The following is a 288,358-nucleotide window of genomic DNA, read 5'->3' on the forward strand; positions in this document are numbered from 1 at the left end:
AGCAGGCTGAGGCAGGAGAATTACTTGAACCCCGGGGGACGGAGGTTGCAGTGAGCCAAGATCGCACCATTGCACTCCAGCCTGGGCGACAAGAGTGAAATTCTGTCTCAAAAAAAAAAAAAAAAAAAAAAAAAAATGCACAATGAATTTCAATTCCACCTGGCAGAACAGAAAAAGAATGGATTTATTCCAAAATAGGAGTGAGAAAGTGTGATTCTCTCGTTCATACCCTTTTATGACACTCAGCTGATGAACTGATTTGCCCCATGCGTTCAGTTGTGATCTCAGGATCTCCTTTAGCCAAAACAATCAAACTTCCCTGTTGAGTATGGCCTGTGTCAGGGTGACCATCCTGGGCTCCTTCCGTTTTTTTTTTTTTTTTTTAAGACAGAGTCTCGCTCCGTCACCCAGGCTGGAGGGCAGTGGCGCAATCTCGGCTCTCTGTAACCTCTGCCTTCTGGGTTCAAGTGATTCTCCTGCCTCAGCCTCCCGAGTAGCTGGGATTACAGGTGTCTGCCACCGCACCTGGCTATTTTTTTAAAATTTTTAGTAGAGATGGGGTTTCACCCTGTTGACCAGGCTGGTCTCGAACTCCTGACCTCAGGTGATACACCTGCCTCCCAAAGTGCTGGGAATATGGGCGTCAACCACCGCACCCAGCCTCACCAGGTAAACTTGCAAGTTCAAAAGTGCAGCTTGGAATTCCAGCGGGAAGGAGGATGGGGATATGGGTACGTGTGAAAAAAGCAGCGGTGTGTCTATGATTCCACTCTCTGTGTCTACTTGGACACATTATTCGGCTCCCACTCAGAAGTGAGAACACGCTGCGTTTGACTTTCTGTGTCTCTGTGATTTCAATTAAAGTAACGGCCTCCAGAGTAACAAAACCGCACTTCTATGCCCTAAATCTATAATAATATATCAAGGTAAAAAAAAAAAAAAAAAAAAAAATGGGCCAGGCGCGGTGGCTCACGCCTGTAATCCCAGCACTTTGGGAGGCTGAGGGGCAGGGGTGAGCGGAGCTGCATCACCCAGGTGTCCTGTCTGGGACCTCCTCCCATGCCTCCCTCCTGGGCACCTGCCCCTCCTCAGTGGCCCATCCTCCTTCCCACCTGGTGGAGGACACGCACCCTCCTGGTGGAGGGACACGCACACCCTCCTGGTGGAGGACACACACCCTCCTGATGGAAGACACGCACACCCTCCTGGTGGAGGACACGCACCCTCCTGGTGGAGGGACACGCTCACCCTCTTGGTGGAGGGACACGCACCCTCCTGATGGAGGACACGCACACCCTCCTGCTGGCATCCCCAAGTCCCGTCCACCCACCCAGGAGCTGGGGCATCCCGTGTTTCCCGCCTTGCTCTCCAGCGCATCGTGACTCAGAGCGGGCGCTCGACCCCCTACCCTCCCCTCTGTACGCTGCCCCAGCAAACCTCCCGAGTTTGCACCCGGCCGCTGGATCAGCCTGCACAGGGGCTGCCGCCTCCGTCCCAGATGGCAGGGGCTTTTCCCTGCACCCCACCTAACTCAGCTCATGCCTCTGCTCCTGGTGAAAAACTTCTCCCATCACTCCGTCCTGTCCCCTCTCTGCAGCAAATGACTCTTGTCCAGGCTGCCGGAGACCACTGAGGCACTCAGTCCGGAGGCCCATCAGTGCCAGGGTCATTGGGAGGTAAAGGCAACAGCCTTTACCTCTCCAGGCCACCCCTGCCCCTACTCCAGCCAAGCCTCCAGGTCACCCCTGTCCCTACTCCAGGGGCTGAACGCAGTGCTTCAAGCTTGTAATCCCAGCACTTTGGGACTCCGAGTTGGGCAGATCATGAGGTCAGGAGATCGAGACCATCCTGGCTAACACGGTGAAACCCCGTCCCTACTAAAAATACAAAAATAAAATTATCCAGGCGTGGGGGCAGGTGCCTGTAATCCCAGCTACTCCGGAGGCTGAGGCAGGAGAACGGCGTGAACCCGGGAGGCGGAGCTTGCAGTGAGCCGAGATTGCGCCACTGCACTCCAGCATGGGTGACAGAGTGAGACTCTGTCTCAAAAAAAAAAAAAAAAAAAAAAAAAAAAAAAAAAAAAAAAAAAATCAACAGTATATTCCCCTGGGAGAACGGAGGGGGCGGCTGTTTACAGTTTCCCCAGGGCAGGACCTGCACACTGGACCGTCCGTGGCCAGTCACCCCACAGGCATCTCAGACTCTACACATCCCCACCAAACCCCAGCCCCGGGTCTTCTGCATTCTGGGGACATGGGGACAGCACGCTGGCCGGGAGGGTCCCAGGCTCTTCTCAATCTCTCTCGGGCTCCTCCTCTCCCGCTGCGGCTGCCCCTGCCCCGGTGAGCCTCCGAGGCCTGTAGGAAGCTTCAGGTGCCTGAGCCTCCAGGCCGCCCCTGTGCCCTACTCCAGCCAAAGCTCCAGACCACCCCGTCCCCTACTCCAGCCAAAGCTCCAGACCACCCCTGTCCCCTACTCCAGCCAAAGCTCCAGACCACCCCGTCCCCTACTCCAGCCAAGCCTCCAGGCCACCCCTGTCCCCTACTCCAGCCAAAGCTCCAGACCACCCCGTCCCCTACTCCAGCCAAGCCTCCAGGCCACCCCTGTCCCCTACTCCAGCCAAAGCTCCAGACCACCCCGTCCCCTACTCCAGCCAAGCCTCCAGGCCACCCCTGTCCCCTACTCCAGCCAAAGCTCCAGACCACCCCGTCCCCTACTCCAGCCAAAGCTCCAGACCACCCCGTCCCCTACTCCAGCCAAAGCTCCAGACCACCCCGTCCCCTACTCCAGCCAAGCCTCCAGGCCACCCCTGTCCCCTACTCCAGCCAAAGCTCCAGACCGCCCCTGTCCCCTACTCCAGCCAAACCTCCAGGCCACTCCTGCCTCCAGCCAAACCTCCAGGCCTCTCCTGACCCTACTCCAGCTAAGACTCCAGGCCACCCCTGACCCTACTCCAGCCAAGCCTTCAGGCCGTCCCACTCATCCAACTTATACAAAAGCTCCTGGGCTTTCTGGCCAACTCTGTGTCCCAAATATCCCATCCCCAAAATGGCAGCTTCTGACCGTGTCCAGACCACGTACGCCTCTTCTGAAACCTGTCTCAAGGTGGTGAGGGGTCCGTGCAATGTCCCTGAAGGCTTTTAAAGCCCTCCTGTCTCCTGTCCACCAGCCCCTTCCCCTCCCTCTGTCTTTCCAGATGCTCCGCCCAAGCGGGGTTCTTGTCCCTTCTTTGAACAGCCTGGACGCACTGCGGCTACCCCACGGCCTCCGCACCTGCTGCTCCCTCTGGCAGAGATGGTCTTTCTTGGGAGCATCCACCCGGTCCCTCCTGCCTCGGATTTCAAAGATTTCCACAACCACCTTCACCCCAGAATCCAGCTCTCCCTCCCCTCCCCTTCTGTCCACACCCCCAAATCACCTTCTAACATCTTCATCTTTTTTTTTTTTTTAAGACAGAGTCTCCCTCTGTCACCCAGGCTGGAGTGCAGCGATGCGATCTCGGCTCACTGCAACCTCCACCTCCCAGGTTCAAGCGATTCTCCTACCTCAGCCTCCGGAGTTGCTAGGATTACATGCACGCACTGCCACACCCAGCTAATTTTTTGTATTTGTAGAAGAGATAGGGTTTCACCATGTTGGCAGGCTGGTCTCAAACTGCTGACCTCAAATGATCTGTCTGCCTTAGCCTCCCAAAGTGCTGGGATGACACATGTGAGCCACTACACCTGGCCGAGATCTGATGGTTTTATAAATGGGAGGTCCCCTGCTGCACACACCCTCTGGCCTGCTGCCAGGGAAGACATGCCTTTGCTTCTCCTTGACTTTCCCGCCGTGACCGTGAGGCCTCCCCGAAAACGTGGAACTGTGAGTCCATTAAACTTTTTTTTCTTTATAAATTACCCAGTCTCAGGTATGTCTTTATCAGCAGCATGAAAACAGACTAATACAATATGCTTGTCAGCCATGTGTGTGTCTTTTTTTTGAGAAGTATCTGTTGGCTGCGTGCGGTGGCTCACGCCTGTAATCCCAGCACTTTGGGAGGCCGAGGCGGGCGAATCACGAGGTCAAGAGATCGAGACCATCCTGGCCAACATGGTGAAACCCCGTCTCTACTAAAAATACAAAAAATTAGCCGGGTGTGGTGGCGGGCGCCTGTAGTCCCAGCTACCGGGGAGGCTGAGGCCAGAGGATGGCGTGAACCCGGGAGGCAGAGCTTGCAGTGAACTGAGATCACGCCACTGCACTCCAGCCTGGTGACAGAGCGAGACTCCATCTCAAAAAAAAAAAAAAATTACCCAAAATTACCCCGTCTCAGGTATGTCTTTATCAGCAGCACGAAAATTGACTAATACAATATGTTTGTTGGCCACGTGTGTGTCTTCTTTGGAAAAGTGTCTGTTGGCTGGGCGCGGTGGTTCACGCCTGTTACCCCAGGACTTTGGGAGGCTGAGGCAGGCAGATCACCTGAGGTCAGGAGTTCGAGACCAGCCTGGCCAACATAGTGAAACCCTGTCTCTACTAAAAATACAAAAATCAGCCAGGTGTGGTGGCAGGTGCCTGTAATCCCAGCTACTCGAGAGGCTGAGGCAGGAGAATCGCTTGAACCTGGGAGGCGGAGGTTACAGTGAGCCGAGATCGCGCCACTGCACTCCAGCCTGGTGACAAAGCGAGACTGTCTCAAAAGGAAAAAAAAGAAAAAAGAAAAAGAAAAGTGTCCGTTCATGTCCTTTGCAAGGCTCCACTCTGTAGTAACCGTGTTCCTGCCCTTCTCAATTCCTAAGGTAATCGCCTTAACTCAGATCCCTGAGAAATCCCCACGGCAGGCAGACATTTGGCCTCCTGACAGTGGCTTTGGGGTTCCATTAAGCAAATGTGATTGGGGGTCAGTCCCTTCTGTCTCCTGCTAAGGTGTCCCCAAGGACCCTTCATTGCTCTGAACTTCAAAGGTTTCTCTCTTTTTTTCTTCCTTCCTTCCTTCCTCCCTCCCTTCCGTCTTCCTTTCTATATCTGTTTCTCTCTCTCTTTTCTTTCTTTCTTTCTTTCTTTCTTTCTTTCTTTCTTTCTTTCTTTCTTTCTTTATTTCTTCCTTCCTTTCTTTCTTTCTTTCTTCCTTCCTTCCTCCCTTCCTTCTTGCTGTCTTTCTTTCTGTATCTGTCTGTCTCTCTCTTTCTTTTCTTTCTTCCTTTCTTTCTTTCTTCCTTCCTTCCTTCCTCCCTCCCTTCCTTCTTGCTGTCTCTCTCTTTCTTTTCTTTCTTTCTTCCTTCTTTCTTCCTTTCTTTCTTTTCCTTCCTTCCTTCTTTCCTTCCTTCCTCCCTCTCTCCCTTCCTTCCTTCTGTCTTTCTTTCTGTATCTCTCTCTATCTTTCTTTTCTTTCTTTCTTCTTTCTTTCTCTTCCTTCCTTCCTTCTTCCCTCCCTCCCTCCCTACCTTCCTTCCTTCTTTCTGTCTTTCTTTCTGTGTCTATCTCTTTTCTTTCTTTCTTTCTTTCTTTATTTTCTCTTTTCTTTCTTTCTTTCTTTCTTTCTTTCTTTCTTTCTTTCTCTCCTCTCTCTCTCTCTGTTTCTCTCTTTCTTTCTTTTTGATACAGACCTCACTATTTGCCCAGGCTAGAGTTCAGTGGTGCCATCTCGGCTCACTGTAACCTCTCCCTCCCAAGTTCAAGCGATTCTCCTGCCTCAGCCTCCCAAGTAGCTGGGATTACAGGCATGTGCCACCACGCCCAGCTAATTTTTGTATTTTTAGTAGAGACGGGGTTTTGCCATCTTGACCAGGCTGATCTTGAACTCCTGACCTCAGCCCCCTAAAGTGCTTGGATTACAGACATAAGCCACCTCGCCCGGCTAATTTTTGTATTTTTAGTAGAGTCGGGGTTACACCATGTTAGCCAGGCTGGTCTTGAACTCCTGACCTCATGTGATCTGCCCCACATTGCTGGGATGACAGGCTGTGTTTATATTTTTCCCCTAGAAAACCACTCTGGAGGCTCAGAGTGGTGGCTTACGCCTGCCATCCCAGCACTTTGAGAGGCTGAGGCGGGCGGGTCAGCTGAGATCAGGAGTTCAACCCCAGCCTGACCAACATGGAGAAACCCCGTCTCTACTAAAAATACAAAATTAGCCAGGCGTGGTGGCAGGTGCCTGTAATCCCAGCTACTGGGAGGCTGAGACAGAGGAATCACTTGAACCTGGGAGGCAGAGGTTGCAGCGAGCTGAGATCGCACCACTGCACTCCAGCCTGGGCGACGAGGGAGAGACTGTCTCAAAAAAAAAAAAAAAAATCACTCTGGGTGTATTACATTCCACTTTCTATCCTGAACCTTTCCTTCACCCCCACACATGCCAAGCGTCCTCAGAAATGGGGCAGAGACCTGGCACGGTCACTTTTTTTTTTTTTTTTGAGACAGAGTCTCGCTCTGTCGCCCAGGCTGGAGTGCAGTGGTGCAATCTCAGCTCGCCGCAACCTCCACCTCCCAGGTTCACACCATTCTCCTGCCTCAGCCTCCCAAGTAGCTGTGATTACAGGCACCTGCCACCACGCCCGGCTAATTTTTTGTATTTTTAGTAGAGACGGGGTTTCACTGTGTTAGCCAGGATGGTCTCGATCTCCTGACCTCGTGATCCACCTGCCTCGGCCTCCCAAAGTGCTGGGATGACAGGCTGCCATGCCCAGCCCCAGCACGGTCACATTTTAATTATGTGCAAGCATTGAGATTGTCCAAATAAAGGTTGCAAGATATCTAGGCTGAAGTTGGAGGTTCTTTTGAAGTCAGGAGTTCAAGACCAGCCTGGGCAATATAGTGAGACTCCCCATCTCTACGAAGAATTAAAAAATTAGTCAGGCGCATTGCTTCATGCCTGTCATCCCAGCACTTTGGGAGGCTGAGGTGGGTGGATCAACTGAGGTCAGGAGTTGGAGACCAGCCTGGCCAACATGGTGAAACCCTGTCTCTACTACAAATACAAAAATTAGCCAGGTATGGTGGTGTGCACCTGTAATCCCAGCCACTCAGGAGGCTGAGGCAGGAGAATCGCTTGAACCCAGGAGGCAGAGGTTGCAGTGAGCTGAGATGGTGCCATGGCACTCCAGCCTGACGACAGAGCAAGACTCCATCTCAAAAAAAAAAAAGGGTCTCACTATGTTGCCCAGGCTGGCCTGTTGGCTCAGTCTGGCCTGCTGGTATCTTGATGTCGAACTTCCAGTCTCCAGAAGTGTGAGAGAACTGTTTTTTTGAGCCACCCAATTTGCGGAAATTTGCACGACCCCCGGAAATGAATACAGAACCTGTTCAATCCATAGGACGATTAATTAGTGCTAATGATGGGTGAGCATATTGGTTTGGGATCAGTTCTACAGCTGATGAGTCAAGCGCTCAGGGGAGGCCTGATGCAGAGTATTTTAGGGCGCAGAGGAGCGCCCAGAAAGCCAGGGAATTCCCACACGCTTTGTGATCCCCTAATAAGGTTAATGAAAATTTCTAGAGTGATCAGTCTTTGAGAACCGGGCAGGCAGCAGGGAGATTCAGGCAGCAGCTGTGAGCAGGTGGCTCATCCCCAGCTTGCTGGCAGGCTCCGTGCTCCTTGAAGCAAGCCCTCCAGAGGCTCTGGAAGCCACGGCTGGATTGGAGAGAAGATGGGATGCTCAGAGGACCACGCCTATCGCCTCCTTAATGACTACGCCAACGGCTTCATGGTGTCCCAGGTAGGATACGCTCTGTGGGACAAGGGGGAATAGATTTCCGTTCATCACACTCACGTTCCATTGTTGGGAGTGTCAATCGAGAAAAATGACGAGTGTCCCTCATATTAGCAGGTGTATTTCGCACCGTGAAAGATGTGCACCCACATCATAGCCTTAGGAGGTCCTGAAGCCATGTGTCCCGGGTGGTTGGGGGACAGCTTGGTTCGATACTTTTTACAGAGACATGAGACATCAATCAATATGTGTAAGTACATTGGGCCGGGCGCGGTGGCTCACGCCTGTGATCCCGGCACTTTGGGAGGCTGAAGCGGGCGGATCACCTGAGGTCGGGAGTTCGAGACCAGCCTGACCCACACAGAGAAACCCCATCTCTACTAAAAATACAAAATTAGCCAGGCGCGGTGGCAGGTGCCTGTCGTTCCAGCTACTCGGGAGGCTGAGGCAGGAGAATTGCTTGAACCCAGGAGGCGGAGCTTGCAGTGAGCCGAGATTGCGCCACTGCACTACAGCCTGGGCGACACAGCAAGACTCTGTCCCAATTAAAAAAAAAAAAAGCTTAAATGAAATACATAGGATTACAAACAAGACAATTTTTATTGAACTGCAAGTGTTGAAATTTTTAAAACATCTCATGATAGAGTTGTATATGTGGTTGTTTATTACCCCAGTAAAGAATTACACTGTGCCTTTATAATACAGGTGAGTTTTGAGGGTTCACCCATAGAGGAGCAATGCCTCATTCCTTTTTTTTATTTTTGTGAGTTGGAGTCTTGCTCTGTGACACAGACTGGATTGCAGAGGCACGATCTTGGATCACTGCAACATCCACCTCCAGGGTTCAGGCTATTCTCCTGCCTCAGCCTCCCAAGTATCTGGGATTACAGGCACCCACCACCATGCCCAGCTAATTTTTGTATTTTTAGTAGAGATGGGGTTTCACCATGTTGGCCAGGCTGGTCTCGAACTCCTGATGTCAAGTGATTCACCCGCCTAGGGCTCCCAACACCTCATTTCTTCTTCTCACGGAATAACATCGTGCTCAGTGAAGGAAGGCTGACCTGAAAGGCCCCATATGGTATGACTTCATTTATACGAAATGTTCAGAGCAGGCAAATCCTTCGAGGTGGAAAGTGGACTGGTGGTTTGCAGAGGCTAAGGAGGACTCTTGCTCTGTCACCCAGGCTGGAGTGCAGTGGCGCGATCTCGGCTCACTGCAAGCTCCGCCTCACAGGTTCACGCCATTCTCCTGCCTCAGCCTCCCGAGTAGCTGGGACTACAGGTGCCCACCACCACGCCTGGCTAATTTTTTGTATTTTTAGTAGAGATGAGGTTTCACCATGTTAGCCAGGATGGTCTCGATCTCCTGACCTCGTGATCCGCCCGCCTCGGCCTCCCAAAGTGCTGGGATGACAGGTGTGAGCCACTGTGCCTGGCCAAAAATATTTTAAAAATTAGCCAGGTGGGGTGGTGCACAGCTGTAGTCCCAGCTACGTGGGAGGCTGAGGCAGGAGAATTGCTTGAACCCGGGAGGCGGAGCTTGCAGTGAGTCGGGATCGCGCCACTGCACTCCAGCCTGGGGGACAGAGCGAGACTCCATCTCAAAAAAAAAAAAAAAACAAAACAAAAACAAAAACGAGAATGGTTAATGGTGAATTTTATGAATTTTACTTTAATGTAAACATAGAGATAAATCAGAGATTGATTGATTGATTGATTGATTTTTAAATTTTGAGACAGAGTCTTGCTCTGTCACCAGGCTGGAGTGCAGTGGTGTGATCTTGGCTCACTGCAGCCTCTGCCTCCTGGGTTCAAGTGACTCTCCTACCTCAGGCTCCCGGGTACTTGGGATTACAGGTGCCTGCCACCAAGCCTGGCTAATTATTTTATTTTATTTTTTAAATTTATTTATTTTTCTGATATGGAGTTTCACTCTTGTTGCCCAGGCTGGAGTGCAGTGGCACGATCTCGGCTCACTGCAACCTCCACCTCCCGGGTTCAAGCAGTTCTCCTGCCTCAGCCTCCCGAGTAGCTGGGATGACAGGCATCCACCACCAGGCCCGGCTAATCTTTTTGTATTTTTAGTAGAGATGGGGTTTCACCATGTTGGCCAGGCTGATCTCAAACTCCTGACCTCAGGTGATCCACCCGCCTCGGCCTCCTGAAGTTCTGGGATTACAGGCATGCGCCATCATGTCCGGCTAATTTTTCTATTTTTTAGTAGAGACAGGGTTTCACTATGTTGACCAGGCTGGTCTGGAACTCCTGATCTCAAGGGATCCACCCGCCTCGGCCTCCCAAAGTGCTGGGATGACAGGCATGAGCCACTGCACCCGGCCGAGATATAATTATTTTTTAACGCTCCCTCAGTGAATGAGAGTTCAGTGTGTTGGGTAAGGGTATAAAACAGTGCCAGGGTCTTGATGTGGTTGGTGACAGGCACTCTCTGCTATACGGCTGGCCCATTTCTGTTCTGTTTGCTGAGCCCAGCTGTTGAACTGATCTGCAGTTCTGAAAGATCTAAAGAGGCAATTGGAATGAAAGCATCCGTGGCTGACTTGATGGGCTGAGGGAGTGTGCTTCTTGCACGCAATCGCCGTTTATTTCCCAGGCCTTTTTGAGTAAAACTGCAGTTTTGACAACACAAAACTCCACTGTTTGGCAGCTGAACAAGCCCTAGGCTGAGAGACGCCTGCAGGTTAACATCTGTGACAACACCACCAAGATTACGGGTGCAGGTAGCGGCGATACAGGTGCTAAAACCGACTGAACTGGCCGGGCGCGGTGGCTCATGCCTGTCATCGCAGCACTTTGGGGGGCTGAGGCAGGCGGATCACTTGAGGTCGGGAGTTCAAGACCAGCCTGGCCAACATGGTGAAACCCCGTCTCTACTAGAAGCATAAAAATTAGCCGGGCATGGTGGTGGGCATCTGTCATCCCAGTTACTCGGGAGGCTGAGGCAGGAGAATCGCTTGAACCCAGAGGAGGTAGCGGTTGCAGTGAGCTGAGATTATGCCACTGCACTCCAGCCTGGGTGTCACAGTGAGACTCTGTCTCAAAACAAAAAACAAAAAGCACCAGCATTGTGAAAGGGGATCATGTGCTGACGGTATGTTGACACGTCTGCAACAGCTCTCATGTGACATGAAAATATCTGTGGTTTCTCTCTGTCAGCAAGCCACCGGTTTTTTTGTTGTTTTTTTTTTTTTTCCTTTTTTTTTTTTCAGACAGAATTTCCCTCTTGTTGCTCAGGCTGGAGTGCAGTGGCGCTATCTCGGTTCACTGCAACCTCTGCCTGCCAGGTTCAAGCAATTCTCCTGCCTCAGCCTCCCAAGTAGCTGGGACTACAGGCGCATTCCACCACGCCCAGATAATTTTGTGTTTTTAGTAGAGACGGGGTTTCTCCATGTTGGTCAGGCTGGTCTCGAACTCCCAACCTCAGGTGATCCACCTCAGCCTCCAAAGTGCTGGGATGACAGGCGTGAGCCACCAAGCCCGGCCCCCACAGGTTCTTGTATCATGGCTGTGGTTTGCAAGCACGCTCATGGTTGAAGGGAATACCACATTTTAGGAAGGGGTAGTGAAAATTAGAGTGAAGTCTCTTCTCCTTCCTAGTTTGTAGAGCCCCTGAATTTTATCCCTAGGCCCCCAAGAGTTAGAAATACCTATTCCCCAGCCACCAATACACAGAGCAGCCTCCGCCTACCGAGTTCAAGCGATTCTCCTGCCTCAGCCTCCTGAGTACCTGGGATTACAGGTGCCTGCCACCAAGCCCGGCTAATTTTTTTTTATTATTTTTATTTATTTTTCTCATATGAGGTTTCACTGTTGTTACCCAGGCTGGAGTGCGGTGGCACGATCTCAGCTCACTGCAACCTCCGCCTCCCAGGTTCAAGCGATTCTCCTGCCTTAGCCTCCCGAGTAGCTGGGATTTCAGGTGTGCACCACCACGCCCGGCTAAGTTGTTGTATTTTTGGTAGAGACGGGGTTTCATCATGTTGGTCAGGCTGGTCTCGAACTCCTGACCTCAGGTGATCCGCCTGCCTCGGCCTCCCAAAGTGCTGGGATTACAGGTGTGAGCCACCACGCCCGGCTAATTTTTTGTATTTTTGGTAGAGATGCGGTTTCATCATGTTGGCCAGGCTGGTCTTGAACTCCTGACCTCAGGCGATCCTCCTGCCTGGGCCTCCCAAAGTGCTGGGATTACAGGTATGCATCACCACATCTGGCTAATTTTTCTATTTTTTAGTAGAGGTGGGAATTCTGTTACTGTCCCAGACAAGAGTAACTTGCTACCTTTGCCTCGTTTGACCACAGGCCTCCCGCTGGGGCTACTGACTGCTCATTCAAAGCCTGTCGCTGGTTCACAGTGGTGTTCAGGGAGGTGGTTCTTAGAAGAACAGTCACTTTAGGGCACATGATACCATGTCATGGGTGTTGTCAGAAGTTGAACAGAACCAGAGTTAATGCAGAGTTAATACCACCTTAAGAGGATCAAATGTAGTACACCCTTAACAGAAACAATTAGCTAATGCAGCTTTCATAGACCAAGAGTGAATATCGTCTTAAGAAGACAACATTTAGTATACCCTTAGCCAGGCAGAGTGGCTCACGCCTGTAATCCCAGCACTTTGGGAGGCCGAGGCGGGCGGATCACAAGGTCAGGAGCTTGAGACCAGCCTGGCCAATATGGTGAAACCCCATCTCTACTAAAAATACAAAAATTAGCCGGGCGTGGTGGCAGCCGCCTGTAGTACCAGCTACTCGGGAAGCTGAGGCAGGAGAATGTCGTGAACCCGGGAGGCGGAGCTTGTAGTGAGCCGAGATCGCGCCACTGCACTCCAGCCTGGGGGACAGAGCAGGACCCTGTCTGCAAATAATAAAAAAAAAAAGTTGGGGGCTAGGGGAGGGATAGCATTAGGAGAAATACCTAATGTAGGTGATGGGTTGATGGGTGCAGCAAACCACCATGGCACATGTATAGCTATGTAACAAACCTGCACGTTCTGCACATGGACCCCAGAGCTTAAAGTATAATAGTAATAATAATAATAATAAACAAAAACTCTTTGGGAGCAAAAAAAAAAAAAAAAGATCAAACTCAGCGCACCCGTAACAGAAACAGTTAATGCACCTTTCATAGACCAAGAGTGAACTCAGCCATAAGAATCCAAGATTTAATATACCGTTAAAAGAATAATTGAGACAGTCCCAAAAGGAATGAATACAACTTTAATGAATGAAACAGAACACAACGCTAATTTTAAAAGGTTAATACGGCCGGGCGCGGTGGCTCATGCTTGTAATCCCAGCACTTTGGGAGGCCGAGGCGGGCGGATCACCAGGTCAGGAGATCAAGACCACGGTGAAACCCCGTCTCTACTAAAAATACAAAAAATTAGCCGGGCGTGGTGGCGGGCGCCTGTAGTCCCAGCTACTCGGAGAGGCTGAGGCAGGAGAATGGCGTGAACCCAGGAGGCGGAGCTTGCAGTGAGCCGAGACTGCGCCACTGCACTCCAGCCTGGGCGACAGAGCAGGACTCAGTCTCAAAAAAAAAACATAAAATAAAAAATAAAAGGTTAATACAACATTAAAGAACAAGAATTAATATAGCTTTTTTTTTTTCTTTTTTTTTGAGACCGAGTCTCACTCTGTTGTCCAGGCTGGAGTGCAGTGGCGTGATCTCGGCTCACTGCAACCTCTGCCTCCCAGGTTCAGGCGATTGTCCTGCATCAGCCTCCCAAACAGGTGGGATTACAGGTATGCACCACCACACCTGGCTACTTTTTGTATTTTTAGTAGAGACGGGGTTTCACTATGTTGGCCAGGCTGGTGTTGAACTCTTGACCTCAAGTGATCTGCCTGCCTCAAACTCCCAAATTGCTGGGATGACAGGCACGAGCCACTGCACCTGGCCTAATATAGCTTTAATAGAAAAGGAGGTAATACAAGCTTAGAATAATAAACTTTACGCAGACTTACTGAAACAAACAGTCCATGCAACCTTAACCAAACAGGATAACAGCTTAACAAAAAAGCTAATACCACCTGAATAGAATACATCTTAATACAACCTCTATAAGAACAAGAACTAATACACTTTGGGAGGCCGAGGTGGGAGGATCACGAGGTCAGGAGATCGAGACCATGGTGAAACCCCATCTCGACTAAAAATACAAACAATTAGCCATGTGTGGTGGCGGATGCCTGTAGTCCCAGCTACTAGGGAGGCTGAGGCATGAACCCGAGAGGGGAGCTGGCAGTGAGCCGAGAATGGTGTGAATCTGGGAGGTGGAGCTGGCAGCGAGCCGAGATCACGCCATTGCACTCCAGTCTGGGCGACAGAGCGAGACTCCGTCTCAAAAAAAAAAAAAAAAAAAGAACAAGAATGAATAAAACCTTAATAGAATAACCTAACATACGCTTAATAGAGGAATTAATAAATACAATAAAACGAGAGCTAATACAAACTTAATATCATTAACGGAATAACAACTATAAAAACTTAATGAAACAAGTTAACACAATCTTAAGAGAAGCAGTGTTAATACAACCTTCATAAGAAGAAGAATTAATACAACCTTAATAGACTAAAACTTAACATACCCTTAATAGAGCAATTAGTTAATATAAATAATACAAGAGCTAATACATCCTTAATACAATTAGCAGAATGACAACTATGGAAACTTCATACAATCTTATTAAAATTATTAATACAACTTTAATAGAATAAAACTTTCTACACCCTTAACGGAAAAAGTTAGTTAATACAAAGTTATTAGAACAAGAGCTGCTGGATGCAGTGGCTCACGGCTGTAATCTCAGCCTTGGGAGGCTGGGGTGGTGGATCACTAGAGGTCAGGAGTTCAAGACCAGCCTGGCCAACACGGATGCTGAGGTGGGTGGATCACTAGAGGCCAGGAGTTCAAGACCAGCCTGGCCAACATGGAGAAACCCCGTCTCTACTAAAAATACAAAAATTAGCTAGGCATGGTGGTGGGTACCTGTAAAACCAGCTACTCAGGAGGCTGAGACAGGAGAATCACTTGAATCCGGGAGGCGGAGGTTGCAGTGAGCCGAGATTGCACCACTGCACTCCAACCTGGGTGACAGACAGAGCAAAACTCTGTCTCAAAACAGAGCAAAACAAAACCAAAAAATAAAGACCAACAGCTAATACAACCTTAATAGAATTAACTGAATAACAGGTATAGAAACTTAACAAGTTAATACAATCTTAATAGAATCAGTATTAATACAACCTTCATAGAATAAAACTTTCTACACCCTTAACAGAAAAATTTAGTTAATACAAACTTATTAGACAAAGAGCTAATACAATCTTTTTTTTTTGAGACAGAGTCTCGCTGTCGCCCAGGCTGGAGTGCAGTGGCACGATCTCGGCTCACTGCAGGCTCCGTCCCCCGGGGTTCACGCCATTCTCCTGCCTCAGCCTCCCGAGTAGCTGGGACTGTAGGCGCCCGCCACCTCGCTCGGCTAATTTTTTGTATTTTTAGTAGAGACGGAGTTTCACTGTGTTAGCCAGGATGGTCTCGATCTCCTGACCTCGTGATCCGCCCGCCTCTGCCTCCCAAAGTGCTGGGATTACAGGCGTGAGCCACCGCGCCCGGCCACTAATACAATCTTAATAGAATTAACAGAATAACAACTACAGAAACTTAACAAGTTAATACAATCTTAATAGAAGCAATGTTCATACAACCTTAGTAGAACACAACTTTACACACTCTTAACAGAGCCATTAGTTAAGACAAACTTAATTGAACAAGAGCTAATGCAACGTTAACAAGACTTAGTATCACCTTAACAGAATCAATGTTAATAGAACTTTATCACAGATGTTTTTAATCAGGGACTCGTCCCAAGGGGAGACTCAGCAACATTTGGAGACAAATCTGGTTGTCACAACTGCTCACTGGGTGCTCCTAACATCTGCTGGGTGGGGCCCAGGGATGCTGGTCAACACGTCACAATGTGCAAGATACGGTGAAACCCCACCTCTACTAAAAATACAAAAAATTAGCCGGGCGTGGTTGGGGGGCGCCTGTAGTCCCAGCTACTCGGGAGGCTGAGGCAGGAGAATGGTGTGAACCCAGGAGGCGGAGCTTGCAGTGAGCCGAGATTGCACCACTACACTCCAGCCTGGGTGACAGAGCGAGACTCTGTCTCAAAAAAAAAAAAAAAAAAAAAGAATTCTCTGGCACCAAATGTCAGTAATGCCACACAGTTGAGAAACCCCACCTTATTAGAATAAGAATGAATAGAAGCATAATAGCAGAGTAAGAGTTAACACAACATCCACCACCCCTAAATGGTTAGGGCTTCCCAGCGGGAAAGGCAGCAGTAGCTTCTGTTGTTAAGATAGTGACAGGTGGCCAGGTGCGGTGGCTCACACCTGTAATCCCAGCACTTTGGGAGGCTGAGGTGGGAGGATCACGAGGTCAAGAGATCAAGACCATCCTGGCCAACACAGTGAAACCCCGTCTCTACTAAAAATACAAAAATTAGCTGGGTGTGGTGGTGGGCACCTGTAATCCCAGCTATTCAGGAGGCTGAGGCAGGAGAATGGCTTGAACCCAGGAGGCGGAGGTTGCTGTGAGCCGCGATCGTGCCACTGCACTCCAGCCTGGTGACAGAGTGAGACTCTGTCTCAAAAAATAATAATAATAAACAAATACAAAATATACAAAAACAAAAAATTAGCCCGGCATGGTGGCACGTGCCTGTAATCCCAGCTACTCGGGAGGCTGGGGCAGGAGAATCACTTAAACCCGGGAGGCGTAGGTTGCAGTGAGCCAAGCTTGCGCCACTGCACTCCAGCCTGGGTGACAGAGCGAGACTCTGTCTCAAAAAAAGGAACAAACAAAAAGATAGTGGTAGAGGTGAAATCTGTGTTTCCTTCCCCATGCTGTTGAAATAACGCTAACTGTGAGTTTCCTGGAAGACACTTGGTGTCAAGAAACCATCTTTCCCTGTGGTTTATGACTTCCTATCAGTAAGGTTGCTAGAGCCTTGGCACCCATCCAAAACTGTGTGTGCAAGAAAAGAAATGCATGGATGATTTATTCTTTTTTTTTTTTTGGAGACAGAATCTTGCTCTGCTGCCCTCGCTGGAGTGCAACGGCGCAATCTCAGCCCACTGCAACCTCCGCCTCCCGGGTTCAAGCGATTCTCCTGCCTCAGCCTCCCGAGTAGCTGGGATTACAGGCATGCACCACCACACCCGCCTAATTTTGTATTTTTAGTAGAGACAGGGTTTCTCCATGTTGGTCAGGCTGGTCACGAACTCCCAACCTCAGTTGCTCTGCCCTCCTTGGCCTCCCAATATGCTGGGATTACAGGCGTGAGCCACCGCGCCTGGCCTATTTATTTTTTTCGATCCGGAGTCTTGCTCTGTCGCCCAGGCTGGAGTGCTGTGGCGCGATCTCGGCTCACTGCAACCTCCACTTCCTGGGTTCAAGAGATTCTCCTGCCTCAGCCTCCCAAGTAGCTGGCATTATAGGGGCCTGCCACCACGCCTGTTTAATTTTTGTATTTTTAGTTCAGACAGGGTTTCACTATGTTGGCCAAGCTGGTCTTGAACTCGTGACCTCAGCTGATCCACCCATTCAGAGTGCTGGGATGACAGGTGTGAGCCACCATGGCCAGGCTGTTTACTGCTTTAGACAGGGAGATAAAAGAAAAAACCAACCAACCAACTGTGAGTCTCTAATGCCAACATGCCACTGTGTAGGGAATCCCTGACGGCTTTTTTTTAGATGGAGTCTCACTACTTTGCCCAGGCTGGTGTTTCGAACTCCTGGGCTCAAGCGATCCTCCCGCCTCAGCCTCCTGAGTAGCTGGGACTACAGGTGCACGCCTCCATACCTGGCTGTCTCCCAGCACCCTGTTAATAAAAAGCAATGATGTATCCTGTTTAGGAAGTCCAAACAGCTCGCATGTCCTTATATATCCGGTTTAGGAATTATGTATCTTGTTTAGGAATTATGTATCCTGTTTACGAAGTCAAAACAGCTCATCTGGAAATGTTTCAGATGCTGAAAAGTGGTCCCTGCTCCCCAATTTCTGCCCCCAAGGAATCTCTCTGAACAGTGACAAGTGCAGTAGAATTTTGCAGACTCAGAGTGTTTGTGCCCAATGGTGCATGTCTCTTGGTTGTTCAGCTGCCCTCTCTTTGGAGACTGTAGGTTTCTTTGCGAGGACTTTTCTTGCCTAGAACAATTTCTACTATGCGATGTGTCTGTCCCCAGCCCTGTCTTCACCCTCCCTGAGGGCCTCCAGTGTCCATGACATGGTGTCACCTCCAGGCAAGAGGTCAACCCCAAAGGACGGTCATTTATCAGCCCTCAAAGTAGCAGAAAGCATTACGTTCTGAGTGCACGGTGGAAGCATCGTGTTGTAAAAAGTGTTTATCATGGTAAAATATACACTACACTAGTTTACCATGTTAACCTTTTTCTTTTTTTTGAGAAGCAGTTTGCTCCATCACCCAGGCTGGAGTGCAGTGGTGTGATCTTGGCTCACTGCAGCCTACGCCTCTCGGGTTCAAGTGATTCTGCTGCCTCAGCCTCCTGAGTAGCTGGGACTACAGGCGCCCGCCACCACGCCAGGCTAATTTTGTATTTTTAGTAGAGACAGGGTTTCACCATGTCGGCCAGGCTGGTCTCGAACTCCCGACCTTGTGATCCACCCACCTTGGCCTCCTAAAGTGCTGGGATTACAGGTGTGAGCCACCGTGCCCGGCTTTTTTTGTTTTTGTTTGTTTGTTTGTTTGTTTTGAGATAGGGTCTTGTTCTGTTGCCCAGGCTGGAGTGCAGCAGCATGATCACGGCTCACTGCAGCCTCAATCTCTCAGGCCCAAAAGATCCTCACACTTCAGCCTCCCAAGTAGCTGGGACTACAGGCACCTGCCATCATGCCTAGCTAATTTTTTTAAAAATTATTTTTGTAGAGATGGAGTCTTGCTATGTTGCTCAGGCTGGTCTCAAACTCCTGGGGTCAAGTGATCCTCCCTCCTCAGCCTCCCAAAGTGCTGGGATGGAAACTCAGTCCGCATGAAATCTTCACTCCACATTCCCTTCCCCCAGCATCTGGCAACCACCGCTCTGTTTTCTGCCTTTATGAATTTTTCTATTCTGGATATTTCATAGAAACAGAATCATAAGGCCGGGCACGGTGGCTCAAGCCTGTCACCCCAGCACTTTGGGAGGCCGAACCAGGCAGATCATGAGGTCAAGAGATCGAGACCATCCTGGCCAACATGGTGAAACCCCGTCTCTCCTAAAAATACAAAAATTAGCTGGGCATGGTGGCGGGTGCCTGTCATCCCAGCTACTCGGGAGGCTGAGGCAGGAGAATGGCGTGAACCCGGGAGGCAGAGCTTGCAGTGAGCCGAGATCGCGCCACTGCCTTCCAGCCTGGGCGACAGAGTGAGACTCCATCTCAAAAAAAAAAAAAAAATTACAAAAATTAGCTGAGTGTGGTGGCAGGTGCCTGTCATCCCAGCTACTCGGGAGGCTAAGACAGGAGAATGGCGTGAACCTGGGAGGTGGAGGTTGCAGTGAGTCACAATCGTACCACTGCACTCCAGCCTGGCGACAGAGTGACTCCATCTCAAAAAAAAAAAAGAAAAAGAAATAGAATGATAAAATATATGTTCTTTTGTGTGTGACATCTTCCACTGAGCGTAATGCCCTCAACATTCTTCCCTGTTGTAGAATTTCCATGCTTCATTCCTTTTCATGGCTAAGTAATATTCCATTGTATGGATCGATCACATTTCATTTTACATTCATCTATTTGTTGGGATGTCATAGGGTCCTGCTCTGTTGCCCAGGCTGCAGGGCAGTGGGGACAGTCATAGGGTCCTGCTCTGTGGCCCAGGCTGCAGGGCAGTGGGGACAGTCATAGGGTCCTGCTCTGTGGCCCAGGCTGCAGGGCAGTGGGGACAGTCATAGGGTCCTGCTCTGTGGCCCAGGCTGCAGGGCAGTGGGGACAGTCATAGGGTCCTGCTCTGTGGCCCAGGCTGCAGGGCAGTGGGGACAGTCATAGGGTCCTGCTCTGTGGCCCAGGCTGCAGGGCAGTGGGGACAGTCATAGGATCCTGCTCTGTGGCCCAGGCTGCAGGGCAGTGGGGACAGTCATAGGGTCCTGCTCTGTGGCCCAGGCTGCAGGGCAGTGGGGACAGTCATAGGGTCCTGCTCTGTGGCCCAGGCTGCAGGGCAGTGGGGACAGTCATGACTCCCTGCGGCCTCCATACTGCCTGGCTCAAGCAATCCTCCTGCCTCAGCCTCGCGAGTAGCTGGAACTACAGGTGTGTGCCATCACGCCCAAGTCAGTTTGTAAATTTTTTTCGTTTTTTGAGACCGAATCTCACTCTGTTGCCCAGGCTGGAGTGCAGTGGTGCGATCTCAGCTCACTGCACCCTCCGCCTCATGAGTTCAAGTGATTCTCCTGCCTTAGCCTCCCAAGTAGCTGGGATTACAGGCGCCCGCCACCATGCCCAGCTAAGTTTTATATGTTTAGTAGAGACAGGGTTTTGCTATGTTGGCCAGGATGGTCTTGAACTCCTGACGTCTGGTGATCCGACTGCTTCAGCCTCCCGAAATGCTGGATTACAGACACGAGCCACTGCACCTGGCCAAAAACTTTTTTGTAGAGATGGGGTCTCGCCATGTTGCCCACGCTGGTCTTGAACTCCTGGGCTCAAGCCATCCTCCCACCTCTGCCTTCTAAGATGCTGGGATGTCAGCATGTGCCACCACACCTGGCCCCATTGATTTATTGTTGGACATCTGGGTTCCTTCCATGTTTTCATTACCGTGAATAATCTGGCTCTGAACATGGGTGTACAAGCATTTCTTCCAGACTCAGGGATTCTGGGTGTAGTCCCAGGAGAGGAATTCCTGGACCACAGGGTGGTTCTCTGTTTGAACTTTTGAGGGACTAACGTCCTGTTTTCTTTTGCTTCTTTTTGTTTTTTTATGAGACGGAGTCTCTGTCTGTCACCCAGGCTGGAGTGCAGTGGCGCGATCTCGGCTCACTGCAAGCTCCGCCTCCTGGGATCACACCATTCTCCTGCCTCAGCCTCCCTAGTAGCTGGGACTACAGGCGCCCGCCACCACGCCCGGCTAACTTTTTGTATTTTCAGTAGAGACAGGGTTTCACCATGTTGGCCAGGATGGTCTCGATCTCCTGACCTCGTGATCTGCCCACCTCGGCCTCCCAAAGTGTTGGGATTACAGCCGTGAGCCACGGCATCCAGCTCTTTTTTTTTTTTTTTTTTTTTAACCATCGTGCCCAGCCCCGCCCTGTTTTCCACAGCGGTGCAACCTCATTTAAAAATGCCTCCCAGCTGGGCGCATAAACTCATGCCTATAATCGCAGTGCTTTGGGAGGCCAAGGTGGGTGGACCACCTGAGGTCAGGAGTTTGAGACCAGCCTGGCCAACATGGTGAAACCCCATCTGTACTAAAAATACAAAAATTAGCTGGCTGTGGTGGCTGATGCCTGTAATCCCATCCATTCAGGAGGCTGAGGCAGGAGAATCGCTTAAACCTGGGAAGCGGAGGTTGCAGTGAGCCGAGATCACACCACTGCACTCCAGCCTGGGTGACAGAGTGAGACTCTGTCTCAAAAAGAGAGACAGAGGACCGGGAGTGGTGGCTCACGCCTGCAATCCCAGCACTCTGGGAGGCCGAGGAGGGTGGGTCACTTGAGGTCAGGAGTTCCAGACCAGCCTGGCCAGCATGGTGAAACCCCATCTTTACTAAAAATACAAAAATTAGCCAGGCATGGTGGAACAGGCCTGTAATCCCAGCTACTCGGGAGACTGAGGCAGGAGAATGGCGTGAATCCGGGAGGCAGAGGTTGCAGTGAGCCGAGATCGTGCCACTGCACTCCAACCTTGGCGACAGAGACTTCATCTCAAAGAAAGAAAAAAAAATTAATTAATTAATAAAAATAAATAAATAAGCCTGTTTTCCATAGTGATGCAACCTCATTTCACCCTGTCTGAAAAAAAAATAATAAATGAATAAAAATATAAATACAACAATGCTTTTCTCCCCAGTCTGCCATGGTGTGTTTCTAAGACTGTGATTTCCAGGAGGCTGAGCGCTGACCTTTTATTTCCGTTCCTGCTCCAAGGTTCTCTTCACCGCCTGCGAGCTGGGTGTGTTTGACCTTCTGGCCAAGGCTGCAGGGCCCCTGGACGTGGTGGCAGTGGCTGCAGGTGTGGGGGCCAGTTCCCATGGGACAGACCTCCTGTTGGACATCTGTGTGTCCCTGAAGCTGCTGAAAGTGGAGACGAGAGGAGGAAAAGGTGAGGACGTGGGCATTCTGAAGGAGGCGTTTTACGTGGGCACCCTCTGCAGCCCACGTGTTCTGTAAAAAGCGAGGCCGTCTCCATCCCGGCTAACACGGTGAAACCCCGTCTCTACTAAAAAAATACAAAAAATTAGCCGGGCGTGGTGGCGGGCACCTGTGGTCCCAGCTACTCAGGAGGCTGAGACAGGAGAATGGCGTGAACCCGGGAGGCAGAGCTTGCAGTGAGCCGAGATGGTGCCACTGCACTCCAGCCTGGGCGACAGAGCGAGACTCTGTCTGTATTTGCAGGTTTGGGCGTCGTGTGGTTACTGCAGCAGCTACCGACCTCTGCCCTGCGGATGTCAAAGCTACCAGAGTGTGAGACCCAGGCTGGGGCATTCCTTGAGTCCAGGAGTTCGAGACCAGCCTGGGCCACGTATTTTTGACAGAGACAGGATTTCGTCATGTTGGCCAGGCTGGTCTTGAACTCCTGACCTCAGGGGATCCACCCGCCTCGGCCTCCCAAAGTGCTGAGATTACAGGCGTGAGCCACCATGCCCAGCCTCAATAAGTTATTTTAGACATTCTGTGGAATGTAACGTACGTTTCCTCTCGTGGCTCATCTGCATTTGTACTTGCTCTTCCCAAACTCCCGATGGGGATTTGTACAAACCGAACCGGACGGGGGTGCCAGCCGCCCCGGGTCACCTTTGTGCCTTCCATAGAAGGCCCCAGCTGTACGGGTGTTGGTGCTTCCAGGTAGGAGGAAGACCCTATCTCTAAAAAACAGATGGCGTTGGCATCATGTTGAAATCACGATGCTGCCGAGGTGGGGAGCGTCCACCGGCAGGAACTCGGAATCTCACTGCTTTTTCCCTGTTTTTTTTTGTGTGTGTTTCAGCTTTCTATCAAAACACGGAGCTGTCCAGTGCCTACCTGACCACGGTCAGCCCGACGTCACAGTGCAGCATGCTGAAGTACATGGGCAGGACCAGCTACCGGTGCTGGGGCCACCTGGCAGATGCTGTGAGGTGGGGGCTGCACCCAGGTGGTGACCAAGTCTCAGGACTCCCCCCGGGGGCTAGTGAAGGGGGCACTGGAGGAGGCGAAAAGGAAGGTTTCTTTTTCTTTTTTTTGAGACAGAGTCTCACTCTGTCACCCAGGCTGGAGGGCAGTGGCACCATCTCAGCTCATTGCAAGCTCTGCCTCCCGGGTTCACGCCATTCTCCTGTCTCAGCCTCCCAAGTAGCTGGGACTACAGGTGCCCGCCACCACGCCCGGCTAATTTTTTGTATTTTTAGTAGAGACGGGGTTTCACCGTGTTAGCCAGGATGGTCTCGATCTCCTGACCTCGTGATCTGCCCCCCTACATGGTGGCAGGCACCTGTAGTCCCAGCTACTCAGGAGGCTAAGGCAGGGGAACTGCTTGAACTCAGAAGGCAGAGGTTGCAATGAGCTGAGACTGTGCCACTGCACTCCAGCCTGGGCAACAGAGCAAAAACTGTGTCTCAGAAAGAAAGAGAGAGAGAGAGACGGGAGGAGGGAGGGAGGAAGGAAGGAAGGAAGGGAGGAAGGGAGGAAGGGAAGGAGGGAGGGAAAGGGAGAGAGGGAGGAGGGAGGGAGGGAGGGAGGGAAAGAAGGGAAATAATGGAAAGAAAGAGAAAGACAGAGAAGGAAGGAAGGAAAGAGTGAAAGAGAGAAGACCTGGACTCAATAGAAAGGAGTGTCTGGGTGGCCGGGCGCGGTAGCCCACACCTGTAATCCCAGCACTTTGGGAGGCTGAGGTGGGTGGATCACGGGGTCAGGAGATCGAGACCATCCTGGCTAACACGGTGAAACCCCGCATCTACTAAAAATACAAAAAATTAGCCGGGCGTGGTGGCGGGCACCTGTGGTCCCAGCTACTCAGGAGGCTGAGACAGGAGAATGGCGTGAACCCGGGAGGCAGAGCTTGCAGTGAGCCGAGATCGTGCCACTGCACTCCAGCCTGGGCGACAGAATGGGACTCCGTCTCAAAAAAAAAAAAAAAATAGAAAGGAGTGTCTGGGTTAAGAGAGGGGGTTGTGCAGACCAAGGTTCTTATTATGTAGGTGAAATCTTCAGGTAGCAGGCTTCAGAAAGAATAGACTGTTACTGTTTCTTATCTGACTTGGTTCTCTCCTGGATCCAAAAAAAGGAAGGAAAAGGAAGGCGATTCTCTCCAGAATGTGCATTTTCTCCACAACAGATAGCTTTAGAGGAGTATTTCAAGATACGGCAAAGAGAACATGTTTGGGACTGAAATATTTTTATTTCTTTTTTTTTTTTGAGACAGACTTTTGCTTTGTTGCCCAGGCTGGAGTGCAGTGGTACCATCTCGAATCACTGCAACCTCCGCCTCCCAGGTTTAAGCGATTCTCATGCCTTAACCTCCTGAGTAGCTAGGCGTATAGGCACCCACCACACCTGGCTGATTGTGTTTTAGTAGAGATGGGGTTTCACCCTGTTTTTGACGCTGGTCTCCAACTCCCCAGCTCAGGCTGTCTGCCCCCGTCTTGGCCTCCCAAACTGTTAAGATTACAGGTGTGAGCCACCACGCCCAGCCTTTTATTTTCTTCTTTATCTGTGATGTGTTGTTATGCCAGAGTCAGGTTGGAAAGTGAGCCATGTTATATAAAGTTAAATAAAACCCGTCTCACGAGACTTTACAGTTTATAGAGTATGACTCCCCAGGCCCCTTAGATAAGAATTTGGGCAAGGAAGAAAAAGGTCAGGTGTAACCATTAAGTCCTCAGGTTTAAACAATTAAGCAACAGCTGGCCAGGCACGGTGGCTCACGCCTGTAATCCCAGCACTTTGGGAGGCCGAGGCAGGTGGATCACCTGAGGTCAGGAGTTTGAGACCAGCCTGACCAACATGGTGAAACCCCATCTCTACTAAAAAATACAAAAATTAGCCAGGCGTGGTGGCAGGTGCCTGTAATCCAAGCTACTCGGGAGGCTGAGGCAGGAGAATTGCTTGAACCCAGGAGGTGGAGATTGCAGTGAGCCGATATCGTGCCATTGCACTCCAGCCTGGGCGAGAGAGTGAGACTCTGTCTCATAAAATAAAATAAAATAGTTAAACAACAGCCTTCCCTCTCTTTTCTTAGAGAAGGAAAGAACCAGTACCTGGAGACATTTGGTGTTCCCGCTGAAGAGCTTTTTACGGCAATCTACAGGTAACATCCATCACTTTGAAACCAACAACTCAGATAAGATTCTGTTTATTTTTCAAGGACTTAGGACTTACTGAAATGGCACAACCCAGGAGAAATTTGCCATTTAATTTAAAATAACATCTCCCACCCCCACGACTACCCCAGATTTGGCTCGTCTGATGTTCAAATTGATCAGATTCCTGAGGAGGTGCAACTTGACGCTTCCTTCCAAAGGACTACCCACAAACTCACTGTTTATGTAGAAACTGGAGGCACGGGAGGGGCGCGGTGGCTCACACCTGTCATCCCAGCACTCTGGGAGGCCGAGGTGGGTGGATCACCTGAGGTCAGGACTTCGAGACCAGCCTGGCCAACAGGGTGAAACCCTGTCTCTACTAAAAATACAAAAATTAGCCGGGCGTGGTGGCGGACACCTGTAATCCCAGCTACTCGGGAGGCTGAGGCAGGAGAACTGCTTGAACCCGGGAGGCGGAGGTTGCAGTGAGCCGAGATCGCGCCAATGCACTCCAGCCTGGGCAACAAGAGTGAAACTCCGTCTCAAAAAAAAAGAAAGAAAGAAAGAAAAGAAAATAGAGGCCCAGTTTTTGATTTGGTCAGAGGTGAAGGTGAGGCCGGGTGAGACCTCAGCTCTTCACTTTGATCTGCGGACGTGGACACAGCTTTGGCCTTCGCCTGAAGCTCTTACCTAGAATTCCCAGATGGAGGTGAATTGATGGGTCTGTCCAGTGTTCCAGCTGGCTGAGGCATGGAGTAGGGAAGGGTATGAAGGACAAGGAGATGCCTCAGTGGTTTGCCCGCCCCCCCAGCCTCCCCTCTCCTCCCCTCCTCTCCCTTCCCCTCACCTCTCCTCTCCTTCCGTCCTGTTCCACCTCTATTCCTCTTCCATCCTCCTCTCTTTCTCTCCTTTTCCTTCTCTTCTCTCCTCTCTTTTCCTCTCCACCTTCCCCCTCCTCTCTCCCATCTTCCCTCTCTTGTCTCCTCTCTCTTCTTCCCTCTCTCCTTTCCTCTCCTCTCCTTTTCCCTCCCATCCCCTTTCTCCTCTTTTCTTCTTCCTTTCTTCTCTCTTTGCTCCTTTCTTTCTCTTCCCGTCTCTCCTCTCTTTTCATTTCCACCTCTCCCTTCCCCTCCCTTCACCTGCCTCTCTCCTCCTCTCCCATCTTCTCCTTTTTCTCGTCTTCTGTGTTTCCATGCCCCGTAGTTTTCTCTCTTTCTTTCTCCCTTTTTTCTCTCTTTCTTTCTTTCTTTTTTTTCTTTCTTTTCTGTCTTTCTTTCTTTCTTCTTCCTTCCTTCATTCCTTCCTCTTTCTTTCTGCCTTCCTTCTTTCCTTCCTCTCTTTCTTTTTATCTTTCTTGCTTGCTGTCTCTTTTTTTCCTACCTTCCATCCTTTCTTCCTTCCTCCCTCCCTCTCTCCTTCCTTCCTTCCTTCCTTACCTGCCACCCTCTCTCCTTCCCTCCCTCCCTTCCTTCCGTCCCTCTGTCCCTTGGTCCTTCCTTCTGTCCCTCCGACGCACCCTCTCTCCTTTCCTCCCTCCATCACCCATCCCTTCCTTCCTTCCTTTCTTCCTTCCTTCCTTATTTCTTTCTTCCTTCCTTCCTTCTTTGCTTCCTTCCCTCACACCCTCCTTCCTTTCTTTCTTTCTTTCTTTTCTCTTCCTTCCTTCTTTCTTTCTTTTTCTTTCTTCCTTCCTTCCTTCCCTCACACCCTCCCTCCTTTCTTTCTTTCTTTCTTTCTTTCTTTCTTTCTTTCTTCCTTTCTTCTTCCTTCCTTCCTTTCTTTATATATATATATATATATATACATGTGTATGTATATGTGAATATGTGTATCTGTTTAGTGGGCACAAGTACCCGTCTTTTCCACGCTTACATGTTGCAGCATGGAGCCTGGGCTTTTAGTGTGCCCATCACCTGAATAGTGACCCTGGTACCTAAGAGGCAACTTTTCAGCCCTCGCTACTCTGAGGCAAACCCCTACAGCAGGCTCTGCGGAGGGGATAGGAGGAGAGAGGGAGTCGTGGGGGGGAGGAGGAGGAACTGCTTCCAACACCAGAGCCCTGTCCGCCTCCGTCTCCACCTACCCTTCTTGGCTCCATCTCACCTGCCTCCCTTCCTAGTTTCTGCCTTTTCTCTAGCCTCTTCCCCGGCCACCTGAATTCCCACCTTCTGGGGCCCCTGCCCCAGGACATGTGGACCCCCCACCCCCATTCCTGGATTTGTCCTCTGGAGCTGAGCTCTGTGGGTGGGGGGACATATTATTGACTTTCCTCTTAGAAAACATCTAAACTCCTCTTCGGGTAGAAATCCCTTCCCATCGAGAAGGGAAATCCCTTCCCATCCAAAGAACAATCATCCGTTCTGACTCAACTCCAGGTTTCCCGGAGCTGGGCACACTTTGGTGGCTGACCCACGGTTCCCCCAACCCGAATTACTTCTGTTCCATTTCACAAATGCAACGCTCGCAGGTGCACCTGTGGGGTACAACTCTGTTCTCAACAGGGGGTTATGTACGCCCTTGCTCTGGACACTTGCCCAGATCCTCACCATCTTGACAAGTGTGGTTTTGCACGCCAGGTCCGAGGGCGAGCGGCTACAGTTCATGCAAGCTCTGCAGGAGGTCTGGAGCGTCAACGGGAGAAGCGTGCTGACCGCCTTTGACCTGTCAGTGTTCCCGCTAATGTGTGACCTCGGTGGTAAGTACCCCTCACCCCTAATACCTCGGAGGTGTGGCTCCTGTTCTGTGTGGGGAATGCGTTATAAATGCCTTTTACTTTCTCAATTCTGATGCTTGGTAAGTACCCCCTGCCCCCAAAACCTCAGAGCTGTGTCTCCTGTTCTCTATGGAGAGTGTGTTAGCAATGTCTTTTTTTTGAGATGGAGTCTTGCTCTGTCGCCCAGGCTGGAGTGCAGTGGCACGATCTCAGCTCACTGCAACCACCACCTCCTGGGTTCAAGCAATTCTGCTGCCTCAGCCTCCTGAGTAGCCTACAGGTGCAAGCCACACCCGGCTAATTTTTTGTATTTTTAGTAGAGACGGGGTTTCACCATCTTGGCCAGGCTGGTCTCGATCTCTTGACCTTGTGATCCGCCCACCTCGGCCTCCCAAAGTTCTGGGTTGACAGGCATGACCCACCATGACCAGCCCAGCAATATCTTTTATTTTCTGCATTCTGATGCTTGGTAAGTAGCCCCCACCCCCAAAACCTCGGAGCTGCATCTCCTATTCTGTGTGGGGAATGTGTTATTTGTGTCTTTTATTTTCTGCATTCTGATGCTTTGACATGTGCAGCCTTGCTGGTCTTAGAGGAATCACTCCACCCAGCACTGGGCACTTCCTAGAGTCAGCAAACATCTCCTCTGCAAGCACACGTTTCTTTTTCTTTTTTCTTTTTTTATTTAAGATGGAATCTTGCTCCATTGCCCAGGCTGGAGTGCAGTGGTATGATCTCGGCTCACTGCAACCTCCGCCTCCCGGTTTCAAGCAATTCTCCTGCCTCAGCCTCCCGAGTGGCTGGGATTACAGGTGCCTGCCACCACGCCCGGCTAATTTTTTTTTGATACAGAGTCTCACTCTGTCACCCAGGCTAGAGTGCAGTGGCGCGATCTCGGCTCACTGCAACCTCTGCCTCCCGGGTTCAAGCGATTCTCCTGCCTCAGCCTCCCGAGTAGGTGGGATTACAGGTGCCCACCACTATGTGAGGCTAATTTTTGTATTTTTTAATAGAGACGAGGTTTTGCCGTGTTGACCAGGCTGGTCTTGATCTCTTGACCTCATGATCCACCGGCCTTGGCCTCCCAAAGTGCCGGGATTACAGGCGTGAGCCACCACGCCTAGCTCATTTTAAAACTTTTTTGTAGAGACTGAGTGTCTCTATGTTGCCCTGGCTGGTCTCAGACTCCTGGGCTCGTGCAGACCACCTGCCTCGGCCTCCTGGAGTGATGAGATTACAGGCGTGAGCCACCACACCTGGCCCTGAGCTTGCTTTTCAAATACAAACCCGCCAACCCTGGGCTCGCCCCTGAAGCACCTGCTCTACCCGATAGGGCTGTCACACTCCAGACTGTGATCCACCCACCCTATCTGCCTCCTGTGACTCAGTGAATCACTTAGCACAGCTCCTGGCTGGTAGAAGGCCCTCTGCAGAGTGAGGAGGGTCTCCAAGTTTATTAGTTTTAGTCACTGTGAGTAGGGATAGAGAGAGTTCAGGATCCCCCCTGCCTGGGGGGCAGCTTGGTAAGAAAATAATGAACAAGTAGACCGGGTGTGGTGGCTCACACCTGTCATCCCAGCACTTTGGGAGGCCTAGGCGGGTGCATCTCCTGAGGTCAGGAGTTCGAGATCAGCCTGGTCAATATGGTGAAACCCCATCTCTACTAAAAATACAAAAAAAGGCCGGGCGCGGTGGCTCACGCCTGTCATCCCAGCACTTTGGGAGGCCGAGGCGGGTGGATCCCAAGGTCAGGATTTGAGACCAGCCTGACCAACATGGTGAAAACCCGTCTCTACTAAAAATACAAAAACTTAGCCAGGCACGGTGGCAGGTGCCTGTCATCCCAGGTACTCAGGAGGCTGAGGCGGGAGAATCGCTTGTACCCGGGAAGCGGAGGTTGCAGTGAGCGGAGATCACACCACTGCCCTACAGCCTGGGTGACAGAGCGAGAGTCTGTCTCAAAATAAATAAATAAATAAAAAGACTGACTTTCTACGGAAATAATGGACAAGGAGCACAGGGCTGGAGGTCTCTGTGGCCCACGATGGATTTTGCGCGCACGACTTACGGGGGCTTCTGAATGGAGCTTGTTACTGTGTCCTTCTCTTAGCTGTTGGCCACCTTTGGCTGGACAGGTGCGCTGGCTTCAAGAGCACACAGTTCCGTGGCCGTGTGGAAGCTGGGAGCTTGGGTCAGCCCAGCCAGGAAGACCACCTGAACTAAGGGGCCTGTAGACAATCGTGTCACCGTGAAGATCAGACATGGTGGATAAAAAAGGATGAGTTTGGCTGGGTGCGGTGTCTCATGCCTGTCATCTCAGCACTTTGGGAGGCCGAGGGGGGCAGATCACGAGGTCAGGAAATCAAGACCATGCTGGCTAACACGGAGAAACCCCGTCTCTACTAAAAATACAAAAAAAAAAAATTAGCCGGGCGTGGTGGCGGGCGCCTGTAGTCCCAGCTACTCGGGAGGCTGAGGCAGGAGAATGGCGTGAACCCGGGAGGCGGAGCTTGCAGTGAGCCGAGATCGTGCCACTGCACTCCAGCCTGGGCGACAGAGCAAGACTCCCTCTCAAAAAAAAAAAAAAAAAAAAAAAAAAAGGATGCGTTCATGTCCTTTGCAGGGACATGGATGAAGCTGGAATCCATCATTCTCAGCAAACTATCACAAGGACAGAAAACCAAACACTGCATGTTCTCACTCATAGGTGGGAATTGAACAATGAGAGCACATGGACACGGGGAGGGGAACATCACACACTGGGGCCTGTCGGGGGCTGGGGCACTTGGGGAGGGAGAGCATTAGGAGAAATACCTAATGTACGTGACGGGTTGATGGGTGCAGCAAACCACCATGGCACATGAATACTTATGTAACAAACCTGCCTGTTCTGCACATGGACCCCAGAACTTAAAGTATAATAAAAAGAAAAAAAAGACCAGACATGGCAGAAGGACCCAAGTTCCTGGGTTGGACCCTTCATGAGTCCATGTTCTGTGGGGGGTGAGCGACGTCTCCCAGGTTCATCTCTGAGGGTCAAACACGCTGTGTCCCCTTCCAGGTGGCTCTGGAGCTCTGGCTAAGGAATGCGTGTCTCTGTACCCTAGATGTAAGGTCACCATTTTTGACATCCCAGAAGTGGTGCAGACGGCAAAGCAGCACTTCTCATTCCAGGACGAAGAACAGATTGACTTCCAGGAAGGTGTGTTTGTGTCTGTCGGGAAGCAGAGATGTGTCTCACGGCTTCTCCAGGGGGACTGGATGCTTCTGGGAAATGATGAGGGTGTGATGTGGTTTCCTTCTTGCTCCTGACAACGCCCTCAAGTCAACACTGTCTGTTATTCATGATGGATGGAAAGCTGGGTGTAGGTATAGTTTTCTTACAATTATTATTATTATTATTTATACAGAGTCTCGCTCTGTCACCCAGGCTGGAGTGCAGTGGCACGATCTCGGCTCACCGCAACCTCTACCTCCTGGGTTCAAGCGATTCTCCTGCCTCAGCCTCCCGAGTAGCTGAGATTACAGGCGCCCACCACCACGCCCGGCTAATTTTTGTATTTTTAGTAGAGACGGGGTTTCACCATGTTGGCCAGGCTGGTCTCGAACTCCCGACCTCAGGTGATCCACCCACCTCGGCCTCCTGAAGTGCTGGGATTACAGGCTGGAGTGCAATGGTGCAATCTCAGCTCACCGCAACCTCCCCGTCCTGGGTTCAAGCGATTTTCCTGCCTCAGCCTCCCAAGTAGCTGGAATTACAGGCACCCACCACCACGCCCGGCTAGTTTTGTATTTTTAGTAGAGACAGGGTTTCGCCATGTTGGCCAGGCTGGTCTTGAACTCCCAACCTCAGGTGATCTGCCTGCCTCGGCCTCCCAAAGTGCTGGGATTGCAGGCATGAGCCACTGTGCCCGACCAGATAAGTGCTTCAGTGGTGAATTCTGAGAATTGTTACACCTGTCGGCCGAGCAGTGTGCACTGTATTCAATGTGGAGTCTTTTCAAAAACTTATTTTATTTTATTTATTTATTTTTGAGGCAGAGTTTGCATCGGTCACCCAGGCTGGAGTATAGTGGCACAATCTTGGCTCACTGCACCCTCCACCTTCCCAGTTCAAGCAATTCTTCTGCCTCAGCCTCCTGAGTAGCTGGGATTATGGTGGCTGCTACCACACCTGACTAATTTTTGTGTTTTTTAGTAGAGACGGGATTTTATCATGTTGGGCAGGCTGGTCTCGAACTCCTGACCTAGGAAGATCTGCCTGCCTCAGCCTCCCAAAGTGCCAGGATTACAGGCGTGAGCCACTGTGCCTGGCCTTTCTTTCTCTTTCTCTTTTTCTTTTTCTTTTTCTTTCTTTTTTTTGGGGGGGGGAGTCTTTTATCTCTTACCCACCTCCCACATTTCATTCACCCTGAGTCCCCAAAATTCATTGTATCATTCGTATGTCTTTGCATCTTCATATCTCAGCTCCCACTTATAAGTGAGAATATCCAATATATGGTTTTTCATTCCTGAGTTACTTCACTGAAAACAGAGGCCTCCAACTCCATCCGAGTTGCTGCAAAGGTCATTATTTCGTTCCATTTTATGGCTGAGTTGTATTCCACGGAGAAAACACCAAATATAAGTAGCTTGCTCATGGGAGGCTGAGATGAGACCTGAAGGATGAGAAGAACCTGGTTTGTGTGAAAGAAACAGCCTTGTTGGCCGGGCGCGGTGGCTCACGCCTGTAATCCCAGCACTTTGGGAGGCCGAGGTGGGCAGATCACAAGGTCAAGAGATCGAGACCATCCTGGCCAACACGGTGAAACCCCGTCTCTACTAACAATACAAAAATTAGCTGGGTATGGTGGCGTGTGCCTGTAGTCCCAGCTACTTGAGGCTGAGGTAGGAGAATCGCTTGAACCGGGAGGCGGAGGTTGCAGTGAGCTGAGATCCCACCACTGCACTCCAGCCTGGCAACAGAGTGACACGCCATCTTAAAAAAAAAAATAGAAAAGAAAGAGCCTTGTTTTAGGAACAGTCAGCACATGCCGAGGTCCTGAGTTGGAGAAGGCTTTAAGATCTCCTATTACAGCGTCTATTGTCCTGTTTTCATGCTACTTTCTAAGAGTGTTATGAGTTAAGGTCCAGGCCTGGTGCGGTGGCTCACGCCTGTAATCCCAGCACTTTGGGAGCCTGAGGCAGGCAGATCACGAGGTCAGGAGATCGACACCATCCTGGCTAACACGGTGTAACCCCGTCTCCACTAAAAATAAAAAGAAAAATTAGCCAGGCGTGGTGGTGGGTGCCTGTAATCCCAGCTACTCAGGAGGCTGAGGCAGGAGAATGGCGTGAACCCGGGAGGTGGAGCTTGCAGTGAGCCGAGATGGCACCACTGCACTCCTGCCTGGGTGACAAGAGTGACACTCTGTCTCAAAAATAGAAAGAAAAAAAAAAAGAGTTTGTAGCAGGGCTTGTTGGTTGGATAGGACCTGAGAGAAATTGCTTTTTTGTTCATGGTTTTGCAACCTGAACAACTGTCAGGTTACCTTATGGTTTTATGGGAAACATCCAGACTTGGAATCTGGAAGCCTGTATGTGACTTCCGTTTACCATGAGACTCCAGGCAAACTGCCTAACTTCTGTGACACACAGTCATATCATTTCTTTTTTCTTTCTTTTTTTTTCTTTCTTTTTTCTTTTGAGACTGAGTTTCACTCTTGTTGCCCAGGCTGGAGTGCAATGGCGGGATCTTGGCTCACCGCAACCTCCACCTCCCAGGTTCAAGAGATTCTCCTGCCTCAGCCTCCCGAGTAGCTGGGATTACAGGCATGTGCCACCACATCCAGCTAATTTTTTTTTTTTTTGAGACGGAGTCTAGCTCTGTTGCCCAGGCTGGAGAGCAGTGGCGCAATCTCGGCTCACTTCAAGCTCTGCCTGCTGGGTTCACGACATTCTCCTGCCTCAGCCTCCCGAGTAGCTGGGACTACAGGTGCCTGCCACCACGCCTGGGTAATTTTTTGTATTTTTAGTAGAGGTGGGGTTTCACTATGTTTGCCAGGATGGTCTCGATCTCCTGACCACGTGATCTGCCCACCTCAGCCTCCCAAAGTGCTGGGATTACAAGTGTGAGCCATCGCGCCCGGCCTTTTTTTGTATTTTTAGTAGAGATGGGGTTTCACCATGTTGGCCAGGCTGGTCTTGAACCCTTGACCTCAGGTGATCCGCCCACCTCAGCCTCCCAAAGTGCTGGGATTACAGGCGTGAGCAGCCACCGTGCCTGGCCTGAGTTAACTCTTTTCTTTTTCTTTTTCTTTTTCTTTTTTTTTTTTTTTTTTTTTTTGAGACAGAGTCTCGCTCTGTCGCCAAGGCTGGAGTGCAGTGGCGGGATCTCGGCTCACTGCAACCTCCACCTCCCGGGTTCATGCCATTCTCCTGCCTCAGCCTCCAGAGAAGCTGGGACTACAGGTGCCCGCCACCATGCCTGGCTAATTTTTTTTGTATTTTTAGTAGAGACGGGGTTTCACTGTGTTAGCCAGCATGGTCTCAATCTCCTGACCTCGTGATCTGCTTGCCTCAGGCTCCCAAAGTGCTGGGATTGCAGGTGTGAGCCACTGAGCCTGGCCTTTTTTTTTTTTTTTTTGAGATGGAGTCTCACTCTGTTGCCCAGGCTGGAGTGCAGTGGTGTGATCTTGGCTCATTGCAACCTCCGCCTCCTGGGTTCAAGCCATTCTCTGGCTCAGCCTCCTGAGTAGCTGAGATTACAGGCGTCCACCACCATGCCCGGACAATTTTTGTGTTTTTAGTAGGGATGGGGTTTCACCATCTTGGCCAGGCTGGTCTTGAACTCCTGACGTCGTGATCCACCCACCTTGGCCTCCCAAAGTGCTGGGATTACAGGAATGAGCCACCGCGCCTGGCCTGAGTTAACTCTTTACTGCACAGAGCTTACCAAGATCCCTCCCAAGATTGGCACCTTATAATTTTGAGGGAAAACTATGACGAGACTTGAGTGTTTGACATCGCACACACATAAAGGGTCAGTCTTGCGTATTTACCTTAAATCTGGAGAACAGGTCTTGACTGTAGGTTCAGTTCAACTCATCAGTTAGGAGCTGCTGACTGAATTCCCAGGGACTCCTGGAATCCACAGCTTTGGGTGATATCAGCAGCTGTGCTTTCGCAGGGGACATCAGGGAAAGAAAGAAGAAAGAAAGAAAGAAAAGAAGAAAGAAAGAAAGAAAGAAAGAAAGAAAGAAAGAAAGAAAGAAAGAAAGAAAGAAAGAAAGAAAGAAAGAAAGAAAGAAAGGAAAAGAAAGAAAGAAAGAAAGAAAGAAAGAAAGAAAGAAAGAGAAAGAAAAGAAGAAAGAAAGAAAGAAAGAAAGAAAGAAAGAAAGAAAAGAAGAAGAGAAGAAGAAAAGAAGAAGAAGAAGAAGAAGAAGGAAGAAAAGAAAGAAGAAAAGAAAGAAAGAAAGAAAGAAAGAAAGAAAGAAAGAAAAGAAGAGAAGAAGAAAAGAAGAAGAAGAAGAAGGAAGAAAAGAAAGAAGAAAAAGAAAGAAAGAAAGAAAAAGAAAGAAAGAAAGAAAGAAATAAAGAGAAAGAAAGAAAGAAAGAAAGAAGAAAATGGGCTGGGCACTGTGGCTCACACCTGTAATCCCAGCACTTTGGGAGTCCAAGGCAGGTGGATCACCTGAGGTTGGGAGTTCGAGACCAGCCTCAATAACACGGAGAAATCCTGTCTGTACTAAAAATACAAAAATTAGTCAGGTGTGGTGGCGGGCGCCTGTAAGCCCAGCTACTCAGGAGGCTGAGGCAGGAGAATCACTTGAACCCGGGAGGCAGAGGTTGCGGTGAGCCGAGATCATGCCATTGCACTCCAGCCTGGGCAACAAGAGCAAAACTCCATCTCAAAAAAAAAAAAAAAAAAAAGAAAGAAATCATATTATGTTTTTTTTTTTAAAAGGAGAAGGAGAGAAAGAGGCCACACTTATCATTCAGTATCTTCTTATCTTTCTCCTGAGCCTTTTCGTTTTTCAAGGTTAGGTCTGCAGGTCACTAGCCTGGAAGACCTGGGAAAGGCATGACCCATCCACGTGACCTTTTGTGCCTGGAATAGGTTTAGTCAAATGGGATTGGATTGCAGGCTGACCTCATGGTGCCTGCTCTGTGTTCCAGGGGATTTCTTTAAAGACCCCCTTCCGGAAGCAGATCTGTACATCCTGGCCAGGATCCTTCATGACTGGGCAGATGGAAAGTGCTCACACCTGCTGGAAAGCATCTACCACACTTGCAAGCCAGGTAAGCTGTGGGGTTTGCATTTCAGCGTGTGCTTGTGACTCGGGGCAGAATTGCAGGAGTCACATTTAGAGGGCAGGCACCGAAATCATCCCACGGGTGAGTGTAGACATCCTGCCAAATGGCTTTCCTTCTAGATAACGACCTACAATAAATAGGGTCCTAATTTCTATTGATAAAACGACATAAAGATGGAAAAAGTGAAAGGTCCTCTGAAACTTCAGTGGCCTCATTTTGATGAAATTCTTTCAGAATTAGGCTAGTATTTGTGTGTGTGATGAGGACAGTGCCCCACTCACTTCTGAGGTCCACCCATCCTGATGGTCCATGAGGATGTGAGCACAGCCTCTGTGTGTGTGTTGGGGACAGTGTCCCAGTTCTCCTGTGAGGTCCACCCATCCTGATGCTTCATGAGGACTTGGGCACAACCTGTGTGTATGTGTTGGGGACAGTGTCCCAATTCTCCTGTGAGGTCCACCCATCCTGATGGTTCATGAGGACATGGGCACAACCTCTGTGTGTGTGTGATGGGGACAGTGTCCCAGTGTCCTATGAGGTCCACCCATCCTGATGGTCCATGAGGACATGGACACAGCCTCTGTGTGTGTGTGATGGGGACAGTGTCCCAGTGTCCTGTGAGGTCCACCCATCCTGATGGTTCATGAGGACGTGGGCACAGCCTCTGTGTGTGTGTGAAGGGGACAGTGTCCCAGTTCTCCTGTGAGGTCCACCCATCCTGGTGGTTCATGAGGACATGGACACAGCCTCTGTGTGTGAGATGGGGACCGCGTCCTAGCCCTCTTGTGAGGTCCACCCATCCTGATGGTTCATGAGGACATGGGCACAGCCTCTGTGTGTGTGTGAAGGGGACAGTGTCCCAGTTCTCCTGTGAGGTCCACCCATCCTGATGGTTCATGAAGACATGGGCACAGCCTCTGTGTGTGAGATGGGGACAGTGTCCCAGTGTCCTGTGAGGTCCACCCATCCTGGTGGTCCATGAGGACGTGGACACAGCCTCTCTGTGTGTGATGGGACAGTGTCCCAGTTCTCCTGTGAGGTCCATCCATCCTGATGGTTCGTGAGGACATGGGCACAGTCTCTGTGTGTGTGTGTGAAGGGGGCAGTGTCCCAGTTCTCCTGTGAGGTCCATCCATCCTGATGGTTCGTGAGGACATGGGCACAGCCTCTGTGTGTGTGATGGGGACAGTGCCCCAGTTCTCCTGTGAGGCCCACCCATCCTGGTGGTTCATGAGGACATGGGCACAGCCTCTGTGTGTGAGATGGGGACCGTGTCCTAGCTCTCCTGTGAGGTCCACCCATCCTGATGGTCCATGAGGACGTGGACACAGCCTCTCTGTGTGTGATGGGGACAGTGTCCCAGTATCCTGTGAGGTCCACCCATCCTGATGGTCCATGAGGACGTGGACACAGCCTCTCTGTGTGTGATGGGGACAGTGTCCCAGTTCTCCTGTGAGGTCCATCCATCCTGATGGTCCATGAAGACATGGGCACAGCCTCTGTGTGTGTGTGATGGGGACAGTGTCCCAGTTCTCCTGTGAGGTCCATCCATCCTGATGGTTCGTGAGGACATGGGCACAGCCTCTGTGTGTGTGTGAAGGGGACAGTGTCCCAGTTCTCCTGTGAGGTCCATCCATTCTGATGGTTCATGAGGACATGGGCACAGCCTCTGAGTGTGTGATGGGGACAGTGCCCCGACTGTCCTCTGAGGTCTGGCTATCCTTATGGTTCACTGGGACTTTGGCACAGCCTGTCTGTGTGTTTGTGTGTGATGTGGACTGTGCCCCTCCCTTTCTAGGTGGTGGCATTCTGGTCATTGAAAGCCTCCTGGATGAAGACAGGCGGGGTCCTCTGCTCACGCAGCTCTACTCTCTGAACATGCTTGTGCAGACAGAAGGCCAGGAGCGGACCCCCACCCACTACCACACGCTCCTCTCTTCTGCTGGCTTCAGAGACTTCCAGTTTAAGAAAACAGGAGCCATTTATGATGCCATTTTAGCCAGGAAATAACTTTTTCTTGTGATCTGGAACTACTGTCAAAGCACACAAGACATAATAATAAAGAGATGTATCTCCAGTGGCTTCTTGTTCTTGGTATTCACACGATAAGTGACTGGAGGCTTCTATGGACAGGGTTGGACTGCCTCTACTTTGTGCCCTGCTGCAAATAGGACCTTTTCCTGGTTATTCAATGATGCACAGGCAACTAATTATAGGGGAACCCCTATTTAATAAGGAATGAAGATTTTATCTTCTTATTTATTTTTCAGAGATGGGGTCTTGCTCTGTTGCCCAGGCTGGAGTGCAGTGGTACAGTGATAGCTCACTGCAGCCTCCAACTCCTGGGCTCAAGCGATTCTCCTGCCTCAGCCTCCCTAATAGCTGGGACTACAGGCTCAGCTAATCAACTTTTTTTTTTTTTAGAGACAGGATCTTGCTATGCTGCCCAGGCTGTTCTCAAACTCCTGGCCTCAAGTGATTCTCCCGCCTCAGCCTCCCAAAATGCTGGAATTACAGGCATGAGTCACTGCACCTGGCCTATTTGATCTTTCTAATTCTTGCCCCATCAATGTCCTGTCAAATTTTCTTCACCCCAAGTAACAGAACTTTATTTATTACCATAATTATCTGATCTAATGGAGTTCCGAAGCCCCTATCAGCTTTTATTTTTTATTTTTATTTTATTATTATTATTTGTGAGATGGAGTCTCACTCTGTCACCCAGGCTGGAGTGCAGTGGCGCGATCTCGGCTCACTGCAAGCTCCACCTCCCGGGTTCACGCCATTCTCCTGCCTCAGCCTCCCGAGTAGCTGGGACTACAGGTGCCTGCCACCATGCCCAGCTAATTTTTTTCTGTTTTTAGTAGAGACAGGGTTTCACCATGGTCCCAATCTCCTGACCTCATGATCTGCCCACCTTGGCCTCCCAAAGTGCTGGGATTACAGGCGTGAGCCACCATGCCCGGCCCCAAGCCCCTATCAGCTTTAAAGAAAACTTCAGTTTTTAAAACTAACATCCTGACTTTCCTGCATGGTGAGCGCTGAGACATTCCTCCCTGATGGCTGCTCCATGGAGGAGGGGGTAGGGTCTGACTTGGGAACTGCCTCCCCTTCTGGGCAGAGAGGAGGACCAGAGCAGGCAGGGTCTTCCATCCCTACTGAAGGGGTTGGAGGTGGGAGATGGTCTCTGTCCAGGCTGACCCTTTTGATGCTAGAGCCTGGCTGGTTTTCCAAGTCCCTCTCCATGTGGTAGACATGGCTATGGCAGGCATTGTTCATTGCCGTCCTGTCTTCCTTTGTATTCAGAGATCCTCTTAGAGACAGCCATGGAGTCTCCATTAGTATTTCTGGAGTGGACATCCCTTGTGCTTGGCTGGGAGCCACCTCATCAGCACCACTGTCCTGCCTCTCCATTCACCATGAGAACCTCAGGGGCTCCTCTTCCAAGTTCAAGAGCCAGGTGGTTCTAGAAGGCACCCATTATACCATCACTCCCCATTGGACCCTCTTTGCCCCAGGGTCAAGTAGGCACAGGGAGTTTTCTTCCTAACCAGAAACTTAGCAGAGAAAGACAGCTCCTCTTGTCTTCTTGCAGACTCCCCTCAATCTTTATGAGTGGTTTTCTGGGATTCCTTTCTCTTGGCTTGGAAGTGACCCCAGCTTCTCTTTCCCGAGGCAGAGCATTCAGACAGATGTTAATTCCTTCCCACCCACCCAAAGCTCGTTGTTACTTATGCCGCTGGGCTGGGGTTCCTGGGAGTGGGAAGGTGTATTTATTTGGGATTTTTTTCCTTTTGTCCTTAAATCCCAAGTCCTGGTGAGTTAATTGAGGACATAATGTACCAAAATCCATTTTTTCCTCCTATTTCTTCCTCTCCTTCCTTCCTCTCCTTCCTTCCTTCCTTCCTTCCTTCCTTCCTTCCTTCCTTCCTTCCTTCCTTCCCTCTTTCTCTCTCTCTCTTTCTTTCTTTTTTTCTTTTTTTTGTTTTTTTGAGACGGAGTCTCACTGTCTCCCAGGCTGGAGTGCAGTGGTGCAATCTCAGCTCACTGCAAGCTCTGCCTCCCAGGTTCACTCCATTCTCCTGCCTCAGTCTCCTGAGTAGTTGGGACTACAGGCACCTGCCACCATGCCCGGCTAATTTTTTGCATTTTTAGTAGAGACGGGGTTTCATCATGTTAGCCAGGATGGTCTCGATCTCCTGACCTTGTGATCCGCCCGCCTCGGCCTCCCAAAGTGCTGGGATTACAGGTGTGAGCCATGCCCAGATTCACTCACTCACTCTTCCTTCCTTCCTTCCTTCCTTCTCTTTCCTTCTCTTTCTCTTTCTTTCTTTCTTTCTTTCTTTCTTTCTTTCTTTCTTTCTTCTTTCCTTCCTTTCTTCCTTTCTTTTTCCTTTCTTTCTTCCTTTCTTTCTTTCTTCCTTCCTTTCTTCCTTTTTCCTTTCTTTCTTTCTCTCTCTCTTTCTTTCTTTCTTTTTCTTTCTTTCATTGTTTCTCTTTCCCCCTTTACCTCTTTCTTCTTTTTCTTCCTTTCTTCCCTTCCTTTTCTTTTCTTTTCTTTCTTTCTTTCTTTCTTTCTTTCTTTCTTTCTTTCTTTCTTTCTTTCCTTCTTTCTTTCTCTCTTCCTCCCTCCCTTCCTTCCTTCCTTTCCCCTTTCTGATTTTCTATCTATCTAATGCTCTAAGTCATAAAAAGAAGAAAAAACATGAGCATTTGCCACTGCTTTTTCTTCTTGCAGACAGTTTCATTGGGTGGTTGTATTTGGTTGGGTAGTGACCTGTAGCTATTAGTGACCTGTAGCTGCTGTAACAAGTTATCACAAATGTGGTAGCTGAAAACAACACAAATTAACTGTCTTACAGTTACGAAGAACAGAAGGCTGAAGTCAGTTTCTCCAGGCTAACGTGAAAGTGTTGGCAGGGCTGGTTTATTCTAGAGGCTTTGGAGGTGGATGCATTTTCTTGCCTTGCCAGCTTCCGGAAGCTGCCTGCTTTCCTTGGTTCATGGCCCCTTCCTCCACCTGCAAAACCCACACCTACATCACCCTGGGTTCTGCTTCCATTGTGACTTCTTCTATAACTTTGATCCTCTTGCCTCCCTCTCATAAGGAGCCTTCTGATGGCAGACAGCCAACCCAGAGAATCCAGGACAGCCCCCCCTCTTAGGATCACTAATTAAACCACAGTTGCAAAGTGTGTTTTTCCAGGTGAGGTCACATATTCACAGGTTCTAGAGATTGGGATGTGGGACAGCTTTGGGGGATATTATTCATCTACCATATGGGGAGTGGGATGTATAAATCTTTGGGGCTATTATTCTGTCTATTACATAGGGATTTGGGTGTTGATAACATTTTTAGGGTCATTATTCTGTCCACCACTTGGGGATTAGGATGTGGACATCTGGCCGGGCGTAGTGGCTCATGCCTGTAATCCCAGCACTTTGGGAGGCTGAGGTGGGCGGATCACGAGGTCAGGGGATCGAGACCATCCTGGCTAACATGGTGAACCCCATCTCTACTAAAAATACAAAAAATTGGCCGGGCATGGTGGTGGGCACCTGTAGTCCCAGCTACTAGGGAGGCTGAGGCAGGAGAATGGCGTGAACCCGGGAGGCACAGGTTGCAGTGAGCTGAGATAGCGCCACTGCACTTCAGCCTCAGTGACAGAGCGAGAGTCCGTCTCAAAATAAACAAACAAATAAATAAATACGTAAATACATAAATACATAAAAGCGTGTGTATATGTTCATATATACAGACGGTTTCCAGCATACAATGGTTGGATTTACAACTTTTCAGCGTTACGATCAGTGTATCAAGATACTAAATGCATTTTTAAGTTAGGGTATGCGGACCCACGATGCACTTGTGGGGAGGTGACCCCACTGTAAGTCAAGGGGCATCCCTCTGTGTGTATATAGATTCTCCACCCCCTAAAAAAAGTTAAGCACTGTGACCAGCCCTACACAGGCTCAGGCTCACGCATGCTGCCCGCCTGGCCCTGAATGCTCTTTGCAAACATACGTTACATCTGGACAGCCCAGTTCTTCAGGGACGCCCTCCTGTTGCCATGGCAACATGTGGACCATTCCGGAATAGCGTGAACTGGTGCCTGCCAGCAGGTGGCAGCATGGAGCAGACGATGGAACCGGGCTCCGTTAGCTCCGTTAGCTCCAAGACTGCACCTGTCAGAGGCAGTCAGGGCTGGGGTGACCATGAATGGGGAAAAAGCAACCCCCCACCCCAACTTTATTGTTTTGCCACTTTTTTTTTTTTTGAGATGGAGTCTCGCACTGTCGCCTGTGCTGGAGTGCAAAGGCATGATCTCGGCTCACTGCAACCTCCACCTCCTGGGTTCAAGCGATTCTCCTGCCTCGGCCTCCCGAGTAGCTGGGGTTATAGGCACCACCACCACGCCCTGCTAATTTTTTTGTATTTTTAGTAGAGACTGGGTTTCACCATGTTGGCCAGGCTGGTCTCGAACTCCTGACCTCGTGACCCGCCCTCCTCGGCCTCCCAAAGTGTTGGGATTACAGGCGTGAGCCACCGTGCCCAGTCTGCTTTGCTATTTTAAATATTAGGTTTCACTAAAAGCAATCCCACATCCAAAAGGATTTTTTCATTATTTTCCCCCATCAAGAGCAGATACACGAAAACATCAGAGGCTGGCCTGGCACAGTGGCTCATGCCTGTAATCCCCAGCACTTTGGGAGGCCGAAGGGGGTGTATCAGTTGAGGTCAGGAGTTTGAGACCACCCTGGCCAACATGGTGAAACCCTATCTCTACTAAAAAGCACAAAATTAGCTGGGCGTGGTGGTGGGAGCCTGTAATTCCAGCTACTCGGGAGACTGAGGCAGGAGAATCGCTTGAACCCGGGAGGTGGAGGTTGCAGTGAGCCGAGATCGCGCCACTGCCCTGCAGCCTGGGCAACAAGGGCAAAACCCCGTCTCAAAAAAAAAAAAAAAAAAAAAAAAATCAGAGACTTACATTTCCTCTTGTTGAAAAATGAGGGGAGGGATATTTTGCCACTTTCCGCCCCGCCCTCCTCCCCAGCAAACTGGTAGCTGCAAGTTCTTTGTCTGCCTTTTTCAAATGTGTGCAAATCTTTTAAAGAAAGCCGCACCACATCTCAAGAATGTTGCCTGCAGTGTCTGGGAGGAATCTCTTTGAAATGTGATCCCCAAGGGGGAGGGAAAAAAGCCTCACCCCCCGGGGTCCACAGAGGTGAAGAGCTTAATTTAAGCTGTCACCTGACTGCAAATTGCAAAGCCTATACCTCCAGTCATAATGAGTCCTTGTTTAGTTTCAGAAAGTGAAACAAAGGGCTGTCTCCACTTTGCTGCGTAAAAGGATGAGATTTCGTTCTTTCTTTTCCTTTTTTTTTTTTTTTTTTTGAGACAGAGTTCCACTCTTGTTGTCCAGGCTGGAGTGCAATGGCGCGATCTCGGCTCACCGCAACCTCCGCCTCCCGGGTTCAAGCGATTCTCCTGCCTCAGCCTCCCAAGTAGCTGGGATTACAGGCATGCACCACCATGCCTGGCTAATTTTTTGTATTTTTGGTAGAGACAAGATTTCTCCATGTGGGTCAGGCTGGTCTCGAACTCCCAGCCTCAGGTGATCCGCCTGCCTCGGCCTCCCAAACTGCTGGGATGACAGGCATGAGCCACCGCACCCGGCCCATAAAAGGGTAAGATTTCTTTCTGTGTTTCTGATCCCTTTCACGGATGGTCTGGGATGTACCTCACATTTGAATTTAATGCTTGTTCCGTAGAAAAATGGTTTTCTTTTTCTTCTACCCTTGAGGAGAGGGGTTAAGGAAGGAGTTCCTGGATTGGGAGGGAGGAGATATTTTTGCTTTTTTTTTTTTTTTTTTTGAGACAGAGTCCCTGTGACTCAGTCTGGAGTGCCCTGGACGATCTCGGCTCACTGCAACCTCTGCCTCCAGGGTTCAAGCGATTCTCCTGCCTTAGCCTCTAGAGTAGCTGGAATTACACGTGTGCACCATCATCCCTGGCTAATTTTTGTATTTTTTTTTTTTTTTTTGAGACGGAGTTTCGCTCTTGTTGCCCAGGCTGGAGTGCAATGGTGTGATCTCAGCTCACTGCAACCTCCACCTTCCAGTTTCAAGCGATTCTCCTGCCTCAGCCTGCCGAAGAGCTGGGATTACAGGCGTACACCACCATACCCGGCTAATTTTTGTATTTTTAGTAGAGACGGGGTTTCACCATGTTGCCCAGGCTGATTTCCAACTCCTGACCTCGTGATCTGCCCGCTTCAGTCTGCCAAAATGCTGGGACTACAGGCATGTGCCAGCACACCCGGCTAATTTTGTATTTTTAGTAGAGACGGGGTTTCGTCATGTTGCCCAGGCTGGTCTCGAACTCCTGACCTCGTGATCCGCCTGCCTCGGCCTCCCAAAGTGCTGGAACTACAGGCACGTGCCAGCACACCCAGCTAATTTTATATTTTTAGTAGAGACGGGGTTTCGTCATGTTGCCCAGGCTGGTCTCGAACTCCTGACTTCATGATCCACCCGCCTCGGCCTCCCAAAGTGCTGGGACTACAGGCCTGTGCCACCACACTCGGCCAGTTTTTGTATTGTTAATAGAGACAGGGTTTCGTCATGTTGCCCAGGCTGGTCTTGAACTCCTGACCTCGTGATCCGCCTGCCTCAGCCTCCCAAAGTGCTGCGATGACAGGTGTGAGCCACCACGCCCGGTCACCATGAACTCCAACGTCAGGAATTACCGAGGCGCTCTTTCTGCATTTTTTTCTAGTACAGATCCTGGTAAGCCACATCCACGAGAGATTTCTCTGGAAGAACTTTGCCTTGAATGGAAGCAATTGTCCTGATGGCCACTAGGGGGAGCAAGCATCCTTTTCTCTCTTCGAATTGTAACTCGAGAAGGATCCCAGGCAGGTGTCCATAATTGAGGAAGTTGACTTTGCCAGGGTTGAGGACGCCATGACATAACCTCAGGAGGTCTTGATGACATGGGCCCAAGGTGATTGGGGTGCAGCTTGCTTTTATACGTTTTAGGAAGACTTGAAGCATCAATCAATACATGTAAGATGTATGCTGGTTGTATCTGGAAGCACAGGATGACTCAAAGTGGGGGTACACTTAAACATATTCTGGGCCGGGCGCGGTGGCTCACATTTGTCATCCGAGCACTTTGGGAGGCTGAGGTGGGTGGGTCACCTGAGGTCAGGAGTTCGAGACCATCCTGGCCAACGTGGTGAAACCCTGTCTCTACTAAAAATACAAAATCAGGCCGGGGGCAGTGGCTCACGCCTGTCATCCCAGTAGTTTGGGAGGCCGAGGCGGTCAGATCACGAGGTCAGGAGATCGAGACCATCCTGGCTAACACGGTGAAACCCCATCTCTACTAAAAATACAAAAAAAATTAGCCGGATGTGGTGGCAGGCGCCTGTAATCCCAGCTACTCAGGAGGCTGAGGCAGGAGAATGGCGTGAACCCAGAAGGTGGAGTTTGCAGTGAGCTGAGATTGTGCCACTGCACTCCAGCCTGGGAGACAGAGAGAGACTCTATCCAAAAACAAATTAGCTGTGTGTGGTGGTGCGAACCTGTAATCTCAGCTACTTGGGAGGCTGAGGCAGGAGAATCACTTGTACACTTGAGGCCAGGAGTTTGAGATCAGCTTGGCCAACATGGTGAAACCCGGTTTCTACTAAAAATACAAAAAATCAGCACAGCGTGGTGGCACACGCTTGTAATCTCAGCTGCTAGGGAGGCTGAGGCATGAGAATTGCTTGAACCTGGGAAGTGGAGGTTGCAGTGAACTGAGATCACCTCACTGCACTCCAGTCTGGACGACAGATGGAGACTCTGTCTCAAAACAAACAAACAAACAAACAAAAACATACTTATTGGCAATTGGTTGAAAGAGTTATCCGTAGTAAGGAATGTCTGGCATGTGATGGTGTTGTGGAGAATGAGGTTTTATCAGGCAGATGAAGCCTCCCAGGTAGCAGGCTTCTGAGAAGAGACTGCAAATGTTTTTTTTTTTTTTTTTTTGAGACGGAGTCTTGCTCTGTCGCCCAGGCTGGAGTGCAGTGGCACGATCTTGGCTCACTGCAAGCTCCGCCTCCCGGGTTCACGCCATTCTCCTGCCTCAGCCTCTCCGAGTAGCTGGGACTACAGGCGCCCGCCACCACGCCCGGCTAATTTTTTTTTTTTGTATTTTTAGTAGAGACGGGGTTTCACCGTGGTCTCGATCTCCTGACCTCGTGATCCACCCGCCTCGGCCTCCCAAAGTGCTGGGATTACAAGCGTGAGCCACCGCGCCCGGCCCGCAAATGTTTTTTTCTTTTTTTTTTTTTGATGGAGTTTCACTCTTGTCATCCAGGCTGGAGTGCAGTGGCGCAATCTTGGTTCATTGCAACCTCCGCCTCCCGGGTTCGAGTGATTCTCCTATCTCAGCCTCCCGAGTAGCTGGGATTGCAGGCAGGCACCACCACGACCAGCTAATTTTTGTATTTTTAGTAGAGACGGGGTTTCACCATGTTGGCCAGGATGGTCTCAATCTCTTGACCTCATGATCCGCCCGCCTCGGCCTCCCAAACTGCTGGGATGACAGGCGTGAGCCACCGCGCCCGGCCAGAGACTCCAGATGTTTCTTACCAGACTTAAGGTCTGTGTTGATGTTCGTGCTGAAAATATCAGAGGTGTTTGAACCAGAGTAACTCCATCTTAAAAAGAGTCTGGGTAAAATGAGGCTGAGACCTACTGGGCTGCATTCCCAGATGGTTAAGGCATTTTAAGTCACAGGATAAGATAGGAGATCGGTACAAGATACAGATCATAAAGACCTTGCTGATAAAACCGGTTGCAGGAAAGAAGCCGGCCAAAACACACCAAAACCAAGAAGGCCACAACAGTGACCTCTGGTGGTCCTCACTGCTACCTTCCCACCAGCACCATGACAGTTTACAAATGCCATGGCAACGTCAGGAAGTTACCCTACATGGTCTAAAAAGGGGAGACATGAATAATCCACCCCTTGTTTAGCATATCATCAAGAAATAACCATAAAGGCCAGGCGTGGTGTCTCATGCCTGTAATCCTAGCACTTTGGGAGGCTGAGGTGGGCGGATCACGAGGTTAGGAGTTCGACACCAGCCTGGCCAACGTGGCAAAAATAATAAATAAATAAAGCAAAAATAAAAATCTGAATGGACTCTCTCCTTGGCCAGGACACTGTAAAATTTAACGTGAAATTATTTCAATTTAAGTTTAAAATTCATGCCATGTTGGGAAGTGGAGGTTGGCCAGGCCTCACTACACCCCTCTGTTACCAGAAAGGGGTCCTCATCCAGATCCCAAGAGAGGGTTCTTGGATCTCACGCAAGAAAGAATTCAGGGCAAGTCCGTAGAGCAAACGGAAAGCGAGTTTATTGGGAAAGTAAAGAAATTAAAGAATGGCTACTCCATAGACAGAGCAGTCTCCAGGGTTGCTGCTTACCCATTTTTATGGTTCTTTCTTTCTTTCTTTCTTTTTAATTTTTATTTTGAGATGGAGTCTTGCTCTGTTGCTCAGGCTAGAGTGCAGTGGCCCCATCCCAGCTCACTGCAACCTCCGCCTCCCACGTTCAAGTGATTCCCCTGCCTCAGCCTCCCGAGTAGCTGGGACTACAGGCGTGCGCCACCATGCCTGGCTAATTTTTGTATTTTTAGTAGAGATGGGGGTTTCACCATATTGGTCAGGCTGGTCTCGAACTCCCGACCTCAAGTGATCCGCCCACCTCTGCCTCCCAAAGTGCTGGGATTACAGGCATGAGCCACCACACCAGGCCCGGGTAATATCTCTTATAGCCAGACTGATTTTAGAGTGACCTTCACATATTGTGACCCGTGAATGAGTTTCCTGGGCATGATGGTTAATACTGAATGTCAACTCGATTCGATTGAAAGATCCAATCAAAGCGTTGTTCCTGGGTGTGTCTGTGAGGGTGTTGCCAAAGGAGAATAACACCAGAGTCAGTGGACTCGGAGAGGCAGACCCACCCTCAATCTGGGTGGGCACCATCTCATCAGCTGCCAGTGTGGCCAGAATAAAAGCAGGCAGAGGAGCGTGAAAAGGCTAGACTGGCTTAGCCTCCCAGCCTCCATCTTCCTCCCTTGCTGGATGCTTCCTGCCCTGGACCACTGGACTCCAAGTTCTTCGGCCTTGGGACACAGACTGGCTTCCTGGTTCCTCAGCTTGCAGATGACCTATGGTGGGACCTCACCTTGTGATGGTGTGAGTTAATACCCCTTAATAAACTCCTATATATATATATATATATATATATATATACACACATACATACACATATACATACATACATATATGTGTGTGTGTGTGTATCTTCTATTAGTTCTATTCCTCTAAGGAACCCTGACTAATACAATCTAAAAAGAGTACACATGAATAATCCACTCCTAGTTTCGCATATCATCAAGAAATAACCATAAAAATGGGGGCCAGGTGCGGTGGCTCGCGCCTGTTATCCCAGCACTTTGGGCGGCCGAGGCAGGTGGATCGCCTGAGGTCGGGAGTTTGAGATCAGCCTGGCCAACATGGTGAAACCCCATCTCTACTAAAAATACAAAAAAAATTAGCCGGGCGTGGTGGCAGTTACCTGTAATCCCAGCTACTCGGGAGGCTGAGGCAGGAGAATCGCTTGAACCTGGGAGGCGGAGGTTGCAGTGAGCCGAGATCATGCCACTGCACTCCAGCCTGGGCGACAGAGTGAGACTCTGTCTCAAAAAAATAAAAAAAGGTTGTATTCTTTTGAGTCCTTGATAGGCTTTGACGGAATACATCATTTATTAGTTTGGTGTAGAAGTAATGCAGTGAAAACAAAAACACCACAACCACAGAAACAGCAACAACAAAAAACACCCAGGCACAAAAGTGCAAAATGGCACAATCTCATTTGCATGAAGTGTCTAGAATAAGACTGTTTGCAGAGTCAGAGAGCAGATGGGTGATTGCTTAAGGCTGAGAGCAGGGAGATTGGGGAGTGACGGTTTAATGGGTATGGGGTGTTTTTTTGGGGGATTATGAAGGTGTTCTGGAACTAGATAGGGCTGGCGGTTGTGTAAAATGCTCAGTGCACTAAATCGTCTCTTCGTTAAAATGGCAAACTGTGTATAATGTGCATTTCCCACAGTAAGAAGCAACAGCAGCACAAAGGGAGGCGATAACTCAGGTCATATCACACCCTGCAGGCCCCATCACCCTTCCTCCTTCCTCTGTTCACCTCCTCCCTTTCCGGGCTCTGCAGATGAGCCCTGGCAGCCCTCCCCTGGCCGTCTGGACCCAGGCCTGCCTGTCTTGGTGCATTTTAGGACATTAAGTCTGGCTGGAACCTGAGAGCGTCAGCCATGCGGTAAGTCCCCACGTCCCTCCAGCAGTCTGGGAGGGGAGCTCTCTCCTCTGCTTTTGTACACCCTGGAGAAAATTGTCAGGCAGCAGACATGAAGAGCCTCTGGGAGATTCAGTGAGGGCTGGCAGGCAGGTGTCCAGGAGCCTGAGTGACTGGTGAGAGAAAGGACGTATTCCTTAAAGACAAATTCATCAAGGGATTGGTTTAAATAATTCCTGCTCTGCACATCCCAAATTAAGCTTCATCATCAGACACCGCATCTGTTGCCTTTTCTAGAAACATGAGCTCTCAGCTCAGTAATACCGTCTGTTGGGGTTTCAATGTTTCACCCCCCAGGGGAGCAGGTTTCCATACACCAAAGCTCTCCAAGGTCCACTTCTGAGGACGGGGAACGCTGGCTGTCTGGTGACGGCCTTTCCAAAGCTGCCCTGTCCTCTTGCATTAAGAAAGATTAGTTTGCACTCGGGGAGGAGAGGCGCAGAAGGTTAACAAGATTAGAGAGAGCTCCTGAGACCTGCCGTGAGATTCCCTGAGGGATGTGGCTAATAAAACTGTAAAAACAAGGCAGGCGGTGTCTCTCACGGCCGGGTCCTGATTTCAGAGCCGGAAATGTCTACCTCTTCTAGGCAGTTTGCTACCTCAGTAATTTAGGTTGTCAGTTGTGGTATCCAAGCCCCAGCACAGTTGTTTTGTTTGTTTGCTTGTTTTTTGCAGTTTGCAGGTGATACTTAGTTCCTAAAGATGTTTTTCTATTTTTCTTTTTTTTTTCTTTTTGTTTTGTTTTGTTTTTTGAGACGGAGTCTCGCTTTGTCACCCAGGCTGGAGTGCAGTGGCACAATCTCGGCTCACTGCAAGCTCCACCTCCTGGGTTCACACCATTCTCCTGTCTCAGCCTCCCAAATAGCTGGGACTATAGGTGCCTGCCACCATGCCCAGCTAATTTTTTGTATTTTTAGTAGAGACGGGGTTTCACCATGTTAGCCAGGATGGTCTCGATCTTCTGACCTCATGATCCGCCCGCCTCCGCCTCCCAAAGTGCTGGGATTACAGGTGTGAGCCACCGCGCCCGGCTTTTTTTTTTCTTTCCTGAGATGGAGTCTCGCTCTGTCACCCAGGCTGGAGTGCAGTGGCGTGATCTCGGCTCACTGCAAGCTCCGCCTCCCGGGTTCACATTATTCTCCTGCCTCAGCCTCCCAAGTAGCTGGGACTACAGGTGCCCGCCACCACGCCTGGCTAATTTTTTGTATTTTTAGTAGAGATGGGGTTTCACCGTGTTAGCCAGTATGGTCTCGATCTCCTGACCTCGTGATCCGCCCACCTCAGCCTCCCAAAGTGCTGGGATTACAGGCATGAGCCACCACGCCCAGTCTATTTTTCTGAACTAAGAAATGTGTATGTGTGTGCATATGGTTGTCTGACTGGTAGAGGTGGAAAGCTTCATGAATGTGTGTATGCGTGTGTGTTTCTGCGTGTGTCTGTGTGTGTATGTGTTTCTGTGTTATCTGTGCTTGTGGTTATGTTTGTGTCTGTACATATGCATGTGTCTTTGTGGATGTGTGTTTGTATATGTATGGTTGTCTGTGTGTATGTTTGCCTGTTTGTGTATGCATGTGATGTGTGTGTTTATATTTGTGTATTTGTGTCTCTGTGTGTGTGTGTATTATGTATTTGTGTGTGTTTGTGCATGTGTCTATTTGGGTGTGCATGTGTATGTGTGTGTGTGCATGTGTGTGTATATGCATGCTAGTGTGTGTGCAGTTGTTTGTGTATGAACTTGTGCATATGTGCATGTGTGAATATGTGTGTGTAGATATGGATATGTATCAGTGTGTATGCCTGTTAGTATCTGTGCATTTGTGTCTATGTGTATAATTGGGTGTGTGTGTGTATATGCATGCTAGTGTGTATGCAATTGTTTCTGTATGTATTTGTGCATATGTGCATCTGTGCATTTGTGTGTGTAGATATGGATATGTATGAGTGTGTTTGCCTGTTACAGTCTGTATGCATTTGTGTGAATGTGCTTGTTCATGTGTATTTTTTGGTGTGCATGTGTGTGTGTGTGCGTGTGTGTATGCATATGTGCATATATGCATGCTAGTGTGTTTGCAGTTGTTTGTGTATGCATATATGCATGTGTGCATTTGTGTGTGTAGATATGGATATGTATGAGTGTATATGACTGTTAGTGTCTGTATGCATTTGTGTGAGTGTGTTTGTGCATGTGTATATCTGGGTGTGTGTATATACGGATACGGATGAGCATGTATGCCTGTTAGTATCTGTATGCATTTGTGGGTATGTGTTTGTGCATGTGTATATTTGGGTGTGCATGTGTGTATGTGTGTGTATATATATGCATGCTAGTGTATACGCAATTGTTTGTGTATTTGTGCATATGTGCATGTGTGCATTTGTGTGTGTACATATGGATATAGTTGAGCATGTATGTCTATTAGTGTCTGTATGCATTTGTGTGTATGTGTGCATGTGTATACTTGGGTGTGCATGTGTGTGGGGGTGCATGTGTGTGTGCATGTGTGTATATGCATGCTAGTGTGTATGCAGTTGTTTGTATATTCATTTGTGCATATGTGCATGTGTGCCTTTGTGTGTGTGGATACAGATATGGATGAGCATGTATGTCGATTAGTGTCTGTATGCATTTGTGTGTATGCATTTGTGCATATGTGCATGTGTGCATTTGTGTGTGTATGTATGGATACAGATGAGTGTGTATGCCTGTTAGTGTCTGTATGCATTTGTGTGAATGTGTTTGTGCATGTGTATATTTAGGTGTGCATGTGTATGTGTGTATATGCATGCTAGTGTGTAGGCAATTGTGTGTTTGTGCATATGTGCACATGTGCATTTGTGTGTGTAGATATGGATATGTGCAAGCGTGTATGCCTGTTAGTGTCTGTATGCATTTGTGTGTATGTGTTTGTGCATGTGTGCATTTGTGTGTGTAGATATGGATATGTATGAGTGTATATGCCTGTTAGTGTCTGTTTGCATTTGTGGGTATGTGTTTGTGCATATGTGCATGTGTGCATTTGTGTGTGTAGATATGGATATGTACGAGTGTATATGCCTGTTAGTGTCTGTATGTGTTTGTGTGTATGTGTTTGTGCATATGTATATCTGGGTGTGTGTGTATATGGAGATGTATGAGCGTGTATGCCGGTTAGTGTCTGTTTGCATTTGTGGGTATGTGTTTGTGCATATGTGCATGTGTGCATGTGTGTGTGTAGATATGGATATGTATGAGTGTATATGCCTGTTAGTGTCTGTATGTGTTTGTGTGTATGTGTTTGTGCATGTGTGCATGTGTGCATTTGTGTGTGTAGATATGGATATGTACGAGTGTATATGCCTGTTAGTGTCTGTATGCATTTGTGTGTATGTGTTTGTGCATATGTGCATGTGTGCATGTGTGTGTGTAGATATGGATATGTATGAGCGTGTATGCAGGTTAGTGTCTGTTTGCATTTGTGTGTATGTGTTTTTGCATGTGTGCATGTGTGCATTTGTGTGTGTAGATATGGATATGTACGAGTGTATATGCCTGTTAGTGTCTGTATGCGTTTGTGTGTATGTGTTTGTGCATATGTGCATGTGTGCATTTGTGTGTTTAGATATGGATATGTATGAGTGTATATGCCTGTTAGTGTCCGTATGCATTTGTGTGAGTGTGTTTGTGCATGTGTATATCTGGGTGTGTGTATATATGGATATGTATGAGCGTGTATGCCAGTTAGTGTCTGTATGCATTTGTGGGTATGTGTTTGTGCATATGTGCATGTGTGCATTTGTGTGTGTAGATATGGATATGTATGAGTGTATATGCCTGTTAGTGTCTGTATGCGTTTGTGTGAGTGTGTTTGTGCATGTATATATTTGGGTGTATGTATATATGGATATATATGAGCGTGTATGCCTGTTAGTGTCTGTATGCATTTGTTTGTATGTGTTTGTGCATATGTGCATATACGGCATGTGTGCATGTGTATATTTGGGTGTGCATGTGTGTATGTGTGCGTGCGTGTATGCATGCTAGTGTATACACAATTGTGTATGTGTGCAGATGTGCAGGTATGCATTTGTGTGTGTATATATGGATATGGATGAGCGTATATGGCTGTTAGTGTTTGTATGCATTTGTGTGTGTGCATATGTGCATGTATGTGTGTATATATGGATATGGATGAGCGTGTATGCCTGTTAGTGTCTGTATGCATTTGTGTGTGTGTATGTGCATGTGAGCATTTGCATATGTGTGTATATATGTGTGTCTGCATGTGTGCATCTATATGTGTGTGCATGTATGTGCATGTGCGTATGTGTATAGGCACATGCTGATTTGTGTGTGTGAGGGGAGGGGGCACAGGCAGACCCTCTCTGTGTGGTCCCAGGTGGGGCCTGGTGGCAACAAGCCTGGTGCGTTCAGCCCTGGGTGGATGTGGTAGCGGAGGGAACAGCAGGGCAGCGTCCGAGGTGTGACAAAGCACAACTTGCCCCGAGAGAGTCCTGTGCTCTGGGCCATGTTGGCTTCTCGGGCCACAGGTGCATTCCTCACAGGTGACCTGAGGGTGGAGGAAAGGCCGTCTCTGCAGGCCAGGGGGCTCGCTGGTTATTGCTCACACCCAGTGTGCACCTGGACGGCACCAGAGATCTTCCTACCTCCCAGGAGCCGATGCACGATCTCCGGGAATCTGGCCCTCGTCACCCTCGACCTCGTGCACCACGAGACTCCATTTACAGACGGGAAGCGGCCTGGGGCTGACCTTGCTGACCCCTGTCCAGCCTCGATGGGTCTGAGATGCAGGTGCCATTGTCTTCCCAACAGCCGCGTGTGACCCAACACGAGTTCGGGAATGCGAACATTCTCCTCTCGGAGCTTCGCAAGCTGTTTTGGCACAAACTCACTGTTCAGCAGACTTCTTTGAACAAGGAGTCTTCTTAAAAATGACACTTAAGCCTGTAATCCTAGCACTTTGGGAGGCCGAGGCGGGCAGATCGCTTGAGGTCAGGAGTTCAAGATCAGGCTGGCCAACATGGAGAAACCCCATCTCTACTGAAAAATACAAGAATTAGCCAGGGTTGGTGGCGCATGCCTGTAATCCCCGCTACTCAGGAGGCTGAGTCAGGAGAATCGCTTGAACCCGGGAGGTGGGGGTTGCAGTGAGCCGAGATTGCACCATTGCACTCCAGCCTGGGCAACACAGCGAGTCTCTGTCTCCAAATAAAATAAAATAAGATAAAAAAGTAAAATAAAGTAAAATGAAATATAAATATAATAATAATATAATAATAATAAAATCTGCCTACATAGGTCAGCGTGCAGGCGGCGAATTGACTCCTTGCTCTGTGGCATCAGAGCCTTGGAGAAAACGGGGGTCACTGAGAAGGGGGGGCGGGTCAAGTAAGAAGAAAACGCCAGGGAGGCTGATGCAAATCCCAGACCTCAAGGAGCAAGGGAGGGGCTCTTCTATCGAGTCCTGACGCCCAGGGCTAAAGGTAGGGGAGAAGGAATCCGTTCTTTGCCTTCTCTCTCTTCCCGCCCCCCAGCCCCTGCACCTGCTCCCCATTGGCTGAGCCCAGTTGAAGTCACCCAGCCAGGGTGATGTCAATCAGAGCCAGGCTGATGTCAATTACACAGGGCCCTCTCTCTCTCTCTCTCTCTCTCTCTCTCTTCCCGCCCCCTAGCCCCTGCGCCTGCTCCCATTGGCTGAGCCCAGCTGAAGTCACCCTGCCAGGTTGATGTCAATCAAAGCCAGGCAGATGTCAATTACACAGGGCCTCCTCTCTCTCTCTCTCTTCCCGCCCCGTAGAGCCTGCATCTGCTCCCCATTGGCTGAGCCCTGATGAAGTCACCCAGCCAGGTGACGTCAATCAGAGCCTGGCAGATGTCAATTACATAGGGCCTTCTCTTCCTGCCCCCTAGCCCCGGCACCTGCTCCCCATTGGCTGAGCCCAGCTGAAGTTAACCAGCCAGGGTGATGTCAATCAGAGCCAGGCTGATGTCAATTACACAGGGCCTTCTCTCTCTCTCTCTTCCCGCCCCCTAGCGCCTGCACCTGCTCCCCGTTGGCTGAGCACTGCTGAAGTCACCCAGCCAGGTGATGTCAATCAGAGCCAGTCTGATGTCAATTACACAGGGCCTTCTCTCTCTCTCTTCCCGCCCCCTAGCGCCTGCACCTGCTCCCCATTGGCTGAGCTCTGCTGAAGTCACCCAGCCAGGTGATGTCATCTGTCTGTCTGCCAGGCCTATGTCAATTACACGGGGCCTTCTCTCTCTTCCCGCCCCCTAGCCCCTGCACCTGTTCCCTATTGGCTGAGCCTAGCTGAAGTCACCCCGCTATAGAGCCAGGCAGCTGTCAATCACACAGGGCCCACAACAGCCCAGAGATGGGTTGAGTACGAATCTGGGCGACCCAGTGAATCACGTCAGCGTCTGCACAGTGGGAAGGGGTCCCCTCTGGCACGTTGCTGCTAAGTTTCAACAGCGCTTAGAGGGGAAGCGGCAGAAGCAATTCGGCTTCTCAATGGGCTTGCCCCGGCGTGCACTTGAACGAAGCATTGGCAGGAAGGAAGCTTACAAATTCATCTGGGACCACCAGCTTCCAGGGATCCCGTGAGATGCGGGGCGTGGAGGGTTTGTGAAAACAGCAGAGTGAGTTATGTGTCATTTACTGGTGTTCTCTTCGCTCACATTGTTCTTTTGTTTTTTGTTTAAAAATAGGTGACTTTCAGGCCATACGCAGTGGCTCATGCCTGTAACCCCAGCACTTTGGGAGGCCAAGGCGGGAGGATCACCTGAGGTCAGGAGTTCGAGACCAGCCTGGCCCACATGGTGAAACCCTGTCTATAATACAAATACAAAAATTAGCCTGGCGTGGTGGGGGGTGCCTGTAATCCCAGCTGTTCAGGAGGCTGAGGCAGGAGAATCACTTGAGCCTGGGAGGCGGAGCTTGCACTGAGCCGAGATAGGGCCACTACACTCCAGCTTGGGCAACAGAACAAGACTCCGTATTAAAAAAAAAAAAAGAAAAAAAAAAAAAAAAAAAAGTGACTTTTAGGCCGTATATAGTGGCTCACGCCTGTAATCCTGGCACTCTGGGAGGCCGAGGTGGGAGAATCACTTGAGCCCAGGAGTTTGAGACCAACCTGGGCAACATAGGAAGACCTCGTATCCATTTATTAGATTAAAAAAAGAACAAGTGACTTTAATTTGTCAGAATGAGTTATACAAATTGTGTGCTTTTTAAAATTTTTATTTTTTTTTTTTTAATTTTTTATTTTTTGAGACAGAGTCTCTGCCGCCCAGGCTGGAGCACAGTGGTGTGATCTCGGCTCACTGCAACCTCCACCTCCCGGGTTCAAGCGATTCTCCTGCCTCAGCCTCCTCAGTAGCTGGGATTACAGGCAAGTGCAACCATGCCTGGCTAATTTTTTTGTATATATATATATTTTTTAGTAGAGACGGGGTTTCACCATGTTGGTCAGGCTGATGTCGAACTCCTGATCTCGTGATCCGCCCAGCCTCCCAAAAGTGCTGGGATTACAGGCGTGAGCCACCGCACCCGGCCTTATTTTATTCTTTTTTAATTGAGAAAAATTGCACATATTCACGGGATACATAGTGATGTTTCTATGCATATAGTGTATAATTATCAGATCCTTATAACGTATAATGATCAATGTATAATTAATGATCAGATCCATATAACCTATAATGAGATGATTAATAGCACATCCATCATGTCAAACAGCCCTTCCTTCCTTCCTTCCTTCCTTCCTTCCTTCCTTCCTTCCTTCCTTCCTTCCTTTCTTCTGTTCTCTCTCTCTCCTTTCTTTCTCTCTCTCTGTTTTTCTTTTTCTGTCTCTCTCACTTTCTCTCTTTGGGTCTCTCTCTGTTTCTCTCTTTCTGTCTCTCTTTCTTTCTGTCTTTCTTTCTTTCTTGTCTCGCTCTCTCATCCAGGCTGCAGTGCAATGGCGTGGTCTTGGCTCACTGCAACCTCCACATCCAGGGTTGAAGCAATTCTCCTGCCTCAGCCTACCAAGTAGCTGGGATTACAGGCACATGCTACCATAGCCAGCTGATTTTTGTATTTTTAGTAGAGACAGAGTTTTGCTGTGTTGGCCAGGCTGGTCTGGAACTCCTGACCTCAGGTGATCCACCTGCCTCGGCCTCCCAAAGTGCTGCGATTACAGGCGTGAGCTACCATGCCCATCATTTCTTTGTGTAGGGAACATTTAATATCCTCCTTCCAACTATTTGAAACTGTAGAATGTACTATTGTTAACTATCATCATTCTACAGGGCTTTAGAACACTGGAATTTATTCCACCTGTCTAGCTGTAATTTTATATGCTTTAATAATTGTTTTCATATGGACATAATAGCTCTCCCAGAAGAAAAAATATAAAACAATAAATGTCACTCAGAACAGTAATCAGTAATGCTGTCAAAACTTTATTCAGGCTGTGTGTGGTAGCTCATGCCTGTAATCCCAGCACTTTAGGAGGACGAGGCGGGTGGATCATTTTAGGTCAGGAGTTCGAGACCAGATTGGCCAACATAGTGAAACCCTGTCTCTACTAAAAATATAAAAAAAATTAGCCAGGCCTGGTAGCAAGTGCCTGTCATTCCAGCTACTTGGGAGGCTGAGGCATGAGAATCACTTGAATCTGGAAGGCGGAGGTTGCAGTGAGCTGAGATCGCGCCATTGCACTCCAGCCACTGCACTCCAGAGACAGACTCTCTCTCTCTCTCTTTTTTTTTTTAATTTTTAAAAGGCAGGCAGATCACCTGAGGTCAGGAGTTCGAGACTAGCCTGGCCAACATGATGAAACCCCGTGTCTACTAAAAATACAAAAATTAGCCAGGCATGGTGGCAGATGCGTGTAATCTCAGCTACTCAGGAGGCTGAGGCAGGAGAATCGCTGGAACCCAGGAGGCAGAGGTTGCAGTGAGCCGAGAACACGCCACTGCACTCCAGCCTGGGCAACAAGAGCGAAACTCCGTCTCAATAAAACAAACAAACAATCAAAACCCTCCAAAACACAAGGATGTAGGGGTTTGTCAAGACAAGGACCCCTTGTGTCTGTGTGTTTGGACTTGAGGAAATAGTCCCCTGCAACCTCTAAAAGTCAATACATTTGATGTTTTCAAGGGTAGGTGGTAATCTTGCTGTAATCACTGACTTCAGAGCTATCGTTCATTCCTCGGATTGGGGTATGGGGGTAGGGAAAATAGCACCCATGATGACGGCCACATCCTAATTCCTGGATCCCTGCACCTGTGAACATGTGACCTCACATGGCAAAATGAATGTTGCAGGTGCGATGAAGCTAAGGATCTGGAGATGGGACACAATCCTGCATATTGGGTGGGCCCAGTGTCTTCACAGGGTCCTTAGAAGAGGAGGTAGCATGGTCAGAGGCAGAGAGATTGGAAGAGGCTCTGCAGCTGGCTTTCAAGATGCAGAGAGGGACCATGCATGAAGCATTGCCAGGTAGCTTTTGCTGGACTATAGTTCAATCCACTTCAATTGCATCCAGTTCCTTCTGAAAGCCCTAGAGGAAGGTCCATCATGTCTCCCCAGCTCCTGGGGGCTCCAGGCGTCCCTGGGCTTGTGGCTGCATCACTCCAGTCTCTGCTTCCCTCTCCACGTGGCCTTCTCCTCTGTGTCTGTGTGTCCTCTTCTGTCTCTCTCTCTTTTTTTTTTTTTTTTGGAGAGGGAGTCTTGCTTTGTCGCCCAGGCTGGAGTGCAGTGGTGCCATCTCGGCTCATTGCAAGCTCCGCCTCCCGGGTTCATGCCATTCTCCTGCCTCAGCCTCCTAAGTAGCTGGAACTATGGGCGCCCACCACCACGCCCGGCTAATTGTTTTGTATTTTTTGTAGAGACGGGGTTTCACTGTGTTAGCCAGGATGGTCTCCATCTCCTGACCTCGTGATCTGCCTGCCTCGGCCTCCCAAAGTGCTGGGATTAGAGGCATGAGCCACCGCACCCGGCCCCCTCTTCTGTCTCTTGTGAGGACAGTGGTCATTAGATTTACGTCCACTGTCCTACAGGATGATCTCATCTCAAGGTCCTTGAATTAATTATGTGTGCAGACACTCTGTTTCCAAATAAAATGTCACTGACAGGTACCAGGGGCTTAAGGCAACAGAAACTCATTCTCTCTCACTCTTAGAGACCAGAAGTCTCAGATCAACGTGTCTTAGGGCCGTGCTCCCTCCAGAGCTGTAGGGGAGGGTCCTTCCTGCTTCTCCCAGCTCCTGGGGGTTCCAGGTGTCCCTGGGCTTGTGGCCGCATCACTCCAGTCTCTGTGTCCATCTCCACGTGGTTTTCTCCTCTGTGTCTGTGTCTCCTCTTGTGTCTCTTAGAAGGGTGCCTGTCAGTGGATTTAGGACCCAAGTTAAATGCAAGATGATCATGTTTCAAGATCCTTAACTATATCACATGTAGAAAGACCCTACTTACAATTAAGGACACACTCTGAGGTTCTGGGTAGATGTGAATTTTTTTTTTGGTAGGGTGAGTGGGGGCACGTTTTAACCCAGTACAGGGACCTAACCCAAGACAGTGCCTTGATTAGGGAAGACAATGGGGTCATTTCATTCATAGGGTCATGAATTGATGATTCCTCCTGTTTATCAAGCATTCTCTAAAATGTTCCCGGGCTGAGTGTGGAGCTCTGAGAACTCTTGAACAAACCTGTCCATGGCGGTTTCTGCCTTCTGTGCTTTATAATTTAGAGAAATTCGGCTGGGGGCGGTGGCTCACACCTGTAATCCCAGGACTTTGGGAGGTTGAGGCGGGCGGATCACCTGAGGTCAGGAGTTCGAGACCAGCCTGACCAACATGGAGAAACCCCATCTCTACTGAAAATACAAAATTAGCCAGGTGTGGTGGTGGGCGCCTGTAATTACAGCTACTCAGGAGGCTGAGGCAGGAGAATCGCTTGAGCCCAGGAGGTAGAGGTTGGGGTGAGCTGAGGTCACGTCATTGCACTCCAGCCTGGGCAGCAAGAGCGAAACTCCGTCTCAAATGATAATAATAATTTAGAGAAATTCATTATTTCTGTGCCTGGTGAATTGGCGTGCTTTCGCGGGCATGGATTACAGGATTTTTATCTTTCTTGGGGCATCTCCAGGGATGAAAGTCAGGTCCTGGACTTTTAAAATCAAAGGCCATGACGTTCGATGACCATTAAAGAGAAAGATAAAAGCTGCCACAAGTTTCCGTTTGTCTAATTGAGCATTTGCAGGCTGAGGAGTGGAAAGGTTGTTTCTGATGTCCGCAGGGGACCGTTTTACACCTGGAAACCTGACATTTCATTCACCGCAGCCCGCGGGGCGTGCCGGCGACTTCGCTTTTCACCCCCTCTGGCTCCTCTGTTTTTGAAGCTGAGAGAGATGATTTTCATTTCCGGCAACATGAATGAGGCTTTCTGGGCACTGGCCTGTGAGCAGGAAAAGGCTAAGACAGGTATAACCTGTCTTTGGGGCAGGCTCTCTTTGGGAGACCGAGGCGGGCGGATCACCTGAGGTCAGGAGTTTGAGACCAGCCTGGCCAACATGGTGAAACTCTGTCTCTACTAAAAATACAAAAATTAGCCGGGCGTGGTGGCGGGCACCTGTAATCCCAGTTACTTGGGAGGCTGAGGCAGGAGAATCATTTGAAATCGGGAGGTGGAGTTTGCAGTGAGCTGAGATCGCACCACTGCACTCCAGCCTGGGCAACAGACTGAGACTCTATCTCAAAAACAAATAAACAGCCGGGTGCAGTGGCTCACTCCTGTTATCCCAGCACTTTGGGAGGCCGAGGCGGGCAGATCATGAGGTCAGGAGTTCGAGACCAGCCTGGCTCACACTGTGAAACCCCATCTCTACTAAAAAAATACAAAAACTTAGCTGGGTGTGGTGGCGGGCGCCTGTAGTCCCAGCTACTCAGGAGGCTGGGGCAGGACAATGGCGTGAACCTGGGAGGTGGAGATTGCAGTGAGCAGAGATCACGCCACTGCACTCCAGCCTGAGCGACAGAGCGAGACTCCATCTCACAAGCAAACAAAGAAGAAAGAAAAACAAAAACAACTCAGACACATATATCATTATGTTTTCTTTTGTTTCTACGGGGAATCAAACATCTTATGACTCTGGCTTACTAGGGGTGGCTATTGTTTAAGTTACTATTTGGTTGTTTACTGTGTTATTCATTCACTCCCCGAATGGCTGGTTGCAGGGCTAGCTAGGTGCCCAGAATCTCTCTTGAAGAAACTCACAATTTTTCTTGTTATTTCCATGCCTCGAGGCGGGGGGTGGCAGGACCTTCGGAGGAGTCTCTGCTCCTTCTCAGCCATTTGTTTATGTTTCTTTTCTGAGACGGAGTCTCGCTCTGTTGCCCAGTGTGGAGTGCAGTGGTGCGATCTCGGCTCACTGCAACCTCTGCCTCCAGGTTCAAGTCATTCTCCTACCTCAGCCTCCCAAGTAGGTGGGACTGCAGGTGCCCGCCACCACGTCCAGCTATATATATTTTTTTTATTTTTAGTAGAGATGGGGTTTCACCACGTTGGCCAGGCTGGTCTCGAACTCCTGACCTCAGGTGATCCGCCTGCCTTGGCCTCCCAAAGTGCTGGGATGACAGGCGTGAGCCACTGTGCCAGGCCTTTGTCACCCAGTTTAAGCTTTCTTCCATCCCTAAACTCCTCTGTGTATCCTCTTCCAACTTCATGTTACTGCTTAGGGTTGCATTTGCCTCTCAAAGGCTTTTTCTTACAAACAGTGCATTTCCAGCCTTTCAGGCGTCCCCAGGTGTCTAGGACAGCTGAAGACCCAACGCTGGTCTGTAAAATCGCCATACGTCTTGTTTTCCACGCCACTGACACAGCCTTGGACAGCTCCTTTGTGGACTGATTGTCAGGCCTCTGAGCCCAAGCTAAGCCATAGTAACCCCTGTGACCTGCACGTACACATCCAGATGGCCTGGAGCAACTGAAGATCCCCAAAAGATGACATTCCACCATCGTGATCTGTTCCTGCTCCACCCTTACTGATCAGTTGACTTTGTGACAACACACGCTCCCCGCCCTTGCGATAATGTACTTTGTGATATTCCCCCGTGCTTGTGAATGTACTTTGTACGATACAGCCTCCTCAGCCTTGGGAAGGTACTTTGTAATATTCTCCCCCGCCCTTAAGAAGGTACTTTATAGGCTGGGTGTGGTGGTTCACACCTGTAATCCCAGGACTTTGGGAGGCCGAGGTGGGAGGATCATGAGGTCAGGAGATTGAGACCATCCTGGCTAACACGGTGAAACCCCGTCTCTACTAAAAATACAAAAAAATTAGCTAGGCGTGGTGGTGGGCGCCTGTAGTCCCAGCTACTCGGGAAGCTGAGGCAGGAGAATGGAGTGAACTCGGGAGGTGGAGCTTGCAGTGAGCTGAGATCGTGCCACTGCACTCCAGCCTGGGGGACAGAGTGAGACTCCATCTCAAAAAATAAAAAAGGAGGTAATTTGTAATATTCTCCCCACCCTTGAGAATGTACTTTGTCGGATCCACCCCCTGCCCACAAAAAATTGCTCCTAACTCCACCGCCTATCCCAAACCCTTAAGAACTAATGACAATCCCGCCACCCTTTGCTGACTCTTTTTTCGGACCCAGCCCACCTGCACCCATGAAATCAACAGCCTTGTTGTTCACACAAAGCCTGTCAGTGGACTCTCTCCACACGGACGCGGGTGACACGGATGTGTGTGAGCAAAAGATTTTGAAATTAAGAGGCAGGAGAGAAGGAAGCTGAGAGCTTGCTATTTCTGTGGACACTGGTTGTTATTGTATTGGGCCCTGTTAGAGTGGACCCTAGCTCAGAGCAGACATTTGATAACTGTGGAAAATGAATGAATGAATGAAGACACTAAATTTCTTGCAAGCACTGATTTCTAACTTTTATTAATTAATTTATTTTAGACACAGGATCTTGCTCTGTTGTCCTGGCTGCAGGGTAGTGGTGTAATCCTAGCTGACTGCAGTCTCAGACTCCTGGGCTCAGGCAATCCTCCTGCCTCAGCCATGTGAGTAGCTAGGATTATAAGCCTGTGCCACCACGCTTGGCTAGGTGTTTTTAAAATGTTTTTGGCTGGGTTCAGTGGCTCATGCCTGTAACCCGAGCACTTTGGGAGGCCAAGGTGGGAGGATCACTTGAGCCCAAGAGTTCGAGACCAGCCTGAGCAACATGGCAAAAACCTATGTCTACAAGAAATACAAAGTTAGCTGGGGGTGGTGGCATACACCTGTGGTCCAAGGTACTCAGGGGGCTGAGCTGGGAGGATCACCGGATCCCGGGATGTCGAGGCTGCAGTGAGCCGAGATTGTGCCACTGCACTCCAGACTGGGTGACAGAGCGAGACCCTGTCTGAAATGAAATTTCAATAAAATAAAATAATTTATTTATAGACAATATGTCAATATGTTGCTCAGGCTGGTCTCAAACTTCTGGCCTTCAAGTGAACCTCCCACCTCGGCCTCCCAAAGTGCTGAGATTATAGGTGTGAGCCAGCATGGTGGCCCTGAGTCCTAACTTTCAAAAAAACAATTCTTTTGTGTCTATGTCTGTCTGTGTGTGTGTGTGTTTGATGTAGTCTCTCTCTGTCGCCCAGTGTGTGTGTGTGTGTGTCATGGAGTCTCTCTCTGTCGCCCAGTGTGTGTGTGATGGAGTCTTGCTGTATTGCCCAGGCTGGAGTGCAATGGCACTATCTCAGCTCACTGCAACCTCTGCCTCCCGGGTTCAAGTGATTCTCCTGCCTCAGCCTCCTGAGTAGCTGGGGTTACAGGCGTGCACCACCAAGCCCAGCTTATTTTTTGTATTTTTAGTAGAGACAGGGTTTCGCTATGTTGGCCAGGCTGGTCTCAAACTCCTGACCTCAAGTGATCCACCGACTCAGCCTCCCAAAGTGCTGGGATGACAGGTGTGAGCCACCGTGCCCAGCCTTTCATAAGAATAATTCTTAGAAGAATCCTGCCTACCGCAGAATTGCCTCATCTCTCCCCTCACTTTGTGTCCAAAGGGAATTCACAATCTCCATTCCAGGGTTTGAGCGCAGGCTGACATGACATTCAGCTCTTCTGGGGACTTGCAAATGCTTTGAAAAGATATGAAAGGGGTCAGGCGTGGTGGCTCACGCCTTTATTCCCAGCACTTTGGGAGGCCGAGGCAGGCAGATCACGAGGTCAGGAGTTCGAGACCAGCCTGGCTAACCTGATGAAACTCCGTCTCTACTGAAAATGCAAAAATTATCTGGGCGTGGTGGTGCGCACCTGTAATCCCAGCTACTCAGGAGACTGAGGCAGGAGAATCTCTTGAACCTGAGAGGCGGAGGTTGCAGTGAGCTGAGATTGTGCCACTGCACTCCAGCCTGGGCGACAGAGCAAGACTCCTTCTCAGAAAACAAACAAAAAACCAAACCAAAACAACAACAAAAATAAAAACAAAAAAACCCAAAATCCCCACAAAGGTATGAAGGGGAGAGGGGCATTCTTGGGTGTAATATTCTCAATGAGCACCAGGTGGCGCTGGTGAGGCACCAGCCACACAAGGCGTCTTGAAGCGTGAACTGCCCGAAACGGTGACTTTTGTGTCCACAGTACCTGGTATGTGGTCAAACACTGGGCTACATGGTGCTGTGAAGGTGTCTTTCAGATGAGATGCACATTTTGTTCAGAGTTTGAATGAAGCCGGTGACCACGCACAATGAGGGTGGGCCTCGTCCGATCAGTTGAAGGTCTTAAGAGCAAAGACCAGTATTTTCCAAGGACAAAAGGATTCTGCCTCCCGGGATTCAGGTTCCAGCTGCAGCATTAACTCTTCTCGGGGTCTGCAGCCTGCTGGTCTACCTGAAGATTTTAGTGTTTCCCCTTCAGAATCATTGAGCCAATTCCTTAAAATCTTCCTTACTTAGATATCTATATGCACATGCATAAAACCAACATATACCTCCCTCATAGCCAATTCCTTAAAATCTCTCTCTCTCAAATATCTATATGCATGCGTAAAACCAACATATACCTCCTACATGGCCAATCCCTTAAAAATCTCTTTCTTAGATATTTATATTTGTATGTGTAAAACCAACATATACCTGCTACTTAGACAATTCCTTAAAATCTCTCATTCAGATATCTATATATGCATGCATAAAATCAACATAAACCTCCTACTTAGCCAATTTCTTTCTTTATCTTTTTCTTTTTTTTTTTTTTGAGACAGAGTCTTGCTCTGTTGCCCAGGCTGCAGTGCAATGGCGTGATCTCGGCTCACGGAACCTCCACCTCCCAGGTTCAAGCAATTCTCCTGCCTCAGCCTCCCTAGTAGCTGGGATTACAGGCGCCCACCACCACGCCTGGATAATTTTTGTATTTTTAGTAGAGACAGGATTTTACCATGTTGGCCAGGCTGGTCTCAAACTCCTGACCTCAGGCAATCTGCCCGCCTCGGCCTCCCAAAGTGCTGGGATTACAGGCATGAGCCACCACGCCCGGGCTTAGCCAATTTCTTAAAATCTCTCTCAAATATCAATATATGTATATATGAAACCAACATATACCTCCTACTTAGACAATTCCTTAAAATCTCTCTCAAATATCTATATGCACATGCATAAAACCAACATATATCTCCTTCATAGCCAATTCCTTAAAATCTCTCTCTCTGAAATATCTATATATGCACGTATAAAACCAACATAAACCCCCTACTTAGCCAATTCCTTAAAAACCCTCTCTCAAATATCAATATATGTTAGTATGAAGCCAACGTATGCCTCCTACTTAGACAATTCCTTAAAATGTCTCTCCCTCAAATATCTATATGTATGTATAAAACCAACATATACTTCCTTCATAATTTCTTGAAATCTCCCTCTCCCTTAAATATCTATATATGCATGAACAAAACCAACATATACTTCCTTCATAGCTAATTTCTTCAAATCTCTCTCTCTGTGTGTATAGATTTATATAGACATAGATACAGAGATATTCTATATCTTCATATAGATATGCATGAATAAAGCAAATATGTACCTACTATATAGACAAATACTTAAAATCTTTCCTTTCTCTCTGTATATGTATATATATAGAGATATTATATATCTATATATAGATCTGTATGGGTAAAGCCAATATGTACCTCCTATATCGACAATTCCTTAACGTCTCTCTCTCTGCGTATGTCCATATATAGATATATAGACATTATATATCTATATGTATGTAAAACCAACATATACCTCCTACATAGACAATTCCTTAAAATCTCTTTGCCTCTCTCTCTGCCTCTCTCTCTCTCTTTTTTTTGAGATGGAGTCTTGCTCTGTTGCCCAGGCTGGAGTGCAATGGTGTGATCTTTGCTCACTGCAACCTCCACCTCCCGGGTTCAAGCGATCCTCCTGCCTCAGCCTTCCAAGTAGCTGGGATTACAGGTGCCCACCACCATGCCTGGCTAACTTTTTGCATTTTTAGTGGAGACGGAGTTTCACCATGTTGGCCAGGCTGGACTTGAACTCCTGACCTTAGGTGATCTGCCCGACTTGGCCTCCCAAAGTGCTGGGATGACAGGTGTGAACCACCACGCCCGGCCTAGAGATATATAGTTATTTATATAGATACGTATGGATAAAGCCAATATGTACCTCCGATATTGATAATTCCTCAACATCTCTCTCTCTGTGTATATTTATATATAGATATATAGACATTGTATATATATATATATGCATGTAAAAAACCGACATATACCTCCTACATAGACAATTCCTTAAAATCTCTTTGTCTCTCTCTCTATATATATATTATCTGTCTATCTATCTACCTGTGTCTATATAAGTGTGATTAAAGCCAAATGTATCTCCTATATAGACAATTCCTTAACATTTCTCTTTGTGTGTGTATGTGTATGTGTGTGTGTATATATATATGTAATATCTATATGTATTTATAAAACCAATAGCCAATTTCTTCAAATCTCTTTCTGTAACCTATCTACATGTGTGTTTACATGTCTGTCTATACATGTGTATAAAACATCTACCTCCAGGCCGGGCACAGTGGCTCACACCTGTAATCTCAGCACTTTGGGAGGCCAAGGAGGGCGGATCACGAGGTCAGGAGTTCAAGGCCAGCCTGGCCAACATGGTGGAAACCCCGTCTCTATTAAAAATTAAAAAAAAAATTAGCCAGGCATGGTGCTGGGCGCCTGTAGTCCCAGCTACTCAGGAGGCTGAGGCAGGAGAATCATTTGAATGTGGGAGGCGGAGGCTGCAGTGAGCCGAGATCGCATCACTGCACTCCAGCCTGGGCCACAAAGTGAGACTCCATCTCAAAAAAACAAAAAGAAACCCTATCTACCTCCTATTGGTTTTCTCCATCTTACTGGTTCTGTTTCGCTGTCTGATACACCACCCAAGGAGAGAGAATAAGGGGTCCCCGTGGGTTTGTGGGGTGACTGGAAGAGTCACAGATGACCTGTGGGTGCCTGGATTCCGGGAGGGGACGGGAGGACTCAGGGAAGAAGGACAGGGTGGAATCATCAGAGTTTCCCTCCAGAGGCCGGGAGCTTCCAACTGCCTCTGTACCCCCGACCCAGCACACAAAAGGACGAGGAGAAGCATATCCTCCTCGCTAAGCATCAGCGCCAGCCACGGCAGGTGCAGCGGTAGCAGTGAGCCTTGGCACTCAGCGTTTTTCTGCACTGTGGGTGAAAGTCCGGAAAGACGTCAGAACCTGTGGGCCCTGAGTGTCAGCCTGGCCCCTGTGGGTGGGGAGTGAAAGGTGCCAGGGCAGTGGTCCTCAGGCTGGGGCTGGGTTAATTCCAGGAGAATCACCCTCTAGCAAGAGAGGTTCCAATGCAGAGTCCCAGGCCTGCCCAGGAGAATCCAGTTCAGGAGCCTGTGGGTGAGTTCCAAAGGGTGTGGCCAGGGATTGCTCAGTGATTCAGGCGACTCGATGATAAAGGGGAGTGAGCTTTTTTTTTTTTTTTGAGATGGAGTCTCACTCTGCCTCCCAGGCTGGAGTGCAATGGGACGATCCCAGCTCACTGCAATCTCTGCCTGCTGGGTTCAACTGATTCTCCTGCCTCAGCCTTCTGAGTAGCTGGGACTACAGGTGCCCACCACCATGCCTGGCTAATTTTTGTATTTTTAGTAGAGACGGGGTTTCCCCATGTTGATCGGGCCGGTCTCGAACTCCTGACCTCGTGATCTGCCCATCTCAGCCTCCCAAAGTGCTGGGATTACAGGCATGAGCCATCGTTCCCCGGCTGATCCTCTTTTTTTTATGGGCTAAACTGTGTCGCCTCTAAAATTCCTAGGTTGAAGCCCTAACCCCACGACCTCAGAATGTGGCTATATTTGGAGACAGGGTATGTAAAGAGGTAATTAAGGTAAAATGAGGTTATTAAGGTAAAATGAGGTTATTAAGGTGCACCCTATCGAGCAAGACTGACATGCTTATAAGAGGACATTGGGAATGGGCGCGGTGGCCCACGCCTGTAATCCTGACGCTTTGAGAGGCCAACGTGGGCGGATCACCTGAGGTCAGGAGTTCAAGACCAGCCTGGCCAACATGGCAAAACCCTGTCTCTACTAAAAATACCAAAATTAGCCCGGCTGGGTAGCAGGCGCCTGCAATTACAGCTACTTGGGAGGCTGAGGCAGAATTGCTTGAACCAGGGAGGCGGAGGTTGCAGTGAGCCGAGATTGTGCCAATGCACTCCAGCCTAACACAGCGAGACTCTGTCTCGAAAAAAAAAAAAAAAAAACGGCCAGGAGCAGTGGCTTACGCCTGTAATTCCAGCACTTTGGGAGACCGAGGCGCGGATCACGAGGTCAAGAGATAGAGACCATCCTGGCCAACCTGGTAAAACCCCGTCTCTACTAAAAATACAAAAATTAGCCGGGCATGGTGGTGCATGCCTGTAACCCCAGCTACTCGAGAGGCTGAGGCAGGAGACTTGCTTGAACCCAGGAGGTGGAGGTTGCAGTGAGCTGAGATCCTGCCATTGCACTCCAGCCTGGGCAGCAAGAGCAAAACTCTGTCTGAGAAAAAAAAAGCCAGGCGCGGTGGCTCACGCCTGTAATCCCAGCACTTTGAGAGGCCGAGGTGGGCAGATCACGAGGTCAGGAGATCAAGACCATCCTGGCTAACACAGTGAAACCCCGTCTCTACTAAAAATACAAAAAATTAGCTGGGCGTGGTGGTAGGCACCTGTACTCCCAGCTACTTGGGAGGCTGAAGCGGGAGAATCCCTTGAACCCGGGAGGTGGAGCTTGCAGTGAGCCAAGATCGCGCCACTGCACTCCAGCCTGGGCGACAGAGCCAGACTCCGTCTCAAAAAAAAGGTATTGGGACACAGACACACACACAGGGATAATCCTATGAAGATGCAGGGAGAAGGCAGCCATCTACAAACTGTAAATGAAAAACTATGTGAGACAGGTCTCATCAATATTGACATTTATTTTCCAAGCTTAAGGACCCATGACGTGGCCTCAGGAGGTTTGGAGAATTGCCCAAGGTGGTTGGCTTACAGCTTGATTTTACACATTTTAGGGAGACAGACATTGCAACAAACACATACATCCATACATGGAAGGCGTACATTGGTTTGGTCCAGAAAGGTAGGACATCTCTACGTGGGGGCCTCCGGGTCATGTGTGGATTCAAGATTTTCTGATATGCTGTTCAATTTAGCAGAAAGAAATGCCTGAGTTTACATGAGGGGGGTTGTGGAAGACAAGGATTTTGTGATGTAGATGAAGCCTCCAGGTAGCAGGCTTAGAGAGAATGGATGGTAAATGTCTCTCTGTTTTGTTTTGTTTTTGTTTTGAGACAGAGTCTCGCTCTGTCACCAGGCTGGAGTGCAGTGGCACAATCTATACTCACTGCAACCTCGGCCTCCCAGATTCAAGCGATTCTCCTGCCTCAGCCTGCCAAGTAGCTGTAATTACAGGCACCTGCCACCCAGCCGGGCTAATTTTTGTATTTTTAGTAGAGACGGGGTTTCACCATGTTGGCCAGGCTGGGGTAAATGTCTCATATCAGAGATTAAAAGCTGTCGGACCCTCCAGAGAAGACGTGATGAGGGAAGAGGATTGATATGGTTTGGCTGTGTCCCCACACAAATCTTCCCCTGAATTGTAGCTCCCTTAATTCCCAGGTGTCTTGGGAGGGACGTGGTGGGAGGTAATTGAATCCTGGTGCAGGTTTTTTCCATGCTGTTCTAATGAGAGAGAGTAAGTCTCACGAGATCTTATGGTTTTAGAAAGGGGAGTTTCCCTACACAAACCCTGTGTTGCCTGCCACCAGGGAAGGCGTCCCTTTGCTGTGTCTTCATCTTCCACTGTGGTTGCGAGGCCTTCCCCAGCCATGTGAAACCGTGAGTCCGTTAAACCTCTTTCCTTTATAAATTACCCAGTCTCAGGCATGTCTTTATTAGCAGCATGAGAACAGGCTAATAATACAGCGATTCTTTCTTTTCTTTCTTTTTTGTTTTTGAGATGGCGTGTCACTCTGTCGCCCAGGCTGGAGTGCAGTGGCTCGAGCTCGGCTCACTGCAACCTCTGCCACCGGGGTTCAAGTGATTCTCCTGCCTCAGCCTCCCAAGAAGCTGGGATTACAGGCACCTGCCACCGCGCCTGGCTGATTTTTGTATAGGGGTTCTTTACAGAATGCAAATTTCCCCCACAAGAGACGGCTTTGCAGAGATAGTCCAAGATAAGTGAAGGACAATATATTTTGCAGGAAAATATGCTGATTCCTTCAGGGCCTGCTATCTGTCCTGTGATGCTATAGGAGAGTTAGGTGGGAATTTGGTATTCTGTTGCTACAAAGAGTCTGTTTGATCAGTCTTATCTCAAAAAATAAAGAAAGAAATAATTAATATACAAAACTGCTATTTTTAGGCCAGGTTTGTGGCTCATGCCTGTCATCCCAGCAATTTGGGAGGCCGAGGCAGGCGGATCACGAGGTCAAGAGATCGAGACCAGCCTGACCAACATGGTGAAACCCCGTCTCTACTAAAAATGCAAAAAATTAGCCGGGCATGCTTGTGCGCGCCTGTAATTCCAGCTACTTGGGAGGCTGAGGCAGAAGGATCATCCAAACCTGGGAGGCGGAGATTGCAGTGAGCTGAGATCGTGCCACTGCACTCCAGCTTGGTGACAGAGCGAGATTCCATCTCAAAAAACAACAAACAAACAAAAAACAAACCCTGCTCTCTTTAGATAGGGTAGCATGGTACTTTGGCTCCTGGCTGGCATCTGGGAACTTGTATGTAGAAGTTTCACCATCCTAAATGATGAGTGCCTCACTGTGTGTAAAGCGTTTTTCATAAATAATATGATTTATGCCAAACACCTGCTTTCCTTCTGGGTGGGACCCTGGAATTTGGGGAGGTACTTGGCAATGGTTGCCTGTGGGACCAGCCCCTAGTAAACAGCCCGTAATTAAGCTGAGTCTCCGATGAGTTTCTGTGGTTGACAGCATTTGACTGACATGTGTGATCCGGACTTGTTGCTCGGAGAACTGGGTATATCGTGTGTAATTCCACTTGGAGACTCTGAAGCTTGACCCTCAATTTTCCCCAGACTTTTCACAATATGCATTTTCCCTTTCTTCATTTTGTTTTGTGTGCTTTGGCCATAATAAATCATAGCTGGCCGGGCGCCGTGGCTCACGCCTGTCATCCCAGCACTTTAGGAGGCCGAGGAGGGCGGATTATAAGGTCAGGAGATCGAGACCATCCTGGCTAACATGGTGAAACCCCATCTCTACTAAAAATACAAAAAATTAGCCAGGCGTGGTGGCAGGTGCCTGTAGTCCCAGCTACTCCGGAGGCTGAGGCAGGAGAAGGGCGTGAATCTGGGAGGCGGAGCTTGCAGTGAGCTGAGATCCGGCCACTGCACTCCGGCCTGGGTGACAGAGTGAGACTCCAGCTCAAAAAAAAAAAAAAAAAAAAAAAAAAAAAAAAAAAAAAAAAATTTACCTGTTTAACCATTTTTAGTTATTTATTTATTTATTTTGAGAAGGAATCTAGCTGTCACCCAGGCTGGAGTGCAGTGGCATAATCTTGGCTCCCAACAACCTATGCCTCCTGGGTTCAAATGATTCTCCTGCCTCAGCCTCCTGAGTAGCTGGGACCACAGGCACCAACTGCCACGCCTGGCTAAATTTTGTATTTTTAGTAGAGATGGGGTTTCACCATGTTGGCCAGGATGGTCTCGATTTCCTGACCTCGTGATCTGCCTGTCTTGGCCTCCCAAAGTACTGGAATTACAGGCATCAGCCACCGTGCCCGATCATTTCTTTCTTTCTTTTTTTTTTTTTTTGAGAAGGAGTCTGGCTCTGTCACCCAGGCTGGAGTGTAGTGGCGCGATCTCAGCTCACTACAACCTCCACATCCTGGGTTCAAGTGATTCTCCTGCCTCAGCCTCCTAGGTGGTGACTGGGACCACAGGCATGCACTGCCACGCCTGGCTAAATTTTGCATTTTTAGTAGAGATGAGTATTCACCATGTTGGCCAGGTTGGTCTCGAACTCCTGTTTTTAACATTTTTTAAATGTACAGTTCAGTAGCATTAAGGACATTCTCACTTTGTGCAATTTTCACCACCCTCCGTCCCCAAAGCTTGTTTATCTTCCCCAGCTGAAACTCTGTCCTCGTTAAACACTCTTAGGGCCGGGCACGGTGGCTCACGCCTGTAATCCCAGCACTGTGGGAGGCTGAGGCGGGCAGATCATGAGGTCAGGAGTTTGAGACCAGCCTGGCCAACATGGTGAAACCCCATCTCTACTAAAAATACAAAAATTAGCCCAGCATGGTGGCGCATGTCTGTAATCTCAGCTACTCAGGAGGCTGAGGCAGGAGAATGGTCTGAACCCAGGAACAGGAGCTTGCAGTGAGAGGAGATCGTGCTACTGCACTCCAGCCTGGGTGACAGAGTGAGACTCCCTCTCCAGACAAACAAACAAAAACAAAAAAACAGTCTCTCCTCATTCCCCTCCCACAGTCCCTGGCTGTAAGAGTTAAAGAAAGAGGAAAGAAACAGGAAAAGCGGCTTAACAGTTACAGACAGGTTTATTTTGGTGAATAAACCTGAGAGATGATTTGGGCCAATTTTGGTTAGGAGCACTTTTTTTTAACAGAGTTAAGAGTTCTTAAGGGTTTAGGGCAGGCGAGTTTATTACAGGCTTGGAATGTTTTTATGTTTTTTTTTGTTTTGCTTATTTGAGGGGGAGAGTTTTGTGTTTGTTGGTTTGTTTTGGTTTGTTTGTTTTTTGAGAGGAGTTTCACTCTTGTTGCCAGGGCTGGAGTGCAGTGGCACGATCTCGGCTCACCACAACCTCCGCCTCCGGGGTTCAAGCAATTCTCCTGCCTCAGCCTCCTGAGTAGCTGGAATTACAGGTGCCTGCCACCATGGCTGGCTAGTTTTTGTATTATTAGTAGAGACGGAGTTTCACCATGTTGGCCAGGCTGTTCTCCAACTCCTGACCGCAGGTGATCCACCCGCCTTGGCCTCCCAAAGTGCTGGGATTACAGGCGTGAGCCACCACACCCGGCCCCAAATTTTTTTTTTTTTTTTTTTTTAATAAATTAGCTAGGCGTAGTGGTGCCTGTAGTCCCTGCACTTTGGGAGGCTGAGGCCATAGGCTGGCTTGAGGCCAGGTCTTCGAGATCAGTCCGAGCAACATAGTCTGACCCTATGTCTAAAAATATTGAAAAAGAAAGCATTTTTTTCTGAGAGATTTTGACTCCCCTCCACCATCCTTCACTAAGTGAAGCAAGCAAAAGAATTCTGCAAGAACACATGTTGACTTTCTTTTCTTTTCTTTTTTTTTTTTTTGAGACAGTCTCATTCTGTCGCCCAGGCTGGAGTGCAGTGGCACCATCTGGGCTCACTGCAAGCTCGCTCCCTGGGTTCACGCCATTCACCTGCCTCAGCCTCCCACGTAGCTGGGACTACAGGCGCCCGCCACCACGCCCGGCTAATTTTTTGTATTTTTAGTAGAGATGGGGTTTCACCGTGTTACCCAGGATGGTCTTGATCTGTTGGCCTCCTGATCCATCCGCCTCGGCCTCCCAAAGTGCTGGGATTACAGGCGTGAGCCACTGCATCCGGCCCTTTTTCTTTTTCTTTTAGAGGTGCTGTCTCGCTCTGTGGCTCAGGCTGGAGTGCAGCAGCACGATCATAGCTCACTGCAGTCTCCACCTCCCAGGCTCAAGCGATCCTCCTACCTCAGCCTCTTGAGTAAATGGAGCTGCAGACACACGCCGCCATATCTGGCTTATTTTATAATATTTCTCACCAGCAATCACCTCTCCCTCGAGCGATGTTCTTGAAAGCTGAACTATAGCCACAGTGGAAAAGCCAGGGTGTCAGGCTAGCCACAGTGGAAAAGCCAGGGTGTCGTGTCAGGCTAGCCACAGTGGAAAAGCCAGGGTGTCAGGCCTGCATAATTTTGTCCGTTGCAGTTTTGTAAAAATTAATTGTGAAATACACATAACAAAATTCACTGTAAGTACCATTGAACAAAAGCACAGGTTGGGCACGGTGGTTCACGCCTGTAATCCCAGCACTTTGGGAGGCTGAGGCAGGTGGATCACCTGAGGTCAGGAGTTCGAGACCAGCCTGACCAACATGGAGAAACCCCGTCTCTACTAAAAATCCAAATATTAGCCAGGCGCGGTGGCTCACGCCTGTAATCCTAGCACTTTGGGAGGCGGAGGCAGGCGGATGACCTGAGGTCAGGAGTTCGAGACCGGCCTGGCCAATGTGGGTAACCCCGTCTCTACTAACAATACAAAAATTAGCCGGGCATGGTGGTGGGTGCCTGTAATCCCATCTACTCTGGAGGCTGAGACAGGAGAATCACGTGAACCCAGAAGGCGGAGGTTACAGTGAGCTGAGATCGTGCCACTGCACTGCAGCCTGGGTGACAGAGAGACTCCATCTCAAAACAAACAAAGAAAATAAACACAGAAATTAGCTGGGCATGGTGGTGGTGCACACCTGTAGTCCCAGGTACTCAAGAGGCTGAGGCAGGAGGATTGCTTGAACCTGGGAGGTAGAGGGTGCAGTGAACTGAGATCACGCCACTGTGCTCCAGTCTGGGCGACAGAGCGAGACTCCATCTCAAAACAAGCAAGTACAGTGTTGTACAACCACTATTACTTTCTACTTTCAAAATATTTTCATCCCCGCAAAGGGAAACTCTTTTATCCATTAATCATTTGCTCCCCATTCTCCTGCCCTCAGCCCAGACGAAGCACGAATCCATTTTCTAGCTCTATGGATTTGTCTTTTCTGGACGTTTCAGAGAAATGGAATCAGACACTCTGTGGCCTTGTGTGTCTGGTTTCTTTCACTGGCCATGGTATCTTCAAGGTTCATTCTCGTTGTTTCCTATATCAGGACTTTTTAAAATCTTTCTTTAAAATATTTTAAAAGCAGGTATTACTATTTTTATATTGGCTGAACGATCTGGAATATTTTCAAAGATTTATTTCTGATGTATTTATATATATTTATTTTTTTGAGACACAGTCTCAATCTGTCTCCCAGGCTGCAGTGCAGTGACGCAATCTCGGCTCACTGCAACCTCCGCCTCCTGGGTTCAAGCGATTCTCGTGCCTCAGTCTCCCCAGTAGCTGGGACTACAGGCACGCACCACCACATCCGGCTAATTTTTGTATTTTTAGTAGAGGCAGGGTTTCGCCATGTCGGCCAGGCTGGTCTCCAACTCCTGACCTCAGGTGATCTGCCTGCGTTGGCCTCCCAAAATGCTGGGATTACAGGTGTCAGCCACTGCGCCCGGCCTATTTATGATTTAACTTTTTAATTGACAGACAATTGTACAGATGTACCGTATACAGCATGATGTTTTGAAATATGTATACATCGTGAAGTGGCTAAATTGAGCAAAATAACATTTGCATAACCTCACATACTTACTACTTTTGTGAGAGAACCCTTGAAATGTATTCTATTAGTGATTTTCAGGAATATAATACATGGTGGCTGGGTGTGGCGGCTCATGCCTGTAATCCCGGCACTTTGGGAGGCTGAGGTGGGTGGCTCGATTGAGTCCAAGAGTTTGCCAGCCTGGCTGCTGTGTTGAAACCCCGTCTCTACAAAAAATACAAAACTTAGCCAGGCATGGTGGCATGTGCCTGTAATCCCAGCTACTCGGGAGGCTGAGGCAGGAGAATTGCTTGAACCTGGGAGGTGGAGGTTGCATTGAGCTGAGATGGCACCACTGCACTCCAGCCTGGGTGACAGAGCGAGACTCTGTCTCAAAAAAAAAAAAAACCATAATGCGTCATTATAAACTCTAGTTACCGTGATGTACAATAGAGCTCTTCAATGTATATGTTCTAACTAAACTTTGTATCTTTTTTTTTTTTTTTTTGAGATGGAGTCTTGCACTGTCGCCCAGGCTGGAGTGCAGTGGCACAATCTCCACTCACTGCAAGCTCCACCTTCTGGGTTCAAGCGATTCTCCTGCCTCACCCTCCTGAGTAGCTGGGACTACAGGCGTGTGCCACCATGCCTGGCCTAATTTTTTGTATTTTTAGTAGAGACGGGATTTCACCGTGTTAGCCAAGATGGTCTCGATCTCTTGACCTCATGATCTGCCCGCCTCGGCCTCCCAAAGTGCTGGGATTACAGGTGTGAGCCACTGTGCCCGGCCACGTTCTATCTTTTGACCAACATCTTCCAACCTTCTCCAGCCCCTGGTAACCACCATTCTATGATTCTATGATTTATGGTTCTGTGCTCTGATTCTATAATTTTAATTTTTTTTTATTCTATGTAGAAGTGAGATCATGTGGTATTTGTCTTTCTGTGCCTGGCTTATGTCAGTCAACATAATGTCCTCTAGGTTCATCTCCATGTGGTCAAAAATGACAGGATTGTCTTCGTTTTAAAGCCTGAATAGTGTTCTGCCATGAATATGTATCACATTTTCTTCATCTGTTCATCTGTTGATGGGCACTTGGGTTATCCCATAACTTAGCTATTGTGAATAATGCCAATACTTCATATTCCTTTTCATGGCTGAGTAATATTCCCCTGTATGGGTGGACCACCTTCTGTTCTTCCATTCATCTATTGATAGACACCCATATCTTAGCTATTGTAGCTAATATGGTGAGGACTTCATTCCCTTTTTATAGCTAAGTAATATTCCCCTGTATGGGTGGACCATGATCTATTCCTCCATTCATCTGTTGATGGGCACTTGAGTTATCCCATACCTTAGCTGTTGTGAATAACACAAAGACTTCCTATTCCTTTTCATGGCTGAGTAATATTCCCCTCTATGGGTGGACCATGTTCTGTTCTTCTATTCGTCTGTTGATGGGCACTAGGGTTATCCCATACCTTAGCTGTTGTGAATAACGTAAAGACTTCCTATTCCTTTTCATGGCTAAGTAATATTCCCCTGTATGGGTGGACCATGTTCTATTCTTCTATTTGTCTGTTGATGGGCACTAGGGTTATCCCATACCTTAACTGTTGTGAATAAAACAAAGACTTCATATTCCTTTTCGTAGCTGATTAATATTCCCCTGTATGGGTGGACCATGTTCTATTCCTCCAGTCATCTATTAATAGACACTTAGGTTATTCCTATATCTTAGTTACTGTGAGTAACACAAAGACTTCCTATTCCTTTTCGTAGCTGATTAATATTCCCCTATATGGGTGGACCATGATCTATTTCTCCATTCATCTGTTGATGGTCACTTGGGTTATCCCATAACATAGCTACTGTGAGTAACACAAAGACTTCCTATTCCTTTTCATGGCCGAGTAATAGTCTTCTTTATGGGTGGACCATGTTTTGTTCCTCCATATTCATAGATCCTTGGGTTATCCCATATCTTAGCTATTGTAACTAATACAATGAGGACTTCATTCCCTTTTTATGGCTGAATAATATTCGAGATACAAGATGTCAAGGTACAATGATGAAGTTTATGACTTCCCAGTTTTTTTCTTAGGAAACAGCCAAGAACTAACATGTTTCCTACACTTTCTATTTCCCTTTCCAATGAATAGTCTCTCTGTGATTTCATTAGGAAAATACCCCAATTTCCTTAATGCCAATGTATAGAGAAGAGGTTAGAGATCCAGATGGAAGATTAGAGATCAATTGACCTTTTAGTATATAAGTGTCTTATGTATGTGAACATAAGCATGTTTTAAAGTAGCCATGTGATTTGAAAAATATGCAGATGGAAAGCATTTTTAAAAATTGGAGGCTGGGCACGATGGCTGACACCTGTAATCCCAGTACTTTGGGAGGCCAAGGCAAGTGGATCACGTGAGGTCAGGAGTTTAAGACCAGCCTGGCCAACATGGTGAAACCCCGTCTCTACTAAGAATACAAAAAATTAGCCGGGTATGGTGGGATGCACCTGTAATCCCAGCTACTCGGGAGGCTGAGGCAGAAGAATCTCTTGAACCCAGGTGGCAGGGGATGCAGTGAGCCGAGGTTCTGCCATTGCACTCTAGGTTGGGCAACAAGAGCAAACTCAGTCTCCAAAACAAACAAACAAAAAAACACAACAACATCAACAACAAAAAAACATTGGAAAACCCTTTCTGGGGTTATGCCAGAGGCTCCAGTGCAAAGATGAGTTATTACATGGACTTGTCCTGTTTGAAAACTATAGACCTAGGTGAGCCTTGTATAAGAGCCTCATCCCTAACTGGCGTGCTGTACGAAACATGCTTATGCCCGTATTTGAATCTCTTTTTCTCTTTCCTGTTTGCTTTCTAGGTTGGTAACTAAAAATGAGAATACGATGCCACTGCCTAAAAATTAGAATTCACATGGTGGATAGATAGTGTCCGGATATTTTAAAAGATGGTGTGTTATTAAAAATCCCCAATGAGAGAAACATGAGCCATAAAAAAAGCTGACTTTTTTTTTAAAGAGACTTTAAAAAACACTGGACTCGGCGCGGTGGCTCACGCCTGTAATCCCAGCACTTTGGGAGGCTGACGCGGGCGGATCACGAGGTCAGGAGATCGAGACCATCCTGGCTAACATGGTGAAACCCCATCTCTACTAAAAATACAAAAAATTAGCCAGTCGTGGTGGCGGGAGCCTGTAGTCCCAGCTACTCAGGAGGCTGAGGCAGGAGAATGGCATGAACCCGGGAGGCAGAGCTTGCAGTGAGCCGAGATCACCCCACTGCACTCCAGCCTGGGTGACAGTGCGAGACTCTGTCTCAAAACAAAACAAGACAAAACAAAAACAACATACTTGGAGCTAAGTGTCTATATCATGGTGAACTTTGTTTTCTTTGATTGACACAGGGTCTAGCTCTGTCGCCCAGGCTAGAGTGCAGTGGCGTGATCATAGCTCACTGCAGCCTCAACCTCCCTGGTTCAAGTGATCCTCCCACCTCAGCCTCCCTAGTGTCTGGGAATACAGGCGTGTACCAACACACCTGGCTAATTTTTGTACTTTTTATAGAGACGAGGTCTTGCCACGTTGCCCGCGCTGGTCTCGAACTCCTGGACTGACTCAAGCAATCCTCCTGCCTCAGCCTCCCAAAGTGCTGGGATTAAAAGTGAGTTACCACGTCCAGCTGTGGTGAACTTTGAAAATCATGTTGGTTTTTTTTTTTTTCTGTTTGCTCACTGTTTTCTTTTTATTCTTTAACTGACATATAATAATAGTCCATATTCATGAGGTCCACAGTGATGTTTTAACACATACAATGTACAATGATTAGAGCAAGGGAATTATCATATCCATCATCTCAAACGATTCTCATTTCTTTGTGTTGGGTACATTCAATATTCTCCTGCTGAAAGCTATTTGAAACTATATATTATTATTATTGTTTTTTTGAGATGGAGTCTCTCTCTGTCCCCCAGGCTGGAGTGCAGTGGTGTGATCTCAGCTCACTGCAACCTCCGCCTCCCGGGTTCACGCCATTCTCCAGCCTCAGCCTCCCAAGTAGCTGGGACTACAGGTGCCCGCCACCACTCCCGGCTAATTTTTTTTGTATTTTTAGTAGAGACGGGGTTTCACCATGTTAGCTAGGATGGTCTCGATCTCCTGACCTCATGATCTGCCCCCCTCAGCCTCCCAAAGTACTGGGATTACAGGCATGAGCCACCGCGCCTGGCCCACAGTGAAATTTTAATACATACCACGTACAAAGATCACATCAAGGTAATTATCATATCCATCATCTCAAATGATTCTCATTTGTTTGTGTTGGGTACATTCAATATTTTGCTGAAAGCTATTTGAAACTACATATTATTTTTAACTATAGCCATCCTACAGGGCTATAGAACATTAGATCTTAACTATTCCTCATGTTACCAAAGTCAACATTATCGGAATTACATGACTTATATCAACATCTCTTGCTTCTGGGCCCAGCGCGGTGGCTCATGCCTGTAATTCCAGCACGTTGGGAGGCCAAGACGGGCGGATCACCTGAGGTCGGGAGTTCGAGACCAGCCTGCCCAACATGGAGAAACTTATACTAAAAATTCAAAATTAGCCAGGCGTGGTGTTGCATGCCTGTAATCCCAGCTACTTGGGAGGCTGAGGCAGGAGAATCGCTTGAACCCAGGAGGTGGAGGTTGCAGTGAGCCGAGATCACACCATTGCACTCCAGCCTGGGCAACAAGCACGGAACTCTGTCTCAAAAAAAAAAAAAAAAAATCTAAAGATCTCTTGCTTTCTTCCGGGTTCCTATATTTGCATAATTCATTACTAGGGAAATTCAGGTCTCTCATAATGAATTCCTAATAGCTTTTATGAAGTAAAATCAAGCTTGACTTTTTTTCTCTTTTGCTGTCAAAATTCTCATTATTAACTGAATATTGGTGGGAAAATGGCAGATAACGTCAAGCCAGTCATCCACTTTGGCTTTGCGTTTTTAAAATTGATAAGTTAACCTTCTAAACTGTCTTTTAAAAATTTTATTTTATTTTACTTTAAGTTCTGGGATACATGTGCAGGACGTGCGTGTTTGTTACATAGGTATACATGTGCCATGGTGGTTTGCTGCACCTGTCAACCTGTCATCTAGGTTTTAAGCCCCGCATGCATTAGGTATTTGTCCTAATGCTATCCCTCCCCTTGCTCCCCAGCCCCCGACAGGCCCCGGTGTAATGTTCCCCTCCCTGTGTCCATGTGTTCTCAATGTTCAACTCCCACTTTTGAGTGAGAACATGTGGTGTTTGGTTTTCTGTTCCTGTGTGTGTTGGCTGAGCACGATGGCTTCCAGCTTCATCCACGTCCCTGCAAAGGACATGATCTCATTCATTCTCATAGCTGCACCTTCTACACTTTTAAATTTTGGAATAACTGCAGACCTTCAGGAGGATTACAAAAACAGTACAGAAAGTCCTTCGCACCCCTCTCAGTCAGCTTCCTCTCCTATCTTACATAACCTGGGTGCATTTATCAAAATGAGACGTCAACGGCGATGCAACACGATTAGCAAGTCTGCAGAGTGTGTTTGCATTTCACCAGATTTTCCGGTCCTGTCTTTTATTTAGATTCAAGATCCCATCCAGGGTGCCATATTGCACTTAGTCACTGCGTCGTCTTGGCTTTCTGCGGTCTCTGCAGGGCTCCTCAAATGCCCCTTGTATTTTTTTTTTTTTTTTTTTTTTTTGAGACGCCGTCTTGCTCTATCACCCAGGCTGGAGGGCAGTGTGGCACTCTTGGCTCACTGCAACCTCCACCTCCCGGGCTCACGCCATTCTCCTGCCTCAGCCTCCTGAGTAGCTGGGACTACAGGCTCCCGCCACCACACCCGGCTTATTTTTTGTATTTTTAGTAGGGATGGGGTTTCACCGTGTTAGCCAGGATAGTCTCGATCTCTTGATGTCGTGATCCGCCCAACTTGGCCTCCCAAAGTGCTGGGATTACAGGCGTGAGCCACTGCGCCCGGCCAATTCCCTTGTTTTTAAGAGCTTGACGATTTTGAAGAGTCGTGGTACAGGTGTGTTGAGAAATGTCCATCACGTTTTTCCAGGTTCAGGCTGGGGGCTGAGGAGGGTGGGAAGCGGACCACAGAGGGAACTGGAGTCATCAGTGCTGGCATCGCTGAAGACATCCCGTTGACATCTTGTACCTGCCCATGCGATGTGGAGGTGGCCTCTGCCAGGTGTCTCCAGCGTTGATGACTCAGCAGAGGTGGCCTCTGCCTGGTGTCTCCGCAGAGAAATTGCCATGTTTCTCGTTCGATCATTTGCTCCTTAGAAGCCAGGACAGACTATCCAAGCAACTCTCTCTTATGGGGGATTGTATTATGCTTGACTTCTCCTGCTTGGGGTGGGTGCGGAAGGGTCTGGTGGAATAATAGGAATTCTTTGGTAAGGAAGGTTGGGCTCTTCTCCCATGTTTGTTTGAGTCAATCCTTTTATAGACATAATATATGTTTATAAAGGTATATATTATGTATATACATATGTAATACATATAAACTATGCCATCATATACATAGGAAATATAAACATATATCTATATATAATATTAGTATGATCTCATTACTGCAAACTCATATATACACTAGTATAAACTCATTAGTATAAGTATAAAATATATTAGTATAATAAATATATATTACTGTAAACTCATTAGTGTATTATATATTAGCATAATAAATATATGAACTCATTAGTATAAACTCATATATAGTAGAATAAACTCATTAGTATTGGTACAATATATTAGTATAAACTCATTACTATTGAGTCATATATATACTAGTATAAACTCAGTATTTAAATAGTATAAATATAATATATATTAGTATAAATTCATTAGTATAAACAGATATATACTAGTATAAACTCATTAGTTTAAGAGTAATATATAAGTATAATCTATATATATATATATATATATATATTTTTTTTTTTTTTTTTTTTTTTTTTTTTTTTTTTTTTTTTGAGACGGAGTCTCGCTCTGTCGCCCAGGCTGGAGTGCAGTGGCGCAATCTCAGCTCACTGCAAGCTCCGCCTCCCGGGTTCACGCCATTCTCCTGCCTCAGCCTCTCCGAGTAGCTGGGACTACAGGCGCCCGCCACCACGCCCGGCTAATTTTTTTGTATTTTTAGTAGAGACGGGGTTTCACCGTGGTCTCGATCTCCTGACCTCGTGATCCGCCCGCCTCGGCCTCCCAAAGTGCTGGGATTACAAGCGTGAGCCACCGCGCCCGGCCAAGTATAATCTATATTAACGTGAACTCTAGTATAAACTGATTAGTATTTGTATAATATATATTAATATAATAAATACACATTACTGTAAACTCATTAGTATAAACTCATATATAGTAGAATAAACCCATTACTATTTGTATAATATATAAGTATAATAAATATATAGGTATAAACTCATAGTATAAACTCATTAGTATAAACATATATGCTAATATAAACTCATTAGTATAACTAACATATATTAGGATTATAAATATATATCAACATAAACTAGTAGAAACTAATATATATACTAGTATAAACCCATTAGTATTTATATAATATATATTAGTATAATAAACATATATTAGTGTAAACTCATTAGTATAAACTCATGTATATAGTAGAATAAACCAGTAGTATTTGTATAATATATATTAGTGTAATATACATTGATATAAATGCATTAGTATAAACATATACACTAGTATAAACTCATTAGTATTTGTATAATAGTATAATAAATATACACGGTTATAAACTAGTATAAACATACACTAGTATAAACTCATTAGTATTTGTATAATATATAAAGATAAATACACTTTGGCATAAATTCATTAGTATAAACTCGTATATACTAGTATAAACTCAGTGTCTGTATATTAGTATAATAAATATATATTATAAACTCATTAGTATAAACATGTATACTAGTATAAACTCATTAGAATTTGTATTCTATATTAATAGTATAAACTCATATATGCTAATATAAACTCAGTATTTTTATAACAGATATTAATGTAATATGCTAGTATAAACTCATGAGTATAAAGTCATCTATGTTAGTATAGTAAACATATACTTGTGTAAACTCATGGCTATCTGTTAATAACCAGGAAGGTACAGAGTTGATGTCTTGAGCCAGCTGGAGATTGCCTTCCATGGCGGGGTATAACCCAGTACTATCCTTAGTTAGTTTTTATTTTTATTTTACTCTGTGGCCCAGAGGGTTTAAGTCTTGCCATTGGTGGGCCTTGGGAAGATCTTCCAGGCTGGCTACAGCGTTGTGACCTGTGGAGTGTCCCTCATTTTGAGTTTTTCTGATGTTTTCTCCTGGTTAGAGGGAAGCTTTGCATTTTTGAAAGTCCTCCGTAAGGCGATGTTACCATGATGTCTAAACATCCTTTTTTTTTATTTTGAGACGGAGTCTCACTCTGTCGCCCAGGCTGGAGTTCAGTGGCACAATCTTGGCTCACTGCAAGCTCTGCCTCCCGGGTTCATGCCATTCTCCTGCCTCAGCCTCCCGAGTAGCTGGGACTACAGGCGCCCGCCACCATGCCCGGCTAATTTTTTGTATTTTTAGTAGAGATGGGGTTTTACGTGTTAGCCAGGATGGTCTCGATCTCCTGACCTCGTGATCCGCCTGCCTCAGCCTCCCAAAGTGCTGCGATTACAGGCGTGAGCCGCCGCACCTGGCCCTGTCTACACATCTTGACACCTTGCTTCTAGTGATGTTAATCTTGATGGTGAAGGTGGTATGTGCTGGAAATAATCAATGGGTTGAGGGGTATAGACTTGAAGACTGTATGCAAATGTCCTGTTTCTTTTTCTTTTCTTTTCTTTTTTTTTTTTTTTGAAAACAAGTCTTGCTCTGTCGCCCAGGCTGGAGTGCTGTGGCATGGTCTCAGCTCACTGCAACCTCCACCTCCTGGGTTCAAGGAATTCTCTTGCCTCAGCCTCCCAAGTAGCTGGGAATACAGGTGCCCACCACTACGCCCGGCTAATTTTTGTATTTTTAGTAGAGATGAGGTTTCACCATGTTGGCCAGGCTGGTCTCGATCTCCTGATGTCAAGTGATCCACCCACCTTGGCCTTCCAAAGAGCTGGGATTACAAGTGTCAGCCACTGCGCCTGGCCGTATTTCTGTTCAAGGAGTATTGAGTTTCTTATTTCCTTGCCAGAATGTGGAAATGAGATGAAGACCCCCACAAAAGAGAACAAGCAAAGGCTACTTATTCAGAGCTTGCTCTAGCAGGGGTCCGCCACCATCACAAAACTCAAAGACAGAGGAGGGGAAAAGCTTTATCGTGGAAAAGGGAGGGCTCAGGTGTGTTCTGAAGAAAGGCTTTGTCCTCCAGGGGAGCTGGAGGCAGCTCCCAGGAAGCATGGTGGTGTCCTGGGTGAGGGGTTAGGGGGCATATTTGACTTCCTCTCCTCCTTGGACTTAAATTGGAAATGGGAAGAAGAATTAGGAAAGCTTGCAGGTATTAACGAAGCCTTGGCCACTGGCGGCCAATTGCTGCAGAGGGAATGGATCAGAGTTCTCTCTTTTTTCACATTACAGCCTGTGTGTGATGTGCTATTACATACGGCCCACCACTTGTTTTTTTGTAAATAAAGTTTTATTGAAACTCAGCCAACCCCATCATTTGCATAATGCCTCTGGCTGCTGGTTTTGTTGTTGATGTTGTTGTTTGTGTTTTGAGACAGGGTCTCCCTCTCTTGCCCAGGCTGGAGTGCAGTGGCACAATCATAGCTCACTGCATCCTCTACCTCCCAGGCTCAAGCCATCCTCCTGCTTCAGCCTCCTGAGTAGCTGAGACTACAGGCACATGTCTACAAGGCCTGCTAGTTATTTTATTTTTTGATTTTTAGTAGAGATGGGGTCTCGCTTTGTTGCCCACGCTGGTAGAATTCTCTTTTTATATATGGTCCTAGTAGTGGAATGCTGGCTATGAATATATCAAGATTCATGCCTCCCATCTCTCAAACTAGGAGAAGCAACTGCTGATGAAACATTAAGACAATTCCAAGGCACAGGGCAATGTTTTCTCGATGGGGAGTTTTGCTGCGTTTTGTCATGGCTCATGTCCTACATATTGGAATTATTCCATCTGCAGAGGAGGAGGAGGAACCTCAATCTTCAGCTTCAATGGTGCCTTTGGCAGCAAAGACCTGGAGATTGTTCACTTGTGAAGGATGCAGGGGACAGATTCAGGGCCAGGTGAGCACCTCCGTTTAGGGTTTAGGAGCTGGACGGCAGCTCTAATTTTTCAGCGTTCCCATCGTTGTTGCAGAAGAAGCCATCTCCTTGGGGGATTCTCTTGTCAGGGAGACATGTGTTCACCAACCTCCCCACACCCTGCATACTTCATCCTGTATCTTGTCTTCAGAGCTGTGTCTTCCTTATCAGCCCTCACTGATGGGGTGGCTGGGAGGATCCAGCCTTTTCCACCTGTATTTGGGCATCCGGGGAAAGACAATAGAGATGGGAACTGGGTGTGGCTGTTTCTTCACCACCAAAAAGGTTCATCAAACGTTTATATACTTGGCCGGGCACAGTGGCTCACACCTGTAATCCTAGCACTTTGGGAGGCCGAGGCGGGCAGATTACGAGGTCAGGTGATCAAGACCATCCTGGCCAACATGGTGAAACCCCGTCTCTACTAAAAATACAAAAATTAGTCGGGCGTGGCGGCACGTGCCTGTAGTCCCAGCTACTCAGGAGGCTGAGGCAGGAGAATCGCTTGAACCCGGGAGGCAGAGGTTGCAGCGAGCCGAGATTGCACCACTGCACTCCAGCCTGGGTGACAGAGCGAGACTCCATCTCAAAAAAAGAAAAAAAGAAAAAAAAAAAGTTTATATATTTAATCCCAGCACTTTGGGAGGCCAAGGCAAGCAGATCACCTGAGGTTGGGAGTTCGAGACCAGCCTGACCAACATGGAGAAACCCCATCTCTATTGAAAATATAAAATTAGCTGGGCATAGTGGCCAATGCCTGTAACCCCAGCTACTTGAGAGGCTGAGGCAGGAGAATCGCTTCAACCTGGGAGGCAGAGGTTGTGGTGAGCCAAGATCGTGCCATTGCACTCCAGCCTGGGCGACAGAGGGAGACTCCATCTCAAAACAACAACAACATAAAGCTTATATACTTAATCCAGTCTATTACTGATGGGCATTTGGGTTGGTTCCAAGTCTTTGCTATTGTAAATAGTGCTGCAATAAACATCTATGTACATGTGTCTATAAAGAAAATGTGGCACATAGACACCATGGAATACTACGCAGCCATGAAAAAGAACGGGATCAGCCGGGTGCAGTGGCTCACACTTGTAATCCCAGCACTTTGGGAGGCTGAGGCAGGCGGATCACCTTAGGTCAGGAGTTCAAGACCAGCCTGGCCAACATGATGAAACCCTGTTTCTACTAAAAATACAAAAAACAATTAGCTGGATGTGGTGGCGGGCACCAGTAATCCAAGCTACTCAGGAGGCTGAGGCAGGAGAATCGCTTGAATCCGGGAGGCAGAGATTGCAGTGAGTGGAGGTCTCACCATTGCACTCCAGCCTGGGCAACAACAGCAAAACTCCGTCTCCAAAAAAAAAAAGGATGAGTTCATGTCCTTTGCAGGGACATGGATGAAACTGGAAACCATCATTCTTGGCAAACTAACACAGGAACAGAAAACCAAACACCGCACGTTCTCACTCATAAGTGGGAGTTGAACAATGAGAACACATGGATACAGGGAGGGGAACATCACACACCAGGGCCTGTTGGGGCTTGGGGGCAAGGGAGGGAGAGCATTAGAACAAATACCTAATGTATCTGGGACTTACAATCTAGATGATGGGTTGACAGGTGCAGCACACCATCATGGCACATGTATACCTATGTAACAAACCTGCACGTTCTGCACATGTATTCCAGAACTTATCCCAGCACTTGGGGTGGTTGAGGCGGGCAGATCACGAGGTCAGGAGATCGAGACCCTCCTGACCAACATGGTGAAACCCTGTCTCTACTAAAATAAAAAAAAATACAAAAATTAGTCGGGCGTGGTGGCACATGCCTGTAGTCCCGGCTACTTGAGGCTGAGGCAGGAGAATCGCTTGAACCTGGGAGGTGGAGTTGCAGTGAGCTGAGATTGCGCCACTGCACTCCAGCCTGGTGACAGAGCAAGACTCCATCTCAAAAAAAAAAAAAAAAAAAAAAAAAGTTTATATACTTAACCATGTGGAGTTTGCCTTGTACTTTGAACTCTTCCAAGAGCCGGGTGCCCCAAAGATCTTTAACTGAATCACAGAGTCATCTATCAGAAGTTCTCTGCATCTTACATGAATTTCAAGCTCACTTCATTTATTTTCTATAATTCCCTTCTTTGGGGATTTGTGTGTAGTGTCCAAGTCAGCCATTTTCTTCTTAGCAAAAGCTGTGATTGCTTTGTAAGATGTTGTAATTCAGGAATATTTATCATCTATTTATATAGATCTTCATAATTATCTTCATTTATATCTACCTATCCATTATCTATCTAATCTATCATCTATCCATCATCTGTGTATCTCTGTCTACCTATTTATCTACCTATCTAATCTATCATCTATCCATCATCTGTGTATCTCTACCTATTTGTCTACCTATCACGTATCATTGTCTATTCATATGTCATCTATCATTTACCTCTTCTATCTACCTACCTACCCATCATCTATCCATCTATCATCTGTGTATCTCTATGTATTTATGTATCTATCTACCTATCACCTATCATTATCTATTAATATATTATCTATCATTTACCTCATCTATCCATCCACCCACCCATCTATTTATAGATCTATCTATCTACCATCACTTATCATCTATCCATATTCATCTATCATCTGTTCATGTATTCTTTCTACTTATCTTGTCATTTACCTATCATCTATCTTATGTACCTATCATTCTATCATCTGTCTATTGATCAGTTATGTAGCAATCTATCATCTCTATCATCTCTTTCCATCATCTGTCTGTGTCTACCCTATTTATCTACCTACCTACCTACCTATGTCTCTATCTACCTATCTATGTCTCTATCTACATATCTAGGTCTCTATCTATTCTCTATCAATTTCTCTCCCTTTTCTCCTCCCTTTCTTTTTGCTCCACCCTCTGCACTGGGCTTCAAAGGAATCCAGTTGGAATGTGAATTTCAGGGATAGCATGAAATGATGCCTGGGATCTCAGCACCGATATCCTACATCTGACCTCAAAGCTTCTAGAAAGAGTGTTACTCAACCATGTGCTCCCTAACAGATGGGTGTCAATAAAAGAGGAAAAGCCAAGTTTTGTAAGGTTTCAAGGCATCAGGCTGTTCTCAACCACTGCTCCGTTCACCTCCTAGAACAGAATCGGGCTCAAAGAAGGTGCGTGATGACTATATGCGGAAGCAATAAATGCTCAACCACCAATAAATGCTCAGCATCTCCTTGACTTTTCTTCAAGATGCCCCAGACGTGGGAGTGCTTCCTTCCTGGGGAAGTCGCTTGTGTCATCAAATCTAAAATCTCCTCTTGCATCTCCTGTTCTCTGGGATATAATTACATCGTTTGCCAGAGATTTTCTTCAAGCGTGGCGGCCAGTGTTGTTACCTTGTGAGTTGACTTTCTCCCCTCAGTCCTGGTTCAGTGCTAGAGGTAAGGTAGCGGCCGTGTCAGAATTCTGAACACGTTTGGTTCAGAATAAAATCAGTACTCACCATGATCCTTATGAGTCTGACCGATGTTTGTGTCTGCACTTTGGCCTCTTGGCTCTTTAAGTGAAAGTTGTAAATTTTCTGTTGTAAACAGCAGAGAAATGTCAAATCCTTGACCCAGGGAGAAAGAGAATAAATCAAGCCTCTAATGTGTTTCATATTCAGAGAAGCATTCAAAGGTTGATGAGAAATAAATGTTTATTTAAAAGATGATTTTTCTTTTTCTTTTTTTTTTTTTTTTTTTTTTTTTTTTTGAGATGGAGTCTCACTGACGCCCAGGCTGGAGTGCAGTGGCACAATCTCAGCTCACTGCAACCTCCACCTCCTGGGTTCACGCCATTCTCCTGCCTCAGCCTCCTGAGTAGCTGGGTTTACAGGCATCCGCCACCACACCTGGCTAATTTTTCGTATTTTTAGTAGAGGCAGGGTTTCACCGTATTAGCCAGGATGGTCTCAATCTCTTGACCTCACGATGTGCCCCCCTCAGCCTCCCAAAGTGCTGGGATTACAGGCGTGAGCCACGGTGCCCAGCCAAAAGATGATTTTTCTTTAACTGTTCTCTGTCGAGTTGTTAAATCAATTTGTATATTGTTTCTGTATTTCTCCTTAAATAATTTTCAAAAAAAGCAGAACTTGGAAAGATCATGAAGAATGTCAATGGTGCGTATTTTGAACCTCTAGCATTCATCAATTCTGAGACCTTTTCTACACTGATTGATTGATTGATTGATTGATAGATAGGAGATCAAACTGTACAAATGGTCATTATTCGTCCTTAAAATATATCTTAGCCGGGTGCGGTGGCTCACTCCTGTAATCCCAGCACTTTGGGGGACTGAGGCAGGTGGATCACAAGGTCAGGAGATCGAGACCATCTTGGCTAACACAGTGAAACCCCGTCTCTACTAAAAATACAAAAAATTAGCCAGGTGTGGTGGCAGATGCCTGTAATCTCAGCTACTTGGGAGGATGAGGCAAGAGAATGACTTGAACCTGGAAGGCAGAGCTTGCAGTGAGCCAAGATGGTGCCACTGCACTCCAGCCTGGGTAACACAAGACTGTCTCAAAAAAATATATAGAGAGATATAGATATAGATATATATCTTGTATTCCTACTGATGTGGCCATGAGCAGGTTGAATAGTTACTGCATGGTTTTCCTTTTAATGTGGGATTTTCTGTTCGTGGCCATAAGCTGAACATCTTGTCCAGGTTGTGGTTAAGCCTAAGGAACATATAACTCAAGAGCAGGCATTTTCCTTAGCTGAGGGTGGCAGTTGCAGGCTGAGTCTGAAGGCCCGAGACCCAGGAGAGCTGAGGGTGTCAGCTCCAGTCTGAGTCTGAAGACTTGAGACCCAGGAGAGCTGGGGGTGTGAGTTCCTGTGTGAGTCTGAAGGTCTGAGACCCAGGAGAGCCAGTGGTGTGAGTTCCAGTCTGAATCTGAAGGCCTGAGACCCAGGAGAGATGAGGGTGTGACTTCTAGTGTGAGTCCGAAGACCTGAGACCCAGGAGAGCCAGTGGTGTGAGCTCCTGTCTGAGTCTGAAGGCCCGAGACCCAGGAGAGCTGAGGGTGTCAGCTCCAGTCTGAGTCTGAAGACTTGAGGCCCAAGAGGGCTGAGGGGGTGTGAGTTCCAGTCTGAGTCTGAAGGCCTGATCTTTCAGCTCAATGGGAGAGCTTTTTCAGTGCTTTTAAAATCCATTTGTCCATATTGAGATTATTGTTCTCAGCTGTAATTTCAATGTCGTCAGACTTCTGAGTTTATCAAGCCTGGTATATTTGCATGTGATTGTGTGAATTTGTGTTTATTTCTGGGCCAAGGTAGAAAGAATAATGAAATCATTAATTCTTATTGAAAGATGAATCAAGTCTGTTCCCTAATTATTTCCTGCTTCACTCTGGTGGCCTTGGGTTTCAGAGATGAGAGTGGAGCAAGAGGAGGTATCTCAGAAGCTATCAGGAGACTGCATTCCAGCTGGGCGTCTCCTAAGTTGGGCAGGGGATTTTTAAAACACCAGTATCTTCCTCCCCTCTGCCTGCTTGGACTTTGGTCTACAATCAGAGAATGGTCCTTCTCACGGCCATGCAGGGTACCAGGAGGGGTCCAGGAGGAGGTGGGGCTTGGCCATCCTGATGCCATTCTTGCCTCAGTAGCCTCTGAAGGACAAAGAACAAGCAAGTGGGCTGTTAGGTTGCATTGCTGAAAAATGTCACAGGCATCCCCTCTACAGCACATCATCGGACCTCAAAAGCAGCCTCCTTGGTGGGGCATCTTGGTCCCAAAAGTTAGGAGAGACTAGAGTTGCTTTCATTCCTGTTCACCTGGAATCATGCATTGCAAGTGTTCATTCCCTTGTGGAGTCCTTCTTTCCCTCCCTCCATCCCTCCCTCCGTCCCTCCCTCCGTCCCTCCCTCCCTCCGTCCCTCCCTCCCTCCGTCCCTCCCTCCCTCCGTCCCTCCCTCCGTCCCTCCCTCCCTCCGTCCCTCCCTCCCTCCGTCCCTCCCTCCGTCCCTCCCTTCCCTTCCTTCCTTCCTTCTTTCCCTCCCTCCCTCCTTCATTCTTTCCTTCCTCTTGTCTTGATCTGTCGCCCAGGCTGGACTGCAGTGGTGCAATCTCAGCTCACTGCAACCTCAGCCTCCTAGGTACAAGCGATTCTCCTGCCTCAGACTCCTGAGTGGCTGGGATTACAGGTGTCCGCCACCACAGCCAGCTATTTTTTTTTTTTTTTTGTATTTTTAGTAGAGATGCAGTTTCACCATGTTGGTCAGGCTGGTCTCAAACTCCTGACCTCAGGTGATCCACCTGCCTTGGCCTCCCAAAGTGCTGGGATGACAGGCATGAGCCCCTGCACCCAGCCAGTGGCTGTCTTTCCTTGGCCAGGGTGTCTATGCAATTGAGCTTGGGTTAGGGGCAACTATGCATTTAATGCAGGTCGGTCCATTATATGGTTTACTCTTTAGGGCTTTCCTTTGCAAAGAGTGTACAGTAATGGATGCCGTGTGGGTGGCTGGAACGTGGCAGACATTCTCTGGAATAATGCTGGCAAAATGCTCTTTCCTCCTAAGAGAAAAAGACACCCATAAGTCCAGGAGGATGCCTAAGAAAACAGTCATCAATCGGGAAAGAAAAACATAGCCGTCTCCATTGCATGCCACGGTTGAGCCAGCACTATATTTCTCTCTTTAGTTGTGTGTGTCTATGTGTGTGTCTATGCCTGGTGTATGTAGTATAAGATCCAGACTGAAGGCCTGAGACCCAGGAGAGCCGAGGGTGTGAGTTCCAGTGTGAATCTGAAGGCCTGAGACCCAGGAGAGCCGAGGGTGTGAGTTCCAGTCTGAGTCTGAAGACCTGAGACCAAGGAGAGCTGAGTGTGATGATTTCTGGTCTGAGTTTAAAGGCCTGCGTCTGGGACTCACACTGTCTGCTTTGCGTGAGAATGTACAAGGATTGTCAACGCTGCTGAGGTCGTTAAACATTTCATACTCTCTCTCTCTCTTTTTTAATCATACTGCAGCCATTCTTTTTTCCCTAAGGGATTTGTTTCTAACCCACTGAGAAGCAGTAAAGTGTCATCAACCACAGATTGTGCCTATTGCAAAGTGAAGTCTTATGTTGCTTTAGCCTGCAAAAAGCATGAGGATTCTGAAGTAAAATATCAACAGTGCATTCATTATAATGATTCTGTGGTTCAATTGAAGCTTATATGTCAGAGAACCCATGCTTATTTTTATTTACTTTGTTTTTTGAAAGTCAAAATTTACGTTTATTTAAAAGTTTTTCATTTTTTAAGTTTTTATTTGAGGTACAAGGGACCATGTGAAACTTTATCATGGGGGTTTGTTGTACAGATATTTCATCACCCAGGTATTAGCCACCAGTACCCAATAGTTATCTCTTCTGCTCATCTCCCTTCTCCCACCCTCCACCTTCAAGTAGACCCTACTTTCATTCTCTGTGTGAAGAAGTTCTCATCATTTACCTCCCACTTATAAGTGAGAACATGTGGTATTTGGTTTTCTGCTCTTAACATTAGTTTGCTTAGGATAATGGCCTCCAGCTCCAACCATGTTCCTGCAAAGGACATGATCTCATCCTTTTTTATGGCTGCATAGTATTCCATGGTGTCTATGTGCTATGTTTTCTTTTTTTTAATGTTTTTTATTTTTTTTTATGATTATACGTTAAGTTCTAGGGTACATGTGCACAACATGCAGGTTTGTTACATATGTATGATGTGCCATGTTGGTGTGCTGCACCCATTAACTCGTCATTTACATTAAGTATATCTCCTAATGCTATCCCTCCCCCCTCCTCCCACCCCACGACAGGCCCTGGTGTGTGATGTTCCCCATCCTGTGTCCAAGTGTTCTCATTGTTCAAGTCCTACCTATGAGTGAGAACATGCAGTGTTTGGTTTTTTTGTCCTTGTGATAGTTTGCTGAGAATGATGGTTTCCAGCTTCATCCGTGTTCCTGCAAAGGACATGATCTCATCCTTTTTTATGGCTGCATAGTATTCCAAGGTGTATATGTGCCACATTTTCTTTATCCATTCTCTCATTGATGGGCATTTAGGTGTATTCCATGTCTTTGCTATTGTGAATAGTGCTGCAGTGAACCTATGCATGCACGTGCCTTTTTTTTTTTTTTTTTTTTTTTTTTTAACACAGAGTCTCACTCTGTCACCAGGCTGGAGTGCAGTGGCATGATCTCAGCTCACTGTAACCTCTGCCTCCCAGGTTCAAGCAATTCTTCTGCCTCTGCCTCCTGAGTAGCTGGGATTACAGGCGCCCAACACCATGCCTGGCTAATTTTTGTATTTTTAGTAGAAACAGGGTTTTACCATGTTGTCTAGATGGTCTTGATCTCCTGACCTCGTGATCTGCCTGGCTCGGCCTTCCAAAAGTGTGCCTGGCCTCACACGTGTCTTTATAATAGAGCAATTTATATTCCTCTGGTTATAGACCCAGTCATGGGATGGCTGGGTCAAATGGTCGTTCTCTCTTCAAAATGCTTAAGTTTAAAAAATTTGACTCTCACCATTCATTGCGATGAAACATGCAAACGTGTCCTTAAAATAAATAATAAATAGGCCGGGCGCGGTGGCTCACGCCTGTATTCCCAGCAGTTTGGGAGGCCGAGGTGGGTGGATCATGAGGTCAGGAGATCGAAACCAGCCTGGTTAACACGGTGAAACCCTGTCTGCACTAAAAATACAAAAACTAGCCAGGCGTGGTAGCATGAGCCTGTAATCCTAGCTACATGGGGGGCTGAGGCAGGAGAATCGCTTGAATCCGGGAGGCGGAGGTTGCGGTGGGCTGAGACTGCGCCCCTGCACTCCAGCCTGGGGAGAGAGCAAGACTGCATCTCAAAAAGTAATGATAATAAAAATAAAATAAGTAAATAAGTAAAACCTGCCTCCAGACAATGGAATAATTTCGAGGACTAACGTGAAATGAGCTATCAAGCCATGAATAAGCATGCAGGAACTGTGAGTGCATATTGCTCAGTGAAAGAAGTCAATCTGAAAGGCCACCTACTGTAGCATTCCAACTCCATGACATTCTGGAAAATGCAGAACGATGGGGACAGTCAAAAGATCCCTGGTTTCCAGGGACTGCGAGTTTTTTATTGACTTCTCTGCAATCGGGCTATAGAGTTCTAACATTTGTAGAGATAGTTTCTTCAGTAAATTGGTTATATGGCAGCCAGATGTTAGCTACTGGTTGACTTGGGCAATCATTAATCAATAACCTTCATCTATTTTATTTATGTATATATGCACACATATACAAACCCATATAGTGGATGGAGTATGTGGTAGATTTGTTAGATGGTGTCTCCCTGTCCATCTCTCTCTCTCCCTGTATGTCTATGTGTGTGTGTATAGACAGATGATAGGTAGATAGATAGAGAGATGATAGATATGGGTGGGTAGATGATAGGTAGATAATAGATGGATGAATAGATAGATACATACATGGATGTATAGATGGATGATAGATACATACATAGATGAATGGATAGATGATAGATGGATAGATGATGATAGGTAGGTAGATAGATATGCGTAGGTAGATGATATGTAGATAATAGATGGATGACTAGATACATACATAGATGGACTTATAGATGAATAATAGATAGATGAGTAGACGATAGATGGATAGATAATGATAGGTAGGTAGATATATAGATAGATAAATAGATATGGGTGGATAGATGATAGGTAGCTAATAGATGGATGAATAGATACATACATACATAGATGGACTTATAGATGGGTGATAGATACATACATAGATGAATAGATAGATGATAGATGGATACATAGATGATGATAGGTAGGTAGGTAGATAGATATGGGTGGGTAGATGATAGGTAGATAATAGATGGATGAATAGATACATAGATAGATGGACTTATAGGATGATAGATACATACATAGATGAATAGATAGATGATAGATGGATACATAGATGATGATAGATGATAGATATTGGTCGGTAGATGATAGGTAGATAATAGATGAATGAATAGATAGATACATACATAGATAGATGGACTTATAGATGGATAATAGATACATACATAGATGAATAGATAAATAGATAGATGATGATAGGTAGATAGATGATAGATATGGGTGGGTAGATGATAGGTAGATAATAGATGGATGAATAGATAAATACATAGATGTACTTATAGATGGATGATAGATACATACATAGATGAATAGATAGATGATAGATGGATACATAGATGATGATGATAGGTAGATACATACATAGACAGCTATAGATAGATGATAGATGACATGTCTATCTATGTTTCTATGTATCTATGTACTCATCCATCCATCCATCCGTCCATCCATCCATCTGCACACATACGTAGTCATGCACGACATAATAACATTTCAGTCCATGATGGACCACATATACAATGATAGTCCCGTAACATTACAATATTATAGTTTTCCTGTACCCTGTTCTATGTCTAGGTATGTTTAGATACATAATTACTTAGTGTTACAATTGCCTACAGTATTCAATACAGTCGCATGCTGCCCAGGTTTGTAACCTAGGAGCAATAGGCCATATTGTGTAGCCTAGGTGTAGAGTAGGCTGTACTATCTAGGCTCGTGTAAGTGCACTCTCTGATGTGCATACAAGAATGAAATCATGTCATCATGCATTTTGTAGAATCTATCCATGTTTTAAGTGACCCATGACATGTCTGTAATAACTGTATATGGTAGATGAGGTATCTATCTATCTGTCATCATCATCTATCCCATCCATCTATTCATCCATCTTTCCATCCATCCATCGATCCATCCATTCATGTATCCATCCATCCATCCATTTATTCATCTAACCACCTTGTCTGTCTATGCAATCTCATCCATCTATCTACCCATCTATCTACCTACCTTGACTATCCATCCAACCATCCATTTATCCATCTTCTCACCCTGCTATCTATCAATGTATCTATGTATCTATCATCTATCTATCTATCATCTATCATCTATCTATCATCTATCTATCTATCATCTATCATCTATCTATCATCTATCTATCTATCTATCTATCTATCTATCTATCTATCTATCATCTATCTATCTAATCTATCCATCTGTCCACCCATCCAATCAACCATCCATCCGTCTGTCCATCCATCAATTTATCCACTCACTCTATCTCTCCATCTCTATCTGTTCCATCTCATCAATCTATCTATCCATTCATCTACCCACCCTACCTGCCTATGTATCTATCTATATATCTATGTATCTCTGTATGTATGTAAGTATGTGTGTGCCTATCTGTCCGTCCATCCATCCATCCATCCATCCACTTACCCTGCCTGCCTCTCTCTTTCTCTCTCTGGTAGATAAAAGTTACAATTAATTAATGATTTTCAAAGTAACCAGTAGCTGAAATCTGGCTGCTATATGACTGGCTCACTGAAGAAAGTGTCTCTAAGTCAGAATATTAGAACTCTATTGCTCCAGAGCATTTAATGAAAGAAGATATATTTATGAAGTGAATTTATTTTTCACCAGAGGTGATTTTTTGAGGACTTTTAAATGGAAGAGGGTTTGAATATATTGCAGAGATCAATACATTCTTGAATGCCTTTCCATAAATTAGACGAGAATAAAGTTACTGATTGTGGGGTGCAGAACAGTGCTCCCCCATACCCTCTCAAAACAGTCTGCATCTTCATCCCTGGAACCTGCAAGTACATGACGTGGAAAAGACGAATGAAGGTGGCAGGTGGAATTAAGATTTCTAATTAGGCAATCTTAAAATAGATTATCCTGATTCTCTGGGTAATGTCATCACAGGCATCATTATCAGTGGAAGAGGAGGCAGGGAAGACAGAACATGAGGGACTGCAGAGTGAGAAAGAGCAGACGGGTCGTGGCTGGCTTTGCTGATGGAGGAAGGGGCCATAAGCCACTGGATACAGGTGGCTTCTAGAGATGGAGTTGGCAAGGTTCTCCCCTAGGGTCTTCAGGGCAGCATAGCCCTGCTGACACCTCAATTTCAGTCCACTGCACTTTTGATCTCCCAAACTATCAGATACTACGTTTGAGTGTGTGTGTGTTTGTTTGTTTAAGACAGAGTCTCATTATGATTCCCAGGCTGGAGTGCAGTGGCGAGATCTCGGCTCTTTGCAACCTCTGCCTCCCGGGTTCAAGCGATTCTCCTGCCCCAGCTTCTCGAGTTGCTAGGACTACAGGCACCCACCGCCACGTCTGGCTAATTTTTGTATTTTTTTTTTTTTAACAGTGACGGGATTTCACCATGTTGGCTGGTGTTGAACTCCTGACCTCAAGTGATCCACCCACCTCGGCCTCCTAAAGTGCTGGGATTACAGGTATGAAACACTGTGCCTGGCTGTAAAATGTTTCTTATTGGACCTAAAAGGGTGCCTGGCTCTTAGTTGATATCTGCTGGTTCTGGAAAGGAAGGAAGGAGAAAAAATAAAAAAAGGCAGGGGAAAGAGGATTCTCTATAGAATGTGGATTTTTCCTGCAAGGGGCGGCTTTGCAGGGCCATTTCAAGATATGGCAGAGATACGTGTGCATGTGTCTTTATAGCAGCATGATTTATAATCCTTTGGGTATATACCCAGTAATGGGATGGCTGGGTCAAATGGTATTTCTAGTTCTAGATCCCTGAGGAATCGCCACACTGGCTTCCACAATGGTTGAACTAGTTTACAGTCCCACCAACAGTGTAAAAGTGTTCCTATTTCTCCACATCCTCTCCAGCACCTGTTGTTTCCTGACTTTTTAATGATCGCCATTCTAACTGGTGTGAGATGGTATCTCATTGTGGTTTTGATTTGCATTTCTCTGATGGCCAGTGATGATGAGCATTTTTTCATGTGTCTTTTGGCTGCATAAATGTCTTGTTTTGAGAAGTGTCTGTTCATATCCTTCATATGTTTATTGTGGCACTATTCACAATAGTAAAGACTTGGAACCAACCCAAATGTCCAACAATGATAGACTGGATTAAGAAAATGTGGCACATAGACACCATGGAATACTATACAGCCATAAAAAAGGATGAGTTCATATCCTTTGTAGGGACATGGATGAAACTGGAAACCATCATTCTCAGCAAACTATTGCAAGGACGAAAAACCAAACACTGCATGTTCTCACTCATAGGTGAGAATTGAACAATGAGAACACATGGACACAGGAAGGGGAACATCACACACCGGGGCCTGTTGTGGGGTGGGAGGGGGGAGGGACAGCATTAGGAGATATACCTAATGTAAATGACCAGTTAATGGGTGCAGCGCAACAACATGGCACATGTATACAATATGTAACAAACCTGCATGTTGTGCACATGTACCCTAAAACTTGAAGTATATAAAAAAAATATGGCAGGGAAATGTGTTTTGGGGGTAAAATATTTTGATTTTCTTCCTTGTCATGCCAGAGTCAGATGGGAAAGTAAGTCATGATCTACAGGGTTAAATAAAACCCATCTGATGAGAATATATTATGGTTTGTATGGCATGACTCCCCCGCCAGACCCCTTAGATAGGAATTTAGGCAAGATAAAAAAAAAAAAAAATCAGAGCCTCGTCCTCACACACAAGGCTTCAGTGGGATGTGTTGGTGCCCCGGCCGCATGATGGACGCATAGCAAGTCCCAGCTGCTGTGAGTCCTGGCTGCTAGTGGCTCCCGGCTGTCCCCTCCTCATCAGAATTTCCCTGGGCTGGTGGATGCCGCTTCAGCAGAGAAGCCTGGATGGTGAACTGATTTCTCATTAGAGCAGACAGCCCGTGACTAATAGGACAGAGCCATAACTCAACCTTCTTCCCCAAACTGGGGCAGCCTGGGGAGGAGGGGCTGTTCTTTCTCCAGGTTTCCCCGGGAGATCAGGCAGGTGCACGTGGGATATCGCTTCTAGGGAAGTTGAGCTAAGACAGGTCATTTAGGGATCCTGGAGGCTCCGAAAGAGAGGGTGTCTTCCTTCCAGGCAGCTCAGTCTGAGGGATCAGACACTTCCATTGTCTTCCAAGCATATGAATATCACAGGCGTGTGGGAAATGCATGCATGGTTTTTTTTTTTTTTTTTTTTTTTTTTTTTTTTTTTTGAGATGGAGTCATGCTCTGTCACCCAGGCTGCAGTGCAGTGGCAAGACCTGGGCTCACTGCAACCTCTGCCTCCCAGGTTCAAACGATTCTCCCGCTTCAGCCTCCCAAGTAGCTGGGACTACAGGCGCCCACTACCACACCTGGCTAATTTTTTTGTATTTTTAGTACAGACAGGTTTTCACTGTAATGGCCAGGCTGGTCTCAAACTCCTGACCTCAGGTGATCCACCCACCTCGGCCTCCCAAAGTGCTGGGATTACAGGCGTGAGCCACCGCGCCTGGCCAACGCACACATACTCTTTGCAGAGTCTTCTTGAGGGTGTGGAAAATGATATTAGGCATATTATCTTCAAGCAAAGGGAACTCTTAAAAGCAGGCATGGGGGAAATCAAACATTGCAGGCCAGCTGAGGTGGCTCACGCCTGTAATACAAACAAGGAAATCCACGTTACATACAGAGGAACAAGAATACGAATTCCAGGCCAGGCACAGTGGCTCACGCCTGTAATCCCAGCACTTTGGGAGGCGGAGGTGGGCGGATCACCTGAGGTCCGGAGTTCGAGACCAGCCTAGCCAATATGGTGAAACCCTGTCTCTACTAAAAATACAAAAATTACCGGGCATGGTGGTGACACCTGTAGTCCCAGTTACTCGAGAGGCTGAGGTAGGGAATTGCTTGAACCTGGTAGGCACAGGTTGCAGTCAGCCGAGATGGCATCACTGTACTCCAGCCTGGGCAACAGAGTGAGGCTCTGTCTCAAAAAAAAAAAAAAAAATACAAATGCCAACAGTCTTCTTGTCGAGAAGTCATGCAAACCAGAATTCAGAGAGTGATCTGTTTTAAGTGCTGAAAGGTAAACCAACAATCCACAAACAAAATCTGTCTGTCTGGAATAATATACCAGTGAAAATGCCTTTTAAAGTGAAGCAGAAACAAAGGCTGACATCAGAGATGGAGAGAATTTAGACAGCCAGATGTGAACCCAGAAAATCTGAGACAGGGCTCAGTTAATTTTTATTTTATTTTAAAGACTGAGTCTTGCTCTGTTGCCCAGGCTGGAGTGCAGTGGTGCGATCTCGGCTCACTGCAACCTCCGCCTCCCGGTTTCAAGCGATTCTCCTGCCTCAGCCTCCTGAGTAGTTGGGATTACAGGGGCGCGCCACCACTCCCGGCTAATTTTTTTGTATTTTCAGTAGAGACGGGGTTTCACCATGTTAGCCAGGATGGTATCAATCTCCTGACCTCATGATCCACCCACCTTGGCCTCCCAAAGTGCTGGGAGTACAGGCGTGAGTCACCGTGCCTGGCCAAGCAACTCCTAATCTTAATAACGGAGAAAGAGGGAGGCTTATGGCTCCGTGCAACTCTCGAAAAAAATATGGAAACATCAGTCCCTCAAGTGACAGAAACAAAAGAATGACATCTGGCCGGGCGCAGTGGCTCACGCCTGTATTCCCCGCACTTGGGGAGGCTGAGTCAGACGGATCATGAGGTCAAGAGATCGAGACCAGCCTGGCCAACATGGTGAAACCCTGTCTCTACTAAAAATACAAAAATTTAGCTGGGCATGGCCAGGCGTGGTGGTTCACGCCTGTAATCCTAGTACTTTGGGAGGCTGAAGCAGATGGATCATGAGGTCAAGAGATCGAGACCAGCCTGGCCAACATGGTGAAACCGTCTCTACTAAAATTACAAAAATTAGCTGGGTGTGGTGGCATGCTCCTATAGTCCTAGCAACTTGGGAGGCTGAGGCAGGAGAATCGCTTCAACCTGGGAGGTGGAGGTTGCACTGAGCCGACATTGCGCCGTTGCACTCCAGCCTGGGTAACAGAGTGAGACTCCGTCTCAAAAAAAAAAAAAAAAAGAATATCTTCATAGACCGTATTCCAAAAGCTGTCTTGTTCCTACTTTGCAGGGGTAAGAACACAGACATTGCTTTCAACACACTATCCCTCCCTAAACTAATTTCTGCAGACAATGACATTTCCACACGTATTTTAGACTGATCTGCTTTCACTTTTGGGGGCTGTTTAAAGCACCCAGGACTGGGTGAACACCCCCAGAATTCAGAACTTTGCCAGCGTGGGGAAGGAGAGGGCTGGGAGAGTCAAATCTTGCTTCAGTGTTTCTATGGGGAGATCTTGCACATTCAAGAGAGGAGCAGGTACACTGGCTGTGCTGGCTGCAGCCCCAGGCTGTCTTCTCTGTCTCCAGGGTAGGCACTTTGGGGCAGAAGTGGTCAACAGCGCCGGAACCTACTGGTCAGCATCAGGCTTTAAAAGACCCCCTTGCAGCATTATTCACAATAGCAAAGACTTGGAACCAACCCAAATGCCCATCAATGAGACTGGATAAAGAAAATGTGGCACATAGACACTGTGGAATACTATGCAGCCATAAAAAAGGATGAGTTCATGTCCTTTGCAGGGACATGGATGAAGCTGGCAACCATCATTCTCAGCAAAGAAAGACAAGAACAGAAAAGCAAACACTGCATGTTCTCACTCATAGGTGGGAGCTGAACAATGAGAACACATGGACACAGGGAGGGGAACATCACACATCGGGGCCTGTCGGCGGGTGAAGGGCTAGGGAAGGAGAGCATTAGGAGAAATACCTAATGTAGATGACGGGTTGATGGGTGCAGCAAACCACCATGGCACGTGTATACCTATGTAACAAACCTGCATGTTCTGCACATGTACCCCAGAACTTAAAGTATAATAGTAATAATAATAAAAATAACCAACTCCCTGGAGGCCAGGCACAGTGGCTCACACCTGTCATCCCAGCACTTTGGGAGGCCCAGGTGGGCAGATTGAGGTCAGGAGTTCGAGACCAGCCTGGGCAACATAGTGGAACCCTGTCTCTACTAAAACAATAAAAAATTAGCCTGGTGCTGTGACGCATGCCTGTAGTCCCACCTACTTGGGAAGCTGAGGCAGGAGAATTGTTTGAATCTGGAAGACGGAGGTTGCAGTGAGCTGATATCACGCCATTGCACTCCAGCCTGGGCGACAAAGCAAGACTGTCTTGCAAACAAAACGGTCTGGAAGCATGTAGCCTGGTTTTTTAGAGCAGTCTTGGGGGCTGGCTGGGGTAGATATGTCTGTGCTTCCTTTCCGCTGGAGCCTGCTAACTTCCTGTTACTCTTTTGATATCAGGCCCCTAGCTTCTTTGGGGCATGGGAATATCCAGTTTCTTCTGCCCCCCTAGAGAACCAGCCCGATACAACCATAGTGGTTTAAATGGTATCTCCCAAAAGATAAGTCCATGCCCTTCTCCCTAAAACCTGGGAAGGTGGTCTTATTTAAAAAAAAAAAGTTGGCTGGGTGCGCTGACTCATGCCTGTAATCCCAGCACTTTGGGAGGCTGAGGCGGGTGGACTGCTTGAGGTCAGGATTTCAAGACCAGCCTGGCCTACATGGTGAAACCGTCTCTACTAAAAATACAAAAATTAGCTGGGCATGGTGGTACATGCCTGTTACCCCAGCTACTCGGGAGGCTGAGGCAAGAGAATCGCTTGAACACAGGAGGCAGAGGTTGCAGTGAGCCGAGATCAGGCCACTGCACTCCAGCCTGGTGACAGAGCCAGACTCCACCTCAAAAAAAAAAAAAAAAAAAAAGAAACAAAAGGGTCTTTGCTGTTACAATTAAGCTTCTCAACATGACATCATCCTGGATTATTTAGATGGGCCCTAAATGTCACAGCTAGAGTTTTGTTGTTGTTGTTGGTTTGTTTCTTGGTTTCTTTTTTTTTTTTTTTTTTAGACAGAATCTTGCTCTGTCCCCCAGGCTGGAGTGCAGTGGCTGGATCTCGGCTCACTGCAAGCTCTGCCTCCCGGGTTTACGCCATTCTCCTGCCTCAGCCTCCCGAGTAGCTGGGACTACAGGCGCCCACCACCACGCCTGGCTAATTTTTTGTATTTTTAGTAGAGACGGGGTTTCACCGTGTTAGCCAGGATGGTTTTGATCTCCTGACCTTGTGATCCACCTGCCTCGGACTCCCAAAGTGCTGGGATTACAGGCGTGAGCCACCGCGCCTGGCCTGTTTCTTTGTTTTTGAGATGGAGTCTCACTCTATCGCCCAGGCTGGAGTGCAGTGGTGTGATCTTGGCTCACTGCAACCTCTGCCTCCTGGGTCCAAGCGATTCTCCTGCCTCACCATCCTGAGTAGCTGGGATGACAGGCACCCCCACCATGCCCAGCGTAATTTTTGTATTTTTAGTAGAGACGGGGTTTCACCATGTTGGCCAGGCTGGTCTCGAACTCCTGACCTCAAGTGAACAACTAGGTTTTTTTTATAAACGACAGAAGACAGTGGCTATTCATCTGCCCCCTCTCTCCTGGATATTTCCGTGTCAGGTGCAGAGGTGGAGTCTTCTGAGTATGCACGTCGCTGCGTAGACAGAAAGTTGAGGTTGTACATGCTGCAGGTTCCAGATGACAATCACTAGTGCCGCCTCTTCTCTCAACTCTTATCGGCACACTAGACACAGCAGGTGCATTTTGGAGGTGGGATGAGGTCCGACAGTCACCTTTATTTTTTTTTTTATTCCTTAGTATTATTTTTTGAGACTGAGTCTCACGCTGTCACCCAGGCTGGAGTGCAGTGGCGCCATCTTGGCTCAGTGCAACCTCCACCTCCTGGGTTCAAGTGATTCTCCTGCCTCAGCCTCCCGAGTAGCTGGGATTATAGGCACCCGCCACCATGCCCGGCTAATTTTTGTATTTTTAGTAGGGATGGAGTTCACCATGTTGGTCTTGACCTCAATCAAGTGATCTGCCCACCTTGGCCTCCCAAAGTGCTGGGATTACAGGTGTGTGCCACAATGCCCGGCTAAGTTTTTGTATTTTTAGTAGAGATGGGGTTTCACCATGTTGGCCAGGCTGGTCTCCAACTCCTGACCTCATGATCTGCTCACCTCAGCCTCCCAAAGTGCTGGGATGACAGACGTGAGCCACCATGCCTGGCCCACAGTCACCTTTAGAATGTGAACAGTGGACACTATGATGAGGTCTCCTACCTCTGCCTGTGATGTGGACTGGCCCATCTCGATATGGACAAGGTGGGGAACCTTGACTCTGACCCCTGATTTTGGATGTTTCCTCGTGGATAATAAATATAAACCCAGGGTACAGTGTGTGAGACAAGCTGGATGCATCCTGTCTTTTTTTTCTTTATTTTTTTTTAAGATGGAGTCTCGCCCTGTCACCCAGGCTGGAGTGCAGTGGCGCAATCTCTGCTCACTGCAACCTCCATCTCCCGGGTTCAAGAGATTCTCCTGCCTCAGACTGCTGAGTAGCTGGGATTACAGGTGCCCGCCACCATGCCCGCCTAATTTTTGTACTTTTAGTAGAGACGGGGTTCCCCATGTTGGCGCTGGTCTCAAACACCTGACCTCAGGTAATCTGCCTGCCTCAGCCTCCCAAAGTGCTGGGATTACAGGCGTGAGCCACCGCGCCCGGCCAGATGCATCCGGTTTTTAAGCCCACCCAGCAGAGGTCTGTGCCTCACCCATCTACTAAGCTGCTGCTCTCTGCATTGAAGAAAGAAAGGAGAGAGCCAGGCGTGGTGGCTCACTCCTGTAATCCCAGCAGTTTGGGAGGCCAAGGCAGGCCGATCACCTGAGGTCACGAGTTTGAGACCAGTCTGGCCAACATGGTGAAACCCCATCTCTACTAAAATTAAAAAACTTTGCCGGGCGTGGTGGCGGGTGCCTGCAGTCCCAGCTACGTGGGAGGCTGAGGCGGGAGAATTACTTGAACCTGGGAGGTGGAGGTTGCAATGAGTCGAGATGGCGCCACTGCACTGCAGCCTGGGTGAGAGAGTGAGACTCTAACTCAAAAAAAAAAAGGAGGGGGGAGATTCTCTGTCATGCCCTTCGAGCCAAGAGAGGGCATTGAGCCTCCTGGGCTGAAGGAAGGAGGAGTCTGCCCACTCATGTGTAAGTCAAGTGACAGAGATGACATGGTTCTGAAGGACAGGTGAAGTAGATGGGTCTGGACTGTTAAACTGTCAGTGTTGATAGCAGAGAAACCAGAGAGGCTGAAATGCCAGCTCCTCTTCTATTCCATCGACTTGCTGAAATGCCTTCCTACGCTCACCTTTGCAACTCCACCGTTTCTTGTAAAAGTCTTCAGGCTGCGGCCCCGTGGGGGTCGCGTCTGTCTGGGAGCCTCCGAGAGGCAGATTTGAGACGGCTTTCGAAGGCTGCAGAAATGAAGTGTGCAGTAGCATATCGTCTTTGCCTGGTTTGCACATGATCCAGCAAACAACCCAGCAACCCGTTGCCTCCTCTAAGACAGCCTCAGGGGACAGCAAGGTGAGCGTGCTGCAGTTATGAGTCTCTGCTTGTGGCAAATGCGTCTTTTGTGAAAGCCAAACCTGGCCTTCTTTTTGCACCAAATGCTCAGAAAGTAGAATTGAAGAGAAGCGGGTGCTTCAAGATCTGAAGCACATTCTCCAGGATGGGTATTCGAAGTCGGGGACAGGGACCTTGCTGCAGCCAGACCATTTCTTGCGATGTTTTCTTCTCAGTCCTCGGCCTGGAGACTTAAATCTTGAGCTTCTCAGGCTGAAGATGAGCGGTGAATACGATGAGGCTTGGCGACTTCTCTGCAGGGTCTGCGTGTTATCACCACTCGGGAAGTTTGTGATCCTGATAACACTAGTTTTTCACGTCTTTTTTTCTTTTCCTTTCTTTTTTTTTTTTTTGAGATGGACTTTTGCTCTTGCTGCCCAGGCTGGAGTGCAATGGTGCGATCTCGGCTTACTGCAACCTCTGCCTCCTGGGTTCCAGCGATTCTCCTGCCTCAGCCTCCTGAGTAGCGGGATGACAGGCATGTGCCACCACGCCCAGCTAATTTTTGTATTTTTAGTAGAGACAGGGTTTCACCATGTTGGTCAGGCTGGTCTTCAACTCCTGACCTCAGGTGATCCACCTGCCTTGGTCTCCCAAACTGCTGGGAATATAGGGGTGAGCCACTGCCCGTGGCCTAATTCTTCACATCTGAATAAGGTCACACTTAAATTTCCCCGAGCTCTGTCTTTCCTGACTGAGTTAATGGTGGAGCGATTAAAACCGAGAGAGCACATCCGTTCTCAGGCAGCATTTGCTCACTTCTTCGGAGCTTCATGGAATGTTCTGCCTTCTCAGGGCGTGCTGTGGTTTTTCTCCTCTTTCTTCTCCTCCTTCTTCTTTCCCCCTCCCCCTTCTCCCCCTTCTCCCCCTTCTCTTCTCCCTCCACTTCTCCTCCTTCTCCCCCTGCTTCCCTTCCCTTCTCCTTCCTCCTCCTCTTCCTTCTTCCTCCTCCCTCCTCTTCCTCCTCCTCCTCCTTCTCCCTCCTCCTCCTTCTCCCTCCTCCTCCTTCTCCCTCCTCCTCCTTCTCCCTCCTCCTTCTCCCCCTCCTCTTCTTTCTCCTCCCCCTCTTCTTTCTCCTCCCCGTCCTCTTCTCCCTCCTCCCCGTCCTCTTCTCCCTCCTCCTTCCTCTCCCCCTCCTCTTCTCCCCCTCCTCTTCTCCCCCTCCTCTTCTCCCTCCACTTCTCCCCCTCCTCTTCTCCCTCCACTTCTCCCCCTCCTCTTCTCCCTCCACTTCCCCCTCCTCCCTCCACTTCCCCCTCCTCCTCTTCCTTCCCCCTCCTCCCTCCTCTTCTCCCTCCACTTCCCCCTCCTCCCTCCTCTTCTCCCTCCACTTCCCCCTCCTCCCTCCTCTTCTCCCTCCACTTCCTCCTCCTCCCCCCTTCCCCTTCCCCCTTCCCCTCCCCCTTCCCCCTCCCCCTCCCCCCTCCCCCTTCCCCTCTCCCCCTCCCCCTTCCCCCTCCCCCTCCCTCCCCCTTCCCCCTCCCCCTCCCTCCCCCTCCCTCCCCCTTCCCCCTCCCCCTTCCCCTTCCCCCTTCCCCCCTCCCCCTCCCTCCCCCTCCCTCCCCCTTCCCCCTCCCCCTCCCTCCCCCTTCCCCCCTCCCCCTCTCTCCCCCTTCCCCTTCCCCCTTCCCCCCTCCCCCTCCCTCCCCCTTCCCCCCCTTCCCCCTCCCCCCCTCCCCCCTCCCCCTCCCTCCCCCTTCCCCCCATCCCCCTCCCCCTCCCTCTCCCTTCCCCCTCCCCCTCCCCCTCCCTCCCCCTTCCCCCATCCCCCCTCCCCCCTCCCCCTCCCCCTTCCCTGTCCCCCTTCCCCCTCCCTCTTCCCCCTCCTCCTTCCCCCTTCCCCCTCCTCCTTCCCCCTTCCCCCTCCTCCATCCCCCTCCTCCGTCCCCCACCTCCCTTCCCCCACCTCCCTTCCCCCACCTCCCTTCCCCCTCCTCCCTTCCCCCTCCTCCTTCCCCCTCCTCCTTCCCCCTCCTCTCTTTCCTCCTCCTCCTTTTTCTCCTCCTTCTCCCTCCTCCTTCTTCCTCCTCCTTCTTCTCCCCCTCCTCTTCTCCTTCCACTTCCTCCTCCTTCTCCTCTGTCCTCTTTCTCCCTCCTCCTCTTTCTCCTCCTTCTCCCTCCTCTTTTTCAGAGAAGGTCTTGCTCTGTCACCCAGGCTGGAGTACAGTGGTACAATCATAGCTAACTGCAGCCTCAAACTCCTGGGCTCAAGCAATCCTCCCACCTCAGCCTCTCAAGTAGCTGGGACTGTAGGCATGAGCCACCATGCCCGGCTAAATTTTTAAAATTTTTGTACAGACAGTTTCCCTATGTTGCCCAGGCTGGTCTCAAACTCCTGGCCTCCAGTGATCCTCCCATCTCAACCTCCCAAAGTGCTGGGATTACAGGCATGAGCCACCATGCCTGGCCTATTACCTTGTTGTTTATCAAGTTACTTCTTTATAGCTGGGGCTAGCTAGATACCTGGAATTTTCCATGTAGAAACTCAAGATTTTCCTTTATTTTCACACGTGGGTTCTGCAGGCCCCTAAAAAGAAGGGTCTCTGCTCCATCTCCGAGCCATGGTTTATAGGAAGATTGAGGACAAAACTTGGTGACGAGGACCTGGGCTGAACCTCCAGGCTCTGTGTCTGGGTCTACAGTTTCTCCTACAGCAGAAGGTTGAAGCATCCCTCATAAACCTGACTCTGAAGTTGGGGCCCCCACGGAGCTGGGAAAAACAGGCACAAGAATTGGGGGTGGCACCGGCACTTAGAGCCAAGATAAGAGAGGTGGGAACTCTGAGCTTTGGCCATCATGCTTTGTTCTAAATTTCTTCCTGAGGCCAGGTGTGGTGGCTCACGCCTGTCATCCCAGCACTTTGGGAGGCCGAGGTGGGCGGATCACGAGGTCAGGAGATCGAGACCATCCTGGCTAACATGGTGAAACCCCATCTCCACTAAAAATACAAAAAAAATTAGCCAGGCGTGGTGGCAGGTGCCTGTAGTCCCAGCTACGTTGGAGGTTGAGGTAGGAGAATGGCGTGAACCAGGAAGGTGGAGGTTGCAGTGAGCCGAGGTCACGCCACTCCACTCCAGCCTGGGCAACAGAGCGAGACTCCGTCTCAAAAAATAAATAATTTAAAGCCTACATCACCCAAATTTTCCCAACTTGTCTCCCATCCAAATACTAATGAGACTTGACTCTGCTTAGTTTCTAAGACCTGATCAGACCAAGTGCATTAAGAGTGGTAGAAAAAGAAAAAAAAAGGCCAGGCATGGTGGCTCACGCCTGTAATCCCAGCACTTTGGGAGGCCGAGGCGGGCGGATCACGAGGTCGGGAGATCAAGACCATCCTGGCTAACATGGTGAAATCCTGTCTCTACTAAAAATACAAAAAAATTAGCCAGGCGTGGTGGCGGGCACCTGTAGTCCCAGCTACTCGGGAGGCTGAGGCAGGAGAATGGTGTGAACCCAGGAGGCGGAGCTTGCAGTGAGCTGAGATTGTGCCACTGCACTCCAGCCTGGGCAACAGAGCGAGACTCCATCTCAAAAAAAATAAAAATAAAAAAATAAATTTCTTCCTGAGGGTCCTGCAGAGAGTCACCCCACAAGCCAGTTAACATTTTAGTTCTGCTGACCCCAGATTTCTAAATAAGTCTTCCCTTCCTTAACCAATTACAAATCAGAAACATCTTTGAATCTACCTATGACCCATAAACCCTCACTTCAAGACATCTCACCATTTTAGATCTAAACGGATGTATAACTTGCATGTATTTGCAAACCAAAAGGCCTCTGAGACAGGTCTTAATCAATGTAGAGGTTTATTTTGCTGAGGTTAAGGACCGTGGTCCATGACACAGCCTTAGAAGGTTCTGAGAACATGGGTCCAGCGTGGTTGGGTTACAGCTTAGTTTTTTTTTCTTTTTGTTTTTTCTGTTTGTTTTTTTTTTTTTTTTTTGAGACAGAATCTTGCTCTGTCGCCCAGGCTGGAGTGCAGTGGTGCAATCTCAGCTCACTGCAACCTTCACCTTCCGGATTCACACCATTCTCCTGCCTCGGCCTCCCAAGTAGCTGGGACTACAGGTGCCCACCACCACACCTGGATAATTTTTGTATTTTTAGTAGAGATGGGGTTTCACCGTGTTAGCCAGGATGGTCTCGATCTCTTGACCTCATGATTCGCCCACCTCGGCCCCCCAAAGTGCTGGGATTACAGGCGTGAGCCACTGTGCCCAGCCTATAGCTTAGTTTTATACCTTTTAGGGAGACAGAAGTTACAGGAAAACACATAAATCAGCACATGGAAGGGACACATTGGTTTAGCCCCAAAAGAGGGGGTAGGCTTCCAGGTCATAGGTGAATTTAAAGACTTCTTTGGCCAGGAATGGTGGTTCACACCTGTAATGCCAGCACTTTGGGAGGCCAAGTCAGGCGGATCAATTAAGGCCAGGAGTTTGAGACCAGCCTGGACAACATAGCAAAACCCTGTCTCCACTAAAAATGCAAAAAAAAAATTAGCTGGATATGGTGGTACATGCTTGTAATCCCAGTTACTTGGGAGGCTGAGGCTTGAGAATCCCTTGAACCTGGGAGGTGAGGGTTGCAGTGAGCCAATATTGTACCACTGCACTCCAGCCTGGGTGACAGAGCTAGACTCCTTTTTTTTTTTTTTTTTGGAGACAGACTTCTTGACTGGCAATTGGTTGAAAGGGTCAAGCTCTCCCTGAAGAGTTTGAAATCAGTGGAGAGAAATGCTTGGGTTTAAATAAAGGGGGCTGCAGAAGCCAAGGTTTTTGTTATGTAGACAAAGCCTCCAGATAGCAGGCTACAGAGGGAATGGATGGTGAACACGTCCCATTGGGCGTTAACAGGTGTCAGAATCTCCAGAAAGGACCTCGTACATCTCTACACAAGAGATGGCTTCGCAGGGCCATTCTAAAATATGTCTAAGAAGTCTATTTTGGGGTCAAATACTTTGATTCCTCCAGGGCCTGCTATCTGTCATGTAACACTCTACCAGAGTCAAGTTGTAGTTTGCGATCTCATTGCACAAAAAGTCTGGTCCATCTTAAACTCTCTGTTTTAATGTTAATGCTGGTCACTGGTACCTAAGCTTCCAAGGGAGGCAGGTCCAACCCCCAGTTCCTGTCATGGCCTGAACTAGCTTCTCAGGTTGCTTTGAGAACCCCTTGGCCAACAGGGGATCCGTTCAATCTGTTGGAAATGTTAGAAGTGTATTTTTTTTTTTTTTCGAGATGGAGTCTCCCTTTATTGTCCAGGCTGGAGTGCAGTGGCATGATCTCGGCTCACTGCAACCTCCGTGTCCCGGGTTCAAGTGATTCTTTTGCCTCAGCCTCCTGAGTAGCTGGGATTACAGGCACGTGCCACCTTGCCTGGCTAATTTCTGTGTTTTTAGTAGAGACCGGGTTTCACCATATTGGCCAAGCTGGTCTCGAACTCCTGACCTTGTGATCCGCCCCCTGCAAAGTGATCGGCCTCCCAAAGTGCTGGGATTACAGGTGTGAGCCACCGTGGCCGGCCACTGGGGTTACAGGCACATGGCACCTCATCCAGCTAATTTTTGTGTTTTTAGTAGAGACGGGGTTTCACCATCTTGGCCAGGCTGGTCTCAAACTCCTGACCTCAGGTAATCCGCCCACCTCAGCCTCCCAAAGTGCTGGGATTACAGGCGTGAGCCCCTGTGCCTGGCTAGAATTGTATTTTTTAATTTGGGTTGTGTGAGTGTGTGTGTGAGACAGGATCCCTCTGTAGCCCAGGCTGAAATGCAGTGGCGTGATCTTGGCTCACTGCCGTTTCCACCTCCTGGGCCCAAGTGATTATCCTGCCTCAGCCTCCCAAGTAGCTGGGACCACAAGTGTACACCACCATGCCTAGGTAATTTTTATATTTTTTGTAGAGACAGGGGTCTCGCTATGTTGCCCAGGCTGGTCTCCGACTCCTGGGCTCAAGTCATTCACCCTCTGTGGCCTCTGAAACTGCTGGGATTATAGGCATGAGCCACTGCACCTGGCCTATTCTTTAAATTTTGTGTGTGTGTGTGTGTGAGTTGGAGTCTTGCTCTGTCACCCAGGCTGGAATAGTGCAGTGGCACGATCTTGGCTCACTGCAACCTCTGCCTCCTGGGTTCAAGTGATTCTCCTGCCTCAGCCTCCTGATTAGCTGGGATTACAGGCGTGTGCCACCATGCTCGGCTAATTTTTTTTTTTTTTTTTTTTTTTTTTGAGACGGAGTCTTTGCTCTTTCACCCAGGCTGGAGTGCAGTGGCGCAATCTCGGCTCACTGCAAGCTCCGCCTCCCGGGTTCACGCCATTCTCCTGCCTCAGCCTCTCCGAGTAGCTGGGACTACAGGCACCCGCCACCACGCCCGGCTAATTTTTTGTATTTTTTTTTTTAGTAGAGACGGGGTTTCACCGTGGTCTCGATCTCCTGACCTTGTGATCCGCCCGCCTCGGCCTCCCAAAGTGCTGGGATTACAAGCGTGAGCCACCGCGCCCGGCCGCTCGGCTAATTTTTGTATTTTTATTAAAGACCGAGTTTCACCATGTTGGCCAGGCTCGTCTTGAACTCCGGGCTGTTCTTGAACTCCTGACCTCAGATGATCTGCCCACCTCGGCCTCCCAAAGTACTGGGATTACAGGCGTCAGCCCCTGCACCCAGCCTGTTCTTTAAATTGTGTGTGTGTGTGTATGTGATTTTGGAGTCTTGCTCTGTTGCCCAGGCTGGAATAGTGCAGTGGCACGATCTCGGCTCACTGCGACCTCTGCCTCCTGGGTTCAAGTGATTCTCCTGCCTCAGCCTCCTGATTAGCTGGAAGTACAGGCGTGCGTCACCATGCCCGGCTAATTTTTGTCTTTTTAGTAAAGACAGAGTTTCACCATGTTGGCCAGGCTGGTCTCGAACCTCGGACCTCAGGTGATCTGCCTGCCTCGGCCTCCCAAAGTGCTGGGATTACAGGCGTGAGCCACTGCACCGGGCCGACCTGTGCATTTTTTTTTTTTTCTGACCACATATCCTTGACCCCCTAGGGACACAGTTAATGCTGTACAGTTAACTTTCCTTCTCCAAAGCTCTTGGCAGAATTCAGGTAACTTATTTTATCCTAATGAAATAGAAAACAAAGGGCCCTTTGATGTTTATATTGACTCCTGTCTCCCAGCGGAGACAAATCACAAGGAAAACAAAAAGCAAAAATACTTACCCTTTAGGGTTCCCTTCATGTATCACAGTGAGCTGCAGGGAAGCTCACATGAATGTAATTTAGAAAAGCTTTCTGTGGCCGGGCGCGGTGGCTCATGCCTGTAGTCCCAGCATTTTGGGAGGCCGAGGGAGGCGGATCACGAGATAGGAGTTCGAGACTAGCCTGACCAACATGGTGAAACCCCGTCTCTACTAAAAATACAAAAAAATTAGCCAGGCGTGGTGGCGGGGGCCTGTAGTCCCAGCTACTTGGGAGGCTGAGGCAGGAGAATGGCGTGAACCTGGGAGGCGGAGCTTGCAGTGAGCCGAGAACGCACCACTGCACTCCAGTCTGGGCAACAGAGCAAGACTCCATCTCAAAAAAAAAAAAAAAAAAAAAAAAAAAAAGGGTCCCTCTCCAGACCCCAAGAGAGGGTTCTTGGACCTCAGGCAAGAAAGAATTTGGGGCAAGTCCACAGAGTAGAGTGAAAGCAAGTTTATTAAGAAAGTAAAGGAATAGGCTGGGTGCAATGGCTTATGCCTGTAATCCCAAAATTTTGGGAGGCCAAGGCGGGTAGATCACTTGAGGCCAAGAGTTCGAGGCCAGCCTGACCAACATGGTGAAACCCTGTATCTATTAAAAATATACAATCAGCCAGGTGTGGTGGCACATGCCTGCAATCCCAGCTACTTGGGAGGCTAAGGCAGGAGAATTGCTCGAATCCGGGACTTGGAGGTTGCAGTGAGCCACGATGGTGCCACTGCACTCCAGCCTGGGCAACAAGAGTGAATCTCCATCTCAAAAAAAAAAAAAAGTAAAGAAATAAAGAATAGCTACTCCATCGCAGAGCAGCCCTGAGGGCTGCTGGTTGGTTATTTTTATGGTTGTTTCTTGATGATATGCTAAACGAGGTGGATTATTGATGAGTTTTTCTGCACAGTGGAGGAGATTTCCCAGAGTGAAGGGTTCCTCCTCCTTTTAGACCATATAGGGTAACTTTGAGTCATGGCCATGGCATTTGTAAACTGTCCTGGCGCTGGTGGGAGTGTCTTTGAGCATGCTAACACATTATAATTAGCGTATAAAGAGCAGTGAGGATGACCAGAGGTTGCTCTCTTTGCCATCTTGGATTTGGTGGGATTTGGCCGGCTTCTTTACTGCAAACTGTTTTATCAGCAGGGTCTTTATGACCTGTATCTTGTGCCGACCTCCTGTCTCATCCTGTGACTTAAAATGCCTAACCTCCTGGGAAATGCAGCCCAGTCCGTCTCAGTCTCATTTTACCCAGCTCCCTATTCAAGATACATTCACTCTGGTTCCAGGGATTAGGGCATGAACATATTGTTTTCGTGACCCTATCTAGCCCACCATAGTAAGGAAACGCCCAACAAACATCGTGCTTATTAAGTTTCCAGGCAGGTGCCTCTATATCCCAGCTTCATTCTTGTGTTCTTTTCTTCACAAGTATTTTCAGAGCTGCCCTTGGCCATCTGCAAGATGCACGGTGAAAGAAACGGATGCTTGCTCTCAACACACCCTTCCTTCCCTGAGAATTTCTCACCTAGCAGTAATTTTCGTGTCCCAAGGGAAATCTTGTCCTTTGCCCTTGTGAGCTTACTGAAAATCAGCTCATCATGAGGAAGATTAATCAAAGACATACAATTTTTTTTAACTGCAAGCATGAGGAGAATCACAGAGGGTGGACTCAATATCCCAATGGGGGCAAAATTCTTCTGTAACCTCCTTTCAGATGGCAAGAGGGGACATGGGGAGTGTAGGTAATTCTGTTGAGTGGTAATAAGTGATGGCTAGGAAGATTGAATGGATACTTGGGAGAATGAATAGGGGAAGAAACAGATTGACTTATTAGTGGTTCTCTTTGGAAATTAAATACTCCTTGGAGACCAGTCATTACCTTGTAAAAAGGTCTCCTCGAGCAGGCTTACATCTTAGCATTCTTTCCTGTAATCAAGAAGAAGAGCCCAGGAAGGGAGTGAAAGTGAATTGTAATAATCCCTACATGTTAAGGGAGGGACCCTGTGGGAGGTCATTGAATGATGGGGGCAGGTGCTTCCTGTGTTGTTTTTATGATAGTGATTATCTCACAGGATCTGATGGTTTTATAAAGGCAGGTTCCGCTGCACATGCCCTCTTGCCTGCTGCCATGGAAGATGGGCTTTTTCTCCTCCTTTGCCTTCCACCATGATTGTGAGGCCTCCCCAGCCATGTGGAACTGTGAGTCCATTAAACCTGTTTCCTTTATACATTACCTAGTCTTGGCTATGTCTTCATTAGCAGTGTGAGAACAGACTAATACAGAAAGGAAAAAAAAAGTGTTTAACTTGGTGGATGTTTCTGGTTTTTATGTCAATAGGGGAAAAGTCCCTTCTAAGGTCTTTTAATCTCTAAGGGTTTTTAATTTAAAATATTCGTTTTACAAAGGAGCCATATTTTGGGGTGAAATTTTCTGTACAGAGCCGGTAATTCATCACAGAAGAGATAATTCTGTTTTATCAGAGACTGACCAAGAGCTATGTTGATCTTGTGTATTTGGGGGATTACTCTTTGCTCAGCTGATGTTCAAGGAAGGCAATGGCTTTGGGAAAAAGTTCAATATGTATCCGTGAAACTGCTAACCTTTGGGAGTTACCGTAGTTTGGATATGGGTTATTTGCTCCCACCAAATGTCATGTTGAAATTTGATCTCCAGTGTTAGAGGTGGGGGTAGTGGGAGATGTTCAGGTCCTGAGGGTGATGCCCTCCCTCAGGGCTGAGTAAGTTCTCACGTTATTGATTCCCTCAAGAGATGCTTGTCAGAAGAGTCTGGCACCTCCAACCCATCTCTCTTTCTTCCTGTGTCTCTGTGTGATCTCTACACACTGGCTCCCCTCTGCCTTCCATCATGAGTGGAAGCTCCTTGAGGTCCTCAAGGTCCTTCTTGAGAAGAAGATGCTGGTGCCATGCTTCTTGTACAGCCTACAGAACTGAGAGCCAAATGAACTACTTTTCTTTATAAAATACCAGCCTCAGGTGTTCCTTTCTAGCAACATAAAACAGACTAAGACAGGGCCCCATACTCATAGCTACCTTTTCATGTATGACTGAAATGAGACGAGGAGGACACAGACACACACAGATGGATGACCCTGTGAGTTCTCAGGGAGAAGATGGCATCTACAAGCCAAGGAGAGAGGCTGCAGGAGGAAGCAGCCCTGCAATGCCTTGGTCTCAGACTTCCAGCCTCCAGGACTCTGGGAAATAAATATCTATTGTTTAAACCACCTGGTCTGTGGTCCTTTGTAATGGCAGCCTTAGCCAACTAATATACTCCTCAAAAGCCTGACACATATGCTCATTTGGAAATTTGGGAGGTGTGCTTGGAAATGACATGATTGAAAGTCTTCCAGGCATTTCACATCAAGCCTCCCGTCATCCTCTCCAAACCTCCGGGATGGCTTGCCTTTCTCTCTTGTAAAAATCACTTCTCCCTTCTGACCACATAAATATTCCAGACAACAGACTCTTCAGAAACAAGTGCTCACACTTGGTTCTCTGTTAACTCTTCCTAAAGACACCAGATACTGGGGGAGAGATTGGGGCTGGAGGGGCGACTGACCGACAAAACCCAGACTGCAGGGTAGGGAGAGGGGAGCAGAGACATGTCGGATGAGTTTCACAGGTTTTCTGAAGCCACAGCTCTTACTGTGGGCTCCTGGGGTTGCTAACTGCCTGTTATGGGCCAAATTGTGTCCCTCTCCAATTTCATACATGGAAGTCTTGATCCTCAGGACTTCAGACTGTGACTGTGTTTGGAGATGGGGTCTTTAAAGAGGTGACTAAGGCACAATGAGGTTATTAGGGTGAGCCCTGCTCCTATAGGAATGGTGTCTTTTCAAGAAATGGAGATGAGGACACAGACACAGAGGGATGACCCTGTGAGGACACAGGGAGAAGACGGCGTCTCCAAGCCCAGGAGAGACGCCTCAGGAGGAACCAGCCCTGCCCACACCTGGATCTCAGACTTCCAGCTTCCAGGACTGTGGGAGAATCAATGTTGTTTATAAGCCACCCAGTCTCTGGTATTCTGCGATAGCAGCCTGAGATGAACTAAGACATCTCATAAGAAGAGGAGATGAGGACACAGACACACACAGAGGGACGACCCTGTGAGGACACAGGGAGAAAACGGCATCTCCAAGCCCAGGAGAGAGGCATCAGGAGGAACCAGCCCTGCCCACACCTTGATCTCAGATTTCCAGCCTCCAAGACTTTGGGAAATAAATATATATTGTTTAAGCCACCCAGTCTGTGGCCATTTGTCATGGCGGCCTTAGCCAAGTAATATACTCTTCAAATCCTGGCAAATATGCTGAACTGGAGGTTTGGGGGGTGTGGTTGGAAACTCGGACCCCGAAAAATTTCGATTTCTATTGGAAGGATGATTGAGACTGCAGATGTGTAGTATATATACCTGCTGATCTATCTCCTAAAGGAAACACATCATTCCCAAGCAGTTGTCTTTGTGTGAAGATGCATTTTGCAACCATCCATATATAATGTGTGAGGCCTTTTTACGAGGCTGGTTTAATTAAAAATTCACATCCTTCTGACATCTTAAATATAAGAGCATTAGGATATGCGGCTTTAACAGTTTGTAGTGGCTGGGATTTTGAGGAGGGATGTTTTGTCCTTAGCTTGGGAAAACAGGTTCTATTGGACATCTGTTCAGCTTAGCTATTATTTTTTGTTACAGAAGTATAATGGGGAATTTTTTAGAAACACATCTATTACATTTGATGTTGTGTCATATACGTAACGGAATGTTTTTATTCCTGCAAACCCCATAAAAGCCAGTGATGCATTTTCACAGCCCTCTCCTGGCAGAAAACTGCCGTTGAAATTTCTGGATCAAGAACATATTATTTTCTGATGGCTTTTTTTATTTCTGGTGATTTCTCTCAAAAGCTTCAACTTTTCCCCTCCTGTTAGAATACAGGTGAGTAGTAAAGTACTAACCGTTTTTAATTTTCTTCTTACAGTAGATTTTTTTTTTATCACTTACAAATATAGGTGCCCCTGGCTTCAGAGAATCACACTTCTCCGTGCCACTAAATTCAGACACCACCATGGACTGCAAATTTGAGCAGAAGTGAGGTGTGTCACTTGCTATCAGAAGCCTGGGTCATGGTTGCACTTGGAGAACAAAATTTTTTGAAAATATTTAAGTTCTGGGATACATCTGCAGAACGTGCAGGTTTGTTACACAGGTATACATGTGCCATGATGGTTTGCTGCACCCATCAACCTATCATCTAGCTTTTAAGCCCCACATGCGTTAGGTATTTGTCCTAATGTTCTCCCTCCCTCACCCTCAACCCCCTGACAGGCCCCAGTGTGTGATGTTCCCCTCCCTGTGTCCATGTGTTCTCATTGTTCAACTCCCACTTATGAGTGAGAACATGCGGTGTTTGGTTTTCTGCTCCTGTGTTAGTTTACTGAGAATGATGGCTTCCAGCTTCATCCATGTCCCTGCAAAGGACATGAACTAATTCTTTTTTATAGCTGCATAGTAATTCATGGTATATATGTGCCACATTTTCTTTATCCAATCTATCACTGATGGGCATTTGGATTGGTTCCATGTCTTTGCTATTGTAAATAGGGCTGCAATAAATATATGTGTGCATGTGTCTTTAGGGTAGAATGATTTACAATACTTTGGGTATATGCCCAGTAATGGGATTGCTGGGTCAAATGGCATTTCTGGTTCTAGATCCTTGAAGAATTGCCCCACTGTCTTCCACAATGTTTGAACTAATTTACACTCAACAGTGTAAAAGCGTTTCTATTTGGAGAACATCTTTTGTTCTCTCTCTCCCTCCCTGAGACTGGAATTATTCCAGAACAGGGCTGCTTTATCGCCCTGGGTCCTTGTCTTAAGATGACAAATAGTGAAGCCCCCATTGGTGAGCAGGTAGTATGGGTGAGAAACAGACTTTGGTGATGTTAGCTGCTGAGACTCTGGGGTTGTTTGTTATGGCAGCATCACCTGGTCTGTCCTGACTAATACACATATCAATGATTTACTTTTCATCGAATTACTTTGTTCAGCTGTGTGCTAATAGAATGAAAATGCTTGTTTGTGCAAAAAACACTAGCTAATAATATAGACCCTTAGTTCCACCAGCATTTTCTACCTTGTATTCCTTGGTGCAAGGACTTAACAAATTATTTGGCACTTGCACAAGGGTGTTCATGTGAAGAGGCAGCAGCTTAATTTTGCTTGTTTCCTAAGCCATCTGTTCAGGGTGGTCTAGACACAGAGTGGACAGATGAAGGATAATGACCCAATGAAGACATTTTCCAGGACACATTCCCTGGCTGTGCTGTGGAGGTGACCACATTTAAGTCTAGTAAGGTTAAAGATCAGAGCTGAATACTGCTGAAACTTGAGCGTCCTAAAAATTCCTTGTTAAAGGTATCCTGTGGAGAGATCCGAGGTCTCACTACACGATTTGAAAATGGTCTTATTTGGAGGGATCAGATTAATCAGCTCACAACAAGATGCTTGTATACTTGTGGTATTGAGATCTCAGTGACAGATACCTTTTTGTTTTTTCTTTGAGACACAGTCTTGCTCTGCTACCCATGCTGGAGTGCGGTGGCAATCCCATAGCTCACAGCCCCCTTGAACTCCTGGGCTCAAGATATCCCTTCAACTCAGCTTTCTGAGTAGCTAGAACCACAGGCCTGTGCCACCACAGTTGGCTAATATTGTAATGGTGAGACTTTCACCTGTACAAAAAATAAAAAATAGCCAGGTGTGATGGTGCACACTTGTAGTCCCAGCTCTTTGCAACCTCTGCCTCCTGGGTTCAAGCGATTCTCCTGCCCCAGTCTCTCGAGTTGCTAGGACTACAGGCACCCACCACCACGTCTTAATTTTTGTATTTATTTATTTTTTTTTTTAACAGTGACGGGATTTCACCATGTTGGCTGGTGTTGAACTCCTGACCTCAAGTGATCCACCCACCTCGGCCTCCTAAAGTGCTGGGATTACAGGTATGAAACACTGTGCCTGGCTGTAAAATGTTTCTTATTGGACCTAAAAGGGTGCCTGGCTCTTAGTTGATTATCTGCTGGTTCTGGAAAGGAAGGAAGGAGAAAAAAAAAAAGGCAGGGGAAAGAGGATTCTCTATAGAATGTGGATTTTTCCTGCAAGGGACAGCTTTGCAGGGCCATTTCAAGGTATGGCAGAGACACGTGTGCATGTGTCTTTATAGCAGCATGATTTATAATCCTTTGGGTATATACCCAGCAATGAGATGGCTGGGTCAAACGTTATTTCTAGTTCTAGATCCCTGAGGAATCGCCACAAGGTGGGAGGATTGCTTGAGCCTAGGAATTTGAGGCTACAGGAAGCCATGATTGCACCACTGCACTCCAGCGTGAGCAACACAGTGATGTTGCCCAGGCTGGCCTTGAACTCCTGACCTCAAGCACTCCTCCCACCTTGGCCTCCCAAATTGCTGGTATTACAGGTGCGGGCCACCGCACTCAGCCGGTGTTGAATACTTTCTGATGGCAGGTTGAGAAGACACGACGGGTAGGAGAAATAAGTTCCTAGGGCCAACCACATGGGGTCAGACTTTGTTGGGGCACCATGGCAACAGTTCCCAGTGGCAGGACCTGACGTTTCAGGAGCTAGGGAAAAGGGAGGCCATGGAATACAGGTTGAGGCGTGATAAGGACAGTCCCAAATGTTGCCTATCCAGGTTTTGTTCAGCAGAAGTCTCAGTTGTTGATTCCTTTTGTGGGCTGAAGGTATAATTTGGCTTTTTCTGCCCAGTATGATGTTTGTGAGATTCATCCATATCATCCAGATGCAGGAACCTCCTGGATTTTACAACTCAGGGTACCTTGGGGAACTGGAGGCAGAGCTTACTCCTGTTAATAACTAAAATAATAACAGTGATAGTTGACATTTACCCAGCTCTTGCAGTGTCTAAGGGGCTATCCCAAGAGCTTCCTTTATGTGCGTTGCCTCGTTTAATTTTACAGCCTTCTCATCATGGTTACACCATTATTATCTGAAGTTGCAAGTGCACAAACTGAGACCTAGAGGGTTTCAGGACTAGCTGTGCATGCCTGGAAAAGTTTATGACAGTGCTGGGTTTCCAGCTTCATTCAGTGTGGCTGAGAGCTTGTAACCACCAGGCTTCTGCCCACAGGAAGCAAGCAGGATGAGGATGGACTGGGTTCCTGGTAATCTTGATTTTGACTCTTTTATAGTAATTAGACACACATCTAGCTGAGGTGCCATCAGCCCTGTTGTTTCCTGAGGTAGCTTTGAAGCTGATGGTAGGGTCGGCTTTTCAACTGTGCCTTTGCAGCCCTTGGAATAAATTGCATTGTAGGAAGCACTGAGTCACCATCTTCAAAGCAGGCAGCAAAGACCTTCAGAGCTGCTCCAGGGAACACAGACAGCTCAGCTAAGTTTGTTTACCTTCTGGAAATGTCAGATTTGGGGGTTCATTGCATTTGTCAGGGGAGCAACGCGCCTCTGTTTGACATCGCCTCACCCTGCCGTGAGGCTATGCTTCCCTTCTCTGCTCCTGAAGGTCTCAGAAAGCCAGGCTGCAGTCCAAGTGTCACCCCTTAATTTCAGCAGGCAGGCTGTTCTCCCGTGTCAGGGAACAACCTGAGTTTCAGAAAAGTGTCAATTTTGTGCTGCCAAGGAAGAATTTGGGCTTAGGCAAATTGTAAGGTCATAGCAGATGCAAGCCCCAAATTTAGTTCCGAATCGTGTTTTAATTATGATTTCAGGCAAATGCAACACATTGAAATATGTGACAAGCATAAATGTAGTCACACTACCTACATTGGGGAATGACTTGTCCTGCAGCATTTTGGGGTGGGGAAGAGGGAAATTCCCAACATTGTGTTAAAATATCCTACATAAGAATATAGAATTAATCAACTGAAATACTAGATTTGTTTTTACTCCAAAGACTAGTTAAACATACTCATGACACAAGAGTCACATAGTCTACTTTTGAGACTTAAAGAGAGAAACTAGGAGCTCAGAAAGCAGACTTTGATTGGCGTTAAGCACTGGGTAAGTGGGAAGAACAGGGAGAAGAATGAGTTTCTATCCTTCATCCGTCTTTGTTCTGCTGCCTGTAAGCCCAGTTCATCTGTTGTCGTTTTTTTCCCAAGTGGATCCGGTACAGAATGCAGCATCTACCAACCACAGGCACTGGATGTAACTATGCTTTGGTGAGCTTTCTTTTTGGGAAAACATGAAGAAATCACAGGCATTATTACTGTGTCTGCGAGTGTTGCTGGCAGGCCTGGCAGTGAGACCCTTCACTCTCTCGGGAGATCACACTGGTCTCTGTTTTAATTCGCTTAATTGTGCACTAAGGCTTATCTTTTCCTTGCTGGTGCTTGCCCTTAGTTTATCATGAGAGGCAATTAAGATTCATTGGTTGGCCGGGTGCAGTGGCTCACGCCTGTAATCACAGTACTTTGGGAGGCCGAGGCAGGTGGATCACGAGATCAGGAGATCGAGACCATCCTGGCTAACATGGTGAAACCTCATCTCTACTAAAAATACAAAAGTTACCTGGGCGTGGTGGCAGGAGCCTGTAGTCCCAGCGACTCCGGAGACTGAGGCAGGAGAATGGCGTGAACCGGGGAGGCAGAGCTTGCAGTGAGCTAAGATCACGCCACTGCACTCCAGCCTGGGCAACAGAGCAAGACTCCATCTCGAAAAAAAAAAAAAATTCATAGGTAAGGAATGTGTGGAGGGCTCTTTTATAACATATCAATGCACAGCATAGATGGAAAGCATTCTTAGATCAAAAGAGCATGCCCAGGTTATTTCCCCAAATGAAACTAGCCATAAACAGACTGAGGTCCAGATGGCAACTCACCACTAGCAGCTCCCTGGAAAGCTCCACACACGCCTGCTGACAGACAGTCACCATCCCCCTGCTGCCATCACGGTCTTCCGACGCTGCTGGTAGTTTTGACCATTTTCATACTTCATGCAAATACATCATAGAGTGGGTGATTTTGGGAATTGAGGGTATAATTCAGCCTTTTCTGCCTAATACGATGTTTGCGAGATTCATCCATGTCATGGTGTGTCAATATAGCTGTTTCATTGTCAGTGATGTTTAGCATTTTTTCTTGGGTCAACACATCGCAACTTATTTATCCACTCTGCTGCTGATGGGCATTTCAGAAGTTTCCCATTCGCAGATACTGTCAATCAGGTACCTGGGAGCACTCTCGTCCATAGCATTTTTGACATATGTGTGGCTGTTGCTACGGAGTTTCTACCCAGGGGTGGACTTAGCGCACCATGGTCTGGAGGGCTATTTTGAAAAGAATGCTGTAAATTCGGTGAAAAGAGGGAATGACTGATGACAAAAATCCTCCTACAGCAAAGAAGGTGGTAGTGGGCAGAATATTCTACAGAGATCATCTCACACTTCGTGCACATCCCCACTAAACTTAGGAGAAACTTAAAGGGAAGAAATCTTTGCCCAAGGTCACCCTGTAAACACCTAAGATCCTTCCTCCTTCCCTGGATGGCTTGTATTCTGACAGAAGCTTGGATAAATTCTGAAGTAAAGGGTTGGTATTTGATTGAAACTGATTTTGACATGATTTGTGAGTTTTTAAACCTTCCCAGGGGCATTCATTGCCTTAAAATTCTAAAAAAAATTCAGGGCCATCTTAAAAGAGCTGATGGTTATAGACAAATCAGGCCATCTAGCAGAAGCATGACAGAGTGGATGTAAAATGAAACTCACCCTATAGACAAATCAGACCATCTAGTAGAAGCATGAAAGAGTGGATGTAAAATGAAACTCACCTATAGACAAATCAGGCCATCTAGCAGAAGCATGAAAGAATGGATGTAAAATGAAACTCACCTATAGACACATCAGGCCATCTAGCAGAAGCATGAAAGAATGGATGTAAAATGAAACTCACCTATAGACACATCAGGCCATCTAGCAGAAGCATGAAAGAATGGATGTAAAATGAAACTCACCTATAGACAAATCAGGCCATCTAGCAGAAGCATGAAAGAGTGGATGTAAAATGAAACTCACCTATAGACAAATCAGGCCATCTAGCAGAAGCATGACACAGTGGATGTAAAATGAAACTCATTGTGGCATATTGGAACACTCACTATCTTAGTCTGTTTTTTGTTGCTACGACTGAATACGTAAGACTCCATAATTTATAACGAAAAGAAAGATATTTATGACAGTTCTGGAGGCTGGGAAGTGCAAGGATGAGGAACTGCATCTGGTGAGGACCTTCTTGCTAGTGGGGACTCTCTCTGGAGAGTTTTGAGATGGGGCAGGCCTCCTGTAGCACAGAGGCTCATGAGAGAAAAACAACCTGGCTTTTGATTGCAGACCTGCTTTTTTGATAACTAACCAACACCTTTGATAATTCATTAATTGATTAATTCATGAAGGGATTAATCCATTCATGAGGGCAGAGCCTCATCTAAACACTCTTACCTTGGGGACCCAGCCTCAACACGACTTTTGGTAAGGGCAAACCATATTCTAACCATAGCACTTATAAACCGTCTGCTTATGTTGAATTAAATTGAGGTGGTTGAATACACACTCAGAGCTGTGACTGGTTTGATTTATGTCAAAAAGCTCTCAAAGTCCTCATGCTCTACTGAGCCCTCTCTCTCAGTATAGGTGGCATTTGCTACATAGCTGGACACTGAAGTTGGCAGCTGAACTTGGCTAGCAATAGGAGAGAGACTGATGGGTTAGAGTCATTATAAATTAGTACTACTTTATATTTGTTAGAAAAAAATTGCAAAACTCAACTATTATTATTAATCTTATCATTATTTTGAGATAGGGTCCTGCTCTATCGCTCAGGCTGGAGTACAGTGGTGCAATCATAGCTCACTGCAGCCTCAAACTCCATACCGTAGCTCTGACAATACTGTAGCTCTGACCATAGCACAGCTCTGACTATACAACAGCTCTGACTTTACTGCAGATCTGAACATACTGCAGCTCTAGCCGTACTGAAGCTCTGATCATACTACAGCTCTGACCATAGCACAGCTCTGACTATACCACAGATCGGGCCATAGCACAGCTCTGACTGTACTGTAGCTCTGACTATGCTATAGATCTTACTATCCTGCAGCTCTAATCATACTGCAACTCTGACTATATCTCAGCTCTGACCATACCACAGACTGACCATACCGCAGCTCTTACCATACTGCAGGTCTGACCATGCCACAGCTCTGACCCTACTGTAGATCTGACTACACTTCAGCTGTCACCATATTGCAGCTCTGACCATACCCTAGATCTGACCATGCTTCAGCTTTGACCATCCTGCAGCTCTGACCAGACCGCAAGCAGTGCTGACCATACTGCAGATCTGACTATGCGGCAGTTCTAGCCATACTGCAACTGTTACCACACGGCAGGTGTGACCATACTGCAGCTCTGACCTCACTGCAGATCTGACTATGCTGCAGCTCTGATGCTAGCACAGCTCTGATCATGCCACAGGAAGTGAAGGAGATCAGAGAGAGAACTAAGGCTACAATGCTGTTTGCATAGCTTGTTGGCACGGCTGCCAGGGATCTTGGACCCAAAGTTAGGAGTGCTGCTGCTGCTGCTTCTCCCAGGGATGGGTCTGCCTCTTTTTTCATCCTTTACTAAGAAATAACCTTTCCCTATACACCTGTCCTCAGCAACATACACAGTACCCAATAATTACAAATGGTCAGTGCATCTGTGAAAAGATTATCAACATGCCAGATAATGAAAGAAATACAACATTAGAAAAAAGAGGCCATAATTGCCCATACGTTTGGCAAACATACAAAGAAAATTGACAATACTGACAGGTTTCAGGGTATGGGGCAAGAGGATTATCTGTTAAGGATGGAAACTGGTAACATCAACTCTAGATGGCCCATTTACACATTACTTGGAGAGATTAAAAAAGTACCCATCCATTGAACCAGCAATTCAATGTGTAGGAGTGTAGCCTACAGGTCGCAGGTGCACAAAGACAGTGTAAAGGGAATTGGCTGCAAAATGGTATTGATTTGCAAACCACTGGGAATGAATTGGAATCAATTTATACGTTTATGGTTAAGGGTTATGTACAGTTGTTGGTTGCCAGCAACAGAAATAGACTCTAGTTGATTGAAGAAAGTTAATAGATATTGGGCAGGTCAGATAAAGGATGAGAAGATTAGGGAATTATAGGTAGAACCCCATGAAGGCTGGTGGATAAGAAGTCCTTGTGTATACACCATGTGTATACCCGCCATGCCCCACTTATACACAGCCTGCTTAGGACACAGCTTTGTTGAATTACCTGTAGACCCCAGAGTCCTCTGTTGAAGTGCTCTTGCTTCCATCGTGAATAATTACTGAACTTTTTTTGTTTTCTTACATCCTTCCCTCAGAATTCAAGGTCCCTGATAAGACATCTTTGAGGTCAGGCATAAATCATCACTTCACATCTTCACGGCAATGCAATGAAGACAAGTAGGTGCCTCCTCGGGTCTGTCTAACAAGGAGCAAAGCCTGGCCTCCCACCAGCATCCAGGCAATAGTGGATTCCCTTTCCTTAGATGTCAGAAAAGAAACAGATGCTCCTGCAGGTGAAATGAGCTTTGGTCCACGGTGTAACACAGGCTGTGCAGAAAATCAAAGAGGAATCGACCCAGAAGTTTCCCCAGGACAAATCCTTCAGGGGGAAAAGGCAAGTGGTACAACTCTTTATTTTATGATTCTACTAGAAAAAAAAATTGCGGCATTCATTAAAATATTGAGATAATTGGCAGGTAGAATGAACCAAAAACAATTAACAGAGGTTCCCAGGAGAATGGAGGACAATTGAGACGGGGTGTGAGGTGGAGAGGCATAGTTTGTTCTAGTGATCCTGTCATTCCAGCCTTTCCAATGATAATGTATTGATGAATGCATTGCCCAGATAACATTTAGAAAGGTTTTAAGTGGCTGGGCATGGTGGCTCACGCCTGTAATCCCAGCATTTTGGGTGGCCGAGGCAGGTGGATCACCTGAGGTCAGGAGTTTAAGACCAGCCTGGCCAACATGGAGAAACCCCGTCTCTACTAAAAATACAAAAAATTAGCCGGGCGTGGTGGCACATGCCTGTAATCCCAGCTACCTGGAAGGCTGAGGCACGAGAATCACTCGAACCCGGGCGGGGGCGGAGGTTGCAGTGAGCCAAGATCATGCAATTGCAGTCCAGCCTAGACAACAAGAGCAAAACTGTGTCTCAAAACAAAACAAACAAACAAAAAGGTTTAAAGTGGACGGGTGCATGACTCCATCTCAAAAAAAAAGTTTGCATGCATTTCCCACATGCCTGTGATATTCACATACTTGGAAGACAATGGAAGTGTCTCATCCCTCAGACTGAGCTGCCTGGAAGGAAGACACCCTCTCTTTCGGAGCCTCCAGGATCCCTAAATGACCTGTCTTAGCTCAACTTCCCTAGAAGCGATATCCGAGGTGCACCCGCCAGATCTCCCGGGGAAACCTGGAGAAAGAACGGCCCCTCCTCCCCAGGCTGCCCCAGTTTGGGGAAGAAGGTTGAGTTACGGCTCTGTCCTATTAGTCACGGGCTGTCTGCTCTAATGAGAAATCAGTTCACCATCCAGGCTTCTCTGCTGAATTGGCATCCACCAGCCCAGGGAAATTCCGATGAGGAGGGGACAGCCAGGAGCCATTAGCAGCCAGGACTCACAGCAGCTGGGACTTGCTATGCGTCCATCATGTGGCCGGGGCACCAACACATCCTACTGAAGCCTTGTGTGTGAGGACGAAGCTCTGATTATTTTTTTTTTATCTTGCCTAAATTCCTATCTAAGGGGTCTGGCGGGGGAGTCATGCCATACAAACCATAATATATTCTCATCAGATGGGTTTTATTTAACCCTGTAGATCGTGACTTACTTTCCCATCTGACTCTGGCATGACAAGGAAGAAAATCAAAATATTTTACCCCCAAAACACATTTCTCTGCCATATTTTTTTATTATACTTTAAGTTTTAGGGTACATGTGCACAACCTGCAGGTTAGTTGCATATTGTATACATGTGCCATGTTGGTGTGCTGCACCCATTAACTGGTCATTTAACATTAGGTATATCTCCTAATGCTATCCCTCCCCACTCCCCCCATCCCACAACAGGCCCCAGTGTGTGATGTTCTCCTTCCTGTGTCCATGTGTTCTCACTGTTCAATTTCCACCTATGAGTGAGAACATGTGGTGTTTGGTGTTTTGTCCTTGCCATAGTTTGCTGAGAATGATGGTTTCCAACTTCATCCATGTCCCTACAAAGGACATGAACTCATCATTTTTTATGGCTGCGTAGTATTCCATGGTGTCTATGTGCCACATTTTCTTAATCCAGTCTATCATTGTTGGACATTTGGGTTGGTTCCAAGTCTTTGCTATTGTGAATAGTGCCACAATAAACATATGAAGGATATGAACAGACACTTCTCAAAACAAGACATTTATGCAGCCAACAGACACATGAAAAAATGCTCATCACTGGCCATCAGAGAAATGCAAATCAAAACCACAATGAGATACCATCTCTCACCAGTTAGAATGGCGATCATTAAAAAGTCAGGAAACAACAGGTGCTGGAGAGGATGTGGAGAAATAGGAACACTTTTACACTGTTGGTGAGACTGTCAACTAGTTCAACCATTGTGGAAGCCAGTGTGGCGATTCCTCAGGGATCTAGAACTAGAAATACCATTTGACCCAGCCATCTCATTGCTGGGTATATACCCAAAGGATTATAAATCATGCTGCTATAAAGACACGTGCACACGTGTCTCTGCCATATCTTGAAATGGCCCTGCAAAGCCGTCCCTTGCAGGAAAAATCCACATTCTATAAAGAATCCTCTTTCCCCTGCCTTTTTTTTTCTCCTTCCTTTCCAGAACCAGCAGATAATCAACTAAGAGCCAGGCACCCTTTTAGGTCTAATAAGAAACATTTTACAGCCAAGCACAGTGTTTCACACCTGTAATCCCAGCATTTTAGGAGGCCGAGGTGGGTGGATCACTTGAGGTCAGGAGTTCAACACCAGCCAACATGGTGAAATCCCATCACTGTTAAAAAAAAAAAAAAAAAAAAATACAAAAATTAGCCAGACGTGGTGGTGGGTGCCTGTAGTCCTAGCAACTCGAGAAGCTGGGGCAGGAGAATCTCTTGAACCTGGGAGGCAGAGGTTGCAAAGAGCCGAGATCTTGCCACTGCACTCCAGCCTGGGAATCATAGTGAGACTCTGTCTTAAATAAACAAACAAACACGCACACACTCAAACGTAGTATCTGATAGTTTGGGAGATCAAAAGTGCAGTGGACTGAAATTGAGGTGTCAGCAGGGCTATGCTGCCCTCAAGACTTGAGGGGAGAACCTTGCCAACTCCATCTCTAGAAGCCACCTGTATCCAGTGGCTTATGGCCCCTTCCTCCATCAGCAAAGCCAGCCATGACCCGTCTGCTCTTTCTCACTCTGCAGTCCCTCATGTTCTGTCTCCCCTGCCTCCTCTTCCACTGATAATGATGCCTGTGATGACATTAGGCTCACCCCAGAGAACCAGGATAATCTATTTTAAGATTGCCTAATTAGAAATCTTAATTCCATCTGCCACCTTCATTCGTCTTTGCCACGTCATGTACTTGCAGGTTCCAGGGATGAAGATGCAGACTGTTTTGAGAGGGTATGGGGGAGCACTATTCTGCACCCCACAATCAGTAACTTTCTTCTAATTTATGGAAAGGCATACAAGAATGTATTGATCTCTGCAATATATTCAAACCCTCTTCCATTTAAAAGTCCTCAAAAAATCACCTCTGGTGAAAAATAAATTCACTTCAGAAATATATCTTCTTTCATTAAATGCCCTGGAGTAATAGACTTCTAATATTCTGACTTAGAGACACTTTCTTCAGTGAGCCAGTCATATAGCAGCCAGATTTCAGCTACTGGTTACTTTGAAAATCATTAATTAATTGTAACTTTTATCTACCAGAGAGAGAAAGAGAGAGGCAGGCAGGGTAAGTGGATGGATGGATGGATGGACAGATAGGCACATACATACTTACATACATACAGAGATACATAGATATATAGATAGATACATAGGCAGGTAGGGTGGGTAGATGAATGGATTGATGAGATTGAACAGATAGAGATGGAGAGATAGACACAGTGATTGGATAGATGATGGATGGATGGATTAGATAGATAGATGATGACATAGATATATAGATAGACACCTCATCTACCATATACAGTCATTACAGACATGTCATGGGTCATTTAAAACATGGATAGATTCTGCAAAATGCATGATGACACGATTTCATTCTTGTATGCACATCAGAGAGTGCACTTACACAAACCTAGATAGTACAGCCTACTCTACACCTAGGCTACACACTATGGCCTATTGCTCCTAGGTTACAAACCTGGGCAGCATGCGACTGTATTGAATACTGTAGGCAATTGTAATACAACAATAAGTAATTATGTATCTAAACATACCTAGACATAGAACAGGGTACAGGAAAACTACAATATTGTAATGTATCATTGTATATGTGGTCCATCATGGACTGAAATATTATGTGGTGCATGACTACGTATGTGTGCGGATGGATGAGTACATAGATACATAGAAACATAGACATGTCATCTATCATCTATAGCTGTCTGTATGTATGTATGCATGTATGTATCTACCTATCATCATCTATGTATCCATCTATCATCTATTCATCTATGTATGTATCATCCATCTATACATCCATCTATGTATTTATCTATTCATCTATTATCTACCTATCCTCTACCCACCCGTATCTATCTACCTATCATCATCTATGTGTCCATCTACATCTATTCATCTATGTATGTATCTATCATCCATCTATAAGTCCATCTATGTATGTATCTATTCATCCATTAGCTACCTATCATCTATCCACCCATATCTATTTATCTATCTATATATCTACCTACCTATCATTATCTATCCATCTATCGTCTACTCATCTATCTATCTATTATTCATCTATAAGTCCATCTATGTATGTATCTAGTCATCCATCTATTATCTACATATCATCTACCTACGCATATCTATCTACCTACCTATCATCATCTATCCATCTATCATCTATCCATTCATCTATGTATGTATCTATCATCCATCTATACATCCATGTATGTATCTATCTATTCATCCATCTATTATCTACCTATCATCTACCCACCCATATCTATCATCTCTCTATCTATCTACCTATCATCTGTCTATACACACACACATAGACATACAGGGAGAGAGAGAGATGGACAGGGAGACACCATCTAACAAATCTACCACATACTCCATCCACTATATGGGTTTGTATATGTGTGCATATATACATAAATAAAATAGATGAAGGTTATTGATTAATGATTGCCCAAGTCAACCAGTAGCTAACATCTGGCTGCCATATAACCAATTTACTGAAGAAACTATCTCTACAAATGTTAGAACTCTATAGCCCGATTGCAGAGAAGTCAATAAAAAACTCGCAGTCCCTGGAAACCAGGGATCTTTTGACTGTCCCCATCGTTCTGCATTTTCCAGAATGTCATGGAGTTGGAATGCTACAGTAGGTGGCCTTTCAGATTGACTTCTTTCACTGAGCAATATGCACTCACAGTTCCTGCATGCTTATTCATGGCTTGATAGCTCATTTCACGTTAGTCCTCGAAATTATTCCATTGTCTGGAGGCAGGTTTTACTTATTTACTTATTTTATTTTTATTATCATTACTTTTTGAGATGCAGTCTTGCTCTCTCCCCAGGCTGGAGTGCAGGGGCGCAGTCTCAGCCCACCGCAACCTCCGCCTCCCGGATTCAAGCGATTCTCCTGCCTCAGCCCCCCATGTAGCTAGGATTACAGGCTCATGCTACCACGCCTGGCTAGTTTTTGTATTTTTAGTGCAGACAGGGTTTCACCGTGTTAACCAGGCTGGTTTCGATCTCCTGACCTCATGATCCACCCACCTCGGCCTCCCAAACTGCTGGGAATACAGGCGTGAGCCACCGCGCCCGGCCTATTTATTATTTATTTTAAGGACACATTTGCATGTTTCATCGCAATGAATGGTGAGAGTCAAATTTTTTAAACTTAAGCATTTTGAAGAAAGAACGACCATTTGACCCAGCCATCCCATGACTGGGTCTATAACCAGAGGAATATAAATTGCTCTATTATAAAGACACGTGCGAGGCCGGGCACACTTTTGGAAGGCCGAGCCAGGCAGATCACGAGGTCAGGAGATCAAGACCATCTAGACAACATGGTAAAACCCTGTTTCTACTAAAAATACAAAAATTAGCCAGGCGTGGTGTTGGGTGCCTGTAATCCCAGCTACTCAGGAGGCAGAGGCAGAAGAATTGCTTGAACCTGGGAGGCAGAGGTTACAGTGAGCTGAGATCATGCCACTGCACTCCAGCCTGGTGACAGAGTGAGACTCTGTGTTTAAAAAAAAAAAAAAAAAAAAAAAAGGCACGTGCATGCATAGGTTCACTGCAGCACTATTCACAATAGCAAAGACATGGAATACACCTAAATGCCCATCAATGAGAGAATGGATAAAGAAAATGTGGCACATATACACCTTGGAATACTATGCAGCCATAAAAAAGGATGAGATCATGTCCTTTGCAGGAACATGGATGAAGCTGGAAACCATCATTCTCAGCAAACTATCACAAGGACAAAAAAACCAAACACTGCATGTTCTCACTCATAGGTAGGACTTGAACAATGAGAACACTTGGACACAGGATGGGGAACATCACACACCAGGGCCTGTCGTGGGGTGGGAGGAGGGGGGAGGGATAGCATTAGGAGATATACTTAATGTAAATGACGAGTTAATGGGTGCAGCACACCAACATGGCACATCATACATATGTAACAAACCTGCATGTTGTGCACGTGTACCCTAGAACTTAACGTATAATCATAAAAAAAATAAAAAACATTAAAAAAAAGAAAACATAGCACATAGACACCATGGAATACTATGCAGCCATAAAAAAGGATGAGATCATGTCCTTTGCAGGAACATGGTTGGAGCTGGAGGCCATTATCCTAAGCAAACTAATGTTAAGAGCAGAAAACCAAATACCACATGTTCTCACTTATAAGTGGGAGGTAAATGATGAGAACTTCTTCACACAGAGAATGAAAGTAGGGTCTACTTGAAGGTGGAGGGTGGGAGAAGGGAGATGAGCAGAAGAGATAACTATTGGGTACTGGTGGCTAATACCTGGGTGATGAAATATCTGTACAACAAACCCCCATGATAAAGTTTCACATGGTCCCTTGTACCTCAAATAAAAACTTAAAAAATGAAAAACTTTTAAATAAACGTAAATTTTGACTTTCAAAAAACAAAGTAAATAAAAATAAGCATGGGTTCTCTGACATATAAGCTTCAATTGAACCACAAAATCATTATAATGAATGCACTGTTGATATTTTACTTCAGAATCCTCATGCTTTTTGCAGGCTAAAGCAACATAAGACTTCACTTTGCAATAGGCACAATCTGTGGTTGATGACACTTTACTGCTTCTCAGTGGGTTAGAAACAAATCCCTTAGGGAAAAAAGAATGGCTGCAGTATGATTAAAAAAGAGAGAGAGAGAGTATGAAATGTTTAACGACCTCAGCAGCGTTGACAATCCTTGTACATTCTCACGCAAAGCAGACAGTGTGAGTCCCAGACGCAGGCCTTTAAACTCAGACCAGAAATCATCACACTCTCAGCTCTGCTTGGTCTCAGGTCTTCAGACTCAGACTGGAACTCACACCCTCGGCTCTCCTGGGCCTCAGGCCTTCAGATTCACACTGGAACTCACACCCTCGGCTCTCCTGGGTCTCAGGCCTTCAGTCTGGATCTTATACTACATACACCAGGCATAGACACACACATAGACACACACAACTAAAGAGAGAAATATAGTGCTGGCTCAACCGTGGCATGCAATGGAGACGGCTATGTTTTTCTTTCCCGATTGATGACTTTTCTTAGGCATCCTCCTGGACTTATGGGTGTCTTTTTCTCTTAGGAGGAAAGAGCATTTTGCCAGCATTATTCCAGAGAATGTCTGCCACGTTCCAGCCACCCACACGGCATCCATTACTGTACACTCTTTGCAAAGGAAAGCCCTAAAGAGTAAACCATATAATCGACCAACCTGCATTAAATGCATAGTTGCCCCTAACCCAAGCTCAATTGCATAGACACCCTGGCCAAGGAAAGACAGCCACTGGCTGGGTGCAGGGGCTCATGCCTGTCATCCCAGCACTTTGGGAGGCCAAGGCAGGTGGATCACCTGAGGTCAGGAGTTTGAGACCAGCCTGACCAACATGGTGAAACTGCATCTCTACTAAAAATACAAAAAAAAAAAAAAATAGCTGGTTGTGGTGGCAGACGCCTGTAATCCCAGCCACTCAGGAGGCTGAGGCAGGAGAATCGCTTGAACCTAGGAGGCAGAGGTTGCAGTGAGCTGAGATTGCACCACTGCAGTCCAGCCTGGGCGACACATCAAGACAAGAGGAAGGAAAGAATGAAGGAGGGAGGGAGGGAAAGAAGGAAGGAAGGAAGGGAAGGGAGGGACGGAGGGAGGGACGGAGGGAGGGACGGAGGGAGGGACGGAGGGAGGGACGGAGGGAGGGACGGAGGGAGGGACGGAGGGAGGGACGGAGGGAGGGAAAGAAGGACTCCACAAGGGAATGAACACTTGCAATGCATGATTCCAGGTGAACAGGAATGAAAGCAACTCTAGTCTCTCCTAACTTTTGGGACCAAGATGCCCCACCAAGGAGGCTGCTTTTGAGGTCCGATGATGTGCTGTAGAGGGGATGCCTGTGACATTTTTCAGCAATGCAACCTAACAGCCCACTTGCTTGTTCTTTGTCCTTCAGAGGCTACTGAGGCAAGAATGGCATCAGGATGGCCAAGCCCCACCTCCTCCTGGACCCCTCCTGGTACCCTGCATGGCCGTGAGAAGGACCATTCTCTGATTGTAGACCAAAGTCCAAGCAGTCAAAGGGGAGGAAGATACTGGTGTTTTAAAAATCCCCTGCCCAACTTAGGAGACGCCCAGCTGGAATGCAGTCTCCTGATAGCTTCTGAGATACCTCCTCTTGCTCCAGTCTCATCTCTGAAACCCAAGGCCACCAGAGTGAAGCAGGAAATAATTAGGGAACAGACTTGATTCATCTTTCAATAAGAATTAATGATTTCATTATTCTTTCTACCTTGGCCCAGAAATAAACACAAATTCACACAATCACATGCAAATGTACCAGGCTTGATAAACTCAGAAGTCTGACGACATTGAAATTACAGCTGAGAACAATAATCTCAATATGGACAAATGGATTTTAAAAGCACTGAAAAAGCTCTCCCATTGAGCTGAAAGATCAGGCCTTCAGACTCAGACTGGAACTCACACCCTCAGCCCTCTTGGGCCTCAAGTCTTCAGACTCAGACTGGAGCTGACACCCTCAGCTCTCCTGGGTCTCAGGCCTTCAAACTCAGACAGGAGCTCACACCACTGGCTCTCCTGGGTCTCAGGTCTTTGGACTCACACTAGAAGTCACACCCTCATCTCTCCTGGGTCTCAGGCCTTCAGATTCAGACTGGAACTCACACCACTGGCTCTCCTGGGTCTCAGACCTTCTGACTCACACAGGAACTCACACCCCCAGCTCTCCTGGGTCTCAAGTCTTCAGACTCAGACTGGAGCTGACACCCTCAGCTCTCCTGGGTCTCGGGCCTTCAGACTCAGCCTTGAACTCACACCCTCAGCTAAGGAAAATGCCTGCTCTTGAGTTATATGTTCCTTAGCCTTAACCACAACCTGGACAAGACGTTCAGCTTATGGCCATGAACAGAAAATCCCACATTAAAAGGAAAACCATGCAGTAACTATTCAACCTGCTCATGGCCACATCAGTAAGAATACATATATATATATGTATTTTTTTTTTGAGACAGTCTTGCTGTGTTGCCCAGGCTGGAGTGCAGTGGCACAATCTTGGCTCACTGCAACCTCTGCCTTCCAGGTTCAAGCCATTCTCTTGCCTCATCCTCCCAAGTAGCTGAGATTACAGGCATCTGCCACCACACCTGGCTAATTTTTTGTATTTTTAGTAGAGATGGGGTTTCGCCGTGTTAGCCAAGATGGTCTTGATCTCCTGACCTCGTGATCCACCCGCCTCAGCCTCCCAAAGTGCTGGGATTACAGGTGTGAGCCACTGTGCCCGGCCAAGTATATAAACTTTTGATGAACCTTTTTGGTGGTGAAGAAACAGCCATACCCAGTTCCCATCTCTATTGTCTTTCCCCAGATGCCCTAATACAGGTGGAAAAGGCTGGATCCTCCCAGCCACCCCATCAGTGAGGGCTGATGAGGAAGACACAGCTCTGAAGGCAAGATACAGGACGAAGTATGCAGGGTGTGGGGAGGTTGCTGAACACATGTCTCCCTGACAAGAGAATCCCCCAAGGAGATGGCTCTTTCTGTAACAACGATGGGAGCACTGAAAAATTACAGAGCTGCCGTCCAGCTCCTAAACCCTAAACAGAGGTGCTCACCCGGCCCTGAATCTGTCCCCTGCATCCTTCACAAGTGAACAATCTCCAGGTCTTTGCTGCCAAAGGCACCATTGATGGTGAAGATTCAGGTTCCTCCTCCTCCTCTGCAGATGGAATAATTCCAATATGTAGGACATGAGCCGTGACAAAACGCAGCAAATCTCCCCATCGAGAAAACATTGCCCTGTGCCTTGGAATTGTCTTAATGTTTGATCAGCAGTTGCTTCTCCTAGTTTGAGAGATGGGAGGCGTGAATCTTGATATATTCATAGCCAGCATTCCACTACTAGGACCATATATAAAAAGAGAACTCTACCAGCCTGGGCAACAAAGCGAGACCCCATCTCTACTAAAAATCAAAAAATAAAATAACTAGCAGGCCTTGTAGACATGTGCCTGTAGTCTCAGCTACTCAGGAGGCTGAAGCAGGAGGATGGCTTGAGCCTGGGAGGTAGAGGATGCAGTGAGCTATGATTGTGCCACTGCACTCCAGCCTGAGAAACAGAGGGAGACCCTGTCTTAAAACACAAACAAACAACAACAACAACAAAACCAGCAGCCAGAGACATTATGCAAATGATGAGGTTGGCTGAGTTTCAATAAAACTTTATTTACAAAAAAAACAAGTGGTGGGCCGTATGTAATAGCACATCACACACAGGCTGTAATGTGAAAAAAGAGAGAACTCTGATCCATTCCCTCTGCAGCAATTGGCCCCCAGTGGCCAAGGCTTCATTAATACCTGCAAGCTTTCCTAATTCTTCTTCCCATTTGCAATTTAAGTCCAACAAGAGGAAGTCAAATATGCCCCCTAACCCCTCACCCAGGACACCACCATGCTTCCAGGGAGCTGCCTCCAGCTCCCCTGGAGGACAAAGCCTTTCTTCAGGACACACCTGAGCCCTCCCTTTTCCACGATAAAGCTTTTCCCCTCCTCTGTCTTTGAGTTTTGTGATGGCGGCGGACCCCCGCTAGAGCAAGCTCTGAATAAGTAGCCTTTGCTTGTTCTCTTTTGTGGGGGTCTTCATCTCATTTCCACATTCTGGCAAGGAAATAAGAAACTCAATACTCCCTGAACAGAAATACGGCCAGGTGCAGTGGCTGACACTTGTAATCCCACCACTTTGGGAGGCCAAGGCTGGTGGATCACTTGAGGTCAGGAGATCGAGACCAGCCTGGCCAACATGGTGAAACCTCATCTCTACTAAAAATACAAAAATTAGCCTGGTGTAGTGGTGGGCACCTGTATTCCCAGCTACTTGGGAGGCTGAGGCAAGAGAATCCCTTGAACCCAGGAGGTGGAGGTTGCAGTGAGCTGAGACCACACCACTGCACTCCAGCCTGGGTGATAGAGCGAGACTCTGTCTGAAAAGAAAAAGAAAAAGAGAGAGAGATGAAAGAAAGAAAGAAAGAAAGAAAGAAAGAAAGAAAGAAAGAAAGAAAGAAAGAGAAAGAAAAGAAAAGAAAGGAAAGAAAAGAAAAGAAAGAGAGAGAGAGAGAAAGAGAAAGAGAGAGACAGAGAGAGAGAGACAGAAAGAAAAGAAAAGGACTGGTGTGTTATGTATGTATTTATAATCCAACCACATCTGCCGATTCATCTTCCTGCCCCTTCTACACTCTGAATAAATATCAAAAATCCCTTATTCACTGTGAATTTTAACGTTACTGATGAAGAGGTTTAAGAAGAAATAGGGCTGGGTACGGTGGTTCACACCATAATCCCATCACTTTGGGAGGCTGAGACTGGAGGATCGCTTGAGATCAGGAGTTTAAGACCAGCTTAGGCAGCATAGCAAGACCCTGTCTCTACAAAAAAAAAAAAAAAAAAAAAAAAATTAGCTGGGCATGGTGGCATGCACCTGTGGTCCCAGCGACCTGAGAGGCTGAGGGGGGAGGATTGCTTGAGCCTGGGAGGTCAAGGCTGCAGTGAGCCAAGACTGTGCCACTGCACTACAGCCTGGGTGGGGAGAGAGTGAGCCCTATCTCAAAAAAAATAAGAAGAGATGGGGGGGGCGGAGAAAGAGAAAGAGAGAAAAGAGAACAAGAGAAAGAAAAGCAGAGAAAGAGAGAAAAAGGAGAAAGAGAGAAAGAGAGGGAAAGAGAGAGAGAAAGAAAGAGAGAGAGAAAAAGACAGAGAAACAGAAAGACAAAGAGAAAGAAAGAAAGAGAAAGAGAGAAAGGGAGGGAGGGGAAGGCCAGGCACAGTGGCTCATACCTGTAATCCCAGCATTTTGGGAGGCCGAGGTGGGTGGATCACCTGAGGTGAGGAGTTTAAGACCAGCCTGGCCAACATTGTGAAACCCTGTCTCTACCAAAAATACAAAAATTAGCCAGGTGTGGTGGCACAGTCCTGTAATCCCGGCTACTTGGGAGGCTGAGGTAGGAGAATCACTTGAACGAGGGAGACAGAGGTTTGCAGTGAGCCAAGATCGTCCCATTGCACTCCAGCCTGGGCGACAGAGCAAGACTCGTTTTCCAAAAAAAAAAAAAAAAAGAAAAAGAAACAGGACACTTGCATACAGTCTTCAAGTCTATACCCCCCAACCCATTGATTATTTCCAGCACATACCACCTTCACCATCAAGATTAACATCACTAGATACAAGATGTCAAGATGTGTAGACAGGGCCAGGTGCGGTGGCTCACGCCTGTAATCCCAGCACTTTGGGAGGCTGAGGCGGGCGGATCACGAGGTCAGGAGATCGAGACCATCCTGGCTAACACGTAAAACCCCGTCTCTACTAAAAATACAAAAAATTAGCCGGGCATGGTGGTGGGCGCCTGTAGTCCCAGCTACTCGGGAGGCTGAGGCAGGAGAATGGCGTGAACCCGGGAGGCAGAGCTTGCAGTGAGCCGAGATTGTGCCACTGAACTCCAGCCTGGGCGACAGAGTGAGACTCCGTCTCAAAATAAAATAAAAAAAAAAAAAAAAAAAAGATGTTTAGACATCATGGTAACATCGCCTTACGCAGGACTTCCAAAAATGCAAAGCCTCCCTCTAACCAGGAGAAAACATCAGAAAAACTCAAAATGAGGGACACTCCACAGGTCACAACGCTGTAGCCATCCTGGAAGATCTTCCCAAGGCCCACCAATGGCAAGACTTAAACCCTCTGGGCCACAAAGTAAAATAAAAATAAAAACTAACTAAGGATAGTACTGGGTTATACCCCGCCATGGAAGGCAATCTCCAGCTGGCTCAAGACATCAACTTTGTACCTTCCTGGTTATTAACAGATAGCCATGAGTTTACACAAGTATATGTTTACTATACTAACATAGATGACTTTATACTCATGAGTTTATACTAGCATATTATATTAATATATGTTATAAAAATACTAATGAGTTTATATTAGCATATATGAGTTTATACTATTAATATAGAATACAAATTCTAATGAGTTTATACTAGTATATATGTTTATACTGAGTTTATAATATATATTTATTATACTAATATACAGACACTGAGTTTATACTAGTATATATGAGTTTATACTAATGAATTTATGCCAAAGTATATTTATATTTATATATTATACAAGTACTGAGTTTATACTAGTATATGTTTATACTAGTTTATAACCATGTATATTTATTATACTAATATATTATACAAATACTAATGAGTTTATACTAGTGTATATGTTTATACTAATGCGTTTATATCAATGTATATTACACTAATATATATTATACAAATACTACTGGGTTTATTCTACTATATACATGAGTTTATACTAATGAGTTTACACTAATATATGTTCATTATACTAATATATATAATACTAATGAGTTTATACTAGTATATATTAGTTTCTACTAGTTTATGTTGATATATATTTATAATCCTAATACATGTTACGCTTATACTAATGAGTTGATATTAGTGTATATGTTTATACTAATGAGTTTATACTATGAGTTTATACCTATATATTTATTATACTAATATATATTATACAAATAGTAATGGGTTTATTCTACTATATATGAGTTTATACTAATGAGTTTACAGTAATGTGTATTTATTATACTAATATATATTATACAAATACTAATGAGTTTATACTAGTATATATATTAGTTTCTACTAGTTTATGTTGATATAAATTTATAATCCTAATCTATGTTACACTTATACTGAGTTGATATTAGCATATATATTTATACTAATGAGGTTATACTAATGAGTTTATACCTATATATTTATTATCCTTATACAAATAGCAATGGGCTTATTCTACTATATATGAGCTTATACTAATGAGTTTACACTAATGTGTATTTATTATACAAATATATATTATACAAATAATGAGTTTATACTAGAGTTTATGTTAATATAGATTTATTATACTTATATATTACACTTAAACTAATGAGTTTATACTAGTATATATGTGTTTATACTAATGAATTTATACTAATACATATTATATTTATACCATTTAAATACGAATGAGTTTATACTAGTATATATATGACTCAATAGTAATGAGTTTATACTAGTGTATATATGAGTTTATACTAATGAGATCATACTAATATTATATATAGATATATGTTTATATTTCCTATGTATATGATGGCGTATTTTACATGTATTACATATGTATATACATAATATATACCTTTATAGACACATATGTCTATAAAAGGATTGAATCAAACATAAACATGGGAGAAGAGCCCAACCTTCCTTACAAAAGAATTCCTATTATTGCACCAGACCCTTCCACACCCACCTGGAGCAGGAGAAGTCAAGCATAATACAATCCCCCGTAAGACAGAGTTGCTTGGATAGTCTGTCCTGGCTTCCGAGGAGCAAATGATCGAACGAGAAACATGTCAAGTTCTCTGCAGAGACACCAGGCAGAGGCCACCTGCGCCGAGTCTTCAACGCTGGAGACACCCGGCAGAGGCCACCTCTGCTGAGTCATCAACGCTGGAGACACCTGGCAGAGGCCACCTCCGCCGAGTCATCAACGCTGGAGACACCCGGCAGAGGCCACCTCCGCTGAGTCATCAACGCTGGAGACACCCGGCAGAGGCCACCTCCGCTAAGTCATCAACGCTGGAGACACCTGGCAGAGGCCACCTCCACCGAGTCATCAACGCTGGAGACACCCGGCAGAGGCCACCTCCGCTGAGTCATCAACGCTGCAGACACCTGGCAGAGGCCACCTCCACCGAGTCATCAACGCTGGAGACACCTGGCAGAGGCCACCTCCGCTGAGTCATCAACGCTGCAGACACCTGGCAGAGGCCACCTCCACCGAGTCATCAACGCTGGAGACACCTGGCAGAGGCCACCTCCGCTGAGTCATCAACGCTGGAGACACCTGGCAGAGGCCACCTCCGCTGAGTCATCAACGCTGGAGACACCTGGCAGAGGCCACCTCCGCTGAGTCATCAACGCTGGAGACACCTGGCAGAGGCCACCTCCGCTGAGTCATCAACGCTGGAGACACCAGGCAGAGGCCACCTCCACTGAGTCATCAACGTGGAGACACCTGGCAGAGGCCACCTCCGCTGAGTCATCAACGCTGGAGACACCTGGCAGAGGCCACTTCCACCAAGTCATCAATGCTGGAGACACCTGGTGGAGGCCACCTCCACATCACCTGGGCAGGTACAAGATGTCAACGGGATGTCTTCAGCGATGCCAGCATTGATGACTTCAGTTCCCCCTGTGGTCCGCTTCCCACCCTCCTCAGCCCCCAGCCTGAACCTGGAAAAACGTGATGGACATTTTTCAACACACCTGTACCACGACTCTTCAAAATCATCAAGCTCTTAAAAACAAGGGAACTGGCCGGGTGCGGTGGCTCACGCCTGTAATCCCAGCACTTTGGGAGGCCAAGTTGGGCGGATCACGACATCAAGAGATCGAGACCATCCTGGCTAACACGGTGAAACCCTGTCCGTACTAAAAATACAAGAAATTAGCAGGTTGTGGTGGCGGGAGCCTGTAGTCCCAGCTACTCAGGAGGCTGAGGCAGGAGAATGGCGTGAGCCCGGGAGGTGGAGGTTGCAGTGAGCCAAGAGTGCCACACTGCCCTCCAGCCTGGGTGATAGAGCAAGATGGCGTCTCAAAAAAATAAATAAATAAAATACAAGGGGCATTTGAGGAGCTCTGCAGAGACTGCAGAAAGCCAAGACGACGCAGTGACTAAGTGCAATATGGCACCCTGGATGGGATCTTGAATCTAAATAAAAGACAGGACCGGAAAATCTGGTGAAATGCAAACACACTCTGCAGACTTGCTAATCGTGTTGCATCGCCGTTGACGTCTCATTTTGACAAATGCACCCAGGTTATGTAAGATAGGAGAGGAAGCTGACTGAGAGGGGTGCGTGAGAAGGACTTTCTGTACTGTTTTTGTAATCCTCCTGAAGGTCTGCAGTTATTCCAAAATTTAAAAGTGTAGAAGGTGCAGCTATGAGAATGAATGAGATCATGTCCTTTGCAGGGACATGGATGAAGCTGGAAGCCATCGTGCTCAGCCAACACACACAGGAACAGAAAACCAAACACCACATGTTCTCACTCAAAAGTGGGAGTTGAACATTGAGAACACATGGACACAGGGAGGGGAACATTACACCGGGGCCTGTCGGGGGCTGGGGAGCAAGGGGAGGGATAGCATTAGGACAAATACCTAATGCATACGGGGCTTAAAACCTAGATGACAGGTTGACAGGTGCAGCAAACCACCATGGCACATGTATACCTATGTAACAAACACGCACGTCCTGCACATGTATCCCAGAACTTAAAGTAAAATCAAATAAAATTTTTAAAAGACAGTTTAGAAGGTTAACTTATCAATTTTAAAAACGCAAAGCCAAAGTGGATGACTGGCTTGACGTTATCTGCCATTTTCCCACCAATATTCAGTTAATAATGAGAATTTTGACAGCAAAAGAGAAAAAAAGTCAAGCTTGATTTTACTTCATAAAAGCTATTAGGAATTCTTTATGAGAGACCTGAATTTCTCTAGTAATGAATTATGCAAATATAGGAACCCGGAAGAAAGCAAGAGATCTTTAGATTTTTTTTTTTTTTTTGAGACAGAGTTTCACTCTTGTTGCCCAGGCTGGAGTGCAATGGTGTGATCTCGGCTCACTGCAACTTCCACCTCCTGGGTTCAAGCGATTCTCCTGCCTCAGCCTCCCAAGTAGCTGGGATTACAGGCATGCAACACCACACCTGGCTAATTTTGTATTTTTAGTATAAGTTTCTCCATGTTGGGCAGGCTGGTCTCGAACCCCCGACCTCAGGTGATTCGCCCGTCTTGGCCTCCCAAAGTGCTGGAATTACGGGCATGAGCCACCGCGCTGGGCCCAGAAGCAAGAGATGTTGATATAAGTCATGTAATTCCGATAATGTTGACTTTGGTAACATGAGGAATAGTTAAGATCTAATGTTCTATAGCCCTGTAGGATGGCTATAGTTAAAAATAATATGTAGTTTCAAATAGCTTTCAGCAAAATATTGAATGTACCCAACACAAACAAATGAGAATCATTTGAGATGACGGATATGACAATTACCTTGATGTGATCTTTGTACGTTGTATGTATTAAAATTTCACTGTGGGCCAGGCGCGGTGGCTCACGCCTGTAATCCCAGTACTTTGGGAGGCTGAGGCGGGCAGATCATGAGGTCAGGAGATCGAGACCATCCTAGCTAACATGGTGAAACCCCGTCTCTACTAAAAATACAAAAAAAATTATCTGGGAGTGGTGGCGGGCACCTGTAGTCCCAGCTACTTGGGAGGCTGAGGCAGGAGAATGGCGTGAACCCGGGAGGCTGAGGTTGCAGTGAGCCGAGATCACACCACTGCACTCCAGCCTGGGGGACAGAGAGAGACTCCATCTCAAAAAAACAATAATAATAAGAAGAATATATAGTTTCAAATAGCTTTCAGCAGGAGAATATTGAATGTACCCAACACAAAGAAATGAGAATCGTTTGAGATGATGGATATGATAATTCCCTTGCTCTAATCATTGTACATTGTATGTGTTAAAACATCACTGTGGACCTCATGAATATGGACTATTATTATATGTCAGTTAAAGAATAAAAAGAAAACAGTGAGCAAACAGAAAAAAAAAAAAACCAACATGATTTTCAAAGTTCACCACAGCTGGACGTGGTAACTCACTTTTAATCCCAGCACTTTGGGAGGCTGAGGCAGGAGGATTGCTTGAGTCCAGGAGTTCGAGACCAGCGCGGGCAACGTGGCAAGACCTCGTCCCTATAAAAAGTACAAAAATTAGCCAGGTGTGGTGGTACACGCCTGTATTCCCAGACACTAGGGAGGCTGAGGTGGGAGGATCACTTGAACCAGGGAGGTTGAGGCTGCAGTGAGCTATGATCACGCCACTGCACTCTAGCCTGGGCGACAGAGCTAGACCCTGTGTCAATCAAAGAAAACAAAGTTCACCATGATATAGACACTTAGCTCCAAGTATGTTGTTTTTTTTGTTTTGTCTTGTTTTGTTTTGAGACAGAGTCTCGCTCTGTCACCCAGGCTGGAGTGCAGTGGGGTGATCTCGGCTCACTGCAAGCTCTGCCTCCCAGTTCACGCCATTCTCCTGCCTCAGCCTCCTGAGTAGCTGGCACTAAAGGCTCCCACCACCACGCCCGGCTCATTTTTTGTATTCTTAGTAGAGACGGGGTTTCACCATGTTGGCCAGGCTGGTCTTAAACTCCTGACCTCACGTGATCCACTTGCCTTGGCCTCCCAAAGTGCTGGGATTACAGGTGTCAGCCATCGTGCCCAGCCTCCAATTTTTAAAAATGCTTTCCATCTGCATATTTTTCAAATCACATGGCTACTTTAAAACATGCTTATGTTCACATACATAAGACACTTACATACTAAAAGGTCAGTTGATCTCTAATCTTCCATCTGGATCTCTAACCTGTTCTCTATACATTAGCATTAAGGAAATTGGGGTATTTTCCTAATGAAATCACAGAGAGACTATTCATTGGAAAGGGAAATAGAAAGTGTAGGAAACATGTTAGTTCTTGGCTGTTTCCTAAGAAAACAATGGGGAAGTCATAAACTTCATCATTGTACCTTGACATCTTGTATCTCGAATATTATTCAGCCATAAAAAGGGAATGAAGTCCTCATCGTATTAGTTACAATAGCTAAGATATGGGATAACCCAAGGATCTATGAATATGGAGGAACAGAACATGGTCCACCCATAAAGAAGACTATTACTCGGCCATGAAAAGGAATAGGAAGTCTTTGTGTTACTCACAATAGCTACGTTATGGGATAACCCAAGTGCCCATCAACAGATGAATGGAGAAATAGATCATGGTCCACCCGTGTAGGGGAATATTACTCAGCCATGAAAAGAAATAGGAAGTCTTTGTGTTACTCACAGTAGCTAAGTTATGGGATAACCCAAGTGCCCATCAACAGATGAATGGAGAAATAGATCATGGTCCACCCATATAGGGGAATATTAATCAGCTACGAAAAGGAATAGGAAGTCTTTGTGTTACTCACAGTAACTAAGATATAGGAATAACCTAAGTGTCTATTAATAGATGACTGGAGGAATAGAACATGGTCCACCCATACAGGGGAATAGTAATCAGCTACGAAAAGGAATATGAAGTCTTTGTTTTATTCACAACAGTTAAGGTATGGGATAACCCTAGTGCCCATCAACAGACGAATAGAAGAATAGAATATGGTCCACCCATACAGGGGAATATTACTTAGCCATGAAAAGGAATAGGAAGTCTTTGTGTTATTCACAACAGCTAAGGTATAGGATAACTCAAGTGCCCATCAACAGATGAATGGAGGAATAGATCATGGTCCACCCATACAGGGGAATATTACTTAGCCATAAAAAGGGAATGAAGTCCTCACCATATTAGCTACAATAGCTAAGATATGGGTGTCTATCAATAGATGAATGGAAGAACAGAACATGGTCCACCCATACAGGGGAATATTACTCAGCCATGAAAAAGAATAGGAAGTCTTTGTGTTATTCACAATAGCTAAGTTATGGGATAACCCAAGTGCCCATCAACAGATGAACAGATGAAGAAAATGTGATACATATTCATGGCAGAACACTATTCAGGCTTTAAAACGAAGACAATCCTGTCATTTTTGACCACATGGAGATGAACCTGGAGGACATTATGTTGACTGACATAAGCCAGTCACAGAAAGACAAATACCACATGATCTCACTTCTACATAGAATTAAAAAAAATTGAAATTACAGTATCAGAGCATAGAACCATAAATCATAGAATCATAGAATGGTGGTTACCAGGGACTGGAGAAGGTTGGAAGATGTTGGTCAAAAGATAGAACGTGGCCGGGCACAGTGGCTCACACCTGTAATCCCAGCACTTTGGGAGGCCGAGGCGGGCAGATCATGAGGTCAAGAGATCGAGACCATCTTGGCTAACACAGTGAAATCCCGTCTCTACTAAAAACACAAAAAATTAGGCCAGGCGTGGTGGCACACACCTGTAGTCCCAGCTACTCATGAGGGTGAGGCAGGAGAATCGCTTGAACCCAGAAGCTGGAGCTTGCAGTGAGCAGAGATTGTGCCACTGCACTCCAGCCTGGGCGACAGTGCGAGACTCCATCTCAAAAAAAAAAAAAAAAAAAAAAAAAAAAAAAAGGATACAAAGTTTAGTTAGAACATATACATTGAAGTGCTCTATTGTACATCACGGTAACTAGAGTTTATAATGACGCATTTTTTTTGTTTGTTTTGTTTTGTTGTGAGACAGAGTCTCACTCTGTCACCCAGGCTGGAGTGCAGTGGTGCGATCTCGGCTCAATGCAACCTCCACCTCCCAGGTTCAAGCAATTCTCCTGCCTCAGCCTCCCAAGTAGCTGGGATTACAGGCACATGCCACCACGTCTGGCTAAGTTTTGTATTTTTTGTAGAGACGGGGTTTCAACACAGCAGCCAGGCTGGTGAACTCTTGGACTCAATCGAGCCACCCACCTCAGCCTCCCAGAGTGCCGGGATTATAGGCATGAGCCGCCACACCCAGCCACCATGTATTATATTCCTGAAAATCACTAATAGAATACATTTCAAGGGTTCTCTCACAAAAGTAGTAAGTATGTGAGGTTATGCAAATGTTATTTTGCTCAATTTAGCCACTTCACGATGTATACATATTTCAAAACATCATGCTGTATATGGTACATCTGTACAATTGTCTGTCAATTAAAAAGTTAAATCATAAATAGGCCGGGCGCAGTGGCTGACACCTGTAATCCCAGCATTTTGGGAGGCCACTGCAGGCGGATCACCTGAGGTCAGGAGTTGGAGACCAGCCTGGCCGACATGGCAAAACCCTGCCTCTACTCAAAATACAAAAATTAGCCAGATGTGGTGGTGCGTGCCTGTAGTCCCAGCTACTGGGGAGACTGAGGCACGAGAATCGCTTGATCCCAGAAGCCGGAGGTTGCAGTGAGCCGAGATTGCGTCACTGCGCTGCAGCCTGGGAGACAGACTGAGACTGTGTTTCAAAAAAATAAATATATATAAATACATCAGAAATAAATCTTTGAAAATATTCCAGATCGTTCAGCCAATATAAAAATAGTAATACCTGCTTTTAAAATATTTTAAAGAAAGATTAAAAAAAGACCTGATATAGGAAACAACGGGAATGAACCTTGAAGATACCATGGCCAGTGAAAGAAACCAGACACACAAGGCCACAGAGTGTCTGATTCCATTTCTCTGAAACGTCCAGAAAAGACAAATCCATAGAGCTAGAAAATGGATTCGTGCTTCGTCTGGGCTGAGGGCAGGAGAATGGGGAGCAAATGATTAATGGATAAAAGAGTTTCCCTTTGCGGGGATGAAAATATTTTGAAAGTAGAAAGTAATAGTGGTTGTACAACACTGTACTTGCTTGTTTTGAGATGGAGTCTCGCTCTGTCGCCCAGACTGGAGCACAGTGGCGTGATCTCAGTTCACTGCACCCTCTACCTCCCAGGTTCAAGCAATCCTCCTGCCTCAGCCTCTTGAGTACCTGGGACTACAGGTGTGCACCACCACCATGCCCAGCTAATTTCTGTGTTTATTTTCTTTGTTTGTTTTGAGATGGAGTCTCTCTGTCACCCAGGCTGCAGTGCAGTGGCACAATCTCAGCTCACTGTAACCTCCGCCTTCTGGGTTCACGTGATTCTCCTGTCTCAGCCTCCAGAGTAGATGGGATTACAGGCGCCCACCACCATGCCTGGCTAATTTTTGTATTGTTAGTAGAGACGGGGTTACCCACATTGGCCAGGCCGGTCTCGAACTCCTGACCTCAGGTCATCCGCCTGCCTCCGCCTCCCAAAGTGCTAGGATTACAGGCATGAGCCACCGTGCCTGGCTAATATTTGGATTTTTAGTAGAGACGGGGTTTCTCCATGTTGGTCAGGCTGGTCTCGAACTCCTGACCTCAGGTGATCCACCTGCCTCAGCCTCCCAAAGTGCTGGGATTACAGGCGTGAGCCACCACGCCCAGCCTGTGCTTTTGTTCAATGGTACTTACAGTGAATTTTGTTATGTGTATTTCACAATTAATTTTTACAAAACTGCAACGGACAAAATTATGCAGGCCTGACACCCTGGCTTTTCCACTGTGGCTAGCCTGACACGACACCCTGGCTTTTCCACTGTGGCTAGCCTGACACCCTGGCTTTTCCACTGTGGCTATAGTTCAGCTTTCAAGAACATCGCTCGAGGGAGAGGTGATTGCTGGTGAGAAATATTATAAAATAAGCCAGATATGGCGGTGTGTGCCTGCAGCTCCATTTACTCAAGAGGCTGAGGTAGGAGGATCGCTTGAGCCTGGGAGGTGGAGACTGCAGTGAGCTATGATCGTGCTGCTGCACTCCAGCCTGAGCCACAGAGCGAGACAGCACCTCTAAAAGAAAAAGAAAAAGGGCCGGATGCAGTGGCTCACGCCTGTAATCCCAGCACTTTGGGAGGCCGAGGCGGATGGATCAGGAGGCCAACAGATCAAGACCATCCTGGGTAACACGGTGAAACCCCATCTCTACTAAAAATACAAAAAATTAGCCGGGCGTGGTGGCGGGCGCCTGTAGTCCCAGCTACGTGGGAGGCTGAGGCAGGTGAATGGCGTGAACCCAGGGAGCGAGCTTGCAGTGAGCCCAGATGGTGCCACTGCACTCCAGCCTGGGCGACAGAATGAGATTGTCTCAAAAAAAAAAAAAAAAAAAAAAAAAAAGAAAAGAAAGTCAACATGTGTTCTTGCAGAATTCTTTTGCTTGCTTCACTTAGTGAAGGATGGTAGAGGGGAGTCAAAATCTCTCAGAAAAAAATGCTTTCTTTTTCAATATTTTTACAGATGGGGTCAGACTATGTTGCTCGGACTGATCTCGAAGACCTGGCCTCAAGCCAGCCTATGGCCTCAGCCTCCCAAAGTGCTGGGACTACAGGCACCACCACGCCTAGCTAATTTATTAAAAAAAAAAAATTGGGGGCCGGGTGTGGTGGCTCACGCCTGTAATCCCAGCACTTTGGGAGGCCAAGGTGGGTGGATCACCTGAGGTCAGGAGTTGGAGAACAGCCTGGCCAACATGGTGAAACTCCGTCTCTACTAATAATACAAAAACTAGCCAGCCATGGTGGCAGGCACCTGTAATTCCAGCTACTCAGGAGGCTGACGCAGGAGAATTGCTTGAACCCCGGAGGCGGAGGTTGTGGTGAGCCGAGATCGTGCCACTGCACTCCAGCCCTGGCAACAAGAGTGAAACTCCTCTCAAAAAACAAACAAACCAACAAACACAAAACTCTCCCCCTCAAATAAGCAAAACAAAAAAAAACATAAAAACATTCCAAGCCTGTAATAAACTCGCCTGCCCTAAACCCTTTAAGAACTCTTAAGTCTGTTAAAAAAAAAAGTGCTCCTAACCAAAATTGGCCCAAATCATCTCTCAGGTTTATTCACCAAAATAAACCTATCTGTAACTGTTAAGCCGCTTTTCCTGTTTCTTTCCTCTTTCTTTAACTCTTACAGCCAGGGACTGTGGGATGGGAATGAGGAGAGACTGTTTTTTTGTTTTTGTTTGTTTGTCTGGAGAGGGAGTCTCACTCTGTCACCCAGGCTGGAGTACAGTAGCGCGATCTCCTCTCACTGCAAGCTCCTGTTCCTGGGTTCAGACCATTCTCCTGCCTCAGCCTCCTGAGTAGCTGAGATTACAGACATGCGCCACCATGCTGGGCTAATTTTTGTATTTTTAGTAGAGATGGGGTTTCACCATGTTGGCCAGGCTGGTCTCAAACTCCTGACCTCATGATCTGCCCGCCTCAGCCTCCCAAAGTGCTGGGATTACAGGCGTGAGCCACCGTGCCCGGCCCTAAGAGTGTTTAACGAGGACACAGTTTCAGCTGGGGAAGATAAACAAGCTTTGGGGGTGGAGGGTGGTGAAAATTGCACAAAATGAGAATGTCCTTAATGCTACTGAACTGTACATTTAAAAAATGTTAAAAACAGGAGTTCAAGACCAACCTGGCCAACATGGTGAATACTCATCTCTACTAAAAATGCAACATTTAGCCAGGCGTGGCAGTGCATGCCTGTGGTCCCAGTCACCACCTAGGAGGCTGAGGCAGGAGAATCACTTGAACCCAGGATGTGGAGGTTGTAGTGAGCTGAGATCGCGCCACTACACTCCAGCCTGGGTGACAGAGCCAGACTCCTTCTCAAAAAAAAAAAAAAAAAGAAAGAAAGAAATGATCGGGCACGGTGGCTGATGCCTGTAATCCCAGCACTTTGGGAGGCCAAGACAGGCAGATCACGAGGTCAGGAGATCGAGACCATCCTGGCCAACATGGTGAAACCCCATCTCTACTAAAAATGCAAAATTTAGCCAGGCGTGGCAGTTGGTGCCTGTGGTCCCAGCTACTCAGGAGGCTGAGGCAGGAGAATCATTTGAACCCAGGAGGCATACGTTGTAGGGAGCCGAGATTATGCCACTGCACTCCAGCCTGGGTGACAGCTAGACTCCTTCTCAAAATAAATAAATAAATAACTAAAAATGGTTAAACAGGTAAATTTTTTTTTTTTTTGATGGTGAAACTTCTACATACAAGTTCCCAGATGCCAGCCAGGAGCCAAAGTACCATGCTACCCTATCTAAAGAGAGCAGGGTTTGTTTTTTGTTTGTTTGTTGTTTTTTGAGATGGAATCTCGCTCTGTCGCCAAGCTGGAGTGCAGTGGCACGATCTCAGCTCACTGCAATCTTCGCCTCCCAGGTTTGGATGATCCTTCTGCCTCAGCCTCCCAAGTAGCTGGAATTACAGGCGCGCACGAGCATGCCCGGCTAATTTTTTGCATTTTTAGTAGAGACGGGGTTTCACCATGTTGGTCAGGCTGGTCTCGATCTCTTGACCTCGTGATCCGCCCGCCTCGGCCTCCCAAAGTGCTGTGATGACAGGCATGAGCCACAAACCTGGCCTAAAAATAGCAGTTTTGTATATTAATTATTTCTTTCTTTATTTTTTGAGATAAGACTGATCCAACAGACTCTTTGTAGCAACAGAATACCAAATTCCCACCTAACTCTGGTATAGCATCACAGGACAGATAGCAGGCCCTGAAGGAATCAGCATATTTTTCTGCAAAATATATTGTCCTTCACTTATCTTGGACTATCTCTGCAAAGCTGTCTCTTGTGGGGGAAATTTGCATTCTGTAAAGAACCCCTATACAAAAATTAGCCGGGCGCGGTGGCAGGTGCCTGCAATCCCAGCTACTTGGGAGGCTGAGGCAGGAGAATCGCTTGAACCCCGGTGGCAGAGGTTGCAGTGAGCCGAGCTCGAGCCACTGCACTCCAGCCTGGGCGACAGAGTGACACGCCATCTCAAAAACAAAAAAGAAACAAAAGAAAGAATCGCTGTATTATTAGCCTGTTCTCATGCTGCTAATAAAGACATGCCTGAGACTGGGTAATTTATAAAGGAAAGAGGTTTAACGGACTCACGGTTTCACATGGCTGGGGAAGGCCTCGCAACCACAGTGGAAGATGAAGACACAGCAAAGGGACGCCTTCCCTGGTGGCAGGCAACACAGGGTTCCTGTAGGGAAACTCCCCTTTATAAAACCATAAGATCTCGTGAGACTTACTCTCTCTCATTAGAACAGCATGGAAAAAACCTGCACCAGGATTCAATTACCTCCCACCACGTCCCTCCCAAGACACCTGGGAATTAAGGGAGCTACAATTCAGGGGAAGATTTGTGTGGGGACACAGCCAAACCATATCAATCCTCTTCCCTCATCACGTCTTCTCTGGAGAGTCCGACAGCTTTTAACCTCTGATATGAGACATTTACCCCAGCCTGGCCAACATGGTGAAACCCCGTCTCTACTAAAAATACAAAAATTAGCCCGGCTGGGTGGCAGGTGCCTGTAATTACAGCTACTTGGCAGGCTGAGGCAGGAGAATCGCTTGAATCTGGGAGGCCGAGGGTGCAGTGAGTATAGATTGTGCCACTGCACTCCAGCCTGGTGACAGAGCGAGACTCTGTCTCAAAACAAAAACAAAACAAAACAGAGAGACATTTACCATCCATTCTCTCTAAGCCTGCTACCTGGAGGCTTCATCTACATCACAAAATCCTTGTCTTCCACAACCCCCCTCATGTAAACTCAGGCATTTCTTTCTGCTAAATTGAACAGCATATCAGAAAATCCTTGAATCCACACATGACCCGGAGGCCCCCACGTAGAGATGTCCTACCTTTCTGGACCAAACCAATGTACGCCTTCCATGTATGGATGTATGTGTTTGTTGCAATGTCTGTCTCCCTAAAATGTGTAAAATCAAGCTGTAAGCCAACCACCTTGGGCAATTCTCCAAACCTCCTGAGGCCACGTCAGAGGTCCTTAAGCTTGGAAAATAAATGTCAATATTGATGAGACCTGTCTCACATAGTTTTTCATTTACAGTTTGTAGATGGCTGCCTTCTCCCTGCATCTTCATAGGATTATCCCTGTGTGTGTGTCTGTGTCCCAATACCTTTTTTTTGAGACGGAGTCTGGCTCTGTCGCCCAGGCTGGAGTGCAGTGGCGCGATCTTGGCTCACTGCAAGCTCCACCTCCCGGGTTCAAGGGATTCTCCCGCTTCAGCCTCCCAAGTAGCTGGGAGTACAGGTGCCCACCACCACGCCCAGCTAATTTTTTGTATTTTTAGTAGAGACGGGGTTTCACTGTGTTAGCCAGGATGGTCTTGATCTCCTGACCTCGTGATCTTGCCCACCTCGGCCTCTCAAAGTGCTGGGATTACAGGCGTGAGCCACCGCGCCTGGCTTTTTTTTTCTGAGACAGAGTTTTGCTCTTGCTGCCCAGGCTGGAGTGCAATGGCAGGATCTCAGCTCACTGCAACCTCCACCTCCTGGGTTCAAGCAAGTCTCCTGCCTCAGCCTCTCGAGTCGCTGGGGTTACAGGCATGCACCACCATGCCCGGCTAATTTTTGTATTTTTAGTAGAGACGGGGTTTTACCAGGTTGGCCAGGATGGTCTCTATCTCTTGACCTCGTGATCCGCGCCTCGGTCTCCCAAAGTGCTGGAATTACAGGCGTAAGCCACTGCTCCTGGCCGTTTTTTTTTTTTTTTTTTTCGAGACAGAGTCTCGCTCTGTTAGGCTGGAGTGCATTGGCACAATCTCGGCTCACTGCAACCTCCGCCTCCCTGGTTCAAGCAATTCTGCCTCAGCCTCCCAAGTAGCTGTAATTACAGGCACCTGCCACCCAGCCGGGCTAATTTTGGTATTTTTAGTAGAGACAGGGTTTTGCCATGTTGGCCAGGCTGGTCTTGAACTCCTGACCTCAGGTGATCCGCCCACGTTGGCCTCTCAAAGCGTCAGGATTACAGGCGTGAGCCACCGCGCCCATTCCCAATGTCCTCTTATAAGCATGTCAGTCTTACTCGATCAGGGTGCACCTTAATAACCTCATTTTACCTTAATAACCTCATTTTACCTTAATTACCTCTTTACATACCCTGTCTCCAAATATAGCCACATTCTGAGGTCGTGGGGTTAGGGCTTCAACCTAGGAATTTTAGAGGCGACACAGTTTAGCCCATAAAAAAAGAGGATCAGCCGGGGAACGATGGCTCATGCCTGTAATCCCAGCACTTTGGGAGGCTGAGATGGGCAGATCACGAGGTCAGGAGTTCGAGACCGGCCTGATCAACATGGGGAAACCCCGTCTCTACTAAAAATACAAAAATTAGCCAGGCATGGTGGTGGGCACCTGTAGTCCCAGCTACTCAGGAGGCTGAGGCAGGAGAATCAGTTGAACCCGGCAGGCAGAGATTGCAGTGAGCTGGGATCGTCCCATTGCACTCCAGCCTGGGAGGCAGAGTGAGACTCCATCTCAAAAAAAAAAAAAAAGCTCACTCCCCTTTATCATCGAGTCGCCTGAATCACTGAGCAATCCCTGGCCACACCCTTTGGAACTCACCCACAGGCTCCTGAACTGGATTCTCCTGGGCAGGCCTGGGATTCTGCATTGGAACCTCTCTTGCTAGAGGGTGATTCTCCTGGAATTAACCCAGCCCCAGCCTGAGGACCACTGCCCTGGCACCTTTCACTCCCCACCCACAGGGGCCAGGCTGACACTCAGGGCCCACAGGTTCTGACGTCTTTCCGGACTTTCACCCACAGTGCAGAAAAACGCTGAGTGCCAAGGCTCACTGCTACCGCTGCACCTGCCGTGGCTGGCGCTGATGCTTAGCGAGGAGGATATGCTTCTCCTCGTCCTTTTGTGTGCTGGGTCGGGGGTACAGAGGCAGTTGGAAGCTCCCGGCCTCTGGAGGGAAACTCTGATGATTCCACCCTGTCCTTCTTCCCTGAGTCCTCCCGTCCCCTCCCGGAATCCAGGCACCCACAGGTCATCTGTGACTCTTCCAGTCACCCCACAAACCCACGGGGACCCCTTATTCTCTCTCCTTGGGTGGTGTATCAGACAGCGAAACAGAACCAGTAAGATGGAGAAAACCAATAGGAGGTAGATAGGGTTTCTTTTTGTTTTTTTGAGATGGAGTCTCACTTTGTGGCCCAGGCTGGAGTGCAGTGATGCGATCTCGGCTTACTGCAGCCTCCGCCTCCCACATTCAAATGATTCTCCTGCCTCAGCCTCCTGAGTAGCTGGGACTACAGGCGCCCAGCACCATGCCTGGCTAATTTTTTTTTTAATTTTTAATAGAGACGGGGTTTCCACCATGTTGGCCAGGCTGGTCTTGATCTCCTGACCTCGTGATCTGCCCTCCTTGGCCTCCCAAAGTGCTGCAATTACAGGTGTGAGCCACCGTGCCCAGCCTGGAGGTAGATGTTTTATACACATGTATAGACAGACATGTAAACACACATGTAGATAGGTTACAGAAAGAGATTGCAAGAAATTGGCTACTGGTTTTATAAATACATATAGATATTACATATATATACACACACACACATACACATACACACACAAAGAGAAATGTTAAGGAATTGTCTATATAGGAGATACATATTGGCTTTAATCACACTTATATAGACACAGGTAGATAGATAGATAGATAGATAGATAGATAGATAGATAGATAGATAGATAGATAGAAAGATAGATAATATATACAGAGAGAGAGAGATTTTAAGGAATTGTCTATGTAGGAGATATATGTTGGTTTTTTACATGCATATATATATATATACAATGTCTATATATCTATATATAAATATACACAGAGAGACATATGTATAATATCTATATATCTATATATAAATATACACAGAGAGATGTTAAGGAATTATCAATATCGGAGGTCCATATTGGCTTTATGCATACATATCTATATATAGCTATACAATAGCTATATAACTCTAGGCCGGGCGTGGTGGTTCACACCTGTCATCCCAGCACTTTGGGAGGCTGAGGCGGGCAGATCACCTGAGGTGAGGAGTTTGAGACCAGCCTGGCCAACATGGTGAAACCCCGTCTCTACTAAAAATACAAAAAATTAGCTGGGCATGGTAGTGGGTGCCTGTAGTCCCAGCTACTCAGGAGGCAGAGGCAAGAGAATTGCTTGAACCCAGCAGGTGGAGGTTGCAGTGAGCCAAGATCACACCATTGCACTCCAGCCTGGGCAACTGAGCAAGACTCCATCTCAAAAAAGAGAGAGAGAGACAGAGAGAGAGGCAAAGAGATTTTAAGGAATTGTCTATGTAGGAGGTATATGTTGGTTTTACATACATATAGATATATAATGTCTATATATCTATATATGGACATACGCAGAGAGAGAGACGTTAAGGAATTGTCGATATAGGAAGTACATATTGGCTTTACCCATGCAGATCTATATATAGAAATATAATATCTATATATATATATACACATACAGAGAGAAAGGAAAGATTTTAAGTATTTGTCTATACAGTAGGTACATATTTGCTTTATTCATGCATATCTATATGAAGATATAGAATATCTCTATATCTATGTCTATATAAATCTATATACACAGAGAGAGAGATTTGAAGAAATTAGCTATGAAGGAAGTATATGTTGGTTTTGTTCATGCATATATAGATATTTAAGGGAGAGGAAGATTTTAAGAAAATATGAAGGAAGTATATGTTGGTTTTATACATACATATAGATATTTGAGGGAGAGACATTTTAAGGAATTGTCTAAGTAGGAGGCATACGTTGGCTTCATACAAACATATATTGATATTTGAGAGAGAGAATTTTTAAGGAATTGGCTAAGTAGGAGGTTTATGTTGGTTTTATACATGCATATATAGATATTTCAGAGAGAGAGATTTTAAGGAATTGGCTATGAAGGAGATATATGTTGGTTTTATGCATGCATATAGATATTTGAGAGAGATTTTAAGGAATTGTCTAAGTAGGAGGTAGATGTTGGTTTCGTATATACATATATTGATATTTGAGTGAGATTTTAAGAAATTGGCTAAGCCCGGGCGTGGTGGCTCACGCCTATAATCCCAGCACTTTGGGAGGCCGAGGCGGGCAGATCGCCTGAGGTCAGGAGTTCCAGACCAGCCTGGCCAACATGGTGAAACCCTGTCTCTACTAAAAATACAAAAATTATCCAGGCGTGGTGGTGGGCGCCTGTAATCCCAGATACTAGGGAGGCTGAGGCAGGAGAATTGCTTGAACCCAGGAGGCGGAGGTTGCAGTGAGCTGAGATCGCACCATTGCTCTCCAGCCTGGGCAACAGAGCAAGACTCTGTCTCAAAAAAAAAAAAAAAAAAGAAAAAGAAAGAAATTGGCTAAGTAGGAGGTTTATGTTGATTTTATGCATGCATATATAGATATCTGAACGAGAGATTTTAAGGAATTGTCTAAGTAGGAGGTATATGTTGGTTTTACACATACAAATATAAATATCTAAGAAAGAGAGATTTTAAGGGATTGGCCATGTAGGAGGTATATGTTGGTTTTATGCATGCATATAGATATTTGAGGGAGAGAGATTTTAAGGAATTGGCTATGAGGGAGGTATATGTTGGTTTTATGCATGTGCATATAGATATCTAAGTAAGGAAGATTTTAAGGAATTGGCTCAATGATTCTGAAGGGGAAACACTAAATTCTTCAGGTAGACCAGCAGGCTGCAGACCCCGGGAAGAGTTAATGCTGCAGCTGGAACCTGAATCCCGGGAGGCAGAATCCTTTTGTCCTTGGAAAATACTGGTCTTTGCTCTTAAGACCTTCAACTGATCGGACGAGGCCCACCCTCATTGTGCGTGGTCACCGGCTTCATTCAAACTCTGAACAAAATGTGCATCTCATCTGAAAGACACCTTCACAGCACCATGTAGCCCAGTGTTTGACCACATACCAGGTACTGTGGACACAAAAGTCACCGTTTCGGGCAGTTCACGCTTCAAGACGCCTTGTGTGGCTGGTGCCTCACCACCACCACCTGGTGTTCATTGAGAATATTACACCCAAGAATGCACCTCTCCCCTTCATATCTTTGTGGGGATTTGGGGGTTTTTTTGTTTTTGTTTTGGTTTTGGTTTGGTTTTTTGTTTGTTTTCTGAGAAGGAGTCTTGCTCTGTCGCCCAGGTTGGAGTGCAGTGGCGCAATCTCAGCTCACTGCAACCTCCGCCTCTCAGGTTCAAGAGATTCTCCTGCCTCAGTCTCCTGAGTAGCTGGGATTACAGGTGCGCACCACCACGCCCAGATAATTTTTGCATTTTTAGTAGAGACAGGGTTTCATCAGGTTAGCCAGGCTGGTCTCAAACTCCTGACCTCGTGATCTGCCTGCCTCGGCCTCCCAAAGTGCTGGGATGACAGGCGTGAGCCACCACGCCTGACCCCTTTCATATCTTTTCAAAGCATTTGCAAGTCCCCAGAAGAGCTGAATGTCATCTCAGCCTGCGCTCAAACCCCGGAATGGAGATTGTGAATTCCCTTTGGACACAAAGTGAGGGGAGAGATGAGGCAATTCTGCAGTAGGCAGGATTCTTCTAAGAATTATTCTTATGAAAGGCTGGGCACGGTGGCTCACACCTGTCATCCAGCACTTTGGGAGGCTGAGTCGGTGGATCACTTGAGGTCAGGAGTTTGAAACCAGCCTGGCCAACATAGCGAAGCCCTGTCTCTACTAAAAATACAAAACATAAGCTGGGCGTGATGGTGCACACCTGTAACCCCAGCTACTCAGGAGGCTGAGGCAGGAGAATCACTTGAACCCGGGAGGCAGAGGTTGCAGTGAGCTGAGATAGTGCCATTGCACTCCAGCCTGGACAACACAACAAGACTCCATCTCACACACACACACACACACACACACACACACAGGGTGACAGAGAGAGACTCCATCACACACACACACACACACACACGGACACAGACAGAAAAGAATTGTTTTTATGAAAGTTAGGACTCAGGCCGGGCGCGGTGGCTCACGCTTGTAATCCCAGCACTTTGGGAGGCCGAGGCGGGCGGATCACGAGGTCAGGAGATCGAGACCACGGTGAAACCCCGTCTCTACTAAAAATACAAAAAATTAGCCAGGCGTGGTGGCGGGCGCCTGTAGTCCCAGCTACTTGGAGAGGCTGAGGCTGAGACAGGAGAATGGCGTGAACCCAGAAGGCGGAGCTTGCAGTGAGCCGAGATCGCGCCACTGCACTCCAGCCTGGGTGACAGACCGAGACTCTGTCTCAAAATAAAAAAAAATAATAAAAAAATAAAAAGAAAGTTAGGACTCAGTGCCAGCATGCTGGCTCACACCTATAATAGCACTTTGGGAGGCCGAGGTTGGAGGCTCACTTGAAGGCCAGAAGTTTGAGACCAGCCTGAGCAACATATTGACATCCTGTCTATAAAGAAATTATTTTATTTATTTTATTGAAATTTCATTTCAGACAGGGTCTCACTCTGTCACCCAGGCTGGAGTGCAGTGGCGCAATCTCGGCTCACTGCAGCCTCGACATCCCGGGATCCGGTGATCCTCCCAGCTCAGCCCCCTGTGTAGCTTGGACCACAGGTGTATGCCACCACCCCCAGCTAACTTTGTATTTCTTGTAGACATAGGTTTTTGCCATGTTGCCCAGGCTGGTCTCGAACTCTTGGGCTCAAGTGATCCTCCCACCTCGGCCTCCAAAAGTGCTGGGATTACAGGCATGAGCCACTGCACCCAGCCAAAAACATTTTAAAAACACCTAGCCAAGCGTGGTGGCACAGGCCTATAATCCTAGCTGCTCACATGGCTGAGGCAGGAGGATTGCCTGAGCCCAGGAGTCTGAGACTGCAGTCAGCTAGGATTACACCACTACACTGCAGCCGGGACAACAGAGCAAGATCCTGTGTCTAAAATAAATTAATTAATAAAAGTTAGAAATCAGTGCTTGCAAGAAATTTAGCGTCTTCATTCATTCATTCATTTTCCACAGTTATCAAATGTCTGCTCTGAGCTAGGGTCCACTCTAACAGGGCCCAATACAATAACAACCAGTGTCCACAGAAATAGCAAGCGCTCAGCTTCCTTCTCTCCTGCCTCTTAATTTCAAAATCTTTTGCTCACACACATCCGTGTCACACGCGTCCGTGTGGAGAGAGTCCACTGACAGGCTTTGTGTGAACAACAAGGCTGTTGATTTGACCTGGGTGCAGGTGGGCTGGGTCCGAAAAAAGAGTTAGCAAAGGGTGGCGGGATTGTCATTAGTTCTTATGGGTTTGGGATAGGCGGTGGAGTTAGGAGCAATTTTTTGTGGGCAGGGGGTGGATCCGACAAAGGACATTATCAAGGGTGGGGAGAATATTACAAATTACCTCCTTTTTTTTTTTTTTTTTTTTTTTTTTTTAGAGACGGAGTCTCACTCTGTCCCCCAGGCTGGAGTGCAGTGGCTCGATCTCGGCTCACTGCAAGCTCCACCTCCCGAGTTCACTCCATTCTCCTGCCTCAGCCTCCCGAGTAGCTGGGACTACAGGCGCCCACCACCACGCCTAGCTAATTTTTTTGTATTTTTAGTAGAGACGGGGTTTCACCATGTTAGCCAGGATGGTCTCGATCTCCTGACCTCGTGATCCACCCACCTCGGCCTCCCAAAGTGCTGGGATTACAGGTGTGAACCACCACACCCAGCCTACAAAGTACCTTCTTAAGGGCGGGGGAGAATATTACAAAGTACCTTCCCAAGGCTGAGGAGGCTGTATCGTACAAAGTACATTCACAAGCACGGGGGAATATCACAAAGTACATTATCGCAAGGGCGGGGAGCGTGTGTTGTCACAAAGTCAACTGATCAGTAAGGGTGGAGCAGGAACAGATCACGATGGTGGAATGCCATTTTTTGGGGATCTTCAGTTGCTCCAGGCCATCTGGATGTGTACGTGCAGGTCACAGGGGTTACCATGGCTTAGCTTGGGCTCAGAAGCCTGACAATCAGTCCACAAAGGAGCTGTCCAAGGCTGTGTCAGTGGCGTGGAAAACAAGATGTATGGAGATTTTACAGACCAGCATTGGGTCTTCAGCTGTCCTAGACACCTGGGGACGCCTGAAAGGCTGGAAATGCACTGTTTGTAAGAAAAAGCCTTTGAGAGGCAAATGCATCCCTAAGCAGTAACATGAAGTTGGAAGAGGATACACAGAGGAGTTTAGGGATGGAAGAAAGTTTAAAGTGGGTGACAAAGGCCTGGCGCAGTGGCTCACGCCTGTCATCCCAGCACTTTGGGAGGCCGAGGCAGGCAGATCACCTGAGGTCAGGAGTTCGAGACCAGCCTGGCCAACGTGGTGAAACCCCATCTCTACTAAAAATAAAAAAAATATATATAGCTGGACGTGGTGGCGGGCACCTGCAGTCCCACCTACTTGGGAGGCTGAGGTAGGAGAATGACTTGAACCTGGAGGCAGAGGTTGCAGTGAGCCGAGATCGCACCACTGCACTCCACACTGGGCAACAGAGCGAGACTCCATCTCAGAAAAGAAACATAAACAAATGGCTGAGAAGGAGCAGAGACTCCTCCGAAGGTCCTGCCACCCCCCGCCTCGAGGCATGGAAATAACAAGAAAAATTGTGAGTTTCTTCAAGAGAGATTCTGGGCACCTAGCTAGCCCTGCAACCAGCCATTCGGGGAGTGAATGAATAACACAGTAAACAACCAAATAGTAACTTAAACAATAGCCACCCCTAGTAAGCCAGAGTCATAAGATGTTTGATTCCCCGTAGAAACAAAAGAAAACATAATGATATATGTGTCTGAGTTGTTTTTGTTTTTCTTTCTTCTTTGTTTGCTTGTGAGATGGAGTCTCACTCTGTCGCTCAGGCTGGAGTGCAGTGGCGTGATCTCTGCTCACTGCAATCTCCACCTCCCAGGTTCACGCCATTGTCCTGCCCCAGCCTCCTGAGTAGCTGGGACTACAGGCGCCCGCCACCACACCCAGCTAAGTTTTTGTATTTTTTTAGTAGAGACGGGGTTTCACAGTGTTAGCCAGGCTGGTCTCGAACTCCTGACCTCATGATCTGCCTGCCTCGGCCTCCCAAAGTGCTGGGACAACAGGCGTGAGCCACTGCACCCGGCTGTTTGTTTGTTTTTGAGATAGAGTCTCAGTCTGTTGCCCAGGCTGGAGTGCAATGGTGCGATCTCAGCTTACTGCAAACTCCACCTCCCGATTTCAAATGATTCTCCCGCCTCAGCCTCCCAAGTAACTGGGATTACAGGTGCCCGCCACCACGCCCGGCTAATTTTTGTATTTTTAGTAGAGACAGAGTTTCACCATGTTGGCCAGGCTGGTCTCAAACTCCTGACCTCAGGTGATCCGCCCGCCTCGGCCTCCCAAAGAGAGCCTGTCCCAAAGACAGGTTATACCTGTCTTAGCCTTTTCCTGCTCACAGGCCAGTGCCCAGAAAGCCTCATTAATGTTGCCGGAAATGAAAATCATCTCTCTCAGCTTCAAAAACAGAGGAGCCAGAGGGGGTGAAAAGGGAAGTCGCCGGCACGCCCCGCGGGCTGCGGTGAATGAAATGTCAGGTTTCCAGGTGTAAAACGGTCCCCTGCAGACATCAGAAACAAACTTTCCACTCCTCAGCCTGCAAATGCTCAATTAGACAAATGGAACCTTGTGGCAGCTTTTATCTTTCTCTTTAATGGTCATCGAACGTCATAGCCTTTGATTTTAAAAGTCCAGGACCTGACTTTCATCCCTGGAGATGCCCCAAGAAAGATAAAAATCCTGTAATCCATACCCGCGAAAGCACGCCAATTCACCAGGCACAGAAATAATGAATTTCTCTAAATTATTATTATCATTTGAGATGGAGTTTTGCTCTTGTTGCCCAGGCTGGAGTGCAATGATGTGACCTCAGCTCACCCCAACCTCTACCTCCTGGGCTCAAGCGATTCTCCTGCCTCAGCCTCCTGAGTAATTACAGGCGCCCACCACCACACCTGGCTAATTTTGTATTTTCAGTAGAGATGGGGTTTCTCCATGTTGGTCAGGCTGGTCTTGAACTCCTGACCTCAGGTGATCAGCCTGCCTCGGCCTCCCAAAGTCCTGGGATTACAGGTGTGAGCCACCGCACCCAGCCGAATTTCTCTAAATTATAAAGCACAGAAGGCAGAAACCACCATGGACAGGCTTGTTCAAGAGTTCTCAGAGCTCCACACTTGGCCTGGGAACATTTTAGAGAATGCTTGATAAACAGGAGGAATGATCAATTCATGATTCTATGAATGAAATGACCCCATTGTCTTCCCTAATCAAGGCACTCTCTTGGGTTAGGTCCCTGTACTGGGTTAAAACGTGCCCCCACTCACTCTACAAAAAAAAAATTCACATCTACCCAGAACCTCAGAGTGTGCCTTTAATTGTAAGTAGGGTCTTTCTACATGTGATATAGTTAAGGATCTTGAAACATGATCATCTTGCATTTAACTTGGGTCCTAAATCCACTGACAGGCATCCTTCTAAGAGACACAAGAGGAGACACAGACACAGAGGAGAAAACCACGTGGAGATGGACACAGAGACTGGAGTGATGCGGCCACAAGCCCAGGGACACCTGGAACCCCCAGGAGCTGGGAGAAGCAGGAAGGACCCTCCCCAGACCCTCTGGAGGGAGCTGCATATAGTTGAAGTGGACTGTAGTTCAATCCACTTTCTAGGACTTGTGGTCCCAGAAAGATCTGTCCACATCCCATTATCCACAAGCTGCAATGGGACATTATTTGGAAATAGTGTCTTTGTAGATGTGATTACTTAAGTATCTAGAGATGAGGTCATATGGAGTTAGGGTGGACGCTAAATGCAATGACAGGTGTCCTCCTAAGAGACAGAAGAGGAGACACAGACACAGAGGAGAAGGCCACGTGGAGACGGAAGCAGAGACTGCAGTGATGCAGCCACAAGCCCAGGGACGCCTGGAGCCCCCAGGAGCTGGGAGAGGCACGATGGACCTTCCTCTAGGGCTTTCAAAAGGAACTGGATGCAATTGAAGTGGATTGAACTACAATCCAGCAAAAGCTACCTGGCAATGCTTCATGCATGGTCCCTCTCTGCATCTTGAAAGCCAGCTGCAGAGCCTCTTCCAATCTCTCTGCCTCTGACCATGCTACCTCCTCTTCTAAGGACCCTGTGAAGACACTGGGCCCACCCAATATGCAGGATCATGTCCCATCTCCAGATCCTTAGCTTCATCGCACCTGCAACATTCATTTTGCCATATGAGGTCACATGTTCACAGGTGCAGGGATCCAGGAATTAGGATGTGGCCATCGTCATGGGTGTTATTTTCCCTACCCCCATACCCCAATCCGAGGAAGGAAGGATAGCTCTGAAGTCAGTGATTACAGCAAGATTACCACCTACCCTTGAAAATATCAAATGTATTGACTTTTAGAGGTTGCGGGGGACTATTTCCTCAAGTCCAAAGACACAGACACAAGCGGTCCTTGACAAACCCCATCATCCTTGTGTTTTGGAGGGTTTTGTTTGTTTTATTGAGACGGGGTTTCGCTCTTGTTGCCCAGGCTGGAGTGCAGTGGCATGATCTCGGCTCACTGCAACCTCTGCCTCCTGGGTTCCAGGGATTCTCTTGCCTCAGCCTCCCGAGTAGCTGGGATTACAGGCACCTGCCATCATGCCCAGTTAATTTTTGGATTTTTAGTAGAGACAGGTTTTCACCATGTTGACCAGGCTGGTCTTGAATTCCTGACCTCAAGCAATCCACCCACATTGTCCTCCGAAAGTGCTGAGATTGCAGGTGTGAACCACCGTGCCCTGCCAGCTTTAATGTTAATAGCTGCATTTGTGGTATTTGAATATGTGTTTTTGTTAACCTGACCTGCAATTCCCTAGAGCATTTTTTAAAAGCCTGCTTTATCAAATCTGAAGTTGTACAGAGAACAGCGATCTTTCTGGTACTTGCTGGAGGTGTTGTATTTTTTTTGTTGCTGTTAATGTCTCTCAAACTGCCACATGAATGCACCACTTTAAAAGGATTGAATAGTCAAATGTTCATCAAAGCAAAATACAAATACTCCTTGACCTAAAATGGCTTACGTCCTGATAAACCCATTGTAAGTTGAAAAGATCCTTACTTGAAAAGGCATTTAATACAGCTAGCCTTCCAAACATCATCGCTTAGCCTGCCTTAAAATACAGTACTCACATTTGTCTACAGTTGGGCAAAACCACCTAACACAAAGACTATTTTAGAATACAGTATTGACTCTCTCATGTAATTTATTAAATACTGTGCATAATATCAATTTTTTGTGTGTTTGTTTTGAGATGAAGTCTCTGTCTGTTGCCCAGGCTACACTGCAGTAGCGTGATCTCGGCTCACTGCAACCTCCACCTCCCAGGTTCAAGCGATTCTCCTGCCTCAGCCTCCCAAGTAGCTGGGATTATAGGCGCCCGCCACCAGGCCTGGCTAATTTTTGTATTTTTAGTAGACACGGGGTTTCACCATGTTGGCCAGGCTGGTCTCAAACTCCTGACCTCAGGTGGTCTGCCTACCTTTTAAAAATTGAAAAAAAAAAAAAAAAAAATGAGAGAGAGTCTGTCTCTGGAGTGCAGTGGCTGGAGTGCAATGGCACGATCTCAGCTCACTGCAACCTCTGCCTCCCGGATTCAAGTGATTCTCATGCCTCAGCCTCCTGAGTAGCTGGGATGACAGGCACTTGCTACCAGGCCTGGCTAATTTTTTTAAATATTTTTAGTAGAGACAGGGTTTCACTATGTTGGTCAAGCTGGTCTCGAACTCCTGACCTCAAGTGATCCACCTGCCTCATCCTCCTAAAGTGCTGGGATTACAGGCATGAGCCACCACACAAAGCCTGAATAAAGAAGAGATGCACCTCTGACATCCAGCCTGATTCAGGCTAGGCTGGAGATCAAAGACTCAGAAAAAGAGCCCGATGTTCTCAGAGGACCCCATCCAGGTCTCCAGAATGGAAAAATCCTCGCTGGGGGGTTTAAAGTGGAAACCCAGGTGGGATGGAGGTGATTCTGCCCAGAGGGTCCCCACTGCCCAACCAGGTTTGAGAGCCTGTACTTGCAACAAGCAAGGGGTCCACAGTTGGGATTTGGAGGTCCCTGCCAAATATATTCCTGTTGCAAAAGAGAGAAAGTGAGAGAGACAGAGAGAAAGAAAGAAAGGAGAGAGAGAGAGAGAGAACAGAAGGAAGGAAGGAAGGAAGGAAGGAAGGAAGGAAGGAAGGAAGGAAGGAAGGAAGGGCTGTTTGACATGATGGATGTGCTATTAATCATCTCATTATAGGTTATATGGATCTGATCATTAATTATACATTGATCATTATACGTTATAAGGATCTGATAATTATACACTATATGCATAGAAACATCACTATGTATCCCATGAATATGTGCAATTTTTCTCAATTAAAAGAATAAAATAAGGCCGGGTGTGGTGGCTCACGTCTGTAATCCCAGCACTTTTGGGAGGCCGGGCAGATCACGAGGTCAGGAGTTTGAGATCAGCCTGACCAACATGGTGAAACCCCATCTCTACTAAAAAAAAAAAAAAAAAAAAAAAAAAAAATATATATATATATATATATATATATATATACAAAAAAAAATTAGCTGGGCGTGGTTGCGCTTGCCTGTAATCCCAGCTACTCAGGGGGCTGAGGCAGGAGAATCGCTTGAACCCGGGAGGTGGAGGTTGCAGTGAGCCGAGATCGCACCACTGCAGTCAAGCCTGGGCAACAGAGCAAGACTCTGTCTCAAACAAATAGATAAATAAATAAATAAAAGAATAAAATAAAATAATTTTTTTTAAAAGCACAGAATTTGTATAACTCATTCTGACAAATAAAAGTCACCTTTTTTTAAATTTAATAAATGGAGATGGGGTCTTGCTATGTTGCCCAGGCTGGTCTCAAACTCCTGGGCTCAAGTAATTCTCCCACCTCGGCATCCCAGAGTGCTGGGATTACAGGCATGAGCCACTGTATACGGCTTAAAAGTCACTTTTTTTTTTTTTTTTTTTAATACAGAGTCTCGCTCTGTTGCCCAAGCTGGAGTGTAGTGGCCCTATCTCGGCTCACTGCAACCTCCGCCTCCCAGGCTCAAGCAATGCTCCTGCCTCAGCCTCCCGAGTAGCTGGGACTACAGGCACCCGCCACTATGCCCAGCTAATTTTTGTATTTTTATTATAGACAGGGTTTCACCATGTTGGCCAGGCTGGTCTCGAACTCCTGACCTCAGGTGATCCTCCCGCCTTGGCCTCCCAAAGTGCTGGGGTTACAGGCGTGAGCCACTGCGTATGGCCTGAAAGTCACCCATTTTTAAACAAAAAACAAAAGAACAATGTGACCGAAGAGAACAGCAGTAAATGGCACAGAACTCACTCTGCTGTTTTCACAAACCCTCCACGCCCCGCATCTCACGGGATCCCTGGAAGCTGGTGGTCCCAGATGAATTTGTAAGCTTCCTTCCTGCCTATGCTTCGTTCAAGTGCACGCCGGGGCAAGCCCATTGAGAAGCCAAATTGCTTCTGCCGCTTCCCCTCTAAGCGCTGTTGAAACTTGGCAGCAACGTGCCAGGGGGTACCCCTTTCCACTGTGCAGGCGCTGAGGTGATTCACAGGGTCCGTCACATTCGCACTCAACCCATCTCTGGGCTGTTGTGGGCCCTGTGTGATTGACAGCAGCCTGGCTCTATAGCGGGGTGACTTCAGCTAGACTCAGCCAATAGGGAACAGGAGCAGGGGCGAGGGGGCGGGAAGAGAGAGAAGGCCCTGTGTAATTGACATCCGCCTGGCAGAGAGACAGATGACCTCACCTGGCTAGGTGACTTCAGCTGGGCTCAGTCAATGGGGAGCAGGTGCAGGGGCTAGGGGACTGGAAGAGAAGGCCCTGTGTAATTGACATCTGCCCGGCTCTGATTGACATCACCTGGCTGGGTGACTTCAGCACGGATCAGCCAATGGGGAGCAGGTGCAGGCGCTAGGGGGCGGGAAGAGAGAGAAGGCCCTGTGTAATTGACATCAGCCTGGCTCTGATTGACATCACCCTGGCTGGTTAACTTCAGCTGGGCTCAGCCAATGGGGAGCAGGTGCAGGGGCTAGGGGGCGGGAAGAGAAGGCCCTGTGTAATTGACATCTGCCAGGCTCTGATTGACGTCACCTGGCTGGGTGACTTCATCAGAGCTCAGCCAATGGGGAGCAGATGCAGGCTCTAGGGGGCGGGAAGAGAGAGAGCGAGAGAAGGCCCTGTGTAATTGACATCTGCCTGGCTTTGATTGACATCAACCTGGCAGGGTGACTTCAGCTGGGCTCAGCCAATGGGGAGCAGGCGCAGGGGCTAGGGGGCGGGAAGAGAGAGAGAGAAGGCCCTGTGTAATTGATATCTGCGTGACTCTGACTGACATCACCCTGGCTGGGTGACTTCAGCTGGGCTCAGCCAATGGGGAGCAGGTGCAGGCGCTAGGGGACGGGAAGAGAGAGAAGGCCCTGTGTAATTGACATCAGCCTGGCTCTGATTGACATCACCCTGGCTGGGTGACTTCAACTGGGCCCAGCCAGTGGGGAGCAGGTGCAGGGGCTGGGGGGCGGGAAGAGAGAGAAGGCAAAGAATGGATTCCTTCTCCCCTACCTTTAGCCCTGGGCGTCAGGACTCGATAGAAGAGCCCCTCCCTTGCTCCTTGAGGTCTGGGATTTGCATCAGCCTCCCTGGCGTTTTCTTCTTACTTGATCCGCCCCCCCCTTCTCAGTGACCCCCGTTTTCTCCAAGGCTCTGATGCCACAGAGCAAGGAGTCAATTCGCCGCCTGCACACTGACCTATGTAGGCAGATATTATTATTATATCATTATAATATTTTTATTATTATATTTTTATTTTTATTATTATATTTATATTTCATTTTACTTTATTTTATTTTACTTTATTTTACTTTTTTATCTTATTTTATTTTATTTGGAGACAGAGCCTCGCTGTGTTGCCCAGGCTGGAGTGCAGTGGTGCAATCTCGGCTCACTGCAACCCCCACCTCCCGGGTTCAAGCGATTCTCCTGACTCAGCTTCCTGAGTAGCGGGGATTACAGGCATGCGCCACCAACCCTGGCTAATTCTTGTATTTTTCAGTAGAGATGGGGTTTCTCCATGTTGGCCAGCCTGATCTCGAACTCCTGACCTCAAGCGATCTGCCCGCCTCGGCCTCCCAAAGTGCTAGGATTACAGGCTTAAGTGTCATTTTTTAAGAAGACTCCTTGTTCAAAGAAGTCTGCTGAGCAGTGAGTTTGTGCCAAAACAGCTTGCGAAGCTCCGAGAGGAGAATGTTCGCATTCCCGAACTCGTGTTGGGTCACACGCGGCTGTTGAGAAGACAATGGCACCTGCATCTCAGACCCATCGAGGCTGGACAGGGGTCAGCAAGGTCAGCCCCAGGCCGCTTCCCGTCTGTAAATGGAGTCTTGTGGTGCCCGAGGTCGAGGGTGACGAGGGCCAGATTCCCGGAGATCGTTCATCGGCTCCTGGGAGGTAGGAAGACCTCTGGTGCCGTCCAGGTGCACGCTGGGTGTGAGCACTAATCAGCGAGCCCCCTGGCCTGCAGAGACGGCCTTTCCTCCACCCTCAGGTCACCTGTGAGGAATGCACCTGTGGCCCGAGAAGCCAACATGGCCCAGAGCGCAGGACTCTCTCGGGGCAGGTTGTGCTTTGTCACACCTCAGACGCTTCCCTGCTGTTCCCTCCGCTACCACATCCACCCAGGGCTGAACGCACCAGGCTCCTTGCCACCAGGCCCCACCTGGGACCACACAGAGAGGATCTGCCTGTGCCCCCTCCCCTCACACACACAAATCAGCATGTGCCTATACACATACGCACATGCACATACATGCACACACATATAGATGCACACATGCAGACACACATATACACATACATATGCAAATGCTCACATGCACATACACACACACAAATGCATACAGACACTAACAGGCATACACGCTCATCCATATCTACACACACAAATGCATACATGCACATATGCACAAACACACACAAATGCGTCCAGACACAGGCATACACGTTCACCATATATATACACACATATATGCACATATGCACAAACACTCACACACACAAATGCATACAGTCACTAACAGGCATACACACTCATCCATATCCATATATACACACACAAATGCATACATGCACATGTGCACACATAAACAATTGCATACACACTAGCATGCACACACACGCACACATACACACCCAAATATACACATGCACACATACCCACAAGTGCATACAAACACTAACAGGCATACACACTCATACATATCCATATCTACACACACCCAAATATACACATGCACAAACACACACACAAATGCATACAGGCACTAACAGGCATACATGCTCATCCATCTCCATATATACACACACAAATGCACACATACAGATATGCACAAACACATACACACAAATGCATACTGACACTAATAGGCATACACGCTCATCCATATCCATGTATACACACAGAAATGCACACATGCCCATATGCACACATACACAAACAATTGCATACACACTAGCATGCATACACACACACGCACACATACACACATGCACACCCAAATATACATATGCACAAACACATACCCACAAATGCATACAGACACCAACAGGCATACACACTCATACATATCCATATCTACACACACCAAATATACACATGCACAAACACATACACACAAATGCATACAGACACTAACAGGCATACATGCTCATCCGTATCCATATATACACACACAAATGCAAACATGCACATATGCACAAATACATACACACAAATGCGTACAGACACTAACAGGCATACATGCTCATCTGTATCCACAAATACACACACAAATGCATACATGCACATATGCACAAATGCATACACAACTGCACACACACTAGCATGCATATACACACACGCACACACACACACATACACATGCCACCCAAATATACACATGCACAAACACACTCATGTACAAATACACAATACACATACACACACAGACACAAATACACAAATATAAACACACACATTCACATGCATACACAAACAGGCAAACACACAACAGCCATACATATACAAACGCATATCCACAAAGACACATGCATATGTACAGACACAAACATAACCACAAGCACAGATAACACAGAAACACATACACACACAGACACACGCAGAAACACACACGCATACACACATTCATGAAGCTTTCCACCTCTACCAGTCAGACAACCATATGCACACACATACACATTTCTTAGTTCAGAAAAATAGACCGGGCGTGGTGGCTCATGCCTGTAATCCCAGCACTTTGGGAGGCTGAGGTGGGCGGATCACGAGGTCAGGAGATCGAGACCATACTGGCTAACACGGTGAAACCCCATCTCTACTAAAAATACAAAAAATTAGCCAGGTGTGGTGGCGGGCACCTGTAGTCCCAGCTACTTGGGAGGCTGAGGCAGGAGAATAATGTGAACCTGGGAGGCGGAGCTTGCAGTGAGCAGAGATCACGCCACTGCACTCCAGCCTGGGTGACAGAGCGAGACTCCATCTCAGGAAAAAAAAAAAAAAGCCGGGCGCGGTGGCTCACGCCTGTAATCCCAGCACTTTGGGAGGCGGAGGCGGGCGGATCATGAGGTCAGAAGATCGAGACCATCCTGGCTAACATGGTGAAACCCCGTCTCTACTAAAAATACAAAAAATTAGCTAGGCATGGTGGCAGGCACCTATAGTCCCAGCTATTTGGGAGGCTGAGACAGGAGAATGGTGTGAACCCAGGAGGTGGAGCTTGCAGTGAGCCGAGATTGTGCCACTGCACTCCAGCCTGGGTGACAAAGCGAGACTCCGTCTCAAAAAACAAAACAAAACAAAAAGAAAAAAAAAAGAAAAATAGAAAAACATCTTTAGGAACTAAGTATCACTTGCAAACTGCAAAAAACAAGCAAACAAACAAAACAACTGTGCTGGGGCTTGGATACCACAACTGACAACCTAAATTACTGAGGTAGCAAACTGCCTAGAAGAGGTAGACATTTCCGGCTCTGAAATCAGGACCCGGCCGTGAGAGACACCGCCTGCGTTGTTTTTACAGTTTTATTAGCCACATCCCTCAGGGAATCTCACGGCAGGTCTCAGGAGCTCTCTCTAATCTTCTTAACCTTCTGCGCCTCTCCTCCCCGAGTGCAAACTAATCTTTCTTAATGCAAGAGGACAGGGCAGCTTTGGAAAGGCCGTCACCAGACAGCCAGCGTCCTCATCCTCAGAAGTGGACCTTGGAGAGCTTTGGTGTATGGAAACCTGCTCCCCTGGGGGGTGAAACATTGAAACCCCAACAGACGGTATTACTGAGCTGAGAGCTCATGTTTCTAGAAAAGGCAACAGATGCGGTGTCTGATGATGAAGCTTAATTTGGGATGTGCAGAGCAGGAATTATTTAAACCAGTCCCTTGATGAATTTGTCTTTAAGGAATACGTCCTTTCTCTCACGAGTCACTCAGGCTCCTGGACACCTGCCTGCCAGCCCTCACTGAATCTCCCAGAGGCTCTTCATGTCTGCTGCCTGACAATTTTCTCCAGGGTGTACAAAAGCAGAGGAGAGAGCTCCCCTCCCAGACTGCTGGAGGGACGTGGGGACTTACCGCATGGCTGACGCTCTCAGGTTCCAGCCAGACTTAATGTCCTAAAATGCACCAAGACAGGCAGGCCTGGGTCCAGACGGCCAGGGGAGGGCTGCCAGGGCTCATCTGCAGAGCCCGGAAAGGGAGGAGGTGAACAGAGGAAGGAGGAAGGGTGATGGGGCCTGCAGGGTGTGATATGACCTGAGTTATCGCCTCCCTTTGTGCTGCTGTTGCTTCTTACTGTGGGAAATGCACATTATACACAGTTTGCCATTTTAACGAAGAGACAATTTAGTGCACTGAGCATTTTACACAACCGCCAGCCCTATCTAGTTCCAGAACACCTTCATAACCCCGCAAAAAAACACCCCATACCCATTAAACCATCACTCCCCAATCTCCCTGCTCTCAGCCTTAAGCAATCACCCATCTGCTCTCTGACTCTGCAAACAGTCTTATTCTAGACACTTCATGCAAATGAGATTGTGCCATTTTGCACTTTTGTGCCTGGCTGTTTTTTGTTGTTGCTGTTTCTGTGGTTGTGGTGTTTTTGTTTTCACTGCATTACTTCTACACCAAAGTAATAAATGATGTATTCCGTCAAAGCCTATCAAGGACTCAAAAGAATACAACCTTTTTTTATTTTTTTGAGACAGAGTCTCACTCTGTCACCCAGGCTGGAGTGCAGTGGCATGATCTCGGCTCACTGCAACCTCCGCCTCCCGGGTTCAAGCGATTCTCCTGCCTCAGCCTCCCGAGTAGCTGGGATTACAGGTAACTGCCACCATGCCCGGCTAAGTTTTTTTGTATTTTTAGTAGAGATGGGGTTTCACCATGTTGGCCAGGCTGATCTCAAACTCCCGACCTCAGGCGATCCACCTGCCTCGGCCGCCCAAAGTGCTGGGATGACAGGCGCGAGCCACCGCACCTGGCCCCCATTTTTATGGTTATTTCTTGATGATATGCGAAACTAGGAGTGGATTATTCATGTGTACTCTTTTTAGATTGTATTAGTCAGGGTTCCTTAGAGGAATAGAACTAATAGAAGATACACACACACACACATATATATATGTATGTATATGTGTATGTATGTGTGTATATATATATATATATATAGGAGTTTATTAAGGGGTATTAACTCACACCATCACAAGGTGAGGTCCCACCATAGGTCATCTGCAAGCTGAGGAACCAGGAAGCCAGTCTGAGTCCCAAGGCCGAAGAACTTGGAGTCCAGTGGTCCAGGGCAGGAAGCATCCAGCAAGGGAGGAAGATGGAGGCTGGGAGGCTAAGCCAGTCTAGCCTTTTCACGCTCCTCTGCCTGCTTTTATTCTGGCCACACTGGCAGCTGATGAGATGGTGCCCACCCAGATTGAGGGTGGGTCTGCCTCTCCGAGTCCACTGACTCTGGTGTTATTCTCCTTTGGCAACACCCTCACAGACACACCCAGGAGCAACGCTTTGATTGGATCTTTCAATCGAATCGAGTTGACATTCAGTATTAACCATCACGCCCAGGAAACTCATTCACGGGTCACAATATGTGAAGGTCACTCTAAAATCAGTCTGGCTATAAGAGATATTACCCGGGCCTGGTGTGGTGGCTCATGCCTGTAATCCCAGCACTTTGGGAGGCAGAGGTGGGCAGATCACTTAAGGTCAGGAGTTCGAGACCAGCCTGACCAATATGGTGAAACCCCCATCTCTACTAAAAATACAAAAATAAAGCCAGGCATGGTGGCGCACGCCTGTAGTCCCAGCTACTCGGGAGGCTGAGGCAGGGGAATCGCTTGAACGTGGGAGGCGGAGGTTGCAGTGAGCTGAGATGGGGCCACTGCACTCCAGCCTGAGCAACAGAGCAAGACTCCATCTCAAAATAAAAATAAAAAAAAGAAAGAAAGAACCATAAAAATGGGTAAGCAGCAACCCTGGAGACTGCTCTGTCTACCGAGTAGCCATTCTTTAATTTCTTTACTTTCCCAATAAACTCGCTTTCCGTTTGCTCTACAGACTTGCCCTGAATTCTTTCTTGCGTGAGGTCCAAGAACCCTCTCTTGGGATCTGGATGAGGACCCCTTTCTGGTAACAGAGGGGTGTAGTGAGGCCTGGCCAACCTCCACTTCCCAACATGGCACGAACTTTAAATTTTTTTTTTTTTTTTTTTTTTTTGAGATGGAGTCTCGGTCTGTCGCTCAGGCTGGAGTGCAGTGGCACAATCTCTGCTCACTGCAACCTCTGCCTCCTGGGTTCAAGCCATTCTCCTGCCTCAGCCTCCTGAGTAGCTGGGATTACAGGTGCCCGCCACCACGCCCAGCTAATTTTTTGTATTTTTAGTAGAGACGGAGTTTCACCGTGTTAGCCAGGATGGTCTCGATCTCCTGACCTCATGATCTGCCCACCTCGGCCTCCCAAAGTGCTAGGATGACAGGTGTGAGCCACCGTGCCCAGCCAACTTTAAATTTAAATTGAAATAATTTCACGTTAAATTTTAGAGTGTCCTGGCCAAGGAGGGAGTCCATTCAGATTTTTATTTTTGCTTTATTTATTTATTATTTTTGCCATGTTGGCCAGGCTGGTGTTGAACTCCTGACCTCGTGATCTGCCCACCTCGGCCTCCCAAAGTGCTAGGATTACAGGCATGAGACACCACGCCTGGCCTTTATGGTTATTTCTTGATGATATGCTAAACAAGGGGTGGATTATCCATGCCTCCCCTTTTTAGACCATATAAGGTAACTTCCTGACGTTGCCATGGCATTTGTAAACTGTCATGGTGCTGGTGGGAGTGTAGCAGTGAGGACCACCAGAGGTCACTGTTGTGGCCATCTTGGTTTTGGTGTGTTTTGGCCGGCTTCTTTCCTGCAACCAGTTTTATCAGCAAGGTCTTTATGATCTGTATCTTGTACCTACCTCCTATCTCATCCTGTGACTTAAAATGACTTAACTATCTGGCAATGCAGCCCAGTAGGTCTTAGCCTCATTTACCTTATATGGTCTAAAAAGGGGAGGCATGAATAATCCACCCCTTGTTTAGCATATCATCAAGAAATAACCATAAAGTCCAGGCGCGATGGCTCACACCTGTAATCCCAGCACTTTGGGAGGCCGAGACGGGCGGATCACGAAGTCAGGAATTCAACACCAGCCTGGCCAACGTGGTGAAACCCCGTCTCTACTAAAAATACAAAAATTAGCTGGTCGTGGTGGCGGATGCCTGTAATCCCAGCTACTCAGGAAGCTGAGGTAGGAGAATCACTTGAACCCAGGAGGCGGAGGTTGCAGTGAGCTGAGATTGCGCCACTGCACTCCAGCCCGGATGACAAGAGTGAAACTCCATCCAAAAAAAAAAGAAAAGGAAAAAGAGAAAAACATTTGCAGTCTCTTTTCTCAGAAGCCTGCTACCTGGGAGGCTTCATCTGCCTGATAAAACCTTGGTCTCTACAACACCATCACAAGCCAGACATTCCTTACTAGGGATAATAACTCTTTCAACCAATTGCCAATAAGTATGTTTTTGTTTGTTTGTTTGTTTGTTTGTTTTGAGACAGAGTCTCCACCTGTCGCCCAGGCTGGAGTGCAGTGACGTGATCTCGGTTCACTGCAACCTCCACCTCCCAGGTTCAAGCAATTCTCATGCCTCAGCCTCCCTAGCAGCTGAGATTACAAGTGTGTGCCACCACGCCGTGCTGATTTTTTGTATTTTTAGTAGAAACCGGGTTTCACCATGTTGGCCAAGCTGATCTCAAACTCCTGGCCTCAAGTGTACAAGTGATTCTCCTGCCTCAGCCTCCCAAGTAGCTGAGATTACAGGTTCGCACCACCACACCCAGCTAATTTTTTTTTTGGATAGAGTCTCGCTCTGTCTCCCATGCTGGAGTGCAGTGGCACAGTCTCGGCTCACTGCAAACTCCACCTTCTGGGTTCACGCCATTCTCCTGCCTCAGCCTCCTGAGTAGCTGGGATTACAGGCGCCTGCCACCACATCCGGCTAATTTTTTTTGTATTTTTAGTAGAGACGGGGTTTCACCGTGTTAGCCAGGATGGTCTCGATCTCCTGACCTCGTGATCTGCCCGCCTCGGCCTCCCAAAGTACTGGGATGACAGGCGTGAGCCACTGCGCCCGGCCTGATTTTGTATTTTTAGTAGAGACAGGGTTTCACCACGTTGGCCAGGATGGTCTCGAACTCCTGACCTCAGGTGACCCACCCACCTCGGCCTCCCAAAGTGCTCGGATGACAAATGTGAGCCACCGCGCCCGGCCCAGAATATGTTTAAGTGTACCCCCACTTTGAGTCATCCTGTGCTTCCAGATACAACCAGCATACATCTTACATGTATTGATTGATGCTTCAAGTCTTCCTAAAACATATAAAAGCAAGCTGCACCCCAACCACCTTGGGCCCATGTCATCAAGACCTCCTGAGGTTATGTCATGGCGTCCTCAACCCTGGCAAAGTCAACTTCCTCAATTGTGGACACCTGCCTGGGATCCTTCTCGAGTTACAATTCGAAGAGAGAAAAGGATGCTTGCTCCCCCTAGTGGCCATCAGGACAATTGCTTCCATTCAAGGCAAAGTTCTTCCAGAGAAATCTCTCGTGGATGTGGCTTACCAGGATCTGTACTAGAAAAAAATGCAGAAAGAGCGCCTCGGTAATTCCTGACATTAGAGTTCATGGTGACCGGGCGTGGTGGCTCACACCTGTCATCGCAGCACTTTGGGAGGCCGAGGCAGGCGGATCATGAGGTCAGGAGTTCAAGACCAGCCTGGGCAACAGGACGAAACCCTGTCTCTATTAACAATACAAAAACTGGCCGAGTGTGGTGGCACAGGCCTGTAGTCCCAGCACTTTGGGAGGCCGAGGCGGGTGGATCACGAAGTCAGGAGTTCGAGACCAGCCTGGGCAACATGAGGAAACCCCGTCTCTACTAAAAATATAAAATTAGCTGGGTGTGCTGGCACATGCCTGTAGTCCCAGCACTTTGGGAGGCCGAGGCAGGCGGATCACGAGGTCAGGAGTTCGAGACCAGCCTGGGCAACATGGTGAAACCCTGTCTCCACTAAAAATACAAAATTAGCCGGCTGTGCTGGCACATGCCTGTAGTCCCAGCACTTTGGCAGACTGAAGCGGGCAGATCACGAGGTCAGGAGCTGGAGACCAGCCTGGGCAATATGGTGAAACCCCGTCTCTACTAAAAATACAAAAATTAGCTGAGTATAGTGGTGTACGCCTGTAATCCCAGCTCTTCGGCAGGTTGAGGCAGGAGAATCACTTGAAACCGGAAGGTGGAGGTTACAGTGAGCTGAGATCACACCATTGCACTCCAGCCTGGGCAACAAGAGCAAAACTCTCTCAATAATAATAATAATAATAGGGTTCATGGCCCAACAGTGAAGTGTGATAGAAAAGGAAACAGTACAGTCCCATCTTGAAGTCCACTTTTAAATAATAAGGTGCTCATTGGAAGGCAATCGAATCAAAACATAAGGCTGAGATGAGGAACAGCCCAAGCAATACATGTTCAAGGTGTTAAGGAAATAGAATTAAAAAGCAAAATCTCTACCAGGAGTGGTGGCTCATGCCTGTCACCCCAGCACTTTGGGAGGCCGAGGCGGGTGGACCACTTGAGGTCAGGAGTTCGAGACCAGCCTGAGCAACATGGTCAAACCCCATCTCCACTAAAAAAAAGAAAATTAGCCGGGCGTGGTGGCAGGCGCTTGTAATCTCAGCTACTCAGGAGGCTGAGGCAGGAGAATCGCTTGACTCCTGGAGGCAGAGGTTACAGTGAGCCGAGATCAGCCACGGCACCCCAGACTGAGTGACAGGGACTCTGTCTCCAAAAAAAAAGAAAACAAGCAAAGGCCAGGTGCAGTGGCTCACGCCTCTCATCCGGGCACTTCGGGAGGCCAAGGCGGGCAGATCACTTCAGGTCAGGAGTTCAAGACCAGCCTGACCAACATGGAGAAACCTTGTCTCTACCAAAAAAATACAAAAATTGGCCGGGTAAGGTGGTTCACGCCTGTAATCGCCATTGCAGTCCAGTCTGGGCAACAAGACAGAAACTTATTTCAAAAAAAAAATACAAAAATTAGCCAGAGATGTTGGTGCACAACTGTAATTCCAGCTACTAGAGAGGCTGAGGCAGGAGAATCGCTTGAACCCTGAAGGCAGAGGTTGCAGTGAGCTGAGATGGTCCCACACACCCAGTGTGTGGAGGATGCAACCATGTTGAGTGTAACTTGTGTTTTTCACACGCAAGGGGGAGTGTTAAGCGGGTAGACTACCACGCAATAATAAAAAGTGTTCCATATACTCCGATGTGTGTATGCACGGGTGTGGTGGCTCCGATGTCTTCTCAATGAGTGTTACCATCCTATCAACCTTAGGCAGTAGACACTTTCTTTTTCTTCTTTGAGATGGAGTTTCACTCCTGTTGCCCAGGCTGCAGTGCAATGGCACGATCTCAGCTCACCATAACCTCCACCTCCTGGGTTCAAGCGATTCTCCTGCCTCAGCCTCCCGAGTATCTGGGATTACAGGCATGCACCACCACAGCCGGCTAATTTTGTATTTTTAGTAGAGATGGCGTTTCTCCATGTTGGTCAGGCTGGTCTCGAACTCCTGACCTCAGGTGATCCGCCCGCCTTGGCCTCCCAGAGTGCTGGGATTACAGGCGTGAGCCACCGCGCCCGGCCAGTAGGCATTATTAACCCTGTTCCACAGCTGAGAACAGAGACACACAGAAAGGGCACAGAGCCAGGATAAGGCAGACGTTGGTTTTAAGCCCAGCCGATACCTATGATCAGGTTCTAACACCTTCCAAGTGAGCAGCAGAGTCAGGATGAGGAACTCAGTTTGGTAACATTCAATCTCACTTTTTTATTTTTATATTTTTTATTTATTTTATTTTATTTTTTATTTTACTTTATTTTTTATTATACTTTGAGTTCTGCACATGCCCAACGTGCAGGTTTGTTATGTAGGTATACACACGCCACAGTGGTTTGCTGCACCTATCAACCCATCATCTGCATTAGATATTTCTCCTAATGCTCTCCATGCCCTGTCCCTGCACCCCCCGACAGGCCCCGGTGTGTGATGTTCCCCTCCCTGTGTCCATGTGTTCTCATTGTTCAATTCCCTTTGGAGGGACATGGATGGAGCTGGAAATCATCATTCTCAGGAAACTAACACAAGAGCAGAAAACTCACTTTATTTTTTACTTTAAATTAAAAAAATCAATTTAAGGGGTACAAGCATAGTCTTGTTTCACGGATATGCTGTGTAATGGTGAAGTTTGGACTTTTGTATAGCCATTACCTGAAGAGGAAATATTGTACACAAGAGATAATTTTTCGGCCTGGCGCAGTGGCTCATGCCTGTAATCCCACCACTTTGGGAGGCTGAGGCAGGTGGATCACAAGGTCAGGAGTTCAAGACCCACCTGGCCAACATGGTGAAATCCTGCATCTACTAAAAATACAAAAACTAGCCGGGCATGGTGGCGGGCACTTGTAATCCCAGCTACTTGGGAGGCTGAGGCAGGAGGATCACTTGAACTCAGGAGGTGGAGGTTGCAGTGAGCCGAGATCTTCCCAATGCATTCCAGCCTGGGCAACAGAGTGAGACTCCACCTCAAAAAAAAAAAAAAGAGAGACCAAAAAAAGGAGATAAATTTTCAACTTTCACCCCCACACCCCAACACTCTCCCCTTTGGACTCCCCAATATCTGTGAACTCCATCTCTTATGTTTTTGGGTACCTATTATTTAGCTCCTATTTATAGGTAAGAACATACAGTATTTGATTTTCTGAGTTATTTATCTTAGGATAATGGCCTCCAGCTCCATCTATGTCTCTTTGGAAGACATGATTTCATTCTTTTTATGCCTGCGTAATATTCCATGGTGTATAAATACCACAGTTTTTTTTAATCTAATTCTCCAATGGCAGATACCTAGACTGATTCGATATCTTTGTTGTTGTGAATATGCTGTGATAAACATATGACTACAGGTGTATTTTTGATGGGATGATTTCTTTCTTTCTTTTTTTTTTTTTTTTTTTTTTGAGATGGAGTCTCATTCTGTCACCCAGGCTGGAGTCCAGTGGTGCGATCTCAGCTCACTGCAACCTCCACCTCCTGGGTTCAAGCAATTCTCCTGCCTCAGCCTCCTGAGTAGCTGGGATTACAGGCACCTGCCACCACACCCAGCTAATTTTGTATTTTTAGTAGAGACAGGGTTTCACCATGTTGGCCAGGGTGGTCTCGAACTGCTGACCTCAGGTATGCCTTGAAAGAATGATTTCTTACCCTTTGGGTATATGCCCAGGAGCGGGATTCCTTGATCAAATTGTAGCTTTATTTTTAGTCTTTTGAGAAATCTTCATACTCTTTCCCATTCAAGCTTGATTTATAGCAGTCATTGCCAACCTTTTTGGTATGAGGGACCAGTTTCATGGAAGATGATTGTTTTCCATGGATGATGACCTGGAGATGGTTTTGCGATGATTTGAGTACATTACATTGATTGTGCTCTGTATTTCTATTATTATTACATTGTAATATAGAATGAAATAATTCTACAACTCACCATTGTGTAGAATCAGTGGGAGCCCTGAGCTTGCTTTCCTGCAACTAGATGGTCCTATCTAGGGGTGATGGGAGACAGTGACAGATCATCAGGCATTAGATTTTCATAAGGAGCATGTAACCTAGATCCCTCACGTGTGTGGTTCACAATAGGGTTCACACTCCTATGAGACTCTAATGCCACTGCTGATCTGACAAGAGGTGGAGCTCAGGTGGTAACACAAGTGATGGGCAGCAGCTGTTAATACAGATGAAGCAGCCAGGTATGGTGGCTCATGCCTGTCATCCCAGCACTTTGCGAGGCCGAGGTGGACAGATCACCTGAGGTCCGGAGTTCAAGATCAGCCTGGCCAACATGGCGAAACACTGTCTCTACTAAAGATACAAAAATTAGCTGGGTGTGGGGGTGAACACCTGTAATTCCAGCTACTCAGGAGGCTGAGGCAGGAGAATCGCTTGAACCTAGGTGGCGGAGGTTGCAGTGAGCTGAGATTTTACCACTGGACTCTAGCTGGGGTGACAGAATGAGACTCCATCTCAAAAAATAAAAAATAAAAAAATGCAGATAAAGCTTTGCTGCTCACCTGTTGCCCACCTCCTGCCGTGTGGCCCGGTTCCTAACAGGCTATGGACCGGTGCTGTTCTGTGCCCTGAGGATTCAGGACCCTTGAGTTACAGCACCAGTTTACAATATCCCTTTTTCTGGGGTCAGACGTTGAATGCATACCTAGCTTAGCTCTGTACCTGGTGCTATGCCCCGATCTTGTTGTTTGATCTTGATCTTGCTTATTGATCCTGTTTTCTGGGTATCATGGATGAGTGAAGATCCATGCATTGCTGTTGGGTTGTAGCATTGTGGTCACTTACAGCCCCCATCACACTGCAGCCTTCTCTGTGTCTCTGCATCCACACACTTGGAGCTAGCCGTCTCATTCAGGGCTTTCTTGGAAGCCTTGGGAGCTGCTCTGTGCTGCAGAGTGGATTCCATCTGTGTGGTGGGAGAACAGGAATTGATAGATAAATGTTCCAACCTTTCCATCCTTCAGAGCGTCCTCAGCAGGATACAGACCCCCTTGCCCATGGCAGTAACAAGCGCCATAGCAACACCAGCTGTTGGATCTTCTCCCATATGGCAGCACTCCTCTCCCCATCCCTTATTTTTGCTTTATGCAATCACCCTTTTTTTTTTTTTTTTTTTGAGACGGAGTCTTGCTCTGTCACCCAGGCTGGAGTGCAGTGGCACGATCTCGGCTCACTGCAACCTCCACCTCCTGGGTTCACACCATTCTCCTCCCTCAGCCTCCCGAGTAGCTGGGACTACAGGCACACACCACCATGCCCGGCTAAGTTTTTTATTTGTTTGTTTGTTTGTTTGTTTTTATATTTTTAGTAGAGATGGGGTTTTAACCTGTTAGCCAGGCTGGTCTCAATCTCTTGACCTCGTGATCCACCCGCCTTGGCCTCCCAAAGTGCTGGGATTACAGGCGTGAGCCACCACGCCCAGCTGCAATCACCTTTTAAATAATTTATCAGTACCCAAATACTACTTTTCTTTTCTTTTTCTTTTTCTTTTCTTTCTTTTTTTTTTTTTGAGACAGAATTTTGCTCTTTTTGCCCAGGCTAGAGTTCAATGGCGTGATCTTGGCTCACTGCAACCTCCGCCTCCCGGGTTTAAGTGATTCTCCTGCCTCAACCTCCTGAGTAGCTGGGATTACAGGTGCCTACCACCACGCCCGCCTAATTTTTTTGTGTTTTTAAGAGAGACAGGGTTTCACTGTGTTAGCCAGGATGGTCTTGATCTCCTGACCTCGTGAACTGCCTGCCTCGGCCTCTCAAAGTGCTGGGATTATAGGCGTGAGCCGTTGTGCCCAGCTGCAATCACCTTTTAAATAATCTATCAGTACCCAGATACTGCTTTTCTTTTCTTTTTCTTTTTTTTTTTTTTTTTTTTTTTGAGGTGGAGTTTTGCTCTTGTTACACAGACTGGAGTGCAATGGTGTGATCTTGGCTCACTGCAACCTCTGCCTCCCGGGTTTAAGTGATTCTCCTGCCTCAACCTCCTGAGTAGCTGGGATTACAGGCGCCCACCACCACGCCCGCCTATTTCTTTATTTATTTATTTTTGTATTTTTAGTAGAGACCGGGTTTCACCATGTTGGCCAGGCTGCTCTCAAACCCCTGACCTCAGGTGATCTGCCTGCCTCGGCCTCACAAAGTGCTGAGATTACAGGCGTGAGCCACTGCGCCTGGCCAGATGCTGGTTTTCATCTCTACTTTTGAGGAATGCTGATCTAGGACATGTAGAGAAGACACATGTACTGTCACAACAACCATGAAAGCAAAGGACAGAATCTGGGTGTCAGGAAGTGACATGGGTAGAATTGTGTCCCCTACGATGTTAGCTTCAAGTCCCAATGCCCGGTACCTGTGAAGGTGACCTTCTTTGGAAATCAGGTCTCTGCAAATATAATGAGTCCAGACACCAAGGGAAACGGAGAAGATAAGAAGCAGAGATTGAGGTGATGTGTCCACCAGCCGAGGAGCACCAAGACTTGCTGGCGACCACCAGATGCCAGTGGGGAGACCTGGAACAGATTTCTCCCTCAAAGCCTCCAGAAGTAAACCAGCCCTGTAGCCACCTTCATTTCAGACTTCTGGTCTCCAGAGCTGTGACAGAATCTATTTCTGTTCATTGGAGCCACTTCTTTTCTTTTCTTTTTTCTTTTCTTTTCTTTTCTTTCTTTCCTTCCTTCTTTCTTCCTTTCTCTTTCTTTCTTTCCTTCTTTCTTTCTTTCTCTCTCTTTCTTTCTTTCCTTCTTCCTTTCTTTCTTTCCTTCTTTCTTTTTCTTTCTTTCCTTCTCTTTCTTTCTTTCTTCCTTCCTTCCTTCCTTCCTTCCTTCCTTCCTTCCCTTCCTTCCCTTCCTTTCCTTCTTTCTTTCTTCTTTCTGAGATGGAGTTTCGCTCTGTCACCCAGGCTGGAGTGCAGTGGCACAATCTCAGTTCACTGCAACCTCCGCCTCCTGGTTTCAAGTGATTCTCCTGCCTCAGCCTCCTGAGTAGCTGGGATTACAGGCACATGCCACCACGCCCAGATAATTTCTTTACATTTTTGGTACAGACGAGGTGTCACCATGTTGGCCAGTCTGGGTTCAAACTCTTGACCTCAAGTCATCCGCCTGACTTGGCCTCCCAAAATGCTGGGATAGCAGGTGTGAGCCACTGCGTCTGGCCAGAGAGCCATTTCTTTTGCAGTGATTTTTTTTTTTAATGGCTGCCCTAGCTAAGGAATACCATTACAATGAAAGCTGAGCTGCTTAAGCTACAATTTTTTTTATTACTTATTTATTTACTTTTGTTTCAGTCATTTTTGGAGAACAGGTGGTTTTAGGTTACATGGATAACTTCTTTAGTGGTGATTTCTGAGATGTTGGTGAACCCGTCACTCAGGGAGTGTACACTGTACCCAATGTGTAGTCTTTTATCCCTCACTCCCCACCCACCCTTTCCCCCAAAGTCCATTGTATCATTCTTATGCCTTTGCATCCTCGTAGCTTAGCTCCCACTTATGAATGAGAACATATGATATTTGGTTTTTATACCCAAGTTACTTCACTTGGAATAATGGCCTCCAGTTCCATCCAGGTTACTGCAAAATACATTATTTTACTCTATTTGATGCAAAATACATTATTTTATTCCATTTTATGGGTGAGTAGTATTCCATGGTGTATATACACCACATTTTCTTTATCCACTCATTGGTTGATGGGGATTTAGGCTGGTGTCATATTTTTGCAATTGTGAATTGTGCTGCTATCAGTCACCACTGAAGAACTCATCCATGTAACCTAAAACCACCTGTCCTCCAAAAACTACTGAAACAAAAGTCAATCAATCAATAAATAATAATAAAAGGCAAGTGTTGTTTTCCATATAATGACTTCTTTTCCACTGTGTAGATGCCCAGTTCTGAGATTGCTGGATCAAATTGTCGATCTACTTTTAGTTCTTCAAGGAACCTCCATACCTGGATCAAATGGTAGTTCTATTATTAGTTCTTCAAGGAGTCTCCATACCTGGATCAAATGGTAGTTCTAGTATTAGTACTTCAAGGGGTCTCCATACCTGGATCAGATGGTAGTTCTAGTATTAGTACTTCAAGGGGTCTCCATACCTGGATCAGATGGTAGTTCTACTATCAGTTCTTTAAGGAATCTCCATACCTGGATCAAATGGTAGTTCTAGTTTTATTTCTTCAAGGGGTCTCCAAACCTGGATCAAATGGTAGTTCTAGTATTAGTTCTTTAAGGAGTCTCCATACCTGGATCAAATGGTAGTTCTAGTATTAGTTCTTTAAGGAGTCTCCATACCTGGATCAAATGGTAGTTCTAGTATCAGTTCTTTAAGGAGTCTCCATACCTGGATCAAATGGTAGTTCTAGTATCGGTTCTTTAAGGAGTCTCCATACCTGGATCAAATAGTAGTTCTAGTTTTAGTTCTTTAAGGAGTCTCCATACCTGGATCAAATAGTAGTTCTAGTTTTAGTTCTTTAAGGAGTCTCCATACCTGGATCAAATGGTAGTTCTAGTATTAGTTCTTTAAGGAGTCTCCATACCTGGATCAAATGGTAGTTCTAGTTTTAGTTCTTTAAGGAGTCTCCATACCTGGATCAAATGGTAGTTCTAGTATCAGTTCTTTAAGGAGTCTCCATACCTGGATCAAATGGTAGTTCTAGTATTAGTTCTTTAAGGAGTCTCCATACCTGGATCAAATGGTAGTTCTAGTTTTAGTTCTTTAAGGAGTCTCCATACCTGGATCAAGTGGTAGTTCTAGTGTTAGTTCTTTAAGGAGTCTCTATACCTGGATCAAATGGTAGTTCTAGTATTAGTTCTTTAAGGAATCTTCACAGTGGTTTCCATAGTGGTTGAACTAGTTTACATTCCCACCAGTAGTGTTCCCTTTTCACCACGTCCACACCAACATCTGTTATTCTTTGATTTTTGAATTATGGCCATTGTTGCAGGAGTAAGATGGTATCTCACTGTGGTTTCAATTTTCATTTCCCTGATCATTAGTGATGTTGAGCATTTTTTCACAGGCTTGTTGGCCATTTGTATATCTTCTTTTGAGAGTTGTCTATTCATGCCCTTTGCCCATGTTTTGATGGGATTTTTTGTTTTTTTTTCTTGCCGATTTGTTTGATTTCCTTGTAGATTCTGGATGTTAGTCCTTTGTCGCATTCATAGTTTGGAAAATTTTTCTCCCATTCTGTGTGTTGTGCATTTACTCTGCTGATTCTTTGCTTTGCTGTACAGATTAAGCTACAATTTTAAGGAACAAGATTTGTGGCAACTTATGTAGCTCAGTAAAGAGAGTGAGTAGGACCTCAGAGCGTTCTTTAAAGAAGAGAAAGGACATGATCCACCTTAGACGAAGAGAATGTTCTGGCCACAGAGGCGATTGGCCAGAAACTAGATAACAGGGAAGTCAAACTAGATAACAAGGAAGTCTACCTTAATTCAATGGCATAAGAGCTTGAAATCATAAATGACTCTTTCTGAATACTACGCTAAAGCAACTGCTTTTAATGAATATATTCAGACTTTCCAAGGCTTTAAAAGCCAGCTTTGATTAAAATGTGAGTTAAGCTGGAAAGCTCAGTGAAATCCATCCACTGGTGTATATTAACAACTGTAACCTGCCACTGTGCGTAACACCCATTATATAAACTCATGTAAAGATTTCAGTCACGCCGCCGGACGTGGTGACTCACGCCTGTAATCCCAGCACTTTGGGAGGCTGAAGCAGGTCAGTCACCTGAGGTCAGGAGTTTGAGAACAGCATGACCAACATGGTGAAACCCTGTCTCTACCAAATACAAAAAATTAGCTGGGTGTGGTGGCTCATGCCTGTAATCCCAGCTACTTGGGAGGCTGAGGCAGGAGAATCGCTTGAATCTGGGAGGCGGAGGTTGCAGCGAGCTGAGATTGTGCCATTGCACTCCAGCCTGAGCAACAAGAGCGAAACTCCATCTGAAAAAAAAAAAAAATGGATTTCAGCCACACAACACATTTGGGTAACTACCAAGTATGTCTCCACTGGAAATCCTTGAGAATCAATAGAAGTTATTTCAAAATATAAGCTGGTGTAGTGATAAGCCTGGTGAAAAACACCATGTTTTATAATGTAATGTCTACGCCCACAGTGGTACCTGTGTTATTGATGGAAACAATTTCCAGGTATGGCAGGGTGGGCTGCAGCTGTTCCACAGAAGATCGTAACGTATATGGAATGGTAAATGCATGACACGTTTTGTAAAATAATTAAATGAAGCCCAATGCTGCCATCCCTCAGGTCATATTTACATAGATGATTGAGCTGTCTGATTCACTGAGGGTTCTCTCTGTGTGTCTCTTTGGTGAAGCAATTTATTCTGCTTTTACAGATTAGATATTTTCTAAGTGATGAAATACAATTCTTCCAGTGGCACAATATAAAATCGTATTAAAGAGCATTAAAGCATATAAGCGAACAGCATGCATACTTATCTACAAACTGGTTTCTAAAAATGGAGAAGCATTTTTTGCTTTCAGATGGAGATTGTGTACTGAGATCTCGAATTCTGTTTCCTTAAAAAATAGTTTAATGAACCCTAATGCATCTGTCACCCAGGTTTTAACGACTACAAACAGTTGTCAATGCGTTTTATTTTTCCATCGTAATTTTTTTGGCCAGGATATTTGAAAGAAAATCTTAGACATCATTATCATTCTACCTTTCAATTCCACAGAATTTTTTTTTTTTTTTCTGTTCTTCAACACAGTCTCACTCTGTCGCCCAGGCTGGAGTGCAGTGGCGTGATCATAGCCCACTGCAACCTCTGCCTCCTGGGTTCAAGTGATTCTCCTGCCTCAGTCTCCCAAGTATCTGGGATTACAGGTGCCCGCAACTATGCCCGGCTGATTTTTTTGTATTTTTAGTTGACACTGAGTTTCACCATGTTGGCCAGGCTGCTCTCAAACTCTTGACCGTGTGATTCTCCGCCTTGGCCTCCCAAAGTGCTGGGATTACAGGTGTGAGCCACTGCACCCAGCCCAACAATACTTTTAATATTATTTACTCATCAGTATGTGTTCAAATTTCCCTTAGTCTTAGAAATGACTTTCTGTGGTTGGTTTCTTTAAACAAAAATTTAAAGAAACCCCACACACTTTAGATGGCTGATTTGTCTCATAAAATTTTTTGATTTGTAATAATTCACCATCTTCCTTTTATTTTGTCCTGATTATATAGTTCATCTCCCTGGTGAGTTTTGCCATAGAAGGACTTTATCCCTGTCTTCAAAAGTCAGAAAAATAGTCCCCACTGCTAACTAACAACATTGATGCTTTTGTGACCTAGCAAAGCTTCCAAGTGTAGATTTGATCTCCTTTGTTGAGACAGAAATGAGCTGAACAGGGACCACCCTGAGCCAAATTCTCCAGCAAGTCACTCCTGGGCCCCTTCTCTTTCTTTTTCTTTTCTTTTCTTTTTTTTTTTTTTTCTTTGAGACGGAGTCTTGCTCTGTTGCCCAGGCTGGAGTACAGTGGCACGATCTCAGCTCGCTGCAACCTCCGCCTCCTGGGTTGAAGTGATTCTCCTGCCTCAGCCTCCTGAGTAGCTGGGATTACAGGTGTGCACCATCATGCCCAGCTAATTTTTGTATTTTTAGTAGAGACAGGATTTTACCATGTTGGCCAGGCTGGAAGGAAGGAGAGAGAGAGAAAGAGAGAGAGAGGGAGAGAGAGAGGAAAGAAAGAAAGAAAAAGAAAGAAAGAGAGAAAGAGAAAGAAAAAGGAAGAGAGAAAGAAAGAAAAAGAGAGAGAAAGAGAAAGAAAAAGAGAAAGAAGAAGGAGGGAAAGAGAAAAAAGGAAAGAGAAAGAAAGAAAGAAAAAGAAAGAAAGGAAGAACGAAAGAAAGAAAGATGGAGGGAGAGAGAAACAGGGAGACAGAAACAGGGAGGGAGGAAGGAAAGGAAGGAAGGAAGGAAGGAAGGAAGGAAGGAAGGAAGGAAGGAAGGAAGGAAGGAAAAAGCAAAGCAAAGTTGAGTGACCAGAGTTTCTGTACATTGGACCAATTTGGCACGTTTTTGTATAGAGGACAATCCATGTCCATTTACTTGTGTTCTGTGAGACAGAGGGAGGCTGGACTGCTGCTATCCTGCCCTTGCTGGGAATGAGCGGCGCTGCACCTGCACTCATCATGGAATAAGCATTAAAGAAGCAAAGCTACAACAGAAGATGCCCTCTACTGCAGGGCACCTTACATTCTAATCCTCCATGCGGCAGTGAGTCCAAATCTCAAAAGATCTGAGTGCCTTCTGCATAACTCCCCATAGGCTTCTAGTATTCATTTTACAACTATACTGATGCTCTCAGTTGATGCTGAGTGAGTGGCTATTCACGCAGATGATGGAATTGGCTTTGGTAGAGGTCTCTCTTTGACCATCTAGAGGCACTGTTGCTTATCTATTAGGAAACGGAGGGAGGCACTGGGAATTTGAACTTGAGCTCTGGAGTTCTTCCATGCAGCTGTGTTTATGTGTCATGAAGCGCCGATTCGTTGCCCGCTGGGACAGAGGAGAATCAGGCCTGGCCTGGCATCATTGCAGGGTGGGTGTGAAATGCCACTTCTATCGAGACCAACTGGAAATGAAAGATTGTCAACAGTCAAAAAGGTCACTGCATAAATGCCTGTGAAGTCCAAATAACTGTCAGTGGCAGAATACGCTTTAGAGCGGAGATTTTTCCAGGAAAGAAAAATGGTCTTTGTGACTGTTCTTTGGGAGGCCATGGATGGCATGTTCTGAAGTGAATGGAACTGCTTTGCAGAAGACCCATAGCCAGGCTGAGTTCAGGAGGTCTCTTTTTTTTTTTTTTTTTTTTTTTTTTTTTGAGACAGAGTCTCGCTCTGTCACCCAGGCTAGAGTGCAGTGGCGCAATCTCAGCTCACTGCAAACTCCGCTTCCCGGGTTCAAGCAATTCTCCTGTCTCTGCCTCCCGAGTAGCTGGAATTACAGGCACCACCACTACGCCTGGCTAATTTTTCTATTTTTAGTAGAGATGGGGTTTCACCATGGGGCCAGGCTGGTCTCGAACTCCTGACCTCAAGTGATCCACCGACCTTGGCCTCCCAAAGTGCTGGGATGACAGATGTGAGCCACCGTGCCCGGCCCAGAAAGTGTCTTAATCTGTTTGCTGTTGGTACAACAGACTAACACTGTCTGGATAATTCACAAAAGAAGTTTATTTTGTAAAGTCCTGGAGGCTGTGGCAAGTCCAAAAGCCATGGTGCCTGCATCTGATGAGGGCGTCTTGCTACGTTACAACATAGCGGAGGACTTATAATGCCACCAGCTCTGTCCATGTGGGCCTCGCTTTGATGATCTTATCTAATTCTAATTCTCTCCTAAGGGTGCCACTCCAAATACTACAACATACTAATTTGAGAGAGAAGTTTCCAACACATGAAACTTGGAAGACACAAACCATACAAGGTGGAGTGAAGACGGCTTCTTTAATTCTGGCAAATTGAGCAAAGAGGCATAATAGTTATTGCCTCTCTGGGTTCACTAAGCACATAAACATGCCCACACTAATAATTCATGTTGACCGCAGTACTCTCTGCTTTTCCTGAATAGCATATTGTGTTGAACGGGTTATACAACCTCGGGTAGAGACTTGGCTCCCTTTAAGCCTACATTTCTCATCTGTAAAATGAGAATGAAAGATGGTTTCTCCATATTTGTGGAAGGGTTCCAACAAGGTAAAGCATGTAGCGTACTTTGTCAATTCTAAAACACTCTTCTGATATAAATTATAACATCCCCGGATTGATCGTTTGAGTTGGTTTCTTTTTTTAAATTAATTTCTTTTGTATGTATTTAAGATGTGCAACATGATCTTTTGATATAGTGCCACAGTGAAATGATTATAATTGTTAAGAAAATGAACACATCTATCATCTCATATATTTACCTTTTTCTGCAACAAGAGCACCTTATCTACCCTTTTAACAAAAATCCTAAATATAAAATATATTATAGTCCTTTTATTTTGCATTTGATTTCTAGACTTATTCTACATCATCTATAGCAACCACCATTTTTTCTATTTCTATATATTTTCTTCCATCCTTCCTTCCTTTCTTTCTTTCTTTCTTTTTTTTTTTTTTTTTTTTTTTGAGATGGAGTCTCGCTCTTTCATCCAGGCTGGAGTGCAGTGGTGCGACCTCGGCTCACTGCAAGCTCCGCCTCCCGGGTTCACGCCATTCTCCTGCCTCAGCCTCCCAAGTAGCTGGGACTACAGGTGCCCGCCACCACACCTGGCTACTTTTTTTGTATTTTTAGTAGAGACGGGATTTCACTGTGTTGGCCAGGCTGGTGTCGATCTCCTGACCTCGTGATCTGCCTGCCTCGGCCTCCCAAAGTGCTGGGATCACAGGTGTGAGCCACTGCACCCGGCTCCTTTCTTTCTTTCTCTTTCTTTTTTCTTTCCTTCGTTCTCTCTTCATTTTTCATTTTTTCTTTCCTTCTTTCTTTCTCTCCTTTCCTCTCTCCTTTGCTCCCTCTCTTCTTCCTTCCTTCGTAGATTCTTTCCTCCCTCCCTTGCTCCCTCCCTTCTTCCTTCCTTTCTACCTCCTTTCCTCCCTCCCTTCCTTCCTGCCTTCCTTTCTTTTTCATTTCCTTCTTTCTGCCTTCCTTTCATTCTCTTTTTATTTTTGTAGATTCTTTACGTAAGTGAGATCCAATACTTTTAACTGAATGTCAAGATTTCTTTTACAAAATGAAACGTATGTTCAGGCTTTTACTTAATCCATGCTAGTAAGAGCCTGGTTCAAAAATGAGCTGCAGGTTTTTTCAGAGTGAATCACAATAATTTCTGTGGAATAGGTGAAGTGAAAGACATTTTTAGAAAGTTTGCATCTTTTTGCACAGACTTTTAATGAAGGGGTTTATGTTTTCTGCTCTGTTTGTTTACTGAAAGCAAAAGAAGAAAAGTGAGAAAGGGATTATAAAAAGAAAGTGACTGAAAAATGCTGAAAATACCTCTTTTCATAAGATAAGACCTTTATTCTAGTTCTGAACGCATAGTCATAGTCATCGTTATCCTCATTTAAATAAAAACAGCTAACTCAGCAAGTTAGTCTCATTGAAATTCCTGAGATCTTCATTCTTTCTTGGTATTTGGCTGAAAAAAGAATAAGTGTATCGCATTCTTTTCCCAAAGTATAGCACAAGGTTGAGAGAGCCTGGATTCGTGGCAGGCATACCTGTTGAGAGCGTTGTATTACTTGGGGTGAAACGCCTTCCATTTGACTTGAGGTAGTTATTTTCTTTTTCTTGCAAGGGAAGCAAACTTTGGTTCTACCAGGTAAAGGAACTTGGGTCTTCCTTAAGCACCAGGTGTGTTTCAAATGGATACATTTAATAATAATTGATCCACTGGGCAATTATTTTGTGTTTGTTTTCAAATTTAAAACAAGGCCTCAAGTTTAGAAATGCCTCTCCTCAGCCAGGCGCGGTGGCTCATGCCTGTAATCCCAGCACTTTGGGAGGCCAAGGCGGGTAGATCACCTGAGGTCAGGAGTTCGAGACCAGCCTGGCCAACATGGTGAATCCCCATCTCTACTAAATTTAAAAATTTAGCTGAGCGTGGTGGCTCATGCCTTTAATCCCAGCTACTTGGGAGACTGAGGCAGGAGAATCACTTGAACCTGAGAGGTGGAGGTTGCAGTGAGCTGAGACTGTGCCATTGCACTCCAGCCTGGGCAACAAAAGGGAAAACTCCGTCTCAAAAAAAAAAAAAAGCCTCTCCTCTTCTAATCACCTCCCATCACTCTCCCACTTCAAAGATGCTCATTCTAATTTTTCAAGACGGAGTTCTGGGTTGGCAGGACAGTCTTGAATGAGGATCTGAATGTCGGTGTATTCCTGCAATTAGTCCCCATTGCCACTAGGAGGTGGTGTGTAGCAGGGTGTCCTTTTGAGTTGAGTCACGAAGACCAGGTCTAGGGTTAAGCACGATTTTCCAAATGGAAGCTTCAGGAAAGCTGCAAAAGATACATTCTGCACTGTATGTACAGCGTTTGATACTAAAACAGCATCTTAAACAATACATACCAAGTGAAGTTTCTCTCATGCTTCCCTCAGAAAGAGCAAGCCTTGCTTATGGTGTCCCTGTTCTGTCCCATACCTTATCTCAGGCACTGTGAGCTGGGAATTAAAATTTTCTTTCGCTTTTTTTTTTTTTTTTTTTTTTTTGAGACAGAATCTCGCTCTGTTGCCCAGAGTGTAGTGCAATGATGCAATCTCGGCTCACTGCAACCTCCGCCTCCTGGGTTCAAGCGATTCTCCTGCCTCAGGCTCCCAAGTAGCTGGGACTACAGGCACCCACCACCATACCGTGCTCATTTGGTATTTTAGTAGAGATGTCGGTTTCACCATGTTGGTCTGGCTGGTCTCAAACTCCTGACCTCAGGTGATCCACCTACCTCCACCTCCCAAAGTGCTGGGATTACAGGTGTGAGCCACCACACCCAGCTATCTTTACAGTTTAATTATGGCAAAACACATATAACACAACATTTACTACTAGTGACATTCAGAACATTCCCCATGCTGTATAGCCATTACCTCCATCTCCTTCCAGAACATTCAACATTCCCCATGCTGTATAGCCATTACCTCTATCTCCTTCCGGAACATTTTCATCACCCTAAATGGAGACCTTATACGTATCAAGCCCTCACTCCTCATTCCTCCTTTCCCCAGCCCATGGAAACCCCTAATCTACTTTCTGTCTCTAGGGATTCGTTCCTTCTGGACATTTCACATAAATGGAATAACACAAGGTGTGACTTATTTATATCTGGCTTCATTTACTGAACGTAATGTTCTCAAGATATACTCACATGACAGTGTGTGCCATTGCGTTTGATGGCTGTATCATATTCCACCATATGGATACACGCCATTTTGTTTCTCCATTCACCTATGGATGAACATTTGGGTTGTATTTACCTGTTGGTGACTGGGAAGAAAGCTGCTATGAATAATTGGGTGCGTATTTTTGTTTGAACATTTGTGCTATGCTCTGAAGGTTTCTGTGTCCCTAAAGTTCATATGAGGAAACCTAATACTCAAGGTGATAGTATTAAGAGGTGGAACCCTTGGAAAGTGATGAGGTCAAGAGAATGGAGGCTCCGTGGATGGGATGAGTGCTCTTATCAAAGGGATCCCAGAGAGCTCCTTTTGTTCCTTCTACCATGCAAGGACACAGCAAGAAGGTGCCATCTATGAACCAGGAACTGGGTTCTTACCAGACACTGAATCTTCTATGTCTTGATGTTGGACGTCCAGCTTCCAGAACTATGAGCAATAAACATCTGGTGTTCAAAAGCCACCCAGTCTAAAGTATTTTGTTACAGCAACACACAAAAAGACAGTGGCCCCTGAAATCTCCTCTCATCACAAGGAGCCTCCTTCACTTCACCCACAAAGGAGGCAAGATCTGAGGTCATCAGGCTCCCAATCAAGGGACTGAGTGTTCTGATCTATGTTTTAATTTTTCAATCAAGCACATCATTTCCAGCTGGGACTCTGGGTGTAGCACAGGGACAAATAAAGCATGAACCATCATTACAAGCTTAGGGAGGGAGGGAGATCTCGCAAATCGAAGAGCTGGAAAATCATCGAGCCAGCCCAACTGTTGGGAGATTGGGGGTTCTCTGTGCATGGAGCAGAAAGAATTTCCTGCACGGGGTGGCGGCTTGGGCCAGGACTTCTCGGCATTGAGGATTTACAGAGCTGTTCTGTAGCTAAACCGACTTTCATTCCAAGCACTTCTACAGAGAATGAAATCAAACAGCGGTGATGATAGGATCCCCAGGCCCGGCCAGTGATCTGCTTAATTACTGACCAGGGAAGCTTCAGTAGCTTAATTGGATAGATGGGCGCAGTGCCTAGTCCTCCACCCCCTGTTCCCAGAGACTTTTAAGGATGGCATGCTGATCTTCCATGCCCTGAGGCTTGGGGTCCTGTGTCCAGTATTCCCCACCAGCTGGGCAGATGCTGCTGGATTTATGTCAACAGCGAGTTCTGCAGGCATACCTCTAAAACACAGTCTCATAGTGTCTTCTGCTTTCAGGAACAAATACAAATTTTCTTCTCACATAAGTTATATAATGAACATGAACATTTAACAAGGGACGGTGTGTGTGTGTGTGTGTGTGTGAGCACGTACATGTTGTATGTTGTGTGTTTTGTGTGTGTATGAGAGAGACACCACAGACACACTGGCCCCATGAAAGGCCAGGGCAGTGAGGCCTGGGCCATGGTCTGCTAAGGACCTGGTGTGGCCCACTAATGGTTATCACAAGTGGCCTGGGAGGTGTTCTGTTGGCCCCAGGGATTCACTGACCATCATCACAGGTGGCCTGTTGTGTGTTGACTTGGTGGGGCCCACTGACCACCATTGCTGGTGGCCTTAGAGGTGATCTGTTGACACCAGGGGCTCACTGGTTACCATTGCCGGTAGCCTGGGAGGTGGTCTGTTGACCTTGGGGACTCATTGATGACCATTACAGGTGGCCTGGGAGGTGGTGTGTTGACCCCAGGGACTCACTGATGACCACCGCAGGTGACTTGGTAGGTGGTGTGTTGACCTTGAGGACTCATTGATGACCATTACAGATGGCCTGGGAGATGTTCTGTTGACCCTGGGGACTCACTGATGACCATTGCAGGTCGCCTGGGAGGTGGTGTGTTGACCTTGGGGGCTCACTGGTGACCATTGCAGGTGGCCTGGGAGGTGGTGTGTTGACCTTGGGGACTCACTGACCACCATTGTTGGTGGCCTTAGAGATGGTTTGTTGACCCTGGGGGCTCACTGATGGCCATTGCAGGTGGCCTGGGGGGTGGTCTGCTCAACCTGAGGGCTCACTGATGACAATTGTAGGTGGCCTGGTTGATGGTCTATTGACTGAGCAGGTCCTACTGATTCACTGCAGAGGACGGGCGATTTGCTGAGCACCTAGATGGGCCTGACTGTCAGAGCCAGGGTTAGTGGGTCCAACCTCAAGGTCCTGCACCTAGAGGACCTAATACAGACAATCTTCTGCTGGCTGCTAAGCACTTGGACCTAACCCTGACCATCTTCTGCACATTGCCCGGGACTAGTTGGCCCCACTTATTCTCTTCTCAGAGCCCACGATAGGCCCTGTGGTCACTCCCTCTGCAGAGGTGGAACTGAAGTTCCCTCAGGTCACATTCCTGGTTATGCAGGAAGCTGGGAATGAGACAGGAATTCCAAACCCAGGTCAGTGGCCTAAATACGGTCCTGTAGGTCTGACCACAGGCAGTTAAAAGGCCGGACCCCAGTGGGGAATCTGCCTTCCCACATCATGCTGGGTGCACACCTGGAGCATTGCACAGCTTGGGGGGGATGAAGGGCAAGACCTCAGGCCCCTGGGCAGCCATGCTCTTATGAGTATCTATATCCTGGAGCAGGTCCTGCCACTTCAGGTCTCCTTACCAGTGGTAGAAGAGGCGGGTGCCTGAACCCCTCTTCCCCATTCTGATTTGTACTTTTTGAGTCCTAGCGCTTTCCCCTCTCCCTCCCAAGGCCTCCTAGTTCAGAACACGCCTGAACGCCTCCGGTAACCTTCCCATGTGTAGTTTCCAGTATACCAAGAGGAGCTTTTGCGGTGGTTGAGCTTTAAGCAGCAGAAAGCTTTCTCAGCAATTTGCCTCGTATATATTGGTAATGGGCAGGAGAATGGAGTGAACCCAGGAGGTGGAGGTTGCAGTGAGCCGAGATCACGCCACTGCACTCCAGCCTGGGCGACAGAACAAGACCCCGTCTAAAAAAAAAGAATAGTGAGTTTCAGCCAGGTGCAGTGGCTCATGCCTATGATTCCAGCACTTTGGGAGGCCGGAGAATTACTTGAGCACCGGAAGTCGAGGCTGCAGTGAGCCAAGATCACGTCAATGCACTCCAGCCTGGGTGATGGAGCGACATTCTGTCTTGAATTTTTAAAACGAGAAGGGTGAGTTTAAAACCTTGTGTACCTGCGCACAACTTCAAGAAAATATTGCAATGTTATCTTCTTCACTTTCAGCCAGAAACTTAGCCAGGTGTGGTGGCAGGTGCCACCTGGACACCTGGATGGGGGTCCTCTGAGAACATCAGTTTCTTTTTCTGAGCCTCTGGTCTCCAGCCTAGCCTGTAGGCACTGCTTCCTCCGATGGGCAGTTTGTGCCTCTAGAATTCACCCTTCTACCTCCCATACCCCCTGTCCCAATATCTCTGTGTGCTTGGCACACAGGAGGTGGGACATTTGGTAGAGGAAATACGTGCTGAAGCAAATGGAGTGAAATTGGGGAATTTGATAGAAGCAAATGGAGTCAAATCAGGGAATTTGATAAGCTTCCCATTCACACTGGGGATACTGGGACAAGATCCAAAACCAGCAGCATTGAAACAGCTGTTGAAGCGGCGTTAAGCAGTATTGAAACAGATTTGTGGACACCGAAGTCGTGCACGCATTCCTCATGAGGAAAGGCCGTCACTATTTAAATTTCTCCCTGACTTGGGTGTCTGCAAATATCCATGAGTCTTATTCTCTATGTGGACACACAGATGTCCACCTGGATATGTCAGCCATAGAATAACCACCAAGCATCTATGAGCCACATTGTTTATCTATTTATCTTCTCAGTTGTTTTGTGGGGAGGAAGGGGGCTTGCTTTGTTTAAAAAATTATTTAAGGCCAGGCACGGTGGCTCACACCTGTAACCCCAGCACTTTGGGAGGCCGAGGCTGGCGGATCACCTGAGGTCAGAAGTTCGAGACCAGCCTGGCCAACATGGCGAAACCCTATCTCTACTAAAAATACAAAAATTAGCTGGGCATGGTGGTGGGCACCTGTAATTCCAGTTACTCAGGAGGCCAAGGCAGGATAATTGCTGGAACCCGGGAGGCGGAGGTTGCAGCGAGCCGAGATTGTGCCATTGCACTCCAGCCTGAGTGACAGAGCAAGACTGGCTCAAAAACAAAAAAAATTATTTGAAGTAGTTTACAAGAATGTAGGAGAGAAGAGTCATCTTCTCTGGGAAGATGCCAAGAGTTGGAAAGGCCCTGAGTTACGACTGGAAGGGAGGCTTCGGGTACTTGGAGGAAACATGGGGATTAAAGGCACAAGAAAACAGTCATTTTGCATGAGGAGTATATTTGGCAGAGACCTCCAAATCCCAACTGTGGACCCGTTGCTGGTTGCAAGTACAGGCTCTCAAACCTGGTTGGGCAGTGGGGACCCTCTGGGTAGAATCACCTCCATCCCACCTGGGTTTCCACTTTAAACCCCCCAGTGTGGATTTTCCCATTCTGGAGACCTGGATGGGGTCCTCTGAGAACATCGGGCTCTTTTTCTGAGTCTTTGATCTCCAGCCTAGCCTGAATCAGGCTGGATGTCAGAGGTGCGTCCTCCTTAGAATGAAGGAAGAAGGGACTTGGTAATGTTCTGTGTACACACGACAGGGTGATGCTTTGGGGTGTTTGTAAATGAGGCTTCTCCCTCTCATTCAGTTGCTCATCTTCCCTTTCACCCGCTGCCCTGCCAACTAATTCGAGTATCCTGATGGTTCTCGCTTCATCTCCCCAGGGGAGGGATGGGTTAGACCAGAGAGATGGAGAAAAATCAGCCTCTCCCTGGCTTGACTTCAACGTCTGTTTTCAACAGGGAGGCGTGCATGGGTTTGGGTTAGACCTAAAGTGGTTGATGCTTAGAGGGAGGGATTTCTTTGCTCTCAGACTGGGGGGCAGAGACGAGGTAGTGAGGATGGAATATAGAGGCAATTGTAGGTATTTGGAAAGATATGCATGGGTAATATGCAAAAACTACACCATTTTATATAAGGGACATCTATGAATTTTACTAGTATCTGCTGAGTGTCCTGAAATCAATCCTTCATAGATAACAAGGGATGACTGTGTATAGATGACTTAGAGATAGAGAAAGATATATAGAGTGAGATAGGGCGATACAGAGATGAAAGATTGGTTGATGATAGATGTCTGGATGGATAGATAGGAGATAGATAGATAGATAGATAGATAGATAGATAGATTCATAGATAGATAGGTAAATAGAAACATACATAGATACATAGATAGAAGACACATAGATAGGTAGATAGATAGATAGATAGACAGATACATAGATAGATACATAGATGGATAGATGATAGAAGATAGAAAGATAGATGATGGTAGATAGATAATAGATAGATAAGTAAATAGATAGTAGACAGAGATAGAAGATAGATAGTAGACAAGTAGCTGGTAGGTAGGTACACAGATAGTAGAAAAGTAATGGTAGATAGATAGACGATAGATAGATAGATGATAGATAGATAGAAGACAAGTAGCTGGTAGGTAGGTAGGTAGATAGACAGTAGACAGGTAGCTGTGTAGATAGATGATAGATAGATGATATATAGATAGATAGATAGATAGATAGATAGATGATAGATAGATAGATGATAGATAGATGGATAGATAGATAGATAGATAGATAGATAGATAGATGATAGATAGATATATGATAGATAGATAGATGATAGATGACAAGTAGCTGATAGGTAGGTAGGTAGATAGTAGACAGGTAGCTGTGTAGACAGATGATAGATGATAGATACATAGATAGATGATAGATAGATGATAGATAGATAGATAGATAGATAGATAGATAGATAGACAGATAGATAGATAGAAGACAAGTAGCTGGTAGGTAGGTAGGTAGATAGACAGTAGACAGGTAGCTGTGTAGACAGATGATAGATAGATAGATAGATAGATGATAGATAGATAGATAGATAGATAGATAGATAGATAGATAGATAGATAGATATAGATGATAGATGATAGATAGATAGATAGATGATACATACATAGATACATACATAGATGACAGGTACATAGATTGATGTCATGTTGATTGACAGATGATAGAGCCATATACACTGAGGTGTGTACACACACATGTATAAACACACATTGGATATACAGATGTATATATACAGAGAGAACCATATGCACAGAATCATGTACTCACATGCCTCCCATTGCTGTGTCACTGTGTACATTTTCAGAAATCCACCCATTTCTGAGTCGAGGAAGAACCTGCTCTCCCAGGGGTAAAGGGGTGTGCTGTTCCAGGATGACATGCCACACTGGTGTTGGCTCTTTCAGCCCCACCCACAAACAATGGAGATTCCTACCCCACCCGCTGGGTCGGGGTCCACACCCTCTTCAGTGAGTGTCCTGGATTTCCTGGAGAGGCTCAGCCAGGCAGGAGGGGACCAGGAGAGGCGCTGGCCATTCCTCCGGGGTGGTCACCAAGAGGTGGGTGGTTTCAGCCTGAAAGATGCACCTGCAGGACCTGTGGGTTGAGTAGATGGTGTCACCTGAGGGGCAGGGGATGACCAGCGTCCCTGGGTGGAGAGGGCTGTGTGGACAGTGCGCTCACCCCACCTTGCTGCCCCTCAGTCACGTGGTCACAGAGACTCTGGGTCCACCACATTGAACCCCCACTGCCACGATGCCCTTCACCCTTGACATGAAAGTCCCTTCCTCACCTGAGCCCGCCAACTTCTCTCCATCCTCACTTCCTCATCTCTGCCCCCAGTCTGTCTATCTACTTATCTATTTATCTACTATCTATCTATCCATCTGTCTATCTATCTATCTATCTTTCTATCTATCTATCTATATCTATGTATCTATTATCTATCTTTTTATCTATACCTATGTATGTATCTATCTCTATCTATCACCTATGTATCTATTTATCTATCTAGCTATCTATGTATGTATCTATGTACCTATCTATCTACTTATCTATCTAGCTATGTATGTATGTATGTATCTATCTAATCTATCTATCTATCTCCTATCTATCTATCTATATCTATGTATCTATTATCTATCTTTTTATCTATACCTATCTATGTATCTATCTCTATCTATCATCTATGTATCTATTTATCTATCTAGCTATCTATGTATGTATCTATGCATCTATGTATCTATCTACTTATCTATCTAGCTATGTATGTATGTATGTGTGTATCTATCTATCTATCTTCCATCTATCTTCTATCTATCCATCCATATATCTATCATCAGTCAATCAATCCTTTCATCGCTGTATCGCTCTATCCACATATCTTATCTATTTATTTTTCTCTTTCTATCCTTCTCTATCTGTAACTCATCTATATACAGTCATCCCTTGTTATCTGTGAGGGATTGGTTCCAGGACACACGACAGATAATAGTAAAATTCATGGATATGCCTGATATAAAATGGTGTAGTATTTGCATATTAGCTATGCACATCCTTCCAAATACCTTCAATTGCCTCTATATTACTTATAATACTTAATACAATGTAAGTGCTATGTAAATAGTTACTATACCATATTGTTCAGGGAATAATGTTTTAAAAAGTCTGTACATGTTCAGTACAGATGCATTTTTTTCCAAATATTTTTCATCTGTGGTTGGTTGAATCCATGGATTTGGAAGCCACAGATACAAACGGCCAACTCTGTGTGTGTGTGTGTGTATATACATAGGTATGTATGTATACATGTATATGTATATATGTGTGTATATATGTATGTGTGCATGTATGTAAATGTATATATGTATGTGTGTATATGTGTGTTTATATGTATGTGTATATATGTATATTTATATATTTATGTGTGTATATATGTATATATGTGCTTATAGATGTATGTGTGTATATATGTACATGTATATATGTAGGAGTGTATATATGTATGTGTGTATATATGTATATGTGCATATTTATATTATATATGTATATGTGTATATATGTATATGTGCATATTTATATTATATATGTATATGTGCATATATGTATGTGTGTACATATGTACATGTATATATGTGAGTATATATGTGTATGTGTATATATGTATGTGTGTATATGTATATGTATATATTTATGTGTGTGTATATATGTATGTGTGTATATGTATGTGTGTATATATGTGCATATATGCATATATGTATGTGTGTATATGTGTATGTGTGTACATATATGTGTGTGTATATGTATATATGTCTCTGAGTGTATATATGTGTATATATGTATATGTATATATGTATGTGTGTATATGTGTACATGTATATATGTGTATATGTGTGTATATATGTATGTGTATATGTGTGTACATATATGTGTATATATATGTGTATATATGTATATGTACGTGTGTATATATGTGTGAATATGTGTGTGTGTATATATGTATATGTGTATCCGTGTATGGATACACTACATTTATTCTATTTATCTCGTAATTATGTATAAAACATGTAAGACAGATGCTAATTGTTGCCGCTCACCTACCTACATTTTGTCTTTAAGAAACATACTGTTTCAGATTTTAAAATGAAACAGATTTGAAGCCATGTGGAAATTTTTGAGTGAAGTTCTCCAGTGGCCAATTTCTGTTTAAAAAATGTAAAAAGAGCAAGGATTTCACACACTCCATCAGGCACCTAATAAAGAGACTCACGCATCTGTCACTAACAGCAGCCCAGCAACCCTGCATTGCGCAGTTAGAATATCTACTAGGAAGTGAAAAATAAATAACGCTTGTATCTGAATCTTTACAGGGTCTCAAACACCTGCCTGATTCACAACGGTGCATAATTCCAGTGATTTTCCATTTATGAAGGTTCTTGCTCAGAGCACCTGGTCTCTCTTCCCTGTGATCATGCAAAACCGGCTTTCAAATCCTTTTCATCGGCAGATTAAACAGATTCTGATTTCCCCTCTCCCTTAATACTTCCAAGGTGTTTGAAAGAGTCGTGGATACATTTTAATTTTCTTAATCATAGTTTTGCGGCGAATTGTCACGTCGCCGGGTTCATTTATTTGGAAGTGTATTGAAGCTTCCTCTTCTGTAACGTTATGAGATAATTGCTTTCTATCCAGATCCCATTCTGTGAACCCATGTGTACAGTGGAGGGTGCCTATACCCAAGCTAAGTTACTCTTTCAGCCCGGGAGGCTCTAAAATCCAAACAATGCTTTCTTGTCTAAAATGTCCAGTTCAATATCTGGACCATTGCTTTTTCTTTTCTTTTTTCTTTTTAACCAATAGCCTAGTTAGAAGGTACCTTTCTCTTTATTTTTATTTTACGTTAAGTTCTGGGATACATGTGCAGAATGTGCAGGTTTGCTACATAAGTATACGTGTGCCATGGTGGTTTGCTGCACCTGTCAACCCTCATGCATTAGGTATTTGTCCTAATGCTCTCCCTCCCCTTGCCCTCCACCCCGCAACAGGCCCCGGTGTGTGATGTTCCCCTCCCTGTGTCCATGTGTTCTCATTGTTCAACTCCCACTGACGAGTGAGAACATGCGGTGTTTGGTTTTCTGTTCTTGTGTCAGTTTGCTGAGAATGATGGTTTCCAGCTTCATCCATGTCCCTGCAAAGGACATGAACTCATCCTTTTTCATGGCTGCATAGTATTCCATGGTGTATATGCAACACATTTTCTTCATCCAGTCTATCATTGATGGGCATTTGGGTTGGTTCCAAGTCTTTGCTATTGTGAATAGTGCTGCAATAAACATACGTGTGCATGTGTCTTTATAGTAAACTGATTTATAATCCTTTGGGTATATACCCAGTAATGGGATTCCTGGGTCAAATGATATTTCTGGTTCTAAATCCTTGAGGAGTTGCCACACTGTCTTCTACAATGGTTGAACTATTTTTCATATCGTTTCTATCGCATAAGCACTTTCTTAAATAAAAAAAGTTTTAGTTCCTCCTTTCCAATAAGTAGGCATTTTCTTAGCTTTTCTTTTTCAATTGCACTAGTGGGTCCTACAGTTTGATTTTGTGTGAGACAGGACACTTTGCCGTGCTCCTGATTTTACCAGGGAGGCATTTAGCCCTTCCCTGCTAAGTATAATCAATAGCTGTCAGTTTGTAATGCGCTTTATAAGGTGGAAGAAATTGTCTCTATTCCTGCTTTAAGAAATATATATATATATTTTAACATAAATGAATGTGTACATTTGTCAAGTGTCTTTTTGGCATTTAGTGCAATCATATGCTTTTAATTCTTTATTCTGTTGTCATGGTGAGTTACCTTGATCTGTTTCAAAGGCTGAGCCAACCCACATTTCTGGGATAGATTCTTTCCTTCCCCAACCCTTGGTCATGAAATATTTCCCTTCCCTCCCCTCCCTTCCCCTCCCCGCCCCTCCTCTCCCCTCCTCTTCCCTCCCCTTCCTTTCCTTTCCTTCTTGGTGTGTCCATGTGTTCTCATTGTTCAACTCCCACTTATGAGTGAGATTCTCTTTTCTTTTCTTTCTTTTCTTTTCATTTATGTTTTTGAGACTGAGTCTCACTCTTGTCGTCCAGGCTGGAGTGCAGTGGCACCATCTCAGCTCACTGTAACCTCTGCCTCCCAGATTCAAGCGATTCTCCTGCCTCAGCCTCCTGAGTAGCTGGAATTACAGGCACCCACCAGCACATCTGGCTAATTTTTGTATTTTTAGTAGAGACGGGGTTTCACCATGTTGACCAGGATGGTTTCAATCTCTTGACCTGGCGATCCGCCCGTCTCGGCCTCCCAAAGTGCTGGGATGGCAGGTGTGAGCCACTGCACCCGGCCAATACTATTATTTTAGTACTTGTGGTTTTGATCTGTTAACGTCTTGCGAAGCCAGCATTACCTGGATACTAACACCAGACTAGGACGTTGTTAGACTCTAAAATGAATAGCAAAGATTCCTCATGAGCAAATATACAAAAAGTCTTTAATATAATGTGCTGAGAAGTATATGCTTCTATTTTCTGGAAGCATTTGTATAGCATTGAGGTTTTTTTTTTCTTGAATAATTGGTAGAATTTACCTGTACAGCTGTTTGGGGTTGGAGTTTTCTTTGGGAGTATTTAACGACAAATTCATTTACCTTATTCGATATATAACAGAGCAGTGAGTGAGCTGAGCCGATTTTAAACCCAGAACCCCCACGGGATCCCAAGACCTTCCACTGAGCCAGATGCTGGAATCCAGCTCAGTACCCCACGGAACTCAAAGTACAGAGGCTTAAACAGTGAGAAAAACACCCTTTCGAGTCAGATAAAAACTGGGACGTTTCCACGTTTCTGTTTGACGCCATTTGGTGTGTGTATAAATATAATCTGGAGGGATAACTTCCAGTTCCAGGCAGAGCAAAGGACTGTGACGTCTCAGCCCAGAGAGAAAGGCTTTGAATGTCTGTCATCCTCCCAGGAAAAAATAAAGGCATTTGTCCATGGTTCCCTTCCGACTTATCTTCCCCTTGACATATTGCATCAAATGCTTTAATATTTTATTTTTGGTGTTGGCTCATGACTTACATCCATGCCCCAATGTCTGAAATCTAATTAATATTCTCTGAGTACCCCCTGTTGATTTAGCCTCACGTCCAAGCCTTTCAGCAGGGTTCAGACGTTACAGGAAGAAGAAAGTAATCATCACTTGGTGAGTTTGAGACACTTTTGAAAGTGCCTTTGCGTTTAGAGACCCTACTAGTTCTCATCTCTTTCCAGTTCCAAAGTGTAACACGTTCTTGCTTCCCTGAGCTAATAAAAATCAATTTCTGCTGCTCACAGTTTGTCTTTCTCGGAAAGACGTTTCTCAGGGTATTTGTCTTGGCGGAGTGCCACAGAAATAACTACCGGGAGAAACTGGTCTTGGATGTTCTGTCCGTAAGATTAGTCATCTTGGCTGGGCACGGTGGCCCATGCCTGTAATTCCAGCACTTTGGGAGGCCGAGGCAGGTGGATCAGCTGAGGTCAGGAGTTCGAGACCAGCCCGGCCAACATGGTGAAACCCCGTCTCTACTAAAAATACAAAAAAATTAGCCGGGCGTGGTGGCGGGTGCCTGTAATCCCAGCTACTCAGGAGGCTGAGACGAGAGAATCGCTTGAACCCGAGAGGCGGAGGTTGCAGTGAGCCGAGAATGCGTCATTGCACTCTAGCCTGGGTGACAAGAGTATAACTCCGTCTCAAAAAAAATTAATCATCTCCTGGGTTTTTTATTTATTTTTATTTTTATTTTTATTTTTTGAGACGGAGTCTCACTCTGTCACCCAGGCTGGAGTGCAGTGGCGTGATCTCAGCTCACTGCAACCTCCGCCTCCCGGGTTCAAGCGATTCTCCTGACTCAGCTGCCCAAGTAGCTGGGACTACAGGCGTGTGCCACCACACCTGGCTAATTTTTGTATTTTTAGTAGAGATGGAGTTTCACCATGTTGGCCAGGCTGGTCTCGAACTGCTGACCTCGTGATCCGCCCGCGTCAGCCTCCCATAGTGCTGGGATTACAAGCGTGAGCCACCGTGCCCAGCCAGAATGATCTGATTTTAAACATCAATACTGCTGAGGTTGAGATAATCTTCTTTAGCATGAGACACTCAGTCTATAATTCTGTCTCTTTCATCTGTCGTTATTCTTATTATTCTATCTGTTCACCTATTATTATCTATGTATCTTCTATGTATCATCTATTATCTAACATCCACCTATATCTATATATCATGTATTATCATGTATCTATCTCTCTATTTCTATCATTTATCATTCTGTGTATCCATCATCTTTTTTTCTATCATCTGTGTATCTCATCTATTGTCTATCTATCATGTCTTTCATCTATTTTTCTATCATCTGTGCGTTGATTGATCTAGCATCTAGCATCCCTCTCTATCATCTATTGATCTATCTACATATCTATCTGTCTACCTACTTAGCATCTATCTATCATCTATTGCTCTTCCTACATATCTACCTACCTACATACCTACTCTGTATGTATCTATCTGTCTATCTATCTGTCATCTATTGATCTCTCTACATATCTACCTACCTACCTACTCAGCATCTGTGTATCTATTGATCTCTCTACATATCTACCTATCTACTCAGCATCTATGTATCTATATATCCACCATCTATTGATCTCTCTACATATCTACCTACTTACCTACTCAGCATCTATGTATCTGTGTATCTATCTATCATCTATTGATCTCTCTACATATCTACCTGCCTACCTACTCAGCATCTATGTATCTATGTATCTATCATCTATTGATCTCTCTATATATCTACCTACCTACCTACTCAGCATCTGTGTATCTATTGATCTCTCTACATATCTACCTACCTACTCAGCATCTATGTATCTATATATCCACCATCTATTGATCTCTCTACATATCTACCTACTTACCTACTCAGTATCTATGTATCTATGTATCATCTATTGATCTCTCTACATATCTACCTACCTACCTACTCAGCATCTATGTATCTATCATCTATTGATCTATCTACATATCTACCTACTTAGCATCTATCATCTGTTGACCTATCTATATATCTATCTAGCTACCTACTCAGCATCTATCTATCATCTATCTATCTAACCTATCTATCATCTATTGATCTATCTACACATCTATCTACCTACCTAGTTAGCATCTATCATCTGTTATCTCTCTACATATGTATCTACCTATCTACTTAGCATCTGTCTATCTATCATCTATTGATCTATTTATATATCTATCTATCTACCTACTCAGCATCTATGTATCATCTATTGATCTATCTACATATCTACCTATCTACTTAGCATCTATCACCTATTGATCTATCTACATGTCTATATACCCACCTCCTTAGCTTCTATCTATCTATCTATCTATCTATCTATCATCATCTATTGATCTATCTACTTGTCTATATACCTACCTCCTTAGCCTCTATCTAATCATCTATCATCTGTCTATCTATCTCTCTCCCTTGCTCTCTCCCTACTACCTATCTATTATATATCTATCTATGGCTGTTGCTAGCAACCAGGTATGATGTTTTGCCCTGGGGCACATTTGGCAACGTCTGAACATATTCTTGGTATCACAAGGCTCTTTGGCACATCTTGTATAATTATGAATTTCCCAGAAAATAGCCTTTTATCAGGAAATCCTCATGGTTCTGCCCTCAGCATGTATCCCAGAGGTGAGTACATTATGACCTCCAGGGTGCCCAGTGAGGTCTCTACCCCCCACCACACACCCTCTGCTTGACTTTTGAAGCCATCTCTTCCTGGTCTTTCTGCCTCTTATCTGACCCTTGGTCTATCAACTCTAGATAATCCTGGGGAATAATCCTGCTGTCACCTGAGTGGGCTGCTTTGAAGAATGTGTCCGAAATCCATCCGACGGGAACCTCAGAATGTGATCTTATACGGAAATAAGATTTTTGCAAAAGTGATGAGTTAACACAAGATCATATTGGAGTTGCATGGGCCTTAAGTCCAATGACAGGTGTCCTCACAAGAGACAGAAGAGGAGACACAGACACAGACGAGGAGACCACATGGACATGGTGGCAGAGACTGGAGTGATGTGGCCACAAGCCCATGGATGACTGCCACCCCCAGGAGCTGGGAGACACAGGAAGGATTCTCCCCTAGAACCTCCAGAGGGAGCTCAGCCCTGAGACACATTCAGTTCAGACTTGTGGTCTGCAGGACTGGGAGAGGATAAATTTCTGTTCTACCTATCTAACTATCATCTATCTATCATTTCTATTTATCTATCATCTCTATCTATCTATCATCTGTCTCTCATCTCCATCTATTATCCATCCACATATCATCAATCTATCATCTATTATCTGTCTATGTATCTATCTATCCTTTCCATCTATCATCTCTATTTATCCTATCTATCTATTATCTATGTATCTCTCACCTCCATCTATTATCTATCGATCTATCATCTATCTATCATGTATTATCTATCTCTCATCTTCATCTATTATCTATCGATTTACCATTGATCTATCATCTATTATGTGTCTATCTATCATCTATCTATCTATCTATCTATCTATCTATCTATCTATCTATCTATTCTTTCCATCTATCATCTTTATTTATCTATCCTATCTATCCTATGTATCTATTATCTATGTATCTCTCATCTCCATCTATTAGCTATTGATCTATCATCTATCTATGATCTATGTATCTCTCACCTCCATCTATTATCTATTATCTATTGATCTATCATCTATCATGTATTATCTGCCTATCTATCATCTATTATCTATCTCTCATCTCCATCTATTATCTATCGATTTATCATTGATCTATCATCTATTATGTGTCTATCTTTCTTTCCATCTATCATCTTTATTTATCTATCCTATCTATCCTATGTATCTATTATCTATGTATCTCTCAACTCCATCTATTATCTATCGATCTATCATCTATTTATCTATGATCTATGTATCTCTCATCTCCATCTGTCTATTATCTATTACCTATTGATCCATCACCTATTATCTGCCTATCTATCATCTATTATGTATGTATCTCTCATCTCCATCTATCTATTATCTATAGATCTATCATGTATCTATCATCTATTATCTATCTATTATCTATGTATCTCTTATCTCCATCTGTCCATTATCTTTGTATTTTCTATTGATCTATCATCTATCATCTATTATGTATGTATCTCTTATCTCCATCTATTATCTATAGATCTATCATGTATCTATCATCTATTATCTATCTGTCTATCTATCTACCCTTTCCATCTATCTATCATCTATCATTTACTGTGGTGTCCCCAGGATCACCCCCTGGGCTCTCATCAACAATGAGAATGAAGCCCAGTGGACATCCTTTCGTTCAGGGTCTCTGGACACCATCTCTGGACATCCTCCTCTTTTCTAACTCAAACTGCCACAGACCGAGATAAACATTTCAGCTGGAATTTCCACTCTGTTACCCTGGAGGAAGAATTTCCTATCCTTCAGGTCCCAGTCTTGATTTAGTCATTTCTGCTGGCTGATTGCTTTGTGATTTGTTAATTACCCGCTTGTTCTTCAGTGACCACAATTTAATCTCGACTTAACAGAGTCGCACTCCATACTCAGACCTTGGCGGATGTTTTCTTACCGGCCAAAGACTGGATTTCTCAGGCATGTGTTTTCAGACACTGCTCAGAATCTACAGGCAGGAATGTCAGAGCTAATTTCAGGTCTTAGGAGCTCAGCACAAAATTAGGTAGTGAGTTTTCTTTCCATGCACACCTTGCTGTTCAATTGTTTTTTCCTTTTTTTTAGACAGCCTCTTGCTCTGTCCCCCAGGCTGGAGCGCAGTGGCACAATCTTGGCTCCCTGCAACCTCCGCTTCCCAGGTTCAAACGATTCTCCTGTCTCAGCCTTCTGAGTAGCTGGGATTACAGGTGGGTGCCACCACACCCGACTAATTTTTTGTATTCTCAGCAGAGACGGGGTTTCACCATGTTGGCCAGCTTGGTCTCGAACTCCTGACCTCAGGTGATCCACCCCCTCGGCTTCCCAAAGTGCTGGGATTACAGGTGTGAGCCACATGCCCAGCCCCAGGGTCGATTCTGATGATTCAGCGTGTAGAACAGTTCAGGAGCCGCGGATCTGGCTTGGTGTTTGCAGCCACTGGGTGCACCGGGTGCTTTCTCTAAAGGCTGGGCCCCTTCCCATCTCTTCTTATGGACTGGATTCGACCCCCTGCCACCGCTCAGAGACACAGGTGGAAGCTCTGAGTCCACCATTGTGACTGTATTTGGAGACAGGGTCTGTAAGGAGGTAACTGAGGTCAAATGTGATCATACGTGTTGGGCTGTAACCTGATAGAATTGTGTCTTTACAAGAAGAGTACTGGCCGGGCGCAGTGGCTCACGCCTGTAATCTTAGCACTTTGGGAGGCCGAGGTGTGTGGATTGCTTGAGGTCAGGAGTTCAAGACCAGCCTGACCAATATGGTGAAACCCCATCTCTACTACAAATACAAAAATTAGCCAGGCTTCGTGGCTCATGCCTGTAGTCCCAGCTACTTGGGAGGCTGATGCTGGAGTATCGCTTGAACCCGGGAGGCAGGGGTTGCAGTGAGCTGAGATCTTGCCACTGCACCCCAGCCTAGGTGACATAGTGAGACTTGGTTTTAATAATAATAATAATAATAATAATAATAATAATAATAATAATAAATAAATTGTTCTAGCATAAAGACACATGCACACAAATGTTCACTGCAGCACTAACTTTTGGCTTTCTTTTCTGGTAGAATGCAAATGTTTTCATGGGTTGGTCCCATTTTATTCTGTTTTATTTGGAGTTGTTCGGTGTCAATGGCTGTCGTTACCAAGCATCTGTGGCTTGTGGTGACTTACTCCTAAGCAGTGGCTCTGAACTCTGACTGCACAAAGGCATTTTATGGGAGCTTTTAGAAAATATTGAGGCTAGGACCCACGCCCAGAGACCCACGTTTATTTGATGGGAGGTGTCGGCTGGGTAACAGGAGTCCTAAGGTATCAGCAAGGGGTGGTGAAATGCAGAGAGTTTGAGAAACGGCTGAGCTAGGCAGGTGTTCTGCATCTTAACTCCCCCATCCCCAGTGGGTTGGGGGTGCCCTCAGGAGTCAGTGAGGAACCTCCAGTTTGGACGAGGCTTCAGCAGCTTGGCTGCAAGCGAGACGGCCCAGGTCTACTTTCTAAATAGATCAATACAGGCCAGCCAAGAGGAATCGATTTTCAGTTGCGTGTGGCCTGCTGCCCTGCAAAGCCAATTTGTAATCTGATCCCGTCCCTATCCGGGGGAGCTTTCAAATCTCCCTTTGACACCCTGAAGCCTGTGGAGACAGACAGGCTGTTTCTGCAGGGTTACCCGGTGTCCGCGCCAAAATGCTCAGCTCTGCGTTTCGGGCTCTGGCATCCCCTGAGACTCAGTGACAAAGAAAACGAGGGCTAGAAGGAGGGTTAGCAGGACGGGTGAGAGGCTGTTTCAGACGCGGCATTCTGCAGTGTGCTGTTATACAAAATGCAGCATATTGTCATGCTTTGTGTTATAGGTACTTTATACCACCTATAAGATGCAGAATATATAATCGTGCAATTGTTTAAAAAGATATATATTATATATAAGATATAGAAAATATATTATATATAAAATACATATAAAAGATATATAAAGATACATATAAAAGATATATATAAAGATATATATTTATATATAAATATATATTATATACAAAAGATATGTATTTTATATATAAGATATATATTTATATATAAAAGATATATATATCAAAATATATATATAAATATATATAAAAGATATATATATATGTATTTTTTTTTTTTTTTGCAGGAGTCTCGCTCTGTCACCCAGGCTGCAGTGCGGTGGCGCAATCTTCGCTGACTGCAACCTCCGCCTCCCAGGTTTAAGCAATTCTCCTGCCTCAGCCTCCCAAGTATCTGGGACTACAGGCACCCCCCACCATGCCTGGCTAATTTTTGTATTTTTAGTAGAGACGGGCTTTCACCGTGTTAGCCAGGATGGTCTTGATCTCCTGACCTCGTGATCCACCCGCCTCGGCCTCCCAAAGTGCTGGGATGACAGGCGTGAGCCACCTCGCCCGACCTATATGTGTTTTATTATATATATTATACACAGAATAGTTCAACTTTGTAAAAAAAAATCAGAGTTTCCCACCTTGCATATAGATATACATATATTCTATCCTCCAGGATAGTTACCGTATTATACATTATAATATATCATGTGTTATGTATAAACTATGATATGCTATATGTTTGCATATCCCATAGTGCAATTTATAGAAAATATAAGGTTTTCCCAGCTTGCAATATAGATGTATGTATATCTTATTATATATTATATTGTCTACAATAGTTATATATGCATAATAGTAAATATAATATATAATACAGATAATGCATTATAAATATATATATTTGACTATATGATAGAATATATAATAGTGGGCCTGGCACGGTGGCTCACGCCTGTAATCCCAGCACTTTGGGAGGCTGAGGCAGGTGGATCATGAGGTCAGGAATTCCAGACCAGCCTGGCCAACATGGTGAAACACTGTCTCTACCAAAAATACAAAAATTAGCTGGGCGTGATCACAGGCTCTTGTAATCCCAGCTACTCCAGAGGCTGAGGCAGGAGAATCACTTGACCCCAGGAGGTGGAGGTTGCAGTGAGCCAAGATTGCGCCACTGCACTCCAGCCTGGGTGACACAGCAAGACTCTGTATGAAAAAAAATTATATAATAGTGCAATTTCATAGGAAACATAGAAGTTTCCCACTTTACATACAGATATAGTCTATTTCAAATTCCATTATCTGCAATAGAAATAATATTATGTATGTATAACACTGTATAACATATATAGTTACATGTATAATGGATAATGTTGTATAATACGTAGTTATATAATATATAGTTATGTCTATATAACACTTGTGTGTACATATAACACCCGTACATGTAAGTATATAACACACATATGTGTATATGACACACACATACGTGTATATGACACACACATATGTGTATATGATGCATATACATATGTGTATATATTATATATGATATATGATATATAGTATATTATATTATATGATATAATATATTATATATTATAATATATTATATCATGTATCATATAATATATTATATATCATATATTATATAATATATTATATATCATATATCATATATCATATATATTCTTTATCATATATCATATATATCATATATATTATATATTATAATTATATATTATATATAATTTATATTATATATATTATATATTATAATTATATATTATATATAATTTATATTATATATATTATATATTATATAATTTATATATTATAATTATATATAATATATATAATATATATTATATTATATATTATATATTATGTAATTTATATATTATATATATTATATACACATATGTATATAAGACATATATATCTATGGGTTCACATAGAGGGTTTTGGCTTGGAGCTGGGCTATTCAGCGGGCAGCTTACAGCAGTGAATGGGACATGCACCCTGCACCACAGGCTCATGTGTATTACAAACATTACTCAGTGCCCAGGACAGCACATCCCTGGGCTGGGGTGAGTTAATGGTGGGAGCTGCAGGCAGGGTGCACAGTGAGAGAGACCCAATCCGGACCACTCAGCAAGGGCAAGGTACAATGGTTTGCATGTCTGTGTTCACCCAAGTTCATGTTGAATCCTTACTCTCGAGAGATGGCGTTAGGAGGTGGTGCTTTTGGGAGTTGATGAGGTATTCATGTTGAATCTTCATCTTGAGTGATGGCCTTCGGAGGTGGTGCTTTTGGGAGTTGATGAGGTATTCATGTTGAATTCTGTCTTGAGAGATGGTCTTCGGAGGTGGTGCTTTTGGGAGTTGATGAGGTATTCATGTTGAATTCTGTCTTGAGTGATGGCCTTCGGAGGTGGTGCTTTTGGGAGTTGATGAGGTATTCATGTTCAATCCTCACTCTTGAGAGATGGTGTTAGGAGGTGGTGCTTTTGGGAGTTGATGAGGTATTCATGTTGAATCTTCATCTTGAGTGATGGCCTTCGGAGGTGGTGCTTTTGGGAGTTGATGAGGTATTCATGTTCAATTCTGCCTTGAGAGATGGTCTTCGGAGGTGGTGCTTTTGGGAGTTGATGAGGTATTCATGTTGAATTCTGTCTTGAGTGATGGCCTTCGGAGGTGGTGCTTTTGGGAGTTGATGAGGTATTCATGTTGAATTCTGTCTTGAGTGATGGCCTTCGGAGGTGGTGCTTTTGGGAGTTGATGAGGTATTCATGTTCAATCCTCACTCTTGAGAGATGGTGTTAGGAGGTGGTGCTTTTGGGAGTTGATGAGGTATTCATGTTGAATCTTCATCTTGAGTGATGGCCTTCGGAGGTGGTGCTTTTGGGAGTTGATGAGGTATTCATGTTCAATTCTGTCTTGAGAGATGGTCTTCGGAGGTGGTGCTTTTGGGAGTTGATGAGGTATTCATGTTGAATTCTGTCTTGAGTGATGGCCTTCGGAGGTGGTGCTTTTGGGAGTTGATGAGGTATTCATGTTGAATTCTGTCTTGAGTGATGGCCTTCGGAGGTGGTGCTTTTGGGAGTTGATGAGGTATTCATGTTCAATCCTCACTCTTGAGAGATGGCGTTAGGAGGTGGTGCTTTTGGGAGTTGATGAGGTATTCATGTTGAATCTTCATCTTGAGTGATGGCCTTCGGAGGTGGTGCTTTTGGGAGTTGATGAGGTATTCATGTTCAATCCTCACTCTTGAGAGATGGTGTTAGGAGGTGGTGCTTTTGGGAGATGATAAGGTCGTGAGGTTGGAGCCTCATTCAGGGGATTCCTGTCCTATAAAAGGGACCCCAGAGAGCTCCATCTTCCCTTCCAGCATGTGATGATACAGACTGAAGGTGCTGTCTAGGATCCAGAAAGTGGGGTTTCCACCAGATACTGAATCTCATGTCTTGATCCGGAACACTCAACCTCCAGAACTGTGAGATGTAAAGGTTGACTGCTTATAAGCTGCCCAAGACCCCCTCCTGAAACATGAAGATTCCAGTCCCAGCAAAAGCAGAGAAAATGTTTATGGACAGAATAGTCACCTCCCACTATCACTCCTGTGTTGAAATCTTCAACCCCAAGAGGATGGTGTTGGGAGGTGGGGCCACTGGAAGGTGATGAGGTGGTGAGGGTGGGGCCCCATGAATGCAATTAGTGCCCTTAGAAAAGGGACCCCAGAGAGCTCCTTCACCCCTTCCACCAGGTGAGGACACAGCCAGAAGGCACCACCTATGAACCAGGAAGTGGGACCTCACCAGACACAGAATCTGCCACACCTTGATCTTGCACTTCCAGCCTCCTGAACTGTGAGCAAACAATATCAGTTGTTTATAAGCCACCCAGCCTATGGTACTGTTTTTTTGTTTTTTGTTTTTTGTTTTGTTTTGTTTTGAGATGGAGTCTCGCTCTGTCACCAGGCTGGAGTGCAGTGGCACGCTGTCAGCTCACCACAACCTCTGCCTCCTGGGTTCAAGCAATTCTCCTGCCTCAGCCTCCAGAATAGCTGAGATTACAGGCACCTGCCACCATGCCCGGCTAATTTATTTGTATTTTTAGTAGAGATGGGGTTTCACCGTGTTGGCCAGGCTGGTCTCGAACTCCTGAGCTCAGGCAATCCACCCACCTCGGCCTCCCAAAGTGCTGGGATTGGGTAATTTTTATAGCAGCCTGAAATGGACAAACACACAAACATGAAAAAAATAACTCTAGTCATGTTCTCCAGGGTTAGAACAGCAACAGAACAGGCAAGCTCATGCCTTGCAAATGGTGAGACCCTTTTTGACAAGCCGTTGGACAGCAATTCCTTTCCCATGGGTTGTTTTTTTTTTTTTCTTCTAAGAATAAAAATGGAAAATGGGCCGGGCGCGGCAGCTCACACCTGTAATTCCAGCACTTTGGGAGGCCGAGGTGGGAGGATCACGAGGTCAGGAGTTCAACACTAGCCTGGCCAATATGGTGAAACCCCATCTCTACTAAAAATACAAAAATTAGCTGGGCGTCTTGGTGTGCACCTGTAATCCCAGCTACTCAGGAGGCTGAGGCAGGAGAATCCCTTGAACCCGGGAGGAGGAGGTTGCGGTGAGCCAAGATCGAGCCACTGCACTCCAGCCTGGGTGACAGAGCGAGACTCCGTCTCAAAAAAAAAAGAAAAGGCAAATGAAGCATTAAGGTTCAGACTGTGTTGCTGTGCCATTTACACATGGAGAAAACTTCAGAGGGATCTCGTGTCTGAGGACCAGGACACGAACAGGTAACAGCAAAGCTTCCATGCAAGTGACAGGGTGAAAAAAATAGCGTGGGTGGTCCCTACCGAGAGCAAAACCCAACACATTTTCCAGTGGAGAAAATGGGACTGCTGGGAGAACATCACGACGATGGTGGTGCTATCTGTGAGGGAAAGGGTTTGCACCGCCGTGAAAAGCCCTGGAAAGCAGCAAGTCAATCTACACACAGAGGTTACCTGGATGCAGCAGAAAAGGAAGGTGGCAGGTGTGTCCGGTTTGCATTTCATAAATATTTGCAATGCTTTTTAATTAATTAATTTATTTATTATTTTTGAGACGGAGTTTCACTCTTGTCACCCAAGCTGGAGTGCAGTGGCCCTATCTCGGCTCACTGCAACCTCTGCCTCCGGGGTTCAAGCAATTCTCCTGCCTCAGCCTCCTGAGTAGCTGGGATTACAAGCGCCCGCCAGCATGCCTGGCTAATTTTTGAATTTTTAGTACAGACGAGGTTTCTCCAAATTGGCCAGGCTTGTCTCAAACTCTTGACCTCAGGTGATCTGCCCGCCTCGGCCTCCCGAAGCGCTGGGATTACAGGTGTGAACCACTGCACCCGGCCACATTTTTCCCCTCTTATAATGACAGTATCGTGTTGGATCAGCGGCCAACTCCGCGTCATTCTGACCAAATCTTTACGAATCACATCTGCAAAGGCTCTATTTCCAAATGAGGTCACACTTGAGCTTCTGAGCGGACGTGAATTTGGGGGGTACATGTTTCAACCCCATTCACATCAATGTCTTTTTCCTCTTTCGCAATCAGTGAAGATAATGAGGTCATTGTTATTCTGAGAGGAAATGTGAGTTCGTCTTGTCTCAGAGGATTGCTCAAGAGTCCAATTGAGCAAGGCTGGGGTGCTAGGCTGCACCGTCCTTCCTCTAAGCCAGAGGGATAACTAATTTCCGTTCTTTTGTTCTTGCCACGTCATAATTTGTCTACGTGGGGATGAGGAGAGTGAATGTCATGTTACAGGAAGCTGTTGCGGGTGGACTATTTAAAGGGATTTCAGGCCAGGTGCGGTGGCCGATGCCTGTCATCCCAGCACTTTGGGAGGCCGAGGCAGGTGGATCGTAAGGTCAGGAGTTTGAGACCAGCCTGGCCAATATGGTGAAACCCCATCTCTCCTAAAATACAAAAATTAGCCAGGTGTGGTGTTGGGTGCTTGTAATCCCAGCTACTCAGGAGGCTGAGGCAGGAGAATCTCTTAGAACCCGGGAGGCGGAGGTTGCGGTGAGCCGAGATCAGGCCACTGCACTCCAGCCTGGGTGACAAGAGGGAGACTCTGTCTCAAAAAAAATAATAAAATAAAAAATAAACTACTTAAAAAGTCTGGGTGTGGTGGTTCACGCCTGTAATCCCAGCACTTTGGGAGGCCGAGGTGGGCAGATCACCTGAGGTTGGGGGTTTGAGACCATCCTGGCCAACATGGTGGAACCCCTTCTCTACTAAAAATACAAAAATTAGTTGGGTGTGGTGTTGGGAGCCTGTAATCCCAGCTTCTCAGGGGGCTGAAGCAGGAGAATCTCTTAGAATCCGGGAGGCGGAGGTTGCAGTGAGCTGAGATTGGGCCACTGCACTCCAGCTTGGGCAACAAGAGAGAGACTCTGTCTCAAAAAATATATATATATAAAATTAATAAATAATAAAATAGGCCGGGTGCAGTAGCTCACACCTGTCATCCCAGCACTTTGGGAGGCCAAGGCGGGTGGATCACCTGATGTCAGGCGTTCGAGACCAGCCTGGCCAACATGGTGAAACCTCGTCTCTACTAAAAATACAAAAATTAGCCATGTGTGGTGTCAGGCGCCTGTAATCCCAGCTACTCAGGAGACTGAGACAGGAGAATCTCTTAGAACCCGGGAGGCGGAGCTTGCAGTGAGCTGAGATTGTATCACTGCACTCCAGCCTGGGCAACAAGAGAGGGACTCCGTCTTAAAAAAAAAAAATGATAAAAAATAAATAATATAAAAAGTAAAATAAATGAAAGGATTTCAGAGGCATCTAACCGAGTAAGGACCTGGCCAAGCATATATGTTGAAGACAAACTGAGAAGGCTTTATAGCAATTAACAGAAAAAAAGAGCTGGTAACAACAGCCACTCTGGGGGTGTAAAAATGGAACTGCCATTCCATTGCATTTCTATGTAAATTCCATTGCCACTCCTGTGTAAAAACAGGAACTACCTGTTACCGAAGGTAACAGGACCTTCATTTCCTTCTAATGACATCTTGGAAGGTACGAGTGATTTACACTGCATCATAATGCTCTTGGCCCCTGGGGCCTCATCTCAGCATCTGTTCCATAAGCAGGAGGCATGGTTCTCGGTGTCCCCGGAGGCCAACCCTGTTTTGTTTCTTTGGTAAAGCATAAAGCATGGTGCTATTGACGTCGGGAGAATACCACAGCTTTGAAAACATAATTCTCAGTGAACAGAAGCCTGTCGCTGAAGACCACGTATTCTGTGATTTCATTCAGATGAAAGGTTCAGAATAGACAAATCCAGACACAAAGCAGATTAGTGGTTTCACAGGGGCTGGGGTGGGGGTGGGAAGGGAGTGGGGTCATGGGTAAAGAGTATGGGGTTTCTTTGTCTTATGCAAGGGATGAACATGTTGTAAACTACCCACAGTCATGCTTCTCTGCATCTGTGAATATCCTAAAAGCCATTGAATTGTAAATTGAATTGTGCATGACTAGATGGGCCAGTGCACATCACAGGCAGAGGTAGGAGACCCCATCCTAGCATCCACTGTTGACATTCTAAAAGTTACTGCTGGCCAGGCATGGTGGCTCACGCCTGTCATCCCAGCAGTTTGGGAGGCCAAGGTGGGCGGATCACCTGAGGTCGGGAGTTCGAGACCAGCCTGGCCAACATGGTGAAACCTTGTCTCTACTTGAAAAATGAGTGAATTGTACGGGATGTGAATTATATCTGAATAGAACAATCTTTTTTCTTTTTCTTTTGGTTTCCTTTGATCTGATGGTTTTATAAATGGGAGTTCCCCTCACAATGTCTCACTCTGTCACCCAGGCTGAAGTGCAGTGGCATGATCATAGCTTGCTGCAGCCTCGATCTCCTGGGCTCAGGTAACCCTCCCACCTCAGTGTCAGCGTAGCTGGGACCACAGGTGTGCACCACCATGCCCAGTTAACTTATTTCTTCTAATTTGTAGAGACTTAAACTATATATATAATTCTATATGTGTGTGTATATATATATAAATATATATATAAAATATATATAGAATATATAGGAATATATACAAATATATATAGAATATATATGAATATATATAAATATATATGAATATATATGAATATATATAAATATATATAGAATATATATAGAATAAATATATATAGAATATATAAATATATAGAATATATATAGAATATATAAATATATAGAATATATATAGAATATATAAATATATATGGAATATATAAATATATAGAATATATATAAATATATAGAATATATAAATATATGTAGAATATATATAAATATATAGAATATATATAGAATATATATAAATATATAGAATATATATAGAATATATATAAATATATAGAATATATATAGAATATATATAAATATATAGAATATATATAGAATATATATAAATATATAGAATATATAAATATATAGAATATATATAGAATATATATAAATATATATAGAATATGTATATAAATATATATATAGAATATGTATATAAATATATATATAGAATATATATAAATATATATATAGAATATATGTATAAAATATATATAGAATATATATAAAAATATAGAGAATATATAAAAAATATATATAGAATATATATAAATATATATAGAATATATATAAATATATATAGAATATATATAGAATACATATAAATATATATAGAATATATATAGAATATATAAATATATATAAAATATATATGAATATATAAATATATATATAAAATATATATCGAATATATAAATATATATAAAATACATAGAATATATAAATATATATATAAAATATATATAGAATATATAAATATATATATAAAATATATATAGAATATATAAATATATATATAAAATATATATAGAATATATAAATATATATATAAAATATATATAGAATATATAAATATATATATAAAATATATATAGAATATATAAATATATATATAAAATATATATAGAATATATAAATATATATATAAAATATATATAGAATATATAAATATATATATAAAATATATATAGAATATATAAATATATATATATAAAATATACATAGAATATATAAATATATATATATAATATACATAGAATATATAAATATATATATAAAATATATATAGAATATATAAATATATATATAAAATATATATAGAATATATAAATATATATATAAAATATATATAGAATATATAAATATATATATAAAATATATATAGAATATATAAATATATATATAAAATATATATAGAATATATAAATATATATATAAAATATATATAGAATATATAAATATATATATAAAATATATATAGTATATGTAAATATATATAAAATATATATAGAATATATAAATATATATATAAAATATATATAGAATATATAAATATATATATAAAATATATATAGAATATATAAATATATATAAAATATATATAGAATATATAAATATATATATAATATATATAGAATATATAAATATATAGAGAATATATAAATATATATAAAATATATATCAAATATATATAAATATATATAAAATATATATAGAATATATATATAAAATATATATAGAATATATATAAATATATAAATATATATAGAATATATATAGAATATATATATAAATATATAAATATATAGAATACATAAATATATAGAATATATATAAAAAATATATAGAATATATAAATATATATAGAGAATATATATAAATATATATAAAATATATATAAATATATAAAATATATATAGAATATATATAAAATGTATATAAATATATATAAAAAATATATAGAATATATATAAAAAATATATATAAAATATATATATAATATATATGTATATATATAAAGTACATATAAAATATATATAGAATATATATATAAAATATATATAGAATATATAAATATATGTAATATATACAAAATATATATAAAATATATATAAAATATACATTAAAACTATATATATAATATATAATATATAAATATATATAAATATATATAAATAATATATAAAATATATATATATATGGAGGCTGATGCGGGTAGATCACCTGAGGTCAGGAGTTCGAGACCAGCCTGACCAGCATAGCGAAACCCCATCTACAGTAAAAGTACAAAATTACCTGGGCATGGTGGCACACACCGGTAATCCCAGCTACTAAAGAGGCTGAAGCAGGAGAATGGCTTGAACCAGGGAGTGGAGGTTGCAGTGAGCCCAGATCATGGCACTCCAGTCTAGCCTAGATGACTCTGTCTAAAATATATATACATATATATATATGTTCTTAGAATTTTTGCTTTAACTTTTTAACCTTTAACTTTAGCCTTTAACCTTTTAACCTTTAACCTTTTAACCTTTTAATATATTTAATATATATCTTAGCATTTTTGCTTTAACTTTAACGTTCAACGAAAACCCTCAGAGCATACTTTGGAGATCCTGCAGGATCAGCTGCAGACCACTGCAAGAAAATGAATATCATGGTAAAGCAAGTCACACAATTATTTTTGTGCATATAAAAGTGCATATAGGGCCGGGTGTGGCGGCTCACGCCTGTAATCCCAGCACTTTCGGAGGCCGAGGCGGGTGGATCATGAGGTCAGGAGGTAAGGACCATCCTGGCCAACAAGGTCAAACCCCGTCTCTACTAAAATACAAAAGTTAGCCGGGCATGGTGGTGCGTGCCTGTAGTGCCAGCTACTCAGGAGGCTGAGGCAAGAGAATTGCTTGAAGCCTGTAGGCGGAGGTTGCAGTGAGCGGAGACCTCACCACTGCACTCCAGCTTGGGCGACAGAGCAATACTCCATCTCAAAAATAAATAAAATAAAATAAAATAAAAGTGCACATAAAAGGTATGTTTATAACCATATTGTAGCCTATTAACCGTGTAATAGCATTATGTCTTAAAAATATGCACGCTTTAATTTAAATCTACTTTTTTTTCTTTTTTTTAAATTATACTTGAAGTTCTAGGGTATATGTGCACAACATGCAGGTTTGTTACATACATATACATGTGCCATGTTGGTGTGCTGCACCTGTTAACTCGTCATTTACATTAGGTATATCTCCTAATGCTATCCCTCCCCCTCCACCCACCGCAATTTTAAATCAACTTTATTGCTAAAAGCTGCTAAGGCAGTGAGCGCCTGCTATGGGAAAAGTGGTGCTAATAGATTTTCTTCATGGGTGGGGTTATGACATTCCTGCAATTTGTAAACAGCAACAACAACAACAACAAATAGTGCCTGACAGTGCCATAAAGCAAACTGCAATCAAATGAGGCATGCCTGTATAGACACACTTTGGCATCCATTCAGTTCTTTCCTTTATCCAACCAGAATATACATGTAATTTTCATTATTTATTTATTTTATTTTAATTTTTAATTTTTTATTCTTTGATTTTATTTTATTTTATTTTATTTTATTTTATTTTATTTTATTTTGAGACAGAGTCTCACTCTGTCTCCCAGGCTGGAGTGCAATGGCCTGATTTTGGCTCACTGCAACCTCCGCCTCTGGGGTTCAAGCGATTCTCCCGCCTCAGCCTCCTGAGTAGCTGGGATTACAGGCATTCACCAGCACGCCTGGCTAATTTCGTATATTTAATAGAGACGGGGTTTCGTCATGTTGCCCAGGCTCGTCTCAAACTCCTGGCCGAGGTGATCTGCTCGCTTCAGGCTCCGAAAGTGCTGGGATGACAGGTGGGAGCCACCGTGCCCGGCCCAAATCTTTCAAGCCGGCTGTCAGCAGGCTTCCATGTCAGGTCCCCCTGTCCGTCCAGCTGCAAGCTGATTGTCAGCCACTGCACAGGCTGAAAAAAATGGACTTAAACTTTGAAAACCTCGTTGGCTCACAGAAACCTGCAGAAATTTCTTTTATTTTAATTTTATTTTTTTAACTCAAAGAGTGGAGTTTGGGTCGACCTTGTGATGGCACGCTGCTCTTTTGTTTCGGTGAAAATCCTCTAGCGGGCACTTTCCAAAAGCAATTTTAGAGCAAAGGTGGCGGCATGGAGTTGTGTGAGGTTGCCGAAAAGTAGTAAATGGAAGAAAGGTTAATGGAGCTGGATTTCTACAAAGGACGTCCTTCGAGGAGATCCACAGCAGTGAGAATCACAGAGCAGCTTGCATTTCCTATTCTGGGGACTTGGAGCAATTGATTGTAGGGAAGAAAGTGTGAGTGGGCACAGGGCTGGTGGTCACAATAAAAAGAACAACAGTAATAATATGATACTTCCACCACATGAGAGCAGTAATAATCACAACAGTAATATGATACTACCGCTGCATGAGAGAAGTAATAATCACAACAGTAATATGATACTACCACTGCGTGAGAGAAGTAATAATCACAACGGTAATATCATACTACCACTGCATGAGAGCAGTAATCACAACAGTAATATGATACTACCACCGTGTGAGAGCAGTAATAATCACAACAGTAATATGATAGTACCACCGCATGAGAGCAGTAGTAATCACAACAGTAATATGATACTACCGCCGTGTGAGAGCAGTAATAATCTCAAGAGTAATATGATACTACCGCCGCATGAGAGCAGTAATAATCACAACAGTAATATGATAGTACCGCCGTGTGAGAGCAGTAATAATCACAACAGTAATATGATAGTACCACTGCATGAGAGCAGTAGTAATCACAACAGTAATATGATACTACCGCCGCATGAGAGCAGTAATAATCACAACAGTAATATGATACTACCGCCGCATGAGAGCAGTAATAATCTCAACAGTAATATGATACTACGACCTCATGAGAGAATAATCACAACAGTAATATGATACTACCGCTGCATGAGAGAAGTAATAATCACAACAGTAATATGATACTACCACTGCGTGAGAGAAGTAATAATCACAATGGTAATATCATACTACCGCTGCATGAGAGCAGTAATCACAACAGTAATATGATACTACCGCCATGTGAGAGCAGTAATAATCACAACAGTAATATGATACTACTGCCACATGAGAGCAGTAATAATCTCAACAGTAATATGATACTACCGCCGCATGAGAGAATAATCACAACAGTAATATGATACTACCACCGCATAAGAGAAGTAATAGTCACAACACTAATATGACAGTATTGCCACATGAGAGCAGTAATAATCACAACAGCAATATGATAGTATTGCCGCATGAGAGCAGTAATAATCACAACCGTAATATGATACTACCACTGCATGAGAGAAGTAATAATCACAACGGTAATATCATACTATCGCTGCATGAGAGCAGTAATCACAACAGTAATATGATACTACCGCCGTGTGAGAGCAGTAATAATCACAACAGTAATATGATAGTACCACTGCATGAGAGCAGTAGTAATCACAACAGTAATATGATAGTACCGCCGTGTGAGAGCAGTAATAATCACAACAGTAATATGATACTACCGCCGCATGAGAGCAGTAATAATCACAACAGTAATATGATAGTACCGCCGTGTGAGAGCAGTAATAATCACAACAGTAATATGATACTACTGCCACATGAGAGCAGTAATAATCTCAACAGTAATATGATACTACCGCCGCATGAGAGAAGTAATAATCACAACAGCAATATGATAGTATTGCCGCATGAGAGCAGTAATAATCACAACCGTAATATGATACTACCACCACATGAGAGAAGTAATAATCACAACAGCAATATGATAGTATTGCCGCATGAGAGCAGTAATAATCACAACCGTAATATGATACTACCGCCGTGTGAGAGCAGTAATAATCACAACCGTAATATGACACTACCACCGCATGAGAGCAGTAATAATCACAACAGTAATATGATAGTACCACCGCATGAGAGCAGTAATAATCACAACAGTAATATGATACTACCACCACATCAGAGCAGTAATAATCACAACAGTAATATGATAGTACCACCACATAAGAGAAGTAATAATCACAACAGTAATATGATAGTATTGCCGCATGAGAGCAGTAATAATCACAACAGTAATATGACACTACCGCTGCATGAGAGAAGTAATAATCACAACAGCAATATGATAGTACCACCGCATGAGAGCAGTAATAATCACAACAGTAATATGATAGTACCACCGCATGAGAGCAGTAGTAATCACAACAGTAATATGATACTACCGCCGTGTGAGAGCAGTAATAATCACAACAGTAATATGATAGTACCACCACATGAGAGAAGTAATAATCACAACAGCAATATGATAGTACCACCGCATGAGAGCAGTAATAATCACAACAGTAATATGATAGTACCACCGCATGAGAGCAGTAGTAATCACAACAGTAATATGATACTACCGCCGTGTGAGAGCAGTAATAATCACAACAGTAATATGATAGTACCACCACATGAGAGAAGTAATAATCACAACAGCAATATGATACTGCCGCCGTGTGAGAGCAGTAATAATCACAACAGTAATATGATAGTACACCGCATGAGAGCAGTAATAATCACAACAGTAATATGATACTACCACTGCATGAGAGCAGTAATAATCACAACAGTAATATGATACTACCACCGCATGAGAGCAGTAATAATCACAACAGTAATATGATACTACCACTGCATGAGAGAAGTAATAATCACAACAGTAATAAGATAGTACCGCCGTGTGAGAGAAGTAATAATCACAAGAGTAATATGATAGTACCACCGCATGAGAGCAGTAATAATCACAACAGTAATATGATACTACCGCCACATGAGAGAATAATCACAACAGTAATATGATACTACCACCACATGAGAGCAGTAATAATCACAACAGTAATATGATAGTACCACCACATGAGAGAAGTAATAATCACAACAGCAATATGATACTGCCGCCGTGTGAGAGCAGTAATAATCACAACAGTAATATGATAGTACACCGCATGAGAGCAGTAATAATCACAACAGTAATATGATACTACCGCCACATGAGAGAATAATCACAACAGTAATATGATACTACCACCACATGAGAGCAGTAATAATCACAACAGTAATATGATAGTACCACCACATGAGAGAAGTAATAATCACAACAGCAATATGATACTGCCGCCGTGTGAGAGCAGTAATAATCACAACAGTAATATGATACGACCGCCACATGAGAGCAGTAATAATCACAACAGTAATATGATACTACCACCGCATGAGAGAAGTAATAATCACAACAGTAATATGATAGCACCACCGCATGAGAGCAGTAATAATCACAACAGTAATATGATACTACCACCACATCAGAGCAGTAATAATCACAACAGTAATATGATAGTACCACTGCATGAGAGAAGTAATAATCACAACAGTAATATGATACTACCACCGCATGAGAGCAGTAATAATCACAACAGTAATATGATAGTACCGCCGCATGAGAGCAGTAATAATCACAACAGTAATATGATAGTACCACCACATGAGAGCAGTAATAATCACAACAGTAATATGATAGTACCCCCGTGTGAGAGCAGTAATAATCACAACAGTAATATGATACTACCGCCGCGTGAGAGCAGTAATAATCACAACAGTAATATGATAGTACCCCTGTGTGAGAGCAGTAATAATCACAACAGTAATATGATACTACCGCCGCATGAGAGAAGTAATAATCACAACAGTAATATGATAGTACCCCCGTGTGAGAGCAGTAATAATCACAACAGTAATATGATACTACCGCCACATGAGAGAAGTAATAATCACAACAGTTATATGATACTACCACCGCATGAGAGCAGTAATAATCAAAACAGTAATATGATACTACCACCGCATGAGAGAAGTAATAATCACAACAGTAATATGATAGTACCACCATGTGAGAGCAGTAATAATCACAACAGTAATATGATACTACCGCCGTGTGAGAGCAGTAATAATCACAACAGTAATATGATACTACCGCCACATGAGAGCAGTAATAATCACAACAGTAATATGATAGTACCGCCGTGTGAGAGCAGTAATAATCACAACAGTAATATGATAGTACACCGCATGAGAGCAGTAATAATCAAAACAGTAATATGATACTACCACCGCATGAGAGAAGTAATAATCACAACAGTAATATGATAGTACCACCATGTGAGAGCAGTAATAATCACAACAGTAATATGATACTACCGCCGTGTGAGAGCAGTAATAATCACAACAGTAATATGATACTACCGCCACATGAGAGCAGTAATAATCACAACAGTAATATGATAGTACCGCCGTGTGAGAGCAGTAATAATCACAACAGTAATATGATAGTACACCGCATGAGAGCAGTAATAATCACAACAGTAATATGATACTACCGCCACATGAGAGCAGTAATAATCACAACAGTAATATGATACTACCGCTGTGTGAGAGCAGTAATAATCTCAACAGTAATATGATACTACTGCCCCATGAGAGAAGCAATAACAACAGTAATATGATACTACCGCCGTGTGAGAGCAGTAATAATCGCAACAGTAATATGATACTACTGCCGCATGAGAGAAGTAGTAATCACAACAGTAATATTACACTACCACCACATGAAAGCAGTACTAGGAGTAATAATAAAAGTAACAGCAGCAGCCGGGTGTGGTGGCTCACGCCTGTCATCCCAGCACTTTGGGAGGCTGAGCCGGGAAGATCATGAGGTCAGGGGTTCGAGACCAGTGTGGCCAACATGGTGAAACCCCGTCTGTACTAAAAATACAAAAAATTAGCTGGGCGTGGTGGCAGGTGCCTGTCATCCCAGCTACTCGGGAGACTGAGGAAGGAGAATGGCGTGAACCCGGGAGGCAGGGCTTGCAGTGAGTCGAGATTGCGCTACTGCACTCCAGCCTGGGCAACAGAGCGAGACTCCATCTCAAAAATAATAATAATGATGATAATAATAAAATAAAAACAATAGTAATAATATTATACTACCGCTGCATGAAAGCAGTACTGGGAGTAATAATAAAAGTAACAGCAGCAGCCGGGTGTGATGGCTCATGCCTGTCATCCCAGCACTTTGGGAGGCTGAGCCGGGCAGATCACGAGGTCAGGGGTTTGAGACCAGTGTGGCCAACATGGTGAAACGCCATCTCTACTAAAAGTACAAAAAATTAGCCGGGCGTGGTGGCAGACACCTGTAATCCCAGATACTTGGGAGGCTGAGGCAGGAGAATCACATGAACCTGGGAGGCGGAGGTTGCAGTGAGCTGAGATGGCGCCAGTGCCGTCCAGCCTGGGCAACAGAGTGAAATTCCATCTCAAAAAAAAAAAAAAAAAAAAAAGAAAAGAAATTTAATCACCAATGTGGCAGTATTGGGAGATGGTTCTGTTAAGAGCCACACATAGATTAATGAACTAATGGGTTAATAGGTTAATTGGTTATTGGTTATCATGCAAATGTATTGACTTAAGTCAAGATGTGGATATTATGGGGTTTCACCCATGCTGCCATAGCAAAGTTTCACAGAGTAGGTGGCTTAACCAACAGACATTGATTCCCCCAGAGTCCTGGAGGCTGGAAGTCTGAGATTCAGTTGTGGGCAGGCCTGGCTCCTCCTGAGGCCTCTCTCCTGGGCTTGGAGACGCCATCTTCTCCCTGTGTCCTCACAGGCTTGTCCCTCTGTGTGTGTCTGTGTCCTCATCTCCTCTTCTTATGAGATGTCTTAGTCCATCTCAGGCTGCTATCACAGAATACCATAGACTGGGTGGCTTACAAACAACAGACATTGATTCTCCCACAGTCCTGGAGGCTGGAAGTCTGAGATTCAGTTGTGGGCAGGGCTGGTTCCTCCTGAGGCCTCTCTGCTGGGCTTGGAGACATCGTTTTCTCCCTGTGTCCTCACAGGGTCAACCCTCTGTGTGTGTCTGTGTCTTCATCTCCTCTTATAAGGACACCAGTCCTATTGGATGAAGGTCCACCCCAGTGACCTCATATTACCTTAATCACCTCTTTAGAGGCCCCATCTCCAAACACACTCACATTTTGAGGTCCTGGGTGTTAGGAGCTTCAACATAAGGATTTAGGGCACACAAAACTCAGACCTGGAACCACTGTATACATCACTGTTCCAGGGGGAGGTAGCCATGTGGGGTGACTTTGAAAACACCCAAACCTAAAAAGACAGAGGAAGACCATGGAGAGGGGGATCATGTATGTCTCACTCTTGAAGATTTTATTCCTGGATCAAGTAAACGTGCCAATATTCGGGTTCGCTTTGTGCCTTTTCTCCGGCAAAACACGACGATTTATACTGCATTGAATTTAAGGGTGGTTGCTTTCTCCTTGATGCGCCACCAGAACAAACAGGGTCTCCAGTTCTGAAATGACTCCAGATTTGGGAGGCAAAGTCTCGTCAGCCAATTTCTACAGATGCTGTCTGTAGACTCTGCCCACGCCTGCATTTGACTTTACAGATTCAGGCTGTGTTTCTGGAGCTGCCTGGCACATTCTCCCCTATTGAGATTATAAAATTATCAAAAGCTTGAAGGTAAATGCTCTCTGTTGACTCAGCGTGATTACAACTTTTTGTTGTGTGTGTGCTGTACTGCAGCGCACAAGTTTTATAGGATGATCTGACTCTTCATTTCTTCGTTTTGACATTCGAGTTTAAGACAAAGGGAATGATTACCCTGCAGAGTGTTCTTGGTAAAGGAAGAGTGTTAGAACATCACAGCAGTATTCTTTCAGCCTCCGGGAAGAGAAGCTTTTAAAATGACAATTTCTGATTTGACATTTTCACTTATAACACCCTAGAGGTATACCGTCTTGCCCACAGTAAGGCAGGGAAGACAAGAGAATGTAAAACATGTGAATACCTTGAGGAAGACAGTGTGGTAATTCCTCAAGGATCTAGAACCAGAAGTACCTTTTGACTCAGCAATTCCATTACTCGGTACATACCGAAAGGATTATAAATCACTCTACTATAAAGACTCATGCACACTTATGTTTATTGTGGCACTGTCCACAATAGCAAACACTTGGAACCAACCCAAATGTTCATCAATGATAGACTGGATAAAGAAAATGTGACACACAGACACCATGGAATACTATGCAGCCATAAAAAAGGATGAGTTCATGTCCTTTGTAGGGACATGGATGAAGCTGGAAACCCTCATTCTCAGCGAACTAACACAAGAACAGAAAACTGAACACTGCATGTTCTCACTCATAAGTGGGAGCTGAACAATGAGAACACATGGACACAGGGAGGAGAACATCACACACCAGGGCCTGTCAGGAGGTGGGGGCCAAGGGGAGGGATAGCATTACGGGAAATGCCTTATGTAGATAATAGGTTGATGGGTGCAGCAAACCACCATGGCACTTGTATACCTATGTAACAAAACTGCCCATTCTGCACATGTACCCCAGAACGTAAAGTATAATTTAAAAAAAAACAAGAAAAAAATTGTGCAATACTCACAAGATGATGTTCCAACTTGTTTAGCTGCCATAATGCCAGGGTTAATGCATCAGTTTGCCCCCCTTTTTCCTTATTATTTTGTTATCCCGTAAAACCTTTCCTAGAGGGGCTAAAAATATATGGGAAATTCCAATATACCATTTCTTGGGAAACCCAAGCAAATAACAGACAGGGGCTATGGCCGCAGTGTTCTTTCTGGATATTCATACTGTTACGAGTAGAAATGTGTCCTACGCCAAATTAATAGATTGACGTCCTAAACCTCAGTTCCTCAGACTGTGATCTTGTTTGGAAGTATATCACTGTGGATGTAATTAATCAGTTCTGTTAGGATGAGGTCAGGCTGGAGTCAAATGCACCCCTAATCTAATATAACTATTGTCTTCGTCCATCTGAGCTTCTATCACAAGATGTCATAAATTGGGTTGGTTTGAAATAACAGGGGTTTATTGCTCACAGCTCTGGAGGTTGGAATTCCAGGATCAAGGGGTGGAAGATTCAGTGTGTGGGGAGGGCTTCCTGGTTCACAGACGGCGCCTTCTCTCTGTGCCCTTACATGGTCCCACCTCCGCCACCAGGGACCAGATTTCAGCATGAGACCCAAACACCTCCAGCAAGACCCACCTCCACCACTGGGGACCAGATTTCAGCATGAGACCCAAACACCTCCATCTAGTCCCACCTCCAACACTGGGGACCAGATTTCAGCATGAGACCCAAACACCTCCACCAAGACCCACCTGCAACACTGGGGACGAGATTTCAGCATGAGACCCAGACACCTCCACCCAGTCCCACCTCCAACACTGGGAACCAGATTTCAGCATGAGACCCAAACACCTCCACCCAGACCCACCTCCACCACTGGGGACCAGATTTCAGCATGAGACCCAGACACCTCCACCCAGTCCCACCTCCAACACTGGGGACCAGATTTCAGCATGACACCCAGACACCTCCACCCAGTCCCGCCTCCAACACTGGGAACCAGATTTCAGCATGAGGTCCAAACACCCTCACCCAGACCCACCTGCAACACTGGGGACCAAATTTCAGCATGACACTCAGACACCTCCACCCAGTCCCACCTCCAACACTGGGGACCAGATTTCAGCATGACACCCAGACACCTCCACCCAGTCCCGCCTCCAACACTGGGAACCAGATTTCAGCATGAGACCCAAACACCTCCACCCAGACCCACCTCCAACACTGGGAACCAGATTTCAGCATGAGGTCCAAACACCCTCACCCAGACCCACCTCCAACACTGGGAACCAGATTTCAGCATAGACCCAAACACTCCCACCGAGTCCCACCTCCAACACTGGGGACCAGATTTCAGCATAGACCCAAACACCTCCACCCAGTCCCACCTCCAACACTGGGGACCAGATTTCAGCATGAGGTCAAAACACCTCCACCCAGACCCACCTCCAACACTGGGGACCAGATTTCAGCATGAGGTCCAAACACCCCCACCCAGACCCACTTCCAACACTGGGGACCAGATTTCAGCATAGACCCAAACAGCCTCACCCAGACCCACCTCCAACATTGGGGACCAGATTTCAGCATGAGACCCAAACACCTCCACCCAGACCCACTTCCAACACTGGGAACCAGATTTCAGCGTGAGACCCAGACACCTCCACCTGGCCTCACCTCTAACACTGGAGACCAGATTTCAGCGTGAGACCCAGACACCCCCACCCAGCCCCACCTCCAACACTGGGGACCAGATTTCAGCATGAGATTTGGAGAAGACAAATATGCCAAATATATCAGCCACTGTGCCTGGCCACAGATATTTAGTCCTTAGCAACTGGTGTCCTTATGAAAAGGGGGAAATGGGATGTGAATGGGGAGAAACTATGGGAACTTTGCAGTGATGCTGCTCTAAGTCAAGGAACTAATGGATGCGAGAAAAGGCAAGGAAGGGTTCCTCCCTGGAGCCCTCGGGGAGATGCAGGTTTACAGACACCTTCATCTCAGACGACTGGACTCCAGAACTGGGAGCGTCTACACTTCTGCTATTTAAGCCACTCTGTTTTCTGTACTTTGTTAGATCTGCTCCAGCAAACTAACATTTTATTCCTGCACCTGAAAATTGAAACGCAACTATGAATGAGTCGGTTCATGCTGGACAGTGTTTTTTGTTGTTGTTTTTTGAGACAGCATCTCACTGTTGCCTAGGCTGGAGTACAGTGGTGCGATCTTGGCTCACTGCAACCTCTACCTCCCGGGTTCAAGCGATTCTCCTGCCTCAGCCTCTCAAATAGCTGGGACTACAGGTGCATGCCACCACACCCAGCTAATTTTTTGCATTTTTAGTAGAAATAGGGTTTCACCATGTTGGCCAGGATGGTCTCGATCTCTTGACCTTGTGATCCGACTGCCTCAGCCTCCCAAAGTGCTGGGATTACAGGCATGAGTCACCACGCCCGGCCTGCAATGGACTACGTTTTTCTAACGTCATCCTCACTGACTCAAAGGCATCGCTCTCTCTTCAGTGCACCTGGGTGGCTCATCACAACTTTACAACCCTGCTGTCCCATCTGGGTAGAATTCCACCTGCATTCATTCCACCAGCACGATTTTACAACCCGGCTGTCCAAAAGCATATGTACAATAGCTTGATTTACCTGTTCCACAATGTGTGTATATATTGCAAAAGAACATAGTGTGCCATGGTAAATAAATGCAATTTAAATGTACTAATGTTAAAAGTAAAAATGTTTAAAATAATAGGGCAAATGTATCCTTCCAATTTTAGTATATGTGCTGCCAAAGCGAGCACAGCAAATTTATCAGCTGTGACAAATGAACCAACTGCAAATTGCAATAGTGTCCTCGAGAGAGGGAAAAAAGGACCCTTGGCCCTTCACTGGGAACGCAGTTCTGTGGACACCTTAATCTCAGACGTCTGGACTCTAGAACAGTGAGTCTAAACTTGTGTTGTTTAAGCCACTCAGTCTGTGGTATTTTGTTAGAGTTTACCTAGCAAACCAATATGCATGGAACAAAAACAAAGCTCATCCCAGCACTTTGGGAGGCCGAGGCAGGTGGATCACCTGAGGTCAGGAGTTTGAGACCAGCCTGGCCAACATGGTGAAACCCCGTCTCTACTAAAAATACAAAAATTAGCCAAGCATGGTGGCGGGCACCTGTAATCCCAACTACTCAGGAGGCTGAGGCAGGAGAATTGCTTAAACCTGGGAGGTGGAGGGGCCAGGTGCGGTGCCTCATACCTGTAATCCCAGCACTTTGGGAGGCCAACGCGGGCGGATTCACGAGGTTAGGAGTTTGAGGCCAGTTTGACCAACATAGTGAAGCCCCGTCTCTACTAAAAATACAAAAATTAGCGGGTGTGGTGGTACGCACCTGTAGTCCCAGCTACTCAGGAGGCTGAGGCAGGAGAACCACTTGAACCTGGGAGGCAGAGGTTGTAGTGAGCCGAGATCACACCACTGCACTCCAGTCTGGGAGAGAAAGTAAGAGTCTGTTTCAAAAAAAAAAACAAAAAAGTGAAAAAACAATGGACTATCAGTGACATTCATATCTTGAATTCCCACCCACGTCATGAAACTGGCTGCTTTCAGCTTTACGGAAAACCCAGGGAGGATGATTTCAATGTTTAGCAAATACTGGATCAATACTGAAAATAGGGTCTATTATTTTTCCACTCACTCAAGAGAGCGGGTGAGACCCGGTCATTCTCCATAAGTTGGAGGCATCTGCTCTTGTTTAAACTCATATCCAAACATGGAAATATGGACTAACTTGGAAAAATGATCTTTTGGAATAAAGATTATTATTATTATTTTGAGACAGAGTTTCTCTCTTGTTGCCCAAGCTGGAGTGCAGTGGCATGATCTCAGCTCATTGCAACCTCCCCCTTCCGGGTTCAAGCGATTCTCCTGCCTCAGCGTCCTGAGAAGCTGGCACTACAGGCACCCGCCACCATGCCCAGCTAATTTTGTATTTTTAGTGGAGACAGGGTTTTGCCATGTTGGCCAGGCTGGTCTTGAACTCCCAACCTCAGATGATCTGCCCGCCTTGGCCTCCTCAAGTGCTAGGATTACAGGCGTGAGCCACCGTGCCCAGCTTGGAATAAAGATTATTTCCACGTGTAAATATTCAGAATTTTATGTAATCTTTACTCATTAGATAAGTGAACTTACTTGCTTTCGACCACGCAGTAGCAGAAAAGGCTCACTTACTGGGCTAGCCCATGGACTTGGGTCCCATTCAGATTTCCAGATGGGGGTGGGTGTGTGGTGCCCGCCAGGTGTAGGGTGGGTGGAATAACACGGGACTGCTTTGAAAGGTCTCCAGAGTATAACCTATTGTTAGTTCATTCACACTTCCCAGCTCATAATGATAAGCTAATTAGCTTCAATGAGGCTGAAACGATGATATCCATCTTATCTGATGGGGTCACCATGTTGAAAGTCATGCATGGGCAGGGTGCGGTGTGGCTCACGCCTGTCATCCCAGCACTTTGGGAGGCTGAAGCGGGTGGATCACCTGAGGTCAGGAGTTCAAGACCAGCCTGGCCAACATGCAGAAACCCTGTCTCTACTAAAAATACAAAAAGGCCAGGTGTGGTGGTTCACCCTTGTCATCCCAGCACTTTGGGAGGTCAAGGCGGGCAGATCACTTGAGGTCAGAAGTTCGAGAGCAGCCTGGCCAACACGGGGAAACCCTGTCTCTGCTAAAAATACAAAAATTAGCCAGGCATGGTGATGGGCGCCTGTAATCCCAGCTACTCAGGAGGCTGAGGCAGGAGAATCACTGGAACCTGGGAGGCGGAGGTGGCGGTGAGGCCAGATGACGCTACTGCACTGCAGCCTGGGCAACAGAGCGAGACTCCATCTCCAAAAAAATAAAAAGGAAAGTCATGCATGGTACTTAGATGGAGATGGAGTAAGGTCACGTAACAGGAACCACCTCGTTGTGACCCCTTGCAGTTCACGTTGGTGAAAGAGCCAGTCCTGGGACTCAAGGAGTTGGCTGGGAGACAGGGAGTGAGGGATTAGGTGAGCTGATGTCTGGTCATACCGAAGGACTATGAGGAAGACAGTGGAACAGTGGCAGCTCTTGTCTCCAATATAATCTTTTTTCTTTGTTTCTTTCTTTTTGAGACAGAGTCTTGCTCTGTCACCCAGGCTGGAAGGCAGTGGTGCAATCTTGGCTCACTGCAACCTCTGCCTCCCAGTTTCAAGCGATTCTCCTGCCTCAGCCTCCCGAGTAGCTGGGACTACAGGTGTCCGCCACCACGCCCAGCTCATTTTTATATTTTAGTAGAGAAGGGGTTTCACCATGTTGGCCAGAATGGTCTTGAACTCCTGAGCTCAAGTGATCCGCCCACCTCGGCCTCCCAAAGTGCTGGGATTACAGGCGTGAGCCACTGTGCCCAGCCTCCAATGTAATTTTCTTACGTATGACCTTTGCTATGGTCTGCATGGATAGAATCCAGGCTGCGACCTGGCCAGGAGGCTCTAAATGCATTCCCAGAGCAAGAGAAGTCAGAGAAACTCAAGGCAGCACGGGCCATCTTGGCCACGTCGTCCATTGGAGAAGGTTTTGGGCTGTAACGTGTTGGAATGAATTTTAGAAGGCGCCTTCAAGAATATTGCTGAGCTGTGTTGAATGCTGATGGAAAGTTATGCATTGTCACGTATGGGGTTCGCCAGAAATGACAGCTCTCCGAGGAGTTGGCTTCTGTGTCCTCCAATTTAATTTTAATTTGCCCTCAGGGAGGTACTGGGAATCTTGTTCCCTGGAGGCTGTGAGCAATGGGAGAGAAGCCATCTGTCTGCCTCGCTTGGGTGCTAATAACACAATGCAGCTCATCTTCCAGCTTCCAAAGCAGGATGATACACGCGTCATTCCTCATGATGTACACATTGAAGGCAAGAAAAAGAAATCCACCAAAAGACCCACTTTTACATCTTCTTCTTATGCTTTCAAACCCAGGCATGAAATGTCTTCACATACACAATGATTGTTATTCTTTTTTAATTACAACCATTCCTATGGGCGCCTGCACAGCACAGATAAAGCCACCGGAGAGAAACACATTCATGAAAATGAAACGTCGTGTTTGGAAATAATAATGGAAGAAATCAATATGTACGTTGCCGGCTCAGGGGAGATTTACCTTGTTAATTCGACACGAAGGCCGTGAGGCAGAAATGCATTCTTAATTTAACTGTACTGTGTTTACAGATTTATGAAGGTTATAGTAGTAAATGCAAATAGGCATTGGCATGAATATGGAAAGGAGGATGTAAAATGTGATTAAAAATTACAAATGGAGAAGAAAAGGAAAGAATAATCATGAAAGAAAGAAAAAGGAAAGAAAGAGAGAAGGAGAGGAAGGGAAGGGAAAGGAAGGGAAGAAAGAGACAGAGAAGGAAGGAAGGAAGGAAGGAAGGAAGGAAGGAAGGAAGGAAGGAAGGAAGGAAAGAAAGAAAGAAAGAAAGAAAGAAAGAAAGAAAGAAAGAAAGAAAGAAGGAAGGAAAGGGAGAGAAGGATAGGAAGGGAAGGGAAAGGAAGGGAAGAAAGAAAGAGAAAGAATGAAAGAGGAAAAGAAAGGAAGGAAAGAAAGAAAGAGAGAGAAGGAGAGAAGGGAAGGGAAGGGAGAGAGAAAGAAAGAAAGAAAGAAAGGAAAGAAAGAAAGAAAGAGAGAGAGAGAAGGATAGGAAGGGAAGGGAAAGGAAGGGGAGAAAGAAAGAAAGAAAGAAAGAGGAAAAGAAAAGAAGGAAGGAAAGAAAGAGAGAGAGAAGGAGAGAAGGGAAGGGAAGGGAGAGAGAGAGAAAGAAAGAAAGAAAACAAAGAGAAAGAAAGAAAGAAAGAAGAAAGAAAGAAAGAAAGAAAGAAAGAAAGGAAGGAAGGAAGGAAGGAAGGAAGGAAGGAAGGAAGGAAGGAAGGAAGGAAGAAAGAAAGAAAGAAATGAAGGAAGGAAGGGGAAAGGAAAAGAGAAAAAGAAAAGAAAGAAATAGGAGAAATACAAGGATATAGGATTGGGGAGATCCAACATAGGAGGGAGGCAGACGAAATTCCAAAGATTTTCATAAAAGAACATCTCAGGAAAAGAGATCAGAACAGCAATCCATTCAGAATGCAGTAGGAGAGTATAAGACATTAATCGATCCATGAAATTGATTGATTTTCAGAAACTCTACAAAGAGGCACTATTTCTTTTTGCGAATCTACTGCCAGGTTGATTAATCCGCTGGTTTCTCACTCTCTCTACATGTTGGTGACACCCAAATCCACACTCTTTCCCAATTAAGGAGGCATGGATTGCATCAGTCTGGTTTTTAGCAGAAAATGGCTAGCTTGCTCATTTAGGATTTTTAAAAGCCTGCACAGATAAATGGAAAGGGTTAAGAAAACTCCCAGTGGCTTCTGATCCTTCCAGAGCCTACTAACATAGCAGAGAAGCTTTATCACCCCTGGGCTTCCAGGTCAAAAGACAATGAGGTCAAGATACCGTTAAGGCTCAGTTAACAGCAAGGGCTGCCTGCAGCAGAGAGGCTGCCCAGCAAAAGACGTAGTTGATGAAGGACACAGATAAATCCATATATGTCCAAACATGGAAGACCCAGAGAATAAACATCCAACCCTCTTTTTCCTCCCCTGCCTTCCATTACTTGTTAGAGTCTTTTTTTTTTTTTTTTTTTTTTTTGAGATGGAGTCTCCCTCCATCACCCAGGCTGGATTGCAGTGGTACAATCTCAGCTCACTGCAACCTCCACCTCCCGGGTTCAAGAGATTCTCCTGCCTCAGCCTCCCCAGTAGCTGGGACTACAGGCGCCCGCCACCGCCCCCAGCTAATTTTTTTGTATTTTTTTTAGTAGAGACAGAGAGTTTCACCATGTTGGCCAGGCTGGTCTCGAACTCCTGACCTCAAATGATCCACCCCCCTCAGCCTCCCAAAATGCTGGGATGACAGGCATGAGCCACCACACCCAGCCTGGTCAGTGTCTCTCTTTCCCCGAGTTCACATAGAAAAGCTCCAGAAACCTTGGGTGATGAAATCCAAATTCATCAGCCTCTTGGAGATGTAAATTTGATCAAACGGAGGGAAATGTAGTGTGTCTGGTATACGTATCGAGTGCTGAGGGTCGGTCATCTGAAGTCTGCTCTTAACAGGCTAAAAGTTAGGTGTGGGAGAGTCTATTAGTTCTTCACAATTCTTTCTTCTCTCTACGTGGTCTCTGGCTCATGCCCCATGGGAGAAGCACTGCCTCCTGTCCCCGCTAACTTTAGACTGTCATCTGATCTGTTTTTGCTTACAGAACGTCCATCAGTGGTGTTGTGGTAAACTGAGGAACGGAGAGACCAATATGGAGTACAGGAGGATTTGTTTATTTTTAGGTACACACCGGCTCAGCAGACTCACATTTAAAAAGCTCAGCATTGAACAAAGACAGAGCGGGGGTTTCATAAGCGGACTTACAGAAGCAAAACAAAAGCAGTTCATCATACGGTGACAGGTCATGTAATCTATAGCATAACATAACTCGTGACGTTGCACAGCCAGTGGCCTTGTAGATGCATTGAAAGAAAAACAAGAACTGGCTAAATACAGACATTTGTAAAACATAATCATGCTTAAGAAGACTGGGAAAAGAGTGACAGTAAAATAATCTTTCTCTTTCTTCCTTCAACCTTGCTCTGGAAGGGCGGTGGGGTGTCTGGAGCCCATTCCTTTGGCCTTGGCTACTGGGACAGCATTACCTTATAATTATCCATGGCATGTGGGCATTATGGGAACTACAGTTCAAGATGAGATTTGGGTGGGGACACAGCCAAACCCTATCACATGGTTGGACTTTTCCTCTGCACGTCTGTATTCCAACATTAGAAAAATGTGCCCAGGATAACCACTGGCCCCAAAATGATGACAGCATGTGGCATAGACATAAATCCAACCTTCAGCTTAGCCTGGGGTAGCCCAGCCTAGATCTGCACCAACCTAGCTGACTGGTAGAATCACACATTTAAAAAAGAAATAAATATTTATTATGGTAGAGAATTGAGATTTAGGACTATTTGTTATCCAGCATAACTTCAGGTGTAGCTGACTGATACAGAAAGCAGGCATCTTCTAGGGTGGGAAAAGGCTGTTAGCACAAAACTTCTCTAAAAAAAAGATTTCCCAACCAATCGTTTGCATGTTTTCATAGTTTTTAAATGTGGAGCAACGGTAAAGAGTTAGGGAATGGTTTCATATTTTTTTCTTCTTGTTTGTAAATGTATGTATGATGATGTGTATCTCACCTTGAAATTTCAAATGTATTTTATCTTGGTGTCTATTGGAGACTGCATTTTAACATTCTCTTTCAAAAGGTATTTGTATGGGGGAGAAATGGGTGTGTGTATATGTGCAAGATATTTGAAGACCCCAAATCATTCCTTACCCCTCCTCTCTTCGGAGGTAATTACTACTCTGAAGGGGAAATGTATTCTTCACATTCATCCTTGTTTTTTTTATCTTTATATTTGTACTTATCTGTAACACTATAATCTAAAATATATTTCACAAGGAATCTACAGAGATGGCAAAACATTCTTTTATATATTGACTTGATGTGACAAGTCATAATTCAAAATCCTTTTACCTCTCCTGAAACTGTCGCTGTGATTCCAACACTTTCCAAATGCCTCTTTGATAAATTGTGTTTTTATCTGCTGAAAGAAAAAATAGACTAAATTTACCATAACATCCATTTTCATGTGGCAAATTTGAGGCATTTATTTCTCCTTAACTGATGACAATTTTCTGACTCCAGATGAAGTTATTTCCCCAAACGATGTTTTTATTTTTTTTCCCTACAAAAGCCAAATTTCCACTAATTTAAAACCAAACAAGTGTCTTGATTTAGATGCTGACATAATCAAAGCTACGCACACAGCTCTCTGTTTTTCACTTTCTGGATATTTGGATGAAGAAATGAAATGTGTCAGAAATAAATCCTGTGGGGTAAATTTGTAATTAAGCTCTGAAGAAACGCTTTTGTACATCGGATTTAAATCTCCATGCCTATAAAAACTCCAATTTGATGCACATTTGGAAACATTCGTCTCGTAAATGCAGAGGTCTCTGTTTCTGAGATCCCTCTACGAGGGCGCAGAAACTTAACAACTGTAGCAATATTGCTGCCAAGCAGGTGGGCATTAAAGATAACAAAGCTAGTGGTCTCCGTAGAGTGGGCATTGCCTGTGAATTGCATCCTCCTCTTCCAAACAGATCTCTGATTTGTTCATCTTTTCTCTGTCCCTCCTATTTTTTTTTTTTGTTGTTGTTCTTGTTGTTTATCGAGACGGAGTTTTGTTCTTGTTGCCCAGGCTGGAGTGCAGTGGTGCAATCTCAGCTCACTGTAGCCTTCGCCTCCCGGGTTCAAGCGATTCTCCTGCCTCAGCCTCCCAAGTAGCTGGGATTACAGGCATGTGCCACCACGTCTGGCTAGTTTTTTTTGTATCTTTAGTAGAGACGGGGTTTCACCATGTTGGCCAGGCTAGTCTCGAACTCCTGACCTCAGGAGCTCCACCTGTCTCAGCCTCCCAAAGTGCTGGGATTACAGGCATGAGCCACTGCGCCCGGCCTCCTCCTTTCTGAGTCTGTGCCGCAAGGAGACTGCTTCTACCTGCCCTCCAAGGCTGATCCTTCAGCAATGGTTGATTTAGAAAGGCACATGCAACCAAACCCTGTCCAGTAATATAGGAGAGACCTTCTCCTGTGGGTACAGCTTTGGGGGAAAGTTTTCTCCCTCTTAAGAAGACTAAAAGATGGATTCTGTTTTTTCTCTCCACGTCGTGGCATGTGGATAAGTTGACTGTGAAATTCTGGCTTAGCCAATCTGACTTCCTAACACAAGGATTCCTGGAGATGATCAACTTTGGACATTCTCTGGTTTGGATATAGTTTGTCTGGCCTCACCAACTCTCATGTGGAAATCTGATCTCCACTGTTGAAGGCGGGGCCTGGCGGGAAGTGTTTGAGTCACGGGGTTAAATCCCTCATGAATGGCATGGTGCCATTCTCAAGAAAGTGAGTGGGTTCTTACTTATTTTATTTTTATTTTTTATTATACTTTAAGTTCAGGGGATACATGTGCAGAACGTGCAGGTTTGTTACATAGGTATACATGTGCCATGGTGGTTTGCGCACCCATCAACATGTCATCTACATTAGGTATTTCTCCTAATGCTCTCCCTCCCCTTGCCCCTCACCCCCTGACAGGCCCCGGTGTGTGATGTTCCCCTCCCTGTGTCCCTGTGTTCTCATTGTTCAGCTCCCACTTATGAGTGTGAACATGCGGTGTTTGGTTTTCTGTTCCTGAGTCGGTTTGCTGAGAATGATGGTTTCCAGCTTCATCCATGTCTCTGCAAAGGACATGACCTCATCCTTTTTTATGGCTGCATAGTATTCCACGGTGTCTATGTGCCACGTTTGCTTTATCCGGTCTATCATTGATGGGCATTTCTTACTTTTAGTTTAGAGCTGCCTTTTGAAAACAGCCTGGCACCTCAGCCGTGACTCTTGTACTGTGTGTTCTGTGTACACGCCAGTTCTCTGTCCCCTTCCACCAGGAGTGGAAGTTTCCTGAGGTTTTCATCAGAAGCAGATGTGGGCGCCATGCTTCCTGTGTACCCTATAGAACTGGGAGCCAATAAACCTTTATTTATTTATTTATTTATTTATTTATTCATTTATTGAGATGAAGTTTCGCTCTCATTGCCCAGGCTGGAGTGCAGTGGTGCAATCTCAGCTCACTGCAACCTCTGCTTTCCAGGTTCAAGCGATTCTCCTGCCTCAGCCTCCCGAGTAGCTGGGATTACAGGCACCCGCCACCATGCCCAGCATCTTTTTTTTTTTTTTTGTATTTTTAGTAGAGATGGGGTTTCACCATGTTGGCCAGGCTGGTCTCGAACTCCCAACCTCAGGCGATCCACCCATGTCAGCCTCCCAAAGTGCTGGGATGACAGGTGTGAGCCACTGCGCCCGGCCTTCTTTTCTTTCTAAATTACCCAGCTTGAGGTACTTATGTATAGCCCTGCAAACAGACAGAGACACGGAGGATAGTCTAGGGGGTTGTTTTAGACATACCTGGGACTCATTCAAGGTTCGCTGTTGAGAAAGCAATGAGATTTGCAGAGGTAGAGCCAGCTGGGCAGAGATACTCGTTTGAGAGTCATTGGCGGATTGTGTTGTCAGTGAAGGCAAAATTGCTTCCAGCAGCACGCAGTGAGGAAGGTCTAGGACTCACCTTAAGGAAATTAAGATGGTGGCTCACGCCTGTCATCCCAGCACTTTGGGAGGCCAAGGCAGGCGGATCACGAGGTCAAGAGATCGAGACCAGCCTGGCCAACATGGAGAAACCCTGTCTCTAGTAAAAATACAAAAATTAGCCAGATGTGGTGGCACATGCCTGTAATCCCAGCTACATGGGAGGCTGAGGCAGGAGAATCACCTGAACCCAGGAGGCAGAGGTTGCCGTGAGCCTAGATCACGCCATTGCACTCCAGCCTGGTGACAGAGAAAGACTCTGTCTCAAAAAAAAAAAAAAAAAAAAAGATGGTTAAAAGTCAGACGGAGGAGACTGAGTCCTCAAGAAAGAAGAATAAGGAGTGAGCACAGAAAGAGTGATGGGGCTGGACACAGCGGCTCACACCTGTAATCCCAGCACTTTGGGAAGCTGAGGCAGGCGGATCACCTGAGGTCAGGAGTTCAAGACCAGCCTGACCAATATGGTGAAACCCTGTCCCTACTAAAAATACAAAAATTAGCCAGGCAGGTGGAGGGCACCTGTAATCTCAGCTACTTGGGAAGCTGAGACAAGAGAATCACTTCAACCCAGGAGGCGGAGGTTGCCGTGAGATAAGATCGCGCCACTGCACTCCAGTCTGGGCGACAGAGCGAGACTCAGTCTCAAAAAAAAAAGTAAAGAAAAAGAGTGATGAAAAACTAGGAAAGACAGTGCCCCAACAAGAAAGTCATGAGTCCTCCCAGATTCCGCTGACCAGTCCATCCCAAGATGGCAGGAAAGGCAGCAAAATGTTCACAGAGCCAGGGCAAGGGCAGGTTTAGTGGACAGAGAAGAGTGCATGCATCTCCTATGCTGTACCAAAGTGCTGGGATTACAGGTGTGAGCTACCACGCCAGGCCTGCAAAAAATTTTTGGAACTTAGCTGGACGTGGTGGTGCATGCCTGTAGTCTCAGCTACTCAGGAGGCTGAGGCAGGAGGATTGTTTGAGCTTATGAAGTAGAGGCTACAGGGAGCCCTGATCATGCTACTCCACTCCAGCCTGGACTACATACAGAGCATGACACTATCTCTTAAAAAATTTATAGTGCTGGTAATCCCAGCACTTGGGGAGTCCAAGGCTGGCGGATCACTTGAGGTCAGGAGTTCAAGACCAGCCTGGGCAACATGGTGAAACCCCGTCCCTACTAAAAATGCCAAAAATTAGCCAGGTGTGGTGGCGCATGCTTATAATCCCAGCTAGTTGGGAGGCTGAGGCAGGAGAACTGCTTGAACCCAGGAGGCGGAGGTTGCAGTGAGCCGAGATCGTGCTACTTCACTCCAGCCTGGGAGACAAAGTGAGATTCTGTCTTTAAAAAAAGAAAAAAAAAAAATGGAGAAGATACAAAATGCAAAGGCCTGGGATCTGTGTTTGAGATGGAAAGTCAAAACTTGAAAAATGATTACACTGGGTTGAGCAAGTTCCTTCCGTAAAATCCACATTCACGCAGAATCTTGAATGTAGAGCTTATTGAAAAGTAGGGTCATTGCAACGGTATTTGGTTAAGAGGAGGTCATGCTGGATTCAGGAGGGCCCTAATCCAAGGGCTGGTGCCTTATAAGAAGGGGAAAAGTTGGATACAAAGAGGAGGAGGCCACGTGGACACTGAGTCAGAGACTGGAGTGATGTAACCACAAACTCGGGGATACTTGGAACCCCCAGGAGCTGGGAGAGGCAGGAAGGATTTAGTTTAGCTTGATTTAGTTATTCCACAATGTGTGTTTGTATCAAAACATCATGTTGCATGCCATAAACATATGCAATTTTTATTTGTATTATTAACACAAAGTGCATTCTTTTAAAATGTTAAGAGATTTCACTGCATTATTTAAAAACAATGAAAACAGGCCAGGCATGGTGGCTCACGCCTGTAATCCCAGCACTTTGGGAGGCTGAGGCGGGCAGATCCCCTGAGGTCAGGAGTTCGAGACTAGCCTGGCCAACATGGCGAAACCTCATCTCTACTAAAAATACAAACATTAGCCAGGCGTGGTGGTGCACTCTTGTAGTCTCAGCTACTCAAGAGGCTGAGGCAGGAGAATCGCTTAAACCCAGGAGGAGAAGGTTGCAGTGAGTCGAGATCGCACCACTGCACTCCAGCCTGGGCAACAAAAATGAAACTCTGTCTCTAAATAAATAAATATCAATAAAAATAAAACAATGAAAACATCAAAAAATTAAAATTGATTTTTAAATTGGCAGCTGTAAAATATACAGCCCAAGCTTTGTTCCTGGCCTCATTCTTTTATTTCCTACTTTTTTTTTTTTTTTTTTTTACTTCAAAATTGGACCTAATAATAAGAAGCATTCTCTGAGGGTTTTCTGCCAGAAAGAACAATGAAGGTAACTTCTAAATACAAATCAAAACCTCATACCAAGGAACTGCTTTTTAAGTATGTAGTTTTATTAATTTTTTTTTTATAGTTTTGAGACAGAGTCTCACTCTGTCACCCAGGCTGGAGTGCAGTAATGCAGTCTCGGCTCATTGCAACCTCTGCCTTTTGGGTTCAAGAGATTCTCCTGCCTCAGCCTCCCAAGGAGCTGGGATTACAGGCACCCACCACCATCCCAGGCTAATTTTTGTATTTTTAGTAGAGATGGGGTTTTGCCATGTTGGCCAGGCTGGTCTCGAACTCCTGGCCTCAGGTGATCCACTCGCCTTGGCCTCCCAAAGTGCTGGGATTACAGGCGTGAGCCACTGCGCCCGGTCTTAATAACTGGTTTTAAATAGTCATAAGAAAGGAAAGGACTTTGGGAGGCTGAGGCGGGCAGATCACGAGATCAGGAGATCAAGACCATCCCGGCTAACATGGTGAAACCCTGTCTCGAGTAAAAATACAAAAAAAAAGTTAGCCGGGCATGGTGGCGGGTGCCTGTAGTCCTAGCTACTGAGTAGGCTGAGGCAGGAGAATGGCTTGAACCTGGGAGGTGGAGATTGCAGTGAGCGGAGATCGCACCATTGCACTCCAGCCTGGGCAACAGAGAGACTACATCTCAAAAAAAAAATGTAAAATAATAAAATAAAATAAAGGAAACTTCTGAGATGATTCCAAAAATTCAACTGGACATCAAACTCCTGTTGGCAAGCAGCTGGTCTTGCATCTGCTGTTGGTTTGATAACTAGGAAGAATAAACTGTTTCGAAAATCTGCAGCAATGTTGCAGTGTTACATCAACCCCATTTGATGGCATTCACCTTAACAGGAAAATTTAAGCACGTTTAGGGACGGGAGCTTTTTTGCCTTTCGAGAGGGTGGTGGCATTTTGGAGGTGAGTGGCTTTTTTTGTTGTTGTTTTCTGGATGAGACAGACTCCAAAAGAACAATCACGCTAGAAAACCAACATAGCGATTTTCCTTCCCAAAGAGAACAGATGGCCTGTACCATTCCCAGATCAGCAATCAGCCTGGCTTTCCTGCATGCCTGCCAAAAAACAATGCAGCTTTTGACAAAGTCGTCATGAATGGATTCTGGAAGCAAGATGAGCTACTGGTCCCAGGCATGATAGAGGGGAAAAGTCGGTAAGGGCAATATTAAGGATTTATTAAAAAAAAAAAAAAAATCTGGCCAGGTGTGCTCGCTCATGCCTGTAATCCCAACACTTTGGGAGACCGAGGTGGGTGGATCACCTGAAGTCGGGAGTTCAAGACCAGCCTTGCCAACATAGTGAAACCCCATCTCTACTAAAAATACAAAAATTAGCCAGGCGTGGTGGTGGGTGCATGTAGTCCCAGCTACTCGGGAAGCTGAGGCAGGAGAATTGCTTTAATCTGGGAGGCAGAGATTGCAGTGAGCCGAGACCACGCCACTGCACTCCAGCCTGGGCAACAGAGTGAGACTCTGTCTCAAAAAAAAAAAAAAAAAAAATTCCACACATTTTCTTGGGGCCATATTATTAAACATTCTGGTTTAATTCCTTTCTTTTCTTTCTTTACATTTTTTTTTTTTTTTTTTTTTTTTGGTTCTAGGCTGTTTTGTTCTGTGCTGACAATTGCAATTGCTAGAATGTGAAGATGCACCAGGACAGCCCTTTCAGAACCCTTCGGAGCAAATGAGGAAGAGAAAGGAAGGGAGACGCAGAGAAATTAGCCAGGGGGTAATGGCCTGCCCAGGCAACATGCGAGCACGTGGCTTAGAGAGGCAGCTATTATACAAGGGACTGAACCCCAGAATTAGACAGACTGCACCACAGTGCTAGTTGGGAGATGGCACAGAGGTGGGGGGAGGGATTAGACGAGGTGTCACTGCGAAGGTCCTCTTCCTGAACCGCTCCAAGAGACAGGGCCCCCCGGTTCCATGACCAGGGAGTGGCTTTTGGAAGTGGCGGAGAAGAGCTGTTATACATTAATTTATGGGGTTGTCCCCATCTCCTCCTTCCTACACGGCCTAGAGGACTGTGACTATCACAAGGACATAGGGAAAAATTTTTTTAAAAGCACAGATATTTACATTTCTTTTCTTTTTTTTTTTTTTGAGGCGGAGTCTCGCTCTGTCACCCAGGCTGGAGTTCAGTGGTGCCATCTCGGCTCACTGCAAGCTCCGCCTCCCAGGTTCACGCCATTCTCCTGCCTCAGCCTCCCGAGTAGCTGGGATGACAGGCGCCCACCACCACACCCGGCTAATTTTTTTGTATTTTTAGTAGAAACGGGGTTTTACCGTGTTAGCCAGGATGGTCTCGATCTCCTGACCTCGTGATCCGCCCGCCTCGGCCTCCCAAAGTGCTGGGATTACACGTGTGAGTCACCGCACCTGGCCACATATTTATATTTCAACACACTGTCTCACAAACATCAGAGCAGTGGGGACCAGCACGTAACATAGCTTTGATAATGAGGGTACACACTCAACCTAAGAAAGAAATAAGATTCCTTTTTGTTGTTGTTGTTATTGTTTTTGTTTGTTGTTTGTTTTTTGAAACGGAGTCTCGCTCTGTCGCACCCACGCTGGAGTGCAGTGGGGCGATCTCGGCTCACTGCAACCTCCGCCTCCTGGGTTCAAGCAATTCTCCTACCTCACTCTCCTGAGTAGCTGGGATTGCAAACACACACCACCACACCCAGCTAATTTATTTTTATTTTTAGTAGAGACGCAGTTTCACCATATTGGCCAGGCTGGTTTTGAACTCCCGACCTCAGGTGACCTGCACTCCCCTCTGCCTCCCAAAGTGCTGGGATTAGAGGTGTGAGCCACTGCACCCGGCAAAGATTCCTTTCTTCTTTTTTTTTTTCTTTTTTGAGACAGGGTCTTGCTCTGTTGCCTTGGCTGGAGTATAGTGGCACAGTCATAGCTCACTGCAGCCTGAAACTCCCTGGCTCAAGCAACCCTCCTGCCTCAGCCTAGTAGCTAGGCTAGTAGTAGCTAGGACTACAGGTATGCGCCACCGTGCCTGGTTAATTTTATCATTTTTTTGTAGAGCTGAGGTCACACTATGTTGCCCAGGCTGGTCTCGAACTACTAGGTTCAAGTGATCCTTGCACCTCAGCCTCCCAAAGTTACTGCGATTATAAGCATGTGCCCAGAAAATCAGATTCTTGGTTGAAGATGGAGGTGAATGCAAGCTAGTATTGTTTGCCCAAAGATGTGATTCTCCACCTTTGCCAATTTGTTTTTATTATTATACTTTAAGTTCTAGGGTACATGTGCACAACGTGCAGGTTTGTTACATATGTATACATGTGCCATGTTGGTGTGCTGCACCCATTAACTCATCATTTACATTAGGTGTATCTCCTAATGCTGTCCCTCCCCGCTCCCCCACCCCACAACAGGCCCTCGTGTGTGATGTTCCCCTTCCTGTGTCCAAGTGTTCTCATTGTTCAGTTCCCACCTATGAGTGAGAAGATGCAGTGTTTGGTTTTCTGTCCTTGTTTGCTGAGAATGATGGTTTCCAGCTTCATCCATGTCCCTGCAAAGGACATGAACTCATCCTTTTTTATGGCTGCATAATATTCCATGGTGTCTATGTGCCACATTTCTTAATCCAGTCTATCATTGATGGACATTTGAGTTGGTTCCAAGTCTTTACTATTGTGAATAGTGCTGCAATAAACATATGTGTGCATGTGTCTTTATAGTAGCATAATTTATAATCCTTTGGGTATATACCCAGTAATGTGATGGCTGGGTCAAATGGTATTTCTGGTTCTAGTTCCTTGAGGAATCACCTCACTATCTTCCACGATGGTTGAACTAGTTTACAGTCCCACCAACAGTGTAAAAGTGTTCCTATTTCTCCACATCCTCTCCAGCATCTGTTGTTTCCTGACTTTTTAATAATCGCCATTCTAACTGGTGTGAGGTGGTATCTCATTGTGATTTTGATTTGCATTTCTCTGATGGCCAGTGATGATGAGTGTTTTTTCATGCGTCTGTTGGCTGCATAAATGTCTTCTTTTGAGAAGTGTCTGTTCACATCATTTGCCCACTTTTTGATGGGGTTGTTTGTTTTTTCTTATAAATTTGTTTATGTTCTTTGTAGATTCTGGATATTAGCCCTTTGTCAGATGGGTAGATTGCAAAAATTTTATAATCCTTTGGGTATATACCCAGTAATGGGATGGCTGGGTCAAATGGTATTTCTAGTTCTAGAACCTTGAGGAATCGCCACACTGTCTTCCACAGTGGTTGAACTAGTTGACAGTCCCACCAACAGCGTAAAAGCTTTCCTATTTCTCCACATCCTCTCCCGCCTTTGTCAATTTTAAGCAGCCAGCAGCCCTGTTACAGCTCCCATCGATCACACTCTGTTCTGTGGCTTTTGTGTAAGCCAGAAGCATATCTTTAGAGTCTTATAAATACAGAAAAATAACTGGGTTTGTGTTTTTCTTTAAGGAGTGTTTGATGATTGTAGAAATAGTGGACTGTTCTCATGATCCGTGCACGTGCGTTCATATCAATAACAGTCCAGGAAATGTTGGCAAAAAAAAAATCCATTGATCTTCAATTTGCTGTTTGAATCATTATGCCTTCTTCTGTGTGCTTTTTGCATTTTCTGAGAAGAGGAAATCCAGTAGCAGAATGCACTACAATACATTGATCCAAAAATCTACTGCCATAGCAAATCCCATGTATACATAATGAGTGCACTGCCTGCATTTTTCTCCTTAAGTTTTTTTCTTTTCATGACAACTTGATTAATACAAAGCAGACCCTGTAGATGCCCTAGATTATTTGTTATTTATTTATTTTTTTTTTTTTGAGAAGGAGTCTCTCTGTGTCGCCCAGGCTGGAGTGCAGTGGTGTGGTCTCGGCTCACTGCAACCTCTGCCTCCTGGGTTCAAGTGATTCTCCTGCCTCAGCCTCCTGAGCAGCTGGGATTACAGGTGCACATCACCACATCTGGCCAATTTTTGTGTTTTTTTGTTTTCTTTTTTAGTAGAGACAGGGTTTCACCATGTTGGCCAGGCTGGTTTCAAACTCCTGACCTCAGGTGATCCACCCACCTCTGCCTCCCAAAGTGCTGGGATTACAGGCATGAGCCACCGCACCTGGAGACCTAGATTTCTGTGTTTTTGTTTGTATTTGTTTTCTTTAGCAGAAAATTCTTTCTGTACTCATTGTACGGGATTCCTGTCAACATCATTTCTGGCTGTTTTTACATTTGTAGTTAATGTGCACACTACAACATACCTTTTTTTCTTTGAAATGGAGTCTCATTCTGTTGCCCAGGCTGGAGTGCAGTGGTGTGATCTTGGCTCGCTGCAACCTCTGCCTCCCGGGTTCGAGCGATTCTCGTGCCACAATCTCCGAAGTAGCTGGGATTACAGACATGTGCCACCATGCCTGGCTAGTTTTTTGTATTTTTAGTAGGGATGAGGTTTCACCATATTGGTCAGGCTGGTCTGGAATTCCTGACCTCAAGTAACCCACGCACCTCGGCCTCCCAAAGTGCTGGGATTACAGGCATTGAGGCAACGTGCCAGGCCTCTGCAACATCATTTTTAAGGGCGATTTCCTCAACACCAGAAGATGGTACCACGGACAGTTTCTTTTCTTTTATTTGTTTTTTGTTTCTGTTTTTTGAGATGGACTCTCGCTCTGCCACCCAGGCTGGAGTGCAGGGGCACGATCTTGGCTCACTGTTACTTCTGCCTCCCAGGTTCAAGCGATTCTCCTGCCTCAGCCTCCCGAGTAGCTGGGGCTATAGGCGCACACCACCGTGCCCAACTAAATTTTGTATTTTTAGCAGAGATGGGGTTTCACCATGTTGGTCCGGCTGGTCTCGAACTCTGGATCAGGCTGGTCTCGAACTCCTGACCTCGTGATCCGCCCGGCTCGGCCTCCCAAAGTGCTGGGATGACAGGCGTAAGCCACCGCGCCCGGCCTACCAGGGACAGTTTCAAGGCAGAAATAGGATATGTGTGGGCGATTGTTTTGCATTAATGGAAGGTTTCTTTGCTGGAGGTCGGCAGGCGGATGGCAATGTGGAAAGCTATAGATTGGAATGAAACAGCATGGCGCTCTTCCCTGCCTTAAATTCCTGCATAGCTTCGTTCACTCACTTGGAGAAAACCCCTCAGAGGACGCGACCAATAGTATAAACAACTACCGTGTTAACTCTGGCACCTGGTCGAAATTCAACCCTTGTATAATACACACTGAAAAGCACAAAATGGGCTGGGCGTGGTGGCGTATGTGTGTAATCCCAGCCCTTTGAGAGGCTGAGGCTGGTGGATCACGAGGTCAGGAGTTCAAGATCAACCTGATCAACATGGTGAAACCCCGTCTCTACTAAAAATACAACAATTAGTCGGGTGTGGTGGCAGATGCCTGTAGTCCCAGCTACTCAGGAGGCTGAGGCAGGAGAATGGCTTGAATCCGGGAGGCAGAGGTTGCAGTGAGCTGAGATCATGCCACTGCACTCCAGCCTGGGTGACAGAGCCAGACTCCATCTCAAAAACATAAATAAATACAAAAACAAAAAGTACAAAAAATTAGCCAGGCGTGGTGGCGGGTGCCTGTACTCCCAGCTACTCGGGAGGCTGAGGTGGGAGAATGGTGTGAACCCACGAGGCGGAGCTTGCAGTGAGCCGAGATTGAAGCATTGCACTCCAGCCTGGGCGACAGAGCGAGACTCCATCAGAAAGAAAGAAAGAAAGAAAGAGAGAAAGAGAGAAAGAAAGGGAAAGAAAGAAAGAGAAAGAAAGAAAAGAAAGAAAGAAAGAAACAAAGAAAGAAAGAAAGAAAGAAAGAAAGAAAGAAAGAAAGAAAGAAAGAAAAGAAAGAGAGAGAGAGAGAAAGAAAGAAAGAAAGAAAGAAAGGAAAGAAAGAAAGAAAGAAAGAAAGAAAGAAAGAAAGAAAGAAAAAGGAGGGAGGGAGGGAAAGAGAGAAAGAAAGAAAGAGAAAGAAAGAAAGAAAAAGAAGCAAAGAGAGAGAAAGAAAGAAAAAGAAGGAAAGAAAGAGACGAAAGAAAGAAAGAAAGAAAGAAAGAAAGAAAGAAAGAAAGAAAGAAAGAAAGGAAGGAAAAGAAAGAAGAGCAAAAAATCTCTCCCAACCGAAAATACCTGCTTGGCCTTTCTGTCTGAGGCTTGACTTGCACACTAGAGGGTTTTGTAAACGCAGTGTGTGCATTTATTTATTTATTTTATTATTATTATTATTTTTGAGAGAGAGTCTTACTCTCTTGCCCAGGCTGGAGTGCAGTGGCATGATCTGGGCTCTCCGCAACCTCTGCCTCCCAGGTTCAAAAGATTCTCCTGCCTCAGACTCCACGCCCGGTTAATTTGTGTATTTTTTAATAGTGATGGGGTTTCACCATGTTGGCCAGGCTGGTCTCAAACTCCTGACCTCAAGGGATCCGCCCCCCTCGGCCTCCCAAAGTTCTGGGATGACAGGCGTGAGCCACCGCACCCGGCCAGCATGTGCATTTAATAGAGTGAGGGAATTCTGTTAGGAGAGCAAGAAACAGGTTACACAACTAACCACCATCTCAGATTCCTTGATAGGATTAAACAGCTGTCTCCCACCACGGGCAGGATGCCCATGGCAGCTCTCAAACCTTCCTTGTGCGTGTAGCTTGTGAAACTGGAATTCTGACTCAGAGGATCTAGGGAAGCCTGAGATGCTGAATGTCTAGTAAGGTACCCAGTGATGCGAATACCACTGGTCCATAGACTACACTTTGATTAGGGAACGTCTTGGGGGAACTGAGCGTTGCTATGGGGTGGCCAGAGGTATGGAGAGCTAGCTGAGCTGGAGGAACCGTGACAGAGGCTCAGAGAGCCAGGAGAACATCAGCGTGTCTCAGGATGGTGCTGGGAGCTTTGTCTATCTACCGGGCAAGCTTCATCACTCCAAACCCACGGCTATAGACCTAGAGGCGTCTACCTGGGGCCCAAATGATTGGTCCAAGCTGGGAGGTGACCTCCGTGGGAAAGGAGAAAGAACCATATTATTGTCTGAGCGTGGTGGCTCACGCCTGTAATCCCAACACTTTGCGAGGCTGAGGCGGGAGGATCAGGAGGTCAAGAGATCGAGACCGTCTTGGCCAACATGGCGAAACCCCGTCTCTACTAAAAATACAAAAATTGGCCAGGCATGGTGGTAAGTGCCTGTTGTCCAGCTACTCGGGAGGCTGAGGCAGGAGAATCACTTGAACTCAGGAAGCAGAGGTTGCAGTGAGCCGAGATAATGCCACTGCACTCCAGCCTGGGCAACAGAGTGAGACTCCGTCCAAAAAAAAAAAGAACCATATTATTGTCTGAGCAATGTGTCAGAAGGTGTCCAAAGCAGAGATGAGCAAATGGCAGTGAGAAACATAGGTCAAAAGGAGGCAGGAAAAAAAAATGAGATGCTTGAGAAAGAGCACCTGCCCATCACAGTCTCATGGGTGGCCTGGTCCATGCACCCTGTGGCCTCGGCCATTTTGGTTGGCCCAGGACTTGGTGAGTCACGGGACTCAGCAGAAGGAAAAAATGCAAGGTCAGTGGAATGTTCCTGGATTCCACCAGAAGGCTGTAAAATGACATAGTGGAGGGATTCCTCAAGCCAAGCTCAAGACAAGAGGTGGAATGGAACTTGGATGGATGGTTTACTATCTGCCAGTCCTTCACAGCCTGAGAAGCAAAAATAAATAAATAATAAATAAATAAATAAATAAATAAATTTAATTTAATTAAATAATTTAAAAAAAAATGTGGCCTGGTCAACTGTAGGGGAGCCTGAATGAGAACCGCTTCTCAGATGCCAGGGAAATTCACCAGGCCACCCCCTGAGACCTTTCAGAGCTTCCTAAGTGGCAAAGCAGGAGCCTCACCCTCTTGGAAAAACACTGCCATTTGAAGTTCCCCTTGATTAAAAAATCGCCTAAATCCAGCCCCCAAACAACAGCCTGATGGCTAATGTCAGCATAACCAGAAACATTCCAACCCTAAGATAAACCCACCTCCAAGCAGAAACACGCCAACCCTGAAATAGCCTCCCCTCTGACCAGAGACATTCCCACCCCAAAATAAACTTTCCCTCACGCACAAACATTCTGAAGTCGTGTAACCTCCCCCCTTCCTAAACCCTTAACTACACTTGATCTATTAAGAAAGAACGCTCCTGACTGAAATCAGCCAGAAGCCCATCTCAGATTTATGCTCCAAAATAAACCTGCCTTTGACTGTTGAGTTGCTTTCCACGTTTCTTTCCTCTTTCTTTAACTCATTTTTTTTTTTTTTTTTGAGACAGTCTCACTCTGTGGCCAGGCTGGAGTGCAGTGGCATCATCTCAGCTCACTGCAAGCTCCCCCTTCCAGGTTCACGCCATTCTCCTGCCTCAGCCTCCTAGTAGCTGGGACTACAGGCGCCTGCCACCATGCCAGGCTGATTTTTTTGTATTTTTAGTAGAGACACGCTTTCACCATGTTAGCCAGGATGGTCTCGATCTCCTGACCTCGTGATCCACCCACCTCGGCCTCCCAAAGTTTCGGATAACAGACTCCCAAAGTTTCTTATGACTGAAATTTATAAGGCATGTCTTATAACTGAAAGTTATAAGGCACGTAAGTCACTCCATCACATCCCTACAGCTCTGGACTCCTTTCAGCCTGACAGAGAGTTGATCTGTTGGTTGGAAATATCAACAAATACAGGTTGGTACTTCATCATGCAGGTCAACGTGAGTGTTGTCTGGATGGTGGGATTTTCCAATAAGTCTTGAAAGGTGAACACTCCTTAAAAATGTCTTAGGGAGGCCAGGCGCAGTGGCTCACACCTGTTATCCCAGCACTTTAGGAGGCTGAGGTGGGGGGATTACCTGAGGTCGGGAGTTCGAGACCAGCCTGGCCAACATGGCGAAATCCCATCTCTACTAAAAATACAAAAATTAGCCAGGTGTGGTGACACAAGCCTGTAATCCCAGCTACTCAGGAGGCTGAGGCAGAAGAATCACTTGAACCTGGGAGGCAGACACTGCAGTGAGCCAAGTTGAACCACTATACTCCAGCCTGGGTGACAGAGCAAGACTGTGAGAGAGAGAGAGAGAGAGAGAGAGAGAGAGAGAGAGAAAGAAAGAAAGAAAGAAAGAAAGAAAGAAAGAAAGAAAGAAAGAGAAAGAGAGAGAGGAAGATAGAAATAGAAAGAGAGAGAGAAAGGAAAGAAAGGGAAGGAGGGAAGGAAGGAAGGAAGGAAGGAAGGAAGGAAGGAAGGAAGGAAGGAAGGGAGGGAGGGAGGGAGGGAGGGAAGGGAAGGGAAGGGAAGGAAGGAAGGAAGGAAGGAAGGAAGGAAAGAAAGAGAGAGAGAGAAAGATAGAAAGAAATAGAGAGAAAGAGAGAGAAAGGAAAGAAAGGAAAAGAAGGAAGGAAGGAAGGAAGGAAGGAAGGAAGGAAGGGAGGAAGGGAGGGAGGGAGGGAAGAGAAGGGGGGAATGAAGGAAGGAAGGAGAGAAAGAAAGAAAGAGAGAAAGAGAAAGATAGAAAGAAATAGAGAGAAAGAGAGAGAAATGAAAGAAAAGAAAAGAAGGAAGGAAAGGAAGGAAGAAGGAAGAAGGAAGGAAGGGAGGGAGGGAAGGGAAGGAAGGGAAGGAAGGAATGAAGGAAGGAAGGAGAGAAAGAAAGAAAGAAAAAGAGAAAGAGAGAAATAAAGAGGAAGGAAGGAAGGAAGGAAGGAAGGAAGGAAGGAAGGAAGGAAGGAAGGAAAAGGAAGAAGGGAAAGAAAATGAAAGCAAGAAAGCAAGCAAGCAAGAAAGAGATCTTAGGGTACAAGTGCCCGGGTCATTTTTGGTTCACTCAACTTCATTTTTCAAGAATGCCTGAGAATCCATCCACTTGTCTGAATACATAACGATGTGAGTGTGAAGATCAGCTGGAAAATGCAAGAGGAAAACCAGGAACCTCCCATTGGCACCAAGCTGAGTAATCAACTTGTCAGGCACAGTCCTTGCCCCAAGCAAATGCTTTGAAAATGATGAGTTTTGATCTTGGATTTGATTGGCTCCTGTGCTTTCTGCGAGATACAGGAAGTTATGTGTTCCTTGTATTAACAGCAGACCAAGCCACTTCCTATGTTATCATTGAAACTATTGATCAAGGACATGAATCTTTCTCTTTGGTTATTAGCCCAGGAATGGAGTTAATTTATTTTATGAACATCACATAAAGTAACCAATGCTTTGGGCAGCTTCATTAGGACTTTTGAAAAGTCTTAGAAGGCAAATTGAATGATTCAAGAGGCAACCTAAGAGAAGGGATAACGGTTTGATGATAGCTATATCATAATATCTCACTGAAGATGGTCAGCTTTGCTAACTGTACATCTCCTGGACCTTAATGTGAGAAGATCAGCTTTTTTTTTTTTTTTTTGAGGCAGAGTCTCGCTCTGTTGCCCAGGCTGGAGTGCAGTGGCGTGATCTCAGCTCACTGCAACCTCTGTCTCCTGGGTTCAAGCGATTCTCCTGCCTCAACCTCCCAAGTAGCTGGGATTACAGGCATGCGCCACCACGCCTGGCTAATTTTTGTGTTTTTAGTAGAGATGGGGTTTCACTGTGTGAGCCAGGATGGTCTTGATCTTTTGACCTCGTGATCTGCCCACCTTGGCCTCCCAAACTGCTGGGATGACAGGCATGAGCCACCGCACTCAGCCATGGATCAGCATCTTTATGTGAAGAGGAGAAGAGACACACATACCCATGCACTGAGGAAAGACAATTTGAAGATGGAGAAAAGACCACCTCCAAGTCAAGGAATCACTGGGGCTACCAGAAGCTAGCAGAGAGGCATGGTACCAGTTCTACTGCAGACTGCAGAAGAAACCACCCCCACCCCCGCTAACACCCTAATTTAAAACTTCTGAGGCCAGGTGCGGTGGCTCATGCCTGTAACCCCAGCACTTTGGGAGGCCGAGGTAGGTGGATCACAAGGTCAGGAGATGGAGACTATCCTAGCTAACACGGTGAAACTCCACTGCCACTAAATATACAAAAAATTAGCCAGGTTTGGTGGCAGGTGCCTGTAGTCCTAGCTAATCGGGAGGCTGAGGCAGAAGAATTGCTTGAACCTGGGAGGCGAAGGCTGCAGTGAGCCGATACCGTGCCATTGCACTCCAGCCTGGGCCACAGAGCAAAGACTCCATCTCAAAACAAACAAACAGTCAAACAAACAAAAAAACTTCTGGCCTCTGGAAGCATCCATTTCTACTGTGTAAGTTACTCTGGTGTGAAGTACTTGACAGTCGCTATAGTTCGTCAGCCTTTTCAGTTTGCTGTAACAAAATATAACATTGCTTATAAACAACAGACGTTTATTGCTCACTGTTCTGCAGGCCGAATATCCAAGATCAAGGCTTGGCAGATTTCTGGTGAGAATCCGCTTCCTGGTTCATAGACGGCACCTTCCCACTGGGTCCTCACATGGTGGAAGAGGCGAGGGAGGTCTGTGGGGTCTCTTTTACAAGGACGCTGATAATCGTGTGCATAGCTGTTGCCTCCAAATCTCGCGCTGAAATCTGATTCCCGATGTTGGAGGTGGGGCTAGCTGGAGGCGTGTGGGTCACGGAAGTGGATTCCTCAGGCACGGCCTGGAGGCGTCCCCATGGTAATGGATGATTTCTTTTTTCAGAGTTTTTTTTTAAATTTTTTATTATACTTTAAGTTCTAGGGTACATGTGCACAACGTGCAGGTTTGTTTCATATGTATCCATGTGCCATGCTGGTGTGCTGCACCCATTAACTCATCATTTAACATTAGGTATATCTCCTAATGCTGTCCCTCCCGCCTCCCCCCACCCCACAACAGTCCCCGGTGTGTGATGTTCCCCTTCCTGTGTCCATGTGTTCTCATTGTTCAATTCCCACCTATGAGTGAGAACATGCGGTGTTTGGTTTTTTGTCCTTGCCATAGTTTGCTGAGAATGATGATTTCCAGTTTCATCCATGTCCCTACAAAGGACATGAACTCATCATTTTTGATGGCTGCATAGTATTCCATGGTGTCTATGTGCCACATTTTCTTAATCCAGTCTATCGTTGTTGGACATTTGGCTACTTGAGATCTGGTTGCTAAAACGAGCCTGACACCTCCCTGCCTTCTCCCTCCTGTCTCCCCTCTCACCCTGTGACATGCCAGCTGCTCTTCACCTTCCACCACCGTTGAAATCGTCCTGAGAGCCTCACTAGCAGTCAGTGTTGATATTCCTTGTGCAGTCTGCAAAACCGTGAGCCAAATAAATCTCTTTACTTTATAAATTACCCAGCCTCAGGCATTCCTTTTTTTTTTCTTTTTTTTTTTTTTGAATGCAGTCTCCTCTGTTGCCCAGGCTGGAGTGCAATGGCATGGTCTCGCCTCACTGCAACCTTGCCTCCCGGGTTCAAGCCATTCTCCTGCCTCAGCCTCCCAAGTACCTGAGTTTACAGGTACCCACCATCATGCCTTGCTAATTATTTGTATTTTTAGTACAGACATGGTTTCACGGTGTTGACCAGGCTGGTCTCGAACTCCTGACCTCAGGTGATCCACTCACCTTGTCACCTTGGCCTCCCAAAGTGCTGGGATTACAGGCGTGAGCCACCGCGCCCAGCTGGCTTTCCTTTATAGCAACATAAAATGGACTCACCCAGGCACTCATCCCATTCATGAGGTTCCTCCCTCACAACCTCATCACCTCCGAAGGGCCCCACCTCCTCATATCATCACCTGGAGGATTACGATTTCAACATAGGAATTTGAGGGGGCAGAAACATTCAGACCACAGCACCTATACTCCTGGAAAACATCCTGACCAAGAAATACCCTGACCTTTGTCTTCCAGAAAATACCTTATTCCAAAGAGTTCCCTTCCCCATAGGCCTTATGTATAAGACTTGTGGATGTCTCTTTTTCTACTTAAGACAAAGCCAGATCCAAAACCTCCAAATTCCCCACCTTTGTCTAGTAAATGATGAGCTGAATTTCTTCAGACTGCCAGTCTAGACAAAATTCCCTAGTCTGAGATCAAGGATTCTTCCTGCCTCTCCCAGGTCCTCGGAGCTCCAGGCATCCCCGGGCTTATGGCCACGGCCACATCCCTCCAGTCTCTGCCTCTGTCTTCCTGTGACCTCCTCCTCTATGTCTGTGTCTCCTCCTCTTTTTTTTTTTTTTTTTTTTTTTTTGAGAGGAGTTTTGCTCTTGTTGCCCAGGCTGGAGTGCAATGGCACGGCCTCGGCTCACTGCCACCTCCACCTCCCAGGTTCAAGTGATTCTCCTGCCTCAGCCTCCCAAATAGCTGGGATTACAGGCGTGCGCCACGACGCCCGGCAAATTTTGTATTTTTAGTAGAGATGGGGTTTCTCCATGTTGGCCAGGCTGGTCTCGAACTCCTGACCTCAGGCGATCTGCCCGCCTCGGCCTCCCAAAGTGCTGGGATTACAGGTGTGATCCCTAACTAATTATATCTACAACCTGAATTGATCAAACTTTTCTTCAGATTCTCTCTCCATCCCCCCAGATCCGTACACTTTGGCCTGGCCTCAGCCCGAGCCGACACACACAGCTTCTCCTTACTAGAGAAGGGGCCAAACACTGGGAAAGACTCGTATCGTGTGCAAAGTGTATGAAGTTAGGAAGACCCACATGGTTCTCCCTGGACCCTGAGAGCTTACAAGGATCAATATGTGAATATTAGTTAAGTCTGGAGCTCAGAGCCTTTACAGACAGGAATGTAGCTGGTGACTTCAATTGAGCCAAAAGCCGTGCCCTCAGGCGGCACTAAGAAACTGTGGGTCGGGAGCAGTGGCTCACGCCTGTCATCCCAGCACTTTGAGAGGCCGAGGTGGGCAGATCATGAGGTCAGGAGATGGAGACCATCCTGGCTAACACCGTGAAACCCCATCTCTACTAAAAATACAAAAAAAAGTTAGCCAGGCGTGGTGGCGGGCGCCTGCAGTACCAGCTACTCAGGAGGCTGAGACAGGAGAATGGCGTGAAACAGGGAGGCGGAGGTTGCAGTGAGCCGAGATCACGCCACTGCACTCCAGCCTGGGTGACAGAGCAAGACTCCATCTCAAAAATAATAATAATAAAAAAAAATTAGCTGGGCATAGTGGCGGGCACTTGTAATCCCAGCTACTCGGGAGGCTGAAGCAGAGAGTCGTTTGAACCTCGGAGGTGGAGGCTGCAGTGAGCTGAGATCGCGCCACTGCACTAGAGGCTGGGCAACAGAGTGACACTCCGTCTCAAAAAAATAATAATAAATAAAACCTGTGGAGTGGATGATTGAACAGACAGGTGTCTGTAGCCAATAAAAGTGTGCATTTGCATGAGACCCCTGGATGATGTAATACTTTTTCTCCTAAGTCTGTAACACTCTATGCTAGTTTCCTGGGGCTGCTATGAAAACGTAACACCAACTGCGGGGCTGAACACAAGTTTATTCTCTCCCACTTCTGGAGACCAGAAGTCTGAGATCAAGTCATCTCAGGGCTGGCTCCCTCCGGAGGCTCTGGGGAGGATCCTTCCTGCCTCTCCCAGCTCCTGGGGGCTCCAGGCGTCCCTGGGCTTGTGGCTGCATCACTCCAGTCTCTGCCTCCATCTCCACGTGGTCTTCTCCTCTGTGTCTGAGTCGCCTCTTCTGTCTCTTAGAAGGACACCCGTCATTGGATTTAGGGCCCACCTTACTCCAGGATGACCTCATCTCAAGATCCTTCTCGTAATCACATCTGCAAAGACCCTATTTCCAAATAAGTTCTCATTGACAGGTTCTGGGCTTTAGGATGTGGACAGATCTTTCTAGGGGCCAATGTTCAATCCAATGTAATTATATCCAGTTCTCCCCAGAAGCTGTAGAGGACGATCCTCCCTGCCTTTCCCAGCTCCTGGGGGTTCCACAGATGTCCCTGGGACTGTGGCCACATGACTCCAGTCTCTGCCTCCATGTCCGCATGGCTTTCTCTGTGTCTCTGCCTCCTTTTCTGTCTCTTTGTTTTTGTTTGTTTGTTTTTTTCTTTGAGACAGAGTCTCCATCACCAGGCTGGAGCGCAGTGGCACGATCTCGGCTCACTGCAACCTCTGCCTCCCGGGTTCAAGCAATTCTCCTGCCTCAGCCTCTCGAGTAGCTGGGACTACAGGTGCACGACACCACGCCTGGCTAATTTTTGTATTTTTGGTACAGATGGGGTTTCACCACATTGGCCAGGCTGGTCTGGAACTCCTGACCTCGTGATCCATCCGCCTCAGCCTCCCAAAGTGCTGGGATTACAGGCGTGAGCCACCACGCCCGGCCCGTTTTCTGCCTCTTAAAAGGACGCTGCTCACTGGATTTAGGGTCCACCTGAATCTAAGATGATTTCATCTGGAGCACTTTAACTAAAGACATCTGCAAAGTTCTTATTTCCAAATAAGGTCCTATTTGCAGGTACCAGGGCTTGGCACACGGACCTATCTTTTTGGAAGCTGCCCTTCCACTCCCTTCAAAGGGTGTCATGTTCCTTCCTGACTTGAGTCCTCATTCTCCTCTGTCTCGAGTCTGCCTTGCTTCCGTTTGATCGCCTACACATCTCTGTCATTGGACTGCAGATGTGAGAGCACCCCCTTCCATTTCGTCAGCGCCCCATCCTTACAGCAGAGACGCTGGCAGCTTGTCCCATCTGCTGCCCGAAATCCTCTTTGCAGAACAGACAGGGTGCAACATGGAGCATCCTGCTTCTTGAGCGATGGGTGTGTCTCTGTTTCTGCAGAGGCTGCACAAATGCTGTCCTTCTACCACTCCTGTTTGCTTCCTTTTGCCCTCTGCCTCCAGCCTCTTTCTGTGGGGCTGGATTTTCTCCCTGGATGAGCATGCAAGAGAGAGTTGTGAGGCTGCGTATGCCCTAAAAACCCTGCCCTTGTACTTGGCTCCTGACCTTGGTGCCAGTGGAGATGCACTCACTGAGTCCTCCTGGGCAGCCTGGCCATTTGCCACAAGATGACGGCTCATATCCAGGCAGCGTCATCCCCACGGCGACCCCTCAGCCTCCTCCCATTCCCTGCTCTGTCTTTCCCCTTGGACTCAGTGTGGAATCATTTCTGCATCAGCGATGCCCAGCTGCAGCCCCCAGAGCTGTTCCTCCCTGCCTGGTCTGTCAAGTATCTTTTTGACCCTTGCTGGTTTGGGGGAAGAGAACTGGCTCAGGGTTGGATTCTGCTGCTAACAGTGAGCCTCCAGAGAGGACGCTCAGACCCAGCGGCGGGCGCCTTCCTGCTGCATTTTTTAAAAAACGGTTACTGATTTGAACTGGCGTCCACTAGCCGGGCACAGTGAGGCCAAACATCCACGCCGAGGTTTTGCAGTGGGAGTAAACAGGACGTTTATTTGCAGGGCGCCAAGCAAGGAGAATCGAGCAGTTCATGCTTAAGCCCTGACTCCTCTGATGGCTTTTAATTTTAATTTTTTTTTTTTTTTTTGAGACAGAGTCTCACTGTGTTGCCAGGTAGGGGTGCAGTGGTATAATCTCGGCTCACTGCAACCTCCGCCTCCCGAGTTCAAGCGATTCTCCTGCCTCAGCCTCACCAGTAGCTGGCATTACAGGCACCCACCACCACACCCAGCTAATTTTTGTATTTTTAGTTGAGACGGAGTTTCACCATGTTGCCCAGGCTGGTCTCGAACTCCGGACCTTGTGATCCACCCACCTCGGCCTCCCAAAGTGCTGGGATGACAGGCTTGAGCCACTGCACCTGGCTGCTTTTAATTTTTTAAAAAGTATTCATTTCTTTTTAGAGATACGGTCTCTGTCTGTTGCCCAGGCTGGAGTGCAGTGGTGCAATCACGGCTCACTGTACCCTTGACCACCCAGGCTCAACCATTCTCCCATCGCTCGCTGCCTCTCAGATATCTGGGACTACAGGTGTGCACCACCATGCCTGGCTAATTCTTTCATTTTCCTGTAGAGATGGGGTCTCACTAGATTGCCCAGGCTGGCCTCAAACTCCCAACCTCAGGCAATCCTCGTGCCTCAGTCCTGCAAAGTGCTAGGATTACAGGTGTGAGCCATCACACCTGACCCCAAGCAGGGATACATTTCAGGAAAGCAGAAGTTACAGGTAAAATCATAAATCAGTATAAGAAGGTTATACGTTGGTTTTGGCCTAAAAGGGTGGGATATTTGGAAGAGGGCGCCCACAGGTCATTGGTGGATTCGGAGACTTTCTGATTTGAGGCCGGGCATGGTGGCTTACACCTGTAATCCCAGCATGTTGGGAGGCCGAGGCAAGCAGATCACTTGAGGTCAGGAGTTCGAGAGCAGCCTGGCCACATGACAGGGAGGGAGGGAGGAAGGGAGGAGGGAGAGAGACAGAGAGAGAGAGAGAGAGAAAGGAAGGAAGGAAGGAGGGAGGGGAAAGAAAGAAAGAGAGAGAGAAAGAAAGAATGAACGAAAGAAAAGGAAGGAAGGGAAAATCTGCTGTGGGAGAAATGGAGAAAGAAGGAAGAAAGAAAGAAAGAGAGAGAAAGAAAGAAAGAAAGATCTGCTGAGGGAGAAAGAGAAAGGAAAGAAAGAAAATCTGAGGGGGAAAGAAAGAAAGGAAAAAGAAAGAAAGAAAAAAGAAAGAAAGAGAGAAAGAAAGAAAAGAAAGAAAGAAAAGAAAAGAAGAAAGGAAGGAGGGAAGGAAGGAAGGAAGGAAGGAAGGAAGGAAGGAAGGAAGGAAGGAAGGAAGGAAGGGAAGGAAGGAAGGAGGGAGGGAAGGGAAGGAAGGAAGGAGGGAAGGAAGGAAGGAAGGAAGGGAAGGAAGGAAGGAGGGAAGGAAGGAAGGAAGGAAGGAAGGAAGGAAGGAAGGAAGGAAGGAAGGGGAAATCTGCTGGGGGATAGAACATAATTACCTGGTGTTTTCCCAGACAGGGCACGTCCTCATTTCACGGAATGGGGGGTCTATTCCCTTTCATCCTTCCCATTTTAAGTGTCATCCTTTCCTCTTGGCTCACATGAGATACGACTCTGGGTTTCAGAACGACTCTGCCCGTGGATGATATGGGAACTCTTATCAGCATTGTCAAACCTCCCCGGGTGGAGGGGAGTAGGAGAAAACCCCATTTCTCTTTGTCCTCTGGGGAACTCACTCCATTTCTCTCCCAGAGATGCTGTATCTGATATTGGATGTTGGCTACTCGGACATTGCTAGTGCGAAATGTTGACACATCATTTTTCTAGTAAGTCGTTACGTCCACAGAGCAGGTCGTGTGTTTGTGTCTTGGAACCCAGGTTCTCAGGGACTTTCACATCTGTTTTGTCGCTGAATTCTCTCCGGACGCCGGGCACTAGGCAGGCCCCATGAACATCCTATCTCATCAAACGTCTGAAACTCCAGGGCTCATAAGTGGATGCATAAAGGAGTTGAGTTTTACATGTGTGTCTTCTGACGTCTTTCATGAAGTGTCCTCTGAGCCTGACTGTGCATCAAATTCACTCCAGATGTACCATAAAAATACATACTCCTGGTTTCTATCTCCAACAAGTATAACTCGGTTAGACACCAGGTCTATCGTATGTTTTCTTTGTTGTTTGTTTGTTTACTTTAAGTTCTGGGATACATGTGCAGAATGTGCAGGTGTGTTACACAGGTATACATGTGCCGTGGTGGTTTGCTGCACCCATCAACCCATCATCTAGGCTTTAGGCCCTGCATGCATTAGGTATTTGTCCTAATGCTCTCCCTCCCCTTGCCCCTCACCTCCTGACAGGCCCCACTGTGTGATATTCCCCTCCCTGTGTCCATGTGTTCTCATTGTTCAGCTGCCACTTATGAGTGAGAACATGTGGTGTTTGGTTTTCTGTCCTTGTGATAGTTTGCTGAGAATGATGGTTTCCAGCTTCATCCATGTCCCTGCAAAGGACATGAACTCATCCTTTTTTATGGCTGCATAGTATTCCGTGGTGTCTATGTGCCACATTTTCTTTATCCAGTCTATTATTGATGGACATTTAGGTTGGTTCCAAGTCTTTGCTAGTGTGCACAGTGCCGCAATAAACATACGTGTGCCTGTGTCTTTATAGTAGAAGGATTTATTAATTTTTAATTGTTTAGAAACAAGTTCTTGCTCTGTCACCCAGGCTGGAGTGCAGTGGTGTGATCATGGCTCACTGCAGTAATCAAATTCCTGGGCTCAAGTGGTTCCCCCCCACCTCAGCCTCCTGAGTAGTTGGAACTGCAGGTGCGTACCAGCACACCTAGCTGATTTTTTTATTTTTATTTTTGTCGTGACAGGCGTCTCACTATGTTGCCTAGGCTGTCCTTCAATTCCTGGGCTCAGGCAGTCCTCCCATCAAGGCGTCCTGAGTAGCTGGGACTACAGGTGTGCACCCAAACACCAGCTCATTTATTTATTTACTTATTTATTTATTTATTTGCAGAGAGGGGCTTGTTCTTACATAGCCCAGGCTGGTCTTGAACCTCTAGCCTCAAGCGATCCTCCCACCTTGGCCTCCCAACGTGCAGAGATTACAGGCATGAGCCACCATGCCTGGCCTCATAGTACTTTTAACCAACTCCTTCGATGATTCTAACACTTGCCCCACAGACAGGCATTCAGGGAAAACAGCACTCAAATTCTGCACAGGGACTCTTTGTCATTTTGCTATTATCTAATCTGGTTAATGAGCGTCTCTCAGCCCGGCTCATATTCTTCAACTAAAGAAAATATTTGAGAATCATGTTTTGTTTTGCGTTTGCGCCATGTCAAATAACTAGGCTGTTTGCTGTGTATTTATGGATTGTTTGCGTGTGTGTCCTGTACCAGCCACATCAGCAGTGATTTCAAGTGTCAGACCGCCAGGTCTCTCTCTCTCTGTCTCTCTCTCTCTCTCTTTTTTCTGAGACAAAGTTTTGCTCTGTCACTCAGGCTGGAGTGCAGTGGCATGATCTCGGCTCACTGCAAGCTCCGCCTCCCGGGTTCAAGTGATTCTCCTGCCTCAGCCTTCCGAGTAGCTGGGATTACAGGAATGTGCCATCATGCCCAGCTAATCTTGGTGTTTTTAGTAGAGACGGGGTTTCACCATATTGGCCAGGCTGCTCTCAAACTCCTGACCTGGTATTCCGCCCGCCTCGGCCTCCCAAAGTGCTGGGATAACAGGCATGAGCCACCGCGCCCGTCCGAGGCCTCCAGGTCTCCTGTTACGTAGGAGTCAGTGAAGGACAAATATCCACATCACAATCCCCACTGGGACTGAACTGTCACCTGCATTTCTGCAGAACCACATTTAATCCTATTCCGCCTTCTGGAGATGAACAAGGTATACCTCTTCCCTCTTCCCAGTCAAGTCAGCTGGGGAACAAGAATCAGCGGCTGAGACTGCAACCGCCATCTCCTTTGAGTGCTGGCTAAACTGTGCACGGTGTGGTACGGGGGAGAACGTGAAGGCCAAACTGGTTCCTCAACCCACGCTGCCCCATATTTTTTGCAAGCCCAAGCTCTGCCATCCCCTCGTGGACTCAGCAATAAAGTCCTTGATGAAATGATGTGGTTTCTCAATTGCTTGGACAATCCTCCAAGCGAGGAGGAAAATTCAAGCTACCTGTCATCTGGATATTAAAATAGACCTTGTAATTACTGGAATCATATTGTGTTCAGACATCTCAATTGCAGGGAAAAATTAAGACATCGTAGCCCAGTTACTTTGCAATTTCTGTGATAATTTTATGGAAATAGATTCATTTTTAAAAAATGAATGCATAGGCTGGGTGCAGTGGCTCACGCCTGTAATCCCAGCACTTTGGGAGGCCAAAGCCAGCGGATCACGAGGTCAGGAGTTCGACACCAGCCTGGCCAATATGGTGAAACTCCGTCTCTACTAAAAAATACAAAAAGTAGCCGGCCGGGCATGGTGGCAGGCACCTGTAATCCCAGCTACTTGGGAGGCTGAGGCAGGAGAATTGCTTGAACCCAGGAGGCAGAGGTTGCAGTGAGCCAAGATCGCACCACTGCACTCCAGCCTGGGCAACAGAGTGAAACTCCACCTCAAAAAAAAAAATGCATCTTCCCTGCAGAGTAGCTAGAATTAATATTTTTCTTGTACAAATGCTGTAATCTACATGGCCCTTTCGCTAAACACGTTACTGGGTTCCTTTGTTTGCAGGCAAGGAAGAAAAACCCTGGTCTTTTTTTTTTTTTTTTAATCCTTCCATTTTTACTTTTATTAGACAGTATGAAGCTGGAGCCTCCAAGATACTATTTACCTCAGCAGTCCACTGGGGTTTTCCACTGCAACTGTGGGTTTTCTATTTGCAAAACAGCCAGGGAGGCTTAGTGCATATTTTCCATATTTTGTCCTTGTAGCAAAGGCAAACATACGGGAATAGATACATACTGAGGCAGAAAGTTAAAATAATCATAATAAGGGCTGGACGCGGTGGCTCACGCGTGTAATCTCAGCACTTTGGGAGGCCGAGGCAGGCGGATCATGAGGTCAGGAGATCCAGACCATCCTGGCTAACACAGTGAAACCCCGTCTCTACTAAAAACACAAAAAATTAGCCAGGCGTGGTGGCGGTGGGCGCCTGTATTCCCAGCTACTTGGGAGGCTGAGGCAGGAGAATGGTGTGAACCTGGGAGGCGGAGCTTGCAGTGAGCCAAGATCGCGCCACTGCACTCCAGCCTGGGCGACAGAGCCAGACTCTGTCTCAAAATAATAATACTAATAATAAGTACTGCATTTATTCACTCCAAGAAAAGGAAAAGCTAAGGCCCAGAATGTGGCAAGGCAAGGGTTAAAAAGAAAAGCAGTTTTCCTCTCCTAGCAGCTCACTTCAAGGACAGTTAGAAGGCAACGCTGTCTGAATAGCCAAGGCCAAAGGAATGGGCTCCAGACACCCCACTCCCTTCTAGCGCAAGGTTGAAGGAAAAAGGAGAAAGGCAGGTTCTTTTACTGTTACTGTTTTCCCAGGCTTCTTAAGCATAATTACCATGATCATGCTTTGCAAATGTCTGTATTTAGCCAGTTCTTGTTTTTCTTTTAATGCAGCTACAAGGCCACCAGCTACGCAGTCACAACTTATGTGATGCTATAGATTACGTGACCTGTCACTGTAGGATTAACTGCTTTTATTCTGCTTCTCTAAAGCCGCTTATAAAAACCCCGGTCTGTCTTTGTTCAGGGCCCAGCTTTTGGATGTGAGTCCTGTGAGCGGGTGCGTATCTAAAATAAACAAATCCTGCTATACTCTGTATTGGTCTCTCCATTCCTCAGTTTACCACAACAATGCGAAAATATGGGGCTAGGTGCGGTGGCTCATGCCTGTAATCCCAGCACTTTGGGAGGCTGAGGCGGGCAGATCACAAGATTAGGAGATCGAGACCATCCTGGCCAACATGGTAAAACCCCATCTCTACTAAAAATACAAAAGTTAGCCAGGTATGGTGGCATGAGCCTGTAATCCCAGCTACTCAGGAGGCTGAGGCAGGAGAATCGCTTGAACCCAGGAGGTGGAGGTTGCAGTGAGCCAAGATCATGCCTCTGCACTCCAGCCTGGGTGACAGAGCAAGACTCCGTCTCAAAAACAGAAAAAAGAAAAACAAAAGACAGAAATGCAATGGAGAGATCCTGTTAACGTTAGACAAAGTACAGTTCAGAACAATAACAATTACCACCCGTAAAATGGGACATTATCTAATGACAAAGGGGGCAATTCGCCAACAAGACAAAGTAATTTTGATGATGTATTCAACGCAAAACAAATCCTCGAAATACATAAAGCAAAAGAAGATATAGAATTGAGAGGAGAAATAGGTGAATGCATAATTAGACTTGGGAACACAAACATTCCTCTTTCAATAATTGATACATCACGTGGAGACTTTTTAATAACACAGTCAATCATTAGGCTGAGTATGGTGGCTCATGCCTGTAATCCCAGCACTCTGGAAGGTCGAGGCAAGTGGATGGCTTGAGTCCAGGAGTTTGAGACCAGCCTGAGCAATATGGCGAAACTCCATCTCTACAAAAAATACAAGAATTAGGTGGCTATGGCGGTGCACACCTGTAGTTCCAGCTACTCGGGAGACTGAGGCGCAAGAATCGCTTGAACCTGGGAGGTGGAAGTTGTGGTGGGCTGAGGTCGTGCCATTGGACTCCAGCCTGGGGGACAGAGAGAGACTCTGTCTCAAAATAATAATAATAATAATACTATCAATCAACCAATCAATGACTCAATTGACATTTCTAGAACATTCCGCCAAGCGACAGCAGAAGATGCACGAAGTTTAAGTACCCAGCGAATGCCACAGAGATACAACATATTCTAAGCTATAAAACAAACCTTAACGAATTTAAAACAATTAAGATAATACTTGCTACAATCCTATAATGAAACCATTAATCAACAGCAGGAAGGTATGAACACTAAAAAGTTATCAGCTAAATGACGCATGGGTCAGAGGTGAAGCAAGAAGGGAAATTCGGAAATACTTTTAATTGAATGAAAATGAAATTATCAATGCATCAAAAATCGAGAAACACGGGGCCTGGCGCGGTGGCTCATACCTGTCATCCCAGCACTATGGGAGGCCAAAGAGGTGGGTGGATCATTTGAGGTGAGGAGCTTGAGACCAGCCTGGCCAACATGGTGAAACCCCATCTCTATTAAAAATACAAAAATTAGCTGGGCGTGGTGCTGGATGCCTGTAGTCCCAGCTACTTGGGAAGCTGAGGCAGGAGAATCGCTTGAACCCGGGAGGTGGAGTTTGCAGTGAGTCAAGAGGCAGAGGTTGCAGTGAGTTGAGATCACGCCACTGCACTCCAGCCTGGGCAACAGAGCACGACTCCATCTCAAAAAAAAAAAAAAAAAAACAGGTACAGGAGTACTTTGAAAAAATTTATTGCACATACATAATAGAATGTTTATATTTTATAATATATTCTAATACTTATTAGATAATATAATGCTTACTTTTTTTTTTAGAAAAATGTCTGCAATCAATTATCTGATGTCCTATCCTTAAAAAAATTATTAAAAGAAAATTTTAGCCAAGTCAGGCAGAAGAAAAGAAATAATAAAGATATAATTAGAAACAGAAATAACAATATGAAAAAATGAATAAATCTAAAATCAGATTCATGGAAGGGATCAAACATATGGATGGAGCTTTCACCAGAAAGAAAAAAATAAAAATAAAACATAAACATCACTAGTATCAGGGATGCAAGAAGGGACATCCCTGTAGTCCCTACTGATACTCAAAGGATAATAGAAGGATACTACAGATGATTTTAGGCACATAAAATTGGTAGCATTGATGCAAAGGCAAATTCCTTGAAAGACACACACTACCAAACCTAACTCAAGAAGAAACTGATAACCTGAATAGTTCTATATCTACCAAAAAAAAATAATTTTTTTTTGAGACTGAATCTCTCACCCTGTTGCCAGGCTGGAGTGCAGTGGTGCCATCTCAGCTCACTGCCACCTCTGCCTCTCTGGTTCAAGCGATTCTCTTGCCTCAGCCTCCCGAGTAGCTGAAACTACAGGCACACACCACCACACCCAATTAATTTTTGTATTTTAGTAAAGACAGGGTTTCACCATGTTGGCCAGGATGGTTTCGATCTCTTGACCTCGTGATCCACCCGCCTCAGCCTCCCAAAGTGCTGGGATGACAGGCGTGAGCCACCACGCCAGCCCAAATAAATGAATTCTTAGTTAGCACCTTCCAACACAGAAAACTCTGCAGAGGTCTTCACTGGCCAATTCTATTAAACAGTTATGGGAGGAAGATTACCTAATTCTACCCAAACACTTCCTAAAATAGAAGAACACAGCATTTTCCAACCCATTGTATAAAGCCAACGTTATTACCACAATACCAACATAAAGAGGAAAAATGTCAGACAAGGAGACCATAGATAGATATTCGTCATTCACCCAGAAGCAGAAACTCTCAACAACGTTTCAACAAATCAAGGAAAACATTGTCTGGATATACGACACCATCACCCTGTGAGGTTTATTTTGTGAACACAAGAAGGACTGTTTCTTAACATCAAAAAATCAATGTAATTATCTCAATCAAGCCACTGAAGAGAAAAATGTGTACGATCTTTTCAAAACACGCAGCAGAAGTACTTGACAAAAATCAAAATCAACTTGTAAATAAAAATGCTGAGCCAAGTCTGTTAACCCTATAGTGGGATCGACAGAAAACCCACAGCTAACCGTAACTCAGAAGCTGAAAGACTGACCAATTTTCCTCTAAGATCAGGAACAAAGAAGGGAGCCCCTCTCTGCTGCAAACAAATCATGTTTCTGTCACCCACAAAAACGGATGGTAGATTAAAAACCAATATACCTTTCTTTTTGCTTTTTTTTGAGACAGAGTCTTGCTCTGTCTCCAGGCTGGAGTGCAGTGGTACCATCTCGGCTCACTGCAACCTCCGCCTCCTGGGTTCAAGCGATTCCCCTGCCTCTGTCTCCCTAATAGCAAGAACTATAGGCACGAGCCACCACGCCTGGATCATTTTTTGTGTTTTAGTAAAGACCGGGTTTCACCATGTTGGTCAGGATGGTCTCGATCTCCTGACCTCAGGATCTGCCCGCCTTGGCCTCCTAAAGAGCTGGGATTACAGGCGTGAACCACCACGCCCAGCCTGCCCACATCTTAATAGTGTCATTTCTTTGTTGTTGTTGCTGTTTCAGTTCTTTGTATATTGTGAGTATGAGACTGTTTTAACCTCAACTTGATGATTCGTCCCAGCTCAATTCACAGAAGCTAGTGAAACAATCGACATGGGTGTAACCTTCAATTTTCTGCCTCTGTGAGCTCAGCCTAACTGTGAAAATAGACATATCTATTCATGTATTTTGAAAATGCATACAGTAAAAGCAAAACAATTTCACAGTAGGAACTCTCTCCATCCCTCTCCCCTTGTGCCCTGAGGTTCCCTTCCCAGAGCCTCATTTTCCTTTTTCTTTCTTTTTTTTTTTTCAGGCGGAGTCTGGCTCTGTCGCCCAGGCTGGAGTGCAGTGGCACGATCTCGGCTCACCGCAACCTCCGCCTCCAGGGTTCAAGTGATTCTCCTGCCTCAGCCTCCTGAGTAGCTGGGATTACAGGCACCTGCCACAATACCCAGCTAATTTTTGTATTTTTAGTAGAGACGGTGTTTCACCATATTGGCCAGGCTGGTCTCGAACTCCTGACCTTGTGATCTGCTTGCCTCAGCCTCTCAAAATGCTGGGATTACAGGCCTGAGCCACTGAGGCTGGCCAGGGCCTCATTTTTCAATGTCTTATCTTTCCTATGATGCTCTATTCATTTACAAGCATATATATATTTAAAAGGAAAACATGAACATCCTGCCTCCATCATTCTACAGCTTGTTTTTCATTTCCAATGCACTGAAGATTGCTTCATGGTTTTGCATATGGAAATGCGTGGTTCTTTTCATTTTTCTTGACTGCATACTACTCCGTTACATAAATGTACTATGTAATATTTAACCCATTTCTTGCGGATGGGTGCCCTGCTATTCTCAGACTTTTGTCCTTATAGACAATGTCACGGCCAAAGGTATGTATCTCTGTATTTTTGCAGACGTGGTCATGAATTTTTTTTTTTTTTTTTTTGAGACAGAGTTTCACTCCTGTTGCCCAGGCTGGAGTGCAGTGGTGTGATCTCAGCTCACTGCAACCTCTGCCTCCTGGGTTCAAGAGATTCTCCTGCCTCAGCTGCCTGAGTAGCTGGGATGACAGGCATGCGCCACCACACCCTGCTAATTGTTGTATTTTTAGTAGAGACGGGATCTCTCCATGTTGGTCAGGCTGGTCTCAAACTCCCAACCTCAGATGATCCGCCCACCTCAACCTCCCAAAGTGCTGGGATTACAGGCGTGAGCCACCAAGCCTGGCCCGTCATGAATATTTGTAGGGGAGAACTGGCTTTGAATTTGACATCCTTAAAGGTGAATGGATATATAAAGGGTAAATATAGTCTGACTGCTTCAACGTCCTGTCTTCACAGGAGATGTGATTGTTTCATATCTGCCCTTTTATTCATTCGTTTGTTTGTTTGTGTGTTTGTTTGTTTATTTGTGATAGGGTCTACCTCTGTCACCCAGGCTGGAGTTTGGTAGTGTGATCACAGCTAACTGCAGCCTCAAACTCCTGAACTGAAGCAATCCTCCCACTTCAGCCTCTTGAGTAGCTGGGACTATAGGCATGCACCACCACACCCAGCAATTTTTTTTTTTTTTTTTTTTAAGATAGAGTCTGGCCCTGTTGCCCAGGCTGGAGTGCAATGGCGTGATCTCAGCTCACTGCAACCTCCGCCTCCCGGGTTCAAGCAATTCTCCTGCCTCAGCCTCCCGAATAGCTGGGATTACAGGTGCCTGCCACCACGCCCGGCTAATTTTTGTATTTTTAGTCGAGATGGAGTTTCACCATGTTGGCCAGGCCAGTCTCGAACTCCTGACCTCAAGCAATCCTCCCACCTCGGCCTCCTAAAGTGATGTGATTACAGGTGTGAGCCACTGAGCCCAGCCCCTCTTTTCTCCCTCTGTCTCTCTTTCCTTCTCCTTTTTCACTCTCTTTCTCAGTATCTCTCTTCTGTCTTTCCCCCACTCCCTGTCTCTCTCCTTTCTCTCTCTTTCCCTCTCCTTTCTGACTCTCTCTTTCTCAGTATGTTTCCCCTCTCTCTTTTGCCCTCCTCTCCCTCTCTCTCCTTCCTCTCTCTGTTTCTCTCTCTCAGAATCTTCCTCTTCCCATCTCTCATCCTCTCTCTTCCTCTCCTTCTCTCCACTATTCTCTCAAAGCCAGCCCTCAACAGAAACCACACTGTGTATGGCAATCCATATGCCCAAACCTTTACTCCCCTCTTGAGAGCAGCTTCTGAATTCCATTAGGTCCATCTCTCTATATCCTTTTACTTTCTTATCTCTGTTCTTATCTCTATTTTCTGAGTTGCCAACATCAGGGAAACTCAGTAGATCAGGCTGTGAGATACTGAGATACCCACGGCAAAGGGAACGATGTATTTCACGTGAAATGAGAAGGGATCAAAACCCAGAACCGTCCGTCACTAACACCGTTCACTTCTCTGCATCGCCCTTTCTTGTCTCCTCAAAGTGAGGACACAGGGAGAGACACTGTCGTGCAGCTTTTCAGAATTCAGGGTTGAGATTTTGATGCATTTGGGAGGGGCTTGCTTGCAGGTCAACTCAGTTGCTGGTGACAATGTGGCCGTGGGCTGGCCGGGATGATGGTAGCATACACTGTGGGCTGGCCGGGATGATGGTAGTGTACACCTGCAAAGCGTGCTGCAAGGATTAGGAGATAATACCTGGAAGGATGCATGCAACAGGTGCTTAGCTGAATGCCTACAAACACTGTCTATAGTTAGTTATCCTTTGTAATCACGAGTATCCTTTTTTTTTTTTTTTTTTTTGAGATGAGTCTGTCTCTGTCACCAGGCTGGAGAGCAGTGGCACAATCTCGGCTCACTACAACCTCCGCCTTCTGCGTTCAAGCGATCCTCCTGCCTCAGCCTCCTGAGTAGATGGGACTACAGGTGCATGCCACCATGCCCAGCTAATGTTTTTTTTTTTTTTTGTATTTTTAGTAGACACGGGGTTTCACAGCGTTGGCCAGGATGGTCTCCATCTGTTGACCTTGTGATCTGCCTGCCTCGGCCTCCCAAAGTGCTGGGATTATAAGCGTGAGCTACCATGCTTGGCCGAGAATCTTTTTTATTTTCATCTAACAACAAGGTGTTTCTTTAAACTGTCCTGTGACCTGCAGACTAAAATGGAGCGATGCTTATCTGGGTTGAATCACATATCAGAGCTTGATTCCTTTTCATGGCTGCATAATATTCCACAGTACAGATACATCACATTGTGGGTATCCAGTCTTCCACTGTTGCACATTTGGGTCATTTCCAGGGACTGAGGGGTGAGGGGAAGGGGGGTGTCTGCAAATGGGAATGGGGTCTCCTCTGGGAGTGCCAGAAATGTTGTGGAACTGGATACAGGGGGTGATCACACAACATCACGAATGCACTGAACGCCACTGAATTGTTCACTATAAAATGGTTAAAATGGTAAATTATGTGTTTTGTGTATTTTACCAGCATTAAAAACTTCCCAGTCTTGTTGTCGTTGTTGTTTGTTTGTTTTTTTGAGATGGAGTTTCACTCTTGTCCCCCAGGCTGGAGTGCAGTGGTGTGATCTCAGCTCACTGCAACCTCCGCCTCCCAGGTTCAAGCGATTCTCCTGCCTCAGCCTCCAGAGTATATGGGATTAAAGGCGTCCACCACCACATCCAGCTAATTTTTTGTATTTTTAGTAGAGACGGGGTTTCATCATGTTGATCAGGCTGGTCTTGAACTCCTGACCTCGTGATCCACCCGCTTCGGCCTCCCAAAGTGCTGGGATTACAGGCGTGAGCCATGGCATGTGGCCTTTAGTTCTTTTCGTATTTTCTTTCTCTTTGACATAAATCCTCAGGCACGGCATTGGCACATCTGTATCATGTGTGTTTCTGTTTCTCTGCTTGCTTTAAGGTCAACCCTAGCTCCCATTTTTTTTTGTTTGTTTGTTTGTTTATTTGTTTTTCTTGTTTCATTCTTGCACCAGAGAAAATTCTCATTAAGTCAAGTGGATACTCACTCTCCTTTTTAAAGCAGAACAGCTACTGGCCAGGCATCATGGCCCACACCTGTTATCCCGGCACTTTGGGAAGCCGTGGCAGGTGGGTAACCTGAGGTCAGGAGTTCGAGACCAGCCTGGCCAACACGGTGAAACGTTGTCTCTACTAAAAATACAAAAATTAGCCAGGCGTGGTGGTGCACTCCTGTAATCCCAGCTACTTGGGAGGCTGAGACATGAGAATTGCTTGAACCCGGGAGGCAGAGGCGGCAGTGAGCTGAGATCGCACCACTGTACTGCAGCCTGGACGACAGAGCTGGAATCTCAATATATTAGTCAATTAATTAATTCAATTAATTATTAGTCAATTAATTAGTTAAGTAATTAAAAAGCAGAATACCTGTTACTAACTGGTGTAATTAACCTCACAATAGATGCAAACTCTGTCCTTACATCTTTTTTGAAACGGAGTCTTGCTCTGTCATCCAGGCTGGAGTGCAGTGGCATGATCTTGGCTCACTGCAACCTCTGCCTCCCAGGTTCAAGCGATTCTCCCACCTTAGCCTCCTGAGTAGCTGGAACTACAGGCATGCTTCACCACGCCCAGCTAATTTTTGTATTTTTTAGTAGAGACGACATTTCACCATGTTGGCCAGGCTGGTCTTGAACGCCTGACCTCAGGTGATCTGAGGCATCAGCCTCCCGAAGTGCTGGGATTACAGGCGTGAGCCACCACATCCCGCCCTCTGTCCTTATTTCTGTTTTTGTTTATGTTGTTGTTTTGAGACAAGGCTTCATTCTGTCACCCAGGCTGGAGTGCAGTGGTACAATCACAGCTCACTGCAGCCTCAACCTCCCAGGTTCAAGTAACCCTCCCATCTCAGCCTCCCAAGTACCTAGGACTACCATCATGCACTACCATGCCCCACTAATTTTAACATTTTTTTGTGGAAATTTTTTTGGTTTTGAGACAGAGTTTCACTCTTTGTTGACCAGAGTGGAGTGCAGTGGTGCTATCTCAGCTCACTGCAACCTCCATCTCCTGGGTTCAAGCGATTCTCCTGCCTCAGCCTCCTGAGTAGCTGGGATTACAGGTGTCTGTAACCATGCCCGGCTAATTTTTGTATTTTTAGTAGTGATGGGGTTTCGCCATGTTGGCCAGGCTGGTCTCAAACTCCTGACCTCAGGTGAGCCGCCTGTCTCGACCTCCCAAAGTGCTGGGATTACAGGTGTGAGCCACCGCGCCTGGCCAGGTGTCTCTTTCTAACAGGCTGAGAACTGACAAATGCAGTATGCTAAAGGCAGGGTCTGGGCCCCATACGACATCCCACCTTGTGGGTTCACAGTGAAGCTTGTAGAATCACCGTGCTAACCTGAGCCGTTTCACTAGACACGTTAACAGTGATAGGTACAGGTGCCTGCAAACTGTGTATCCCTGTCTTCATATTCAGGAAGTCCCCACATCGCCAACCACCCTCTGCCCCAGGAAGAAATAGTAAACACAGTTTTTTGTTTTTCAGAAGGAGTCTTGCTCTTTTCCCAGGCTGGAGTGCAGTGACGCGATCTCGGCTCACTGCAACCTCCGCCTACCGGGCTGAAGTGATTCTCCTGCCTCAGCCTCCCGAGTAGCTGGGATTATAGGCGCACGTCACCATGTCCGACTACTTTTTTTATTTTTAGTAGAGATGGGGTTTCACCATGTTGGCCAGGCTGGTTTCGATCTCTTGACCTTGTGATCCACCCGCCTCGGCCTCCCAAAGTTCTGGGATTACAGGCGTGGGCCGCTGCGCCCGGCCAGTAAACACACTTTTACAAATAAGCTTTAATTTTCTCCCTTTCTTCTTTGTTTCTATTTCTCAGTGGCCTCTGTCTGTTATTTATTTATTTTTTTTTTCATAGCTGCCACCCTGGAGTCTTTCATTTCAGCTCTGGCGTTTCACTGGATCTGCCCTTCGCTTCTCTAGCCAGGGTTCTTCTCCATGCTCTGCTGGTCAGATTCCTCTGGCTTCTGTTTTGATTTGTGTAACGGTCACAATAGCGGTGAGGTCGGGATTAGCTGCCCCTGATTCTGTTCAGGTGAACACCACTTCTATCTGTAGTTCCCTTTTTCTCGGGAGGTCAGTGTGGCAGAGGAGAAAATGCAGGTTGGCTCAAGGATGCAATGCGAGTGTGACATTTCTTCTATACAAAAAAAAAAAAAATCGTGTTTTGCTTGAACCTGGGAGGCAGAGGTTGCAGTGAGCCAAGATGGCACCACTGCACTCCAGCCCGGGCAACAGAGTGAGACTCCATCTAAAAAAAAAATAGTGTCTGAACATGAATAATGCTACCTGGTATGGCTGGCTAAATCACCCAAATTCACCCAATTGTTCACTAAAAGATCCTTTTCTCTTTTTTTCCTGGTATGACAGTATTGAGAGTGTAGTTTGAAAATGAATTGAACATGTTGCCTAATGAATAAAAGATAGGACAAGAGAGTTTGAAAATGGCACAGAAGAGTTTATCACAGTTGGACACTCATCTGATGCTTTGTTTCATCAAAAATAGAAAAAGATAAAATAGAAAAGAAAATAGAAAAAGAATTCCATTCTGCATGATGTAATTATTCATACCTAGTATTCGATAGTACGACAGGGTGGCTATCGCCAAAATAATTTAATTGTACATTTTAAGAAAACTAAAAGAGTATGTATTAGTCCGTTTTCATGCTGCTGATAAAGACATACCCAAAGCCAGGTGCAGTGGGTCGCGCCTGTAATCCCAGCACTTTGGGAGGCCGAGGTGGGTGGATCACCTGAGGTCAGGAGTTCGAGACCAACCTGGCCAACATGGTGAAACCCCGTCTCTACTAAAAATACAAAAGTTAGCTGGGTGTGGTGGCCCGTGCCCGTAATCCCAGCTACTCAGGAGGCTGAGGCAGTAGAACTTCTTGAACCCAGGAGGCGGAGGTTGCAGTGAGCCGAGATCACACCACTGCACTCCAGCCTGGGTGACGGAATGAGAATCTGTCTCAGAAAAAAAAAAAAAAAAGACATACCCAAGCAGGTGCGGTGGCTCACACCTGTAATCCCAGCACTTTGGGAGGCTGAGGTGGGTGGATCACCTGAGGTCAGGAGTTCAATACCAGCCTTGCCAACATGGTGAAACCCCATCTCTACTAAAAATACAAAAGTTAGCTGGGTGTGGTGGCACGTGCCTGTAATCCCAGCTACTCAGGAGGCTGAGGCAGGAGAATTGCTTGAACCCAGGAGACGGAGGTTGCAGTGAGCCGAGATCATGCCACTGCACTCCAGCCTGGGTGACAGAGTGAGAATCTGTCTCAAAAAAAAAAAAAAAAAAAAAAAAATACCCGGCCAGGCATGGTGGCTCACGCCTGTAATCCCAGCACTTTGGGAGGCTGAGGTGGGCGGATCACCTGAGGTCAGGAGTTCGAGACCAGCCTGGCTAACGTGGTGAAACCGTATCTCTACTAAAAATACAAAAATTACCAGGTGTGGTGGCGGGCACCTGTAGTCCCAGCTACTCAGGAGGCTGAGGCAGGAGAATCGCTTGAACCCGGGAGGTGGAGGTTGCAGTGAGCCGAGATCATGCCTTAGCATTCCAGCCTGGGCCATAGAGCAAGACTCTGTCCCCACCACCCCCTCAAAAAAATAAAAAGAAATATTCACCTTCAAAGGACCACTCTTATGGGGAGAAGGTCTTGCTATTCTTCTGGCTTCCTCTATGATGTGTTAAGCTCATTCCTCCTCCACAGCATCTTTATTTGACTTGGGTGGATTGTGCAGTCAAGCATCCTGTTGAAGGCCTCATAGGTGATGGATATTTCATACGTCTGCTTATGTTTGGGAACGCCTATAATACTTTAACTTCTTACACAAACACCAACTTGCAGCAGGATGGTCCCTGGAGACCAGTATCATCAATACCATTTCCTGCAGGGTACTGCGAGTAGTTTGCATTGTTCTCGTACTGCACTGTTTCATGTAGCCCTGGACCCCCATGTGCTCTGGTCCCGACCAAGGCGTGGCGAGCTGCTGTCCCCTGCCCACTGGACACAGGAGGGAAACTGAGGCAGGGGAGGCGCCTGTCTGATGGCAGCCTCTGCCTCTCTATCTCTGTCTGCCTCTCTATCTCTGTCTCCCTCTCTGTCTCTGTCTCTGTCTCTCTTTCTCCTGCTGCAATTTCACATTCTCCACGAGTCACTGGCGTCCTGGACTTCCCAGGAGAAAAGTCTGAGGCCGGCAGAAAGAAATGCTGGGACGGACACAGCTTCATCCGTGCCTAATGAACGCCTGTCGGCGTCGCGCTGAAATCCTCCCGTGTCCGTGCTGGCTCCATTTCAGTCCCATAATTTCCTCGAGAAAATATTAAAGAATCAAGATTGCGTTTTGTCATCGCTGCGTGCCTTTTCTCTGAATGTCTGAGATTGTGACTAGAGGCATTTGAATATAAGGATGACTACTGGCAGGGGTACATCACAGGTCATTTCATGATTTGGCAGTATTCAGCCCCATATCCTTGATTGCTAAGTGACCAGAGGCTGGGCTGGGCTGGCTTTTAAATGATGGTCATTTTTGAGTTATTACTGGAAGCTGAAGGATTTGGTTTAAATAGGCAGCTGCTTTAAAATAGATTTGTTTTAGAGAAACCCCAACAGAATTCACTTAACGTTTGCATCAAATGATCAGAGTCATTGCCTGAATGATTCTAATTCTCCCGGGAAAGCTGTTCCTTTTTCTTCTGGAAAATCAGAATATACCAAAATGGTCAATACCTTGCTATTTTCGTGGCAATGACTAAAACCTGGATTGATGTTGCTAACCCTTTATTTTTCCATGATTACGATTTCCATCATTAAGCACCTGTCTTACCTCCCTACACACACACATGCATGCAGGCATACGCATGCACATACACACACACACGCATGTGTACACACACAGACACAGACACACATACACACACACACAGACACACACACACAGACACAGACACACATACACACACACACACACACACACAGAGACACAGACACACATACAGACACACACACAGACATAGACACACACAGACACACACACACAGACACACAAAGACACATACAGACACACACACACGCAGACACACAAAGACACACACAGACACACACACATACAGACACACACACAGTGTCTCAGTTCTGTAGAATCCAGAAATCACCCTCTTGTCTTCTGTTTAACCAAAGTCAACAAGTAAACGTGATTTCCTATGTCCTGTTTCTGCTTCTTTTTCTTTTTCTTTTCTTTTTTTTTTGAGGTGGAGTTTCACTCTCGTTCCCCAGGCTGCAGTGCAGTGGCTGGATCTCGGCTCACTGCAACCTCTGCCTCCTGGGTTCAAGCCATTCTCCTGCCTCAGCCTCCTGAGTAGCTGGGATTACAGGCACCCGCCACCACACCTGGCTAATTTTGTATTTTTAATAGAGACAGGGTTTCACCATGTTGGTCAGGCTGGTCTCAAACTCCTGACCTCAGGTGATCCACCCACCTTAGCCTCCCAAAGTGCTGGGATGACAGGTGTGAACCACCATGCCTGGCCTGTCTTCTGTTTCTTTAAATGAAAAGATGATCGTTAAGAGAGTGTGTTCACGTTGCATTGATATATATGATTCTCATCACCTTGAGTATATATAACCCTGATAAGACAATTATTCTAATTCCTTGTATTACTGTTTTTGCACTGCCATAACAAAATTCCAGAGACTGGGAGGCTTAAACAACAGACATTGATTCTCCCACAGTCCTGGAGGCTGGAAGTCAGAGATCCAGGTGTGGGCAGGGCTGGTTCCTCCTGAGGCCTCTCTCCTGGGCTTGGAGATGCCGTCTTCTCCCTGTGTCCTCACAGGCTTGTCCGTCTGTGTGTGTCTGTGTCCTCATCTTTTCTTCTTATAAGGACCCCAGTCCTACTGGATAAGGGCCCTCCCTACTGACCTCATTTTACCTTAATCCCCTCTTTAAAAGCCCAATCTCCAAATACAATCACACCTTGAGGTCCTGGGGGTCAGGGGTTCAACCTAGGAATTTAGTGAGACACAGTTCAGTTCATAATACTCATCTTTTCCGGAGAAAGGAAAAACTTCCGAAGACGAAAATGACTTCCGCAAGGACACACAACCCAGGTGGGCCTGGCGTTCAAAGCCAGGGCCAAGAAGCTGACCAGCTTCAAGGTCAATGAGTTTCTCTTGCCCTGGAAAGGATTCCTGTCAAGCTGCCTCTTTCCTGAGCAAAGAGATTGGAAATCCACATGTGGAAATTGCATTTTTATTTACAGACACTCCAGCAGGATGTAGATGTCCAATTAGAATGCAAAAGCACGGTCTGCCGTCGTCATTAATTCAGCCTCGGCTGTCTTGAAATTCACGCCGTGCCTCTGGGCCACGCATTGGCTTATGTATCCAGCAATTCTTTATGGAATGCCTACTTGAGCTAGGCGCGGGGGCACTGAAGGTGAGTAAACTAGGTGGTTCAGGGAGAAACATTGGGAAGAAAGGGAATGGATGATTCAACCCAAGGTCAAATCAACTAAAACAACAACAACAAAATGCTAAATGTAGGTACCCAAGTCATTGAGGTTTCAGCATCTCCTGCAGACGAATCAAGGAGACCCTGGATGCATAAAAACAGGATAATCTGCTGGGTGTGGTGGCTCACACCTGTCTTCCCAGCACTTTGGGAGGCTGAGGCAGTCAGTCAGATCACCTGAGGTCAGGAGTTTGAGACCAGCCTGGCCAACATGGTGAAACCCTGTCTCTACTAAAAACATAAAAATTAGCCGGGCGTGGCGGTGGGTGCCTGTAATCCCACCTACTCAGGAGGCTGAGGCAGGAGAATTGCTTGAACCTGGGGGGCAGAGGTTGTGGTGAGCGGAGATAGCAGCACTGCACTCCAGCCTGGCAACAGAGCGAGACTCCGTCTAAAACACAAAACAAAACAAAAACTCACGAAAAAAACAACAAACAACAAGAACAAAAACGAATGCTAAATGTAGGTACCCAAGTCATTGAGGTTTCAGCATCTCCTGCAGAGGAATCAGGGGGATCCCAGATGCTTGAAATCAGAGGATAATTAATAAATAGGCTACGTATCATGTCCCTGGGCACTCAGCCACAATGCACCTGCTTTCATCTATGCGTTGGGTTGTCACACCTGACTGTCAGGAGTGCTGGACTGCGGGCTATGAGAATTGATCCCCGGCGAGGCATGGGTCAAATCCAGCCTCTGACCCGTCAACCCTCTGCCAGCACATTCTCAGTGAGCCTGATTACGCCAGGTGAGGCCAGAGGGTAGAGAGAAAAAGGTGAAGGGTAACCTAAGAGGGTTCTTGGCTTTGCCCAGAGAAGAATTCAAGGGCGAGACGGTGGTGTTAGACAGCAACATTTTTTTTTTTTTTTTTTTTTGAGACGGAGTCTCACTCTGTCATCCAGGCTGCAGTGCAGTAGCGCGATCTTGGCTCACTGCAACCTCCGCCTCCCGGGTTCAAGCGATTCTCCTGCCTCAGTCTGACGATTAACTGGGTCTACAGGCACCCACCACCACGCCGGCTAATTTTTGTGTTTTTAGTAGAGACAGGGTTTCACCATGTTGGCCAGGCTGGTCTCGAACTCCTGACCTCAGGTGATCCGCCCACCTCGGCCTCCCAAAGTGCTGGGATTACAGGCATGAGCTACTGCACCCAGCTGGCAGTTTTGTTTTATTTGCTTTCTTTTTTTTTTCTTTTTTTTTTGAGATGGAGTCTCACTTTGTTGCCCAGGCTGGAGTGCAGTGGTGAATCTCAGCTCACTGCAACCTCCACCTCCTGGGTTCAAGCAATTCTCCTGCCTCAGCCTCATGATTAACTGGATCTACAGGCATGCACCACCACGTCCAGCTAATTTTCGTATTTTTAGTAGAGACAGGGTTTCACCATGTTGGCCAGGCTGGTCTCGAACTCCCGACCTCAAGTGATTTGCCCATCTCAGCCTCCCAAAGTGCTGCCATTACAGGCGTGAGCCACCGCGCCTGACCTACACAGCAACTTTTATTGAAGCATCTCGGCTGTGCACAGCAGCGGCAAACACACGGCTCTTTCCAGAGCAGGGCTACCCCACAGGCCATGCACCCGGAGCAGAAGCTTAGAGGTAGTTCTACAGTCATATTGATACCCGCTGCTAATTACATGCAAATGAAGGGGTGGGTGGTGCAGAAATTTCTAGAAAAAGGGTGGTAATGTCCGGATCATTGGATTGTTGCCATGGAGAGGGACTAGGAGTCTGGCTGTTGCCATGGCAATGGTAAACTGACATGGCACACTGGTGGGCTTGTCTGACACAGAGGTGCTTCTGCCCTGTACCTGTTTTAGTTAGTCCTACTTCACTCTTTCTTTTTTTTTTTTCCTGAGACGGAGTCTGGCTCTGTCACCCAGGCTGGAGGACAGTGGCGCCATCACAGCTCACTGCAGCCTCAACCTCCTGGGCTCAAGCGATCCTCCCGTCTCAGCCTCCCGATAAACTGGGACTATAGGCATGCACCACCACGACCAGGTAACTTTTGTATTTTTGGTAGAGATGGGGTTTTGCCATGTTGGCTGAAGGGGGCCAGCCCCTCCACACCTGTGGGTGTTTCTCATCGGGTGGAGACGAGAGACTGAGAAAAGAAATAAGACACAGAGACAGAGTATAGAGAAAGAATAGTGGGCCCAGGGGACCGGCACACTCAGCATGTGAGGACCTGCACCAGCGCTGATCTGAGTTCCGTCAGTATTTATTGATAACTAT

At 46.0% G+C, this 288,358-nt stretch overlaps 1 protein-coding gene and 2 long non-coding RNA genes across 8 annotated transcripts; 2 read left to right on the forward strand and 1 right to left on the reverse strand.

Moving 5' to 3' along the window:
* Window positions 1-7,488: 7,488 nt before the first annotated feature.
* On the forward strand, window positions 7,489-38,303 carry ASMT (acetylserotonin O-methyltransferase). Of its 3 annotated transcripts, XM_055269678.1 has the most exons (9): window positions 7,489-7,697; window positions 21,866-22,040; window positions 22,926-23,055; window positions 25,155-25,223; window positions 27,795-27,913; window positions 30,555-30,638; window positions 30,993-31,133; window positions 36,089-36,211; window positions 38,025-38,303. In XM_055269678.1, the coding sequence occupies exons 1-9, from the start codon at window positions 7,629-7,631 to the stop codon at window positions 38,234-38,236; spliced, it is 1,122 nt and encodes a 373-aa protein (XP_055125653.1). In that variant the 5' UTR covers window positions 7,489-7,628; the 3' UTR covers window positions 38,237-38,303. The 3 variants fall into 3 exon arrangements, with proteins under 3 accessions (XP_055125653.1, XP_055125654.1, XP_055125656.1); XM_055269679.1 differs by lacking the exon at window positions 30,555-30,638; XM_055269681.1 differs by lacking the exons at window positions 30,555-30,638; window positions 30,993-31,133 and having other exon boundaries at window positions 7,562-7,697.
* An 11,199-nt stretch (window positions 38,304-49,502) lies between these two features.
* Window positions 49,503-128,407, forward strand: LOC134736040 (uncharacterized). 3 transcript variants are annotated; one of them, XR_010119816.1, is made up of 6 exons: window positions 49,503-49,626; window positions 80,187-80,283; window positions 99,224-99,311; window positions 119,678-119,861; window positions 121,582-121,669; window positions 128,109-128,401. It is a non-coding gene; the product is annotated as an uncharacterized lncRNA (long non-coding RNA). The 3 variants fall into 3 exon arrangements; XR_010119815.1 differs by lacking the exon at window positions 80,187-80,283 and having other exon boundaries at window positions 128,109-128,407; XR_010119814.1 differs by lacking the exons at window positions 49,503-49,626; window positions 80,187-80,283 and adding an exon at window positions 70,973-71,070.
* A 1,470-nt stretch (window positions 128,408-129,877) lies between these two features.
* On the reverse strand, window positions 129,878-175,208 carry LOC134736042 (uncharacterized). Of its 2 annotated transcripts, XR_010119824.1 has the most exons (5): window positions 175,085-175,208; window positions 154,417-154,526; window positions 146,560-146,652; window positions 130,717-130,804; window positions 129,878-130,009 (listed from the first exon to the last, which is right to left on the reverse strand). It is a non-coding gene; the product is annotated as an uncharacterized lncRNA (long non-coding RNA). The 2 variants fall into 2 exon arrangements; XR_010119823.1 differs by lacking the exon at window positions 129,878-130,009 and having other exon boundaries at window positions 130,051-130,804.
* Between the last annotated feature and the right edge of the window lie 113,150 nt (window positions 175,209-288,358).

This window comes from Symphalangus syndactylus, chromosome Y (assembly GCF_028878055.3).
Source record: "Symphalangus syndactylus isolate Jambi chromosome Y, NHGRI_mSymSyn1-v2.1_pri, whole genome shotgun sequence".
NCBI lineage: Eukaryota > Metazoa > Chordata > Mammalia > Primates > Hylobatidae > Symphalangus > Symphalangus syndactylus.

Excerpts from the sequence above, each read along its gene's own strand:
- ASMT (XM_055269678.1), top strand. The coding sequence starts at position 7,629 with ATGGGATGCTCAGAGGACCACGCCTATCGCCTCCTTAATGACTACGCC. Across the intron at positions 27,914-30,554 it reads GCTAATGTGTGACCTCGGTG|GGACATGGATGAAGCTGGAA; the intron begins GTAAGTACCCCT and ends TGTCCTTTGCAG. Across the intron at positions 31,134-36,088 it reads ACAGATTGACTTCCAGGAAG|GGGATTTCTTTAAAGACCCC; the intron begins GTGTGTTTGTGT and ends TCTGTGTTCCAG.